Genomic DNA, 288,358 nt, shown 5'->3' on the forward strand with positions numbered 1-288,358 from the left:
CCTCCCTTGTCTCCCTCAGCAGTCTGGGACACAAATCATCTGGACCTGGAGATTTGTCCACTTGTAAGCTGCCATCACCTCCAATACCTTGTCACTCCCTATATCAATTTGTTCAAGAACGTCGCAGTCTCTCTCCCCGAGTTCAATACCTTCATCCTCATTCTCTTGTGTGAAGACAGATGTGAAGTATATTTTCAACACTCTACCAATTTCCTTTCGCTTCACCCATAGATTGCCCCCTTGGTCCCTAATGGGCCCTACTCTTTCCCTGGTTATCCTCTTCCCATTGATATACTTATAGAATATCTTGGGATTTTCCCTACTTTTACCAGCCAGAGCGTTCTCATATCCCCTCTTTGCTCTCCTAATTGCTTTCTTAAGCTCCACCCTGCACTGTCTGTACTCCACTAATGCCTCTGCTGATTTGCTTCCCTTGTACCTGCTAAAAGCCTCTCTTTTCCTTCTCATCATAACCTGAATACCTCTGGTCATCCATGGTTTTCTGGGCATGTTACTCCTTCCTATCACCCTAGAGGGAACATGTTGAGCCTGTACCCTCCCCATTTCCTTTTTGAACACCCCCCACTGTTCCTCTGTAGATTTCCCCACAAGTAACTGTTTCCAGTTCACCTTGGCCAGATCCTGCCTTATTTTACTAAAATCCACTCTCCCTCCAATCCAAAACATTTTTTTGCAACTTGTCGATTTCTTTGTCCATAACAAGCTTAAATTGTACCATGTTGTGGTCGCTATCGCTAAAATGCTCGCCCACCACCACCTCAGCCACCTGTCTGGCTTCATTCCCCAGAATTAGGTCCAGCACTGCACTGTCCCTTGTTGGACCCTCTACATATTGACCTAAAAAGTTCTCCTGTACACATTTCAAGAAATCCACTCCATCCAAGCCCTTAACACTATGTCTATCCCAATTAATGTTCGGAAAGTTGAAATCACCTAATATAATTACCCTATTGTTATTGTTTTTACACACCTCCACAAATTGTGCACATATTTGCTCCTCAATTTCCCGCTGACTATCTGGGGGTCTATAGTAAACACCTAATAATGTGGTTGCCCCTTTTTTATTCCTAAACTCTACCCACAAAGCTTAATTCGATTCTCCCTCCAAGATAACATCTCTCCTTACTGCAGTAACTGACTCCTTAACTAATAATGCAACACCTCCTCCTCTTTTATCCCCTCCCCTGTCTCGCCTGAAGACTCTATATCCTGGAATGTTGAGTTGGCAATCCTGCTCTTCCCTGAACCACATCTCAGTGATGGCTACTATATCATAATTCCACATGTCAATCCTCACCCTTAACTTATCCGTTTTACCTGTAATACTCCTGGCATTAAAGTAGAGGCCATCCAGCCTTGCCTTACTCTCTTGAAGCTTATTGCAGCTGTACTCCCTCTGACTTGATTGTTTTACTGTATTATGATGTGTCCCTATTCTGCTAACATTCTGTGTCCCCTCCCTCTGCTGAATTAGTTTAAACTCCTCCCAACAGCACTAGTAAACCCGCCTTCAAGGATGTTAGTCCCACTCTGGTTCAGATGTAGACCGTCCCGCTTGTACAGGTCCCACCTTCCCCAGAAACGGTCCCAGTGATCTAGGAATCTAAAACCCTCCCTCCTGCATCAACTCTTAAGCCACATATTCATCTGTGCTATTCTCCTATTCCTGAGCTCGCTAGCACGTGGCACTGGGAGTAATCCAGAGATTACGACCCGAGTGGTCTTGCTTTTCAGTCTACTGCCTAACTCCCTGAATTCTTGATGGAAGACCTCATCCCTCTTCCTACCTGTCATTGGTACTAACATGTTCCATGACCTCTGCCTTATCACCCTCCCCCTTCAGGATGCCCTGCAGCCGTTCAGTGATATCCCGGACCCTGGCAGCAGGGAAGCAACATACCATCCTGGGGTCACGTTGACGGCCACAGTAGCGCCTATCTGTTCCCCTGACTATAGAATCCCCTCTTACTATTGCTCTTCCTCCCCTCCTGTACAGACTGGCTGCTTGTGGTGCCAGAAGCTTGGCTCTGTCCGCACTCCCTGGAGGAACCAGAGCCCTCATCAGCCTCCAAAATGGAATACCAATTTGCGAGTGGGACCCCAGGGGACTCCTGAACTACCTGCCTGTTTCTCTTGGGCTGCCTGGTGGTCACCCATTCCCTTCCTTTCTCAAGTCCTTTCATCTGCGGTGTGACCACCTCTTTAAACGTGCTATCCACGATGCTCTTAGACGCACGGATGTTCCACAGTGTCCCCAGCTGCCGTTCCAGCTCTGAAACCCGAGCTTCCAGGAGCTGCAGCTGGACACACTCCCTGCACACATGCTGGTCCCGGGCACTGGAAATGTTCCCGGTTTCCCACATGGAGCACGAGGAGCACACCATGGCTTTGAGCGCTCCTGCCATGACTTATCCCTTTAAATTAAACCCTTTAAGTCAATTACTCTAGGGCCCTTCTTTCCTGATCCTCATCACTGTAGAATATACAAACTAAACCACAAAAACACCTTAAACTATAAGCGATTAAAGTAGTAAATACCTTACCCACTACTTACCAGTGATTCCTTGCCCTTGTAGCCTCTACTGCTGCAGCACGCTCTGAAGATTTAAGAAGTTGGATAGCAAGCAAAAAATGCAAAGAGCACCTCGTCCCCTATGCACCGAATTCCCGCTTCGCACCAAACTCCGAATACCCACTCTGGCTGTGCCCCACTCAGGCTGTGCTCACTCTCCTGTTCATGTGCCAGAGCACTGTAGCATGCTTTTAGATAGCCCCTTTCTTAAATAGAGCTAAGTTGACTCACCACTTGTTAAGCTTCAAATAGTAATTAACACCTATTCAAGCCCTAATCAGGCTTCAGGTGATTGACAGTTAATTGTCGCACAGTCAGCTGAGTCAGCTACCTTACCAACCTTTTAACTAGACTACTGAACCTACAAAAATTAAAGAGGAATTAAAGAGAAAGACTTACCAGTTAAATTCCCGCTATGCACCAAATTCTGAATACCCACTCTGGCTGTGCCCCACTCAGGATGTGCTCACTCTCCTGTTCGTGTGCAAGCAGGTGATCTGTGAAAAATAGAACAAAATCAGGCAAGGATCCCTGTGAAAAATCAACCACTTGAAAAGATGAATTGATTTAAGTAGCAAATGGCATGCACCCAATATTTTTATATTGAATTGTTACTTTACCACAAAAAAAAATTGCACTTTTATCATTTTAAATAGAGGAAATTATCAGGTGGAATTTACTGCAGAATCATCAGCTATACTCAAAATAACTTCCTGAGAGTGTTTTGTGATTATTACATTCTATGGAAATTACACTTAGTTAATCTACATCGCTTGCATAAATACAATGTGAATATTGATTCAAATCAGTAACAGCAGAAGGAATTCAGAAAACAATGTAAAAGATCCAACTTGCAAAACATGCAGCCATTATGTAGTTTATGGTATTTTTATAACAAACACACACACATAGCACACACAAATATATCACATCATCTATCATGCAGAAGTTGATTTGTTTGGAGAAACTAACCTTGCTCCTCCTGCCTTGCTGACTTTTCCTGAAACCCAGATGAAGGAAGTTGAGATATATTGGCTGATGCTAACATCCAAAAAAAGTGAATATTTACTTTTCTGTTAAAATATGTCACTTCGCCCAACAACTTTAAATACCCCAATAACATCTAAGTCTTGTGCATTAAATTTGCACACCAAATAAACTTGCTGTCTTGCAAGTGTCATATTTACCCCGAGAAATTAGCAAACTCATTTTGAGTGTACACTTGGCATCATAGACTTTTTACATATTTATGACATGGTAATTTTGCAATTCTTCAGCAGTTATGCAAATGATTGGAGAAACACATATGTAGAGTCAATTACCTTCAGAAAGCCTGCTATGGCAATAAAAATAAAAACAATGCATATTTGACTTGCTGTTCATTCGAGATACCCATGAAAAATGGCCTGTTCTAATCAGCAGCAAAATGTAACATTACAAACTGGTTAATAATAAAAAAATTCCCAAATCAAACAGAAAGGCAACTGAGAGATATAAAAAAAATTAGCTGCAGTGTTAGAGCTTGACCTTTTGCAATGGTGACTGAAAGAAAATCTATGAGATCATTATTTCCTTGGCTATCAGCTAAATTGTTTTTTACTGGGGATGAAGCCGAGGACTTTCCTTGTACTGTATATTTTAACTAAGCATTGGATAAACTTCCTGTGTCACTGGGGAGTTAGTTCATAAATGTTAAATAAGCTAAATATAGCTACTTCAATAGCATGGTAGATTGACTTAGTGAGTAGATTAGATATGAAGATCAATACGGTTCCAGAATTAACCTCTGATCCGTGAGGTTGGCTAACTTCAGCTGGCATGTAGGCATGGGCACTATTAAGTGGCTTCTCTGTTCTTGCATTAGGGAGGGGAAAATTACTATTCAACTACTTCTACTGGAAGTGTGTAGATATTGGGTGAGAACAACCTTGGCTGTCATGCTGCCGCTAGTTGAATAGCCTGTGGACATTGACATTTCATTGGGCTCACACAAGAATAATGATCACTTCGATTAAGTACTGAAGGGTGTCCAACAGCAATGGAACTGTACCACAGCACAAGAATATAAAGCTCCAGGAGAATAGGAAAAACAATTGTCAAGTGAGATTCATGCAACTTAGTGGAAATTCAGTTGTACAATATTCAAAAGTGCAAGTATATCAAGCTATTTACTCAGTCAGAGCTTATACACTTAATGTATTTTCCTTTTATTCTCGAATATGCTTGTATTTCTGTATACGATTATTGTCTGCTCTAATTTTTCTTTATTTAATGTGTCTTAATTTGTTTATAATAATTTTAATAATCATCACTTAAACCAATTAATGGAGTGTTAAGCAGTAATTTCATGCTATTTCATATTATTCCAGATTTAGCATGGCAGTACTTAATAATAGAGGTACTAATATATTTAAAACATATAAGTTGATGCTTCTGTTAAAATTATACACCATCATCAAACAACCTGATCTGCAATATTTGCTTGTCCATGGATTGTTTTCATCACTATTGCTGTGTGTGCTTCAAGAGAAATGATTGTTGCAGCAATTATTATTCTAGACTCATTAAGCAGGATCTTTCCTAGGGTTATTGATACAGTGCAGAGGTCTAGTCAGTTAAAATGGCAAAATAAGCACAAAATGTTAAGTATCACTTCAAATGGTGTTTTCTCTTTTTACTTTTCAAAACAAATATGCAGCCTACTCTGAATTCAAAGTTGCTTCATTGGTCTTATCTGATTAAGTTTTGTTGTGGGTTTGTTGTATATTCCTCTCACAAAGAATTTCTGACTCTTGTATTGTTGAAAATGAAGTGATTATTGATAACACATAATTATGTACATATATAGAAGGAATAGCCCAAGCTATGAGCTAACCCCACGCTTGCATCTACACAGGTCTCTGTCCAGTCTACAACTGACTCTAGTCTCAGGCCATGTGTCCTTTTACATCACACTGTAGGCAGTACTGTTTCCCAGCTCTACATTAGCCTTTGCTGTGCCAGATACCCGTATACTACAAGTTTTTGCACTACAATTCCAGTTTGCTACATTTACATTTTAAAATGCAAATCGTTGAATAATTGCATTTTTGGTGCAAAAATTAACTCGTATTATCAGAAGTAAACAGTATTTAGAGCACTGTTTTGTGGAGCTCAGTATACGTCTATACACAGTTGAAAAGACTACAGCAGACCTGGTGTGCTTGACCTTATGTGGCTGATTTTGTTAGCTTGGAAGTTGATGGGATTAGCATTATTGCATTTCAGCAAATATTAGCCATAGACTGAATAATATTCTGACAACCATAGGTCAGCCTTTACAGAGATTGATTTAACTGACGTTTATGTTGCCATGTGGCCTAGTTGTAAGGGAATTTCTTTAGATGACATCATTGACCAGATCTAATTTTATTTTTTTCTCAGAACATGATAGATGAATACAGGGTTCCATTGAATAGTCCCATAAACACAAGGTTACAAATTTTAACAGGGCACATCATTAGATTCATCTCGTTCTATATGGACGATGTGAATCCCAATATGTAAAATGCAGGATGAAGCCTAACTAGAATAACTGCTATAGTATAACAGGGCAGCTTTCCTTTGCCAGGCATTTTTCTTCACTGCAAACGTGGCCCACTGTGAATTTGTCTACGTGACTTATTTCACAAAGTTCATTCAGTTCCAGCTCAGTTGGGGATGTGGAGGCTTGCAAAATCAGAATTTATATATAGAGATGGCTTCTTCTTTACTGGATAATTGATTAACTTTAATGTTGCTAAGTATCTTTCATGTTTGGTAAATCTTAAAGCTAGCAAAAATAATCCAGTTTACAAAGGAACATGCATTAGAAAAGATTGTGCAGTACATCCAGCTGTTCCTATAAATTAATACCTCTCAATTGTCCACTCTCTCAAATATTTTCTAATTCTCAATTATATTTTCTTGTGTTACCTGCCTCCACTGCCTCCTGAGGCAGTCTGCTCCACATGCTCACCGTCCTCTCTGTTAGGTAATTGCACCTAAACTTTCTGTGCATCTTCCCTCCTCTAAACTTGAGCCCCTCCAATATCCTCTAACTCAACAGTTTCTCATCAGCTTGTAGCTAGTTTTGGGATTCAATGTGCCTGTTCCCTTAAGTTTACGATAACATTTCCTTATATTTCCTTTGACTCTATGGGCTGAATCTTATGAAGCTCCTGGGAACGGAAAACAAAGTGGGTGGGGGCCACTTAATTGAGCGAGAGGCAAAATGTCAGCTTCCTGACGGTGAAATGAAAGTTGGTTATTAAGTTGGTGGCTGTCTGAGGGCGGACCCTGCTTCCCAACATCAAGCAGCAGCAACCTATTTTTAGTACATTAGCATGTCATGCATGCCCAGTCAAAGTACAGCTTTTCCAGATTAAATTTTACCTTTTGGAACTAAGCATGTTGCAAATGAGAAACAAATGCCTTCAGATTCGCCACTGGCTAAAGGTGACGTGAAGCAAGCGAGGGAGTATTCCTGGTGGATTTGGATTGAGTAGGAGCTGCTTTACATGAATGGGGAGCTTTGATGAACCACGGGAGGAGGCATTGATGCAGTGAGGAGGAGGTGATGGTGTAGTGGTGTTGTCACTAGACTAGTAATCCCACCACAGCAGATGGTGGAATTTGAATTCAATAAAAAATATGGAATTAAAAGTCTAGTGATGACTATGAAGTGATTGTCATAAAAACCCATCTGGTTCACTAATGCCCTTTAGGGAAGGAAGTCTGTCGTACTTATCCGGCCTGGCATACATGTGACTCCAAACCCACAGCAATGTGCTTGCCTCTGAAATGGCCTAGCAAGCCGCTCAGTTGTATCAAACCACTATAAAGTCACAAAACAGGAATGAAACCAGACGGATCACCCAGCATCGACCTAGGTACTGGAAACGACAATGGCAAACTCAGCCCTGTCGACCCTGCAAAGTCCTCCTTACTAACATCTGGGGGCTAGAGCTGTCTCACAGACCAGCTAGACTAACAGCCTGACATAGTCATCCTCACGGAATCATATCTTACAGATAATGTCCCAGACTCCATCATTGCCATCCCTAGATATGTCCTGTCCCACTGGCAGGACAGACCCAGCAGAGGTGGCGGCACAGTGGTATACAGTCAGGAGGGAGTTGCCCTGGGAGTCCTCAACATCAACTCTGGACCCCATGAAGTCTCATAGCATCAGGTCAAACATGGGCAAGGAAACCTCCTGCTGATTACCACGTAACGCCCTCCCTCAGCTGATGAATCAGTGCTCCTCCATGTTGAACATCATTTGGAGGAAGTACTGAGGGTGGCAAGGGTGCAGAATGCACTCTGGGTGGGGGACTTCAATGTCCATCACCAAGAGTGGCTCGGTAACACCAATACTGACCGAGCTGTCCGAGTGCTAAAGGACATAGCTGCTAGACTGGGCCTGCGGCAGGTGGTGAGGGAACCAACAAGAGGGAAAAACATACTTGACCTCAACCTCACCAACCTGCCTGCTGCAGATGCAGCTGTCCATGACAGTATCGGTAGAAGTGACCACCGCACAGTAATTGTGGAGACGAAGCCCTGCCTTCACATTGAGGATACCCTCTATCGTGCTATGTGGCACGACCACCATGCTAAATGGGATAGATTTTGAACAGATCTAGCAACTCAAGACTGGGCATCCATGAGGCACTGTGGGCCATCAGCAGCAGCAGAATTGTACTCTAACACAATCTGTAACTTGGCCCAGCTTATCCCCCACTCTACCAATACCATGAAGCCGGGGCATCAACCCTGGTTCAATGAAGAGTGCAGGAGGGTATTCCAGGAGCAGGATCAAGCATAAATAAAATGTATATGTCAGCCTGGTGAAGCCATAACACAGGACTACTTGCATAAGCAGCAAGCGATAGGCAGAGGTAAACAATTACACAACCAACGGATCAGATCTAAGCTCTGCAGTCCTGCCACATCCAGTCGTGAATGGTGGGGGACAATTAAACAACTCACTTGTGGAGGAGGCTCAACAAATATCATGATGGAGGAGCCCAGCACATTAATGCAAAAGATAAGGCTGAAGCATTCACAATAATTTTGAACCAGAAATGCCGAGTGGGTGATCCAACTCGGACTCTTCCAGAGCTCCCCAGCATCACAGATGCCAGTCTTCAGCCGATTCTACTCACTCCACGTGATATCGAGAAATGGCTGAAGGCACTGGATACTGCAAAGGCCCTTACAATATTCCGGCAGTAGTACTGAAGATTTGTGCTCAAGAACTTGCTGCACCCCTATCCAAGCTGTTCCAGTACAGCTACAACACTGGCATCTTCCCGGCTATGTGGAAAATTGCCCAGATATGTCCTATACACAAAAAGCAGGACAAATCCAACCCGGCTAATTACCTGCCTATATTCTACTCTCAATCATCAGTAAAGTAAGGGAAGGGGTCATCAACAATGTCATCAGTCAGCACTTGCTTAGCAATAACCTGCTCATTGACACTCAGTTTGGGTTCCACCAGGGCCACTCAACTTCTGACCTTATTAAAACCTCGGTTCAAACGTGGACAGAAGAGCTCACATCCAGAGATGAGGTGAGAGTGACTGCCCTTGACATCAAGGCAGCATTTGACCAAGTGTGGCATCAAGGAGCCTTACAAAACTGGAGTCAATGGGAATCAGGGGGAAAACCCACCACTGGTTGGAGTCATACCTAGCAAGATGGTTGTGGTTGTTGGAGGTCTTCATCTCAGCTCCAGGGCATCACTGCAGGAGTTCCTCAGGGTAGTGTCCTCGGCCCAACCAACTTCAGCTGCTTCATCAATGACCTTCCTTCCATTATAAGGTCAGAAGTGGGGATGCTCGCTGATGATTGCACAATGTTCAGCGCCATTCGTGACTCCTTAGATACTGAAGTAGTCCATGTCCAAATGCAGCAAGACCCGGACAATACCCAGGTTTGGGCTGACAAGTGGCAAATAACATTCACGCCGCACAAGTTCCAGGCAATGACCATCTCCAACAAGAGAGAATCCAACCATCGCCCCTTGATTTTCAATGGCATTAGCATCACTGAATCCCCCACTACCAACATCTTGGGGGTTACCATTGACCAGAAACTGAACTGGACTCGCCATATAAATACTGTGGCTACAAGAGCAGGTCAGAGGCTAGGAACACTGCAGCAAGTTAACTCACTTCCTGACTTCCCAAAGTCTGTCCACCATGTATAAGGCACAAATCAGGAGTGTGATGCACTTGCCTGGATGAGTGCAGCTCCCACAACACTCAAGAAGCTTGACACCATCCAAGACAAAGCAGCCTGCTTGATTGGTACCACACCCACAAACATTCACTCCCTCCACCACCGACACACAGCAGCAGCAGTGTGTAAAATCTACAAGGTGCACTGCAAGAATTCACCAAGGATTTTTCGATAGCACCTTCCAAACCCACGACCACTACCATCTAGAAGGACAATGGCAGCAGATAGACGGGAACAGCAACACCTGGACATTCCATCCAAGACACTCACTGTCCTGAATTGGAAATATATCGCCGTTCCTTCACTGTCGCTGGGTCAAAATCCTGAACCCCCTTCCTAACAGCACTCTACACCACATGGACTTTACGCTTCAAGAAGGCAGCTCACCACCACCTTCTCAGGGGCAATTAGGGATGGGCAATAAATGCTGGCCTAACCAGCAACACCCACATCACATAAATGAACAAAAGAACACGCTGGTATTGACTCAGCGGCGGGTTAGGGGTTCGCTATGTGGGGAGAATGACAAGCAAACCTGTGCGGGGTTGCTTGTCAGCTCCCAGGAGGTGTCCTTCATTCAAAGGCATGTGGTGCCTGATTGAGAGGCCCTGCATCAGGAAGGGGTAAGAGTCCACTGAAAGCCACCCTGCCGCCCTTGCTGCCACCTCCTCTAATGGTCCATTACTCAATTACTCAATCACTCACCCGTAAGTCTGGGTCCATCCTAGGCCTTGGGTGGATGTAATATTGGCAGTAGCCACTGCCTCCCTGGTGGCACTACCATTCAATAGAACTGCTGGCCTCTAATTGTTTGGCAGCTCTATGTGGGTGGGCCTTCCACCCCTGAGGTCCTTGTTCCCAGGGTAAGACCCACCATTGGCCCGTTAAGCGCCTGAATGGCAGACGATGTGGAGGGTCTTCCCAAAAGGCCAGCTGGTGGCTGAGACCCCCTTCGCCTTCACAAGATTCCACCCTCTATCTGAGTCTGCTGGTGTGACAGGTGTGAAAGTTGGCCTCTCACAGCTTGCACAGTATCATACAATACTTGGAAACTGGCTTGGCTGTAGGTTATCTAGAATACACAATGGCAGCCTGCCCAGCCCAGCAGCATTCAAACACTCAGCCTTCACCAAGTGGTCAGACCATACTGCACTTTTTGTTTAAAAGTAACAAGTTATATTTCTTACTTGGCATATTGTTGGCAGTAGCGCTGTAGAAGCAAAATTCTACCACCTGCAATGCCAAAAAATTGCATGAGGATCTTAATATAGTCCCACATTTAGTCAGGAAATTCATCAATTTAACAATTGCGTCACCATTGGTGCAATTATTCAGACTGTGTTTAATTATAATCATTGCTTCTTAATCAACAAATTTAGTATGCTGCCACAAGAATGGCCTCTATTGCACTGATCTCAGTAAATATATTGCTGATCATTTTTAGTGTTTTATTGCTGTTTAAATTCATTCGGGGATGGGCTATAATTACAGCCTTGCATATTTTTGCTCACTTCTATGCTAACTACTAGCTTTCCTGTCAAGTCAAGGTTCTCTTACAATACAGTTATACAAAGTAAATGCAGCCTGAATCCAGTGTCAAGGCCTGGTTTAGTGGAGTGAGACTCACTCTTCACTTCAGCCAGTTTGAGCCTCTATGCAAGACTTATACTTCACATTCAGCATTGATGTAAAGTGGTTTTGGTGTTTTTATTGATAAACATGCGCCTTGTGAATGCGCCATTAATTACTTTGTGTTGTTCAGTATCCCTTAAATGCTTCCAAATCAGCTTTCCCTGAAGGCTGAAAGTTGAATGGTTTCATTTATATCTGGACTGTCATCTCAATATTCTGATACAATCACCGTTTATTTAACAATAGTTTCACAACACATCTTTATTGATTGATGTGCAAAAGTAACATATATAACGTGCAGATATATAAATTAAAAATCATTGATTTTACAGTAAATTTTCCATTGCATTGAAAAGTCCCATGTCATTCTGCAGGTGATTTACCTGCCATAAGTAATTTTGGGACTAAAATACCAAAATAGTGGATATGGTTGAGGCACTGACTTACCACCGAGGACCCAGCCATTTAAATAGTTGGATCAACTTTGATCTGCATGTTCAGAGATCCTAGAAACGGGCACTAGCCTCGTGGGTATATTTTAATTCAGGTCAAATGATGTATTACAACACCACAATGCTATTTCTGTTTTTCCTCATTGGATTTCTCCTGCCCATTAAACCTGAGTGAATGAAGCCAGCAAATAATCATTTTGGGTGTACATTAAAGGGAAGTTTGGAAACGGGTATGACACTTGTTTTACTTCAGTCTCTTTCAGGTTTTGAACTTTAAAGGCTTCCATATTTAATCTCCCAGCTATTGTAAGTGCTGCAAAAATGTTGTCTGATGCTAAAGTAGCTGTTTTCTTTCACTCTCAACACTTGCACCTTCCCTCTAAAGTGCTGCCATAGACCCTTTAAAATCTGTTACCTCACCTGTCCCAGAGAGCTTGTGTTGTACTGGCGGCTCACCAAATTACGACAAAAATAGCTAAAATCAAAATATCAGCTCTACTTTAAATAAAAGTACATTTATTTGCCGTGCATGTAACACCTATAAGTGCTGCGCTGACTAATATTTAGAATGGTAAATATCTTGGGGGCCCCTGAAAATGGGCACGGATATTGCAATGTGGGATTAATCCATTGCCATTCCTTGCAATGTAGGCAGCAAGGGAACTTTATGCTGCCTATTAATTTAAATTATAGTAGCGTGCAGCCCAACACTAAAAGTAACCTGGTGAAGCTACAATTCAGGAGTACTAAATTCAGGCATGCTAAACAGCGGAAGCAGCATGCGTTAGACAGAGCAAAGTGATCACACAACCAATGGATTAAATCAAAACCCAGCAGTCTTACCACATCCAGTTGTGAATGCTGGTGGACAATTAAGCAACTAACCAGAGGAGGAGGTATATAATTTAATGATGTTAACAGGTGTGGAACGCTGATACCAGCTCTAAATAAATCAACATTAAATCCAGCGTTAATTGTGGGGAATCATATCAAACTGACCAAAGCACGGGTTCCCGCTCATTGCAAAGCAGCCTGGAAAGACCATCATCAGAGGCTCCTCCGGAGCCCAATGAGGCACACAGCAACTTCTGGTTTTCGGTGCTAGTGCGATTGCCGGAATTGTAGTACAATTCCAACTCTTAACAGAGCCAAACTTCCCAGTGTTCACCCCTATTGGGAGTGCAGACTCTGGACCAACATCTTTTTTGGCTCAGCATCCATTTTTTCTGATTATGCTCCTGTGACGTGCATCGGATCATTTCTTTCTAAATGAAAGGCACTATTAAAAGCACGTTGTTGATAATGGTGCTATGAGTATGGAAGTCATAAGTTGATCAAGATGCTCAGCATTATCACTGAAGGGTAGAAGTGGAACTATTGTCAATGGTAAACACTGAGGTTGGTTGAATAACAATTTCAGGACATAGATTTTTTTGCTTGGTAAAATGTTGAAAAGTTTGACAAAGTTACCAAGGTTGGGAGAGAGTAGGCTAATTTAGCAAAATGACAAAGATATTTTTAGCTGTTGAAGATGAAAATCAGGTGATTTAAATGAGTCAAGGTGAGAAACTGGGTTGACCGAACAAATATGCACCGACTCTGGATTGGCAGAGTAAAAAGTGTGACAAAGAAATTGGAAGGAGAAAGCATTAGAAAGAGGTAAAACTTAGGTTTCAGTGGAAAACAGTGAAGGAGACAGAGAAATGAACAGAATTGAGATTCAGAAATCCCAGGGATGTTGCAGGAGAGCAGGTCAAAATGAGAAGAGGAAAGCACAGATGTGCCAGGTATGGTTTTGAGTATCTCTGAGAGTTAAGGCTGAGTGTTTTTACAGTTGGACTTGCACTATTAATGTTACAAGTTGGACTTGCACTATTAATGATGATAGAAAGAAGAAAAAACACAGAATAAAGGGCTCTTACAGCTGTAAAACCTCTTTCATCCATGTGCACAACATCTCAGCTTTGGAACTTGCTTTCCAAATTGTACTGTCTCTCTGACACCACCCCACCACCCAAACCCCCCTTTCCATTTCTAAAATCCTTCCTCAAAAGCATCAATCAGTGCCTGCCATTTTTCACCTTTCTGGAGTGCCCTGAGACTTTCTTTTTCTACCTTAAAGACATTGGGCCTGACATTCTATGGATGTTCTCTTCATCTGCTGCCATAACTTTGACTGAATGTGACTGTTTATGTCATTTCTGTAGGGGCTCTGCTGATCTCTTATTGAAATTCAGGGCCCCTCATATAAATACAAGTTGCATTGTTGCTATTGTATTGGCCAATTCCACTTGGTTTGCACAATGACATATTCTACAAGTATGTTAAAAGGAAGAGAATTGTGAAAGTAAACATGGGCTGAGGCAGGAGAAATTATAACAGGAAATGAGGAAGCGGTAGAAACATTAAACAAATATTTTGGGTGGAAGTTTCCATTCTGGAGACTAAGTGCAGTGGTGGGCAGGAAAGTCGGTGTGATTCCTGCTGGGTGGTAGGTCAGACTTTTCGCCCGCTTTTCAGCTAATTAATTATGCATCAACGAGGAGCTCGGCGAATCTCATGCGGGACAGGCAGGGATTCGTCTGCCCCGCTGTTACCTCATGGGGTTGAATGTCCTGGCACCATATTTAAATGGCTCCCACACAGACATTCATTCACTGCAGGGCCAAGTGTGGTCTGAATTTCTGCAACAAAATGGCACGTACAAAACTTTTGGCTCCACAGGTCAGTGAGGCCTCCCTGGGGATTCTCCTCCAGACCGCCCAGGAAAGGTGGGAGATCCTCTTTCCTCGGGATGGGAGCAGGAGGTTCTCCCACCTGACCACTCCGGCCTGGGAGGAGGTCACTAGGGAGGTCAGCGCCCGTGGCTAACAAAATAGAACCACCCTGCAGTGCAGGAAAAGAATGAATGATCTGATGCACTCCACAAGGGTAAGTGAAACTTCTCCTCACTCCAAATTTACACTCCCATAAGGGCATCAGGCAGTCTAAGGGTTAGAGTCCACAGAGATGTCGCACATAAACAGCAGATGGGACATCAGCACTGCATGTTTGCCAGCCACTTTAAGCTCACCATCCCAAGTAAGATCCTGCATGTACAAATGGCATCTTGATCGCTTACTGGGGAGGGCTCAGCACACACAGCAGGCATGCATTCTTCTGAAATGCTCTTTCACCCATAATGCTCACAGTCAAACCATCTGTCTTTATTCAGGACAAGATCTCCCACAGCAGGGACCTTAGGTGGAACCCTTGAGCTGAAGACACTCCCTTCCCACAAGGAGGATGTGGCAGAGCTCGCTGGAGAGGACAGAGATCATTCCTGCGTGGAAGGCGAGATCGGCCTCCCCCAACAAGCCAGTGTGGGTCCATCCAATATACATCGACAACATAGGGATAATGACAGTGAGTGACATATAATGTTGGAGCCGGCCTAGTCAATCTCTTCTCCCCATTCTAGTTACCAGCAAAAAAGGCAGAAGAAGAACACCAGCAAGCGTCTCAGCCCCAGCCCCCCAGAGCACTTCAAACGAGAAGGCAGAGGAGCCATCTGAGGAAGTCTTGCTTCACCTGCACCATTTACCAACAGATACACACACCTCAGTGGGTGCTAGTTCTAGAAAGGATCGGGGACATAATCTGGTGATCATCTCACCAACATGTGTCCATAGCAGGTGGAGACAGTTGCACCCGAGGTCTCTGACGTTCAGAGGACTGCAGGAGACCATGTCCCTGCTGAGTCCGTGTCCAATGATGAGTCTCTGTAATTGGCCCTGAGAGAAATGTTTGAGATGCAAAGACAGGCAGCAGAACATCAAGCAGAGTTATCAGAGGCCGTCACCAGACTGGAATGAAGGATGGAGGAGTCCGTTCGTGTCCTGTCTGATGTCTTGATTCCAGGGAGTGTGCATGTGACCCAGAGCAGTAGAGTCTTAGCAGGCCAGGGTCAGGCCTTGGGCCACCAGAGGATGCCTGCCAAAGTCATCTCAGATAACAGGGCACAGCAGTAACCAGGCTACCTCTACCTCTGCTGCAGATGTTGGGCCTGCACCTAGACGTAGCGGTACAGTTAGAAAAATTAAGTTTTGAATGCACGATGATGGCACGGGTGTTCATTCACTGTATATAATCTGCACTATTGTAAATATATTTCATATTTACCCCTCTTCAAGTCTCAGGTATAGAATGGCTAATTGATGTGATGCAAGGTCCCACTGTCATTCAAGGGTACAAAATGAACACCACCCCCCCACAATTTTCTCCCATCTGGTTCCACTCCATTAAGCCTCACTCAATCTCATCACAATGAATCACCTTTAGTTCCACATCTGCGACATGAACAAAGACACTTCCTATCTGCTGTGCTGAACTCCTCCCACACGTTTGGAGACCCCACTCCGATCGATTTTTTTCTAGCTTATTTCTTGAACTGCATCATTGTAAGGTGAGAGTGAAAATGGTGCTGCCGATCTTCGTCCTGGAGAGGAGCTTCCAACCTCCCCCCATCACCCACCAAGTCCTTCCCATCCTCCTTCATACTCACCCACTCCTAATTCAACTTCCTTCCATCACTATCCAACCTCTCCCTGTTACCCTTGACCCCATCATTGTCCATATGGATATTCCCCTTCTCCCCCAAAGCCCTTCAATGTTGATGTCCCCATGCCCTATGTCAACCTGACCCCTCCCCTTCTCTAGGCCACAAGCACCCTTTTTGGGGACCACCCCCCCTGCCTCCCACCCTTGCCCCACACCCACCCCCAACAATGAGACCCATCCAATACCCTCCCATGACTTTTCAGCTACTGAAATACATGATCCAGATGCCTCCCCTGAACATTACTGTGCCCTCCACCTCACAAAAACATAACTTGAACCCCCAAGACCGAACTCCTTAGGCAACTGATCATTCCCTACACACCATGCTGTTCACATCTGTCACTGCCCAGACAGACTTTCCCGCACCCAGGACTAGGACCAGGACGTGCTCACCATGCAGAAATTTCTAACATGGTCTGTACAGCCCCAGGAGAGTGTCTGCAATAGGCCCCTGACAGCGTAACCTCAGCACCAGGACAATCTCGGACTCTTCCATGGACAGTCTTATAACTGATGCCCCAAGACAGTCATTCACTACTCCACTCTGTTCCTGACCACCGTCCACTCCTGCCTATGTCTTCCTGCTCCCCTCCCATGTTCCATAGTCCCCCCACTAGTCCTGCCTCAGTTTCCCTCCTCCCTGCTGGTCTTGTCTCCTGTGCCCAGCCTTGGCGCAGCCTGTGCTACGGACACCCGCAATCTTGCAGCAACACTGTTAAAGGCAGGTGAAAGAAGCACGTATTCACCTCAAAGTCATTGATGAAGTGAAGCTCGCCAGGTGCACGCCACTTATATACAGTTGGGAATCAGACCATTCTAATTATCCATGGGTGGGGCACTTAATTTGGAGGGGGAATGTAATTTGAGAGAGTTTGCCTTTTAATGAGCATTCAAGAGACGCAAGTGTTGTCCCCGACATAGATTAACAGGAAACTTGACCCACCATCAAAGTCAGGAGAATAAAATTCGAAAGTAATTTGCAGCTGGTGGGAAACTGACATTTTCCTTCACGCCAAATTTAGTGCCCCCGCCCACCACGAGTTCCGGTGCTGGTGGGAGTGGAAAATTCTGCCCTTTGTGTCTATATTCAAAGTAGAAGGCACAAAAAGAATAGTGGAGAAGCATATGAGAGTCATGAACTTAATTATTACTAAAGAAAAGGTATTGGAGAAATTAATGGGACTAAAATCAACAAATCCCTTGGATCTGATGACCTGCATCCTAGAGTTCTAAAAGAGGTGACTGCAGAGATGATGAATGCACTGAGATATAATCTTCTAGAATTCCCTAGATTCTGGAATGATCCCAGTGAATTGGAAGGTGACAAATGTAATGCTGTTATTCAAGAAAGGAGGGAAGGAGAAAACGAGGAGTGACAGGCCAGTTAGCTAGTGAGGTGCTGCGAGGATCAGTGCTGGGGTCTCAGCTATCAACAATCTGGATTAATGACTTAGATGAAGGGATCAAGTGTAATGTATCCAAGTTTGATGATGACATAAAGCTAATTTACAAGTATCTGAGTGAAAAAAAGTCTTATGTCTCCTGTATTTCCAATGCATTTTGAATCCATGACCTCTAGTTATTGAAATACTTGCCAGACGGAATATATTTTTTTTCCTATTTATTGTATCAAAACCTCTCATTACCGTGAAAAACTCAATTAGGTCACCTTTTAATCTTCTAAATTCCAAGAAGAACTGTCCTACATTTTCCAATCTCTCCTCATAATTGAAGTCCTGGTAACATCCTGGTAAACCTCCTTTGTACCCTTTACATTTTTCATGAAGCGCATGCTCGAAACTGTCCATAATACCAGTGATATATAACATTCTAGCATGACCTCTTTTGCATTATATTCTTCTATTTATAAAGCCAAGTAACCAATGTGCTTTTTTAACCACCTTAGTTCACTAGATTGATTCGAGAGATGCGGGGCTTGTCTTATGAGGAGAGATTGAGCAGTTTAGGCCTATACTCGCTAGAGTTTAGAAGGATGAGAGGAGATCTAATTGAGGTATATAAGATGCTAAAGGGGATAGACAAAGTAGACGTGGAGTGGATGTTTCTCCTTGTGGGGCATTCTAGAACAAGAGGCCATAGTTTTAGGCTAAGGGGTGTTGATTTAAATCAGAGATGAGGAGGAATTACTTTTCTCAAAGGATCATGAATCGATGGAATTCACTACCTCAGAGTGCAGTGGATGCTGGGACGCTGAATAAGGAGATAGACAGATTTTTAATTAGTAATGGGTTGAAAGGTTATGGGGAGAGGGTGGGAAATTGGAGTTGAGGCCAAAATGAGATCAGTCATGATCGTATTGAATGGCAGGGCAGGCTCGAGGGGCTGAATTGCTTACTCCTGCTCCTAGTTCTTATGTTCTTATATGTTCTTATCAACTTGCCATGCTGCCTTTAAGGATTTTTGTATATGGACACAAAGGTCTCTCTCCTTATCTACACTTTTCAAAATCAGGTCATTTATAGTATACTATCTTTCTATCTTAATCGTTCAAAATGCATAATATCACATTTTTTTGCATTGAACCCCATCTGCCATGCATCTGCCCTTTTACCATCATATCTATGTCATCTTGAAGCCTATAACTATTCTCACTATAATCTACTACTTCACCAAATTTCTTATTATCTGTAAAGTTCATAATGCTGCTCTCTACACACAAGCTTATAAAAATTGCAGAGTAATGGACGTAAAACTGACCCTTAGGGAACACCATAACATCCACCTACCACCAGCCTTTGCTTCCTGTCACTGGACCAATTTTATATCCATGCTGCCTCTTTCCCTTTAATTTCACAAGCTTCTATCTTCTTAATAAGCCTCCTGTGTGGTAATTTGTCGAATGCCTTCTGAACATCCATACACATAACATCTAATGCACTATCTCGGTCAAACTTTTCTGTTACCTCATCAAAGAATTCAATCAGGTTAGTGAGACATAATTTACCTTTAACAAATCCATGCTGGCTATCCTTGCTGAACCCATCCTTTTCCAATGGAAGTTTATTTTGTCCCTGATAATGGACAACTTCCACATCACCGATGCTAGGCTGACAGGTCTGTAGTTTCCTGGTTTATCGTTCTTCCCTTTCTTAAATAATGATATAAGATTAGCAACTCTCCAGTCCAGCACTACTCCTATATTTAATAAGGATTAAAAGATTGTGATGAAAACCTCTACTATTTCTATCTGTGCTTCTTTTAGAATATATCCTAGGTTGCTATCTGAAACAGGTAACTTAATTAATTTTTAATACTGCTAATTTTTTCTGGTAGGTCTCCTCTATCTGTTATTACCCTGTCCATAACTTGCCTCCCCTCTTTTAGTGTAACCTTCACATTATCTGCTTCCTTTGTGAAAATAAATGCAAAGTACTCATTAAGTGCTTTTGTCATGTCCTCTGCCTATAACAAGATTTCCCCATGGCTCATTAATAGGCCCAACATTTTCCCTGGTAAACTGCAGACATTTTAGGGCTAGATTTAATATTGCCTGTTAAACTTCTCTCACAATCTCTCTCTACCTTTGTATTCACTTTTTCAATTCTCTCTTGTGCTTCCTGGCTATTAACTGAATCTTATCAAAGTCACAAATGACATCCGATGTGACTAACAGAAGTAAACTGTCTCTTCTCTACTTCTCAAACTGCCAGAAGCCTTGTATGTGGGTGATCTCACAATCTTCTTCCAGCAGCTCCAGCTCGTTAGGATTGCACTCACTCAGATTCATTCTTATCTATCTAATTGGAGAGTATCACCAGCAATGGGTTTTCTTACCTCTGGCGATCTAGTATTGGCACTTCCTATTTTTATCTATATGCTACCCTTTGGCAACATTATTGGAAAACACTGTTTTCACATGCAAGCTGGTGACACACACACTGCTTATATCTCTATATCCTCTGATCTCATGTCTGCTTCTCTCTGCTATTTTCTGGTTTCCCCTTCCCCTGTGAAATTAGTTTAAACTCACCCAAACTTTGCAAAGTTCCAAATAACTGATTTTGCAAAGCACATACAGACACAGCGCAAATCCCTAATACCATCCCACAGTATATTGTAGGATCAGGTAATCTCCTACTATCAATTAATCTAACATTTTATTTTGTCTTCTAACTGACACAACGAGTATAAATAGTGAAACCATTAATCACATGAGTATTTTCAAAGCGGTCACATTAAAAGATCACTCAATAATAGTATTTAAAATCCGCTGGTTTTTACCCAACCCCCCATCCCCTCCCATGTTCTGTCAAATCAATATCTCTTTAAATGATCAAAGGTCATATAATAAAACATCACATGTTAAAATCTCTAGGAATACATTCAAGCAGAGTTATCAGCCCTATTGAGGCTTGGTTCTGCTAATGGAAATAATCGTCAGCTACGTATGCAACTTCCCTGCCTCCACCTCCTTCCAGGTATGTTGCAATACTGTCCAATGGGAATAGTTCCCTGCTGTGACATAACATGGAGAATGCTGAGTATCAGCTCATGCCTTCACTCACCCATCATCAATTCGAGGTTCAGGGGTTGTGCTGCTTCATTCCTTGGTCCTAGCTGCTGCCTCCAATTTATTGTGCCAGCAATTGGGTTTTGCCATTTTTAAAAACTGAAGTCTTTACAAAACCTGAAATTTACATTAAAAATATTAAAAATCTTTGCAAAACTATCAGAATTTTTGCCCCAGATGTAGCCACTTAAAGCAGGTTTTTAAATCCCACTTACATTCAATTCTGCTTCACCACCCCCGCCCACCAAGATTCTAACACCAGCTCTTCACCCACTTTATGAAAAGAAGCTGACCCTACAAAATCTGCTAGAATTACCACAGCAGCATGTAGCCGGGTTAATGCTGTGCCATCTGTTTAATGCTCAGTTGGAGGCCCAATCAGAAAATCCAGGCCCATTATCTATTTTTGAGCTGATAATTCCAGCTGATGCCAGACTACTGAATATTTGAAGTATTACTTTTGCACTTTACGTTCTTTAACTAGTGCATCGGTACACATATAAGCTATGATTGACCAAAGAAGAAAGTTCTGATTTTCATTTTAGTGTATGAATATATGAGCAGTTATAGTATTTACACTGTATTTCTGACATTTAGTTTTACTACCTCTGCATGTTTTATCTGCAGCTAATGGTATATCTTTAGTAAGTGCTAAATAATTATAGAAACATCTGATGAGATTGATGAGTAGAATTTACAAACTCAACAGCAACGAACTTCATCAATCATTTACTTTAATGCTGCATTATATTTAAAATGCCTGAGTGGGTCTTCAATTTTTTTTAAACTGTCAATTTTTACTGCCAGTTCAAGGTGCTTTTTTCTTTTACAGATGTCTGGGGCACGTAAACATTTACACTTTTATGAGCACAACAGTCATGTGCTCTGTTTGTAGTTCTCTGTAAATGGGTAAGGTCATTAAAATCTCTGAAGGACTGTGGCAGCATTTACTGTTAAATGTGAACATCTCACTTTGAGCTGCTTTTACTGCAAAAGGTTCATCTTGAATGTTAACCTAGAGGAAATTGCCCTATTGGAAGGAAACCTGATTTCTTTACCTCTTTTTTGACAGGCTGCCTGCAAAAGTCATGAACAAAAAGATTTTTGGATACGAATTTGATTGTGGCCTGGGTATTAACATGAGGTTATGGAGACAGCAGTGATGGGATGGGTTGGGATGGGGGGGCAGGGATGGAGTTTTGGATGGGAAACCTGAGAGTCTAGATTCAGGTTTCCCTGCACACGATAGAGATATAACTCCGCAGCGAACCTCTTTTATCCTTAACCGGATCCCCACCCAAATACCAGCATGATTGAGAGGCTTGGCTTCTAATCAGGCAGACCCAGAGCAGGCCTCAAGACCAGGCAGATCCAATCCACAACTTTGGAGGTGGGGGAATGCAGGGCCTGAACCCTGACGCTGGGTGTGAGTCCAGTCCCAGACCTTGTGTGTGTGTGTGTGTGTGTGTGTGTGGAGGGGGGAGCTGGGGACTGAGCCTGGCGAGGTGTTTTTATCCTGGAGTGTGGTCCAATTTCAAGGGCTGTCCGATTGCCAACCTGTGGGTTTTTCTCTGGGGAGAGTGTCTGATGGGGAAGCTTGAGGGATGCTGAGGAGGGGCACTCCTGCTCCTGCTAGCGCACAAGAAGTGTTGTGAAGACACTTAGGCCTGAATTTTTCCTGAGTCGGGTGGGCTCAGCGGGTGTGGGCGGGGGCAGTCAGGGAGCTGACTGCTGGCCGCGATCGGCTACGCACCACCATTTCACACCGGCGGGCCAATTAAGGCATGCGCGCGAAAGAGCGTTTCAATCTCCATAAGGCATGGAGCTGCCTCAGTGAGATTGAAGCGCTTTTGAATACAATAAATAAAAAAATTACTGAAACATGTCCCCTTCATGTGACTGTGTCACACGAGATGGGACATGTTTTTATTTTTCAGGAAAACTTTTTATTTAATTTTTAAAAGCTTTAGGAAACTTCATCCTGCTCGTGGATGAGGTTTCCTAAAAAACGTAAAGGCCGCTTGGCCTTTTTGCTTGACATTAATTAATAACTTGACATTAATTAATTCGTTAATGGCCTTAATAGGCCTATCAATTATCGGTGGGCGCACAGCCGACTCCAGCGCGCACCCTCCTATCGAAACATCGCGATGACGTCGGGACACATGCCCAATGTCATCGTGCGTCATTTTACGTGCTGGCATATCGGGCCCACCCCGGCATGCCGACTGAAACATCCTGGCCTTAGTTTCTCCCCGGAGCTGGACTCACCTCCCTTCCAGCTGCTGGGTTTCCCTAGGCCTGGGTAACATGACTGGCCACAATTAAACCAGTAAATCAGGAAAATAGGTGCAGGGATCATAATGTCCGTTTAACCTCTACCTGTCCCTCCTGGTGCGGGAAGCACACAAACTTCCCGCTGTTTGCACATTACCATTATCTCAGCATGCAACCAGGGTTAAATGCACTGCCGAATGGTGGCATGCGTCAGCAGGGGGCTCAAATTTGTGTGAGGCTAGCGATTTAGAGCAAGCCTTGCGCAACTTAAAGACAGCCAGCACTTCTTAAACGGATGGGTATTCTGGCTGGAGGCCAAGGAGAAAATGGGTGGAGAAGAGTGATATCTTTGCAGGACCAGCACTAAATAATGGTTGAACAGAGCAGGAGAATGCACCAAGGTTCTGTGAAACAGCCCTGGAGGGCTTGGTATATTGACAGGAGGAGATAAGTCCTCCATTCACAGGGGACCAGGAGGTTCTTCAGGCAGCCATTGTAAAGGCAGTGGAAACAGGTAGTCATGCCAGCAGTGTAGGCTCGAGGATCTGAAATCTCTGCCACAAGGAGCTTAATTACCTCACATGAGTGGTCAAGGTCGGTGAATAGATCTTCAAAGGCCATATCCCACTAACTGCTCCACTGGCACAATGGCCTCACTCGCTGCTCAATGCACCACATGCCCATCACTCATCTACCAATGATCTCTATCAATCATGTCTCATACCTCACATTTACAGCTCCACCTCACCCTCACACACTTATCGCTGCTGCAAGCTTCACACCTGCATCTCACATCTTGCACACATTGCCAGCTATTCAACAATGACAGGCACATCAGCCACGCACATTGCACCATACTCACTTGCTACTCTTTTCAGGACAAGATGATGCACAAATGCAGGTGGCAGTATCTAACTGGTGAGGAACAGGTATGGCTGCATGCACTCTGTTGGATTGAAGAGATGGTGCTCGTGAACATTAGAGCAGCCATGACAATGGAAGCAGCATGTTATAGGCAGAGCAAAGTGATCCCACAGCCAATGGATCAGATCAAAACTCTGCAATTCTGCCACATGCAGTTGTGAATGGTGGTGGACAATTAAACAACTAACTGGAGAAGGAGACTGTACAAACATCCCCATCCCAAAATAGTGGAGGATCCTGTATGTCAGTGCAAAAGACAAAGCTGAAGCATTTACAATGATATTGAAGTGCCAATTCGATGATCCATCTCGACCCCCTTCTGAGGTCTACAGCAGCAGAGATGCCAGTCCTCAGCCAATTCAATTTACTCCGTGTGATATCAAGAAAGGACTGAATGCACCAGATACAGCATAAACTATGGACTCTGACAACATTCTGGCAGTAGTAATGAAGACTTGTGCGCCAGAACTAGCTGTGCACCTAGCCAAGCTGTTCCAGTACAGCTACAACACTGGCATCTACCCAGTAATGTGGAAAATTGCCTAGGTATGTTCTGTCCGCAAAAAGTGTCCATGCTGACTCTTAGCAAGAGCAGCTCTGCTCGATCCCACCCCACCACCCTTTTCCTAGCAGCCCTGCAATTTTTTTCCACATCAGATAACTCTCCAATTCTCTTTTGAAAGCCATGATTGAATCTGCCTCCACAACTCTCTTAAGCAGTGCATTCTAGATCCTATCCGTTCACTGAGTAAAAACATTTCTTCCCCTATGTTGACTTTGGTTCTTTTGTCAATCAACTTAAATGGGTGTCATCTGCTTCTCAATGCTTCCACCACTGGGAACAGTTTCTCCCTGTTTACTCTGTCCAGATCCCTCATGACTTTAAACATCACTATAAAATCTCTTCTTAACCTTCTCATCTGTATGGAGAATCTGGCACTGTTCTCCTCTCTACCCGTATAATTGAAGTCCCTCATCCTTGGAACGATTTTGTTAAGTCATTTTTGCTCCTACTCTAAAGCTTCATGTCCTTCCTGAAGTGTGATGCCCACAATTGGATTGGGAACTATATTGCTATTCCTTCACTGTCCCTGAGTCAAAATCCTGGACTTCCCTCCCAAACGGCACTGTGGGTGTACCTATGCCATATAGACTGCAGCAGTTCAAGGAGGCAGCTCATCACCACCTTCTCAGGGGCAAGGATGGGTAATAAATAGCCAGTGATGTCCACATCCCATGAACGATTTAAAAAAAAGGCCTTGAGAAGTGGATGGGTTGAAACCATCAAGGCGATGGTCTGTTCATACCTAGCCCCCCCTTCTCATTTCCCATATTCCCCTCATATCATAATCTCAAGGTGCTAATGGTGTAAGCATGCACCACTTGTTCCCCCATACACCGCCGCACACCGCCTCCCCCCCACCCCCCCCCACCCCCCCGCACCACCACCACCCCCCCACCCCCGCACCTCACCACAACCCTACCCTATGCCTTTCTCCTTTCAGATACCCAAGAACTGCAACCTGACCAGGCATGAGCAAGAAATGGAAGAGGAAGAAGCAACTGCTGATGAAGAAGCATTGCCACTGGATCTCACACACGCAGTCATCAATTCAGAAGCTGACACTTCATGTACGTTCAAGGGTAGTTTAAAGGTGGGATGTAGAGATGATGAGTCACTGGGTATAAGTGGCCTGCGGAGGAAAGGGTAGTGCAGGTTCCAGCTCGGCAGAAGGCAGCGTTACACATGAATTCTGCTGCAGAGGACTCAGGTGAAGGCTTTACGGGATGGCCCACAGAAAAATGCTGATGGGCATACACACACAAACTCTTGGTGCATTGAAAGGCCTGCCAGAAAGCCTGCATGGCACTGTCCAAGAACCATGGAGGAATCCAGCACCGATCTTGCACACAGCTTCGTGCAGAGCTTGGTGCTCATCCTTTCCAGCATGCAAGTAGTGGCCAACTCAATCAGCACACTTATGGTCCCAACCATGATGCAGTTTCTGATGGCCAAGATCTGAGTTCCCATTGCAACACAGATAATAGGCACCCAATAGCTAAATGCTGCAGTGGAACTGCAGACTGAAGTCATGCGAGGTCAACTTTGTAATGCATGAACCCCCTGTCCTCTCTCAGGATGACAGCATTCATCCTCCTACCATGGCCACCACTCCATCAGTGCCCTTGACTTGTCAGCCAATCAGCCCAGATGGCCTCTGCCCAAACTGAGGTCATCTCCTCCACTGAAAATCAGCAACCTTCTGCCAGCCATGCAACAACCATTGGTGCAGCAATGCATAGGAGCACCAGGACAGGGAAACAGAAGACAGGCATACAGAGGACAGGCACTGAGGGAATGCACAAGTGTGATCAGTTGATTTTTCTATGGGCTATTGGATGGTTTAATTGATAAAGTTGGTTTGGAATCTTTGTTTTGGGGTGGTTTTTATTTCAGCATTTTAACTCAGGTGATGCTATGATAGTCAGTAACAGAGGAAAAGGTAAGATGTGGGATGGTCGGTGAATGGGGAATTGGAGTTGCATTCACTGGTACCACAGTCAGATGAGTCAATCATGGCCAGTCTGGCAGAAAGAGGTTGTGCTGGTACCTTCCTTCCTTCCTCCTGCTCCGACTTCTCCTCCTCGTCTTCCTCCTCTGCCTCCTCCCGATCATCAGCTGGTCACCATCTGCCTGGTGGCAAGGGGTGTACCTTCATGATGGTGAGGGTATGATGAATCTTGAGATGCCCTCTGCAGAGTACTACAGGGCTCCTTCAGTGTAGTACAGGCAGCCAAAGCATTATTTAAGCAAACCAATAATCTATTTGGTCATATTTCATGTGGTTGCATGGCTCTGATTATATGCATGCTACCCATTTGTGCTTTGTTTGTGAACAAGAATCATGAGCCAGGTTCTGATGAAAGGTTATCGACCTGAATTGCCAATTCTATTTCTCTCCCCATGTTGCCAGACCCGGAGTATTTCCACATTTTAAGCGCCTGCAGTATTTTGATTTTGTTTTGATGTCATGAGCCAGGTGGACAGTGGATAGCCTTGTCGCCAGTAGCCACTGTTTGGTACCTTGTGATAGTCGAAATGCAGACGGTTCAACGGATTAACACAGAATGAAGGCAGCATGACTGTTGGCAGGGTAGTGGACATTGATCTGCATGATGCCCAAGTGCGATCACACACTAGCTTGGACATTGAGGGAAGGGAATCCTTTCTAGTTGTGGTACATCTCTGAAGTGACATGCGGCAACCAAAACCAATGGCACCGTGAACCATGGGAGAAGCCTGCAATCCTCATGAAGCAGTGTACTTGCTTCTCCTACTTCTCTCTGGCAAGAGGAAAGCAGGAGGAGCAAGCACACTGCTCCACAATTGATTTATTAATGCTCCAAATTACAATTCCTGTAGGGAGTAATTTAAATTAAATCTTCAAAACTCATTCAACTTCATTTGCTTTACAAAAATAATGATTATCCTAATTGTTTAATTTAATGACTAAATGCACTTCCGTGCCATTCAGATCAAGAAAGTGTTCAATTCATGGTCTACATCACATTTGATGACCTCAGCCGTCTAATTGCTCTCAGTATCAGGAATTGAACAGTTAATTAACCACTGTCGATCCACAAAAGGGAATAATCAACTTCCAATCAGTAAAGTTATACTGAGCTTTGAAGCAGAACCTAGGTTTTTTTCTCATTCCATGTCTTTACATGTGAGATAAACCCATTTTATCTAAAACATTTTTTTTCTGTTAAATATTCTGTTTGTCAAGTTAGCCCTGGAAATGGAACAGTTTCCCATTTCAGGCATCCGGTATCATTCCAAATACTGCTGGGTCAGATACTTGGTTAAATTTGAGAGTAGATTTTACAAGGCTCTATCACTGGCCTAGATCCTCACTTATCGAGACTTAGGGCATAAAGTAAGGTATCAAAATTCACATGACTGTGCATCATGAAAAGGGGAGCACAGTGAATCAGCCTCATTAACTTTGACTTATTAAAATTAGGTTCCACAAAAATTCATGGTCACAGCACGTGTTACCCATATGAAACGTTGATTAGGAATCCTAGAACTTCACCAGCTTAAGTGGATTTCTTAAATGGAGATTATTATTTGATTTACAGTTAAAGGTCTTTGGACCCAAAATTCCATGGGGACTGCTTCATCAGTGTTACAGTACTGGGAAAAATTATCACTGTCTGGCTCACATGATTGGCTATAGATTCTTCTCAAATTGTGGGGAAGGAGTAACTTTCCTGTAAGGGTACTTCATTGATACATCTGCCCTTGTGGAGTGAACAGTTCTTCCTGTGCTGTACTCAGGCCCTTCCAAAAGGATCCATTGAGCTTCCTTGGAGAAAGTAATTGATTTCTTCTGAGATTCATTACCTTAGTCTCTGTAACATTTAGGGTCTTTCAAAAGTTATCAAACAGCTAATGGCAGTTCTCAACTAGTATGCACTTCACTGAGGCCTTCTAAATGCAAAAGAGCTGAATTCTTGGGGCGGCCCAAAGTCTGTGTGTTATTTGAATGAAAAAAACAAGGGGTGGTTTTTCAAAGATCAGAGATAACCAACACATTTACAGCTACTAACTCACTTTTCCTCCTCCAAAGACCCCAACAACTGAAGAATGCCTACATTTGAAATACATTCCTGCTATCATCACAACATCCCCTTTCATAGACAGCTGCAGCCACTGAAGTACTATTCCCTTCCCAGGTGTTCCACATCCCCAAACACTTTTAGCAAGATTTTTACATGCTAGTTGTTCATTAAAATTAGACTGGGGTGGGAGGGGGGTGGTGTGGGAGAGGGACTGTGTGGAGGCATGGGGGAAATTCCCAATGCAAAATTCAGTGCAGTCCGCCCATGCATTGCTAGTGTGAGTGAGCCTGTGCTGACCTCATCTTTGTCAATTTCACAAAATCAGAGCTAGTAAATAAAACTTCATCCAGTTTAGCTCAATGTAATGCTTCTATCCCAGCTTGAGAAAAGAATGACCTACTACTCTAGTTCTTGAACTACTGCTGTCCATGTAGTGTAGGTACACCTACAGTCCTGATGAGGAGGGAGTTCCAAGATTTTGACCCAGTGATGATGAAGGAATGGTGATTTTTTTTCTCCAAGTCAGGGTGTGTGACTTGGAGGGGAACTTGGTGGTGTTCCCATGCACCCTTTTGTTCTTCTGGGAAGTACAGGTTGTGGATTTGAACAGCACTGTTGTCACGTTGATGCACTGTATCTTGTTGTTGCATCTTGTACATACTGCAGCCACAATATTCCAGTGGCTGAGGGAATCAACCTTCAATTTTCCATTTTCTGCACCAGTCATCTCAACTTGTTTTATAAACTCATAAGATGATTGAAAACTTATTGAACATATAAACTACAGCTGGTATTATGATAGATATGTTTTCTTTTATACTAGCACCATAAAAAATATATGCAAATGTACACTTCTGTGAAGTAAATTAAGGAAAAAGATTCTTCCCCTGCTATTCTGACTGAATTTTAACTAGGAAGTATATAATATTGCCTATGAAGTTTATCTTTATTTTGTTTGATAGCAGCGTGCCTAACTTAGTCACAATGAAAATGTAATTAATCATGAAGCAGTTCTCTCCCAGTTATCAACACTTGAATTACAGTTGATCAAACTTTTAACAAAATTCTGTTTTCTAGAGAGTGCCAACAATGTAATGCACTCTCCAAGGTGCTGAAGCTGACACCAAATGCAGTGAAGCACTGCAACTGATCTCATGGATGCAATTTCCTTAAAATATATTTCACTCATTTTAATTTTGACTTTGCTAAGGCAAGCATAATACTCATTCATGGGATGTGAGCGTCATTCTTGAGATCAGCATTTATTGCCCAACCCTACTTGCCCTTAAGAAGGTGCTGGTGAGCCAACTTCTTGAACCACTGCTGTCCATGTAGTGTAGGTACACCCAAAGTGCTAATGAGAAGGGAGTTCCAGGATTTTGACCCAGTGATGATGAAGGAATGGTGATTTTTTTTCTCCAAGTCAGGGTGTGTGACTTGGAGGGGAACTTGGTGGTGTTCCCATGCACCCTTTTGTTCTTCTGGGAAGTACAGGTTGTGGATTTGAACAGCACTGTTGTCACGTTGATGCACTGTATCTTGTTGTTGCATCTTGTACATACTGCAGCCACAATATTCCAGTGGCTGAGGGAATCAACCTTCAATTTTCCATTTTCTGCACCAGTCATCTCAACTTGTTTTATAAACTCATAAGATGATTGAAAACTTATTGAACATATAAACTACAGCTGGTATTATGATAGATATGTTTTCTTTTATACTAGCACCATAAAAAATATATGTAAATGTACACTTCTGTGAAGTAAATTAAGGAAAAAGATTCTTCCCCTGCTATTCTGACTGAATTTTAACTAGGAAGTATATAATATTGCCTATGACGTTTATCTTTATTTTGTTTGATAGCAGCGTGCCTAACTTAGTCACAATGAAAATGTAATTAATCATGAAGCAGTTCTCTCCCAGTTATCAACACTTGAATTACAGTTGATCAAACTTTTAACAAAATTCTGTTTTCTAGAGAGTGCCAACAATGTAATGCACTCTCCAAGGTGCTGAAGCTGACACCAATGCAGTGAAGCACTGCAACTGATCTCATGGATGCAATTTCCTTAAAATATATTTCACTCATTTTAATTTTGACTTTGCTAAGGCAAGCATAATACTCATTCATGGGATGTGAGCGTCACTCTTGAGATCAGCATTTATTGCCCAACCCTACTTGCCCTTAAGAAGGTGCTGGTGAGCCAACTTCTTGAACCACTGCTGTCCATGTAGTGTAGGTACACCCAAAGTGCTGATGAGAAGGGAGTTCCAGGATTTTGACCCAGTGATGATGAGGGAATGGTGATTTTTTTCTCCAAGTCAGAGTGTGTGACTTGGAGGGGCACTTGGTGGTGTTTCCATGCACCCTTTTGTTCTTCTGGGAAGTACAGGTTGCGGATTTGAATAGCACTGGTGAAGAACCCTTGGCACGTTGATGTGCTGAATCTTGTTGTTGCATCTTGTACATACTACAGCCACAACGTTCCTGTCATTGAGAGAATCAACCTTAAAGGTGTTGGATGGAGACCCAATCAATCAAATGAGCTGCTTTGTTTTGTCCTGGGTGTCTAGCTTCTTGAGTATTGCTGGAGCTGCACTCATCCAGGCAAGTGGAAAATATTCCATCTCACCCCCGACTTTAGCCTTGCATATGGTGGATCATCTTTTGGGAGTCAGGAAGTGAGTTACTTGCCACAGAATTCCCAGCTTCTGACCTGCTCTTGTAGCTACAGTATTTATATGGCTAGTCTAGTTCAGTTTCTGGTCAATGGCAATCTGCAGGATGTTAATAGTGGAGGATTCAGTGATAGTAATGCCATTGAATGTCATGGGGAGGAGATTAGATTCTGTCTTGTTGAAGATTGTCATTGTCGGGCACTTAAGTGGCATGAATGTTGCTTGCCACATATCAGCCCAAGCCTGAATGTTGTCCAGGTCTTTCTGCACCTGGGCATGTACTGCTTTGTTATCTGAGGTAAGTGAATATCTGAACGCCATGCAATCATCAACAAATGTTCCACTTCAGACTTCAAGATGCAGGGAAGGTCATTTATAAAGCAGCTGAAGATGGTTTAGCCCAGGACACTACCCTGAAGAACTTCTGCAGCGATGCACTGGGGCTGAGGTGACTGGCATTCAACAGCCACAATCATCTCTCTTTGTGCTAGGTATGACTCCAATCAGTGGAGAGCTTTCCCCCAATTCCTGATGATATCAATGATTGATGTCACATTCGGCCAAATGCTGCTTTAATGTCAATGGCACTTATTCTCACCTCAGATCTAGAATTCAGCACTCTCGTCCATGTTTTGACCAAGACTGTAATGAATTCTGGAGCTGAGTGATCCTAATAGAATCCAGTATCGATGAGCAGGTTGGGTGCTTTTCTCCTGAATTGTCAATGAAAGATGCAAAAAGAAATTAAGCTGTTTGATGCAAATTAGGGGATACATGCTCTTTAAAGGAAAATATAGTTTAGTACTGGCCTTCAGAAATAATATTTTACGGAGTTGACAATTCATGTATATTAATGGAAACTTTAAAGCAACCATAATTAGTGCTTCTCTGGTAGAAATGTTAACATTGTAATTTTCTAACCAAAAATCTGCCAATTAAAGTGTGTTTTCAATTCTAATTAAAAGTAAATGGAGTTGTATTCCTGCTCCTTTGCCATTTTGCATGTGGGTGGGTTAAGCAGTATGTCGCTTTGCATTCTCACCTAGCTGCAGCCTGATCCCATTTCTTAGGCAGTATTCAGTAAAGTGACAGAAAATTACTGTCACATTTTTCTTAAACCTTATCTGGGGAAGGAAGACCTGTGTCCCTTTAATGCAAACTGTTGGTTTGAGAAAAAAACACATTATAACACTCCTTCCAAAAGATGCCTTGACTTTCAATTTTATACCATATATAGGGCACAACTGAAATAAAAGAGGTCGATGAAGGAAGCCTGCCGCACAGTGTATCTCAGAATTTATCACATAATTCAGGCTAGCCATATAAATACTGTGTCTACAAGAGCAGGTCAGAGGCTAGGAATCCTGCAGCAAGTAACCCACCTCCTGACTCCTCAAAGCCTGTCCACCATCTACAAGGCACAAGTCAGGAGTGTGATGGAATATTCCCCACTTGCCTGGATGAGTGCAACTCTCACAACACTCAAGGAGCTGGACACCATCCAAGCCAAAGCAGCCCACTGGATTGGCAGCCCATCCATAAACATTAACTCCCTCTATCACCAATGCACAGTAGCAGCAGTGTGTACCATCTACAAGATGCACTTCAGAAACTCATCAAGGCTCCTTAGTCAGCACCTTCCAAACCCTAGACCACTACCATCTAGAAGGACAAGGGCAGCAGATACATGGGAACACCACCAACTGGAAATTCCCCTCCAAGCCACTCATCATCCTGACTTGGGAATATACTGCTGTTCCTTCACTGTTGCTGGGTCAAAATCCTGGAACTCCCTCCCTAACAGCACTGCACATGGACTGCAGCGGTTCAAGAAGGCAGCTCACCACCATCTCCTCAAGGGCAATCAGGGCTGGGCAATAAATGCTGGCCTAGCCAGCAAAGTCCACATCCCATGAATGAATAAAAAAAAATTCCACAAAGCAATTGTCATATTTTGACTTTATAGATCAGATTGACAAAGTGCAATGCACAGCACAATGCATGTAGATTACATGGAGATATGCTGAGAGAACACTGGGTTTTCTGGACACAGCAGATATGGAAAATCAGACTGGTTGGAATGCACATCTGTAAAGGAAAATGCCTGCTTTGCCTCACCAGGCTTTTCCCGTTATATTCTGAGCCACCTGACTTCCCAGTATTCATTGCACTCAGATGATCCAGAGTATCTGGGTACAGACCCTGGAAAATATCCTATTACATTTTACATAAATACCACTCCATTTTTATTATGTTTTTGGAGTTTTAGGTTTGTCAAAGTGAGAAATAACATTATTGGATAATGGAACATTTCCATTTTTGACACCAAACATCAAGTTCAAGTTTTCCCGGTTCATGTGTAGACACAGATGAGCTGAAAGATAAAACTCTTTCTACTCAGTGCTAATAATGGTCCTTAAAGCCAAGCTCAAAGAAATGTTTTCCATTACTCCCCATCATTAATAATTCTGCTAATACCTCATTAAACAAACTAGCTATTATGCAACCTTGTGCGCTGAATTACCGATTATTATATACTTATTAGGAACTGGACTGAAACTATCTAAATTTGTTTTACTTAGGTTGTTTATAAAAATGTGTTCACTTTTTGCCAATATAGCACCACTGTTTGCATATATAAACACAATTAATATACCTTCTGTGGCAATGCCTACAGGCGTCTGAGGCATAATTGTGGCTTCTGTTGTTTATCCTACTACGATCTATATAAATGCAGCAAACTTACTGAAACAATACCTCAAATGCTGGTGTGAGGCATAAATATTATACACTTTAATTGATAACGAAAGAAGCAGAGTCTTTCAGGCAATACTATCTATTTAGCACTTTAATTAAGTTGCAAGAAAGTTCTTTCATTCTTAAAATCACTTATTCTCAGTTATTTGTACATTTTTTGCACTACCTCCTGTGCTGGATATGTAATGTTTGCTTAACAGGTGAGCACTGCATTTATATGTTCTTTGTTATCTCTCCCATAGTGGACTTATAGTTCTTACTGAAGCTGTCACTGATAAAACAGAACACTAGAGATAATTTTTCCCACTAATGAGTCTCCAAAGACCAGCACCATGAACAATAGGTATTCACAATGCATTTGGTCTGACTGACAGCAGCTACAATATTTTAAGTCTGCGAAGTGCTTTAAAAACATTCCCCTCTGTCCCTGGAACATCCATCATTGACTCCCCTCAGTGACTTAAAAAACCTCATCCTGCCAAACACTTTTAGCTCAGCAGGTTTATTGAATGGCTGTAGCTATATAAAATGCTAAACATTTAAACAAAAATTCTTTATGGATATAAACTTTTTGCTTTATTACATGACATGTTTTTACGCTACAGTCTGCTATTGTAGCTTCACAGGAGCTGTATTATTGCATCGTATTTAGTCAAAGATGCTTTCAAGCAAATTAGTGTTCATCACTTAACAGTGAAATGCTGCATTTACTTATGTAAATGTGCAATTGCACAATTACATTTACATATAGTTCCCATTTACATATAGGAACTTGTAATGGAAAAGGTTGAAAGAAGTGCACAAAGATGGATGATTTTTATTAAGTTATGAATGATAGCAATTCAAGTATTACAAGAAAATAAGGACAAATGTATGACATTAAAATGATGAATGAATTATGCATGTATGCCCTGGTCCAATTATTCTCTGCCCTCTAATTTTACTAATTTTTTTCCTAATATCTATTTGCATACTTCAAAATCAATGAAGTGCAAATACTCTTAAGCTAGAGTTGGTAATATGAAATCAGTTCTCCAAACTAATTGATCAGTTCATCACTTTACTTTGATATCATTAAATACATTGTGCGCTTCTAGAGTTAAACATTAAAACACTGTAACCTCTCTAGTCCAGAAACCTGAAGTCCAAAAACACTAAATATCTGGAATTGTTTTGGGCAGACCTATGGACTTGCCACCACTTGTTCACTTGGCACAAGCAGATCCAGCTCTTTATGGGCAGTCCAACCAGCAGCACAGAGGCAATCCTGCAGATGCCAATCAGCAAGCACACCTGACTCTTCTTGTTACTCCTGTAGAGTTTGACTTTCACATGGCAGCATGTCTCTCAATGGCAATGTCCAACAGACTGAAGACTGTTGCTGCCAACACAGCAAACATGGTGCCCCCGCAAAAAAAATCACACTGCAGTCATGGTGTGCCCACCTGAAAACACAATGTTGAAAATATAAGCAAAGCCAGCAACCAGGTTAGAGAGTGCCAAGTTTCCAATGAAATAAAACATAGCCGACTGGAACTTATCATGTCTACAGATATTCACCAAGACCAGTAGGTTTTCAAGGGTGATGGAAGAACATATAATGATAAAGAAAACAGCTGATACTTACATTCTGGGACTTATATTTGGAGTCCTCAAGCTTCCAAGTTTGGTTATAATGAACACTTATTAAATACTTGTAGTAGTTGTTAAAGGAGCTTGTAGGCACAGTGCATGGCAATCCCCCATTTAGTGTTTTCCGGTGGTTCGGCATTCTAACCTCCTTCTATAATCCCAAAAATTCCAAAATCCAGAAATTACTTGGCCACAGACATTCCAGACTGGAAAGGTTATAATGTAACAGGAAAACTGGAACATAAAATATAAAACAAATGATCAACTTTCAGCAATGCCAAAGATGGATTAAGTTCCAAAATCAAAAACTGCTGGCAGTAACAACAGCATCAAGGGCAACGTTTGAATTATTGGGCTGAATTTCACCAGAAGGGCAGAAGTTCCAATGTTGGGATCCAAATCAGGTCACATGGCTGCAATGGTGGGTGGTGAGACACTTAGCCAGATCTTGCCGGTAGCATCCAATTAGCGGCCATGCTCCTTTCTGTACCAGTGGGCCAACATCAGCTGCTGAGCTCTTATGAAGGAGCTAAGGAGAACATGCCTTTAAGGGATATCAGCTTTACATCACTAGAAGGGTCATGTGATCCATCTTAGTTTCATTTTTGCTTTGAGCAGAGCATGCACACACACACACACACACACAGAGTTCTGATGTCTTCAAGCTTTATACCTATGTAGAAGTGTTTTCATGTGCCTAGTCTTAATAAATGAATGCACAATATGTTTATCAAATTCCTTATGAGCAATTGTTGCCTTGTGTAAGCCCAAGCTATTGTATCATTTTTATAACATATGGTGATGAGCAGTGGTGAGAAAGCTGGCAGCAATATTAAGCACAGATACATGGTGAACAGCCTGACAGTGTGCTATGTCATGAGAAGACCCTTGATAATTTGCTCAGACACAACAAAGCCACAGCAGCAGAGAGTGTTCAAGATGCAGCGTCGTGACTGTGAAGAGAAGCTTTGGAGACTCAGCTCAAGCTAGTGCTCAAGTAAATTGCCGGTAAGCAGACGCATCCCTCCTGGTGAGATTGCAGTGGACAGCCTGTCAGTTTGGTGAGTGGGAGAGCATGTCAAGAGGACCAGCACTGCGTTAGCTGTCAGGAAAGGTGAGTGACCAGGGTGTGGGCTGGATTGATAGTGAGCAAGGGAGAGTCAAAAACCTCCAAAAAATTCATAAAATTCAGAGAAGGTTGTGATTATAATGGGTGGCTTCAGATGTTGCTTACAGTAAATTGAATATAAAGCAGACACCATTACTGTGGTGTGTTTCCACCACAACCTGTCTTCATGGGCGGAGCTTCAGAATAGCATACAAAAGTGGCTACAATACACTCATCCCGGGTACTACAGAAGGAGGAGGGTCAAAGGGGAATTGTCAGAATGTCCACAAAATTCCCCAGTTTGAATTGGGATACAGCTGACCTACTATCCTAATTCAAAATGTTTAAACAGCTTACAGAATTATGGTTTCTTAGTTCAGGTGTGTGTGAACCAGACAAGCAAGCCATAAAAATTAGCCTAGCAATTGGGAATGAAAGTCTAAACAGCCTGAACACATCAGGATTAACAAAAGAGAGCTAAATGATGCCCAAAAGAAATGGACTACATTGGAAGGCTAGTTCAGAATCAGGTTAAATCTCATTGGTTAGAGTTCATGTCATTTTGACAAAGAGCTTACATAGTCCATAGAGCACTTCATCAGCAGATGCAGATAAAATGGTACATACCGTGATTTCTCAAACACAGAGCTAGCAGACAAAGTTGTTGAGTTGGTGATCGCATCCAGTCCCATGGAAGCATTCCAGAAAGATCAGCTAGTCAAGCCCAAAATGTATAGCATCAAAGAGCTACTCAAGGGTGAATGCAAGTACGAAGCTTACCCCAAAGCTTACCCCAAGCTTAACCCCAATTGTTAACACACTCACTGGAACACCCAAACACAGAAAAACATGGAAGGTGTGGCCTTCTGCATGCACCCAGGAAATGCCCGGCTTTTCATAAATTCAGTAAGGCATATAGCAGAAAGGGCCATTGTCAGCAGCAGTGCACTAGAGAAAAGCCTGATGCAGTTGCAAAGAGACATGCAATGATCCAAACGGACCATACACAATGAGTACCTTCAAGCAATAAGAATGACCACCCAGGATCCTAGCAGAAACATACAAATGAGGTAATTGACAAGCCAGAAAATGATGATGATGTGCATGCCGAGATGTAGAGCGATGAACACACATTTTACGCCATCAAACATATCGAAAACATAGATGTCATCACACAGACTGAAGTGTTTGCCAAAAATTTAAATGATCTGTCCAAAGAAAGTTGGTAAATATTCATTATTGTCCAAGATTGACACGGGGCAAGTGTCTCTTGAAAAAGATTCATGGTTACGACTGTGAGATTAGGTAAAAACCAGGTCATTTGATGGTCACATCAGATACATTTAGAAGATTGCCTAGCTCAGTGAAAACAGAAGATATATCCTTGGATCTACAGGTTGACTTCACTGACATTGAATTTGATGACGTTCTCTAAATTGATCTGGTACATTTTGCACAAACCAAATGCCACAGCTGCAAGGAGAAATGGTGAAAGATTCTACACTACAGAAACTGTGGAAAACCTTTATTGAAGGATGGCCTGATTCAACTCAGCATATCCACAAACACGTGAGACCATTTTGACCTTATTGGGATGAGCTAGGCATCTCCTGGGGAGTCATTTTTAAAGGCAGGCAGGTCATTATACCGGAATCTTTGCAGCCTGATATTCTTCAGCAACATCAACACTCACACATGGGCATTGATCAAATGAGAAGACTTACAAGAGGGAAAGTCTATCGGCTGGGAATGAACAATGACATTGAAGTCATTGTCAAAAAGTGTGAAGCATGTCAAGAGCTTATGCCAAGTCAGCACAAAGCACCACTGATTCCATATGAAGTTCCAACCCATCCTTGGTCCAAAATCACATCTGACCTCCTTCATGTTCATGGCACTGACTTCATCGTAATCCTTGACTACTTTACTAAGTACCCCATTATTCAACAATTGCACAATATGTCAATCATAACTGTCATGCATACCCTCAGTGCTATTTTCAGTTTATTTGGTGTGCCTAAGGAGATCATTACGGATAATAGTCCGTAATTTATTGGTAAGGCATTTCAGGATATGTGTGAGAAGTGGAATATCGATCACACTACTTCTCCTCCTCATCACCCTCGATCTCATGGCATAGCTGATCAGATGATTCACGTCGTGAAATCCCTAATTCTCAAGTGTAGACAGACCAGGCAAGATCCACACATTGCAATGTTACATCTGAGAGCGACACCTTCACGTGCAACTATTCAATCACTGGCAGAGCTCATGTTTGGCAGACCAATGCATACTAATTTACCTACTCTTACCCATCCTACTCTCTCAGAAGCTAGAGAGCAACTTTTAAAATTACAAGGGAAGATGACCAATAAAAATACAGGTACAGAATTGCCAAGTTTACAGTTGGAACAACAAGTTCACTTCCAGGATCCCACAGAAGGTACATGGCAGCCAGCTGAGGTGACAAGGATTTGTTCAGAACCAAGGTCCTATGAACCATTACACACAAAGATGCAATAGTGAGGCATAACCAAGGACAAATTAGATCCATTCCAGCTCCTCAAACACCGTACAGTCCTATTGCAGGTAGGAAAAGATCCCAAATGCAACCGGGAACAACATTCAAGAATGACAATCCCAAGGATCACTGTAAGCAATTAAAAGACCCTCCAAATAAGGTTACCATCATAAGATCTGGGAATACCAGCAGCTTTAGAGACTCATAGATTCATCAGTTCTATACACTTAATGGTAACTAAACATGAACATGTATACCTGTATTGTATGCAGCACCTTCCATACCCACGGCCACTACCATCTAGAAGGACAAGGGCAGCAGATAGGTGGGAACACCATCACCTGCAAGTTTCCCTCCAAGCCACTCACCATCCTGACTTGGAAGCATATCGTAGTTCTTTCACTGTCACTGGATCAAAATCCTGGAATTCCCTTCCTAACAGAACTGTGGGTGTACCTACACCACATGGAGTGTGGCAGTTCAAGAAGGCAGCTCACCACCACCTTCTCAAGGGTAAATAGGCAAGAGCAATAAATGCTGGCCCAGCCAGCGAAGCTCAGAACCCACAAATGAATAAAAAAAAATAGTTATACTTCTTTGGAAGGGGGTGGGGGAGTGTCTTTAAAAGCAAAGGGGGGTATTGTAATATGCCTTTAAGGGATATCAGCATGACATCACTGGAAGGGAAATGTATCATGTGATCCAGTCTGATTTTAACTTTTGCTTTGAGCAAAGCACACACACACATAGTTCTGATGTCTTCAAGCTTTATACCTATGCATAACTTCTCATGTGCTTAGTCTTAATAAATAAACTCAATGTGTTTACCAAATCCCTTATGAGCAATTGGTGCCTTATGCCTTGTACAGTAAGTAAACCAAAGCTATTATATCATTTTAATAACATGCACTGCAGGAGGGCAATGGTAAATGTAAGCCTTGGTGTCCTGCCAATACGGGCCCACTGTGATGGTCATGGCATTAAGAAAGGCCATCACAGATGTGTGAGTGAGAAGAGTGAAATGTTAAATGGGTAGTTAAGGTAATTTCATGAGAAATGTGTCTGTGTGAATGATTTGTGTGTCTCCCTGTCAAGCATGACATGCCTGTTGGTATTGGTTCCTTGGGTGCAATGCCATTGGCTGGTCTTGAAACCTCTCTCAATCCTCTCAACATTATTCTCGGAGGAGGAGGCGAGTGCACACTCAAGGAGACTCTCGTTCTCCATGACTGCTCTGCTCAGGAATGCCAGGATGTGCAGAGTACAGCGTATCATGGCGATATGTGAGAACCATGATGATGCATACTGCAGTGCTCCCCCAGGTCCATCCAGGCACCTGAACCTCATTTTCAGCATGCCTTTGCCCTGCTTAATAATCGCCTCAATGACCATGTGGCATCTGTTGTAGGTGTCTCTTGTCTCTGAGTTGGGGTTTGGTCCAGGTGAAAGGGGCTAAAGCTTCAGAACATAGTTCGTATTAGCAAGTATCCACCCACAGAGCCGAATGGTGGCCTGAAAAGTCAAGGCACCTGGACTGTCTCAGGATGTAATAATCGTGAGAACTTCCAGGAACCTTATATACACCCACAGGATTTATTTGTGGCGGTCACATACTAGCTGTACATTCAGTGAGTGGAAAGCCTTCCTGTTGACAAAGGTTCCTGTCTGCTCTGCAGGAGGATTGATGCTTGCAATCTGTTACCACCTGTACCTGGGAACCCAGCAATGGCACAGAATCCAACTCCTTTCGTCCTGTCTGGCCTGACCCATGCAAAAGCGAATGAATTGGCCTGGCTTTTGATACATGGAATCCATCATCGACTTGATGCAGCAATGGGCCGCTGACTGGGAGATCCCACAGATTTCTCCATAGGATCCCTGGAATGATCCTGAGCCACAAATGTTCAAGGTCATAGTGACCCTCACTGCACAGGCAATGTGTGGCCACCACATTCCCTGGGCCTCAAATCCTACAGTCATAGAGTCATAGAGTTGTACAGCACAGAAACAGGCCCTTCGGTCCATCATGTCCGTGCTGGCCATCAAGCACCTATCTATTTGAATCCCATTTTCCAGCACTTGGCCCATAGCCCTGTATGCTATGGCATTTCAAGTGTTCATCTAAATACTTCTTAAATGTTGTGAGGATTCTTGCCTCTACCACAGGCAATGTGTTCCAGATTCCAACCACCCTCTGGGTGAAAAAAAGTTCTCCTCAATTCCCCTCTAAACTTCCTGCCCCTTACCTTAAATCTATGCTCCCTGGATATTGACACATCTGCTAAGGGGAAAAGTTTCTTCCTATCTACCCTATCTGTGCCCCTCATAATTTTGCATACCTCTATCAGGTAACCCCCCCCCCCCCCCCACCGCCCCCCCGCCACCTCAGCCTTCTCTGCTCTGAGGAAAACAACCCTAGCCTATCCTGTCTCTCTTCATAGCTGAAACACTCCAGCCCAGGCAACATCCTGGTGAATCTCCTCTGCACCCTCTCCAGTGCAACCACATCCTTCCTATAGTGTGGCAAACAGAATTGCACATAGTACTACAGCTGTGGCCTAACTAGCATTTTATACAGCTTCCTGCTCTTATATTCTATGCCTCAGCTAATAAAGGCAAGTATCCCATATGCCTTCTTAATCACCTTATCTACCTGTGCTGCTGCCTTCAGGGATCTATGGACATGTACATTAAGGTCCCTCTGATCCTCTGTACTCCCTAGGGTCTTACCATTCATTGTGTATTCCCTTGCTGTGTTAGTCCTCCCAAAATGCATCACCTCATACTTCTCAGGATTAAATTCCATTTGCCACTGCTCTGCCCATCTTACCAGCCCATCTATATCGTCCTGTAATCTAAGGCTTTCCTCCTCACTATTTACGGCACCGCCAATTTTTGTGTCATCTGTGAACTTACTGATCATACGTCCTAAACTCACATCTAACTCATTAATGTACACTACAAACTGCAAGGGTCCCAGCACCGATCCCTGTGGTACACCACTCATCACAGGTTTCCAATCACAAAAACAACCTTCGACCATCACCCTCTGCCTCCTGCCATGAAGCCAATTTTAAATCCAATTTGCCAAATTGCCCTGGATCCTATGGGCTTTTACCTTCTTGACCATTCACCCATGCGGGACCTTGTCAAAAGCCTTACTCAAATCCATGTAGACCACATCAACTACACTACCCTCATCTACATAACTATTCACCTCCTCGAAAAATTCAATCAAATTTATTAGGCATGATCTCCCCCTGACAAAGCCATGCTGACTATCCCTGATTAATCCCTGCCTCTCCAAGTGGAGATTAATCCTGTTCCTCATAATTTTTTCCAATAGTTTCCCTACCACTGATGTTAGACTCACCGGCCTGTAATTATCTAGTTTATCCCTACTACCTTTCTTGAATAATGGCACCACATTCACTGTCCTCCAGTCCTCTGGCACCTCTCCCGTGGCCAGAGAGGATTTGAAAATTAGTGTCAGAGCCCCTGCAATTTATCCACTTTTAAGCCTGCTAAAACCACTAATACCTCCTCCCTTTCAATGCTAATTTGTTCAAGTATATCACAGTCCCCATCCCTGATTTCTACTCCTACATCGCCCTTCTCCATAGTGAACACAGATGAAAATTAACCATTTAAAACCTCACCTATGTCCTCCGGCTCCATGCACAGATTGCCAATTTGGTCCCTAATGGGCCCTACTCTTTCCCTGGTTATCCTTTTGCCCTTAATATATTTATAAAATGCCTTGGGATTTTCCTTTATCTTGCCTGCCAGCATTTCTTCATGCCTCCTCTTCGCTCTCCTACTTACTTTTTTAAGTACCCCCCTACACTTTCTATACTCCTCTAGGGCTTCCATTGTTTCCAGCCCTCTGTATCTGCCACAAGCCTCCTTTTTTTGCCTTATCCAATCCTCCATATCCCTTGACATCCAGGGTTCCCTGGATTTGTTGGTCCTACCCTTCATCTTTATGGGAACATGTTGGCCTTGAACTCTCACTATTTCCATTTTGAATGACTCCCACTGGTCTGCTGTAGACTTTCCTACAAGTAGCTGCTCCCAATCCACTTTGGCCAGATCCTGTCTTATCATATTGAAACTGGCCTTCCCTCAATTCAGGATCTTTATTTCTGGCCCATCTTTGTCCTTTTCCATAACTACCTTAAATCTGACAGAGTTATGGTCACTATCCCCAAAATGCTACCCCACTTGCCTGGCTTCATTCCCTAAGATTAGGTCCACTACCACCTCTTCTCTTGTAGGACTTTCTACGTGCTGGTTCAAAAAGTTCTCCTGGATGCACTTTAAGAATTCCGCCCCCTCTAAGCCTTTCAAGCTAAGACTATCCCAGTTAATATTGGGGAAGTTGAAATCCCCTACTATTATTACCCTATTATTTTACACTTCTCTGACATTTGCCTACATATCTGCTCCTCTATCTCCCCCTGACTGTTTGGAGGGCTATAGTACACTCCCAGCAAAGTGATTGCCCCCTTTTTGATTTTAAGTTCCACCCATATGGCCTCATTTGAGGAACCTTCCCTCCTTATTGCAGTAATTGATTCCTTGACCAATAGTGCAATGCCACTTCCTCTTTTACACCACCACCCCGCCCCCTCCCGGCCCTGTCACACCTGAAGATTCTATACCCTGGAATATTGAACTGCCAGTCCTGCCCTTCCCTCAACCATGTCTCTGTGATAGCAACAATATCATATTCCCATGTGTTAATCAACACCCTCAATTCATCTGCCTTACTTGTAAGACTCCTTGTATTAAAATAAATGCAATCCAACCTTGCATTATTCCCTTGTGCCTTAACAGGTCTATATTTGCTCTGCCTTCCAGACTGGCTTAGTTTCTTTTCTATATTTGGCTGTGTATCGCCCCCTACTGTACCTCCACTCTGTATCCCACCCCCCTGCCAAATTAGTTTAAACCCCCCCAACAGCACTAGCAAACCTTTCTGCAAGGATGTTGGTCCTGTTCCAGTTCAGGTGCAACCCGTCTGACTTGTACAGACCCCACCTTCCCCAGAAACAGACCCAGTGATCCAGGAAACTAAAGCCCTCCCTCCTGCACCATCTCTTCAGCCATGCATTCATCCTCTCTTTCATCCTATTCCTATACACACTAGCACGTGGCAATGGGAGTAATCTAGAGATTATAACCTTTCGAGGTCCTGCTTTTTAATCTGCTACCTAGCTCCCTAAATTCTTTTGCATGACCTCATCCCTCTTTCTCCCTATGTCGTTGTTGCCAATGTGAACCACGGCCTCTGATTGTTCACCCTCCCCCTTCAGAATGCCATGCAGCCGTTCTGTGACATCCTTGACCCTGGCACCTGAGAGGCAACACACCATCCTGGAGGCGCATCTGCAGCCGCAGAAGTGCCTGCCTGCACCCCTCACTATTGAGTCTCCTACTACTATTGCTCTTGCACTCTTACTCCTCCCCACTTGTGCAGCTGAGCCACCCACAGTGTCGTGAATTTGGCTCTGGCTGCAGTCTCCAGAAGAACCTTCATCCCCACCATTTTCCAACACAGAAAAACGTGAGATGCACTCTGAGGCTTTCCTGATTACCTGCCTGCCTCCCTTCTTCTGACTGGTGGTCACCCATTCCCTCTCTGACTGCATTTCCTTAAGCTGTGGAGTGACCACATCTAAGAACGTGCTATCCACGTAACCCTCAGCCTCGCGGATGCATCGCTGTGTCTCCAGCTGATGCTCAAGCTCTAAAACCTGTTGCTCAAGCTGGTCAAGCCGGTGGCACTTCCTGTACATGTGGTCATCCAGACTGCAAGGAGTGTCTAAGAATTCCCACATGCTGCAGGCTGTACAACACACGGGACTGAGCTGCATTGCCATACTTTTTGTTTGTTTTTAATTAAAGGATTATTTCCTTAAATTTAAGCGCTGATCTGCTCACTGGAATCTCACTCTTTACAGCCCTGCTCTGCTCTGTCTCACTCTTTTTACAGCCCCGCTCTGCTCTGTCTCACTCTTTACAGCCCCGCTCTGCTCTGTCTAGCTCTTTACAGTCCCACTCTGCTCGAAGTCTCACTCTTTACAGCCCCGCTGTGCTCTGTCTCGCTCTTTACAGCCCCGCTCTGCTCTGTCTCGCTCTTTACAGCCCCGCTCTGCTCTGTCTCGCTCTTTACAGCCCCGCTCTGCTCTGTCTCGCTCTTTACAGCCCCGCTCTGCTCTGTCTCGCTCTTTACAGCCCTGCTCTGCTCTGTCTCGCTCTTTACAGCCCCGCTCTGCTCTGTCTCGCTCTTTACTGCCCCGCTCTGCTCCGTCTCGCTCTTTACTGCCCCGCTCTGCTCTGTCTCACTCTTTACTGCCCTGCTCTGCTCTGTCTCACTCTTTACAGCCCCGCTCTGCTCTGTCTCACTCTTTACAGCCCTGCTCTGCTCTGTCTCACTCTTTACAGCCCCGCTCTGCTCGAAGTCTCACTCTTTACTATCCCGCTCTGCTCAGTGAAGTCTCCTCTTCCAGCAATGCACATAGCTCCAACACCACCTGCATGGACAACCACAATCTTCATCGACATTGATACTCTGACATCTCCATGTAGCAGAGTCTTTGCCGGTAAACCCTATCGGCTAGGTAGTGCCTTCTGTGACCATGAACTTCCAATCGTAACAGTCTCTATGCTCCTTGCCCCCTTCACCCCCATGAGCCTACTCCTCCCCTGATGCTGCAGTCCCCAACCTTTTGCCTGCACCTGTAATTCTCTCTTATTCTCTTGCTCACTGGAGGAGTCAAAAACTGAGTGCGTGAGGCCCATTTATAGCTGCTGCTCTCAGGTATAAAAGCCTTTCAATCTCCTAACTCTGCATTCATGAGTTGCACATTGGAGAGATCCTTTCCATCATTGGCCTCCAATAAGTGGAATTCAATGTCGCCTTTGGGAGTGGGCTGGGAGGAGGAGAGGACATAGAATCAGGAGGGAAAGTGGGGGCTGGAGAACACACTGCCTTCCCGACTCCCTTTGATTAAGTTGGATGGGAAAGGTCGGAGACAGCCTTCCCACCTGGAAGCCAATTGAGGCCCTTAAGTGTTGCTTGTCTTTATAAAGTACCTTCATGACCTCAGGATGTCCCAAAGCGACATACAATCAATGACTTACTTTTGAAAATGTAATCACTGTTGTAATATAGGAATGCAATGATGTGTTTTGAGGTTTGGTTGATGCCAGTAAAATGATTTGAGTTTTACTCTGATAGTTAACTATCTCCTTTCAACTCCTGACAGTGGTTATGCACTCTAGGCTCTTTCCATCTTATATATATAAAATATACACATAGAACTTCCCATCATCAAATCTTTAAACAAAAATATATGTTTCAATTTGAAATTGATCCACACTGTATCATGAATCTTCTTGATGAGAAATAGTGTCACATCAATATATATTTCCCCTTTTTTTTCGTGCTCAATTATTATTTCTGCATCTAATTTTTTTCTAACATATGATGCCATTTTCATGTCCTATGCTTCACGTTTCAAGACCATTAACACATCTTGGAGTTTGCAAGGCATTCTCAAACACTTTAGTTTCATTTGCCTATGCCACCTGAATACTTGAACATGTAACACCCAATAAATGTGCTTTGTCCTAAAAGTGATGTTTCATTTATAGCTGTAAAGACATGTGCTGACATTCTTCATGCTTCATTTATCATTTCATAGCACTTTTTAAAACTCTTTCCTCCCATTAATACTCATGTGATCTTGTTATATTGTCAACTCTAATATATAATGTAGCAATGGAATGTAACAAGCTACTGAAATTATGCATACCGAAATTACATCTTGTTACTAACAAAGAAACCTTGATATTGGATATTTGTACACGCATTGAGCTATAATAGCCCAAATTTTACAGTCAGCAGCAAACAAATATCACTTGCCATTCATTGCAATCACAACTGCCCACAGACTTTTAATACAGCAACCTATGGTAATCAGAAAGCCATTTTGGTATAGTGCCCTCTATAATGGATATGGGACCTGTGTGAACCAGACAAGCAAAAGTGTGCTTCATTAACTGATCAGATTGAAGAATCCTTACTTAGTCAAGCAGAGCCTAAGCCAGGAAGCTTAAATTGGAATATGTACTTTGGTGTAAAATCATGTACAGAAAGAAAAATAAAGAGAGGGAAAAAGAGAATGGTTAAAAGAGCACAATTTAAAAAAAGGCAGGAAGCAAAGGGTAAGAAAAATGAATATTTTAAAAATTTCCAATAATAGTTAAAATTTCATGGAATGAGACTCAAATTTGTAAAAGTAAATTTTCAGTGTCAGAGAGGTTGTTTGGCAGTAATTAAGACTTATCAGACCATTAAAAATACATTTGAATGGACAAGCACTAACTTTTTCTCCAAAAGCAAAATACTTAGGATGCCGAAAATCTGAAATAAAAGCAGAAAATGCTGAAAATACTCAGCAGGCTAGGCAGCATCCCTGGATCAAAAATGTGTTAACATTTCAAATTAATAACCTTTCATCAGGATGGAAAATATAAGTGATATAACAGATTTTAAGCAAATATGAAGGGAGGGAAAGGGAGAAGCGGGAAGGGAATAAAGGGAAGGTCCAGGATCAGATGGAGGGCATGAGAGATGAGTTGACAAGAGAGACAATGGTGCAAGGCAAAATAGGGTGGTAATGGGGCGAGGAAGGGGCAGATTCCCTGCTGTGTTCTTTATCAACAAAAAGCAAAAAGCTATGGGATACATTTAGAAAATGCTTGTCTCGTTTGTAATTGTCTTTCTGCTTATTTCCCACGCTTAATTCTTTCTGTACCCCATTTTCACACTTTTTCATTGCTGTCTTTTTCTCCACTCCTTTTTCTCCTCTCTGTATTTCTTTTCACTTTACATGCCTGCAATGTGCATTATCTCTCTTGTTTTGCATGCATGTCTCCTTATCTCTTTATGCCTCTTTCATTTACCTCAAGCATCTTCATTAGAATTACAGTAACATATTGAATGAATTTGGAGAAAATTACACTTCTTGCTTCTACAAAAAGTAACCTCACAAATTGACTGACCATGGAAAGAAATGGTGCAGATAAAAATCACTATTTGTCAATTAAATATCATATTTTGCATCTAAATATTAGTGTATTATTTCAGTAAGAAATTTAAAATGTTTCAAGAGTTTGTAACAAGTGATATCAAAGAATCATTATATTGTGAACATGGATCACTTTTCAGCTTCCTATTTGAATAACCTATATATTTTCTGCATTTTTGGAGGATATATTGTGCCGTAATTTCCGATGGAGTTGGTTTGCCACTCCGTTGAAAGTTCCTACCTGAAAATTCAGCTGATCCTATCTTGCCCGACCTTCCAACTCAGGCCGGCTTGAGATGTGGGCACTGCAGTGCATGCCCCAGGCCTAACATTGAGGGCTGTAGAGTCCAAGGTAAGTGAGCCATGCCCACTTCTTTATGGCATTAGCTGCTGTAAACCGGGTAAGTTTAAAGGTTCAGCCAGGTTTAAAGGTCATTGGCAATGTGAATGTATAAGGTAAGTGGGTAGGATTTTGGGGAGTGGGGGTGTTGGGTCAGGTGCTGGGGGGGAGGGGGTGTCATGGCATGTCAGGTCGGGCCTTGGGGAGTGGAATTGTTAGGTCGGGCCTTGAGGGGTTTAGATGGGTAAGGTTAAGCCTTAGGGGGTGGGATAGGTCAGGTTGAGTCAGGCCTTGGGGAGTGGTGGGGGTTGGGGAGTATTCAGACCTCGGTGGGGGGGTAGGGGGGCCCTTGTTGGGTTGTGTCAGATTTTGGTGAGGGGGTTGGTGGGGAGGGAGGGGCGGGGGGTGAGGAGTCCAGTTGATCTTGAGTGGGAGGGTCCATATGGGTTGGGTTGGACCTTGGGAGGAGTGGGAGTCAGGTCAGGTTGGGACATGAGGGGGAGTCGGGTCGGACTGGGCCTTGTGGCGGGGGCGGGAGCGTTGGTCAGGTCGGGCGGGCCTTGAGGTGGTGGGTCGGGTCAGGTCGGGCCTGGGGAGTTAGTGGGGGTTGGGAGAAGTCCTATTGGTGGTGGCGGGTGTGAGGGGTAGTACTTAGAGGGTGTGGGGGGGAGTCCACTGGTGGTCCATGGGTGTGAGGGGAGTCCCATGGGTTGGGGGTGCTGGGGGTTGATGTATGTCTGTGTAATGGTTACCCTGAAGCTAGAAGTGGTTTTAATTCCTCTAACTTTTTCTGGGTAGCTATTGATGTACCACGGTCGGAACCATCCAAATTTGCAATTTAAATCACAATTTTCAGATGTTTCCCAGTGCAGAGCAATGCCCAGGGGAAGTTTGCACTTCCAAGGCAATTGCGGTACAAACCTTACCTGGGCACTTCCGGGGGCCTGGGGGGTTCCCCAGTGCATCTTTGGAGTACTCCCCTCTTTCAGTGACACATTCTCTCTCACCTACCTACGTTAGCAATACCTACATCTGATGGTGGGGCTACCACTGTTTCAGTGCTAGAGGGCCTATTATTGGCCCTCCAACCTCGGGAACCCACCCACATTCCTTAATTGGATGGCAAGCATGCCATCTGTCCATGAATTGACCATTTTCTTGAAAATTGCATCGGCTGGTGGTCTTGTGCTGATGTGGGCCAGGGTCAGGACCCGGAAATTGTCCCAACATCGGAGCCTTGACTCTAAAATGAAAATTCAACCAATAGTTTTTGTGATTAATTCATTCGTCATGAATAACTTAAATATCCCAATGATCTGTTTTCAAGAATGCAACATTCTTGTTAAACATCTTGTTCAGTTTAAGTAAATGGGACATGTAGGTCAACCAGCGCCATATACCCTACTCATGTTTCCCATGCCTTACCTCTATCTTTTGTCCATGGTCGTGTGAAACATTCAAGACTTTTTGGGGCCGCATTTACATTACAACTGTAGAGTCAGTACACGGGTACAATTGTAGTGGAATCACACCATAGGTTGGATATGAAAGAACCTGGAATATGTTACTAGACTGGGTTAACATGATATCATGAACTGCCACAATGAAGCACTGCTTATCAATGTATTTTAAGACTGTGTCCTGTATAATATATAGAAATGCAATGATTTCTCTTTTTCCATGTTCAGTTCAGTATTTCCCATTTTTATTTTAGTTTACCAGCAGGGATTCACGGAGGACAGAAAAAACATATGCCCACTGCTTGTGTGCCATGTCATTGGGCTAGAAGTGATAATGCAACTGCTGGCAGCATGAGGCACCTTACACCATCCCTCCTCCAAATCCTTATTTGTTGTTCTGTTTCTGGTACTCTACCACATATCATCATAAATGTTATTACAATTTATTCTGCTCTCTGGTATAATCACAGAATTGTTACAGCGCAGGTGGCCATTCAGCCTATCACGTCTTCGCCTGCTCTCTGAATCTCCCACCTTCTCCCCTTGACCCTGCACATTCTTCCTTTTCAGATAACAGCCTGATTCCCTTTTGAATGTTTTGACTGAACTTTTCTCCACCATACACTCAGGCAGTGATTTCTAGACCTTAGGGGGAGGTGGTGGCCTAGTAGTATTGTCACTAGATTGGTAATCCAGAGACCAAGGGTAACGCTCCAGGGACCTGGCTTCATAATCCCACCACAGCACATGGTGGAGTTTGAATTCAATGAAAAAATTCTGGAATTAAAAGTCTGATGATGAACATAAAACCATTGTCGATTGTCATAAAAACCCATCTGGTTCAATATGTCCTTTAGTGAAGGAAATCTGCTGGTCTACATGTGACCCTATTTGTTGCGTGAGAAAGTTTTCTTCTTGTATTGCTTTTGCTTCTTTTGATAATTATTTTAAATCTGTGCCCTCTCATTCTCGATCCTTTCACAAGCGGGAACAGTTTCTCTCTATCTACTCTGTCCAAACCGCTCATGATTTTGAAAGCCTCTGTCAGATCTCCTCCCAGCCTTCTTTTCTCAAAGAAAAGTGTCCCAATTTCTCCAATCTATCTATCTATATAACTGAAGTTCCTTGTCCTATGAACCATTCCTGTGAATCCATCCTGCACTCTCTCCAGTGCCTTCACATGCCTCCTAAAGTGCGGCGCCCAGAAATGGATGCAATACTCCAACTGCAGCCAAACTGATGTCTTATAGAAATTCAACATAATCTCCTTGCTCTTGTACTCTATGCCCCTAATAATAAAGCCTAGGATACTTTATGATTTATTAACCACTCTCTCAGCCTGTCCTGCAATCTTCAATGACTTATGCAAATATACACCCAGGTCCTTCTGCTACTGCAGAGTCCCTTTAGGCACTTTATTTTAAATTCTCTGTCTATGTTCTTCCTACCAAAATGAATCACTTCATACTTCTCTGCATTGAACTTTATCTGCCACCTGTCTGCCCACTCCACCAACTTGTCTATGTCCTTTTGAAGTTCTACACTTGAAGTTCCATCCTCCTCACAGTTCACAATGCTTCCAAGTTTTGTGTCATCTGCAAATTTTGAAATTGTGCCCTGTACACCAAGATCTATGTCATTAATATGTATCAGGAAAAGCAAGGGTCCCAAATCGACCCCTGGGTAACTCCACTACAAACTTTCCTCCAGTCAAAAAACACCCATTAACCATTATTCTGTTTCCTTTCACTCAGCCAATTTTGTATCCATGTTGCTACCATCCCTTTTATTCCATGACCTATAACTTTGCTCACAAGTTTGTTATGCAGTTCTGTATCAAATGCCTTTTGGAAGTCCATATACACCACAGCAACAGCATTACTCTCATCATCCCTCTGTTATCTCTTCAAAAAACTCCCACAAGTTAGTTAAACACAAACTTCCCTTAACAAATTCATGCTGGCTTTCCTTAATTAACCTGCATTTGTCCATGTGACTATTAATTTTGTCCTGAATTATTTTTCTAGCAGTTTCCCCACCACAGAAGTTAAATTGACTAGATATAGTTCCTGTGTTTATCTTTACAACATTTTTTGAACAAGGCTGTAATGCTTGCAATTCTCCAGTCCTATGGCACCACCCCTGAGCCTAAGGAAGAGTGGAAAATTAAGGCCAGTGCCTCTGCAATTTGAATTCCACTTCCCTCAGTATCTTTGGATGCATCTGATCAGGTCCTGATGTCTTATCAACTTTAAATAGAGACAGTTTTCCAATACCTCCTCCTTATCAATTTTAAATCCTCTAGTTTATGAATTATCTCCTCTTTCACAATGACCTGGGTAGCATCTTCTTCTTTGGTAAAGGCAACTCTGCATCCATGCGTAAATCCCCTATTTGGACCCTAATCGATTCTACTCCTTTTACCACCCTGTTACTATTACATAGTAACTACCCATAGAAGACTTTGGAATTCCCCTTTTTGTTGGCTACCAGTCTCTTTTCATACTTTCTCTTTGCTTCTCTTATTTGCTTTTTCACCTGTCCTCTGAAACTTCTATATTCAGCCTGGTTCTCAATTGTATTTTCTACCTGACACCTGTCATAAGCACACTTTTTCTTCTTTATCTTAATGTCTATCTCTTTTGTCAACCCAGGGAGCTCTGGATTTGTTTGCCCTACCTTTCCCCTTTGAGGGAATATACCTTGACTGTGCCCAAACTATCTCTTTGAAAGCAGCCCATTGTTCAGCTACCATTTTTCCTGCCAACCTTTGGCTCCAATTTATTCAGCCCAGATCCATTCTTATCCCATTTAAGTTGGCTTTCTCCCAGTTAATTATTCTTATTCTGGATTGTTCTTTGTCCTTTTCCATAGCCAGCCCAAACCTAAATGGTCTTCTGCTGACACTTGATCCACTTCGCCCACCTCATTCCCAAGAACCAGGTCTAGCAGTGCCTCCTTTCTTGTTGGACTGGAAACACATTGCTGAAAAGAAAATTTTCCTGACACACTTTAGGAACTCTTCTCCCTCTCTGCTCTTTACATTACTACTATTCCAGCCTATATTTGGATAATTAAAACCCCCCCACTATAATTACTGTATACCTCTTGCACCTCTCTGTAATTTCCTTGCAAATTTGTTCCTCTACATCCCTCACACTAGTTTGTGACCTATAGACACTGAGCAAAGTAATTTACTTTTTTTGTTCCTTAGCTCTAGCCAAAAGGATTCTGCCCCTGACATCTCTGGGGCTTCCTCTTTCTCCAGCACTGCGGTGTTCTCCTAAATCAATACTGCCATCCTTCCCCCTTTTCTAAACACCTTGTATCCAGGAATATTTAATACCCAGTTGGGCTCTACTTTGAGCCAGGTTTCTGTTATAGCCACAACATATATTTCCAGATAGTAATCTGCACCTGTGACTTACCAATTATATTTACCACACTCTGTGCATTCACATACATGCACTAATGCTGATTTAGAGTTTATTACTTTCTTCCTTGCTCTGATTCCATCTTAGGGTTGCCAACCCTCCAGGACTGGCCTGGAGTCTCCTGGAATTGAAGATCAATCTCTAGGTCACTGCAGTGAAGAAAAATCATCGGAATATTAAAAAGATTGTTTTATTTTGTCATTTTCTTTGAATATTTCTCTGTACCAGATATAAAAATATTGAAAATTGGGGGAAAGGGCTGTTTGGCTGACAGTTAAGTATCATCAAATTGGGTAATGGATCTTCTTGCTTTCCAATTGGCATAGAAAGGCAGTACATCATAAGGATGGATGTGTTGGGTGACGAATAGCTGGGGTGTGGGGGCAAGTCATGTGATGAAACCTCCAGGAATATATTAAATCATAGTTGGCAACTCTACCCCACGTATTAACTTACTATTCCCTATTCTAGGGCTATCTATCCCAGTGTTCAGTGGCTTCGCTCCTCTGGTCTTCCTCACTGATATTGTCTCCTGGTTCCTTCACCCCTGCCAAGTTAGTTTAAATCCTTCCCAATAGCCCCAGCAGAAAGGCCCGCAAGGAACTCAGTCCTGGCTCTATTTAGGTGCGACCAGTCCGGCTGTACATGTCCAATCTCCCCCAGAGTAAGTCCCAATGGATACCATAATTTTTCCATAATATCGAAAAAAAAGTACATGTGCTATCCATAACCATTCTTAAACTTATTTTCTTCTTGCTATTCTATTCATGCTGCTCGTATTCTGCTGGCTGCAGCTTCTATAAGTGACTTACTTGCTTAGGACCATATCAAACGTCAAAAGGTGGACCCGGGAGTTCATAACGTGTCAAAAATCCCGCGAGAGAAAAGTAATGATAAAAAAATGGGATTATAGTCTGCGTGAGAGTTTAAGTGAGAGCACTATTTTCTTTTTAAAAGAAAGCCCCACCCAAATGATTGTGACTTCTGAATGTTAGTCCTCAACAAAACACAACACGACCTTCATTGACCTGCTTACTCCAGAAGAGGGTCACCCATTCACACGCTGATCGCTCTGGTCGACGCGAAACGATTCAAAAACAAAAACTTGCCACCGCAAAACTCAGCAAGGTTTGCTGCATTCCGTCGCCCTTGTTTGTCCCACTTTCCATAAAAATACGGCGGATTAACGTGTATTTTTTTTTTCAAATGAGTCACTGAAAGTGGCTTTACATCTCACATTGATTTTCTGAAAATTTGCGCCCACATTTCTTGAAACAAGACCCAATTTTAATCAGAAATGCTGAAAATAAATTAATTTTCGCGGTGTTGGGGTGTAAAGTTTCCAATCACCAAAAATTAGAATGCTCCATGTTTACCTTTCGGCTTCAAAACTTGACACTACTGCCAGGTAATTCTGTTTTTGACACTACTGCCTCTGGCTCACTCCATAGAATGTTAGCATGGAGTCTGATGCCATCTAGCGCTGTAAGTAGTAATTTGTTACAATGCTGGTCGGAAGTGCAATGTTACCAGGAGAAGATACCAATCGCAAATTAGATATTTGATACCGTTAACAGGTATTGCATTCTTTAAACATTTAGTGGCAGTTAAATAAGGAACATGAACAGTAGCATGTGCGGATCTTTTGTATCTGTTTACTGAAACCGATTCATAACGTTTTTGGACAGATATAAGTGTCTTGCACTTTTATGCGACTTGTAAAACAGATTTTAATCTGTTGATATTTCGAAATGCAGAAATAAACTAACAAGAAAAATAAAGCATCTGAAAGCCAAGTAAAAGAGAAACATCTTGCCAGTAAAACGCAGAAAGACACTTGACATGTTTCACTAACTGAGCTACACCATAACACAATGAATGTGATAGTTCACCAACAAATTCTATTGTTAGTGCACTTAATTACGCAGCGACTTTTAAAAGGTTGGTTTATATTGAACAATTGTGCATATTTATAAACAAATTACATAGTATTAGATTGCTTCATTTAAATAATTAAACAGAATATGTTTAGTCAACTTCAAATCGGTATAATATAATTTACCTGTAAAGACTGCGGCGTTTGGGTTCAATATTAAAACCGCTACTGCATCTGTGGCTCCACCATTGAATGGAGAGGATTTCCTCCTGAAATTTATTTATTCATTATCACTCATTGCAAAAACGTAAAATCAACTAACAGCTAGATCCTTACTGGAGACGATGAATAGTATTTCAGGAAATCGGATACAGGTGGATAATTCAATTACTTAATGAAACCTATCTGGTCTCAGGGGCTTTTTGTTGGTTCATTCCAAAACCCTGGTGTAAATCAATTGCTATGAGTTATATTGCACACTGAATAAAACTGCAAATCTTTCCTGTCATCATTCACCCAGCAGTTTAAAACCGGTAGCATTTTGAAGAGTGGAGACAAGACACAGTGAACCTAGTAAAAGATGTATTAAATAAGAATCTGTAATTACCGTTTCACTGTGATAGCAACCGAACTGCAGAGCGGCATACAGCGCAGTGCGTCTTATATTAAACCTGTAGGAAATTCAAAAAAAATTTGGAAACTATATGAAATATCAAAAATAATGCCACACATGCAATAGGGACTTTGGTGCGGTGTATGGAACGCATTTTAACTTCTAGCATAACAATGATCGAGCTTGTACGTAAAAAGCCAAGGAGCCAAAATAACTTCCAGTTAGACCCCAAACTCTACGTTAAATATGCGGGGAAAACAATTCACTGACAATATTTGACTTGGATCTATGTCTGTTTTAGGCAATAATGTAGCTATTGTGTTTTTTTAATTCTTCAAAACGGCTTACACACATTTATACAACTCCGAAACAAAACGCCACTCTACGCACCCATTCATAAAGTCTGCATCCTCACCCAAATTTTAAGTGAGACTTTTTCAGCTCAATGAAACTTTACTCATTTCATGTGATATATCAGATGAATTTGAAATGTTCATGTGGCGTTTTTATTTCCCCAGTTATTTCATCCAGATCCCGTTGTTTTCTGCAGGAATCGGTAATGAAGAAAGGACAGGATGATGGTTGCAATCGTTTACCAGACTCTTCTCTCCTCTGGACTACCTTGTTGGTGCAATTGAGGATGATCCACTTTCTTGACCTGGCCCGATCATCAGTTTTGCAGAAAAAATACTTTCCTGGATTTCTTCACAATCTGTAACAGAGAGCGAGCCATTTTCTCTCTTTTAAGTCACTAATTCTGAACTATATTGAGAGGGGGAGGAGAGTTTTCTTTTGCGAGCTATTATATTTAACTTCAGTGATCTATTTATTGAGGCTCAGCCCATTCCAGAGACGCTGGGATGAATGAATGAATGAATGAAGTGAGCCCCCCTTGGCCAGCAGGAGCGGGTGCTGCAGTTTGAAACACACCAGCCCCCAGGCCAGCCCCACAGGCACGCGCGCTTCTTTTTTCTCCTCCGCATTACGTCATGCCGATAGTTTTAGTCCGTCCGACCAATCGGACGCGGTGCCTGGATTCTACGGGAGCCGGAATAGGCCAGTCTTCGCGCCAGGATTTCCCCGTCCGTACCATAACGCATTGCGCAGGGTGCACAGCCCGTTCCTGCGGCTTTAACAGCTCTGACATGGAAACCCCATTGCAGTTCCACGATCGGATCCAGGAGCAGCAGCATCAGCACAACAGCCAGCACCAGGACGAGTGGGTCAGGTGTAACTGCCCGCATGTCACTGCTGCTGCTGTCGCTGCCGACAACCTGTTTCTCCGCAATTCCTCCCCGCTCACTTTCAGGACCAGTTCTCCCCTTTCCTCCTCCTCCAGACAAGGCAGTCAGCTCAACGGCAGCGAGTTTTCGCCTTCCTCCGCCAGCCATGCCAGCTCTTCTAGACAGTCTCACCCCCACCACCACCACCACCACCAGCATCACCATCATCAGTGCCGGCAGCCCAGCCCCAGCAGCAATCGCAGGGAGAGCAATCCTTTCACTGAAATAGCCATGAGCAGCTGCAGGTACAACGGCGGTGTCATGCGGCCGCTCAGCAACCTGAGCTCGTCCAGGAGGAACCTACACGAACTGGATTCGGAATCGCAGCCTCTTCAACCCATCTTCACCACAGTAGCCCCGGAGATCGTGGTCTCCAAGCCGGAGCAGAACAATTCCACGACGGTCGTTTCTTATGGGGGCAGCGGTAGTACTGGGGGAGGAGGAAACGGTGGCAATAACAGCAAACCGAGCAAAAAGAAAAACAATAACATTGGCTACAAGCTGGGCCATAGGAGAGCTTTGTTTGAGAAAAGAAAACGATTGAGCGACTATGCCTTGATCTTTGGTATGTTTGGGATTGTAGTGATGGTCATTGAGACTGAACTTGCGTGGGGGGCTTATCAGAAGGTAAGCAAATATGTAGTAACTGGCGATTTCGAGGGTCTTTTTAGTCTTAGAATGTGTATCAGGCAATTGTTTTGTCAGCAATTTGTAGTGCATTTGTTCATCTGCCTTAGCACTTTAACAGTAATGAAAACATTGACGTTGTCCAATTATTGTAAAAGTTAACCTGTTTTTAACTTCACATTATGGCATGCACACTTCTATTATGAATATAACAGTTTCGTACTCTTATTTTAAGTTTATTTTTCCCACTAATCAAAACTCAAAATATATTTCTTCTATATTGCAGGGGTCGCTATATTCATTAGCTCTAAAATGCCTTATTAGCCTTTCTACGATTATTCTGCTTGGTCTGATCATTGTATACCACGCGCGGGAAATTCAGGTAACTATATTTTTACTAAAAAAGGAGTAACTCTTTAGGGGAGATTAATAAGTGTTATGAATCGATTGGGCGGGACAGCCAGGATGTGAAATCATGTTGTCAAAACGCATATCAGTACACTTAAGTGCAAATTAAACAAAATTTCGGCAGGAAAAAAAGTCGAAGAGATGAAAACTTGGGCCATGGGAAATATATCTAGTAGCTGAGAAACGCGTATTTTAATTAACTAGTAATAATGTTAGAACACGTGTACTTTTGTAACTGATTAGAAAATATGCTCACTTGTTTCCACACGTTGACACAACACAGGTGCGATAATCCCTGGTTAGGCCAGCATTTGTTGCCCATCCCTAGTTGCCCTTGAGAAGGTGGTGGTGAGCTGCCTTCTTGAACCACTGCAGTCCGTATGATGTGGGTACTCCCACAGTGCTGTTAGGAAGGGAGTTCCAGGATTTTGACCCAACGACAGCGAAGGAACAACATTATAGTTGCAAGTCAGCATGGTGTGCGACTTGGAGGGGAACTCGCAGATGGTGGTATTCCCATCTATCTGCTGCTCTTGTCCTTCTATGTTCATCTATATATCTCTTTAAGAGAAGTAAAGCAATGTTTATGAGTTAAGAAGCGGGAAACTGTTGACATTGATTACTGATTTCACTCGGATTGTTTCGGACGTAGTGAAATTGTGCAAACTAGTATACTGGTGTTTCTCAAAGTTTCCAATAATTCTAGCACTAAAACAATCATATTATAACAAAACTAAACTCGTTTTAAAGCTAAACAGTATCATATACATGTTGCAAAGACTGCTGTAATTCGACAAATTGAGGTTACAAATTGGAATGCGCTGTATAAAACATCAGAACATCAACGTTACAGAATGAGGTATTTCGATCTAAACAGTGCCCAATGTTTGAACACTTTATGCCAAGAATGCACTCCATAATTGTGTTTTCTCAAATAGCAGCATTCATCTTCCATTTCTAATTTCCAGATAAGCATATTTCAGGTAGTGTTTTTATTGGGCTGCTTTGTGTTTTATTCTACAGGTGGGAATTTCAATTCATGTTATTAAATGACAGTTGTCTAACGGCATCTGTGATCACTTAACCAAGCAAAAAGAGCGGTCCGATTAATCAGATGTTCTGTTTACATGATGCTTTAATAATTCATAGAATACTTTTTGTTCAAAGGCTAAGGTATTTCAGAATTGCTTTCCTAAACCTTTCGGAGATATGTATAAATGTTATCACCGATCGGCAACGTTTTTATGATAAAAGTACGTTTTGCATGAAGCGCAAGGAATCAAATTGGCCGAGCACTACATCTACATGTCCTTAAAGTTGGTGATTTGCATCTAAACCGTTTTCACAAGCTCTCTGGTGGGAGAAGAGTTCTGTTATTTATAATACATTGATTGCTAAGTATCATGGAAAATCCCAGATTGCAGCTTGTGCTTCAGTCTTAATAAAATATCTCTTAATTTTAAAAAATGCTACCATTTCCGAATGAAGACCTGTATTTAAGTTTCTTTATACCCATGGAAAATCAATCATTTAGTAAGCAGGTTTTACAAGTAACACCATCAAATAGATTTCTGCATTAATGACTTCACGAAGGTGAAATTTTAAATAAAATCCCAACAGTGCCCCAACGTTGAAACTGACAGGGTTAGAAAATGTAAGGAGCATGCGCATTGGAACTAGGACTGACAGTTGGTAAAATTCAGAACATGAAGCAGAAAAGTATTTAATAGAGAATGAGATTATCCCAGGCAATGCTGGGGGTTATCATTCAACAGACGTTGTTACGGATATGGAATCAATGTTCGTGTTCAACTGTTAAATTGCTTTGAGTGTACATGGCAACTGGATAAATGTATTGGCTGTGGGGCGGGGTAGAGGTACCCATAAGTACCATAAAGGATAAGTTAAAGTGAGGGTGAAAGGGGTGAGGGCAGTGCAGCTCCCAACATTGGCGCCGGCTTCAACTAAACTGTTTGTTTTGTGGAGGTGGAATGACCGCGAATTGGATGTCTTGGGTTTCTGAAAAAAAATTCGCGCGAATGAACACCGGCTGTATGGAGTGTTCCTTACTCGGTTTAATAAGCCAGGCGATGTGCTGGCAAACAAATAGCAGGGACTGCTCAAGGTCTTGTCGTGTTTTTTCTTTGTGTCGTATTGGTTCAAATGATTAATTTACCATCAAATGCATTCTCTCGTGATTTAACATAGCCAATGTGTGCCACCGTCCGCAGCCACTGTATGGGGATAATTCCAGGCTGAGGGCAGCCGGGCGAGGATGGCCAGCAAGGCATCGATATTACCCGGCAACTGACAATAAGTGTTCCTTAAAGAGAGCGGCACTAAGCTGGGATCATTTGGTAGGAGAGGTTGTAAACATCAATATAAAGATGCAAAATATTGCGGATGCGGGAAATCTGAAACAAAAACTAAAATAAAAATATTGTTAGAAATACTGAGCATATTTGACAGCATCTGTGGAGAGAGAAACAGAGTTAACATTTCAAGTCTGTGACCTTTCATTAGAACTCATGGAGAGTCTTCATGAACGGGCTCCAATCTGAGACGTTAACGATGTTTCTCTATCCATAGATGCTGCCTGATTTGTCAACTAATATAGAGAGGTCTGAGCAGAGATTGATATGCTTTAATTCCCATCCACCCCCCTCCTGGTGTCCGACTGTCCCACTTTGAGTAAGCCTGGCCCACATTGACGGGAACTGCGGGACTGAGGAAGGGAATTGTGTTCCTGTGGGTAACTCGGGAAAGGGCTTCATCGTTCCAGATACTGCCAAGGAGTGAACTGACCACGGGATTTGTTAATGAGTTAGTAACACATGGCTGCGAATTCTAACTCCAACAATGTGGGGCAGGCTGGCCAACTCAACTGTGTCAAGGTTAAATAAATTACTTGTGTGAAGTTTTCCCAGCACTTTGAGATTGAAGTGGCTTCACCCATTGCTTGCACATTTCCAAATCGCACCATGGCTTCAGATTATAACTTGTCCAAATCAGAGAAATCCAGAGCCAGGCATTATGTTCCTGCGTCTTTGCCCATCTTTCCGGTAATGCATGAATTTGCATGAAATCTTAAATGTGATCCAGATCCCTTTTCAAACATTCAAATATTATCATGATCAGGATTAGTATTAATATTTTGCAATTCATTTCTGCATTTGGTTGCAAACATTCATGTTTGACCATTGGGCATTGTTCAGATTTTGAGAGGTTGATTTGAAAGAATTGGTACCTGCGAATGCAAGAAAGCTGAGGGAATTCACTTTCTACTCTTTGTGCTCACTCAACACCATCACTCAGTGGAGTTCAGTAGCTGCTCAGACAGTGCCTCATTTCCCCTGTGCGACAGAACATTCTTTCTAAATGCCATGTTGCTACACGTGACACACAAAGGGAGTTTTCCAATCAGTAGCATTCACTGCTTGAAGTATTTAATAGAAATCGATAGAATAACAGAGATCAGTGAAAATTGTTCGGAGTTAATCGCAATACATTGCAGAATTTGATTGTAAAAGTGACATTCTCTTTAATGTGAGTTTTCTGATGGGGAATCTTATGCTCTGAGTATTTAAATATCAAATTGCTGTCACACCGGCTCTGACCTAATTTTAAGCTGCCTTAAATCCTGACGCTAAGAATTTGCTGAACATTTTTCTTTTGTTTATAGTGCCAATTCATCCTGAAATTCAACAACACTGAACTATATATAAAACAAAAGAACTTTGCAATGTTAATGATGCTAGGTATCAGCCAGATCCATTTCAAAGGGAAGCCTGGTCAGTATTGATTGAGACATGTCACAGTCTAAACTAATAGTGGGTTGGAAACAAACGTCTCTCCCTGTTTCTCCCAAAGGAACCCACCTCTCTGTGTTAACTACTTTAATTAACTTTTCCACTCAATGATACATGCTTGTTTTATACAGAAACAGAACATCTGACACATGTGGTTTGCACATGCGTTTAATTAAAAAAAGTTATTTAAAAACACACCTCGGTGTTCCCATGGTGTCAGATATCGCTCACAGGTAGCACTCTGTGCAAACTGACTGCTACATTTCCACATTAAGCAGTGAGAACTTCTTAATTGTAAAACACTTGAAGATGTTCTGAGGTTGGGAAAGGTGCTATATAAATGTAAGTTCATTCCTTATATGCCTTCACACATACGCTGCGCGAGTAACTAAGTCATACAGAGCATAAAGTTCTTAGTTTAGATCCCCAATCTGTGCAGAGTGAGCTAACCTCAATTGGGACAGTATTGGTCTCAGAGTCTTTGGATCAGGAATGGGAACATTGGCCTGTATCTGACTGCCTGTATAGGCCTGAGGGTCAAAACATGATTATGGGCACCGGTGATGTTTCTACATCCCCATTTGAGCAGCTTGTTGGCACTCAATGAGAGGGCTCACACCTGTGCACGGTAAAACTACACTTGGGCGTAGAACTGACAGCGAGACTAGACAAAGCGATGAGAGAAAATCGGCATGGAGGTCCGCAACAGTGTAAATAAAACACATTTATTCAGTCTATACAAATCTGGAGTATTGAGTCTGAATGGTGGCACTGAATGGCATTGCAGAGTAAATGTGGAGAAATTTCAAAGTGTCACAGACAACTGGATTTTACAGCAATATTGTGATATGTGTCAGTTAGATCAAGTTGATTATAAATGAAATTAGAATGTTACTCGGAATTCAGAAAGGCATTTAAGGTTTTGGGGTTAGATTTGATGGGCCTGTATTAGGCGAGATTCTCCTAATGTCATTTGAGGCCTATTAATTGTTGGAGGAGCCATAGGTTGTGGGGGTGCATTTTGTAATTCACACTTCATTGGATGACTACAATGGCACTGACTGCACAGAATTAGTCGGCAGTGCTCTCGGTGGCATACTGTTCTCTCAAAAATGTTTCATGCAGTGGCATCTCCCACAGCAGGAACACATTTGTTTTCAAATTAGAATTCGTATATATTAGAGCGGGCGATAGCATTGGTCGCAGGGAGTGATTAATATTGATTTTTTTTTCTCTTGCCCAGCTTTGTTTACAACAGAGTCTAGTAGCAACTGTAGAACAGGGCGTTTGCTGCTTCCAAATACACGAGAGAGGAAGGCTGGATACACAATTCAGCATGTCCTTTTTGACTGAATTCCGAATAAGCATAGGGTTTTTTTTTAACACTTTCAGCTCATAATTGATGGTAGTCCAAATAAATAATTTGGGCGATTGGCATACACGGCAACACCGATAAATGCATTCAGTTAGGATTATATGTTTTTACATATTATGAAATGGGGTATTAGACCGAAGAGAGACGGTGACACATTGCCAAACGGCCTTCGTTTGACTCCTCGCTTCATGTCACTAGAATAAAAGCCAATCCTCTCAGCCTTGAAAGCCGAATCTTCAACAGATTTCACAATTAGCCGCTGTAGAACGAAGTGACGGAGACAGTCCATGTCCAATGGACACCACCGGTTTCAGCTGATCTTGGTGAAAGGTTACTGGGAAACTCTTTCGGGTTACCAACAGTCACATATCGCAACTTCTTTCGAGTACAATCACAGTTCTTGGTTTCCGGGAGTGGGACGTGAACCCACAATCCTCTGATTCAAAGGCGAGGGTGCTATGAACTGAGCCACAGCTGACACCTCAAGGTTACTGGGAAGGGGAACAACAGCTGGACAAGGAGCGACCGGGTGATTCACATAGGTGATTCAAGACTGAATTCCGAAGTTTCACCATTCACAGGGCCCTTGCCTTTTCATAGTAATTTGAATAGAACTAATGGAAGAAATCAATAAGAAACCGCTTTAGATCATGGGGAAATCGCTCAACAATCAGGATCGCCACACAAACCTGCACTATACCAGATCAATGGCCCATGTTGTGGACAGAGGTTGCAATAAAAGAGACAATGGCACTACAACCGAACGATGCAAGTCTGGAAAACCAAATTCTTCAACTGAAACAAGTGTCTTTTTTAATGTATATGGCGTACAATTGTGCTTCCATATTATACCTATATATTTATATATCCCATAACATGGAAAAGGTGATGAGCTATCCTCAATACGTGATGAGCTATCCTCAATATTTTGGGATTTTTAACATACTTCGTCCCGAATCTTGTCACCATGAGGATAATTTGTAATTTGATATGTGAGTTATGTTAACAAATATTCCTCGCTCATTGCGATGAATTTGGAGCCGCCTTGAAGCTGTCTGGTTGTATACTTCATTCCGCAATGTGTGGGCGGAGAGAGCTGGCGGCTCAAGACTTGCATTTTGTTCTGTTGCCAAACGGAAATAAAATCGTTTCTTTCCTCCCGGGAAAGTGATTTGAGCGCATTGAAGGCTGTCTGGTAATCATTGTACTTTAACCTCAATGTGAAATATTGATGGATATTATACAGCAGACGGGCTCAGCTCTACATTTGGCTGCAGTTATAGTTTTCTATATATGTTATAGTTTGAAAGCAGTAACTACAAACTAGAATTCCCAGTGGACAAGACCATGTGGCAGGAATGCTCACCAGGAGAGAATTCTGCTCTTGGAGGCACAGCGCTTTTGGGAGCACTGCGTTAAGCAAAATACTCTGCTCCAGTTTCTGAAGTTTCCAGGAACTCAAAAAGACTGTCTAAATTCTTTTTTACACCCGACTCAACGCCAAAAAATACAGTAACTGCAATCCACATAATGTCAATCTCGACTGGTGTAAGATGGCCTTACCATGGGGTCTCAGATGTAGTGTTCTGTGGTCAAGTTAGCACCTAGCTCCAAAGTTACAGTGTGGTGTCCAAGTGGACAGCTTGCTGTGACATAGAGTAGCAGTACAAGTGCACCTTTTAACACCGATTGCTTTCTGAAGGAAATTTTAAAAGAATTTTGCCTCAGGGGGGTCATGTATTATTCCCTTTAAAGTTGGGAATCATCCGCGTTGCTCTTTTTGTACGGTCGCCATTGCATTTCTTTCCACTTTGAGATACAATGACCAAAATCGCTCACAGTGCTTTCATATAATCAACGCATTATAGAGCCGCAGCATAATCTCTGTAGATTTGTACTCCATAGTTTTACACATTTTACTTGCTCTTCTCGTACACGCAGGACTGCTACCTAATGTGCACTGTGTTTGCATTTGTCCTTCCATATATATATGTCCAACATGTTGATTCTGCATTCTGCATGTTTTTTAAATAAGACAATACTTCAGTAAGCAATTCTAAAATAGCCCTAGCTTTTAGTCATTGATCTGAACAGATCCGATGACAAGTAACTGGGCTTCTACTCTATTATTTCATCAGCTCAAATTGGCTGCCTATCAGATTATGCCTATGCCTTTGATGGCATTCCTCATCTCTGTTATAGTAATGGAAATATATTTTCTCTTAATCTTTTGATTCCACAAAGCACATTAAGTTTGTTCATTTTGAATCAGAATATAAATAAATATTTGCACTAGAAAACTAGTAATCATCAATATGTTTTTGAGTTTGCAGTATATTGCTGAAAAGAGAACCATGTTGCTGAAGCTTTTTGCCTTGCACTCATCAGGACAAATGCAAGAATGCTAAATTTCAAACTATTATAACAATTTATACAACAGGAGAAAAGGGTGCTGATGGTTTGTAAGTCAACTCTGATTGGCCAAGGCATTGCCATTGACAAAACTTGTCAACCAATCCACTAACGTTCACTGCAAAACCCACTGACTTCCACAGCTACCTCAGCTACACTTTCTCATACCCTGCTTCCTGCAAGTGCCCCATTCCATTCTCCCAGTTTTTCTGTCTCCATTGCATCTGTTTGGATGGTGCAACCTTCCACACCAATGTTTCTGACATGCCTTTTTTTCTTAACTGAGGATTCGCACCAAACCTGGTTGACAGTGCCCCCCAACATGTCCAATCTATTTCACGCACCTCTGCTCTCACCCCTTCCCCTCCTTCCCAGAACCATGATAAGGTTCCCCTTGTCCTCACCTTCCACTCCACCAGCCTCCGTGTTCAACAGATCATCCTCCACCATTTCCATCAGCTCCAGCATGATGCAACCACCAAACACATCCTCTCCTGCCTTCCCCTTTCAGCATTTCATAGGGACCTTTCCCCCTGTGATACCCTAATCTATTCCTAACTAACTCCTAACTAACCCCTCCCTGCCCTACTGCACCTTTCCATGCAAGTATAGGAGATGTAATACCTGCCCTTTCACCTCCTCCCTTCTCACTATCCAAGGCCACAAACAACCCTTCCGAGTGAAACAGCAATTTACTTGTACTCCTTTCGATGTAGTATACTGTATTTGTTGCTCATGATATGGTCTGCTCTACCCTGGGGAGACCAAACACAAACTGAGTGACTGCTTTGCAGAACACCTCTGTTCAGTCTACAAGTATGACCCCAAGCATCCAGTTGCTTGTCATTTTAATTCTCCAATTTTCCCCCATGCTGACCTTTCTGTCCATGGCCTGCTCCAGTGAAGTGCAACACAACCTCAAGGAACAGCACCTTATCTTTCAACTTAGCACTCTACAACCTTCTGGACTCAACATGGAGTTCAACAAATTTAGATCATAACCTTTGCCTCCATCTTGTTCTATCTGTTTTTTTCTTCTCTTTTTTTTATTTTGCTGGATCAGTCTTCATCTTGTTTCTTTCTTTATCCCTTTATGTTGCATTCAGATGGCTTTAAGTAGCAATTAACACCTCATTTAGCCACAACCTTTGTTTCTTCACTATATCCATTTCTACTCTCTTTGGTTGTTGCATCATCAAATCTTTTGTTATTTAATCTCCCCTGCCCTCTGCCCTATCACAGATCTTCTCCTTTGTGCTCCCTGGCCCCTCCCCCTGCCACTGGCTTAAAAACTCTTACATTTCCATCTCTCTTCAGTCCTGATCACAATTCATCGACCTGAAACATTCTCTATTTCTCCCCACAGATTCTGCGTGAGCTGCTGAGTTTTTCAAGCTTTTTTTTTGTTCTTATTTAAGATTTCCAGCACCCACAGAATTTTGCGTTTATCTTGAGTTGATCTGTTTTCTTGCCTACATTGTATCCCATCAAATGTTAAAACTACAAAAAGCTGCATGAATAGATCCTAATAAAAAAAGTAGTTTAATAATTTAAGATAACTTGCATCTGCAGGTATAACGTGGTGCATGTGTTGATCAAGCCTGTTTGTGTGCAGGTGAAACGTTTGGTCTTTAGAAATGGAAAATTTTTATGCTCTTACAGTAATTGAAAGTTGCCTTTTGTTCATTTTACCAGAATTTTATTTGATCAACTTAGTATATGAATTTCATTAAAACAGCTAAGGCAATTAAAGTTTTGTAAACACGTTGCTGCTAATGCACTGAACAAATATGCCATTTTAAAACAAGTACATCAGTTGTAATACAACTATTTCCTTTGAACAAAACAGGGACTTTTAGAAATAAAATGCTAGATCCTATGGAACAAATGCAAAAGAAAATAATTAATTTTGTATGTCAAATGGAAATTGCAAAGAAAAAACTGATTTGATAGAACTCCAGGAAGCCCATCTTTAGTGGAAATGAGGAAAGGCCATGCTCAACAGAAGGTTTATTTGAGTGACAGGGGAAGCAGTCCTGTTCTTTCTGGCTTAAAGTACCTACCTACATGAAACAGAAAATGCTGTAAAAACTCAGAAGGTCTAACAGCATCTGTGGAGAGAAAGACAGAGTTACTTAGTTTCTTCTATAGAGCTACTTAGCTCTATAGAAGAGTCATAAGGACTCGAAACGTTAACTCTGTCTTTCTCTCCACAGATGCTGTTAGACCTGCTGAGTTTTTACAGCATTTTCTGTTTTTGTTTCAGATTCCCAGCATCTGCAGTATTTAGCTTTTTACTTACCTGCATGATCCGGTTGCTCCTTTCTACATTTTGCTGCTGGGTTCCCCAAGCCCTGGGACCCCTGAGCAGCTAGTGTTTAATTTAAATCAGGCTCCCAACTGCATTATGGGAACTGTGTTTAAATATACTGATGAAGGGTCTCACCACTTCGGGCAGGCCACTGGCCCACCATGCAACCAACTGCTGTAAAAATGGCTTCATGCATGTACGCAATGTGCTGGCATCTCGTTTCTCAATTTATTTTTTAAATTCCCCCCTGACCCTCTCCTGTCCTTTGTAAGGTGGTTATTATTATCCCCATTGCATATTCATGTCTTGCATAAATGGTCTGATTTTGGTAAAAGGAGAATCTTATGTCACAGCGTTAAGTAGAAACAAAAATGTTCCAAAAGTTTCAACAGTCTGTGGCAGCTTTCCATCTTGTAAGATGATAGTTTGCATTGTGATGGCCAACTCTGTGTTAAGCGTTGCCTATTGTGGCTCAGGAGCCCCACTCTGACATGGCAGTCTTTGCTGAAATTGCTGCAGAGGAAGATAGTGGGCTGAGAAGGTGCACAACTTGCTGCCCTCTGTTTTCTCTGAGCCCTCTTCTTGGCCAGTTGCTGCTTGCCGCTGCTCATGCCCTTGCAAACAATCAGCCTCCAGAGGTCATGGCTGTCAGCGACTGTCTCCCAGTTGTTAGTGTCAATGACATCTTCAAACCTCATTTGCACGTGTCCTTGTATTGGAGGTATGGATGCCAGGGAGGCTGTGACCCAGTGGCCAGTTCACCGTACAGAATATCTTTGGGTATACAGCCATCATCCATCTGATGAACGTGGCTGAACCAGTGCAGATATTGATGGTTTAGCGATGAATGTAAGCTGATGGAATTAGCATGACCCAGGACCTCTGTGTTGGTGACTTTGTCCTGCCAAGAGATGCTGAGGATATCTCTGAGACAGTGAAGGTGGAAACTATTCAGTCTTATCTCTAGCCGAGCATATGCTGTCCAGGTCTCACCACTATAGAGGAGTGCATTGAGGGTGCAGGTTTGGTAGACTTGCAGCTTGATGTCTCAGTCAGATTGCTGTTGTAACTCTCTTACTCAGCTTGGACATAACCACTGCAGCATTTGTGATGTATGTGTTGATTTTAGCATCAGGTGACAGATTTCTGGTGAGTGTGGAGCTGTCAACAACCTCCAGCATCACATTGTTAATGCTGATAGATGGCGCATTGGCAACACCCCGGACCATGACATTTGTCCTCCTGATGCTAATGGTCAAATCAAACTCTTTACAGGTGTGAGAGTGTTTGCCCATTTGTCGCTGCAAGTGCTCCTCAATATGGAATGTTAGTGTGGCATTGTGAGCGTACAGCAACTCTCTGCTGAGGACTTGGCACACCTCTGTCCTGGATCACAGGTAAGCAAGGCTGAACAGTTTCCGTCAATTCTGGTAGGTATGTAGACACACTCTGTAGGTGACCCGAACACATCTGACAGCAGCAAAGAGAAAAATATACCAAAGAGTGTCAGTGCCAGAACACAACCCTGTTTGACACCACAGCGAATCTCAAAGGGTCCCAATGTTGCCCTGTCAAAGCTGATCTTACTCATCACGTTGTCATGGAAAGAGGAGATCACATTGAGCAGCTTCAGAGGGCAGCCAGTTTCCTCCGGCAGCTTAAATAGACAGCCTCTGCTCACATGTTTGAAAGCCTTGGTGAGATCGATGAAGGCAGTATGTAGCAGCCTCCTTTGTTCATGGAATTTCTCTTGCAGCTGCTGGACTGAGCAGGTCAAGTCAATTGTAGATCTTCCAGTTCTGAAACCTGGGATTCTGGATAGATGCATTCAGCCAAGATTTGTAGCCTGACAAAGGCAACATGGCAAATACTTTTCCCTCAATCCTCAGCAGGGAGATGCCTTGATAGCTGTTGTGATCACTGCAGCCACCCTTGTATTTATATGGGTCACAACGTTTGCATTACACATACCTTAACTCACTGTCCCCCCGTCCAGCAGAGGCAGAAAGGTTCACGCAGATGCTGCAGGAGTGCCGGTTTCCTCTGCTTGATGAGTTCAGGTGGTTTAGTATCAGGTGTTTTTCTCATGGGAACCAGGTCAATAGGTTTGCTAAGCTCCTCCGCTGTGGGTTTGATATCCACCTCTGCCATGACTGGCAGGCTTTCTGTGCTGTCTAAGCCTTCCTCAGCAACAGTGTTCTCCCTGGAGTACAATTCAGAGTAGTGTTCCATTCATCTCACCAACTATTTATTGAAGCTGGTGATGACCTCCCTTGCCTTCGTTTTCAGTGTTGTCAGACAGAGGACATATTTAGACATTAGTCTGCCTTTGGGCTCCACTCCAGAATTTTTTTTTACCAGAGTTTACTCCCTTAGCCTTCAACTCCCCTGGGTATCTACAAGACAGTGGAGCTATTTACTGATAGCTAGGAGTTTGGTTCATGAGTGCCAGGGCATGTCCACATGCCAGTGGGCCTGCATACTGAATTCTCAAGACCAAACCTCCTTCAGGTTCCTCTGAAACTTTAGGGCCATGAGGGACTCCATTTCTGTGCATTGCCATGAGGAGGCACAGCTGAGGACTTGCCGATGGGGAGGCTTTGTACTGACAGGGAGAGACTTACACAGTTGACTTACCTTTTCACATTGTTACTAGGCAGCAGTCTGGGCTGAAATTGAGAAGCAAACTAGCAGAGAAAAGCAGAAAGCATGCTAGTTCTGTTCGCCCACACAAACTAGATGCATTACATCAGCCTGTTGAACACACACAATATGTTCATGAAAATCCCTTGGTTTCTTCATGTGTACAGTACAAATTCACCTTACCTTCACAGAGGTTGAATGTGTTCATGATTGATGGCTTCTTATTGATTAAAGGTTTTTGAATCAGTTAGATGCAATGATATTGCTCTTTAGTGCTGTAGTTGCAATGTTAAATATTTTACAATAAAACTGGAGGCAAATGCTTTTAAAATAAAACAAAATTTATGATCATACAAATACAAGTTATGTTAAATGTTTTTTAACATACTTAGCATCGACTTTCTGAGCTTTGCAATTGGTATCCATTAGATTGTTTAAATATTGCTTTATACTGGACACTTGTGAGTTGGTTTTGCTCTTCAACTGGAATATAAAAGTAGGAATAAATGTTATTTTACAAAAAATTTCAACTTTTAAAACAACTGTTCTTCATATTTTCTTTTCAGAGGCATCTAAACTATTTGTTTTCACCAGAAGAGTGTCTAGGTCACTCAAGGCCAAAATTGTATTTCATTGTGTTTTTTTTCCAAGGTAAATGGTGGCATATAGAGTCCATTTGGCAGGGTGGGGGGCAACCTTCCATGTCCAAACATAGTCAGAAACATGGCCAATGCCACATTTGTTCAAGCACCACAAAGGCATCCTTAGTCTTAGCCTAAAGCAGCGTGTTTAGCAGTTGCAGTTCACCAGACTAATTAAATGAAGCCTGAGGCCCAATAATGACCTAGACCTACCTGTTCAGGTCTCAGGCCCTCTCCAGTTGTTGGCTGTGGCTTGTTCATACCTTCCTAGTGGTGTGAATGTATTTCTAATGCCTGATTTCCTCTCTGAGTTTGCACTCACTGCTGTTTGGTTCCCAGAGGCCCAGCTTCTTTCAGACATTTTGCTGAACACATCATGATATATGATGCATACTTATCAATAAAAGCGCTCTTGAGATTACAAAATATACTAATTTGTTTTGTAACTGCACCACATTATAAAGCAAATAACAGAATTCTTTCCCCTCTTCTTCTAAGCAACACTACACCCAGTTCATGAAATATAATTTCATAAATCAAACTGTTTCTATTGTAACATTGATTTGTCTTGACTGCTTGTGGACTGCTTATGCAAATGGCATAAATATGCTAGTCCACCTGAATATTACTTAGTACTGAAATATGTAAAATAATTTAGCTGTATAGATGGCCAGAACTTGATACTCAAGATATTAGCTAAGATTAGAACAAGGTGTGAAAGGCAAATCCTTATTGGTACATTGGGATTTTGCCATATTTCTGAGAGGGGCAGTAATGGAGGATGTAAGATATATATGCGTTGAAATTGTGGTATGCGCTACTAATAACAAATACATTCCTATGAAACTCCTTCACTTTTTTAGCAAAGATATTAACTTAGAATAGCAACTTTGTTAAAATAGCAGACAAATCAATTTCGTATCAATGTATTAATAAGTAGTTTGCAAAATAATACTGCATTTCATATCCATTAGCTCTTTAAATGTAAGATAGATTCATACATATTCAAGAACATTCTGCAATTAGTGCTTCAATGTGGATAGGTTATCAAATATTCCGTTGTATTTTACCTAAGCAAGAGCGAGTCTTTGTTTCAATGTCCAATTGAGCCTTTGGCAATTGGATATATGTGAAACATTGACAGTCATTATCATTGAATCATTGAACACTGAGAATTAACTACTATGTTGGATACAGGTTAACCTGATGCTCACTTTCAAACAGGGTGGCAAAGCAGATGCAGTCTATTTCCTTTCCCTTAGCTCACTGAGCCAAGCCTCACATAAAGCTCCCCCTGACCTGGTCCTGAACTCAGATTTCTCTAGTTTGTTTCTTATCTCCAATCATGTCATAAGACCTATCTCCTGCTTCCTCTGCCCCTCCCATCAAACTCCTGACCACTCAAATTCCCTTCTGTCACTGAAGTTGGTTGATATTGTTAACGGTTCACTCTCCTCAGGTACTTCCAACTCTCCCCCGCTTCAAATCTGCTGCCATCGCCCCTCTCTGCAAAAACCCTACCCTTGATCCCTCTGTGCTTGCAAGCTATCACCCTATCTCCAACATCATTTTCCCATCCAAAGGCCTTGAATGTGTTGTTGCTTCCCAAATCTGCCTCCGTCTTTCTTGCAGCTCCATGTTTGAATCTCTTCAATCAAATTTCCTCCACTGCCTCAGTACTGAAACGACCCCTATCCAGGTCACAAATGACATTGTATATGACTGTGCCTGTGACAATCTAGCCCTCCTTGTCCTTCTTGAGCTGTCCGCAGCCTTTGATGCACTTGATCATAGCAGACCCCTCCAATGACTCTCCTTTGTCATGCAGCTGTGTGGGACTGCCCATGCTGATTCCATTCTTATTGTATCTAGTCAAAGCCTTCAATGGCTTCTCTTTCTGCTTGTGCACCATTGCCGCTGGAGTTCCTCAAGGATCTATCCTTGGCCCACTCCTATTTCTCATCTACATACTGCCCCTCAGCAAGATTATCTGAAAACACAATGTTAGGTTCCACATGCAAGCTGGCTACACCCAGCTCTACCTTACCACCAGCTCTGTCAACCCCACTACTATCTTTGATTTCTCGCACTTCTTATCCAACATTACTGGGTGAGCAGAAATTTCCTCCAACTAAATTTTAGGAAGACCAAAGCCATTATCTTTTACTCCCATCACAAATGCCATTCCTAGCCACTGACTCCATCCATCTCAGCTGTCTGAGACTGAACCAGAGAGTTCGTTATGTTGGTGTCATATTTACCAACTTAGTGAGCTTCTGACCACACATCTGCTCCATTGCAAAGACTGTCTACTTACACCTCCATAACAATGCTAACTCCACTGTCTCACTTAACCTAGACTTAAAACTCTCCTGGCTAGCCTCCCAGATTCCACACTACATAAACTGGAACTCATCCAGAACTCTGCTGCCTGTATTTTGAATCATGTCAACTCCTGTTCACCCAGTAGCCCTGTGCTTGATGACCTACATTGGCTGTAGGCCCAGCAATGGCTCAATTTAAAAATTCTCATCCTTGAATTAAATTTCATCCATGGTCTCACCCCGCCCTATCTCTGAAGTCTTTTACAGCCCTACAGCCCTCTGATATCTTTGCGATCCTCCAATACTAGCCCCTTGCGCATTCCCTGTTTTAATTACCTCACCATTGTTGCTATGCATTTAGCTGCTGATGGCCTAAGCTCTGAAATTCCCTGCCTAAACCTCTCAGCCTCTTTACCTCCCTTTCCCCACGATGCCCCTGAAAACCTACCTCTTTGTCCAAGCTTTTGGTTAGCTATATTAATATCACAGTATGAAGATCAGTGTCAATTTTCGTTTGAAAATGCTCCTGTGAAGTACTTTGGATGTTTCACTAAATTAAAGGTTCCAAAAAAATACAAGTTGTTCTTGTTTGTCTGAGGCATTTTACATAATCATAAGCAACAGCTAATTTTTGTTTCAATGTCCCTTTCAGCTTTGGCAATTGCATTACAGTAAATAATTTAGGAATATGTGTGACACATTGACAGTCATTATAAGGGATTTGTTGAATACTGAGAATGAGCTAGTAGGCTGGAAACAGGCTAACCTGATGTCCAATTTTAAACAGGTTGACAAAGCAGGTGCAGGCAACTTCCATCCATTAGTATTATTTCAGTACAGTATAAAATAATGGATTTGATTATCGGGAGTGAAAGGATGACTGGTACAATATTAACAATGAAAATTATTGAGATGGAAGGATCCTGTTTCACCACCCTCCTTGGTGTGTTGAAGAGGTGGCATCCTAAGTGGGCTTTGGAAGCCCTGTGATATGGTGTACCAGACTGCAAAAATGCACTTGGCAAAGTTCCACATGAAAGATGACTATGCTTAAAATTGTAGAGATTCAGGATAAATCTTGGAAATGGTTGAAAATTTGGCTGAAGTGCAGAAAACAATAAATGTTTGTTAATAGAGTCTGTGGAGATCTGTGGAAAAATCCTAAATGGCGGCCCAAGGGTTCATTAGCTCAGAGATGGGAAGAGTACAGAGGAAGTGGGCTGCTTTGAGGTCGGAAACATGGAATAACATGATTCCTAGTGGTCCTGATGCATTTAGCGGCAGAACCAGATTAGCACTTGTACATCTCCATTTCCAAGGTGATGGTGGGTTCCAGTTGTCAGAGTGTTCCGTTGTTCAGTGCAGAGCCCAGCAGACCCTTGGAGATGGCCTCCTGGCGCCAGGCCAGGTGGCCGTCAGAGCTAGAGACTTCATACCTCAATTAAAGAGCCGCCAGGTTGAAAGGCTGCAGCCACGGCCATAATCAATCCTGTGGAGTGAATCGCCCTCCAACCCAATGGCACTACCAGTTGTGGGCTTCTTCATTCTTAAATTTGAGGAAGATACTTGAGAGCCCGTCGGGGGAGTCAATGGTGTAGTGGCAATGTTAATGGACTAGTAATCTCAAAGCTGAGGCTAATGCTCTGGGGACATGGGTTCAAATCCCATCATGACAGCTGGTGGAAATAAAATTCAATTAATAGTGAAAATGTGGATTTGAAAGCTAGTTCAGTAATGGTGACCGTGAAACTACCATCAATTGTTGTAAAAACCCATCTGGTTCACTAATGCCCTTTAGGGAAGGAAATCTGCCATCCTTACCTGGTCTGGCCTACATATGACTCCAAACCCACTGCAAAGTGGTTGACTCTTAATTACCCTCTGAAATAGTTTAGCAAGGCACTCAATTCAAGGGCAATTAGGGATGGACAACAAATGCTGGCTTTGTCAGTGACACCCACATCCCCTGAAAGAATAATAAAAATGTTGAGGTGCCCTCTTAGTTGCCCGCTGCCTCAGCAGTGTCCACCTTTCCTGGTGGGGTTGGCAACCATCCTGTGCCTCTGCTTGGAACTCTCTTGCCATTGTCCTTAATAGGGCAATGAACATGGAGGTGGCTAACTGGGAGACTGCCTCTTGCAAGTTTATGCCAGCAGGCATTCTGGCAAAAAGGGAGTTCAGGACCTCCATGTTGTCCTGATGCCCACTGGAAAATTCAGCCCTTAGATTCAGAAACTCAAAGCAAATTGGTCAGTCTGCAGATAGCACCCTGTCTATTTTAGGTATGAGCTCTAGATCCCAATGCTAGAACCACTACCTATACGGTGAGCCTCAGACTTCCAGCGTGGAATGTGTGTGCACATGCAATCCGCCTCTTGGACACTTGAGTGTCTATCTTATTCCTATAAAATGGACACGGCACCAACAAATTTCTTGGCCTACCCATTTTAAACATTATCCTGCTATTTCCTTGAAAATAAAAAGGCCACAAGCAAAGGAATGATTGAATCATAATTTGGATGATAAGAGTTACTATTTGTGCTATGCTGCATTTGAAGTTATTAGGTCCTTTCTCTTTCTGTTGTCTCTGTCAACTTCAGAACCAAGTAGAGGCAGTTGAAAAATTTGTCAAGAAATTGTTGGGTTAAGTATATATTTATTAGCTGCAATAATGACAGCTTCTCTGTTTTTTCTGCCCTGTCCTTGTAGCTACTGCTACCAGGAGGTCTGCTGTCATGGTATGTCACACTTGTCTGTCTTGCTTCATCCTCACATACCCACTGTAACTCTCTGAAAACACTCTGTGATGTCCATCATCCAACTACACCTAGGTCGACCTCTTTTTCTGCTGCCCCCCCACTTTACCTACTAGCAGAGATCTCTGTAGCTTTTCAGCTCTGATCAAATGGCCAAGATACTGACATTTTCTTTTCTAGATGTCACTTTTTAAAGTTCTTTTTGCAATTTTAAGCACTTCTTCATTGGTCTTATGGTCTGTATATGGAATTTTTAGCAAATGTCTTAGCATTGACATTTCAATGGCCTCTATTTTCTTCCACAGATCTTTATTTATTGTCCATGTTTCTGAGACTGACAGGAAAATGGATAGGAGGTGGCATCTTATGAGATTTTTCCTTGTTACAATTTGAATTTTCTTGTTGTTAACACATCCTTCATCTTTACAATATTACTTCTGGCCATCTCTATCCTTCTAATTTCAGTGTTGCATCTACATCTATTTGTTTTTACTTTGACAGAAAATTCCTAAATATACACTTATGTGTTAAAAGGGATAGGTTGAGCACAGATCTAGCAGCTCAAAACTGGACATCAAAGAGGCACACTGGACCATCAGCAGCAGAATTGTATTCTGCCACAATCTGTATCCACATGGTCTGGCATATCCCTCACTCTACCATCACCACCAAACCAGGTTAGCTTGTCAGAAGCAGTATCAGACATACCCGGCATTGAGGTCCCAACTTGTTGATGCTGTAACGTTTGCTGCTCCCCAGTTACTGAAGCAGTCTGTGCCCACAAATATCAAGGCCTCAACAAGATCCAGGCTTGGGCTGATAAGTTGCAAGTAACATTTGCAACTTATATCAGGCAATGACCATCTCCAACAAGAGAGAATCTAATAGCCTCCCCATGACATTCAACATTGTTACCATCACTGAGTCACCCACCATGAACATCTGGGGGGCTCATCATTTTTCAGAAATTTAAATAAATTAGCCATATAAATACTGTGGCTACATGAGCAGGTCAGAAGCTGGGCATCCTGTGGCATGTAACCCATCTCCTGACTCACCAAAGCCAGTCTACCACCTACAAGGCACAAATCAGGCGTGTGACGGAATACTCTGTTTCCTGGATGAGTGTAGTTCCAACGACGCTGGAGCTTAACACAATTCAGAAAAAAGCAGTCTGCTTGATCAGTACTCCTTCCACCATCTTTAACATTCATTCCATCCACTGCCAATGCACCCTGGCTGCAGTATGTACCATCTATATGATGCACTGCAGCTACTCACCAAGGCTTCTTCAACAGCACCTTTCAAATCCATGATCTCTACCAACTAGAAGTACAAGAGCAGCAGATGCACCACCACCTGCAAATTCCCCTTCAACCAGACACAATCCTGACTTAGAACTATATCACCATTCCTCACTTGTCGTTGGGCCAAAATCTTGGAACTGCCCCTCTAATAGAATTGTGAGTGTATCTACACCATATGGCAGATCACCACTGCCTTCTCAAGGCCAATAATGGATAGATAATAGATGCTCACATTGCCCGCAATGCCAAAATCCGGGTACAAATTAAGAAGTATTTTCGTAGTTCAACAGGGTTCATGCCTTACTTCATGATTCGAGCCCATAATCTAGGCTAACACTTTAATGCAGTACTGAAGGAGTGCTGCAATTTGGATGAAATGCTATACATCTATTTGCCTGTTTAGTAGGTGCCATAGGTGTTTTGGAGGTTTTAAAATGTGCTTTACAAACATAAAGATAGAAATATGTTTGTCGTAATGTACAATGTGCCTGCATCTGTTTGGATTGAGGTGAGCAATGCACAAAACTTGTCTGCCCACCTCATCTGAGTGAATGTGGCATTGGGTGTTGTGACCCTAACGCTGATCTCTGCTTCTTAATGCTGCCATCCAGCACTGCACACAGCAAGAGGCCCCAGCGGCATTATTTGCCTATCATATGGTACAGGCAGCATGCTCTTTCTTAAAGTCAAGCTGTCGCCTAAAGGGAAATGAACAAAAATATTCCTGCAATGGGAATTCTAGGAAATTTTAGGAAACTGAATACAGGACAGAGAGATTCATAATGATGGATGCAGCACTGGAGGCATTGGTGGTGCTCATGGGCAGGGGGGGAAATGCTGTGGTCTCATGGAGGGCCAGGAAGCCCTAAAGGACCATCCTTAGAAAGGAATGGGAGCAGGTGTTCAGGAAAGTCAACTCCTGGAATCTGGATCCGAAGGCGTGCAGCAGTGCCACAGAAAGTCAAATTACACTGTGTAAATCATTAAGGTCAGTGAATGACCATGAATTTTGGGCACAAATTATTTTTCTCTAATGTATGTTAGTGATTAGTTTTCATAATCTCACAATATACTCCATAATTGTCTGTAATTATTTATAAAATTGATAATTTATGATGGTTTGTGCTGCTTATGAATCATGCAGTATAAATAATATTTCACTCATTGCTTGAATTGGGAAGATGGGATATAACACCTGAACTTTTGTGAGTGAGCTTGCAGGGGAGGTAATGGCATTGACGTTGGATTAATGATCCAGGGACCCAGGTAATGCTTGGGGGACCCAGGTTTGAGTCCCGCCATAGCAAATGGTGGAATTTGAATTCAATAAAAATCTGGGATTAAAAGTCTAATAATGACCATGAAACCATTGTTGATTGTTGTAAAAACCATCTGGTTCACTGATGTCTTTTAGGGAAGGAAATCTGCTGTCCTTACCTAGTCTGGCCTACATGTGACTCCAGACCCACAGCAATGCGGTTGACTCTTAAATACCCTCTGAACAAGGGCAATTAGGGATGGGCAATAAATGCTGGCCTAGCCAGTGATGCCCACATCCCATGAATGAATAAAAAAAATATATCAGCCTGGATTTTGCAGTTGTGATGACAGTGAAACTGTTATTGTTCACCATCATTATAAGTGTGAAGCTGATAGCAAATTCTGGCATCTGCACTTGCATAGTTAAATGCAGAAATCCAGAAGTTGCTGTCAGTTGTTCCCTGCAGGAGTTTCTCAGGGTAGTGTCCTCGGCCAACCATCTTCAGCTGCTTCATCAATGACCTTCCTTCCATCATAAGGTCAGAAGTAGGGATGTTCGCTGATGATTGCACAATGTTCGGCATCATTTGTGACTTCTCAGATACTGAAGTAGTCCATGTTCAAATGCAGCAAGAACTGGACAAAATTCAGGCTTGGGCTGACAAGTGCTACACAAGTGCTGGGAAATGACCATCTCTAACAAGAGAGAACCTAACCATCACCCCTTGACATTCAATGGCATTACCATCACTGAATTCCCCACTATCAACATCCTGGGGTTTACAATTGACCAGAAACTGAACTTGACTAGCCATATAAATACTGTGGCGACAAGAGGAGGTCAGTTTTTAGGAATCCTGTGGTGAGTAGCTCAACTTCTGACTCCCCAAAGCCTGTCCGCCATCTACAAGGCACAAGTCAGGAGTATGATGGAATTGTCTCCATTTGCCTGGATGCATGCAGCTCCCACAACACTCAAGAAACTTGACACCATCCAGGACAAAACAGCCTGCTTGATTGGCACCTCATCCACAAACATTCACTCCCTCCACCACAGTGGTAGCAGTGTGTACCATTTGCAGGAAGCACTGCAGGAACTCACCAAGGTTCCTTAGACAGCACCTTCCAAACCTATGAGTGCTACCATCTAGAAGGCAAAGGGTAGTGGACACATGGGAACACTACCATCTGGAAGTTCCATTCCAAGCCACTCACCATTCTTTCTTGGTAATATATCACCATTCCTTCACTGTCGCTGGATCAAAATCCTGGAACTCGCACCCTAACAGCATTGTAGGTGTATGTACACAGCATGGACTGCAGTGGTTCAGGAAGGCAGCTCACCACCACCTTCTCAAGGGCAACAAGGGAAAGGCAACAATAAATGCTGGTCTAGCCAATAATGCCCACATCCCACGAATGGCTTGCTCTTGGTGGGAATTCTTCAGTGTGATTAGTTGCTTGATGACATCACTTTTGTGGCACTGGCTGCTGTTGGATGGCTGGAGGTCACCTATAACTGGTGACAGAATCAAATTTATATCAAGAAAGGTGAAACCCATATTGCAGAGATCACTATATCTTTATGGATAGTTTTTTTGAGGTTAGCAGCGAATGCAAAATCTGGGTCATTATCATTATTAATCCAGTGCATGAACCTACATATTATGTTAATGCAGGGTATAAATTTCAAGATTTCCTACTAGAAATAATTATACAAGATACATGTTTAGTGTTTCTAAATGTAGTATACCATCACATTTATGTGAATTATTGTTCTCTAATTTTAAAGAGGTAGAAAACTCATTGATTGTAATACCATTTACCCATGCTGTAAATGTCAATTTTAATCTGTGTTGAAAATGAAGCCATGGCCAAAAATGATCTCTAGTGTTATTAGCTTTTGGATGACCTTCACAGCAAATAACAAACTAGCTACAGCAGCAGAAATACTTGGAAAAGACACTGATATGCACCAAGTTCAGGCAATAAGCCCAATCTAAGAGGAGAGCTTTGTTTTGCTGGGGTAGGCTTGATTCTTGTCACAGTTTTCTGAGCTGTCCAAGTATGTTAGGCTGAACTCTCCTTCCCTCCACCTACTGTCTTGAGGCCTTTAAAACCCCTTTATATCCTATTTCAGGGATGGACTTGGTGCTATATTGATAGGACTTAATTCTCCCGGAGAAGTTTCCTTTTAATACAAGGCGTCTAATAGTATATTGAGTTCTTTATTTAAACCATGGAGTAAAAGCCCATCCTTAAGTTGTTGCACACCTTTCATTGGTCTCTACAGCCTTTATACCTAATTTCTGTTCTTAATCAACCATGTTGCTACAGCACCCTCAGGACGCCATTCCTTATATCATTCTGTGCTGTTTCTCATGATCAAGTTCATAACTCCCTCGAATACCATTCTTGACCTTCAAGTGTGTTCATATTTGGCTCTTATCAGTTATTTAAGCTTAGAGTTGCTCATAAAGCCTGTTATAACCTATTCATAATGACTGTCCAATCTAACTGTTCTAATTCCCTATGAGAACATTGAACCATTGGGTAATTCACTGAAGTAACTCCTATTTTACTTCCAAAGATTAATTAACTTTCTCATTTCAGCAAACATCTTAATTAAGCAAGATTAACTGAAAATTCTAGCACAGCTTTGTAATATGGTCATTTATTCATGCATTTACCCAGCCATGGCCCCCTTTTGGGCTAACTGTCATCAACCAGGATAATTGTCCCACTAGTTTGTTTCTAGGGAAATGAAGCTTCAGCAATCTGTGGTATACAAAAACTGATAGTACTAACCTAATCTCCTTATTCAAGCTTTAATATAATCATCTGGTTATAAGCTTTTTTTTTTCTAATTTCTAACAATAGTTTTGGCATATTTATACAAACATCCTGGGAAAATAGGGCCTGCAACTTAAAATAAAATTTGCAATGATATGTTGCTACCTTAGGCTTATAAAAGGAACAAAAATATTTACTATAATTGGGTAATATCTATCTATAACTGGTAGTCTTCAAGATGAAAATAACCTGGAGTTGTTCCCTAATAGTTGGTGCTGAAGAGTGAACATGCTGTTCATATGGATGCTGCAATATCATTTTGATCTCTATTTATTTACATTAGTATTTGCAGTTTAATCCACTCTCAATGGAATATTGAAAAAGCTGTTCAGAATATAAAAAAGGGCCAAATCCAAAGCAGAGTCAGGACAGTATAGCATATTTAAAAAGATACATTGCTCTGGTCCCTACTCAGCAGCTTAAATTAAGTAACTATATATTTAGAGTTTTGTTGCTTGATAGATTCAGATGTTAGGATTCCCAAAAGACAACAAAGTTAGGGAGCTGTCAGTTATTAATAACCCTAACCCTAACCCTAATGCAGGAATGGAGGCAAGCAGATGCCGAGGCCAGCAGATTTGAAGGCGTGGCTCCCTTCATTGGGACATCAGCCCAGTTCTGTAAATAACTTTTAGACACCTAACCCTCACTCCTCACCTCCTTTCAACCCTCACCCACACCTATGCCCCATCCATGTATCTCCTATGCTTCCATGTACCCCCATGCTCCCTCATATACCCCCATGTCACCTCCATGCTCCCTCTTATCTCCCATGCCTCCTCCGTATCTTCATGCTTCCTCCATGTCCCCTCATATTCCCTCATGCATCCTCCATACCAACTCACCCAGTACCCATTATGGGCAAAACTCATGAACCCTTATAATAACATTGGGAAGTTTTTGAAATGCTCATTAAACTGTCAAAATAAATAAACGGACATTCATAAATTATTTTGATTCGCAATATTGTTGAATGCAGAACACTTTACCCCCTGCATAATGCATGTGAACACTCAAACAATGCTGGGCAATTTGAAATAAAAACATAAAATGCTGAAAAACTCAGCAGGTCTGACAGCATCTCTGGAGAGAGAAACAGAGTTAACATTTCAAGTCTGTATGACTCTTCTTCAGACCTGCTGAGTTTTTCCAGCGTTTCATGTTTTTATTTCAGATTTCCAGCATCCACAGTATTTTGCTTTTATCTGGGCAATTTAAAAGTCACTCATCTTAAGGACAGGGACCTACAATCACTCACTGCATTAAAAACATATTTAACTTATTATACTGCATCTAGTTATGACAGTTGAACTTGGCAATACCTTTTAAATTTATTTGTCAAAAGGTCCCTGACTCCACAGCATGCTTCCCTCAAGGTTCACAACTCCTCTGAGGTGCCATTAACCACAACTCCATGGAATTGGGGAGGGGGGGATGGGGACAAAATGACCACCCCCCGCAATGGAGTAGGCAAGTGTTATATTGCTGATTGCGGGTTAGCTACCCTTACTCTTATCCTGGGAGCATAAAAATCCCACATGACAGAAACGGGGGCAAGAATGCCTGCCATTTTTAAGTCGCCCTGCTTCTATTCTGACAAGGATGAAGGCATAAAAATCAAGGCCAAAGCTTTAAAAAATGGCTTATGTACCTGAAATTCCATTTTTTTGCTTTTTATATGTTTTTTCAGATTTTAAAATTGGCCAACTGATTAGCAAAAGATACAGAGCAGATGGTGAAGAAGAAACTATTTGTATGGAAAGCTGATCTGCTGACAGGAACAGTGAGAGCATGGCTATTATTAATAATATTGTTTATTATCTGCAGTGGTGATTCAGCAGTGTCCATCTGCCAATTTATTTTGGCAGGACACTTTGTGATTCTGAATCAGGCACGGGTAAATCCATCTTCAGGCTGATCTTCTTTGCCAGATGCAAGTTCAGAAATGTCAGTTTGGGTTATTTATGGTGGCAAATTGAAGTCAAATTTTGAAAGAGAGAGGACTTCATTTAGTCAATATCAATGAAGTGTAAGTTGAACTTTCTTAGCTATTTGCATTCCTTTGAATACCAGATATTCCAATGATTAGTGCACCTGCTCGCACACTGATACCTTTGGTGTCAGTCAAGGATCGATCCTGGGCCCTCTTCTATTTCTCATCTACCTGCTGCATCTCGGTGACATTATTCAAAAGCATAGCATTAGTTTTCACAAAAATGCTGACAAACACCCAGCTCTACCTCAGCATCACCTCTCCACTGTTGCTAAATTATCAGACCACGTGTCTGATGTCCAATATCGGATGAGAGAAACTTCCTCCAATTAAATGTTGGGAAGACTGAAACCATCATTTTCAGTCCCTGCTCCAAATTCCATTCACTAGCTACTGATTCCATCCCTTTTGTCCTGGAGTTAAGATCTCACCTATATTTTTGTTATACAATATATATATATATTTATATATATATATCATCCTGGCTAATCTATAAAATTATTTTTTTTCGGAACTGGACAAAGGCATTAAACTGACTGAAGTCATGAATGGCTATGACTCTCACCAAAGGAATTCCTTCAGTACAGCAGCAACCTTGTTATCTCTAAAGAGGCACTAATTTCCCTGTGACTGCAGAGTTCATATCACAAGGAAATGTACAAAGACCCTTTATATTTCTAAGGCATGGCTCTGTCCAATGGAGATGATGATCAGTCTGCAAGGACAAAGGACCCTGAAAACTCTTTTTCAAAATTATTAATGGATGAAGCATTAACCATCTTAAGAATCCAGACAAGGGATATACATCTTTTGTCCATCCAAGGAAAAAAAGTGGGAGTCATGTCACATGACAACGTCCCCAAGTTGCTAGAACCTGTAATATTGCCTTGTGGAGCTGAAAAAAGGCTCAGACTGCCATTTTCTGTCCAACAGGCAGCAGCAGAAAAAAGGCTCTGTCAAGGTTTTTGAATACCTGGCTCCCCACCTACACTGTTTTCTACTGGAATTTTCGAACTTCTGTACCAGCGCCTAGAAGACTAATTCATCCCTATGAGCCCATCTCATCGTGGAAGTCATCTCTACTGGAAAAGTGGATTATCCAGCACTGCCTTCAGCCTGCTGACTCTTTGAAAGAATATACCATTGGACTTTGATTCTGGACTCTGAACTTACGTGAAACAATAATTTTTATTTTGTCTGTGGTTTTTGCCCCATATCTCTTTCTGTTCTCCATTCCACCTTTATTGTGTGAATGAAAAGGAGGCCATGTTGTGCCCTTCCTCTTGCATTTGAGTGTGTGCAAATAAATTAACCCTTTTAATTCATCCTATCTCAAGTTTGCTCTGGGGTTATTAATAGAGAATTGGATCACACCAAAACTGAAGGGTTGGAAAAATATGGCACCACATATACAGGGGGAAATCAAAAATCAAAAAACACCTCTCTGTTTACTGTGAGAGGAGATATCAGGGCTGTTTAAATTAAACCCCTTTCTGTCTGTAACACTTTCTCTGTTAACAGTCTGAAATTAAGCCAGCCTATTTACAACATTGGTGTCACAGATGACCCTGAGAAGAACTTCTGACCTTATATTTGTGCCGTCGCTAAGACTGCCTATTTCCACTTCCATAACATCTTGCTGTCCCAGCTCTTCTGCTGCTGAAGCCCTCATTCGTGTTGTTGTTGCCTCTATACTCTACTAGTCCAACATACTCCTATCTGGTCTCCCACATTCAACGTCCATAAACTTGATGTCATCCAAAACTCAACTGCCTGTGTCACCAAGTCTCATTCCCCTATCACCCCTGTGCTCGCTGACCTGCAATGGGTCCTGATCAAGCAAAGTCTTGATTTCAAAATTCTCATTCTTGTTTTCAAATCGCTCCATGACCTAGTCCCTCCCTATAACTGTAACTTATTCCAGTCCCACAACCCTCTGAGGTATCTGCACTCCTCTAATTCTGGTCTCTTGTGCATCTCTGATTTTAATTGCTCCACCTTTGGTTGCTGTGCCTACAGTTGCCCAGCACCTAAACTCTGGAATATCCTCCCTAACTTCTCCATCTCTCTACCTCACTTTCCTCCTTTAAGACATTCCTTAAAACTGACCTCTTTGACCAAGCTTTTGGTCATCTGGCCTAATATCTCCTGAAGTGTCTCGGTGTTGTATTTTGTTTTATAATGCTCCTGTGAAGCACCTTGGGACTTTTCATTACATTAAAGATGCTATATAAAGATGCCATATCTAATGTTTTAAATAGAATAATGTGGTACCTTATCAAAGTCTCTGAGGTAAAATAAGGAGCTTCAGTAATTCTGTTAATAGGAACAGGGATGGTTAGCAGTACCAAGACAATGGCTAATACATCAAAAATCAAATCGTTTTGGCATCTTGCTCTTTATGAAATATTGGGAAAGGAAATGTTAGTAACGTTGGCATAGTTTGGAATGGGAACTGATCTATAATTAGAGATTGGTGAGTAGTTAATGAGCATAGGGATTTAGTTGCTGAGATCACAACTCCAATTAATTGTTAGGCCAATTTACTTATGAGACTACATTACATAAGTCATCAATTTCCTACTCCTGAGACATCATGATAGTTCAATAATGTTTGGTTGTCATTTAACATTGTAAAATATTTTTAGCACTTGATTCCTTTCGAAATTAGTAATTTTCTGATGTATTATTATTGACTGTTGAAACATTTTCCCTTCACCTGTTGCACTATCAGTAAATCATTTGTCCACAACCTAAAAGAATTTGCAAAGTGCTCCTTTGTCATGTGGGTTTTCAGTTAATTAAATGCTGTTTGGGTTAAAGGGCCCCAAAAATCCAGCATCAGAGACTAGGCTGAGGACTGGACACAAAAATAGGGCCCATATTGGGGTTCAGGTCTGAAGAGAAGCCTGAAGAAAAAAATATTTTATTTAATTAGTAATTTTATTAAACAGGGTAAACAATGGGCGGCAATCCATGTCCAAATGCAGCAAGACCTGGACAATATCCAGGCTTAGGCAGGTGGCAAGTAACATTCGTGCCATACAAGTGTCAGGCAATGACCATCTCCAACAAGCGAGAATCCAACCATCGCTCCTTGACATTCAATGGCATTACCATCACTGAATCTTCCATTATCAACGTCTTGGGGGTTACCATTGACCAGAAACTGAACTGGACTAGCTACATAATACTGTGGATACAAGGACAGGTCAGGGGGTAGGAACCTGTGGCAAGTAACTCAACTCCTGACTCCCAAAAGCCTGCCCACCATCTACAAGGCACAGTCAGGAGTATGACGGAATGCTCTCTACTTATCTCGATGGCTGCACTCCATCAACGTTCAAGAAGCTTGACACCATCCAAGACAAAGCAACTCACTTGATTGGCACCCCATCCACAAACATTCACTCCCTCCATCACCGATGCACAGTGTGTACCCTCTACAGAATGTACTGCAGGAACTCAACAAGGCTCCTTCGACAGCACCTTCCAAACCCATGACCACTACCATCTGGAAGGATGAGGACAGCAGACACATGGGAACACCACATGGACTGCAGTGGTTCAAGAAAGAAGCTCACCACCACCTTCTCAAGGGCAATTAGGGATGGGAAATAAATGCTGGCTAAGCCAGCGACTCCCACATCCCATGAATGAATAAAAAAAGTCAGATGGCTGTACAGCAAACATCACATCACAGAGTCCTGTCTTTCTCAAGCATGCTTCAAAAGGGAGACAAGTCACGACATCATGTTCATGGTCTCCGCATATACCAATGGGCTGGGGCGTATGCTTGATCTGACCATGTGCACCTACCTTAACCCAGGGTCTCTCTAAAGGCCAGATAGGGAATTCTTAGTGCATAAGTCAGTGTCTTGGGAATGCCTGACCTTTACAACCGTGGCCTTGAAAGAGATGAGTGGAGGCTCCCTTATCATGAGACTATGCTTGAAAGCTCGCTATCATGTTGGTGCCATGTATAACTCAATCCTGACCTAGTTACTGAGTGTTTCCAGGGTACTCACATCCAAGTTACAAAGGAAATCCATTTGAACAGCATGGATTTTTGGGCTTTTATTAGAGATCCCATTTGAAGTCACATTATGCATTCAGCCCAGTGAATCCTTGAGTTGGAACTATTCAGAAACCACTGTTCCCATTCATGATGCCAAAGAAGTAAAACTTCATGGTATCACATTGACAGAGTTCTGTCAAACTGCTTGCTCTCAGGCTTCTCTTAACCTGCAGCTTTAAAGAGTAAAATATGGTAATGAAGGTGGCATGACCTATAGCTGTGCAGTTCTCACTATCCTAGTTGACTCATCAGAATCATAAAATCCTAAGCAAAAAAGGCCATTTAGCCTGTCTTGCCTGTGCTAACTCTTTGAACGAACTATCCAATTTAGCCCCCAATTAAGGGCAGCCTGGGAGCAGATTTTGATTATGAAACAATTCAGTAGAATATGGTTTCTCTCAATGTTTAAGATAGTGTTGGATCCAGTGCCCTGGTTTGTTGGGTCAATAAGAATTGCACACTTGTATTGGGGTATTTAACAGCGCTTCATCTCCTTGAGGCAGCTCTGTGTCTCAGGGAGATTATGCAGCATATACCCGCACGCATGTGCGAAGTTCACACTCGGCTCGCCTTCCCCCACCGCACAAGCAACGCTCAGTGCTGCCGCTCGCGTTTCACGCTGGGTGGGCCTTAATTGGCTCGCCAGCGTGAAATCGCGGTTGGGTACCGATCGCGGGCGGCGGTCGGCTTCCTGCCCATCCCTGCCTGCCCTCACCGAGCCTGCCCACCAAGGGCAAAATTCTGCCCTCCATCTTTTTAAACTGTGATTCATTACAAGGTTGCCTGCTTCCACCTCTGTTACCATTATGCCATGTTTTTGCTGCTAAGTTATCTCTTTTAAGTTGAGTGCTAGCGGTGGCTGCTTCCTGCCTCTGAGTAAAGCTTTGCACTTTCGCGCTCTTTTTGGCTGAGGCTCCCTGCCCAACATGGAGGACGGTACCATTTTGCGCTCCCTGTATGGCTTCCAAGTCTCGCACTGCACCTTCCATTGCCAGAGCGATTTCCAATGTCTTCTGAAGATCTAAATTTGTTTCAGACAGTAGTCTCTCCTGAATTGCAACTTCATTTACACTGCTCACCAAACGATCTGTAAACATGTGATTGCTCTATTCCTTGAGTTAAATTTGAACTGTTGCATCGTCACCGACAGCTTGGACTGGTAATGATTCTTTACGAGGTTCACAAAGTCATCAAAACATTTTGAATCTTGAGCACTGGGTGCCAACAAATTTCGAATTAATCCATATGTTTTAATCCCACACGTGGATAAGAGGATCGCGCGCCTCTTCTCCTCCCCTGTGATGTTGTTCGCCTGGAAGAAGAAAGCTAGGTGTTCAACATAGTGAGACCAATCGTCCGAGGTTGGATTGAAAGGCTCCACTCTTCCAAATTGTGACATGCTCTGAGGGGATTACTTTGACGATCAGGAAGGAAATCTTTCTTTACTTAAGACTACCACGTAAGGTATGACCTGATTTCAGTTTTTCTCATTTCCTTTATTCTTTCTTGCTTTTTACCTTGTCCTTTTGTGTCTTTTCTTGCTTTTTACTCTCATCGCCAGTTTGTTGGATCCAGTGCCCTTGGTTTGTTGGGGCTAAAGGATCCGGGTTGCACGATTGCTTTGGGGTGACCAAGTTGGTACCAAAACAGAGAAGATCTGCAGACCATTCTTAGAAGAAACACATTCTGTTTATTTACAAGAGGAACTCAACAGTTACACTTGTGTGCTTACAACTCAAAACTCTGTCTTTACTCTTCAGACTCTAACTCAAGACTACTGACTACAGAGCTAGCCCGCGCTACTCTGCTATTGGGTACCAAGATCATGTGATCTTACATTACAACATTTGTCTTAAAGGCATACTACACGTCAGGTTACTACAGATTAATTTTTGGCCATTCATTGCAATATGCACTTTGAAGTATGTGCGCGTGCAAAAATAGTTTGGTAAAATTTAATTTATATTTACAATATCAGAATAATTGAGCATTGAATCTCAGATAAACTTTTTACCTTTATCAGTGGAAAGAAAGAGGGGAGTTGAACTCAATTCTGAAGTTATGCACTTTAAATAAAATTGTCCTTTCTACTGCCTTTTCTTTAAACAGCAAACTTGCAGCCATGCATATACAATGTTTGACAAAAATCAGAATTTAAAAAAGCAAGATGTTCAATATTTCAATAGATAAATGGGGTCTCAGAGAAGGTTCATAAGACTGATTCCTGGGATGAAGGGGTTATCTTATGAGAAAAGATTGGACAATTTTGGACTATATCCATTGGAATTTAGAAGATTGAGAGGTGATCTTATTGAAACATATAAGATCCTGTGGGGACTTGACTGGCTGGATGTTGAGAGGATGTTTCTCTTTATGAGAGAGACTGGAGCTAGGGAACACTGTTTAAAAATAAAGGGTCTCCCATTTAAGAAAAAGGTGAGGAGAAATCTTCTCTCTCAGAAGGTCATTGGTCTGTGGAATTCTCTTCCCCAGAGAGCAGTGTAGGCAGGGTTATTGAATATTTTCAAATCAGATCAACCATGATCTTATCAAATGGCGGAGCAGGCTCAAGGGTCTGAATGACCTACTCCTGCTCCTAATTCATGTGCTCCTATGAACTAGCTAATTGTGTACTTGTTGGTTATTCTATAACAATAATTTGGTCGGATTGTATTTGAGAATTATTGAAACCCCATTTATAATGCATCTTGTTTCATATCAGAATCTGTTTAAAAATGAAAACCCAGTGAAGGCACCTCTGACTTTTGGCGATTGTGTAAAATAGGCAACATCAATTATAAATCTCACCCCATTTTCATTTCCATTGTAATTTTTCTGTCACATCAAGTGAAAAATGGACTAATGCTTGAAAGATATTTGAGTGTCACCAAGGTACCATGTTTTCTATGCTGTTTGAAGATGCTTTTAATGAGTAACTTGGCAATTTCTGCACTTGAAATGAAAATTGGCCAGTATAATAAAACTATACCATTTCCTTGCAGTTATTCATGGTAGACAATGGCGCAGATGACTGGAGAATAGCCATGACTTATGAGCGGATTTTTTTCATCTGTTTGGAAATACTGGTATGTGCTATTCACCCAATACCTGGAAACTATACTTTCACTTGGACAGCACGCCTTGCCTTTTCATATACAACATCTACAGCAATAGCAGATGTGGATATAATCTTATCAATACCAATGTTTCTTAGACTTTACCTTATTGCCAGAGTAATGCTGCTGCATAGCAAACTTTTTACAGATGCTTCTTCAAGAAGTATTGGAGCACTGAATAAAATAAACTTCAATACCCGTTTCGTAATGAAGACTTTAATGACAATATGTCCAGGAACAGTACTGTTGGTTTTCAGCATTTCATTGTGGATAATTGCAGCATGGACAGTCCGAGCTTGTGAAAGGTAAGCACTTATAGTGCACCAGCTTTTCTTTAATGTTTAAACATAAGAGAGAATTATGTTTTAATTCCAAATTATAAAAGATATTTTAACAATCCTGATTTTGGGTAGGATATTTCTTACCAAGGTAGTTTGGTTGAATTCGGAAATTTCCTTACTTGGCAGACCCACCTTGATACAAAGGGCCCTTGTTATATGCAACTTTCACTCCTGGGAGGAGGGGGAGGGATGGAGTCTGGCCCACTGACCCCAGAAGCCGATCCTAGATGGCCACAGTAGCTGGCGAGTACCAGGGTGGGCTGGTTAGAAGACCTACCGCGGTTCTCTGGGACATCGCTCCAGTTGTTTTAGAGGCTGTTAGGCTCTCCAGCCCTCACCCCTCACACCCATGCACCACCTCACCCAACCCCTGGTCCCTCCATGTCAACTCATGCACCGTGCCCAACTCATGCCCCCACATATCCCCATGCCATCTCCATGCCAAGTTTGCCCATCCACTTCCCTGTTCCCCTTCATGCCCTCTTTCCCTGCCGGCGAAAATTGGATCTATTGGAAATGGGAGCGGGACTTCCACATCCATGTCCCACCCGCCATTTTTAAAGATCTGCAGAGTCTGACTCGGCAAAAATCTAGCTCTTTGTGTCCCTAACAGTAAATGTTACCTGTCTCTTATAATGATAGTTTGTTATTGTTATGTCCTTAAGCATGTAGTTTCTACAGAATTTGTTTTGCTATTCTTCACTAATTTTTTTTTAAGTTTCAAGGAAAGAATCTGGGAAATGTTAACAGGATAATTTTATGAATTTATCTTTTAGTTATGTCCAAAATGTTTTTAGACATGTAAGAGTGCATGTTTAATTCACCTGATATGTCACTAATGCTGCAATGCTTTAAGTAGGTTCTGTGTAATTGCACTGTACCTGAGAAACAAAATAGAATAAACAACTTAAATTTCTATCATACTTCCTGCCCACAGAGTATTTTACATGGTAGACAATAAAAATGGCCACCAAGCAGGAATGAGAGGGAGCAGAGAGGTTAATGATTGATGAAAGCAAAACCAGCTGGAAGGATTTTAAGAGACTTCTGAAAGCAGGGATGGAGTGAACAAGGCACAGATGTTATAGGAGGAAGTTTCAGAGGGCATAGTGACTGAAAATAATTGCCAACCAAACATGGGGCAGAGGGAGTAATCTTGTGTCAGAAAAGGAAAAGTTGTATGTAGTAACACATGACTAGAGGCGATCGCTGAAGAGAGGGGAAAATACCATGAAAGGATATATATATATGAAGATATTCAAATACATTCTCTGGGACAGAGATGGCCAATGGAGCTTGGTAATGATGAGTGGTAAAAGGACAGGGGGTTTGTGCAAGTGAGGATGTAGGCTACAGCATTTCAAATAAGTTTTAGTCTGTAGAGAGTGGAAGTTGGCAAGGAGAATGAAGAGGTCAGACTTTGAGATGAACGGAGGAGAGACGATGGGGCCAGGCAAGGTGAAGGAAAGTGGTTTTAGTTAATAGGTTGAATTTTGGGTAAGAAAATGAGCTTGGGTCAAACAACACACCAAGGACTCACATCTTCTAGCCTGTGGAGACACTAAAGAAAATATATTTTTATTGCACTTTCAAGTGGTTAATAATGTATGCAAAGAGCATGCAGTTGCTTGTTGATCTTTTCATTGGTGTGCATTTAAAGACTAGTTTAAAAATAAGTGAAACATTATGTTCTCAGTGCAGTAATACTTTGTCAGTTCCAGTTTCATATGGAAAAAAAACTGTTAAGTTTGTTTATTGCTGTCATATACAACACAGGATAGATATTCTCCAGCAACTGCAAACAATTGCAAATAAACCAAATCATCCTCATCTGTTATCCTGTTCTACCACAATCTAAGTACTAATCTATGATGAAAGCAATATTCATAGTGTAAAGTATTTTTTTGAGGACAAAAAACACTTTGTGGCCTTAAAGGAACAGTTCTCTTAACACTTAGCCACACTTTAGCAGCAGAATAATACATGGTGTGTCACATGGTTTAATCGGTCTTTCTTTATGAAAGAGGATACTCTCTAAATGATAAAACCAGCAACTTGCATTTATATAACCCCTTTAACATAGTAAAAAATCCCGAGGTGCTTAACAAAAATAAACACAAACAAAATTTGACAGAGCCCCATAATAAGATATTGGGCTGAAATTTAAGGAGCCTTTGGGGTCAGACGCAGAGGTGGGAAGGCAGGAAAAACTGCCTGGGAAATCCTTGGTAAGGGAGGCTGTTATTTGGCTTCTTGCTGCCATGCCATTTTGCTAGTGGATGGTAAGGTGGAACTTGGCCCGCCCGCATGGCGACACATTTAGCCAGTTACATGGCTAATTAAGGGCCTCTTCCTATCTTGGCTGGCATTTTAGCAGTGGCGGGGTGAAGCCCTCCACTACATGGGAAGACTGTCAGGTAAATTGTGGTGGTCTCCCAGCAGGCTCTGGGGGAGAGGGGTTCCTTTTTGGACACTCTTTGGCCTGTTAAAGAGGCCTCAGTGGCAATGATGGTCCCCATGGCATAGGCGCAGCCTGTCCTCAGTGACCCCCAGCCCTGTGAGATATTTTCACTGCTCAAGGTATTGGCAAAGTACTGCATTGTTAGGAGTGTAATATGACCAACCATTCTTGCAATACTCTTTTATTTTGATGCACCCATCATCCTGCTGTTGTGCTTGCTTAATTGCTTATAATCTATTTTCCGTGGCTGGCAAGTGTCTTGAAATGAGTGAAGCATATGCTTCCACTTCCTCAATAAAAATCTTCCAGTTCGGACTCCTTCCATTGGTATTCTTGACAATACATCTGCTGTTGGCTGGTACTTCTCTTGAACTGGATCGTATCTCATGAGTCTTAGTCTAAAACTTTGAATTCTAGGTGGCCTTTTTGCAATTTCCTTCAGGTTAAGAAGAGTAACCAAATTTTAAACCTTAATCCCATGACGTAATCAAACAACCTCTCGCAGGTTCATGTGGCTACTAATGCTTCATTCTCAATGGTTGCATACCACTTGACTGTGTCTGTGAGAGATCTTCAGGTGTAATAAACTGGTCTTCTTGTTCATCTTTTTGAACTTGAAACAGCAGTGTGCCCAAGCCTGTAGATGATGTGCCCACAGCTGCAACTGTTGGCAATTCTAGATCGTAGTGCACCAGAATTTCTGGTGAAATTAGGAGATTTTTGATCTTGTCAAAAGCATTTTGCTGGTCCACATTCCAGATCACTGTTGGCCCTTAACAGCTGTCATAACAGCTGTTTGATTTCCGCCAAATTTGGTAGGAACTTGCCTATGTGATGGCCATCCCAAGAAATCTTTGTAATTCTGTGATGATTCTAAGCTGTGGGCTCTCTAATCACCTTGGCTTTCTGCAGGTTGATGGTAATTTTTGAAGCTTGCACAATGTGCCATAAGAATTTCATCATAGGTTTTGCAAATTCACATTTGTCACTCAATGTCAAACCAGCATCTTGTAGAATTTTGAGGATTGCTCTAACTCAGCAGTTATGTTCTTCCCTTGATGAATCTTGTACAAGAATATCGTCCATATGGCATGTTACTCCTTCCATGCTTTCCAGGGTCTGATACATCATTCCTTGGAATTTCTCAGGTTCAGAAGCAATTCTGAATGGTAACCTGTTAAAACAGTAATGACCAAATGGGTGATATAAGTAGCTAACAATCTGGATTCTATGTCCTGAGGCAGCTGCCAAAAGCCACTGTTTGTATCCAATTTTGTGAAAAAGGTGCTTTTTGCTAACTTGGAGAGAATTTCATCCAATGATGCCATCGGTTGGATCTCACGCTCTAATGACTTGTGTAACTGAGTCAAGTCCATGCAGATTCTAATTGAACCATTAGGCTTTGGTACTCTGATCATTCTAGAACACCACTTTTTCAGTATGGTAACTGGAGAGATGACCCCTTGTTGTAACATGGATGACACACCTTCCTTGCTGTGAATGTAGGCTTAGCATCCGCCCCTGGGTAACATGATATTCTGTCTTCAGTTTTCCTAAGCCTGAAAATAGGGATGGAAATTTCACTCTGAATACATTACTGGATTGCTCATCAGAAATGTTATCAACCCTGTAAATCAGCCTCAACTGCAAGCATGATTTTCTTCTCAATAATGATGACTCCTGGTTCTGTATAACATGCAAGGGTTCAATAATTTCTTTATCCTTGTATGTTAATCTCACCAAGTGTTGGCATACTACTTTCAGTGTTGTCCCTGCTGGAGCTTGCAACTGGATGAAGAATGGCTGTGACATGATATTTTTAACTCACTTTACTTCATCAGATAACACTAAAACACTTGCGGCAGTATCTAGCTCGAATTCTGTGGGTGACCATCAACTTCTAATTTAATTCTCTGGTATTTATTTTCTGTTTTGTTAACTTCACCTAGGAAGGTTATTTGTTTTTAGGATGGTTCTTCCGCTTCTTGAATTTGATTTGGCCTTGTTATTTTCTCTTTCTTCCTGTGAGCTACAGTGAGCTAAAAAAAAATAGGTGGGAAGGCAAGTGGTGAGGATGACACAAGGAGTCTACAGAGAGATATAGACAGGTTAAGTGAGTGGGCAAAAACTTGGCAGATGGAACATAGGGCAGAATTTTTCCGTCGGCGAGCTGGGGGCGGGTCTCGTTCACTGATGTCACCCCACCTTATTTAAATATTCAGGAAAATGGGCGGACAGCGTGACCGCGCTGTCCGCCCGCTGACCTGTCAATGGCCAATTGAGGCCATTGACAGGATAATTAAGCCAATTAAAGGCCCTGTCCATCCAACCTTAAGGCTGGCGGGCAGGCCAGGAGCCCCAACAGGCTTCTGAAAAAACATGAAACCTCATCCACCAGTGGGATGAGGTTTCATGTCTGTTTTTAAAAATTTTAATAAAGTTTATGTGATATTTATTAACATGTCCCATCTCGTGTGACATTGTCACATGAGAGGGACATGTTAATAATTTTTTTATTTTTCTATTTTTCAACTTTCAAAAACTGTCACTAATCTCCCTGAGGCAGGACTTTGCCTCAGGTAGCAGTGCGCTCTTTTGCACGCATGCGCGGAACTCTGACAGTTGGGGAATCCCTCCCCCCCCTGCACAGGAAGCGCATACCGCTTCCTGTTGGGTGGCCCACTGGGCAGGCCATAATTGGCCCGCCCACTCAAAATGGCGGCGGGGCCCGTTTCAGTGGCGACGATCGGCTGCCTGCCCGCCGCCGAGCCGGTGGGGCCCGCCCGCCCATCATGGGCAAAATTATGCCCATAATGTGGGAAAATGTGAGGTTATGCATTTTGGCAGGAAGAATAGAGGAGCTGAATATTATTTAAATGGAAAAAGACTGAAGAAGGCTGCAGTACAGAGGGATTTGGGGGTCCTCATGCATGAATCCCAAAAAGCTAGCATCAGGTAATAGTGAAGGCAAATGGAGTGTTGGTCTTTATTTCAAAGGGAATGGAGTATAAAAATAGGGAAGTCTTGCTAAAGCTATACAAGGGACTAGTTAGACCACACCTAGAATACTATGAACAGCTTTGGTCCCCTTATCTAAGGAAAGATGTACTGGCATTGGAGGCAGTCCAGAAAAGGTTCACAAGTTTGATCCTGGGTATGGAGGGATTTTCTTACGAGGAGAGGTTGAGTAGGTTGGGTCTGTACTCATGGAGTTTAGAAGAATGAGAGGCGACCTTATTGAAACATATAAGATTCTTAGGGGGCTTGACAGGGTAGATGCTGAGAGGTTGTTTTCCTTTGCGGGAGAGCCTAGGACCAGATGGCATGGTCTCAGAGTAAGGGGGCGCCCACTTAACACAGAGATGAGGAGGTATTTCTTCCCTCAGAGGGTAGTGAATCTGTGGAATTCTTTACCGCAGAGGGCTGTAGAGGCTGGATCACTAGTATATTCAAGGCTGAGATAGACACATTTTTAATCAGTAAGGGAATCAAAGGTTGTGGGGAAAAGGCAGAAAAGTGGAGTTGAGGATTATCAGATTATCCATGATCTCCTTGAATGGCAGGGCAGACTCGATGGGCTGAATGGCCTACTTCTGCTCCTAGGTCTTATGAGCTTATGGTCTACTTGTATTTTAGATCGGCAGACATTTGTAAAATATCCTAACTTTCCACAGTTGTGGCACTCTGCTCCCCCTGCTGGACATTCATCCCGCTTGTACGGGGTTTTCCCACCACACGGAGAGCATCTCAAAATGGCAGTTGGCACACTTTTTCCCAATTTTGCAGGCTTTTGCTTTATTGCACTTTCTCTTTTTTTGTCCAACCTATTGGGTGGCTTCATTCATTTTTTTCCAAGGGACATCACTTTCCCCATGAACAATCACTCTGTTTTGTTCCCTAAGCTCATGTGTCACATTGTTTGCATTGCCTTTGTGAGAGATAAACCTTCCCTCATTTGCAAAAGATTTGATTGCGTTTCATCCAAGACCCCAACCACTTTGCATATTAATTCATCCCTGAGTATCCCATATTGCCATTCTCCATGAGTCTGTGCAGGTCATTTATAAATGAATCCGTGCATTCACCCAGTTTTTGTTTCCTCTTATTAAATTTCATTCACTCAATGGTCAATTTTTTTGAACACTGAAGAACGTACCTAATGCCTGGAGGACTCTATCATATGAGCTTGAAGCCTTATTGACTCCCTGTATCGCTATTACATCATCTGCAATAGCCCCTTCTGCATAAAGTAAAGTACTTACCTGATTCTTTTGTTCCTTCTTATACAAACCTGAAGCAATTCTGTATGTGGATAATCTCTTCTTCCAATTATTCCAGTGTTGAGCCTATTTTGAACCTTCAGCACTTTGGAAAGGTTCTGGGAGTGGCAATGCAGACTCCAAGTCTGTCCTAAGTTCTGGATCTTTTGCTGCTTCAGTAGTTTTGCTTATAGATTGTGATCTGTACTCACTGCTGTCAGGACTCCGGGTCTGTGTGTCTGTTTGCACCTGCAGCATCCACGATGCTCTGTTCTCAGGTTAGTCTTCAATCTTTTCTCTTCTTATCCTTTTTCCAACAGTTCATAGGTCATTCAGGCCTGCAGTCTTGGTCAAGTTTTTCTTGGTCATTACGCTCTGTCCGTTGCCACCATGCTCTGTCTTCAGTTTGCAGTCTAGATGGGGTTTCTTTAGGGTTTGCCTGTTACCCTAAGAATGCTCCCATAGACTCTTATTCATAAAAACCATTCTTGTTTATGTACAGATCTATGTACATCTCAGTACTCTACATCAGGTTATACATCTGCTTCCCACCAGATCTCAGTTACTTAATCATGTGATATCATATCATAGTTACATCAGTATCAGGTGCTCCTGCTGATAGCCCTTTACTCTACAATTTGAAAAATTGAGTTTCTAACTAGTTTAAAATTTAATTAATTTGGCCGATGGCTAATTTTGTGCTCCTCAGAGTTTGTAGCCAGTGTCTGTTGTTACTAACTCACTCACTTTCTCCCATTCCAGAAGCTCCTGTCTTCATTCAACACTTTACAAGCTGACTATTTGTTATTTGTTGCTATGGTTGCCTGATCTTGAAAAGGAGCCACTTCCATTTGCGTGGTATCCTGGAAGCTTATTAGAGCAAATAAATTTCAATGGCATCACGATTTTCTGATAAGAGCAGAAAGCCGCCCTCATAATTCAAGACATTTGGTGATAAATGATGTATAAGGATGGGCACTCTTTAAGTTTGTTGGAACCAAATCTTGAAACTCTAAAGTAAAGCGAATTTATTTCATGTTTTAAACAACTCTTCATGGGTAATTCCTGTTCAGCAATATGTTCATCCATGGCCATAAACAATCAAAGCAAAGACCAATCCCTGTATTTTTGTGTGGTGATAGTCTCCCTCTCTGTATATCTTCTGGACTAATTTTGATTGTCGAAAGAGGCAGAGAGGAAATTAAAAAATTAATTCCCTGTTGACCTGAGTTTCCAACTGTTTTTTGTTTTACATGACTCTGGGTGAGTGGGAAGTGTCTATATTGTGAAATAAAAACAGAAAATGCTGGAAAAACTCAGCAGGTCTGACAGCATCTGCGCAGTATTTTGCTTTTATCTATATCGTGAAATGTGGACAGACTTGGACCAGGGGCACTTTCTGGTCCAGCATTTTTGTATATTTGTCTAAATCAGTTATGACAAGCTTTTAAAATAATAAAGAAAATGCTAGAAAAGCTCTGCAGGTTTGGCAGAATCTATGGAGACAGACTCAGAGCTGTTTCAGGTCTGTGACCTTTCATCAGAACTGGGAAAAGCCAGAAATGTGACCGGCTTTGAGCAAGTGAAAGGGAGGATGTTGGGTAAAAGAATAAAAGGGAAGGTCAGTCATGGGGTGGAAGGCAGGAGAGATTGAATAACGATTGGGTTCATGGTGTAAGGCCAAAGGGAGTGGTAATGGGACTCCTCAGTCACTCCTAAATCTCCCTCCCCTTCTTGTAGCACCTTTCTATGCAAGTGCAGGAGATGCATCACCTGCCTTTTTACCTCCTCACTTGGTACCATCTAAGACCCCAAACCATCCTTCCAGGTGAAACAGCAATTTAATTGTACTTCCTTCAGTTCAATACACTGTATTCACTACTCCTCTACGCTGGGGAAACCAAATGCAGATTAGGTGACCGGTTTACAGAACAGCCTGCAAGCATCACCCTGAGTTCCACGTTAATCGTCATTTTAATTCTCCATCTTGCCCCCACCCTGACCTTTCCGCGGTCGTCCAATGAAGCAAACTTGAGGAACTGCATCTCATCTTTCAACTCGGCACTCGACAGCCTTCCAGACTCCATATTGAGTTCAACAATTTTAGATGTAACTTCTGCCACATTTTGCTTCCTTTTCCTTTGCTGGTTTTGGTTTTGCCGTCTTAGTTCTCAATCCCTTTTTATCTCCATTTTTTGCTTTCAGATGGCAGCCATTCCTGATTCTGCTATTAATTTTTCCATTGGCATGTGGGGGACGAGCCCCGCATGCCCACATGTAAAATGACGTGGTGACGTCGGGCGAGCATCCTGACAACACCGCGCGCCATCGCGATATCTCGTTGGGTGGGTGCGCGTTGATCTCCGATGTGCGCCCGCCATTAATTAACCGGCCACTTAAGGACCTTGAGGTGCCAATTGACAGCGATTTTTTGGCTCCCGTGCAATCTTTGGGTTGGCATACGGGCTCAATGGGTAGGCTGGTAGGACACATTTGCATAAACCTCATCGGGCGGGATAAGAGGGCTCAGTGGGGTCGTGAGTGTGCACAGTCAGATATTGATTCTTCAAAGTTGCTGCTACTTGCCTATGTGATCTGCAGTACTTCAAAACGCATACCAGCTGCTTGGTCTGGACTCACAACCTTCAGGTCAGCACTCTGCAATGAGGAATCTTTTTTGGGCCTGCAGGTTTCAAGAAGCCTTCCCTTAGCCTGGGAATGAGAGCTGAACTCTCCACTGGAGGCACCTCCTCTGAGGGGGAAGGGAGGGCTAGAAGGGGGAGGAGACCAGCACTGCACATTCAGCCTCTAGGGGAGCCACCTTTGGGAGGTCAGGCGCAGGCACAAGGAGCGCAGGGCCAAGAGGTAGTCCAAGACGGAAGGGGCTGCAGAAGACGCCACTATCCTGCTGCCAGGGTATATAGGCGGTGAAGCAGCTACCTCAATATGTCTGAGGTGCATTGCCAAAGGAGGTTCCATCTCTCAAGGAAGACAGTCAACTATATCCGTAAGATGATTGGGCCTGACATCTCCCCTAACTGCATGGGCGGACACCCCATGCCAGTGGCTCTGAAGGTCACAGTTACCCTCAACTTCTATGCCTCTGGCTCCTTCCAGGGCTCGGTGGGTGATCTTTGCGGTGTCTCCCAATCAGCTGTCCACACTTGTGTCAAGCAGGTTACAGATGCGCTGTTCAGACGTGCATTGACATTCATCCACTACCGTTGGGATGAGGCAAGCCAGACACAGTGAGCCAGAGGCTTCGCGGCCATTGCTGGCTTCCCCCACATCCAGGGTGCAATAGACTGTACACATATGGCCATCAAGGCTCCAGCAGGTGAGCCCGGTGCCTTCTTCAACAGGAAGGGCTTCCACTCCATGAACGTGCAGATAGTGTGTGATCACAGGACGCAGATTCTACAAGTCTGTACAAGGTACCCAGGCAGCTCCCACGACGCATGCATCCTCAGACACTCCCAGGTGCCGGGGCTCTTCAGTGCTCCAGCCCAGCTTGATGGATGGCTGCTGGGTGACAAGGGCTATCCCCTCCGAAGGTGGCTTATGACGCCTCTCTGCCATCCAAGAACAGGAGCTGAGCAGCGGCACAATAGGAGCCAGGGCTCCACGAGGGCTGTGGTGGTGAGAGCCATTGGCCTTCTCAAGATACGCTTCTGGTGCCTGGACTGCTCAGGCGGCACACTCCAGTACCCCCAGATCGTGTCTTGGTGATAGTGGTTGCATGCTGCACTCTCCACAATCTTGAGCTGGAAAGGGGGGGACGCTGTGGACGATGAAGATGTTGATGCATTGGCTGCAGCTGCACACGATGAGACCAGCAGTGAGTCCGAGGATGAGCACGCACAGGGAAATGCTGAGGGGGTAGACGCTGACCCAGGCATATAGCAGGGAGGCAGGGACACCCAGCAGGCTTTAATCCAATGAACCTTCAGCTAACACACCACATATGGACCTCCAGGACAAACCTGGGCTGCAGGCTCCATACTTGATACCTAAGTGCAAAATCTGCCTGGTTAGGACCATTAACTAAGGTCCTTGTTAATAAAGCTGAATGTCCTGCATAACACTCATAACGTTATTAGAAACCATCCCCCTGCACAAGAAAAGAGGCACCCTCAGCCATAGTGACATATCTGAATTTAATATTACAACCAAAGGAACTTAAGAAAACAAAATGAGGAAGGTGTTAAAAATCACACGAACTCATAAAGACCTCATTCTGGGCCAACACAAAAGCACCAGTGATAAACCCATGGTGTGCCGAAGATGCCTTATGTTTACGTTTCCGGGTGCTATGTCTTGGTGCTGACCCCTCGGTGGGAGTGGCATCTGAGCCAGTCTGCTCCCTCTGCTGTCCTATTGGCCTCGTTGACCTTGGCGGTCGTCCTCTGGCCCGTGGAGCTTGTGATGGCCCCGCCTGGGAGGGAGCTGCTGGTTCCACAGCTGGCATCTCCCCAGACGTCGCAGCCTCACCGGATGATACGGTCTCTGGGAGAGGGGCGGAGGAGCTGCTGCCCTCATCCGGAGCATCCTGAGAGGTGCCCGCAGAGACGACAGGCAGCTGCTGCGCCGACGTGAGGTCGCTTCAGACCTCCCTGCTCACCGTGGATGGCTGGCACTGAGCTGGGACACTTGGTGCCCAGACCATCTCCCACACTGGCACTGACCAGCTGAGGTCAATGCCGATATGAAGGCTTGCTGGTCAGAGCACATCCCCAGGAAGCACTGATTGGTCTCCTGGAGGAGCCTCTCCACGAGGGTCACCAATCTCTCCATGGAGGACGCATGGCGCTCGGCCATGAGGCTCATTGCATTGGCGATGTTCCGCGTGGATTCCTCCACCACGGACACCAAGCCAAGCATAGCCTCATGTATCTCCACCAGTTGCTCCCATACACGCGGCCGCATTTCCAACGTTTGCTGCATTGTGGACGACTCCAGAGGCACATCATCCGCCATCGACTGAGCATGTGCCCGGTCCCCTGCAGTCCTCCAGCTGCTGGTGCCATGGGCACTCTCTGTCTCTGTCAGCTCCTCCAGCAACTGTGAAGTGCCCTCACTGCTTTGCCCTGGGACACCAGCCGATGTTCAAATTCCCACCGAGGTGCTAGTATCTGTGCTGGTGCCTGTCTGGCGGAGATGGTGTGACACTGGTGAGACTTCAGGGCCCTCAGGTGTGAGAGGGGGCCTCTGCTGCTCCTCCCCCCGGCCCTGCTCCGCTGATGCTGAAAGGAAGAACAAGGACATTGGATCAGTTAATGTGGAGACAATGTCAATGTGCATCCCTGTCCCCTGGATCATTATGCGCTCATCCTTCCATAAGCAATGGTCAAGCCATGTTGCAAACTTCAATCACTGAACATTCAGCACTGCCATAGCTGTTGGGAGAATAATGGTGACCTCACTGCTGGGCAAACATACCCGCCCGCGGCACCCCAGCCTTACCGACACCGGTGGACCTGGGCACACGGCATCTCTCCAAATTTAGGGCCTCCTGCTTGAAGCGGCTGAGATTCGCCAACTGTACCAACCCTCCGCCAGTCCTCACCCGCTTGGCAGCATTATGTGCATTCTTCTCCTGAAAAGGAGAGAAGAGTATTGATTAGTGCCACTTGTACCTGGACTCTCTTCGCGGACGGCCCACCCCAACCAGAGTGGGACATTGCAGGGCTCCAGTGTCTCCTCACCCCGCAGCTGCCGAACACTCACACAAACATGCTAGGCCTGCCCACCTCCCCACCCCCTTGGCCAAATGCTGCCTACATCATATTAGGCGCCAGACGGTCGAACCTTCCATAGCAAGGAGGCGCAAGAATGTGGAGCACAGAGGGCAGCAGGTCGATCAGTGCTATGCCACCTTGAAGCTCCCCTCCCAGCATGTCATCACCCTGACTTTGACAAGTCCTGGAGTTCCAGCACTGCGTCTAGGTGCAGCTCCTCCAGGCTGCCCCCAAAACAGTAATGTGGGTGTCAGTGTACCACATGCTGTGGGTTTAGAACCCATCTCTTCACCACCCTCTCAGGGTGACCTCGGCATGGGCAATATCTGTTGGCCCACCCAGTGAAGGACACATACCATCAGTTATTTAATGCAGTCACTACACTCAGACTTGTGGTTGGGGGGAGGCACCAGGGGGGAAGGCTGACCTGCTGGGTTAAGTGACCAATGCCAACATGATACTCTCCCTTCCCAAGCGCAACAAGTGAAACGCTTGCGGCACTGGATCCAGGTGCATCACACCACATCGTGGGAGCTCACCACCTCCTCCCAGGTACGTTTGGTCATGTGGGGGGCCTCCTCCTCCCGTCCTGGGGTACGAGGACCTCCCGCCATGTTGCCACCTCCTCGAGGAGGGCAGCAAGGCAATCATTGGAAAAATGAGGTGTACTGTGTCCCCCTGCCCTACCCTCCTGCCTGGACTGCTCACCAGCAGCGCTCTGGGGAGCCCTTCCACTGGCCATGATTCACAGCCTTTGAAAGGCTGCAGCAGCTTTTTAAGACAGGCCGCCAGGTCGCCATTGGACCCAGCAGTCATTGCAGTCCTGCCACCGCCCGCCCACTCCCGCTGCCCTCAGGAGCCGCAATTCACGCTGGGTGGGACTTAATTGGCCCTCCTGCATAAAATGGCGGCCCGGACCCGGTCACAGGCGGCAATCGGGTCCACAGTTGCCCATGCCCGCTCCCACACCGCCTGTCCGACAGGCAGAAAATTCTGCCCACAATCCCTTAAGACACATTTTTTTTTCTTGTTCCATTACCGCTCCCTTTACTCAATGAACCCTTTTGTCATATAAATTCCTCCGCCTTCCACCCTATCACAGACCTTCCCTATTGTCCTTTTTCCCAACCCTTCCCCTTTCCACTTGTTTAAAGCCTATGACAATCCTATCTTTTCCCAGTTATGATAAAAGGTCATCCACAGATGCTGCTGGACCTGCTGAGCATTTCCAGTAATTTCCATTATATTACTTCTGAATTCGTTCAAACTTTTTTTTGCTTTAGTAACTTACTTTGATTTCACAGCCAATTCTGGTGAGCTGGAATTAAATTTTATCAGAACTACCTTGTGGTTTTAATTAAGTTACCTAATATTATGCTTAAACACAGTAGAGCTGGCCTCAGATCTGAACCCTGGACCTCCTGCATTTCAATCAGTGACATGCTCTAAGCAAGAATCATACGCCTAGATTAAGAAACCATTGTCAATGTAACTGTAAAATCCAATATATGTTGTTTATATCAGTATAAGAGTCACATGTGGCCCATGTGCTGGCTGACTAAAGAGAAAACCATTTATTCCACCAGAGCATAAATTGTATGACTGCAGTTTGTAAAACTTATATTAAGGAAGAACGTGGATTTATGTCAAGTTAATTCTCTTGATAGTTTTGAACAGTCAGTTTCATTTTTAGATTTTGAACATAAAAATGTCCTCTTCTTTTTATTCAGTATTGTTTTCATCTCTTTGAGTTGCAGAATATACATAATTTGGTGAGCTAGAAAACAAGGAATCAACCTGTCCCCATATCTCTGCAAATGTCATCCTAATAAACACGAGGAGCACTGGGTGATTCAGATTCCAATTTTTCCCCATTTTGCTCTTCAGAAATGCCTGACTGTCAGCCAATGCCCCCTCTGGAATGTATTGTTTACATTAGTAACTAGTTAATGAGGAAGAGCTTCTTGACTTCGCATTTTTCATGGAACCTTATCCATAGGTGGGATGAGGTTTCATGAAATGTTTATAAATTGAATAAAAATTTTTATGAAAATTCATTGACATGTCGCAGCTCATGCGACACTGTCACATGAGGGGACATGTCTTTAAATTTTTTCTTTTCTTTATTCAGCTTTTTAAAACTTAAAATAATCTCCCTGAGACACCTCTGTGCCTCTGGGAGATTTCTGCGCCCGCATAAAAGAGGACAGGCCCCGACTCAGGGAATCCCCACCCCCACCCCAGGCCCACACATGGAGCACTCAGCGCTTCCAGGCATGCGTCACACTGGGCGGGCCTTAATTGGCCAGCCAATGTAAAATGGCGCTGCGGACCCAATCGAGGGTGCCGATCGGGTTCACGCCCGCCCCCGTCCACTCCCACCCACCCCCGCACAGCCCCCCTGACGGGGGGAATATTCTCCCCATAGGGTCGGATTTTCTTGAAAGAGACGGGAAGTACGAGTTAGGAAAGTTCCCGACTCCGCAAATATGTGACCATTAAGGAGGCCCCGCCTGCCAAATTTTTGTTCTGAGAAGACGTGGTGGGATGGAGTCGGGCCCGTCGCCTTCTGAGGCAGGCCCAAAACAGCGATGGAGGTAGGCAAATCTAACATACGAACATCTATATGAACATATGAAATAGAAGTAGAAGTAGGCCATTTGGCCCCTTGAGTTTGCTCCACCATTCAATAAGATCATGGCCGATTTGTTTGAGTTTCAAATTCCACATTCCTATCTACCCCAAATAACCTTTGATTTCCTTACCTAACAAGAATCTATCTACCTAATCAATTAATTAAACCACTGCCTTAAAAATACTAAATGACCCCTTCTCCACCGCTTCTGAGGCAGAGTTCCAGAGTCGCACAACCTTCTCTCCTAAAATGGCGACCTCTAATTTTAAAACAGTGCCTCCTAGTTCTGGACCCATTCATAAGAGGAAACATCCTTTCCATGTCCACCTTGTCAAGACTGTTCAGGATCTTATATACTTAAATCAAGTCACCCCTCACCCTTCTAAACTCCACTGGAAACAAGCCCAGTCTGTTTAACCTTTCCTCATAAATTCCTCCCGCAAATAGGAGGCCATAGTTTGTTGATGCTTTTGATGTCTGGCTGAGGGCAGAGTTAAAACCAAAGTAGAAAATGCTCCTTCCCAATTCATAACCTTAGCTATCGAACAGTCTCATGTAACAAATTCCCTCCTCAATGATAACTGAAGAGTGCGGTATTGACATTTATGAGAAACTGCTGTTTATTTTCTTCTGCTCATCTCTGAATTTCCGAGTGGTTGTTCAGCTGTCCTCAATATAGCATAATAGGGAACCCTGAGCCCGTCTCATCTCAGGTGGATTCAAGCTGGTACAAGCCTCTGATGCAGGAAATCTGCATAGGGAATCAATGTTTATTGGTACACCTGTCTATGTATCTGAGTTAATAGCCAAGGAGTGTGGTGGCATTAGCGGTTAGGTATATAAAAGATCACTTGGGACTATTCGAAGAACTTCTGTTATCATAGCCAACTTTCCTCTTTCAAGCAACATCAACAAAAACAGATTATCTATTCATTTACTGTTTATAGGACTCTGATGTGCACAACCTGGCATCCACATTTGGCTACATAGTAGTGACTACACTTCAAAAATAATTCACTCGTTGTAAGTGGCTTTGGGATATACAGAGGGCATGATGTAAGGTGCTATATAAATGCATGCTGGTTCTTTTTTCTTTACCTTCAGTGATTTCCTAATATAAGTTGCATTTTCCAGTTTTCCTTAGATTCAGGGGTGAAGCTAGAGGATTAGAGAATTGCAAATGCTACACCCTTGTGCAAAAAGTAGTGTAAAGTTAACACCAGCAACTACAGGCCTCAGTGGTGAGGAAATTTCTAGAAATGATAATTCAGGACAAAATTAATAGTCCCTTGGACAAATATGAGTTAATTAGGGAAAGCCAGCCTGGATTTGTTGAGGGAAATTCATGTTTAACTGACTTGTTTTTTTGATGAGGTAACAGAGAGTGTTGATGAGGGTAATACTATTGACGTAGTGTATATGGACTTCCAGAAGGTATTTGATAAAATGCTGCATTCAGACTTGTGAACAAAGTCATAGCTCATTGAATAAAATGGACAATAGCAACATGGGTACAAAATTGGCTGAATGACAGGAAACAGAGAATAGTTGGCCTTGGATGCTTTTCGGACTGGACAAAAGTTTGTAGTGGAGTTCCCCAGGGGTCACTGTTGGGAATCCTTGCTCTTCTTATTATATATATTACTAACCGAGACCTTGGTGCACAGAACACAATTTCAAAATTTGTGGATGATATGAAACTTGGAAGCGTTGTGAACTGTGAGGAGGGCAATTCTGTGGAACCCCAAAAGGACATAGGCAGGTTGGGGGAATGGACAGACAAGTGGCAGATGAAATTTAATGCAGAGAAGTGTGAAATGATTAATTTTGGTAGGAAGAATGTGGGGAGACAATATAACATGAATTTATAGGTTCTAGGAGCAGAGGGAATATATGCATAAATTGTTGAAGGTGGTGGGACAAATTGAGAGAGCAGTTAATAAAGCATACAGCATCCTGGGCTTTATTAATAGGGGCATAGCATATGAAAGAAAGGGAGTTGTAGTAAAATTGCATAGAATGCTGGTTTGGCTTCAGCTGGATTATTGCGATCAGTTCTAGATGCTGCACTTTAGGAAGGATATGAAGGTATTAGAGAGAGTGCAGAACAGATTCATGACAATGGTTCCAGGGATGAGGAACCTCAGTTCTGCAGATAGATTGGAGATGTTGGGACTGCATTCCTTGGAGAAGAGAAGGTTGAGGGGAGATTTGATGGAGGTATTCAAAATCATGAAGGGTCTGGACAGAGTAAATAGGAAAAATCTATTCCCATTGGAGGAAGGATCAAGAGGACACATTTAAGAACAGGAGGACACATTTAAGGTAATTGGCAGAAGAAACGATGGTGACATGAGGAAAAACCTTTTCACACAGTGAGTGGTTGGGATCTGGAATGCACAGCCTGAGTGTGTGGTGAAGGCAGGTTCAATCGAGGCCTTCAAGAGGGAATTGAATTGTTATCTGAAAAGGAAGAATGTGCAGGGCTACAGGGAGAAGGGATGGAGTGGCGGTAGGTAAATTGCTGCTAAGTAGAGCCAGCGCAGGCACAATGGGCCAAATAGCCTCCTTCTGTGCTGTAACAACTCTGTGATTCTGCAGTTTTGTGATTATGTACAATAAATCTAAACAATCAAAAGGCTAGAAAAACTTGCTCTGAGAAAAATTGCTTTGTACACTAGTTTGGTTGAGAGTGAGTAATCTTGTTGAAGGGGTAGCCGGGTGGTCAAGTGGTCGGGAGGGTTGTCGGGTGGTTAGGGGATAGTCAGGTTCGGTCGGGGGTGTAGTCAGATCAGGAGGGTAGTCACAGAGTGTAGTCGGGTTGTTGGGGTCAGGGGGGCTGTGGGGGTAGTTAGTTGTCGGGGGTTGGGGAGGCGTTGATCGAGAGGTCAGTTATGTATGTACCTAGGTTCTGGACCAGATTTTAATCGACCTAACATTTCCTGGGTAATTATCCAGGTAAATACCACAGAACTGTCTGAAGTTTCCAACTCTAGCTTAGAATCAGAGACATTCACAGAGGGTCCCGGGGAGCAGGGGAGTTGCTTAGCAGAAGTTTCAACTTCCTGGGCATTTCCAATGTAGGTTTGCGTGTGAGGACTTTCACAGGGTCCGGACGAGCATCTTCAGTCACATGTCTGGTTTCCGACAATCTGGAGAGCGGAAGGCTTGGCTCCAAATATCTTTCAGGTGCCCTTGGGCTGAATTCCTTAAGTCCCCAAAATTAATCCATGCCGTGCCCATGTTATACAAAAGTGACTCAAATAGGTTCAATTTCTACCCAATTGCGTGCTGATATTGTTCTTTTTCATACCAAATAACACTTTGAAATTCATGAATGGCAGTTTTTTATACACATACAAACCTTGTGATACAATTATAGGCAATGGTTTTATTTTTTATGTGTAGAATTCCTTGTATATGATGTCATTCTTGCCCTGAATAACTCAAATCACCACCAGTTATAAAAATCACAAGTCTCTTTGATTTGGTCAGGCCCACTGGACTTTACTCTTTAAACTAGGTGACATTGACCAGATGAAAGGAAAACTGGAAGTCTGAAATGATCAAGGAAATGCTGGAAACACACAACAGAACAGGCAACACCTGGAAGAAAAGGATAAACTAACATTTAAGTGAAATTTTAGGGAATCAATAACCCATCCTCTTCTACCAAAAAGGTAGATTTCTATGGTCACTAATTTCCAGCAACATTGGAAATATATTGCTTGTTTTTAGTGATATCAGAAACAAGTTATTTTGGAATGGTTTGACAATTTTGCTAAAAATAGCAAACATAAAGTGCCTGAAAATTTGTTGGTGCCGTCTGTGTTTTACAGGTGTAAAGCAAACTCCAGTGCTTCTAATGTGGCAGGCAGCTGGGTGTACAAATTACATTTCTAAAGTTTGCTGCCCCCCCGCCCCCCATTTTGGTAAAGTCTCCTTTCAGCCCCAGGCCTGAAACAGTTGTTGGATTTTTTTCATCTGCAAACATGAAACCTCACGCCCTTTTGAGGTACTATTTTTCAAAATGTTTTTGTAACTGGTTGCATCATGCGCTGTGCATGCTGCAACCAGTATTTGCGGGCGCACGACAGCTAAACCAGATTAACCTAAGGGACATAGGAGCATGATTAGGCCGCTCCGACCCTCAAGCCTGCTCTGCCATTTTATAAGATAATGGTTCTGTTGAATGCTGCCTCCCTCATGTAAGTGTTTGTTTTATTTTTTACTTAACCTTATTGTGGAGCTGATACATGCAGGAATGCTCCTCCTCACTCCACATTACATTCACTGGCTATGATCCAACAGCTCTCATGTAGCAGTTGATAATACAACAGTTCAGAGACATATTGTAGTTAAAGTATTTTCTTCTAGCCTGGTTAGTTCAGTTAAAAATCAGTGTAGCAATTATGGTTTTATTTAGTGTGTGATGTACTTTTAAGACTAATACTTGTTAGGCAAGATCATATGATCTGTAGTAACCAATAGGAGAGTAGCGCAGGCTGCCTCAGCAGCCAGAGTAGAGATAGGGTTGGAGTTGAAAGCACATGTGTAGTTGCTGCTGAGTATGTTGTAAATAAACTTTAAGCTCCCACCCAAGGAGTGTCTGTAGATCAACTCTATCATTAATAGTACGACTCGGCCACCCTACAACAAACTGGCGAAGGGGAGGGGATCAGATCTGGTGCTGTCCCTCGCCTGGCGATTATGAGTGTTTAAGATAATTAAAAAGAAAGGAAGATATACTCACCAGGTATGCTGACACTTTAAGTTAATGATCCAAATGGCTGAGAAATCTTCTGGAGCACGTCCGAAAAATAATACCAAAATTGCAAGACCCCTGAGTGGGAATCCACAAGGCAGGTGAGCAAAACAAAAACAAAAAGGCTATCAGAGCAGAAAGCAGTGTTACAGTTTTAAATTTAAAAAAACCCTGCAGAATCATCCAGAACAGGGAGAGGAAATCGCTGCTGTGTTTTTTCTTTCTGAACAAGAATGAAGTCTTACAAAGTTAAAAGAGAAGAAGGCCCATGAGAGCAGGGATCCTGCCAAAACTTAAAAAGCATGGAAAACACAGCATTGAAAAGCTGACAGCTGAAGAGACAGCTGGAGTTTAAAAAATGCTGACTGCTTTTAAAGCGGCAATACATTTAAAGCGGTAAATACATGAAAAATGGCTGTGGACAGAAAATTAGAAGAGATCACAGAAAGTGGGCAACTCTGCCAAAGGCAGCAAGAGACCCCAAAGAGAGAGCAATGCTGCTGAAGGCAACAAGATTCCCCGGAGAGAGGGCAACTCCGCCAGAGGCAACAGGAGACCCCAGAGTGGGAGAGGCAACAAGAAATTAAACAGTTGAAAGAACAGTTAATTTTCCTTTAAGATCAAATGCAAAAGGAATGTGTAACCATTCAACAACATGAAGAAATGAAGGCCATCTCAAAGAGTAGAATGGAAGCACAACAGAAGAAACGTGTAGAGGCCTCAAGAGAAGCCCTGGTGATCAGAGAGGACTCACAGGAAGCCCTGAGAGTTGTGTATAGCTAGATACAGTCAGTAGACAGGAGTTCAGAGAAACTCCAAGGCAGTGCCAGCTCAGTGAAGCCAGCTATCTAGCAAAGAGCTGAAGAATCAGCTAAATGAAGCCAAGGAGGCTTTGGAAGCAAAGGTCGCAGAATTTCCCAAGAAGCAGACAGATAATGAAATTTTAGGAGACTCAGCCACTGAGCTCAGACAAGTTGAGTTTGCATCTGAGAGAAGTCTGGCCAATAGTGAAGTCAAAAATAAGGCCGAGGTTAAAGTCTGCACTAGAAAGAAGAAGACACGTAGAAAGAAGATACAGAAATACTAATAGGGCCTCCACCCCTTTGAGGAGAAAGTGAGAGCCATAAGAGAGGCACCTGCACCAAAGAACACCTCAGAGCTCAAATCATTCCAAGGAATGATCAACTATTAAACTATTATGGGCAGTTCTTACCCAATTTGTCTACACTGCTGGCCCCCCTGCATTCTCTACACAAAAAGAGCAAATGTTGGTCTTGGGAGGCGCCCCAGAACGAAGCTTTCATAAAGGTGAAACAATTGTTGCACTCGTCCAATCTATTAGTGCATTATGACCAGACCAAAGAATTGGTGCTGACATGTGACGCATCTCCCTAGGGATTGGGAGCATCGCTCTCTTATTGGATGGACAGCGACACTGAATGGCCAATAGATTACGTATCAAAACTGCTCACCACAGCGGAAAAGGGATACTCGCAGGTAGAAAAAGAAGACCTGTCCATCATCTTTGTTGCCAAGAAATTTCACCAGTACCTACACAGCCACCATTTTACAATCATTTCAGACCACAAACCATTGCTAGGATTGTTTAGTGAGGACAAGGCTAGATCACCCATAGCCTCAGCAAGACTACAAGGATGGGCCTTAATTCTGGCAGCATACGAGTACATTTTCGTACATAGACCTGGCAATCAAATCGCAAACACTGATGCCCTTAATCATTTGCCTTGACAAGAAAATGATGAGCACGTCTCAGTTCCACAGGAACTTATTTTACTGTTAAATTTCTTAGATTCCTCACCAGTATGTGCTCGACAGATCAGAGACTGGACAAGTTGGGACTCAGTCCTATCTCAAGTACATGAACAAGTGTTACATGGTTGGTCACAGGAGCCCGTATCTGATGAAATGAAACTGTACTTCAGCAGAAGACATGAAATAACCAGCCAGGATGGCATCTTATTGTGGGGAGCACGAGTGATAGTTCCTCCAAAGGGAAGCGAACCACTTTTAATTGAACTACACAGTCCCCATCCAGGAATTTCCTGAATGAAGACCATAGCACGCAGCTACCTATGGTGGCCTGGGATGGATGGTGAAATAGAGAGTTCAGTAAAGCACTGTGTGCAATATCAGCAACTGCAAAAGTTGCCAGTGACAGCTCCAATACACTCATGGGAATGGCCAAGTAGACCCTGGGCGTGGTTACACATTGACTATGTCGGACCTTTCCTGGGTACAATGTTTCTGCTCATTGTCGATGCCCATTCAAAATGGTTGGACGTATATGAGGTGAAGTCGCCAACATCGGTTGCTATAATTGAGAAACTACGTCAGAGTTTTGCCATTCACGGACCACCATAAGTAGTCGTTTCCGATAACGGCATGGCATTTATGAGTGCTGAGTTTCAACGGTTTATCAGTCTCAATGGTATCGCTCATGTGAAAACTGCACCGTACCGCCCTTCCTCAAACGGACTGGCTAAAAGGGCGGTTCAAACGTTCAAGACAGGCATGAGAAAGCTAACTGGCGATTCCTTGGCAACCAAACTAGCATGCTTTCTTTTTCATTACAGGACTACCCCTCATACAACAACGGGTGTCACACCTGCGGAGTTATTGTTAAAATGCCGTCTCGGGCCGAGATTCAGCTTAATAATGCCGAATTTAGAGGGGAAGGTGGAAAGGTGTCAGACACGACTGGCATAGTTGCGAAAGGAAATATACTGTGGGAGAGTCAATATACGTAAAAAATTTCGGGGAAGGGCCAAAGTTGTTACTGGGTGAAATAAGTGTGGTGACTGGGCCTCTATCTTACCATGTGGAGGTGGAAGGCCTGATCATTCATAAACATGTGGACCATTTAAGGAAGAGAGAGACAAATCACCAAGATTTGGTTCCACCAGTGATCATGACCGGGTCTGCGTTTCCTGTTGAGGATACTCAACCCAGGACTGACATGTCTGATGTTCCTGTAAAAGTTGAGGATACAGAACTGCAAGTGCCCACCGAAGCACCTGATGTTCAGGCAACTCTGGAAAAGGAGGTTCCTGACAAAGAATCTGAAGTTGTGGAGCTGCGAAGTTCCACACGTACCAGGAAACCACCTGAAAGACTGAACTTGTAAATTCCTTACCCAGTGTAAATATTATGTTGTCTTGAAAAATATGTACTTGTAAATATATGTATAGCCGAGCTAAAGGGGGAAGAATGTAGTAATTTTGGTTTTATTTAGTGTGTAATGTACCTTTAAGAATAATATGTGTTAAGGAAGATCACATGACCTGTAGTAATCAATAGGAGAATAGCGTGGGCTACCTCAGCAGTCAGTGTAGAGATAGAGTTGGAGTTGAAAGCACACGTGTAGTTGCTGCTGAATATATTGTAAATAAGCTTTAAGTTTCCAACCAAGAAGTGTCTGCTGATCAACTCTATCATTGATAGTACAATTCGGCAACCCTACACAATTAGGTTGCAAGAATAAACTTGGTAAAGAAAAAGAAGATCTTGTATTTATATATAATGCCTTTCACTACTTCAAGGTGTCCTAAAACACTTTACTTTTAAGGTGTAGTTATTTTCTTAATGTAGGAAATGCACCAGCCATTGCATATAGCACACTCCCATAGACAACAATGAAGCAAATGGCACACTAATGTACTGTGAATTTTCTTTTTATTGTTTCCAAACTCCAGTATGAATCATTTCTATTTCTTTAGCGACCTGAGATTTCCTTTCACGATCTCAATCGTCATTTATAAAACAGTATAAATATGCTGTTTGTGCCAAATGCAGTAGTGAAAAAAACATTCTTTTGTTTAGTTTGTTTACTCTCGCTGTGGCAACTTCAGATTCTAATTTGCTGTTTTGTTGCTGTGGCAGGTAGAAAGAAACTGATCTTTGGTGCATTAAAGTATTGATTTTCAAACTGGGCTTTGTATACCCCAAGAGACGTTTGCATTTTTGTGAATTTGTTGTGTTACTAAGATATTATTTTTGCTACTCTACACTAATAAAAAGCATATTCTGCAATTAGCACTTACTTCCAATCACATAGTTAGCTGACATTTTTTCTCGAGAGTCAGGAAGGTGGCTCTTGTGTATATGTCAATATTTGCAGGGGGATGTGACACAGAAAAGCTTGGAAAACACTGCACTTAAAGCAGATCAACCTTTTGTTTTTTTTAAAGAATTAATGATTCAAATGTTTTTAATATAATCCTGTGGAGCATTGCGCTTTGATTTCAAAAGACTGAATTGTCTCCATGCTATTTGTTTATGCAGCAGTTTGGGTTCTGCAATGAGTTTTAGGAGCCATATTCTGCAACTTTAGATTTGTTTCGGGCCATTCCTGCTGTTCAAAATGATGAGATTGTCGAAGGTTTCCACCATATTAAATTGCATAGGTGTGCGTGAATGTATATATTATATATATATATATATATATATGTTGGAAATCTCACAATCAGGAAATTTGTTTACACTTTGAAAATATTGTAGCAATGTCAAGCCCAAAATTCCTAGTGCAGGCGCAAATTCCGCCGATGCTGGAATACCAGAACGTGCACTGGATTCAGCAGATGATTCACCCAACAGAAGCGGAATTCAGCCCCATTTTCTGACCTCCCCAAAGGTACTTTCAGAATCCCAGGCCCACAGTCTTCCATACTTGTGAATCATGGTGAACGTCGCTTAAAATTGAAAAAAATCAGCAGTCCAAGAAAATAAAATTCATAAATATAATGGAATTAGATAAAACCATTAGACCTGTAGAAATTTAGACCTGTAATACTGATTTTGATTATATAAGGAAAAAGGTTATTATGAGAAATAAGGAGTTATATCTACAAATATTCTTATTATTTCTGACACTTAAGTTTAAGAAAATACAGTTGAACAAATAAAAAAACTCCACTATCTCACTCAGACGGCTCTTTGAGAATAATAAAGGTCCTCTAATTGTAAATGAAAAAGTTAGATGGCTGATTTTCTTTATACAGAAAAGGAGAAAAATTGTCTGTTGATGCCAGTGAAATAAAAATCAAGTTGTCCAATTGTAAGAAATCCAAAGTGCGGAGTGTAAGAATCCAATTTTATCAGCTGAAATGAACCAATAGTGAACACCTGTGATGTTCTTTTACACTCTTAAACAGCTAATAAATTAGTTACTGATTATAATTCACTCTAAGTGCAATAATGATGCTTTTGAGTATGTAACTGATTAAGTAAAGGGCCCCAAATTTCCTCAGGGCCTGGCAAGTGTTCTGGATAGGCAAAAGTGGTTTGGGGAGAGGAAAGGGGAACCTGGTAACACCAAATCTCCGCTTCAAAAGGAAACTCTTGAGAATAGCAGGTGGATGGTAGTTCGTCTGGCGTGTTGCAGCCTAAAGGAAGAAAAGGAGGTGGAACTGGCAGGACTGTGTAATTTGCCAGAATTCCCACTGTCCCGACTTCTTCTGCCCAAGTTTCTGGCATTTAATGCAAATGAGCGATTAAGCGGAGCCTGTAGAAGTATTTGTGGTGAAAGTCATGGTCTGGAATGCTAAAGGATGGAAATAAAAAGATAATTTTGTGATTTCAAATTTGATCAGTTGTATGTAGCAAGACCCACTGGCTTAATCCTCAGGTGTTTGGAAAATGTCCCATTTTGCTGACCTCTCTGAGCAGTTGAGGAAAAGTAGTTTCAATAAAAGGTAACTAGCCATGGAGAAAGGATTTAGCTGGTAAGGTTTTGAGATTCAGAATATTATTATAAAAATTACATAATGCTTATAATGCTGAGACTGAACATGCTGTAGGATTGAATATCGGTGATTCAAATGACTGTTTCATTTCTCACCTTTGCTATGCTTAAAGGCAAAATTGATGTATAAAATAAAGGCTCAGTATGCAATTAGTTAGCATATGTTTCAGCATATTGCTAGAGAAACAGACATACTGTTGAAGTTTACACTTATCAGGACAGAATCACAAGAATGCCAAATTTCAAAGGGAACAACAATTATACTCCATATGAAAAGGGTGCTGACTGGTTGGCAAGTAGACTCTGATTGGTAGAGGTGTTGCCATGGAGAATGCAACAAGGAGTAGCTATCCCCCAAACTTCTGTTTAGATTTAAACCAGGCAAGTTGACTGATTGATTGAGGTGTTACCAGGGGAATGCACCAGGGAGCAGTTGTCCCCCTTGCTTTTGATTAGTTGAAAAAGGCGCAGCCTGAATATGTTCTTTCTGTTTGCAAAGGATAGGGTCCTGCATCTGAATATACATAGCTTCTAACATGCTGTAAGTGAGTCACATTGCGAGCCTGACTGATAATCATAAGTTGGTTGCTAGTGTAATTCTTACCACAGTGTGACTTTCAGCTAACTGAACATTAAGCTCTGGAATTCCTCCCCTAAATTTCTCTATCCCACTATCTCGCTTTCTTCCTTTAAGACGCCCCTCAAAACCTACTTCTTCCATCAAGATTTTGGTCACCTGTCCTAATATCTCCTTATGTGGTTCACTGTCAAATTTTGTTTTATAATGTTTCTGCAAAATGCCTTGAGACTTTTAATATGTTAAAGATGTTATATAAATACAACTTGTTGTTATGATAGATGTTGATTTGTCAAATAATATCCAATATTAGTATCCAATTAGATGCAAGGCCAGACATGGCTGTTGACAATACTGGATGAATGCCTTATGCCAAGGTTTTTCAGTCGGCGTGTGGGGGCGGGCCCGACATGCCGGCACATAAAATGATGCGCAATGAAGCCATAAGGAACTAATTAATTTCAAATTTACTCTGCCCGTTCAACCTAACGGTTGGCGGGCAGATGAAAAGGCCAAGCGGGCTTTACGTGTTTTAGGAAACCTCATCCACGAGCGGGATGAGGTTTCCTAAAGTTTTTACAAATTGAATTAAAATTTTTTCTGAAATATAAAAAAAGTCCCATCTCATGTGATATAGTCACACGAGGGGACATGTTTAATTACATTTTTATTCCATTTATTTATTTATTTCAAAAGCACTTCAACCTTCCTGAGGCAGCTCTGTGTCTCAGGGAGATTGAAGCGCTCTTTCATGCGCAAAAAATTCTGGCCTATGAGTTCATGTAACCTTCTCTGTTCACTACTTGAATGGAGGCAAAAGGGATTAGAATAACAGAGGAATGCACTAAATGTTTATCCATTAATGATGCCAGCAGCAGACCTAGCCCAAGGTATTTCAGTGATAATAAAAGTGTTCTGTGCAGCCAGTCTTCCGTTCAGGTATTAATTCTAAGATCTTACATCAAGTTACCTTGGATAGTGAAAAGTGCCTGATATTTAAAGATGAGAGGCAGTATTTTCTCCATGCTGCAAGGGCCTTCCTTGCAATTTGATGTTTTTGCTACCCATTCTAATTCAGGTTTTTTAAATTTCAAATTACCTGGTAATTAATTCAAATTAGCATATCATTCAAATTAAATTGTATCTAATTAAGACAATTGGAATGCAATTGAAGTTTTTAAAATTTCTTTTCACAACTCCAAAACATTTGACAACATGGAATCCACATCTGCAGAACCAAAAAGAAGCAGCTCTGAATAAATTGTGATTTGTTCTTTTATATTTTAATCATTGCTGAAAATTCTGTATAACATCATTGGGCTGTCAGATCACCCTATTGTTCAACCAGCTGACCTCTATTGTTCAAGAATGTAGTCGATCCCCAACTGTACTGAGTTAACTCTGCCTGTGTGGTGGCAAGATGTTGCGATTGGCCTCAGTACCCTTGGGTTTCTAGTCTTTATTGGTATTCAACAAGTCCAACTGAAAGTACGCATTTGCGAATGTTGACATTGACAGAATCAGGCTCTGTTTCAATAAGTAAAATAGCCTGTCCATATGTACTGTCACAGTTAACCTGTGAATAATGCTCATTTGTTTTGCATGCTGAAGGATGCGTGTGGAATTTGACACTTTTAAGGGAGCTAACACTTTAAGTAGAGAGTTAAAATTAGCAAAAATAAGTGCTGAAAGTGAAAAACAACATTTGGGTCGATTTTGGATTGCTATGGTAACTTGGCGGATGACTAACATTACAAATAGGCCAATCCAACTGATTGCAACAGTGAGAGGCAAGCTCCTGGTAATCAGTCAGGGTGAGAACTTGGCTGGCTGCTATGGCGAGCTGGTGAACAGCACAAACACGATGCGGGAGTGGGGGGAGGCAATCCTTGCAGGTGGCTGCAACAGTCATATGGCTGGAGTGAAACCAGGAGGGGCATTCCTGTACCACAGAAATCAAAGAAAAACATTTTGAAAACTTTTGGAGCTGTCTGCAGTGGTCACTTCAAAGACCGCTGGTGAAGCTGCCCTATGTCAAAGGTCAAAGGACAGGGTGCCCCACACATTGGTCCACAAAAACTGAATTGACAGCCAGTGAGAAGAATTCTTTTTTCAAATGTTTGTCTATGTTCCAGCGTAGGCAAGGTGATAGCAATGTGAAATTCGGCCCTACTTTTAAAATTATGGCTGCATAAATGAACTAGTAGGCAAAGGCATCATTGAGTGGCATAGTGGGCAATACAAGCCAGAAACTATTATCTACCATACTGAGTTAGTGAATTATTAATTAGGTCAGCAATTGGGATTCTATAATTGATCTCTGGGCTAAGAGGGAGAAAAATCATTTTGGTTCCTGTTCTGGAAATCTACCCAACCCCCTGAGGTGAGCTAGGAGATATCACCAGGAAAAAACTTGGGAATTAGTATGTTGGATCGGCTACCCAATACAACCTGGCCTTTGAGCAAACTTGCCATAGGCAGGGTCAATGCAGCAGCAGCTACCCGTCCGGCATATGGAAAAGTTCCCAGGATTTTGATCCAAGGGCAATGAAGGAATGGTGAATGGCTTGGAGGGGAACTTGCAGGTGGTGGTGTTCACACACATTTGCTGCCCTTGTACTTCTAGGTGGTAGAGATCACAGATTTGAAAAGTGCTGTCGAAGGAGGCTTGATGAGTTTTTGCAGTGCATCTTGTAGATGGCACACATTGAAATCACTGTGTGCCAGTGTTGGAGGGAATGAGTGTTTAAGGTGGCGGATGGTGCGCCAATCAAGTGGGCTGCTTTGTCCTGGAGTAACACTCATCCAGACCAGTGGAGAGCGTTCCATCACACTACTAACTTGTGCCTTGTAGATGGTGGACAGGCTTTGGGGAGTCAGGAGGTGAGTTACTCACCACAGAATTCCTTGCCTGTGACCTCCTCTTGTAGCCACAGTAGTTATGTGTCTAGTCCAGTTAAATTTTTGGTCAATGATGATCCTCCCCCTGGATGTCGATGGTGGAGGATTCAATGAGGAAAGTGTTGAATGTCATGGGAAGAAGGTTAGATTCTCTCCTGTGGGAGATCTTATGGCTGGGCACTTTTGTGACGTGAATGTTACATGCCACTTATCAGGCTATGTTTGGATGTTGTCCAGGTCTTGCTGCATAGGGTCATGGCTGTGTCATCATTGGGCATTCATTATGTGCATGCTGTCCACATGTACAGAGGTTGTGCACCTTACACATGAACCATGGGGTAGGCAGATAGCCCTCACTGCCCCATAGCCACCCTCTTTAGTTTATCATGGTGGTTCAAATGTGGATAGTACAGAGGGTTACAGCAAAATGAAGACATGTGCCTTAGTTTTATGATGGAGACTGATGTCCTCTAGGGAAGGAAATCTGTTGTCCTTACCTGGTCTGGCCTACATATGACTCCAGATCCACAGCAATGTGGTTGACTCTTAAATGCCCTCTGAAATGACCTAGCAAGCCACTCAGCTGTAACAAATCACTACAAAGTCACAAAAAAGAAATGAAACCGGACAAATCACCTGGCATTAACCTAGGCACCGGAAATGACAACGGCAATCTCAGCCCTGTCAACCCAGCAAAATCCTCCTTACTAAAATCTGGGGGCTAGTGCCAAAATTGGGAGAGCTGTCTCACAGACTAATCAAGCAACAGCCTGACATAGTCATCCTCACGGAATCATACCTTACAGATAATGGTCCAGATACCACCATCACCATCCTTGGAAGTGTCCTGTCCCACCAGCAGGACAGGCCCAGCAAAAATGACGGCACAGTAGTATACAGTCGGGAGGGAGTTGCCCTCAGAGTCCTCAACATCGACTCTGGACCTCATGAAGTCTCATGGCATCAGGTCAAAGATGGGCAAGGAAACCTCCTGCTGATTACCACGTACCGCCCTCCCTCAGCTGATGAATCAGTGCTCCTCCATGTTGAACACCACTTGGAGGAAGCACTGAAGGTGGTAAGGGCGCAGAATGTACTCTGGGGTGGGGGACTTCAATGTCCATCACCAAGAGTGTCTCGGTGGCACCACAACTTACCGAGCTGGCTGAGTCCTAAATGGCTGCAAGACTGGATCTGCGGCAGGTGATGAGGGAACCAACAAGAGGGAAAAACATACTTGACCTCATCCTCACCAACTTGTCTGCCGCAGATGCACCTGTCCATGACAGTATCAGTCGGAGTGACCACTGCACAGACATTGTGGAGACAAAGTCCCGCCTTTACATTGAGAATACCCTCCATCGTGTTGTGTTAAACCATCCAATGTGCTAAATGGTTTAGATTTCGAACAGCGCTAGAAATTCAAGACTGGGCATCCATGAGGCGCTGTGGGCCATCAGCAGCAGAATTGTATTCGAACACAATCTGTAACCTCATGGCCCAGCATATCCCCCATTCTACCATTACCATCAAGCCAGGGGATCAGCCATCGTTCAATGAAGAGTGCAGGAGGGCATGCAAGGAGCAGCACCAGGCATAACTAAAAATGAAGTGTCAATCTGGTGAAGCTATAACATAAGACTACTTGCATGCCAAACAGCATAAGCAGCAAGTGATTGACAGCGCTAAGCGATCCCACGGATCATATCCAAGCTCTGCAGTCCTGCCACAACCAGTCGTGAATGGTGGTGGACAATTAAACAACTCACTGGAGGAGGAGGCTGCACAAATATCCCCATCCTTAATGATGGAGGAGCCCAGCATATCAGTGCAAAAGATAAGGCTGAAGCATTTGCTACAATCTTCAGCCAGAAGTGCCAAGTGGATGATCCATCTCGGCCTCCTCCGGAGGTTCCCAACACCACAGATGCCAGTCTTCAGCCAATTTGATTCACTCCACGTGATATCAAAAAATGGCTGAAGGCACTGGATACTGCAAAGGCTATGGGCCCTGACAACAGTACTCAAGTCTTGTGCTCCAAGACTTGCCAAGCCCCTAGCCAAGCTATTCCAGCACAGCTACAACACTGGCATCTACCTGGCTATGTGGAAAATTGCCCAGGTATGTCCTGCACACCAAAAGCAGGACAAATCCAACCCGGTAATTACTGCCCCATCAGTCAACTCTCCAGCATCAGTAAAGTAATAGAAAGGATCATCAACAGTCTATCAAACGGCATTTGCTTAGCAATAACCTGCTCACCGATGCCCAGTTTGGGTTCTGCCAGGACCACTCAGCTCCTGACCTCATTACAGCCTTAATTCAAACCTGGACAAAAGAGCTGAACTCCCGAGGTGAGGTGACAGTGACTGCCCTTGACATCAAAGCCGCATTTGACAGTGTGGGGCATCTAAGAGCCCTAGCAAAACTGGAATCAATGGGAATCGGGGAAAAACACTCCACTGGTTGGAGTCATTCCTAGCACAAAGGAAGATGGTTGTGGTTGTTGGAGGTCAATCATCTCAGATCCAGGACATCACTGCAGGAGTTCCTCAGGGTAGTGTCCTTGGCCCAACCATCTTCAGTGGCTTTATCGATGACTTTCCTTCCATCATAAGGTCAGAAGTGGGGATGTTTGCTGATGATTACACAATGCTCAGCACCATTTGCGACTCCTCAGATACTGAAGTAGCCCACGTGCAAATGCAGCAAGACCTGGACAATATCCAGACTTGGGCTGACAAGTGGCAAATAACATTTGTGCCGCAGAAGTGTCAGGCAATGACCATCTCCAACAAAAGAGAATCCGACCATTGACCCTTGATGTTCTATGGCATTACCTATCAACATTCTGGGGGTTACCATTGACAAGAAACTGAACTGGACTTGCCATATAAATACTGTGGCTACAAAAACAGGTCAGAAGCTAGGAATAGTACGGCGAGTAACCCACCTCTTGACTCTCCAAAGCCTGCCCACCATCTACAAGGTAGGAGTGTGATGGAATACTCCCCACTTGCCTGGATGAGTGCAGCTCCAACAACACTCAAGAAGCTTGACACCATCCAGGAAAAAGCAGTCCGTTTGATTGGCACCACATCCAAAAACATTCACTCCCTCCACCACTGACACACGGTAGCAGCAGTGTGTACCATCTACAAGATGCACTGCAGGAATTCACCAAGGCTCCTTCGATAGCACCTCCCAATTCCACGACCACTACCATCTAGAAGGACAAGGGCAGCAGATAGATGAGAACACCACTACGTGCAAGTTCCCTTCCAAGTCACTCACCATCCTGACTTAGAAATATATCGCCGTTCCTTCACTGTCGCTGGGTCAAAATCCTGGAACTTCCTACCTAACAGCACTGTGGGTGCACCTACACCACATGGACTGCAGCGATTCAAGGAGGCAGCTCACCACCACCTTCTCAAGGGCATCTAGTGTTAGGCAATAAATGCTGACCCAGCCCGCGAAGTCCACATCCCATGGATGAATAAAAAAAAACCTGGGCCGAAAGTGGGAGGAGAACCTGCTTCGGCTGGTGGTGGCACCCAGAGAGGCATATTGCCAGCTGCAGCCAATTAAATGGCCGATGCCATGGTTTAAGGATGATGACATGCCTGCAAGAGCTGCCAGTCCAATCAGAGGGGCAGTAGCCTCAGCATTGCCGCTGCTAATGGGGGCTGTCCCTTGAAATGTTTTAGGGGAGGGACGCGATGAGGCCAGGCGGTGCTGTTGCTGTGAGGATGGCCAGTTCCTCCACCCCTTGGAGTCCCCAAAAAGGGGATCCCCTCCTGTTCCCAATGGGAGTTGTCCCCACACGGCAGCGGCCTCGCCCCTTGCTAAGAAAATGCCAGCAGAGGTGGGGTGAGGCCCTTAATTGTCCTCTTAAGTGGCTCAGTTGCGTTCCCCATGGGCTGCCCGTTTTCTTGCCGCTGGCAAAAATGGCATGGCGACTTTGAGTTGCTCAATCTTATTCCACAGTGAAACCATTCAAATCCAATATCAACAAGGCAACACTTAATAACCTTCATTCAGATACTTCAGCTTCAATTCATATACTTTTTAATATTCATTTATGGGATGTGGGCCTCTCTGGCTAGGCCAGCATTTATTGCCCACTTATTACTGACATGGACAATGTCACAGTCATCATGGACCAAGTAAAATGTGACAGCAAAATTCAATACCTCCTCAACACAGATAACTACAAGAAACTCCCCAGGGACTCTACTCCAGCTATTAAGAGAAAAATAAATAGCAAGTTACTCTCCCTACATAGGGATAATATTCTATTCAAGCCTTTCTATCATAAACTTTGTACCACTTCCTCTTCGTGTCTGATTTTATTCGGACAGCCCAAGATCCATAAACCAGACATTCCACTAAAACCTATTGTCTCCATTAAAGGGTCTCCAACATATAAGACAGCTCAAGCCCCAGCCAAAATTCTTCAGCTACTAATGGGGAAATCCACGCATTATATCACCAACTGTAAACATTTCATCGCAAACCACAATCAACTCATCAGACACATTGGTCAGTGTCGACGTTGAGTCTCTGCTCACCAACATACCTGTTCCAGAAGCTTGTTTTATCATCAAACAATGTTTGGAAGAAGATTTATCCTTATTCAACAGAACTGCGATGTCACCAGATCAAATGAGGTTCCTATTTCAAACAAAGAAATGGCGCTGCTACGGAATGTCCATTGCCATCAATTATCACTAACATCTCTATGGAAGAGTTTGAACAAGCAGCACTTCACTCAGCTTCGATATGTTGATGACACTTTCATCATATGGCAACATGATAGGAGAGATCTTCATAGTTTCCTGCAACATCTTAACAATCAACATTTGAGTGTCATACTGATAGATATCTAAACAGCCAATCTTTCCATCATGCCCCCACCTTCCAATCAGTTTCCAAAACCCTCATGAGAAGAGCCTACTCCATCAGTGAAAAGAAACATCTATAGTGAGAACTTTGTCATATTAATCTGCACTTCAACTAAATAAATTCCCTTTACACAAAATTAACATACACCCACCTGTTACTCACACTAAAACAATTACTTCCACTAAGCCAAAAGTCAGCCTACTGTACATTGGTTCCACCTCACACAGATTACAACATATACTCAAGTCAGGGGACACATAAGTATGACACACATCATTTAAGAAGCTCCGCTCCATTCTTCATATCCACAAAGACAAGAAACTTACTTACAATAAACCGGGATTTTACAGAAGACCATGTGATTCTGGTCTAATCCACATTGGGGAAACCGGCCGCAGCTACTGGGCGCCAGGAACATCAAACACAGAGAATGGGACAAGTCAGCTATTATTAAACCTCCTCAACTTAATAGCCACCACATCCAATGGTCCAACTCTAAACCTATCTCCTCCATGGCATACATGACATGTCTACCAACACTACACTGTCCCCCAAGACAACAGCCTTCTCATCAGTGACATCTGGCTGCCTTTACTCAAAAGATACACTAGCATCCATTCTACACCATCGACCAATCAGCACCAAGAAAATTAACATGAACTAATCTATTATAAACACAATAGCCTGACCAATCAGCAATAAGACCCCTCCCCTATTCCCATCCTCCACTATACATAACTACCCCTTTCACCTGTTTCAGTTATTCTTCCAGATGATGGGCAGAGTACAGTGCTTGAAATATTGAGGCCTATCCGTTCTTCCAAAGAACTCTTTTAAAGTAATAACTATTCTTTTCAGAGAAAAATTTGCATGATGTAACCATAAATTTGTCTTCCTCAATATTACTGCACTTGCCATGAAAACCTTCAAACCACTTTTTGATTGCAAACTTCTTAGAAGGCACTTGTTCAGCACTTCAGCTGCACTTCCCTGTGCCAACCTTCACCATAGAAGGGGAGCTGCTTATGTAGTTCCACCCTCCCCCTCTATTGAAGGCCAAGAGCAGTGGCTACACCACAACCATATGCTCCAGCAGTAGCAGGAGCAACACCAATGGCACCACCAGCTGTGATCTCCTCAACCACATGTTGTTCTACCAGGCAGATGGATAGGCACCGAGATCTATCTCCAAGGAGGTGAGACCCCAACATTGGGTCCACAGGCAAAGGATCTGTTCCCTCAACATGTGTGAATACCAGTGCCTCAGAGGGCTCATGTTTTCATGGCCTGCCATTACTGACATCAGGAGCCTCCTTCCCAGTGGACTAGCTCAGCACTCATTGCCTATGGCTGGAGGGCATCCCCTCACTCACCCCAATCACCATTCCCACCCCCCCAGGTGTCCACATCTCGTCAAGTTGTCTGCTCACTTCTACTGCAAGGAGAGAAAACAGTGAGTTGTGAGTGATTGTAGTGGCTTGTGTGGATAGGAGGGAAGCACAGCATTTGTGGATGGTGATTGTGAGGGACGGGCCCAAGAGGGAAATAGGGATGAGTGTCAGTGCTGGCTGCTCAGATGGGGGTGTTAGGTGCCCGCAGAGAGGGGACTGAGTGGAGCTACGTGGTATCTTGTCCTGAGGAGCACTGTGCAGGATAATGCTGGGAAAGTCAGAGTGTGGGTCTTGGCACCTGAAAATGTTTTACTACTTACCTCTCCATAAAAACTTCTATGATGTCGTTAGCATAATGAAATGTCCCAAGGTGCTTCACAGGAATATTAAAAAACAAAGTGTATTACTGAACTATATAAGGAGATATTGGGCTGGATTTTCATGGAGTTTGGGAGACTCAGTGGAGAGGTGAAAATGGTGGACGGGACTGATTCCGGTATTCCCGACCCCATGCCCAGGGTTTCTGACTCTCAGCAGTGTTGTTCATGAGTGCAGGCTGATTCAGGTCACAAGCCCGCACCCTGCACCCCTGATCTGGCCGGCTCCTTTGCGGGGATAGGCATGTCCTAGCCCTCCACAATTTTCATGGAGTCGAGCCAGCTTTTCAAAGAGTCGTGGTTCATGGCCCCTCAGAGGTTTCATGAACCAGAGTCTACATGAGGGAACCTTTTGAAAGGCAAGTTTAAAAGGTTTTACCCATTGTTATGGCACAGCAGATGGTAAATGCTGAGCTGATCAAATCCCAGAGGAAAACTTGAAGCAACTGCCATGACTATTTTACAATTTGTATTGATTTCAAGATGCATGCCTTAAATCCAGTCGTAATAAGATCACCAAGGTTTCTTACAAAACTAAATTAAACCTTTACTAATGAAAAAAATGATTTTAAGTACATACATAGGTTTACAAATTACTACTATGATAACTCTTAGCTCACCTAATTAATCTAACTCCCAGTTACACCTCAGTTAAGACAACAGTAAAACACACAGATTTTAAAAGACCCAGGCAAAGTAACATGATACCCAGAACAGTCCAATTCAAAGTGAGTTTTCTTCACTCCAGTTCGTGTAGACAGCAACTTGAGGCTTAGAGACTGGAGGCTTTTCACACTTGTTAGATATTAGAATTCCTTCCTTTTACACATTACCTCACCTCCTTTATACAGATTTCTCCCTTTTTAATGTAAATCCTTTTGTCCCAATATGCCTTTTCAACTCTACTTTCCTGATAATAAAAATTTTTCATAGTACTAACTTTATCAGTAAGCTTTGGGAAAAATAAACACACTGTTTGGCTTCTTCTGGCCAGGTATAACATTTCATCACCTCTTTTGTAAGTCAAATTACTCTGGCTTATCTAAAATGCAAATTTTCCCTTTACGCTTCACATTCTAAAACTTCAGCCATGTTTACCTATTTAACATTTCAAACCTAGCTCCTCTTCTGATACATCAAAGCCTTCAGAGCAGCTGTCTTTAATTAAATGAAATCACACACACACACACACATGTACATTATTCCTACCTCATGATAATTTTCATAATGGTATTGGAATTTATTGTATTTTCCTAATACCCATGCCCCCGCATGCCAAGATATGATCCTCCACCCCCCCCCCCCATGGCCCCTCATATTTTCCATGCTAAGCTATGGCACTTCCATGCTCATTCACCCACTATACATTCTGTTTAGAACCAATGAATCAGAGGCTTGATTGAGAGCCCAGAATCCATTGGACTGTTAAAATGGCTGCACCCCAGGGAAAACATTGCTTGACAGTTCTGGCTCTCTGATCTCTTCTGTTAATTGCAAAGTGTTTATTTACACAAGATAAAGAGGTTTGAAGTGCTTGCAGTTTCCACTGCAGATACTTTAAAGGGTCTGGGTGATTGACATTTTTATTGGGCTTTAATAAAAGCATTCTTATGAATTAATGACTAATTTTTTAAAGCTTTTTTTAACACATCCGATTGTCTGCATAGTGTTTATTGGTTCTATACAGGGTATATAGTGGGTGATTGGGCATGGCAGCATCTTAGTTTGGCATGAAGGTTTGGGGACCATGAGCAGTCCTTGACATGGAGGGTTTGAGGGCCATGGGGATGAATGGAGGGCATGAGGTGGCATTGATGGAGCATGGGGAATATTTGAAGGTGAGGGCTAGGGGGTCTTACTGTTTTTATTATAACTGGAATGAAGTCCCAAAGTACTGAGGTGGGCTTTTTAAACAGCCTGCCATGGCACCTGGCAGCCCTTGTGTGGGCTTGTCACCAGCACACACCCACCCCAACCTCTCCCACGCCCCAAAATGAAAATCCCTCCTCTGCAGGCACTTTCCCCCAAGGCTGGCATGCCAAGCTGGGAAATTGGGTAATTTTGCAGTTCCCATTACCAGCTTCGAAGATGAAAATCCAGCCCATTAGGTCAGATGACCAAAACCTTGATCTAAAAGGTAAATTTTAGGAAGTGTATTAAAGGGAGGAAAGCACAATAGACGAGACAGAGAGGTGCAAGGAGAAAATTCCAGAGCACAGGGGCATGGCAATCGAGGGTGCAGCCACTAATGGTGGAGCAATTACAATTGAAATGCACAAGGGCCAGAATTAGAGGAACAGAAACACCTCGGAGCGTTGTGGGTTTGGAGGAGATTATGAAGATAAGGATGGGCAAGGCCATGGAGGAATTTGAAAGCAAGGATGAGAATTGTCATGGAGCCAATGTAGGCCAGTGAACATATGGGAATGAGACTGACTCTGAGTTACGACACTGGCAGCAGGGATTTTGATGACCTCAAGTTTGTGAAGGGTAGAATGAGGGAGATCAGCCAGGAATGTGTAGAAATAGTTGAGCCTAGAGGAAATGAAAGCACAGATGAGGGTTTCAGTAGCAGATGAGCTGAGGTAGGGGTGAAGTCGAGCGATTTTACACAGTTGGAAATAGGCGGTCTTTGTCATGATGTGATTATGAGGTTGGAAGATCATCTCAGAAAGGGTATCACGGTGACGCAGTAGTTAGCGCTGCTGCCCCACAGCTCTAGGTACCCAGGTTCGATCCTAACCTCGGGTGTGTGGAGTTTGCATGTTCTCCCTGTGTCTGCGTGGGTTTCCTGCGGGTGCCCTGGTTTCCCCCCACCGTCCAAAGCCGTGCTGGTTAGGTGGATTGGCTACGGTAAAGTTATCCTTCTGTATGTGAGCGTGTGCCCTGAGATGGACTGGTGTCCCGTCCTGGGTGTACCCCACCTAGCTCCAGTTGCCTGTCTGGATAGGCTCTGACTCTCCCTGACTCTTAATTGGTTGGAGCAGTTCTGGAAAAGTGAGCGAGTGAGTTCATCTCAGGATCAAATATGACCCCAAAGCCGTGAACAGATTGGCTTAATCTCAGCCTATTACCAGTGAGAGAGATGAACCCGGTAACTGGGGAGTGGAGTTTGGTGTGGAGACTGAAAACAATGGCTTCAGTCTTCCCAATATTGGAGGAAAGTTCTGATCATGTGGTACAGGATGCTGGGGTCCTGAGGTCCTGGAACCTCTTGGTTCACTGTCTCCAGGTTGAAGGGGCAGCACTTCTACTGCTCACTTCGTCCACCCCCACCTTGTTTGGAGAGGTTGACGTCTTCCTCTCATCCTTAGAGAGCTGACCTCACTGCAGCCCGTCAGATCCCACAGCAGGTTCTCAGATAAGCGTAAGAGACCGGGGAGAGCAGCTCTCCAGTCGTGTCATTGCTGCAGCCTCAAAAATCAATTGCTGGTGAGCTCTTGTAATTCATGCTGTGGTCCCTTTAATTAGAAATCCTCCCCTTGACGGAATGGACCTGTCATCCTGCCTGTCCTCCCTAATTGGTTTGGGAGACTGGAGCAGGGCTGGGAAAGAGCAATGGTCGGGCGTGCACACCAGTGAACCCTGTCCCTGACCCGAGAATGGTCGTGCTGTTCTGGCAGGGACTAAGCGGCGAAGATTCTTCCCACTGTTCCTCACTAGGAGAATTATTCCCTGAAGACCCTAGGTGGATATGGCCTCCTACAGTGAGGCCTTCACCCTCTCCACCTCTTCCAGCAGCTCTCCTCGGTTGCCTCTGTTCATTATCCCTGTCATGCTGTAGTTCAAACTACTGCACCCATGCCTCAGAACAAGTGGTCTGTGCAGGATTCTTGAAGTTAAGATCAAATCTTCCATTAAGCTCTCTAGATGTCAGCAACTTTAAATAACAGTACAAATCACCAAACATTTCTATAAACTCAGCAACAGCCATTAGAAATCGATCAATAACAAATCAGAAAGTAGTTTATGATCTCTTTATGTAGCACTGGTGGGGGTCATTTGGGCTGCTGAACATAGTTCAGTTGTGCAAGGTTAAGAGAGGGCATTAGCTGGAGCATTGAACTCCAAAATGGCAGTTCTAGCATCAAATCAGTAGTACACTCTAAATGACATCACAATCTGCGTACTCTACATAATTAAGGTGCACGCTCCCTGCGCTCACGCTAGCGCCCTACCCAAGATGGCATCCGATGTGGCTTGCATCAGAAGAACCCATTGTGCTGAAAATATGGGGACTATGGGCACTATGCAACCAAAGTTTGGGGCATGCGTGTGTGCCACCAAAATAGCCTTTTTCTTAAAGCTGTTATTGGATGCAGTGACTGATGATATTTTAATCAGAGGCCCAGAAGCAGGGTCTGGATCACAAAGTCACAATTATCTATAGTGTTTTCTCTTTTTCTTTACATCATTTGGAAATTGCAGCACTTTGCAAAGTCCCTAACAAAACAAATTATACTCTTCGCCTGTCGCATTAACCACATGAAATTTTAATGTTACCGTTCTCTGCCACATTAGTGTGCAGCAATGCAGCAATTTGTAATGAATATCAGACCCTTGAATTTTACATTAATCTGTAAAACATTCAGTGAAGCCTTTAGCTTTAAATTTTGGTGCAACAGAGACGAGGGCCAAGGTGTGCTGATTGGGACTACTAACCATCATTTTAGCCTCCCCATGATTTTTCGCATATCATGGAAATAATGTCATTAGAATAATCAGGGCAGGGAAGCCACAAAAGAGGCGCAATCCTGCTAGGTGCCCAGAATTGCAAGATTCAATTTTAAGTCATCCTGCCTAGACTTACCTGCTGGTTTCTGCTGTCTTTCCACAGGTTCTGATTTTAATCTATTCTTCTGAACAGGCAAGAGGGTCACTTGCCAGAAACCAGTGAGGTCATTCCTTAAATATTCATATAGGCCTCTAATAGCATCAGTAGGACCCTGAAGGGATTTTAACCATTGGCTTGCGTGGAGAAGCTGTTGTGGCTTATCCGTGAGGCCAACCTAACAGGAATGAGTGTCAGGCCAGGATGGGCCCAAAAAGGTAAACCGTTTCACTATTTCAGAGGGAAGTTAAGAATTGCACATTGCTGTGTGACTGGAGTCACATATGGATCAGACCAGGTAAGAACGGCAGGTTTCCTCCCCTAAATGGTATTGGTGAGCCAGCTGGGTATTTGTGAGAGGACGCGCAGAATTTTCACTGAATTGCACCAAGTGCGGTGGCGAGTGCAAAAAAAGACGTTTTTCCCACCAGCCCCAAGGATGGGTTTTTGCGCCGTATTGTCCACTTCTTGCCTCATTAATTATGCAGCCACAGGAAACACGCCATAACGCTGGCGGGTGGTCTCTGAATCATTTGCCACACCGCTACCTCACTGTCTCCTCACTCCTGGTGCCATATCTAAACTGCAGCCACGCAAACAGGTCTCACTGTTTGCAGCCCAGGACTGCTCCAGTGAAGACATGGCCCTGAAAGCCAAGAAGAGTTCAGTGACCCATCACTGGAATGTCTTTTGGAGGCCCCCTGTGATGTCCTCTAACCCCGCTCTGGCTGCAGGAGGCCCAGCAATCTCACTGCTCCAGCTTGGGAGGTGGTGGCAGTAGTGGTCGGTGCTACAGTAGTGGTCGGTGCTAATGCTGTATAGAAGAGGTTGGCCATCCAGTGCAGAAAGAGGATGAATGATCTCACCCATGCCACCAGTATAAGGTAACTATCTCATGACTCTAAACTCACACTCACAAGGCCATCACACATTCACTGGCATCTCACTCACTGCCAGCTCAAGGGACGTCACCACTCATTCTCAAACACATACCCTCACATGTTCATCTGACCTCATCTCTGGAGACTGTCTCCTCCGCTCTCACCATCTTGAGGCCACTTGCACAGATCATAATGTGCCCTCATACATACACCCTGGGATATCCCCCTTCCCCAATACTGACCTTGCACTGCAGCCTCGTTCCTTGCCTGAGGCCACTTCTCCCCCTTCCCCAAGTAAGGCCATAAGACCATAAGACATAGGAGCAGAAATTAGGCCATTTGGCCCATCCAGTCTGCTCCGCCATTCAATCATGGCTGATAAGTTTCTCAAACCCATTCTCCCGCCTTCTCCACATAACCTTTGATCCTCTTACCAATCAAGAACCTATCTATCTCGGTCTTAAATACACTCAATGACCTGGCCTCCACAGCCTTCTGTGGCAATGAATTCCATAGATTCACCACTCTCTGGCTAAAGGAGTTTCTCCTCATCTCTGTTCTAAAAGGTCTTCCCTTTATTCTGAGGCAGTGCCCTCGGGTCCTAGTCTCTCCTCCTAATGGAAACATCTTCCCCATGTCCACTCTATCCAGGCCTTTCAGTATTCTGTAAGTTTCAATCAGATCCCCCCTCATCCTTCTAAACTCCATCGAGTATAGACCCAGAGTCCTCAAATGTTCCTCATATGTTAAGCCTTTCATTCCTGGGATGGTTCTCGTGAACCTCCTCTGGACCCTCTCCAGGGCCAGCACATCCTTCCTGAGATACGGGGCCCAAAATTGCTCACAATATTCTAAACGTGGTCTGACCAGAGCCTTATAAAGCCTCAGCAGCACATCCCTGCTTTTATATTCTAGTCCGCTTGAAATAAATGCTAACATTGCATTTGCCTTCCTAACTACCGACTCAACCTGCAAGTTAACCTTAACAGTATGCTGGACTAGGACTCCCAAGTCCCTTTGCACTCCAGATTTCTGAATTCTCTCCCCATTTAGAAAATAGTCTGTGCCTCTATTCTTCCTACCAAAGTGTATGACCTCACACTTCCCCATGTTGTATTCCATCTGCCACTTCTTTGCCCATTCTCCTAACCTGTCTAAATCCTTCTGCAGCCTCCCCGCCTCCTCAATACTACCTGTCCCTCCACCTATCTTTGTATCATCTGCAAACTTAGCCAGAATGCCCCCAGTTCCTTCATCTAGATCATTAATGTATAAAGTGAAAAGTTGTGGTCCCAACAATGACCCTTGCAGAACTCCACTAGTCACCGGCCGCCATCCTGAGAAGGACCCCCGTATCCCCACTCTCTGCCTCCTGCCAGACAGCCAATCTTCTATCCATGCTAGTACCTTGCCTTGAACACCATGGGCTCTTATTGAGCAGCCTCCTGTGCGGCACCTTGTCAAAGGCCTTCTGGAAGTCCAAGTAGGTAACATCCATTGGCTCTCCTTTGTCTAACCTGCTCGTTACCTCCTCAAAGAATTCTAACAGATTTGTCAGGCATGACCTCCGCTTGATGAAACCATGCTTACTTTGCCCTATTTTACCAAGTATTCTGAAATCTCATCCTTAATAATCGATTCTATAACCTTACCAATGACCGAGATCAGGCTAAACGGCCTGTAATTTCCCGTCTTTTGCCTTACTCCCTTCTTAAACAGGGCGGTTACATTAGCGATTTTCCAGTCCTCTGGGACCCTCCCTGGCTTCAGTTATTCCTGAAAGATCACCACTAACGCCTCCACTATCTCTTCAGCTATCTCCTTCACAACTCTGGGGTATAATCCATCTGGTCCAGGTGATTTATCCACTTTCAGACCTTTCAGTTTTCCTAGCACCTTCTCCTTGGTAATGGCCACTATACTCACCTCTGCCCCCTGACTATCTTGAATTTTGGGGATGTTACTAGTGTCTTCATGAAGACTGACGCAAAGTACCTATTCAGTTCCTCTGCCATTTCTTTGTGCCCCACTACTACTTCTCCAGCGTCATTTTCCAGTGGCCCAATGTCCACTTTTGCCTCTCTCTTACCCTTTATATATCTAAAAAAACTCTTGCAATCTTCTTTTATATTACTGGCTAGTTTACCCTCATATTTAATCTTCTCCCTCCCTATTTCTTTTTTGGTTGTCCTCTGTTGGTCTTTGTCGGCTTCCCAATCCCCTGGTTTCCCACTGCTCTTCGCCGCATTGTATGCTTTCTCTTTAGCTTTTACGCTGTCCCTGACTTCCCTTGTCAGCCATGGCTGCCTCATCTTCCCTTTAGTATGCTTCTTCTTCCTAGGGATGAATTTTTGCTGTGTCTCCCAAATTACTCCCAGAAACTCCTGCCATTGCTGTTCCACTGTCTTTCCTGCTAGGCTATTCTCCCAGTCAATTCTGGCCAGCTCCTCCCTCATGCCTCTGTAGTTGCCTTTATTCGACTGTAATACAGTTACATCTGATTCCAGCTCTTTCCTCTCAAATTGCAGGGTAAATTCTATCATATTATGGTCACTTCCTCCTAAGGTTTCCTTCACCTTAAGCTCCCTTATCAAATCTGCCTCATTACACATCACTAAATCTAGAATTGCCTGTTCCCTAGTGGGCTCCACCACAAGCTGCTCCAAAAAGCCATCTCGCAGACATTCCACAAATTCCTTTTCTTGGGATCCACTACCAACCTGATTTGCCCAGTCTACCTGCATATTGAAACCCCCCATGATCACTGTAACCTTGCCTTTCTTACACACCTTTTCTATCTCCTGGTGTATCTTGTGCCCCACATCCTGACTACTGTTCGGATGCCTGTACAACTCCCATTATGGTTTTTTTACCTTTGCGGTTCCTCAACTCTACCCACACAGATTCTACCTCATCTGACCCTACGTCGCTTCTTGCTATCGATTTAATTTCACTTCTTACTAACAAAGCAACCCCACCCCCTCTGCCAACCTGCCTATCTTTTCGATAGGATGTATATCCTTGGATATTTAGCTCTCAGTCCTGATCCCCCTGCATCCATGTCTCTGCGATGCCCACCACATCATACCTGCCAAATTCAATCTGCGCCACAAGCTCATTTACCTTATTTCGTATACTGCGTGCATTCAGATACAACACCTTCAGTCCTTTATTTCCTGTCCCCCTTCTCATTGCCATCCCATTATCTGATGTGCTTGAAGTTAGATTCCTAGCCCTTTCCAAACACTCTGTCCTATTTTGTGTCCTGGAGTCTTTAATAGCCTCTCTTGGGCTCTCCTTCCTTTTCAGGTTTTTCATAATCTTCCATGAAGTTGAGTCCACTCCTCCACATGCTAACCTACTGCTTCCCTTCCCCCCTACTTTCTAGTTTAAAGTCCTGTTGACAACCCTATTTACCCTTTTCGCTAGAACATTAGTCCCAAGGCCTAGCTCTGCAGCTGGTGAAAAGCTACCGCTGCCTTATGGCTAGTCTGGTAGATAGAAACCTGCCCATGAGCCCCCGCCAAAAGCGTTGTGGTGCTGCCTGTGAAGCCTGGTGCTGATGACAGCGAGTGCTGTCTGAAGAAAGACAGGGAAACAAACCTCAAAGTTCCAAGTGAAGTACAGTTCACCAAGTGCATGTCATTTATGTACAGTTGTGAAGCGTGTCGACTTGCACTCACACCGATGTGACCTCATGGCCCAGTGTGGGGTGATGATTCCGGCGAGCAGGGCTTATAATGAGATTCTAATGTATTGAAATTTGCTTCCTGACGACGACGTGAAACCAAGTTTTGCCATCTCTCAAAATTTTCTGCTCCCCCTGCTATGATGCCTGCTGCAAACAGAAGCAGAAAATCCCAGCTTATGGTAGTTTCATGGTCAACGTTACTGCCATTTATTAACTCAGATGTTTTTATTTAATTGACTTTAAACTATTGAGTTGCTGTGGTGAGGTTTGAACTCCAGATTATTAGTCCACACACTTTTGGTTACACAACCAATAAGACAACCACCAACACACCCTCTAATTTTCTTTTGTAGTGTGCAGTTGTTGAAGTGCCCAGACCCTTTGTTATGAATATGTAATTTCATGATTCAGACTTTTTAGGAGTATAACATGAGGTTTGGGGATTGAAATTGTTAAATGTAAGATAAATGAAACCTCCTAGTTTGAGAAGTTAGTAAACAAATCTGGAGTGATTGCAATTCAAACGGTGGCCTATGTTTATTTAATAAGGTCAGAGTTTGAAGTGGGTAAACATTAAACAATGGGTAAATCCTCTCTCAGCTTCGTGATGTAGATGGAAAGTCTACAGCTGCCTGAATAAATGATTTAAATTATTCCTATGGTGTCCCAGAACAAAGGGTGTTGTATATGGGTAGATGCCACTGTAATATAAAGATGCTCGGCAGAGCAAGGGTTAATGTAGGACTGGAGAATTGTACCACCCACGATATGATGTTTAGAGTCACATGATAGTAGACTTTGGGAGTAGAGCCTGGAAGGAGCCATCATGGAGGTAACATCCAACCTGGAGTGTGTACATAGTTATGTGTTAGCAATAAATAGTTTATATTTAAACATACGAGCCTTAAGGCCTCTTAGTGAGAGACCAAGCGAACCTTTACAACAATGGGATGGTTTGGGAGTTGGAGATAATTAGCTTAAATTTCTATTTAGAATGTCCAAGGTGGACTACGTCACCTTGCGACAGAAATAGGTTATGCAGGGAGGTACCCTTTTGTTTTGGGTTTATCCCTGTGATTTCTCACAGAAGGGTACAGTTGGCACTTGGAAGCTGCTGGAACCATGAACAGTGAGCTATCAGAAGCCAAAGGTGTTTCTGATTTGGAGTCACTGAGCAAGAATGCAGCAAGGCCCATGCTTGGGCTGGGGGAGTCCACAATCATGAGGGTTTGAAGGTAAGTTGGAGGGGTCGCCTAGCCAGATGCTAGTGGAAGAAACTCAAGAATTCTTATACCTTGGAGAATAGTGGGAACACTGAGAAGAATCAAAATGAATTCCTGAGGGTTGTAGTATACCTTGGTTTGGTCCCAGGAGAAGTGAAGGAATGTTCAAGATCCTGTAAAGCACAGGGAAACTCTTGAGTGGAAATAAAAGCAGAATGGAGAGTGTTCTGTTGAGATTTCTGGGTTTAAAGTATAAGTATTTACGAAATATAGTGTTTAATTCTTGTATAGAAAAAGTTTTTATTTAAAATGTGAAATCTTGTGGCGCAATTCTTTCAATTAATAACTGGGAAGTTCATATTTCTTTTTAGAAGTTACTAGTCTCTACCAAGATTATAACACTTTTAAATTTTTTTGCACAGCCGCGCAGTAACTTAAATTCCACCGGGTGGAATTCTCCCATCCCTTCATGCTGGCAGGATCTTCTGGTCCCGCCGATGTTAACGGGGATTTCAATGGCTCTCCAGCCCTGCCATGGGGAAACCCATTGCCGGGGGGCTGGAAAATTCTGCCCTCCGACTTGTGCACAGCCAATGTGGGAACTTTTGGATTGCTGCACAGCTTAGACGGAGTAATGATAAAACAGTATTCTATCGTGTCCCTAATGTGCACGAGATATTTAAATACAAAAGTCTGCACTGTTTATGACATGGAATTAAAATTGTTTGGGCAGAAAAGAAGGAATTTTGGACACGAATTAGAAAATTAGCTAGAAAGGAACAGAAATTTCTCCCCAAGCTCCCCACATTTTTTGAGGTAACACTGATTCTGCACCCAAAACTGGCAGGGATTTCTTGGGTCTTTATTAAAATATTATACAAAGGAATTTAATTGGAGGGTGTTTAGTGTTCCTCCTGAACAGCTTGATTTCAGTGTTAGTAATTAAAATGTTTAAAAACTGAGGGCCATCAAATCACAATATATTAGAATGTGTAAATCTATTCATTTCACCTTGATGAGCAAAATAAATTAGTAAAGGTTAAAGATATTTCAGACTATAGAATGAAGCTTGGAAAAAAGAAATCACCAGAAAGTTGCAAAGTTGAAAGTTGAAAGTTGCTAAGCGCCAGGAATCATGACACTGTGAAATTTCAGAATTATTTGTACAGTATTAAAATCTTTTCCTAATGATTGTAAAATACTCTCCAATTCATGATCTGACATGCTCACAGCAAGATAATGTGTGCTGAGGTCAATTTAGTCTTCTTTTGGTTTTGTTTGATTTTCATATTCCAGCGGGCATTAGAGACTTTGCCATGAAATTGGACTGTCTAGCACCATTCAGCAATAGGGGAGTCTGAATGGATTAAGGTTGTGGCAAATCCACTTCCAGTCACTTCTGGCGCAGCCCACACAGAACGACATCTTTGCAAGGGCAATAGCACAGATGTGCTGTGCATATACCAGAAGCATTTAGTGTAGGCAGATCATGACGTCAGTCAGTGTCTAACGGTGCTTTGATGCCCAGCCTGCCATTTTGGATCTCTCAGGTCCTGTTGATGCCCTCCCTTAAACAAGCAGTGCTGAACATTTAAAATTCAATAAATGTACTTGCTGTTAATAGGGTATGTTTGAGCTTTCCAATGTCTCTGTGACGAAATGTAGCTTATCGTTTAGTACCAAACTAAGGTGGATGATTATTCTGTTACTTCAACGATCAAGAGTTAAATCTTCCACATGTGTTTAGAAATATTCGCACCCTTCAGCATTTTACATTTGATCTATTTGAACTCTTCTCAATGCATCTAAATACTATTTTTAAAGGCAGGATGACCAAAACAGTGCCTAGCATTGTAGTAAGATCTGACCAATAAGTTCATGAAGGCTAAAAAATGTTTCCGTTTATAATCAAGCTCTGTGAACGTTCATACCAATGATATTAATGACAAGAGGTTCACAGTCAGCTTTAATCAACCATAGCAATGAATAATGTTGTTTCCTTCCGCATAATTATTACCTAAATTAGAGTTCCCATTGCTGATTGCTGTCTGGTGATCCTTGCCAGAAATTATTATCTGTGATGTCCAAGAAGGACAGGATTTGGCTCAGAGGTGATGTTCTCTATTGTTCAATAGCCTAGTAAACACACTATTGAGGATTTCCCATGAAGAATAGACAATTGAACCAACACCATTTGGTATGTTTCAGTGCCTATGGAGAGAAAACAAGTAGAGAGAAGTTATATATAATATGAGCACTTCCATGAACTTTGTTGATCAGAATTTCTACGCTGAACAATATAGATTGTAAGATTAATCTGATGTTGAAGTTTTCGCTTGATTATTTTTGTGAATAAGAGGAAAATTTCTGAACTTTCTTTGTAAATTTGTTTTTGTTTACAAATTAAGGACAGAAGATTATCTGGAAGGGCCCATGTTAATAAATGAGCTGGATACAGTTAAATCAGATTTCAGTACACAAAAAATATCCAAAGAGGAGGGACAGAAAAGATAAAATAAGAACAAGGCATTATTAGTGTATAAGACAATGAGAAAACATTTTAAGTAGTGATTGTATAACATGGTGGCTACACAACATGATGGCACAGCTCAGTGGTGGTTCATTTTCCCATAAGTGATTAAGGGATAACATGTATTTTATTTATGTCATCAACTTTTTTGTTTCATTCTGTATTTGATGGCTGATTATTGGTTTAGAAAATAACATAATTGTTTTCTTCTGTGAGGAATTAACGCCACAGGAAGCTGCTGCACGCTCCATGGTAATAACAAGAAAAAGTGATCCATGTATATGTAGCATAAAAAAAACAAGTGAGCAAAACCAGCAATCAAACAGTATAAAAAACTTTTTCTGACTTAAAATAAGCAATTGTGGGGTAATCTTGCAATGTTGCTAAAACAAACGTATTGTTAATATTTTACACAGTCTGTCAAAGACAAACGTTTTCAAAAATAATTCACAAATGCAACCTTCAATTTTTAGACCTACAATCCAGGCAGATTGTAGCACACTTTTTAAAGAGTTGGGTCACGATTCTTTACAGTAATATTTTCAAACATTAAGGTGCCAGCAGAGTAAGGAATTGCTCATACTTGTCGGTGTTTCTGTTGTGGTGTGGAGCTTTATCCACCCTAACCAAGGTCATCAATGTAAGGGGGCTTGGAGCAGGCACTTCCTATATTGGATGTTTCCACTTCCCAACGCTCATAGGAAGCGGGTGTAGGGTCAGCAGGGATTTACCAATTTAAGTGGTGAAAGTGGACCACACCTGGAAGTTGTAGCCAGAATCGTCGATAGAATTCTCAAAATAAAGTTCATATTTTTTTTAAAAATCATCTTAAAGTTACCCTTTTACAAAGGGAGTTGTAATTCACCCCTATAACTTCCTTGCAGGAAAGCTGAATTTCCCTCCTGGTCCCCCTGCTCACCGTTCCCATCTATGTGCAGAGATTTTGCAGGTGTGGAGGTCCCAGATTGGTACACATCGGCACATATACTGGGATGAGCTTCCCCCTCCCAGATTTCCCTCTTCTACCATGTAACTAATGGTACCACTATTCATTATATCTAATTCAATTCACCATGGCCAGAATTTTTCCGTCAGTGAGTTGGGGGTGGGGCCCGCTCGCCGACATGAAAATGACGCGGGATGACATCAGGGGAAACCCCGACGTCATCCCGCCCCATTTAAATATTCAGGAAGGCAGGCGGACAGCGAAATCAGCTGTCCGCCCGCCGAACTGTCAATGGCCAATTGAGGCCATTGACAGGATAATTAAGCTAATTAAAGGCCCTGCCCGTCCAACCTTAAGGCTGGCGGGCAGGCCAGGAGCCTTAGCGTGCTTCTGAAAAAGCATGAAACCTCATCCACTGGCGGGATGAGGTTTCATGTCTGTTTTAAAAAACTTTAATAAACTTTATGTGATATTTATTAACATGTACCATCTCCTGTGACATTGTCACATGAGGGGGACATGTTAATAATTTTTTAATTTTTCTATTTTTTAAGTTTCTAGAACTTTCAGCGCTTTCCCTGAGACAGCACTTAGCCTCAGGGAGCTGTGCGCTCTTTCGTGCTTTGGCAGTTGGGGAATTTCCCCCCCCCCACCCCTCCCCCCCCACAGGAAGCGCTTCCCGTCAGGTGGCCCTCTGGGTGGGTCTTAATTGGCCCGCCCACTCAAAATGACGGCGGGGCTTGTTTCAGCGGCGGCGATTGGCTGCCCGCCCACCGCCGAGCCGGTGGGGCCCAGCCGCCCATCAAGTGCAAAATTCTGCCCCATGTCTTCTTCAGCCATACAAGGCACCTATTCTCAATCATGCTGAAATGATCAGGATCCTCAATCATGCAATAGACTGTCTTCAAATTCATGATTGGAAACAGAGAGTAGGGATAAATGGGTCTTTTTTGGGTTAGCAAGCTATAACTAATGGAATGCCATAGTGCTGGGGCCTCAACAACTGACAGTCTATACCAATGATTTGGATGAAGGAACCCAATGTACGGTAGCTAAATTTGCCGATGACACCAAGATAGGTAGGAATGTAAGTTGTCAAGTGGAGATAGTGAGCCTGCAAAGTGATATAGATAGGTTAAGTGAGTGGGAAAAAATTGTAGATGGAGTATAATGTGGGAAAATGTGAAGTTGTCCGCTTCGGCAAGAAGAGTGTAAGCAGTATATTACTTAAATGAAGAGAGATTGCTGAACTCTGAGGTGCAGAGGGATCTGGGTGTCCTGGCACATGGATCTCAAAAAGTTAGTATGCATTTGCAGCAAGTGATTAGGAAGGCAAATGGAATGTTGGTGATTATTGCAAGGGGAATGGGATATAAAGGAAGGGAAGTTTTACTGCAGCTGTATAGGGTCTTGGTGCAGCCACATCTGGAATACTGTGCACAGTTTTAGTCTCCTTATTTTAAAAAAAGATATTGCATTAGAAGCAGATCAGAGAAGGTTCACTCAACTCATTCCTGGAATATGGGGCTTATCTTATGAAGAAATGTTGAACGGGTTGCACCTATAACTCATTAGAGTTTAGAAGAATGAGAGGTGATCTTATTGAAACATGTAAGATCCTGAGGGGACTTAATAAGGTGGATACCCAGAGGATGTTTCCCTTGTGGGGAAGACTAGAACTAGGGGATACAGTTTAAGAATAAGCGGTCTCCCTTTTAAGACAAAGATCAGGAGAATTTTTTTTTCTCAGGGGGTCATTAGTATGTGAAATTCTCTTCCCAGAGAGCAATGGAGGCTGTGTCATTGAATTGAGTTAGATGGATTTTTGATAGACAAGTGAGTCAAGGGTTATGGGGGGCAGACAGGAAAGTGGAGTTGAGGCCACAACCAGATCAGCCTTGATCTAATGGAATGGCAGAGCAGGCTCGAAGAGCTGAATGGCCTACTCCTGTTCCTATGTTCCTATTCTTTGTTCATAGGAAGCAGCATTCTTCATAGAAAAACATGAATCTATGGCTCAATCAGTTGCTAAGACTACATCATTAATGCTGGTACTTTGTTCTGTTCCCTCCTGCTGTTGCCACTTAGCAGGAAGTGCCAATCCAGGGAGGAATTGGGGAAATTATTAGGTTCATACAAAATGGTACTGTCAATTATACAAAGAATAACACATACTTAGGAATGGTTACAAGGCAGCATTCTCATTGAAAGCAACCTTGTAAACTAGCCAATGAAGATTAAGTAGCTTATAGATTGCAGGGTTATAATCACTTACCAGTATTTGTTATTTATTTATAATCCCTATCTATATGATTTTAATTTGATATGTAAGTTTTTTATTCTGGTTTAAGTTTTGTTTTCGCACCATCAGTAGAGGTTGTGGTTAATATTAACTGTTGTTGAATCCTGTGTCCTAAATGTATAATAACGTTCAAAGATTATAGAGCAAGATGGAGATTTAGGGGCCATAGCGGATGAATCACTGATAGATCACAAGTAGAGTTGCGAGGCTATTGGGAAACACTGTTGAGCTGAGGCCTGATCCAAATTGATAACATGCTTTATTTCACAACAAGTGGATCATACAGAATGACACATTAGCTTATGTAGTTCAACCTAAACAACTTATGATGCAAACAAAGAACATGCCACCCTTCCCCACATCAGGGAGTCCCCTTACTTGATTTGGAAAAGATTTGATTGTCCCCAAAAATGGATGCAGAGGTTACAATGCACAATAAACCTAAACCTGTCCCTTCTGACGTGGGCAGCACATACATTTCATGGTGACTGCTCATTTAAAGGATAGTAGCATGCACCCCAATGCTAAATGCACTTTTGAGTGACTGATACCTCAGCAGAGGCCTCAGTGCATACAAAGCTAGCACTACTTAAAGCTAACTCAAACTTCTTAAAGGGGAAGTGCATTCTGGCTGGTGCAGGTGTTGGAAGTGGCTAGGGGAGAAAATCAGAGCAGAAAGAATCTGACTAATGGTACAACAAGACCAAGAGTGCACTCCAAATTTTTCAACCACAGCACTCAAGGGTTTGATACAAGAATTGGAGAGGTGGAGAGATGTTTTCTATCCACAGGAGGCCAACCAGACAAACTCCAAGAAGCAATGGGCCAGGTAGCCATGATGGTCAATGGCAGCAGGATTACACGAGGATCAGAATGCAGTGATACAAGAAATGTAATGACCTCACACAAGCGGCCAGGGTCAATGAAGTCAACTTCAAATACTATAATTTTACAACTGAATTGCTAGTCTCATACAGTGTTCAATTCATCATTTTCCTTCACTGACCAATCAACAACCTCTATCAATAACAACTCATACCTAACGTTCATAGCTTGATGTCAACCTCATTGACATTGCTGCAAATCTTACACCCATATCTCACAGCTTTCACACACTGCCAGCTATTCAACTATGATACCCACATCAAACACTGCACCACAATCACTGACAGTCTTCCCCCTCTCTTACTGAACAAGGTGGAGCATAACAGGAGGCAGCAACACCTAACCCGTGGGGAACAGACATGGCTCTGTGTCCTTGTCACCATGGAGGAGATGCTATCCATACTTGGAGTGGCCATGACTGAGGCTATGGCCAGAGGCGGTGCAGAAATGATTAATGATGATGGAATCCTCATACCAACTCCTCCTCACATCCCACTTCTCCCTTATCTCATATCTACTAATGTACAAATTGCAGATGGTGTAAGCAGTTGCTTTTCTCTCCTCTTACCAAAACCCTACTCTTGTGCCTTTCCCATTTCAGATACCCAGGAGCTGCCACTTGGCCAGGCAATGGTGGAAGCGCATGAGATGGAAGAGTGGGAAAACAGTAATGATGAAGAAACACCGACACTCGCTCTAACACTCTCATCCACCATCTCAGATACTGACACTGTGTGTAACTTAGAAGGGAGCTTAGAGGCAGGATCTACATGTGATGAGGCATTAGGCATGAGCAGGTTGCAGCCAGGGCAGGGGACACGAGAGCACAGGCGCTAGCTTGCTGGAAGGCGAGTTCCCAAGTTCTGCTGCAGAGTATTTGATGGGGCAGCCTAAAGAAGAAGGCTGATGGTTATACATTGGCAGACCTATCAGAGAGCCAATGAGTCAAGGAACCTGGAGGAGATTGGCATCAACTTGGCAGTGGGCCTTCTGCAGAGTTTGGACCCATTCTCTCTAGAGTGAGACATGCCCAACTCCATGAGAACACTTGTGGGCCCAACCATGATGCAGCATCTGGTGGCTGATGTCTCAGCTTCCATTACAGCACCAGCAAAAACCACCCAATGTCTGAGTGCTGCATTGGAGGCTTGAACTGAAGTTATACAAGTTTGGCTGATAGCCATGCAAATTCAGTCTACTGTCATTGAAGCTCAGCTCACTACCATCATGCCAATGTTTAAAAAGGTTTGCAGAGTCTCACAGCTATCCAGCAATCTGTTCCCCAATACATTGCAATTATTGCTGAAGTGTAACTGGGGAGCATTGGGACCGTGGAGCATGAATCTGCTGTCCTCTCTCAGGGTGATTTAATTAATCTTCCCAGCAGTGCCACTTCACTAGTGCCCTTGTTGCCTGCCAGCCAGTCTGGACTGTTGCCAGCCATGCGAGGTGATGCAGTCCAAAGTCAGACCTTCTATGGTTTGGAGCTACTCTCGGTCATCCTGAAAGGCCATGTATGAGGACAAGCAAAAGCACAGGAAGACAGGCGTTAAAGAAACACCCAAGAGTGATTAGGCGACCTTTGTATGGAATATTGGATGGTTACTTTACATTGTATCCAAGAGCATGCCGTTCTGGTCAGTAACAGAGGGAAGGTAAAATGTATGACGTTTGATGAATGGGTAATGGGATTGCTTTCATGGGTATTGCAGTCAGATGAGTCAATCACAGACAGCCTGGCCTGAAAGGAACTGTTTTGGTTGCCTCTTCCCTTGCTGTTCCTCCTCCTCCTCTTCCTTTGCTGCTCATCATATACCTAGTGGCAAGCGTTATGCCCTCTTGGTGGCAAGTTGTGCAGCGTGAAGCAGACCAAGATGATTATTGGCACATGCTGTGCCAAGGACTAGAGTGCTCCCCCAGAGCAGTGCAAGCAATAGAAGCATTATTTAAACACCCTAGTCATCTACTCAATCACATTTCATGCGGTAGCGTGGCTTTCATTATGTACAGCCTTATCACGTGAGCACGGGTTGCGCACCATAGTCATGAGCCAGGTGGTCATCAGATGTCACCCAGCAGCCAGCTGCTGGTTTGTCATGGGGGCTCAAATGCAGATGGTGCAACAGACTGGCACAGAACGAAGGCATCATGACTGCAGCCAGGATAGCGCGCATTGACTTGCACAATGCACTAATGTGGTTGCACACCAGCCAGTCATTGATAAAGTGGGATCCCTCAGAATTGATATGCAACCCCTGTAAAGACAGATGTGTACTGCCAATGCACATTGGGGAGGCCTGTAATCCTGGTTAAGCACATGATCACTCTGCCTGTGTCTTTATGGTAAAAGAGAATGAAATTTATTCATCTCTGTTTGCATACAGGGATTCAATGACTTCCCTCATTCAGTAGTTTGCTTCTGAACTGATTTTTTATTGTGACTGAGTAAAAGGGACGGACATCGGATTAGAGCAGGGCAGAATTTCCTAATTTTTCCCCAACTTCCACCCATACTCTTTGCATCTATGCTTTAACAGGTGCTTGGGCCCCAGTGTAAGATACAAAAACTATGATGAGCAGCAGCCCTTTAAATGTCCAGTGTGACAGGTTTGCCTATGCAGGCTGCCACAGACAAGCACAACTCTGGTTTTGTTTTCCTACAAATTTGGGGCCCGTATTTCATAGAGATAGGTTCTGAGTTTCTGAAGTAAAAGGTAGTTTTATTTTCTAAGATTATTTTGAAAATGCACTTAATTAGCATAACTGATGTCACTCATACAAATTGACCATACTCTTCACATTTCTTAAGAAAAGTCACAGAGTTTGTAGTGGTTATTTGTATGAATATAAATGGATTGTAATATTTAGATTTCAAAACAGCATTGCAGCAAAATTAAATTACCTTGACTTTGATTTGGATAATTCAATTTTAGAGGGTACCATTAAGGAAAATGTAATTTCGAAACAAATCAGTGGCCAATTCAGGCAATTGCTTACATTATGATCCTCAGTGCTTTGCAACATCTTTTGGATAATTCCCTAGGACAGTATTTTATCAATAATTTATGTGTATTGTTTTGAAATGCTAAACCTGCATGGAAAATAATGGGGAAATGTGAAGTTTATCCCGGCTGAACAAGGACTGCAGGAGGAGCTGTCCAGGATGACAGAATACAGCAGCACTCAGATAACTGAGAGACCTGGGTTAAAGAAAGGTGGGTATTGTGGGGCTGTAGTCGGGAAGGATCGGTGGCTGGGATTGTGGGGAGAGGTCATTTGGGGGTTGGGGTCTTGAGGTTTCAGGGATACGGAAGGAAAATGATAGGAAGAGAATCTGGAGAGGATGGGGCCTGGGGCTGATTGGCGTCTGGGTTCATGCCTTGTGGTTGGGACTAATGGGAATTATCGTAATTATAGTTTTGATAAACATAGGACTGCAGCTTTTAAGAATAACCCTGTGCTGTAAGATCACATGATCTGTGTGAACCAATGAGTTAGCAGCGTGGGGAACTTCGAGGAGGGAGTTCTTCTTTAGTTAGATGCTCACATGTAGTTGCTGCTGCTGCCTTGTAAATAAAGTTCAGTGTTTCCACCAAGAAAAGTTGTCTGGAAAATCAACTCTATAACAAACTGGTGACGAGGATAGGTCTGATCTGGTACTGTCCCTCGTCCAGCGATTTTGAGTATCTAAGACAATTAAAAAGAAAGGAAGATATACTCATCCAAGATGCCACAGTTTGGCAGAATCAATCCCTTTGAGCCAGCCACAGATGACTGTTCTCAATATATAGAACATCTTACGTTCTACTTTCAAGCCAACAAAACCATGGGGGAGGAAAAGAAGAGAGCGATTCTCCTGAATATTTGTGGGAGCAAAACCTACAGTTTAATTCGAAGCTTGACAGCCCCCAGTGTTCCCGATTCAAAGACCTTCAGTGAATTAGTAGACCTCATTAAGGGACATTTCCAACACAAGTCATCAGTCACAATGCAGAGGTTCAGGGTCAATTTACGGAATAGATCCCCAGAGGAGACCATTGCTACCTACATGGCAAAGTTAAAACAACTAACGGAATATTGTGATTTCGGTGAAACCCTGAATGACATGCTCAAGGATTGTATGGTATGTGGCGTGCAGGAGGGTGCTGTTCAACGAAGATTGCTGGCTGAAGTGGACCTTGATTTTAAGAAAGCATTAGAAACAGCGCTTGCGATGGAAAGTGCTGTAAGAGATTGACAAGTGATTCAAGGTGCACAAAACGGCGCCGGTCTCCTAGTTGGGCAGGAACAGTCAGTGCAAAAAGCCGGGACTCTGCTGCGAAGTGGGAAACATGCTAACCGAAATTTTAGAGAAAGCAGCTTAGCAGCAAATTCAAAAACTAATTTTTATCAAAGTGGAAACAAACATACTCCTAATGATTAGCAATTTAAAAAGGTGGGGTGCTATTTTTGTCACAAAAGTGGACACATACTGAAACATTGCAAAGTGAGATTTAAACAGGCTTCCAGGCAACAAATGAAGTCCAATGAAATATATAGTGTGAAAGAGCCAGAAACAACCAATTCTGACATTTATTCCTTATTCAGTATGAAAGTTGAGAAGACAGAGCCAATTACTGTCACATTGCAAGTGAATGGTAAACCCTTAAAAATGGAAGTAGACAAGAATGCTTCTACCACTGTAATAGGAGAACACACTTTCAGATATTTAAATAAAGTTGCTCAACAATTAAATTTGGAACAAGCTTCTGCCAAGTTGAAAACGTACACAGACGAAGAAATCCAGGTAAAAGGTATCACCAGAGTGCATAAAAACAAAAAGCTAAAAGCTACTGCGGATGCTGGAAATCCAAAACAAAAACAGAATTACCTGCTGTATAGTAGACCACATGTCTGTCCTTGGCTTGCTGCATTGTTCCAGTGAAGCCCAACGCAAACTGGAGGAACAGCACCTCATCTTCCGACTAGGCACTTTACAGCCTTCCGGGCTGAATATTGAATTCAACGACTTTAGATCTTAAACTCCCCCTCCCCCCATCCCCACCCCGTTTCTCCCCCCTCCCTTTTTTTTCAATAATTTACATAGATTCTTCTTTTCCCACCTATTTCCATTATTTTTAAATCTAAAACTAAAACTTTGTTAGTCTTTCCACCCCACCCCCACTAGAGCTGTACCTTGAGTATCCTGTCTTCCATTCTTAATTAGCACTTTTCTTAGACAATATCACCACCTTCAACACCTCTTTGATCCTTTTGCCTGTGACATCTTTTGATTATCTGCTCCTATCACTGCGTGCTTATCTCCACAATCACCACACCCTCAACTTCTCTCTCCCCCCGCCCGCCCACCTTAGACCAGTTTATATTTCACCTTTCTCCTAACTATACTCAGTTCTGCCGAAGGGTCATGAAGACTCGAAACGTTAACTGATTTCTTCTCCACCGATGCTGCCAGACCCGCTGAGTTTTTCCTGGTAATTCTGTTTTTGTCACCAGAGTGCATGTTTATTATGGACACCAAATAGCACAACTATCAGTGATGGTATTGGGAGGTAGAGGACCAAGTCTTCTAGGTCAAAATTGGTTAAGGGAAATTAACCTTGATTGGCCAGTGAGATTTCAAAAGGAAGTAGGAAGAGTTTCTGAGTTGGAAAAGAAACAAGGCAAGATACTTCAGAAAGAGCCTGGAGAGTCCAAGGACTGCAACAGGATAAAAAAGGAGCGTTTAACCATTCAGCAACCTGAAGAAATGAAGACTGTTTTAAACAATGACATAGAAGAACAGCAGAAGAAACTCAAGGAAACTCTGCTGATTTACAGAATTCAAGATGAAGCGAGTGAGCTTTGCAAAGAAAAGGAAAACCTGTTGAAAGACCTTCTCTACAAGGATCCCTCAGGCCAAAGTTTGTACCTCTGGAAAATTACGAAGAGAAACAGGTAAAATTTAACATCACTCTGAATAAATTGAAGAACCAGTTGGCAGAGAAGATGCAGCAATGTTCAAGGTTCCAGGAGGAAGCCAACAGATATAAGAAGGGGACAGAAGAGCTGAAGAATCAACTGGATGAAGCTGAAGAGGCTTTGAAATCAAAAGTCGTAGAACTGTCCAAGATGCCAGTAGATAATGAAATCATGGGTAGCTCAACTACTGAACTGAGACAAGTTGGGATTTCACCTGAGAGAAGTCTGGCTGACAATGAAGTCATCAAAAAAAGGATAAGACCAAATACTGTGGTAGAAAGAAGAAGACGCGTGGGAAGAGAATGCAGAATTACTGATGAGGCACCATCTTTGAACAAGACTAAGCCTGATACTTCCCCTTCTGGAGGGGAAGGTGGAGAAAAGTCAAGGAACCAATAAGTGAATCAACACTTGCCTAGTTGTGAGTGACAATTTACTGTTAGTGAAGTAGTATATGTAAGGAATTTCGGTGGTGGACCAAAGTGGTTACCTGGTAAAGTAAGCTCTGTGGCCAGACCATTGTCGTACCACATGGAAGTGGAAGATCACCTGTAAGCATGTGGATCATTTAAGAAAAAGGGAGATACCCCAACAAAATGATGTTCCACCTGTAACTATTGTTGAACCTGTGGTTCCTGTTGAAGTTGCTTAACCCAGGATAGACATGCCCAATGTCTGTGTCGGAGTGGATGACACTGAACTACCTGTGCCTAATGAGGTACCTGATGTTGATGCGGTTCCGGAGAATGTGGCTCCTGCAAAAGAGTCGGAAGTCATGGAGCTACGATGTTCCACATGGATCAGGAAACCACCTGAAAGGCTGAACTTGTAATTGCATGACCTGTGTAAATATTGTAATGTCATGAGATAAGTATCCCTGTAAATACAAAATATACAGAAAATCTAAAGGCGGAGGAATGTAGTAATTATAGTTTTGATAAACGTAGGACTGTAAACGTAGGACTGTAACTTTAAGAATAATCCTGTGTTGTAAGATCACATGATCTGTGTAAACCAATGAGTTAGCAGCGCGGGGAACCTCTAGGAGAGAGTTCTTATTTAGTTATAGAGTTAGATGCGCACGTGCTGCTGCTGTTGTCTTGTAAATGAAGTTCAATGTTTCCACCAAGAAAAGTTGCCTGGAAAATCAACTCTATAACAGGGATCTTGGGGCTTGTGGTTGGCCAGCGTCAGTGATTAGAATGGTGCTTTACAAGTAATTAACCTTTTTTTCAGCTATTTCTTCATGGCTGATGTTGACTGCTTCAGGGCAGACCAATGTTTCAGTAGGCAGGCAAACTAGGCATCAGACCCCTTATTCATACACAAACAGCCTAATACTCACTTCAGGCTTGTATAAAGGATGCTTCTTCTTGGTCCTTACACAAGATAGCAGGTGATGTATTCCAAGGCCAGAATTTTTAGCTCATCGGGCAGGCATGCGCCTGACCTGACCGAATGTAAAATGACGCGCGATGACATCGGGCAAGCATCCCAATGTCATCGATTTCGGTTGGCAGGCATGCGCTGGAGTCGGCAGCGCAACTACTCACAATTAAAAGGCCTATTAAGGCCATTTAAAAGGTAATTGAAATACGTTTCATTAATAACACGTCCCTACTCATGTGATAGAGTCACATGAGGGGGCATGTTTTATAACATTTTTAAAATCTTTATCTCCCTGAGGAACTCTGTGCCTCAGGGAGCTTTCCCAGTGTGCACCCATGCACATGTGTGAAGTTCACCCTCGCACCCCCCTCCACCAACACAGGCAGTGCTGAGTGCTGCCACGTACCACTCATGCTGGGCGGGCCTTAATTGGTCCACCAGCGTGAAATTGCCTTCCGGCCCTGTTCTTGGGCAGTGGCCGGCTTCCCGCCTGCCCCTGCCGAGCCCTCCCAATGAGAGAAAAACCCTCTCCTAAGCCAGAACTGTGCATCCACTTCCTGCCCCCATTTTGAAGCCTTCGGACGCCATGTGGTGCTGAAGATTGGGGGCTCATGACCCAATGTGTAGGCCAGAATGTTATAGCAGGATTGGATGATCCAGTGATGACACTGCAACATATTCCAATGCTGATATCTATCTATAATCGTTGAGGTTTAGCATTAGTTAGTTCATTGGTTTTAAGCATCCATTTTACTTACCATGTATATTGCTGCTATTTATAGTTAGAGACATGTAGACACCTGATGTGAAGAACTTCCTTGAGATTAATCCTCACATAATGTAATAGACTTTGCTAATTCGGATCTAATGAAGAAAGAGGCGCATTTTGCTAATTTTTGAAACTGGTGAGAAGAATGCTTTTGACATAATGAGAAATACCAAAGAAGTATTCCCATTTGTTGTGTTATGACATTCTAATAGCCTGTTATTATCTGCTATCTCTATTAGGCTTGTGACTTCTTCTGGTGATTCAGGCAGATAAATGTTTACACTTATATTCTGATACCTTAATGTTAATTTTATTTTCTTAATTGTTGTTATTTCATCATAGATTTGAAATTTACTTTCAGCAATCCAAAAGTAAATGGAAATGAAAGCTAATGATCCTTATATACCAAAGCCTCCAGATTCATACTAGCATAGTATATTGTTCATGTTTCCTATATGTTCAGCCCCTGAGCCAGTCTTGATACAGATTCTGTATCCATTCTGTAATTTTTGTCACTATACTGTCCTGAGTTGGAGGGTGAATTGACTAATGCCCAAATCAAAGTTTTAGTTTGCCTGAGTTCATATTATCACCAGTCAGAGATTTTACAGGGTGGCAGGGAGCGTGTAGGATTGTAATGGACCATTACTTTCCTGCCACCACTGGCATTTTACCAGTGGCAGAGAAGGTGGTGGATGGTCGGCTAACCCTTAGGACACTTTGACCACTTAAAGGCCTCTTCCTGCTGCTACTGGTATTTTGCCAGCAGTGGGTGGGCATTTCACCAGATTGCGAGACCGCCAAGTATATCCTGATATCCTGGCAGCCTCCTTGTGGACTTGTGGGAGGGTCCTCTTGATTTGGCACCTTGTGACCCATGGAGGGGCTCTCCTTGCAGCAAGGGATGTCCCCAGTGAAAGAACCCGCCCCTCCCCATCCTTCATGACCGAACATTTCTCCATCTCCTCCTCACCAAGACCTACCTGTCTGGCTAGAGAAGCCACACAAACTCATCTTAATTCTGCGGCCTCTTCCATGGTGGCTGATCCAGGTCTGCTGCAGTCCCAGCAGTGGCCATTGCTTCCAGTGACACTGCTGAGACAAGAGCTGTTGGCCCTCTGATTGGCCAGCAGCTCCTGGCAGTGGGATTTCATCCCTTAAAGAAATGGAAGAATACAATTAATTGCCTGAGAATCGTAAAATCCAGTCATGGTATGACCATCCGAGGTGGGGCTGCCCCCAACTGTGGACACTGTAAAATTCTAGCCCAAATTTTTTGCTCAATTTCTCTAATGACAAATGTGTATCGTAACCAGAGTATAATAGTGATCTTTGATGTTCAAAGAATGCTTTTACAAATGTGCACATGGAGAAAAGGATTTCTGCATTTTGCAAATAACAGAGAAGATTCAGTCCAAAAATAATTATTGTAACAATTGAAATGTGTTCTTTTCTTACAGTACAAATAATCTTGTATTGATATTCTAATTGGTTTACAGATATCATGATAGCCAAGATGTCACAAGCAATTTTCTTGGAGCAATGTGGCTTATTTCTATCACCTTTCTCTCCATTGGCTATGGTGATATGGTACCGAATACATATTGCGGGAAAGGAGTTTGTCTACTCACAGGGATTATGGTGAGTAACATGTTTCAGCAACTAGAAGCAAAGAACCAGAGACTTGCATTTATATAATGTCTTTCATGATCAGCAGACATCTCAAAGCACTTTACAGCCAATAAAGTCCTTTGAAGTGTAATCACCGTTGTAATGTAGGAAATAAACCAACCAATCTGCACACAGCAAGCTTCCACAAACAACAATGTGATAAATGACCAGATAATTTGGTTTTCTGTAAAGTTGCTTGGGGCATGAATATTGGCCAGTACATCAGGGATAACTCCCCTGCTCAGCTTCAATGTAGTGCCTTGGGATCTTTTACATCCGCAAGCACCTTGGATTAAACAGTAAAGAGGCAGCACCTCCAGCAGTGCAACATTCCCTCAGTACTGCACTGCAGTGTCAGTCTGGATTTTTGTCCTCAAGTTTTGGAGTGGGACTTGAACCCATAACCTCCTGACGCAGAAGCAAGAGTACTACTAACTGAGCCATAGGTGACACTAACTAAGTGACAGTTAACATAGTACTGCATTCAGTAGATTGTTGAATTAAAACAGTTGTGATGCTAAGAAAGTCAGCCAGAGAATCCATGTGCTTCAGGCAGGAGGCCACTTGTAATGTGCAAATGGGGTCTTGTGATCTACATAGGATCCTGATTGCAATTTTGAAGTATAAATGTGTGAAGCACATGCCACCAATGCTCCACCATTTTATGCTGGTAACGAGCATAAGAACATAGGAAGATAGGAACACAAGTAGGTCATTCAGCTCACGAGTCTTTTCTGTCCTTCTATTAAACCAAGCCTAATCTGTACATCAGCTTCATATACCCACTGTGTTCCAAACCCCTTGATACCCAAACAGCCACTTGCGAGACATAAATGACCTACTAGACTCTGGAGAATCCAGCAAGTGCAGCAAAGTTGAGCTGTCATGTCTTGCTGATGTTGTTATCTTAGTGGGAAAGAAGTTGTAAACAATTCTGAACATTACATCAATCACCAGTCTGACACATCTGTGGACAGCAAATTGTCTTTTTAAAACTAATTTTGATGATGAGGGTTTTTTTTTAATATTCTTTCACGGAATATGGGCATCATTGGCCAGGCCAGCATTTATTGCCCATCCCTTATTGCCCTTGAGAAGGTGGCGGTGAGCTTCCTTCTTGAACCACTGCAGTCCATGTGGTGTAGGTATACCCACAGTGCTGTTAGAAAGGGAGTTCCAGGATTTTAACCCAGTGACTGTAAAGGAACAACAGTATAGTTTCAAGCCAGGATGGGGAGTGGTTTGGAGGGGAACTTGCAGGTGGTGGTGTTCCCATGCATCTGCTGCCCTTGTCCTTCTAGGCAGTAGAGGTCACGGGTTTGGAAATTGCTATCAAAAGAGGCTTGGTGGATTGCTGCAGTACATCTTGTGGGTGGCACACACTGCTGCCTCTGTGTTGGTGGTGGAGGGAGTGAATGTTGAAGGTGGTGGATGGGGTGTCAAACTAACGGGCTGTTTTCTCCTGGATGGTGTCAAGCTTCTTGAGTGTTGTGGGAGCTGCACTCATCCAGGAAAATTCCATCACACTCCTGACTTGTGCCTTGTAGATGGCGAACAGACTTTGGGGAGTCAGGAGGTGAATTATCCTGCACATAATTCCGAGCCGCTGACCTGCTCTTGTAGCCACATATTTATATGGCTAGTCCAGTTCAGTTTCTGGTCAATGGTAATCCCCAGGATGTTGATAGTGGTGGATTTGGCAATGGTAATGCCATTGAAAGGAGCGATGGTTAGATTCTTTCTTGTTGGAGATGGCCATTGCCTGGCACTTGTGTGGTGTGAATGTTACATGCCACTTATTAGCCCAAGCCTGAATGTTGTCCAGGTCTTACTTCATATGGGCATGGACTGCTTCAGTATCTGAGGAGTTGTGAATGGTGCTGAACATTTTGCAATCAGTGAACATCCCCACTTCAGACCAAATGATGGAAGGAAGGTTTTTGATGAAGCAACTGAAGATGGTTGGGCCTAGGACACTACTGGCAAGGCCAACATTAATTGCCTAGCCCTTGTGGGGTGATACAACAGAGTTCTTTGCTAGACCATGTAAGGACAGGTAAGAATGAACCACATTGCTGTGGGACTGAATAAATTAAGAAAAAAAAATCCTGTGTTCTAATTTGGAATGAAGTGTACAAACATTTTAGTCTTGTATTTCGAAAAGGAGAAACATTGCTAGTTTTATGGATTAACTATAAATTGGACAAAGGACAGTTGGACTATTATATTTTATTAACAAAAGAAAACGTAGCATTCCATAGCACTTTTGTGCTACAAGTTAGTTTGAATCAGAATGGGTACGCCTGAGGCACACCAGATATTGGGCTCATTTACATGAGGCTGGAATGCTGAAAATGTCTGCTAGGTGTCCCCGGGCAGCATGTTGGCAAAAAGGATTGCAGTTTTGGGCAACTGCATTGCCAGGTAGCTTTTGCGAGAGGGGGAAGTAATTGGGATGGGGATGGAGCAAGCAACAGGCTTCTTACCTGAATGTGAAGTCCAGAATGGCACTCATGATCATCTCAACTCTATATTCAGGTAAGTATTTTTGTTGAAAGCTTTTTTATGGCTGCCTTCACCAATTCCTTTAAAGACAGCTGGTTAGGCCCCATACAGGTCATGTTTCCTGAAACGGAGCTGGCTCTATGTTTTTCTCTTTATTCTTTTTATGGGATGTGGGTATCGCTGGAAAGGCCAGCATTGGTTGCCTGGTGTTAATTGTCCTTGATCTTAGTGACATGCTAGGCCATTGCAGAGGGCAATTAAGAGTCAACCACATTGCTGTGGGTCTGGAGTCACATGTAGGCCAGACCAGGTGAGGATGGCAAATTTCCTTCCCCAAAGGACAGTAGTGAACCAGATGGGTTTTTACAACAATCAATGATATTTTCATAGTCACCATTACTAAGACTAGCTTTCAATTCCAGATTTATTAATTGAATTAAAATTCCGCCAGCTGCCATGATGAGATTTGAACCCATGTTCCCAGAGCATTAGCCTGGGCCTCTGGATTACTAGTCCAGTGACATTACTACTATGCCACTGTCTCCCCACAAGGAGTCATACAAGGAATTTTACAAAGAAAGAGTTAAACTTATGTTAGGCCCCTATTTGCATGTGCAAAGGGCCTAACACCTGGTTCAGGTATGGGCATTGAATGCTTCTTATTCTACTTGCATATCAATATGGTGAGATGGTGAGCGGGCACTTCCATCGCGCCATTTGGGTACTTAGATGCCTGTTTTGCACCTGGAAAATGGGTATTGCACCATTGAATTTCTACACTTGTATTATCTTTGGGAGAGAAACAAAATGGGCTATAATTTGTTGTGGTAAGGCATCTAGTGGCATCTGCTGTTAGACTTGCTCTTGCACATTTAGATTTTTACATTTTTTGAGTTGCAAGTTGTCAGAAGTTTGAGGTGATAATATCACAGTGAGAAGCATCTGGGACCTGAGTGAACAGGTCAAGCAACTGTGCATCTCCTTGACCAATCAGATTGAATGAGTGTAAAATTAACCACACAAGGACTGAAAAGGAAGTTTGGGTGAATTCAATGTCCAGGTATAGAAAGGGAAATAAAAAGTGGAAAAGAAAAATAAGACTAAGAAAGAGAGAAAAAGAGACAAAGGCAAAGTGAAAAAAGTATGTTAATTTTGGGCGGAATCATCTCCGATTTGCACCAAGTGCGGTAGAGATGACGGGTTTTCATGCCATATCATCCCAAACCCGCCACATTATTTATGCATTCCTGGGAAACATGCTGTTTCAATGGCGGGCAGGCTCCATTTGCCCACCTGCCATCACCTTGCTACTTCATCACACCAGGCGCCATATTAAAAGTCCAGTCATCTCAGTGTTTCCTGCCACAACTACTGCAGGGAAGATGTCCACCAAAGACAAAAAGACTGCAGCCCCCAGGCTTAATGACATGTCACTGGAATGGCATTTAGAAAACACAGGGTGGGCAGCGGCATCACCAATTCAGCATGGCAGTGATGGTCAGTGCCATTGCTGCATAGAAGAGGTTGGCCATCCAATGTAGATGGAGGATGAATGATTTCATCCGTGCAACCAGGGTATGGCAACCATCTCATCACTCTAAACTCTCACACTATAACACACTTGCACATTCACTGGCATCTCACTCACTGCCAGCTCAAGGGACATCACCACCCATTCTCACATACATACCCTCATAACTCCATCTGGCCTCATCTCCTCTGGAGACTGCCTCCTCAGCCCTCACCATCTTGAGGCCACTTGCACAGATCAACATGTGCCCCCATACACACCCTGGGATAGCCCCCTTCCCCAGTACAGCCCTCGGCCTGCAGCCTCTTCCCTTGCCTGAGGCCACTTATCCCCCTTCGCCAAGCAACCATTGAAAAGCCACCCACTTATGGCTGATCTGGTAGGTAGAGACCTACCCGTGAGCCCCCCTAAAAGTGATGTGGTGCTGCCTGTGAAGCCTGGCGCTGATGACTGCAAGTGCTGCCTGAAGCAAAGTAGACAAACAAACCTTGAAGTCCCACTCTGCCAGGTGCACATTGCTTATGCGCTGTTGCGAAATTCATCGTCGTATTTTTGTGCCGACGTGGGCAGACGATCCAGTGGAGGATGAGCCCAGCAGGCTGGCCTTATAATGATATGTTGATCTATTACAATGAGGTTCCCGACGTCTGATGGTGGAAAACACGGCCCGCCATTGGCGGGCTGAGGGGACGATTGCAAACTGGTTTCACGCCATCGTGAAACCGATCGCGCCGCATTGTCCGCTCACGCCACCGAACACACCCGATGCTGGCGGGCATGGAACTCCTGGCCTTTGACATTTTTAAATCTCCAAAACAGTTAAAGCCTGAATAAATAAGACTCCACACTTAATATAGATAATTCTCAGTGCCAGGGAGGTTGATTGTCACTAGTAAACTCTTATTGCATCATTAAAATGGTACTCTAACTGAAATGAACAATTTAACTTTTTGTGGCATGTTTAGTTCGTATTTACCATGCAAACGTAACAACTTCATGTCAGTCAGTGCATTTCAAGAGAGCTAGGCAGGCAGATGTTGTTATTGTGAAGCTAACAGTGAAGAGGCTGATGTCAGACAGAAACTTTGATTTTAATTCGTGCAAATTTTTCACACTTTTAATGTACCAGTAGGTTTCAAATCAACAGCTACTTAGAGATTGCAAAAATAGATAACCCTCCTCCCTCACTTGTGCTGGCTTTTTAAAAGTAATACTAACTATGACTTTTCAACTGTAATAACTACTTTTATGTGTTGTGAGTCATTCCTTAATGCTGTACAGCAAAAAGCGTCAAGACCTCATGAATGTATCCAGACTGCAGGCAAGCAATGTGAGAGCACTTTATTTTATCTACAATATGAATACCCTCAGGTGTTCTTTTTTATATTCATTTCATTCTTTCAGAATTCAGATCCTCAATGACAAAAATGAATCGTGCCTGGATTATTTTACTTTTTTTTTTTCCAAACAGTTGTACATCCCAGGCATTGCATCAAAGAGAAAAAAACTGCCACAGACAGTCCTGAACACAAGTATTGACAGATGTACAAAACCTGTGGAGGTGGATTTTTGTCTTTCCTGCATGGGTGTTAAATATCACCTGGGCCGAACGCAGGCACTAAAATCAGGTGTGGAGCGACACATGTCCATTCATTTAAATAGAAAGAAAATCAGGTGGGCTCCATATTAGTGTGCAATCTTCCAACCTGGATTTGCTGAGAAATGCTGAATGACCAAAAGGTAAAGATAAGAATCTGATTTTTGTAGTTCCTCATCCATTTAACCCCAGACCAATAAATTTGGTTTGCTAGACTTGGTAACAAATGCTTCAAATTTTTAAAATCTTTTTATCACTGGAGCCAATTTTCCTCTGTGTTCTGTGTCCAGATGATTAATGCCCACACATAAAAGATGAAAATGGGCCCGTTGTGTCATATCATGGGAACCTGGACGTTCCCCTCCAAGTCACTCACCATCCTTACTTGGAAATATATCGCCGTTCCTTCACTGTCGCTGGGTCAAAATCCTGGAACTCCCTTCCTACAGCACTGTGGGTGTACCTGCACCACATGGACTGCAGTGGTTCAAGAAGGCAGCTCACCACCACCTTCTCAAGGACAACTAGGGAAGGGCAATAAATGCTGGCCCAGCCAGAGAAGCCCACATCCTATGACTGAATAAAAAAAATCATTGATAAATACACATACTTTCTATCAATATATATTTTGATACTTTTTGTGATTATCAAGGGGAAAAATTTAAGTCCTGAAAATTAGAATATTTTTCTACATTTGGCACCAAGCAGACCCAAGTATATCGTGGACCAGCTGCTCCCTGTACTCCGCCTCATCAATCACAACTTCAGAAGAGCTACCTTTTCCCACTTCCAGCACTCATTTCTATTTTATTTGCTCAGGTCTTCTGAGTAAGATTGCCACTGTGGTGCCAATTGTGGATAGTTTAATGTTGTGGACTCTAAAGATGGAATTTTAATGCCTTCCTAAATAGTGGATTTGATGGCAAGGAGGCATTTAATCAGGCAGGAGGGTGGTAAATGGGAACCCTGCCGCCTTCCCGTCTCCACCCCAAAGGCCCTTGGACGCCCTTCCTGCCCCGTCACCAAGTGAGGCCCTTAAGTGGGGAATTAGTGCTCACTTAAGAGCCTCATCTCACTGCTGCTGATATTAACTGAGAGGCAGGCAGGGCGGAGGGGGTGGGGGGGGCGGGTTTGGGGTGGGTGCTCGCCATGCAGGGTGCATGACAAGCAAAACAGTGTGGGTTTGCTTGTCAGCTTCCAGGGTGCCCTTCATTCAAAGGCATTCAGTCTCTGATCAAGGGGCCTGACATCAGGAAGGGGGAGCTGCTGAGAGCCACCTCCCTCCCCTTGCTGCTGACAACCCTCCCCTTCTGACATCACTCACCTGTGGCCTGGGATCCAGCAATGACTCTAGGCCTCATGTGGGCGTAATGGCACTGCTGTTCAATAGAGCTGCCAGCCTATGGTTGGCTGACAACTCTTGGCGGGCGAGATTGCTCCTCATAGGGCTCTTGATGCCAGGGAAGGCCCACCGCTGTCTAATTAAGTGCCTGAGTGACAATTAATAGGCCAGATCTTCCCTAAAAGAGGTGACACAGGGTTTTCACTGGATCTCCAGCCAGCAGGCGAGAACCCAGTCAACTCCATTAAATACCACCCACAGGGCTGGGTTATACTGTTATGATACAGTAGGTGGTATTGCCAGGCAGACCAAATCCACAAGGAAAGCTTGGCCACGCTAACACAACGGTTTTGCAATTCGTAGTTAAGACGAGAAGGTTTGTGCACTGAATTCAGAAGTAATGAGTCCACTAACACCTTCAGAGATTTTAAAAATTAAATTAAAATATTTATTAACAAAAGAAAAGAATTAAAGCACATACACAACATTACAGCTACACCGTTACTTAATATTATAACAAATCCCAAAATCCCTAATTAACCTGACTCCCAACTACACAGCCCCTTTAAGGCAACAGTCCAAAATATACTTTAAAAGATACGCAACCCAGCAAGGTTACCACAGCACCCACTCGACAGTGGAATTCCAAAGGCTTTTAACGCAACTTTGGTTACTGGAACAGCAGACATCTGCAAAGTGGCTAGAGGTGTTTTCCCCAAGTCTGCTTCACATGGTGTATCTTTTAGATCTTACATGGCCACCACCTGATACAACCTCCCATCCATCTTTAAATATATTTTTTCCTCTTTAATCTGTAAATCCCATTGTTCCCATATGTCTTTGGAAATTACTTTTCTCACACCATAAAAATCATTCGTGTTGTCAAAATGGTCTTTTTCTTTTGGGAAAAGTAAACATAATTACCTTGCCCTATTTATCTTGTTAATTGTAAAACTTTATCATGTTTCTTTGAAAATCCAACACTTATCCCTTTATCTAAAAATGCAAATTTTATTCACAACCTATCTATTGACTATACCCTAGCTCACTCATTAGCATTACAAATACCCTTTTTATACCTAATTCATTTGATAATTTCAACTTTGCAGTCTATATGACAATTAAGTAAGTCACACACACACAAGCATAAACATACCTTACAGTATCCCACAATACTATTATGAAAATATGATAGATTTGTGACAATACACTGAGGGCAGGGTCCCCACAACCCAGTGTAAATTTCAGTGGCGAGCCCACCTCAGCTTGGTTGGCTTGCCCCGCTTTATATTTTCGTGCGACGGCCCTTTAATTAGTATGAGGTGAGACCTCTGCCCATCTCCAGGTGGAAGTCCTGCCTCATAGAGCTGCTGGCAAATCAGAGGCCAGCAGCTCTGCACCATCCAAGGATTTGTGGCCACTGCTGGTACTGCAGGACACCTGGAAGGTTGAGGGACCATGGATGTCCTAAAACCCAGGTAAGTCTGGGATCTCCCAGCAAGGGGAGCAGGGGTGAGATATGTTGGGAAGGCGGTGTGGAGGAGGGTAGATACGAGAAGGCAAAACTGTGCATGGGAGACCTCCAATTGGCACAGGGGGCCTAAGAAGATTGCACTCCACCTCCTTCAACTCCCGCCCCAACTTTCACTGAACAGCAGCCCACAGGGTTAATTAAATCTGCTGGGCTGCATATTAGGTGCAGGCCTCTCCCGCTGCCCATTAAATCATAGCAACAGCTGGATGAGGCTCTTAACTGGGTATTAATTGCCCGCTTACAGGCCTCAATTGGGCCATGGACAGGTAGCACACCCAATGACTCCCTTGCTACCCGTTGAATCGTAGCGGGGTGGGCTGCTAATTGCATCATGCCCTAATTCATGGGTCCATCTGCCTATTTCCCACACATGAGTGGTCGTGTTATGACCAGGTGAGAAGGGGTGAACTGGCTCTCCTCTATTCAATCTCCTCAGTTGGTCACAACAAATGTTTAAATTTCCTTTTCACAAGGATATGCCTTTTCCAAATCTTAATGTATTTAGCTATTTGAGCTGTGAGCAATGAGGAGCCAATCAGTGAAGGTTTTCTTGAGTCAAAGAAGGAGCAAATTCATTAACCACTAAACCTGAGAAAAGTAATAAAAACTCAACGTCAAGCATTCGACCCTCATGCAGTCATTCACGAGCGCACTCGCACACACGCAGACACACACACAAGCACACACACACACTGAAAATAAGGTGAGTTAGAGTTCAATAAAAAAATGGTAGAAGTATATAAGGTTAAGTGTCCTTTGATTGTGCTTGAGGCGTAGATTTTAAATGCTGTGGCTCATTTGGGTTAGGTGGTTTCTTGGACACTGTCAGATATAGACCATGTTGCAATTATTATGAGACCTCAGTTCACTGGTAGGTTTCTCATAGAGTTGGCTTCTTGAACCAGGTGACACTCTTACTCTAACAGAGAGAGAGCAACATTCAGCCTGTTTTCTCTGCTGAAGACTTTCCTGTCACTACCTGTGTCGCTTGCAATCTCTTAATAGTGGCTGGGCAGCCTTGCCCTGAAATACTTCATCAATTGTGTATTTCCAAGAAGTTTTGGGTGTGTGTCTAGCTGTAGCAACGATTGTTTCAATACCCAGTACTTTTCATTTTTAATCTATTTTTCTTAGTTATGAGTTTCAATGGGTGCCAGAGTTATAGGAAATGTCTCTCTCTTCACACTCCCCTGAGGATGATTTGTTGGTTTCTCACCTTCTCCTTGGAATGCAGCCTTGCATTTTTAAGCAGTTTGCTCTGTCTCAGTTCAAATTGCAAAATTTGCAGTCAGCTGAAAGTTGAAAATATCTTCAAAAATAAAGGGGCACAGCCTCATAACACCTGTAAAATATAGCTCACAGTCACTAGAAACTAGGCTGAACATCTCCAAACTCATTTTACACAGAACTCTTTCACTTGGCAGGCTATAATTCTAGCCTGGATTCATTCCCATCTCTGAAAAAGGAAAGACAGTGTCACTGCACCCCTCCCCCACTCCACCCAGCATAGCCGTTTGTAAATATTGAAAGTTTTACCTATGTAGTGTTAAAAATTGTTAATTTTTTTCATTCTTTTTCCATTCAGGGCGCTGGCTGCACTGCTCTGGTTGTAGCTGTGGTTGCCAGGAAGCTGGAACTTACCAAAGCAGAAAAACATGTGCATAATTTTATGATGGATACACAACTCTCTAAACGAGTAAGCATGTCTTTTTCAAATTGAACTAAAATTTGTTCAGGAAGGTGGTATTTTCATTAACAGAATATTTCCTGGACATCCATCACAGTATCGATTACTAAATGGGGTGGGGGGGAGGGAATCATTTGAGAGCATTGTTGTTTAGGCTTTGCTACACACTGACATGATGCTTTTTGTTTTGACAGTTACTGTGTATTAGAATTCCACTGGTACACTGTATAACCAATTTCTGTCATCTTGCTGCAAGTCTTTGCTCACAATTGAAATGCAATGCAAGTAGTCGGGCTGCCAAGGACAAATATCCAAGGAAGATGATGACGTACCATGTATCAGAAAATTATTTTGAGGAAATGAAAGATAGATTTACAGCACTAACAACATGGCACATAATATCTGATCAGCAGCTGAGGGCATCTTAAAATGCCAGGCAATAAATGGATAACAACAGCATTGCATATTTAGAATTGCATTGTAAAATTATTTTTAAAAAGCTGAAGAGAAATATTGCAGTAATATTAGACTTCAATGATTTTTGCTGCCATAACTTGTTTTATTTGATATTGCTCCACAATATCTTGATTATGATTATAATTCTCAAAACCTAAACAGCAACCACCCCCTAACCCCTGCATAGCTCAGTGCTTTGGTCCAAGTAGAAATTAAGTAGATTATTTTAACAAAACAGACAACCTGCCAGTGTTTCAAGACCTTGACATATTGTAGATGGACCTGCTGTTAGTTAAACTTGCCCTGACAATTTTAGATTTTTAACTTTTTTTGTGTGTTAAGTTGCTGAAAGTGTGAGATGATAATGTCATAGCTGAGAAAGCAGGCATCTGGGACCTGAGTGAACAGGACAAGCAGCTGGGTAGCTCCTTAACAATCAGATTGAAGGATTATGAAATTAACAGCACAAGGACTGAGGAGGGCATGTAAATTAGAGTGAGTAAATTCAATACAAATCAGGTAGAGAGAGAGAAATGAAGAGATGGAAAGAAAGACTCAGCTGAGAGAGGGAAAAAAGGACAGAAAGGAAAAGTAAACAAAAGTGTCATTTAAAACTTTACAAATCTCCAGCAAAAATTAAAGCCTAAGGAAATGATATGCTACATTACACACCAAGCAATAGTTGATTGACATATATCACATCAGTGAAAAGGGTAGTTGGACAAAATGAACAAGACTTAACTTTCTGTGATGAGCTTAATTTGTGTCTACAGCACATTCACAGCATCTACATGCCATACAATGTCAGTCAATGGTGAGCCAGACAGCAGGGTACCAAGTTTGCAAACCTAACAGAGGATTGGTGTAATCCACACTGCAACATTTGGATTTCTGCATTTAACGGCCCATCTGCCCTCACCTGTAGCTGTTGTACTATTTGTGCAGAAATAATTGTGAACGTTATTTTAAGCTCACTGTTATTTTGACAACATATTCTGGATTAATATAAATGGCATGGGGACAGAGACTGTTATACCATAAGTGTCAACAAGTGAATTTGAAATGATTTATCAGGAACACATTAGCTTTGGCTTTTTGCTGTGTTATGACTTTCCTGTAAAGATGCTGACTTTGATTTTCAATCATTAAACTTCCTGCCTCTAGTTATCTTGAAAAAAACTTAGTAACAACTTTGGCATTTGTAACTTCTCTTACATGGAACCTTTGCGCCCTTATATTGGGAAGGATGACATATATCTAAAACCATATTTAACTATACTCTCATGGTACAGTAGGTTCTAGAACTTATATAAGACACCATGTTAATATTTATGTGCCACAGCAAAATTTCAGGTTATAATGACAAATAAAACATAATTCAAAATGTTGGTAATTGCTTTTAACATCACTACAGCAGGCTATAATAAAAAACTGGCCATGGGCCCTTAGGAGAGAATTTTAACCAGCAAAAATGGGCAGGTTCGATTGGCAAGTTAAATGTTAAAAATGCAAATCGTGCCTCCAATCCAACCACTTCCGATTTTTAACAGAGGTGAGATTGGGGGAGCAGACAACCAGCCCGCTCCCAGAAGGTGGTTTGGGAATTTAAAAACTATGATGATTTATTGACCATTTCCAATTTAACTGCAGACAGCCAGATTTCCCAAGCATGAGGAAACTCGGTTTCTACAGGAAGGCAAAGGCTGCTGGATCTAGGAGGTAACTGCCTTTCTGCTTACCTGCTGGATCCAGTGTATCTGCCTCTTCAACACCATGTTAATAGATACTCCCACACAAATGGCCTCCAATATCTCTGCACCCCTTGAAGGCTTCAATCCCCCGCTGAAGCCTCCAACCTTCCTCCACTGACCACCCCACCACCACCACCAGTCACACACCCCCACCACCGCCACCCGCCTCTCCCCCCATTAGGGCCTTCAATAATCCCTTCAAAGCTACCCTCTACCCCACCAAGACTTTTCAATCACACACCCAATCGGTTTCCACCCATCTCCCCAAATCAGGGTCTCGTAATGCGCCTGCAAGGACTCTGTCATGCCACCTGCCCCGCCCCACCCTCCTGCCAGCCTCCAATCCCTCAGGTGTCCAATCTTTGAGCCCAACCCTTCCCCTAGGTCGGGCATCAGAGATACCTGGTCCTGTGGCCTCTTTTCCAGCACTGCTGACTAAAAGCCAAGCCTGTCATTCATGCTGAGCCTGGATGGGGTGCCTCAGTGATGGGAAACCCAGACTTCTAGGCTCCCCGCGTGCCACTGATGGGTCAAAAAGTTCCAACTTCCCTTTTAAGTGTTGAATCTTGTCATAAACCTTAGATCCAGGTGCTATTTGAACTAAACTATTCTATGATAGAAGAATTGTATTAGGTTCTTTTGTTTCATAGATTTGTGTGTATTTTAAAAATATGCTGTGCACTCAAATTGGCATTGAAACTGACTCTAAGCTTTCTTATGCAGGTAAAAAATGCAGCTGCCAATGTTCTCAGGGAAACATGGTTAATATATAAAAACACAAAATTAGTTAAAAAGATAGACCATGCAAAAGTGAGGAAGCATCAACGCAAATTCTTGCAAGCCATCCATCAGTGAGTATGGCTCCTATCTTTGATAATGCTTTTGTTTGACTGAACAACAGGATAAAATTCTTATTATCAGCAATTTTAATAACAAAGAAACAAGAGTGTAAGATGGCCTTCCATCACTTTATATTTGAGTCAGGTTTTGGAAAAAGTAGCTAAGGCAGGACTCTTCCTCGCAATTGTTTGCGTCACCGGTTCTTAGAGTGCATGTACACTTTTTTTAAGTTTTATGTCTTCAAATGATTGTTCATATCTATGCTCGAACTTTGAATTACAAATGTCCAATTGATCTGTTAGTGCTGCTCCCTATATTTAAATCTAGATATTTTTATTATCTAGACTTTTGATAATTCCGACTTAAATGTAGGGGGTAATTCTGTGATTGTGCTTTCCCAGTGGCGAGCCATATTCACGGCGAACACGAGTCGGAGAACTGGCTGTTATAGCTTTGACTTCAATCTTTGCCCATCTTTCCAGCAAGGATCACCGAATTACCCCCTTTCAAAGACAAAGAATTCAAAACATTTCCACCCAGGTCTCTTTTTGTGCAATGCAGTAGTGACTAATACTTTTCAATATTCTTGCTGATTTGTGAAAAATAATGCATCTTTTTTTTATTTTATTGTGTTGAGTTGGTTTTATGTTGGTCTGCCTGTTTAACCCTTCGAATAACATGGTAACATTTTGGCAAAGCTTCCAAAGATAACACAAAATTATAATGCTTGGTGTTTTTACCTCTGTACCAATCTGAGTAAATATGAATTATAAATATGCATGTTAATCCTATTGTTAGAATTGTGTTCCAAATATTCAAAATTGCATCTATTTTGAAGAATTGTGTGATGAAACAGATTTGTTTCAGTTAAACCTTTATTTTTGGAAGGGTTAAATTAAATGAAAGGTGTTTGTTTGTACCCCAGTCTGTTCCGATATGAAACGATTGTGTCAAATTGATATTATTTTATGCTTTGTTTTCTGGTGTACATTATTTTACATTTACTTTCTTTTTGTTTGTCTTTTTTATTTCTACAAAATGAAACTAGAGCTCGAAAGTAAGTTATATATGTTGTATTCCAAAGATTTTTCAAATCTGTATGCATGCAAGAAAAAGGTATTATCATTGTGAATCCAATGGTTTGACCACTCCCATGAAAACCTGATCAGAAATCCTGATCTAATCTGTGATAAGTGAAATTCAGCTGAAATGAAGAAGCAGTAAGCTGGCTGTATTAAAAAGATAAGGGATAAACTTTGTCCTGAAGCTGATTTTGTTTTATTGATTTTGCTCTTGCAGCTAAACTCTCCTCTGAATAATCTATTATATAAATAAGAAACAATTTTGTAATAAGGTAGATTATATATTAACATAATTTAATAAATCCCATTAACAGCTAGAATGCATGAATCATACTCAATACTGTCAGTTACTATTATGTAGCACAATTTGAATTGTTGTACTTAAAAGGACTTGGTGTTCTCTGCAGAACGTCTAGTTTAAATTTTAAAAATGGACAAGTAACAACATATTGTTAACTGATATCAAGTTTAGAAAATGCAGGCAGTTTTCTTCTGTGGCTTGCAGAAAGAATAAACTAGATAGCAATTAATTTTCCTGCTGGAATAAGAGATTTACTTGATTCTTGATATATAGCTATATATAGCTATATAGCATATAGTTATATGCTATAGCTGCATATTTCTATGGTCAAGTAGTAATTATATTAGAGACTAATCAGCACATCCAAATGTTGGACTGAACTGACACTACACTTGTTCTACTTTCCTAATTCAAACCTTTGAATTACTTGGAAGGGAATGTTATATTATTGACCTTGGTGTTCAAAATGAGATAGCATCAGAATTCTTGTCAGGCCATGGTAGGCAATAAACTAAAGATTTTTTTTAAAAATAGACATTAAATCTTGAAAAAGGCAAACGGATGCATTCTATGGGGCATTACAATTGGCCACTGTGAAGGACAATGGTTTGTTCAATGAGTTCAATGGATAATGTTCTGTTGTAATTTGCTACTTAAAAGGGTCAAATTTCCTCTGCTTTTCATATGGAGTGCTTTCTGGGCACGAAGCATAAGGGAAACTGGTGGAGACATATGACACCAGGTTCATATGCACTTCCAGGGGTTTGCACCTGGACAGTCATGGACATATAAATGAGAAGGCAAGGACGCAGGACTGATGTGCCTGTGCCTCCCAACTTATTTTCATGGATCTTTACTGAGCAGAGATTCAAACGTGACAGCACCCTCAACAACTGAGCCTTAGTGCTTGTGCTGTCAGACCTGCAGTGACAATGAACTTTCCTCTTCAAACCTTTAATTGTAAGTTCCTTCTATGGGGTCTTCCTGCACTAGCGTATTGTTAGTGCTTTAGGATGAGCTGAATTTGCCAATGTAAGTGAGGTGAAGTATGCTTTAGGTGCATGCTGCCCTCTTGCATTTGAGGAGAAAATTGACCTTCTTGTGCAGCCAGGTTGTACTCATTACACGAGTTGAAAGTATAATAATGCTGCCTTGAACACACCAGTTGCCGATCTTATCTCTTATTGGTGGGTTTATTCAAAGTAATCACAGAATCACACAGTGCAGGAGAGGCCCTTCGGCCCATCGAGTCTGCACCAACACATGAGAAACACCTGACCTACCTACCTAATCCCATTTACCAACACTTGGCCCAGAGCCTTGAATGTTATGACATGCCAAGTGCTCATGCAGGTACTTTTTAAAGGATGTGAGGCAACCCGCCTCCACCATCCTCCCAGGCAGCGCATTCCAGGCCTTCACCACCATCTGGGTAAAAAAGCTTTTCCTCACATCCTCCCTAAACCTCCTGCCCCTCACCTTGAACTTACATCCCCTCGTGACTGACTCTTCTGTATTCACTTAAGTTTCTGAGACATTTGGCGAATTCTTTTGTGCCTGTTGGTGGTGGGCATGTTTGGTGGCGTGAACGGACAATATGGCAAGATGGCCAAAAATTGGCTTCGCGACGTTGTGAAAGTTAGTCATGTCGATCTGTCCCAAGTCAGTCGCTCAGAGTGCTGGGCAGCAGGGGAATTGCCCATTGGAAGTTTAAACTTCCCAGGCAATTCCCACGTATGTCAGCACATCAGGATTTCCACAGGGTCCTGTTACGATATCCAGATTTACCTCGTCGGCGAACAGGGGCCAGGAACGCCAAGTCCCAGCAGCTCTCGGGAGTTTCCGCACATGTACGGGCCGGAAGTGGGCAGCGCACGCATAATTCCTCTGGCCAAGAATGGACCAGTGCATCTACATGAAAAGAAAACGGCACCAAAACCCCGACCAGGTGCCCCAGGAATCCCAGACAGGGACAGGGAGAGGTTCCAAAGGGAGCCCCACAGAGGGAGAGGTCCCAGTTATAAAGAAAGAACCAGTGAAGGAGCCACTGGGAGGGGGATACCATCAGTAGGGACCAAGAAAAGAGGCTCCAGGTAGTAATAATGTTGCTATTGGCAAGCTTTAAGAAGTGAAGGCTCAGGAGAAGCCAGCAGAAAGTTGGTGATTCCCATGCTGTGGACTGTTGGGGAAAAGGTACCCCTTTGGTGCTGTTGTATTTTGCTTGATGCAGCTGAAGAACTGGAGTTGTGCTTGTGAGTTGGCCTAGAGTGCCGACTCGGGAATCCAGGGGAAACGGAGTATCAGGAGCTGAGGCTGATATCCTGCGATGTGGGCCATCGTTGAGGCCATCCAAGTTGGGGTGACTTTTGGAGAGAATTTCAAAGTGAGATCTTTGATGGTGAAGACTGGAATCCCTTGTAGGGGAGACAGAGTTTCAATGAGACTATTTGACTCATAGGGCAGAAATTTTTGCCCAATGGGTGGGCGCATGCCCGACCCGCTTGAGCGTAAAATGACGTGCGTTCACGTTGGCCGAGTGTGCCAATGCCAACACGCAGACGCACAATAGTTCAGTCGGCGGGCATGCGCTGGAGTTGGCAGTGCTCCCGCCAACAATTAAATTGCCTGTTAAATCCATTAAATAGTCAATTAAATTACACTTTTTGCTACCCGTCCAACATAACGGTTGGCAGGCAGGCGGAAAGGCCAAACGGCCTTTACATTTTTTTGGAAACCTCATCCACAGGCGGGATGAGGATTCAAAAGCAAATCATAATAAAATAAAAGTTTTAAAATTTAATTAAGAACATGTCCCTGCTCATGTGACAGTATCACATGAGGGGACATGTTTTATTACATTTTTATTTTCTTCATTTTCTTTTAAAAAAATGTTTCATCTCCCTGAGGCACAGAGCTGCCTCAAGGAGATTATGCAGCGCTCACTCGTGCTCATGATTGAAGTTTGCGCTCGTCCCACTCACCCTCCCCCCGCCCACACAGGCAGTGCTCAACGCTGCTGCTTGCGTTTCATGCTGGACGGGCCTTAATTGGCTCGCCAGTGTGAAATCGCGGTCCGGTGTCGATCGCGGGCGGCGGTCGGCTTCCCGACCATCCCTGCCGAGCCCACTGAGCCCGCCAGCCAAGTGTTTACTGACATCTGGGGGTTGCTAAGAAATCTTTGAAATCTGCCTGGGTCACAGCTGTCATTTGTGTGCAATGTGGTGTGTTCAAATACAGTTTGCATATTAATTCACATGTACCTCATATTAACACTGAATGGTAGAGAATAAGATAGATGTTGTGAATTGTTTTATCTTTCTGACCTTGTATAGTGAAGTTTATTTTTATTTGTTCAAACCCTGTGGAATCTTGTGGCTTTATTCACAGAGCAAGTGTCTTGAATCTCAAACTTTGTCCACTTTAAACAAAAAGTTACTGGTCCCTATCTGGATTGTACCAAAAGCTTGGTGGTCTGGCCTACGATGATAACAGTCCCAACATGCATCTTCCATCGTATGTCCAGTCTCCAGAGAGCAGAAGATTTGGGATAATGGGCGGAATTGTCCCAGATTTGCACTAAGTGCGACAGCGGGCGGGAAAAAGAACGTTTTACACACCAGCTGCAATGGCGGCTTCTCATGCCATATCGTCCCATTCCTGCCTCATTAATCATGCATTCCCAGGAAACACACCATTTTGATTACGGGCGGGCTCTGATTCGCCCACCACACTGTCACCTCACGGCTTCATCACGCCGGATGCCACCTTTAGAGTGCAGCTGTGCGCACACCTCTGTGCTTCCAGCCCAGGACTGCTGCAAAGAAGACGTGGCCCCGAAAGGCAAGGGGACTGCAGCCCCCCAGTTTAGTGACGCATTCCTCGAGCACCTTTTTGTCACAGTGGAAGCCCTCTATGATGTCCTCTACTCCTGTTCTGGCCACAGGAGGGACAGCAAGACTACCACTGTGGCTTGTTAGGCAAGGGCAGTGATGATCAGTGCCAATGCTGCACACCAGCCAACGCAAAAAGAGGATGAATAATCTCAGCTGTGCCGCCAGGGTAAGGCAACCATCTAACTAACTTTGATCGTTAGCCAGGAAATGTTAGACTGTTTAAAACCTGGCCTAACACCTGGGTAACTCCACACCGACACTGCCCCCTCCCTCGGCTATCCCACTGACCTGATCCAACTACCCCCAACCCAACCTGACTACTCTTGCCCACCCAACAGCCCACTCGCCCATTCACTTATGCATCCACTTGCCCAATAACCCACCTGCAATAGCCCACCTGAGTCACCTGCAATAGACAGTGATTAGCAGTTTCACAGCATAAGAAATTGTGTTGCAGTGGTGCTCTGAAAACATGAATGAAGCTCATAAAGGGGGTGGACTGTCCAAATAAAAGTGAATTGTCAACCATTTCAAGGCACTGTTTACACGTTGTTTGACAGAACAAACTTACCAAAATGCCAACAATGTGACTTTTGTTCCTTTCCTTTGCACATATGAAAAGAAGGGCAAGAGAAGGATATGAGGCACATCAAGCCTGCCTCATCTAATCTATAGAGCAGTCTTGCACATTGTTCACCCATCTCCTGGTAGAGCTTTCTCTTGAGGAAGGCAAAAAAAAAACAAATAAAAAAACCCAGGACTTCTGGAAAAACTCTAAGAAATCACTCTGCAGCTCCCTATGACAATCAAGAAGATTTCAAGAGAATGCTGTTATTCATGACCAAAGACAATCACAGTCCACCAGTAGCTTATCCCTTTATAACTAGAGCTGTCTTCTCCAAGAGTTTCTCTTTTAAAGAACTATAGTGACACCATTCCCACAAAAATCATCTTAGTTTGAGATGTTGAGCAGGATAATTGCAATATTCAGGGAAACAGGTAAAGGCCCCTCAGTGAAAAACTATATCTGAGAGAGAAGGTGCCTCCTCTTGTGGTCTCCATGCTGCTCTTCATATCCAATGGATTTTTTGCCATGGTGCCCTGTTCTTCTCCCCTCTCTGAATCTAGTAACAGTGCTATTGATGGAGAAGTAGCTTCAGAGGGGATGGCGATGGGATCACCAGAATTCCATGATAAGTACAATGTCAAGACAAGGAGTGCCACGAACAGTGACCATGGCGGGCCAATACCTGTGTATGTCACACCTCTCTCGTTGACAGGCTATTGACTTGATGTTTCATACTTTGACCATGACCTGACAGTCATGACCTGTGCTCATAGTGAGCTAAAATTTCCAGTTTGGTCACCATCCCAATGTCGACCTGGTAGTGGCTGCGGCAGTCATCAGATGTAATCTTCCTGGAGGCAGCCAATTAAGAAGCTGCTTCCGGGACCCATGTTGGAAGGTCCGTTCTGCACGGTCTGTAGTTAGGGCCACTGGCTGTGGTGTGGGTGCTGCTGAGGGGCCATTAGCAGCAGCATCAATGGTGCCACAGAGGTATCTTCAGTAAGAGGGCAGCAGCTGCCATTGTAGCAAGAGCTACATTAGCGAGGCATTGGTCTCCATGAAGTGGCTGCAGTGGCATGCCTTGTGCTTAGGGAGATGAGAATTTTGATGTAATGCTGGCAACATAATAAAAGACTGTACATGGTTCGCAGCTCAGAGCTCCCACTGTGAAGCTGCTACTTCTCAATTTCCAGGCTCCTGACAGTGAAGGGTGGAGGGGTGAGGGGTGGGTGGGGAGTTGGGGGGTTGTTGGGGGTGGTGGGGGGGGGAGGGTGGCGACCTGTGTGCCATCAGAAAACTTGCAGTCCAATTCCACAATTGGGGTTCATTGCCCTATAAGGTACCCTAATTGGCTGCCTACCACTGCTGAGCAGCTGCTGGGATCCTGCCTCTGGGAAAAGAGCAGGGAGGCAGGAATGTCACACTAAGCCAGCTTGATGCAAGTCAATCGCATTTTCCTCACATCTCCACCTCCAAAGCTGCTTCTCTGAGGCTGGGAAAATTCTGCCCAGTGTGTGGCTTTGATGCAGCAATCAAATGTATGAAGACTGATCATATCGGTTTAGAAGAATAACGCCTAAATTTTTGCTCTTGAATCAAGAGTGCAGGGTCAGGAAAATTCCCAGCTTTGCAAACCCAACTCAGGTGAGAGTGCCCAGACAGTCAGATTTTCATCTTGTGGGGGTAGGAATTAATAAGAGTCAGGCCCACCACCTCCAGAAAGAGCTTGGAGGTAGCCACAGGGGCTGCTGGGTGCAGAGGCAGGCTGTGTGAAAGGCCCGCCTTAGTACTCTGGGACTTTGTCATAACTGCTAAAAAAAACACAAAAACAAAAAACATCCTTCCAGCCCTCATCCTTTGCACCCCTCTCATGCCCCCACCCACATCCCATGGCCGCCTCATACCCTCCATGCCAACCTATGACCCTCTACCCTCCCTCTATGGCCCTTTATAGCCCTATGCCAACTTAGTGCCAACTCATGCCAACCCATGCTGCCCACCCAGCACCCTTTGTGCTTACAACCTCCATGCCAACTCACCCAGTATCCACCTTGGGCAAACCTCAGGATCCATGCTGAGATGAAATAAAATAAAGCTCCAAGTGTCTACTGATTACTTCACTATTTAAAAATAACACTCAAATTCATAAAAACCCATTCACTGCATTTACACCTCTTCAAGTACTTAATCCCTTATTCAACAAACATTTCACTGAAGTGCTTAATCCCTTATAAAAACAGGCATTTTTATTTATAGCCCCACATCAAAGACTTTATAACTACTTGGAGCTGTCAATCAAACTATGAACTGACAGGCATCCCACTGTGATAATGATAGGTTGTGGAACCAGTCATGCAGCACAAAGCATATAATGATAGCCTTCAAGCTTATGTCAACAGATGAAGTGAAATAGCAAGCACTGATTTCTTTTTAAGCTACAGATTTATTTTTTAATTTAAAGGCCAGGAGATTTAAACAACTTGACAGCTTGACAATTCCCTTGACCAGCTTGACAGTCCTAATGAGTTTATCCACTTTTTATGCACATTCATGTCTACTTTAAACAATCCCAAAGGACTTTTGCCCTCTCCCAAAAGACACTTGATCTCTCGAAAAGGGAACCTTATCTCTCCCGAAGGTGTCCCTGGACTTATCCAAAAGGGTACCCTACCTCTGTAAATAACACCGTCAACTTCAGACCATCTCCTGAAAAGTATAAAGCCCACAAGTCGTGTTTTGGAGCAAAAATTCGACCTATTTGAAATGAACCATTATTGTTCAAACAATATCCACCCTCCCCCCCCCGCCCCACCCCATTCCCCCCTGGTGAAAATGGTGGGTGCCGAGTTCAGAGGCAGGACTTCTCAAATTGGAAGTGGTGCCGGAGCCCTTTTTACCTTTACAGAAATTCAGGCCTTGTGTTTTGGTTGGTTCTTCCCTCAGCATCCCAGATTACCATCCATTTATTCATAATAGCATCTAGCTGTTTCATAGCTTAATCCAGCATTGTTGGTGTTTGCGACTTTGACTCCTTCACCTAAAGCCTGTGTTACTTTTATAATTGATAATTTGCATATCATGAGGCATTATAGTTATTCACCAAATAATACTGAGGTAATGCCACTGGTGGCAAAGGTTGTGCGTATATCAAAATATGCCTGGAGCTTTCTTGGACCTTATGCCATCTAGTGAAATGCAGAAATTGGTGACGAGAGAGTTTTTATTTGATAATGGTTTTTTTGTCAAGGTCTGAGGATCATACAACTGATTTTAACTTGTTTGTTCCTGTGGGTTCCCTATAACCTGTGTACTGCAAGATGTAAACTTTGGGCTAAAGTGTTAAAACGTGTTATTGTCTTTTATCAGTTAGTTTATAGGTTATACTGGCTCTTACAGTGCCAGTACCTTAATTGATGCAATTGTTGCTAATTGCTGGGATGAGTATGAATCTCTCAGGATACTCAAATGAAGCTGGGTTTTTTAGTGAGTCTTTTTCTGCTGTTCTGATTATAGCTTTATTTGGTTGCAGTGATAACTTAGGCTGTGCATTAATTTGTGATTGCCTGTGTGAGATATAGAATTGTTACTTACATTTTGGGTCTGAATTAGACGGGGCTATAAAACTATAGGGTCGATTTTAACCCTGCCTGCCCAGCAAGGCAAGTGTGGGTGGGGGCTTCACATCAGATATGGGAACTTACCCCACATTTTCCAAACTGCTTACAGTGGTTGACATTTTTAATTGGCATCTTTTGGGTTTTGAGAATCATAGAATGGTTACAGGGCAGAAGAAGGCAACTGCATCAGAAAAACAGGGTCTACTTTAAGTGATGAAGCTGTAATTTAATGACTTCATTTGAACATGCACAAAATTTTACCAGTGAGCTGACAAAGCCCCAGATCCAGCATTTTTGTGGCCTGACGATAACTGTTTCAAAGTTTTCAAAATAAATAATTTAAGTTCTTTATGGACCGGGAGGAGGACTAGTGTTGTCCCTGGCCTGACAAAGACACCTAGGACCTCTCCTGTTCGAGTTGACTTTTATTGTTCCTGTTCTCCAATCCCTCCTAGCTTACAATGCTGATGATCATTTCCATGGGCCCTTGGCGCCGGTCTAGCCATTGGCAATTGATGACACCAGCAATTTCTTGTCAGCCCTGAGGGCAGGAGTCAGTGTTCTGAGATGCAGATGAGGTCTTGGAGTTAAAATTTTCCATGCTCTGAGAGACCAGATGGATAACCGTCCCTTTCAGTCCAGCAGCCCTGATTCTCACTCTCAGTTTATAATGCACTTGAAGGCAATGTGAGTGGTATTACAGTGGCAACATTTGCTAAGTGTTCTGTGTGCAAAATGATTTCTTGAATGAAAAGTATTGTATAGTAGTTCTGGATGTTGGTGGGTCACCATTTATTGGGCATATTGTACATACATAAATGAAATAAATGAGAGATTAACTTGTCTTGCATTATCGCTCATTATTGAGTATAAAATGCCAGTATCTATTCAGCGTGCCTGTACAGAACTGATCCTTGTACTCATTTTAAGCTCACTCCTATGCTCCTTTACCATTAACAGAGCTGATTATTATAACATGTCTAATCTCTGTGCACTGATTGAAAACTACAGTTTATAATAGAAACAAAAGGACTATGCCAGCCAGATTTAGGTGATAAGTATTGCTCTATCGTCAGTTCCTAGAAGAGTTTAGGAACCCTTTTAAATTAGTGAGAGTGGAATGCTTGTATAATGATCACATGTAAACCTGTCAAATTCACTAAATTGGGCTACTGGGAAGATTCACGTTGAATGGATCTTACTGAACTTAGAGTGTCTGACAAGGTAATATTAGGAAAAACTCAGCAGGCTTGGTAGCATCTGCGGAGAGGAACACAGTTAACGTTTCGAGTCCGTATGACTCTTCAACAGAACTAAGTAAAAATAGAAAAGAGGTGAAATATAAGCTGGTTTAAGCGGGGGCTGGGTGGGACAGGTAGAGCTAGATAGAGGACCAGTGATAGGTGGAGATTGCCAAAAGATGTCAAAGACAAAAGGACAAGGAGGTGTTGAAGGTGGTGATATTATCTAAGGAATGTGCTAATTAAGGGTAGAAAGCAGGACAAGCAAGGTACAGATAGCCCTAGTGGGGGTGGGGTGGGGTGAAGGGAAGGGATCGAAATAGGCTAAAAGGTAGAGATAAAACAATGGATGGAAATACGTTTAAAAATAACGGAAATAGGTGGGAAAAGAAAAATTTATATAAATTATTGGGGGAAAAAAGGGGGATCGGAAAGGGGGTGGGGATGGAGGAAAGAGTTCATGATCTAAAATTGTTGAACTCAATATTCAGTCCGGAAGGCTGTAAAGTGTCTAGTCGGAAGATGAGGTGCTGGAGGAACAGCACATTCCTTAGATAATATCACCACCTTCAACACCTCTTTGACCTTTTGTCTATGACATCTTTTGGCTATCTCCACCTATCACTGGCCCTCTATCCAGCTCTACCTGTCCCACCCCACCCCCCGCTTAAACCAGCTTATATTTCACCTCTCCTCTATTTTTACTTAGTTCTGTTGAAGAGTCATAAGGACTTGAAATGTTAACTGTGTTCCTCTCCGTAGATGCTGCCAGACCTGCTGCGTTTTTCCAGGTATTTTTATTTTTACTTTGGATTTCCAGCATCCGTAGTTTTTTGCTTTTATATTAAGGTAATATTAGGGTTGCTGTTCTAGCACAAGCACTCCAGTCACTTCAGTAGGTGAAAGGATCTACATTTGTAAGGTGGAAAGGGAGGGATAACCAAAACAGGCTGAAAACAAAGGAAGTTGATGACTACTATAGTGGAAAGGCCAAATAATCAAGTATTTTGATAGGTAGGCCACATTTTGTTATACACGTGCATGGAGCTTTTGGATCAAGTTCTGGGGCATGAAATTCAGCTCTGCAGTGCTGCTGATGCTAGTGCTATGGAAGCTTGAAACTCAAGAGGTGTTGACCAGAAAGCGCTGGGCCACTTCTGGCATGGCATGCTCTGACTCTGAGGGTGCAAGCATAGGTGTGTCATGCTGGGAGCATGCAGAGCGCGCTGATTGTAATGGCTAGCAGCCTCAAATACTGACCTCTCCTACCTCCACCTCAGCCAGGAGCAGTGTGTCTGAGGTATCTATGTTTCAGCAAGGAGGTGGTGATTGAACTGTGCCACTTCCTAAAACCTGCTCTGCAGCCTCACAGTAGAGTGAGGATGGCACTGCTAGTTGCCATCAAGATTACTGTCACCCTAAATTTCTACACTGGGAGATCCTTCCAGGTCAGGGCAGGTGACATCAGCAATATCTCAACAGTTTGCTGTCCATCACTGCATCAGGGGAGTGACAGAGGCCCTGTATAGAAAGAAAGAGGACTTCATCATGAGGTGACTTCCCTCATGGTGCAGGGTACAATTGACTGCAGGCTCCACATATTAAGAAGGGGATGTTCTGTAACTGCAAGAGTTACCATTCCATTAATATCCAGTTCATGTTTGACCATGCCCAGAAGATCCTTTTAATGATTGCCATCTATCCTGGCAGTAGCCATGATGCATTCATCCTGTGCCAGTCAACTGTAATCAACATCTTCAGCCCACCACTAAATATTAGATATTGGCTTCTTGGCGAAAAGGAATACCCACTCTACATCTGCCTAATGACTCTCTTCTGCCATCCAATTACATAAGGACAGCATGCCTACAATGAGAGGCATGCTGCAGACAGGAATATTGTGGGGCAAACCATCGGCTGACTGAAACAACGGTCCTGCTGCCTGAACTGCTCTAGGCGAGCCCTCCAGAACTTACTGAGTGTGTTTTTGAGTTCATGTGCTTTGTTGCACCCTCTGCAACCTTGCTATTATGAAGGTGCAGCCCCTGCCACCAAACTATTGCAGGCTGCCTCAGAAGGAGGAGGAAGAGGAGAAGCTAGTGGCGGAAGGGAGGAGGCATCCTGGACCCTTTTGCTCTGGATGGGCGATCTGTGGGCAGATACTCAGATTTTGGTTCCCCTGAGATGTCAAGCTCACATTACAATTCCTCTACAAGTCCCAATCTTTCAATACATCTTTTATAGACCATCACAGCATCCTGGTCTGAAATAAAAGTCGCCAAGAAAAAGAATTCCAAGCCAACTTTATCTAACAACACTTCGAATAACACATGCAAAACTGAACTATTCACCCTGGTACATTCCCTTAGTGCCTGTCTCACTTTAGCTTGTTCTAGTGCTCCTATACAATGCTACACAGTGACTGCTGAGAACCTGGCTTTAGACTGCTCCACTTTAGCATGGGCAACAGCAATCTGGACTGGATGGCTGGAAGGCAACAGTAAGGACACTGGTGGAGTGGCTGTTGGGGGGGGTGGTGTGGGGATGCGGTGGGGTGTGGGATCACAAATGCTGTCAACCTGATTAGTACACCATGAAGCTGTTGGCACTCCCCCATTGTAGTGCCTCAGCAATCTTTGTAATTTGTTGGAGGATATATTGTTGAATTACTGTGAGAGCCGGCATATCTCTTTGAGTGTTGGTATCCGTAGTCATAGTGGTAGCAGTCTGAGCCTTCCTGGCAACATGCATGGATCTCATCGCAGAATCACAGAACCTTTATAGTGCAGAAGGAGTTCGTTAAGCCCATGGAGTCTGCATAGGCTTGCTGAACGAGCAATCTACCGAATCCCACTCCCCTGTCTTATCCCCATAACCTTGCACATTCTCTCTTTTCAGGTGGCAATCCAATTCCCTTTTGAGTATCTCGATCGAGCCTGCCTCTACCACCCTTTTGAGGAAGTTCGTTCCAGGCTCCTACCTCACATCACTTCTACTCCTTTTGCCCATTATTTTGAATCTGTGCACGCTAGTTCTTGATGTACATTTGAGTGGAAACATTTTCTCACTATTTACCCTGTCCATACCCCTCAGAATCTTGAATACCTCTATCAAGTCTCCTCTCAGCCTTTTTTTCTCCAAGGAGAACAGACCCAACCTCTCCAATCTACCCTCATAGCTATAGTTGTTTATCCCTGGAATCATTCTTATGAATCTCCTCTGCACTCTCTCCAATGCCTTCACATCCTTCCTCAAGTATGGCACCCAGAACTGGACGCAGTACTCCAGACAAGGCCTAACTAGTGTCTTATACAAGTTCAACATGACCTCCTTGCTCTTGTACTCAATGCCCATATTAATAAAACCTAGGATACCATATGCTTTATTAAGTGCTCTGTCAACATGCCCTGCCATTTTCAATTACTTATGTACATATACACCGAGGTCCCTTTGTTCCTCCACCTCCTTTAGAGTTTCTCTCTTAATTTCATACTGCCTCTCCAATTTCTTCTTGCAAAATAAATCACCTCACACCTGTCTTTTATCTGCCATTTGTCTGCCCAATCCACCAATATGTCTATGTCCTTTTGAAGTTCAAGACTATCCTCATCACAGTTAACAATGCTTCCAATCTTTGTATCATCCCCAAGTTTTGAAATCATTCTCTACACACCATAGCCTAGGTTATTAATATATATCAAGAAAAACAATGACCCCACATTGACCCCTGGGGAGCTCCACTACAGACCTTCCTCCAATCTGAAAAACAACCATTTATCACTACTGTTTCCTGTCACTCAGCCAATTTCTTATGCAAGTGCCTACTTTCCCTTTTATTCCTTGAGCTAGAATTTTGCTCACAAATCTGTTGTGTGGCACTGTATCAACTAGCTTTTGAAAATCCATATACATCACATCAACAGCATTGTCCTTATCAACCTTCTCTGTTACCACCTCAAAAAAATTCCAGAAAGTTAGTTAAAGATAATTTTCCCTTAAAGAATCCATGCGAGCTTTCCTTAATTATCCTACACCTGTCTAAGTGACTATTGATTTTGTCCCAGTCTGAGTGTCCACTGGAATACTGAGGCATTGAGTAGTTTTGGCCTGTTCTACAGTGGAAACTGAGACATCAGCCACCAGACGCTGCATCATAGTTAGATCCACAAGTGCTGGAAAGTATAGACTCCAAACTCTGAGTGAAGCCCTGTGCCATGTTGAAGCTGGTCTCCAACATGCTTCTTGACAGTACCAAGAGACTGTGTGCAGACCTGCCATGCCCAGGGACTCACCATGTGCTTATTCAGACTCTGCATTACCCTCTAAAGTTTGGGCAGTGCCATTATCTGAGCTGGTGGCTCTGATTGTCAGAACAGCATTAAAAACATACGAGTTAGGAGCAGGAGAAGGCAATTCAGCCCTTTGAGCCATTCAATAAGACCATGGCTGATCTGACTGTAACCTCCATCCTACCCCCAATAACCCTTCACCCCCTGGTTTATCAAGAGTCTACCTACCTCTCCCTTGAAAACATTCAAAGACTCTGCCTCCACTGCCTTTTGAGGAAGGGAGTTCCAAAGGCTCAATCCCCCTCTGAGAGAAAAGGTTTCTTCTCATCTCTGAGGAAACATCCTCTCCACATCCATCCTGTCAAGACCCCTCAGAATCTTACATGCTTCAATCAAGCCACCCCTTACTCTTCTAAACTCCAGCGGACTCAAGCCTAGCCTGTTCATTCTTTCCTCATAAGACAACCCGTCCATTTCTGGTATTAGTTTAGTAAAACTTTCTCTGAACTGCTTCTATTGCATTTACATACTTCCTTAAATAAGGAGACCAATATTGTACACAGCACTCCAGATGTGGTCTCACCTGTGTCCTGAATAACTGAAGCATAACCTCCCTACTTTTATATTCAATTCCTGTTGCAATAAATGATAACATTCTATCTGCTTTCCTAATTAATTGCTGTACCTGCATACTAGCCTTTTATGATTCAGTGTACTGGGACACCTAGATCCCTCTGAATCTCAGAGCTCTGCAATCTCTCACCATTTAGAAAATATGCTTCTTTTTTAGGTCTAATAGTTTTCCGAGCACCTTTTCCCTAGTGATGTTGATTGTATTAAGTTCATCCCTCCCTATCATCTTTTAATTTTCAAGAATCTTTAGGAGATTTTCTAAGTCCTAAATAGCGAAGGTTCAAAAAGACTTTGGATCCAAGTGCACAGATCAATGAAATATTATGAACAGGTACTGAAATAATAAAAAGCCCAATGAAATGTTGGCCTTTCTAGCTAGAGGAATTGAATACAAGGAGGTAGAAGTCATGCTTCAGATACACAAAGCCCTGGTTAGACCACACCTGAAGCACTGCAGCCAGTTCTGGGCATCACACCTTAGGATGGATATCTTGTTCTTGGAAGGGCTGGAGTGCAGATTTACTCTAGTTATAACTGGATTCCAAGGGTTGTGCTAAGAGGACAGATTAAAACAAATTAGAGTTGAATTCCCTGGAATTTAGAAGGCTAAGAGCTGATGTAATCAAAAGTTTTAAGATATTAAGGGGGATAGATAGAGTAGATTGGGAGAAATAATTTCCATTAGCTGAGGAACCTAGGACCTATGGAACATGGTCAAAAAATTAAAGTCAGACCTTTCAGGGGTTGATTAGGGGCTTGATTTTGCAGTTTTCTGCAGGGTGAGGGAGGCGAAACAGAAAGTGAGTTGTCCGCTCACTCCCACCCCCGCTGCCTCAGCTCGGCAAATCAGGTGTCAGTTAGCCAATTTGTGGCCTCTTTGTTTTCAAGAAGGAGTTAGATATAACTCTTGGGGCAAAAGGGATCAAAGGATATGGGGAAAAAGCGGGAGCAGGCTATTGAGTTGGATGATCAGTCATGATAATAATGAATCGCGGAGCAGGCTCGAAGGGCCGAATGGCCTACTACAGCTCCTATTTTCTATGTTTCTATGTTTCTCTCAGCAGGAAGGCAGCTGAGTAGCAGTGCAAAGGGGGGCTCCCCACCCAATCGGGAGCCTAGGCCAGAACGTCATGTGGCACAGGGGTTATGCTGTGAATAGGAAGTCAGTCATACTACAAATTTATATGCCCCCTGCTCTCTCAATCTCTCTCTTTTTCTAATGGCAGGCTCAAAAATGTTAGAAAATAAAGTCTAAAAACACACAGACACTGCCACCTTCACTAGCAGAATCTGGTGCTACGTGCAGCCTTGGTCCCAGTGACAGGCCTTTTCTAACACCGATGTGCTGCTTCTTCATACCTGCCGTAAAGCACTCCCAAACATCTTCCGACCGAAAAATGCAACAGGCAATGAAAAATTACAAACAATTGGCTGTTTAACAAGGTCAATAGCTTGTTAATTGGTTATTTCAAAATGGTGGGCAGGCTTCCGAGTTCAGCGGCTGCTTGTGTTTCATAATATCAGAGACCAACATGGTGATATCACATTGCTGACCCAATATCATGATGCCATGTGTTTGCGCTGGGAAGGGGGAAGTGGGTGAGCCTCCTGATTTGCACTGTAAAATCCAGCCCTGGGAAATGCTTCTTCACATGAAGGGTGGTAGAAGTTTGGGACTCTCTTCCTCAACTGGCAATTTGTGGTAGAATGGTTAGTAATTTTAAAACCAAGATTGCTAAGAGTTTTGTTATTCATGCTTGTTAAGGAATGCGGGGCACAGGCAGGTATATGGAATTAAATCACAGATCAAGCATAATGTAATTGGATGACGAACAGGTCTGAGGGGCTGAATGGCCCACTACTGTTCGTACTTTCCTATGCTTCATCAGAGGTCTGGCAAGTGAAAGTGAGGTGGTGGGGATAGAGGTTAGGAAATAGAACAAAAGGGAAGGTTTGTGATGGGGTGGAAGACAGGAGAGATTAAATGTCAAAAAGTTTCATGGTGCAAGGTCAAAGAGAGCGGTAGGTATTTTTTATTCATTTTATGGGATATGTGGGCTTCGCTGGCTGGGCCAGCATTTATTGCCCATCCATAATTGCCCTTGAGAAGGCGGTGGTGAGCTGCCTTCTTGAACCGCTGCAGTCCATGTGGTGCACCCACAGTGCTGTTAAGGAGGGAGTTCTAGTACTTTGACCCAGCGACAGTGAAGGAATAGCGATATATTTCCAAGTCAGGCTGTTGAGTGACTTGGAGGGGAACTTCTAGGTGATGGTGTTCCCATTTGCCCCAAGTAAAGAAACAAGAGATGTGGCTGGAGGAGAATGGCAGGATAGCACTAGTCCGGCTGCCAAGTAAAGGAATTAAGAAAGAAATAAGCACAAGATAACAAATCAGCTAAAAAGCACAAAACAAATGGAGGCAGCAGGTGTGATGTAAAGTTGTTGAACTAACTGTTGACTCCAGAGGGCTGTAGAGTTCCCAGTCAAAAGATAAGGTGCCAGTTCTCGAGCTTGCATTGACCTTCATTGAAACACTGTAGAAAGCTAAGAACAGAGAAGTCAGAGTGTAAGTTAGGTGGGGGATTAAAATGAAAGGCATCTGGAAGCTTGGGGTCATGCTTGGGGACTGAAGGGAGGTGTTCTACAAAGTAATCACCCAGTCTGCATTTGGTCTTCCCATTGTAGAGGAGATGAAGCTAGGTGGTCAGGAGCTGTGATGGGAGAGGACCAGTGTGTTTTGTTTATGCACTGTCTATATTTCAAAATATAAAAAAAGTTGGCATAGTTGCAGTTAGCGCTCAGTGAGAGTGAGTATGTTGCTGTTTTTAAGCTACTAGTGGCCCAGTAGTTTCTGAGTTCTGGATCACTTGTGTCAGTTTACGACACATATGAAATAATCACTTGCTGGTGTCTGACACATGGAATACCTCATGATTACTAAATTCCAGCACTCATCATATCTTCTTGTGAAACTACTTTGGCAGCTATCTTGAGAACAAAATGAATGTACTGTCAAAACATACTGGCAAAAATTGTATTTTAGAATTAGCAGTCACAAATGGCATTCCACTAATGTTTTTTTTAAGCATGAATGCACTTTTAAGGTAGTACAGATGCAGCACAGCACCTGCCTACAATGTGGAAAATTGCCCAGGTATGTCTTGTCCACAAAAAACAGGACAAATTCTATTCAAGCCAATTACCACCCAAACTCTCAATCATCAGCAAGGTGATGGAAGGTGTCATCAACAGTGTTATCAAGTGGTATTCACTCACAAATAACCTGCCCAGTGATACTCACTTCAGGTTCTGCCAGGACCTCTTTGTCACAGTCTTGGCCCAAAACAAACATGGACAAAAGAGCTGAATTCCAGAGGTGAGGTGAGAGTGATGGCCCTTGATATTAAGACAACATTAAACTGAGTGTGGCATCCAGGATCCCTAGCAAAATTGAAGTAATTGGGAAACAGGGGAAACCTCTCCTACTGCTTGGAGTCATACCTAACACAAAGAAAGATGTTTGTGGTCGTTGGAGGCTAATCACCTCAGCCCCAGGACTTTGTTGTAGAGGTGGGGGGCAGTGGTGCGTGGTATTGTCACTGGACTAGTACTCTAGAGATCCAGGGTAATGATCTGGGGACCTGGGTTTGAATCCCGCCACGGCAGATGGTGAAATTTGAATTCAATAAAAATCTAGAATTAGAAGTCTGATGATGACTACAAAACCATTGCCGAATGTCATAAAAACCTATCTGGTTCACTAATGTCGTTGAGGGAAGGAAATCTGCTGTCCTTACCTGGCCTGGCCTACATGTGACTCCAGGCCCACAGCAATGTGGTTGGCTCTTAAAATGCCCTCTTAACAAGGGTAATTAGGGATGGGTAATAAATGCTGGCCCAGGAACGAATTAAAAAAAAGTTCCTCAGGGCAGCGTCCTAGGCCCAACCATCTTTAGCTTCTTCATTAAGGACCTTTCCTCCAACATAAGACCAGAATTGGGGATGTTCTTTGATGATTGTGCAGTGTTGAGTACAGTTTTTAACTTCAGATACTGAAGCAGTCCATGCCCACAAGACCTGGACAACATTCAATCTTGGGCTGATAAGTGGCAAGTAACATTTGAACCACACAAGCGTCAAGCAATGACCACCCCCAGCAAAAGAGGATCTAACCATCTCCCTTGACATTCAACAAGATTAGCATTGCTGAATAGCCCACCATCAACATCCAGGGGCATAATATTGACCAGAAACTTAACCAGATCAGTCACATAAATACTTTGGCTGAAAGAGTTGGTCAGACGTTGGGAATTTTATGGCAAGTAACTCACATCTTGACTCCCCAAAGCTTGTTCATCTTCTACTGACACAAGTCAGGAGTGTGATGAAATACTCCCCACTTGCCTGGATAGTGCAGTTCGAACAACATTCAGGAACTTCTACACCACCCAGGACTAAGCAGTTCCTTGAATGGCACCCTATCACTTTAAACATCCACTCCCTGGCAGCAGTGTGTACCATCTGCAACGTGCACTACAGCAACCTGCCAAAGCTACTTCGACAGTGCTTTCCAAACTCACAATCTCTACCACCTAAAAAGACAAGTGCAACAGATTCATTCGAACACCACTACCTGCAACTTCTCCTCCAAGTTACGTAAACCCTGACTTTGAAATATATTGCTGTCCTTTCATCATCACTGGGCCAAAATCCTGGGATTCCCTTCCTAACAGCACTGTGGATGTACCTACACCACATGGACTCCAGTGGTTTAAAAAGGCAGTTCATGGCCACCCTCTCAAGGGCAATTAAGGATTGACAACAAAGCTTTCACGGCAATGCTCACATTCTATGAATAGTCTGGAAACTTCATAGTTTTTAAGGTGTTGGCCCATCCTTAAGCAATAAGATGTGTGAATTCCACAAATGGCTGTGAGGTATCCTCACCTATGTCCATATTTAATTAGATATTCACCAGAGACTTGATAATGTGTCTAGTCCAAATGCCAAAAGTCACATGGGCCAGCATTTTCTGTGCCCCCTCATGCTGACACGTAAAATGATGTGTCGGGCATGCGTCCTGATGTCACCGCACATCATTCCAGTCTTTCATTTGGCAGGCACGCACCAGAGTCGGCTGCGCACCCGCCGAACTGTCAAAGGCCTGTTAAGGCCATTTACAAACCAATTAACCCAATTGAGAAAGCTGCCCATCCAACCTTAAGGTTGGCGGGCAGGCGAAGAGCCCAGGCAGCCTTCACATTTTTCATGAAACTCATCCACAGGTGGGATGAGGTTTCATGAAGGGTTTATTAAATGAATAAATATTTTTCAAACATTTGATAAACATGTCCCAGCTCATGTGATGCAGTCACATGAGGGGAGATATGTAAATGATTTTAAACTTTTTTTATTTTGAAGTTTCAATTAGAACTTAATCTCCCTGAGGCAGCTCCGTGAAAGAGCGCAGACCCCGATTCTCCCCCCTCCCCCCTGCCCGCACAGGTAGTGCTGAGCGCTACCAGGTGCACGTCACGCTGGGCGGGCCTTAATTGGTCCGCCCACATAAAATGGCAGCGCGCAGCCGATCGCAGGTGGCGATCGACTCCGTGCCCGCTCCCGACCGCCCACCCGACAGGGAGAAAATTCTCCCCATGATAATGCACCAACTATCTTAATGGCTTGTTTGTGTCCAATTTTTAAAAGTATTGAGTGCATGTTCATAATATGATGTGCCTTTACTGGGCATGACAGTACTTAAAATAAAAATAGTTTTTCTTGCACCTAGGTCACAACTGTGAGGGGAAGGGGAACTCCTCTACAGGACACAGTGCTGCTGCTGGAGCATTCAGGCAGGCAGGGATGGTCTCTTAGCTCCTACCTGCAGAGACCTGGAGGCCGACTGGAAGATCCCAGTCTGCCTCCTTTAATTTGTCCTAAGTGGCCATCCGCAATCAGCTTCCCTGATTGGACAGGTAGGCCTGATGCTCCATCCCCGCCACCACTCAATCCTGCCTCTGCAATAATGGCCCAGGGGCGGGATTGAACCAGTGAATCAGCACACAGGCCAATTGTGCTATTTTTAGCTCCTGCTCGCCTCACATCCCGGTCCCACCAGGGCCTGAAAATCAAGCTGTTAATATTTCAGGGTAAGAGGGCTTTTGAATAGATTGATTTCTGCCTCTAAAATGGATTGAATTTTTTATCAGAAGCGCAGTATGACTTTCAATTGCTTACCATAAATGTTCGATTTATGAGAAAAATATAGAAATATTAGACTATACTGTTTAAAATAATTGTAATATTTCAAATAGGAAATTTATTTCAGAACTAAAATAATTTATTGTAATTTACTTTCTAGCAATTACTGTTTTAACGTGTAAAAATAGTTAATTTAAAAGGAAGGCTCAACACCTCATGACCCAATACAATGTAACAACTAGCAAGCACTGCTTCGAAACAAAATAAATAATTCTTCAAAATTATTCTGCATTGGTAAAACTAATATCATAAATTGCATTAGATCGCATCAATCCATTTATAATTTTTTAAAAGTACACTGCGTGTGAAATACACAATTAATTTAAATAAGGAGGATGCTATTCTAATACAGATTATGATTGTTTAGCTGCAAGGTGTTTAAAATGATTCCTTTTAAATAGGAATCTCACTTATCACTGAGTTACATTGGATACAAACTTCCCTTAATCAAATCCATTTCAGAATTTTACAGGGCAGGTATCAGGCCACACAGACATAGGAATACTTCATATGTCCACGTCCAGGGTCCTCAAAGAGGAGTGTTAGAAATAATTTTAAACCATTACTGGGTCCGGATTCAATTTGGCTAACTGCTGAATGAAGTCACTGCATTCTGAAAGAAGGCAAAATTTAACTTGATAAATCATTTCAAACTTTAAGAATTTAGATAAATAATAGAAGTAATGATTTCACATTAAAATTATCATTTCAAAAGATTTACAGTCATAACTGTGTAATTCAATCAGTTTTATAATTTTTTGTCCTTTTCCTTGATTTCGACTGATAATGTCCTGAGTGGAACATTAAGCCTTGCACTCCACCTTATTATTTAGTTGCACTATTTATTAAACTGAAGGAAGCAACAACATTTTGGCAATGAAAGTTAAGATGTAGGTTCATGATTTTGAGTTTCATAGCAGTGAATTTAATTAGAAACTTAATACCTCTCAAAATTCAAGAATGTATGGGAAGGGTTAGTCTTGGGAATCTACTTTCAACCAGCCATTAAATACAAACAACTGTTAGGTTCCTAAATGAAGTAAGTTTGGGTATTGTCTACCCAGTTTTCAATGTTTCAGATTGACAATTTATTTCCAGAGGCCAGAGGGAAAGCATGTGAAAAGTAACTAATGGTATCATAATTGTAATGTGGACATCTTCTGAATCTGAGTTAAAAATAGATTTAGGGCAGTAGGTGGTAATATGTGGGCTGTCTTAACAATGCTTGGTTTAAAGTGGGAAATGCTTTTTACCTTGTACAGCTGTTCTTCAGCTTTTTAATCAGGTTTTGAAAGTATTGATGATCCAAATTTCTTTTATGTGTTTTTTTCTACTTTATGTAACAAACTATAGTTTCGATGGCCCTAGGATTCCAGTTAAATCATCTGTAAAATATTCTGCTTCATGGAAATGGGCATTAGGCTCTGATGGAAACTGTCATGAGCTTTGAGGATAGTCTGAGACCAATCTTCTTCCATCCTATGTCTTTTGGTCATGATACTTAGGCTTTTAACGAATGCCTAAGCTTTGGTCTTACATTTGTAAATTTGTTTTTATTATTACTTTATTTCATCTGAAGCTATGGCTAATATAATGTAAAATGCACACATTTGTCTCTGCTACCAATTTTTTCCATGTTGAGGAAGCATGCTTCTCATTTAGCAGGCAAATGAGTGGTTTTGACCTTTTAAAAGTAAGAAAATCATTGTTCATTAAGGTGGTTTGCTCTGGTGAATTTTACTGCATGTTCTTTTTCGAAGATAGCATTGAAAGATGAAATGAAACTAACCAAATAAAATGAATGTTGCACTCAGGTTACGAAGTGTAAAAATGGAACAAAGAAAATTAAATGATCAGGCAAATACGTTGGTGGACCTTGCTAAGGTTAGTAGAATTCAGTGTGGATTTCCTAAGATTGCTAATTCTAAGATTGCACTTTGAAATTATTTTAAAATTGGTAGACTACTGTTCTGATTGTTAGTTTATATAAGTTTCCGTAACCACCTCTTAAGTTATTTCTGTGATTCTAATATTTTTGTTAATTTATGCAGACATCATAAAAATGTTTTTTTATTGTATTTCTGATAAACCAGGTGATATAATAAGGGAAATCATTGGAATGATTTGTATTTCCCTATGATTTTCCACCCCTCACACTTTACCTATTTCAATCATCTTGTTTCATTTTTTGCCCCTGCTGTAGGCAAGTCTCCTAAACAAATAGGCACAAATCACAATAGATATTTTAGTAAAGAAGGTACTATCACAACAATACTTTACTTCAACCGCCTGTTTTTCACAATTGAGGAATATTGTCATAAAGTTACTTTGTAGGGTTTCCCTGGAGCAGGAGGAACTAGTTCAAAACTACAGGTATGGGGAAAGGCTACAGGAGTTGTTTTATGTCCCGAAACAGATGATTTCTAAGAAAAAAATCTATTATATACCACAGAAAAGAAGAATTCAACTTGGTCTCTGCTTTAAGCCATTTAGGCAGTATGCTAACGTCTTGGCTAGATGACCATCAATCTAACAGTGCACACTTTTTCAACTTCATCAGAGACCAAACAGAAACCAACAAGAACCGGTCTCAGGTGTTGGACACATCACAAAAGTCAAATGTAAGTCCATGGACCAGTCATATGCAGAGTTTTATAAAGCATTAGCCCCACATCCATGACTGAAGGGATTGCACATTTACTTATATTTAAATAACATCTGGTGAGCATACACTACCAAAAAGAAAGCAGGATGTTCTCCAATTATCTCCATTTTCAGGTATCTGGGCTTCCAGTAAACATGAAAATGGCATACCATGAGACACCATTGCTTAAACTCTCTCCTATAGATCAGCTGAGGTAGCAAGATACTGCATCAACAGAAACTCTCAAGGATGGAATGACAGGGTGAGTATTTTGGCAGGTAAAAGAATGGAGTAGCGATCATAACTGTTGTGGAAAGTATTTAGCAATATATTTTATGAGTTTCACTAATAGGGAAAACACATATTAAGAATTTGAGCCTGGGAAGCGACTGGATTTCCATGAAGGAGCGCAATTTGTAAAATTACCTCATGGTAATTAGTTCCTAGATTATTTAAAAATGTCTTCACAGATCTCAACTGTGGAGTCCTTTATGTATAGATTTTGTCATATTACAAGCAAAGCAGATGTGCCGCAATTGTTGGGTCATTAACGTTGCTTCTTCAAAGTACGCCTCTGCTGAGATTTGCTGCTGAAATCAAAAAGATAACATCCTGTGGATATAATTTTCTTTAATATTTAAAGATAGTTTTTTAAAAAGTACCTCGGAGTATTTGGTATATATTATATAATACTGGTCCTTCCTAATACTCGCCTCTACAGTTATTGCCTTTTAAAACATTCATATGTCCTCTTAATGAAATACAGTGGTATATAAATAAATTAGAGTTTAGGGAATTGTTTGTTTCCTCAATCATTTTATCCTCATATAGATCAGTCAGTTCTGCTACAAGGTACCTGACATTCCGTTAGGATATTGAAGAGATGGAGATGGGTTATGAATAATTGCCTGACAGAAACACAAGCCACAGGGCAAGATTAGTAACGGGAAATTGCTAACATACTTTGTAAGTGGGACTGTTGACTGACATATTTTCTGCTATAGATGAGAAGGCAAATTGAAGAGCAAACAGACTAGAATGGACTCCTGTGTGTTTTCCAAATGATTTATGACACTATAAAGATTTCAAAATGCTCCTTCCTGTAAAATCGCAGCTTAGTTTTTCAAACATGAAAAATCTCAAAGAGGAGATCTGGAAACTTGCATTTATGATCAACAGTTATGGATCTGTTTATTGAAAGGAATAGAATGCCCAAGGTCTACACTCAGCTGGTATAAGTGATCCCAAAAGCCCATACATTCCTGAATCAAATATGAAGGGTAAACTTTAGACTGGTTTGACCTACAGTAAAATCAGCAACAATGGGCAGGATTTTGCCGTTGGCATGCGGGACGTGCGTCCCAACATCACCGCGGCCATTGCGATATTTCGGAGGGCGCGCGCGCTATGACTTCCGAGGCATGCCCGCCATCAATTAACGGGCCAGTTAAGGCCCTTGAGGCGGTAATTGACAGTGATTTCTAGTAGCCCGAACGATTTTCAGGGCGTCACATGGGCGCAACCCGCAAGAGGGTAGGTCATATTTTCAAAAATCTCATCCACAGGCGGCATAAGAGGGGTGTGAGGGCTCGCGAACGCGAGTTGCTGGCACTTTACTTTTTAAAATTACCGCTACTTGCTTGTGTGAACAGGACAAGTTAATTCTGTTCAGAGCTGCTTTGACAGAAAAAACAGGCTTCAGTTCAGGACCCTGGAGGAAATGTAACACTTGGGGCCTAGCAGGTTTCAGGCAACCTTCCCTTACCCTGGGAATGGGGATTGTGCTCTCCATTGGAGGCACCTCCTCTGAGGAGGGAGAGAGGGCCAGAAGGGGGAGGAGACCAGGAGTCCATATTCAGCCTCCAGGGGAGCCACCTTTGGGAGGACAGGCACAGACACAAGGGGTGCAGGGCCAACAGGAAGCCCAAGGTGGAACGGGCTGCAAAAGACACCACTGTCCTGCTGCCAGGGTTTACAGGTGGCGAAGCAGCTACCTCAATATGTCTGAGGTGCAATACTGAAGGAAGCTCCATCTCTCAAGGGAGTCAGTGACCTCCTTCTGTCAGATGATCAGCCCTGAGATCAGCTCCACCTGTTTGGGTGGACACCCCATGCCATTGGTGCTGAAGGTCACAGTTGCCCTCGAATTCTATGCCTCCAGTTATTTCCAGGGGTCGATGGGTGATCTTTGTGGAATCTCCCAGTCAGCTGTCCACAGTTGCGTCCAGCTGATGACAGACGCTCTGTTCAGGCATGCATTGACTTTCATTCACTACCGCTCGGATGAGGCCAGCCAGGCTGAGCGAGCCAGAGGCTTTGCAGTGATTGCTGGGTTCCCCCGCGTTCAGGGTGCAATCGACTGTACACATGTGGCCATCAAGGTGCCAGCGGGTCAGCTGGGAGCCTTCGTCAACAGGAAGGGCTTCCACTCCCTGAACTTGCAAATAGTGTGTGATCACAGGATGCTGATTCTGTGCAAGGTACCCAGGCAGCTCCCATGACGCTTACATCCAAAGACACTCTCAGGTGCTGAGGCTCTTCGGTGCTCCAGCCCAGCTTGTTGGATGGCTGCTGGGTGACAAGGGCTATCCCCTCAGAAGAAGGCTCATGACGCCTCTCTGCCATCCAAGAATAGGAGCTGAGCAGCGGTACAATAGGAGCCACGGCACCACAAGGGCAGTGGTGGAGAGAGCCATCGGTCTTCTCAAGATGTGCTTCAAATGCCTGGACTGTTCAGGGGCGCACTCTAGCACCCCCCAGATCGTGTGTCGCTGATAGTGGTTCCTTGCTGCGCTCTCCACAATCTTGCGCTGGAATGGGGGGTGCAGAGCGCAGTGGAGGAAGAAGATGTTGACACCGATGCTCTGGCTGCAGACGATGAGTCCAGTAATGAGTCCGAGGACGAGCACAGTCAGGAGAATGCTGAGTGGATAGACGCTGACCCGGGCAACCTCCAGGGAGGCAGGGGCACCCCGGGAGGCTTTGATCCAATGATCCTTCAGCCTTCCCACCACAGATGAACCTCCAATACATGCCAGGGCTGCAGGCTCCATACTCAATACCTGAGAGCAACATTTGCCTGGTTAGGAACATTAACTATGTGCCTTGTCAATAAAGCTCAATGACAATCATGCTTTCCTTTATTGGGCAAGGTATTGAATACCAAAGCAAGGATATAATGATGGAACTGTATAAAACGCTGGCTAGGTCATAGCTGGAACTTTGTGTACAGTTATGGTTACCACATTACAGGAAGGACATAATTGCTCTGGAGCAGTGCAGAGGAGATTTACAAGAATGTTGCCAGGGTTTGAAAAGTACAGCTATGAGGAGAGATTGGATAGGCTAGGATTGTTTTCATTGGAACAGAGGAGACTGAGGGGTGACCTATTTGAGGTGTACAAAATTATGAGGGGCCTAGATAGGTTAGACAGGAAAGACTTGTTTGCCCTAGAAGAGGGGTCAATTATCTGGGACATAGATTTCAGGTGATTGGTAGAAGGATTAGAGGGGACATGAGGAAAAACTTTTTCACCCAGAGGGTAGTGGCCGTCTGGAATTCACTGCCTAACTGAAGGTTGAGACTGAAATAAAAGCAAAAAACTGCTGATGCTGGAATTCCAAAACAAAAACAAAAATACCTGGAAAAACTCAGCAGGCTCAACTCATTTAAAAAGTACCTGGATCTGCATCTGAAGTGCTGTAAACAGCAAGGCCATGAAGCAGGGGCTGGAAAGTGGGATTAAAAATCAGTGGCTAGTTTCTTTCTTTCTCTTTTCGGTTGGGGCAGACACGATGGGCTGAATGGCCTCTTCCTGCACCATAAGTGTTTTATAGTTCTAAAGAATGGATACGAAGGACCTAATTCCTTAGCAGAAAGGTCAATAAGCGGGGGCACAGGTTTAAAGTAATTGGTGGAAGGATTAGAGAGGAGTTGAGAATTTTGTTTATCCAGAGGGTGGTGGGGGTCTGGACCTCACTGTCTGGAAGAGTGGGAAAGGCAGCAACATTTATCACATTGAAAAATCACCTAGGCCAGGATTTTCCCGTCGGCGAGCGGGGGGCGGGGTGGGGCCCGCTCGCCAACACGTAAAATGACGCAGGATGATGTCAGGTGGAACTCCCGACGTCACCGCGCCCCAATTCAATTTTCAGGAAGGCGGGGGCTCAGCAAAATCCGCTGCGCACCCGCCAACCTGTCAATGGCCAATTGAGGCCATTGACAGAGTCATTTAAGTAATTAATGGACCTGCCCATCCAACCGTAAGGTTGGCGGGCAGGCCAGGAGCCCTGGCGGGCATTAGAAAAAGCATGAAACCTCATCCACAGGCGGGATGAGGTTTCACGTAGCTGTGTAGGTTTTAAAAAATTTAATTAAAGTGTTTTTAAAAGTTATGGACATGTCCCAACTCATGTGACACATGAGGGGACATGGCAGGGAATTTTCTTTTCTATTTTTAAATATTTTTGACAGTAGAACTGATTTCCCTGAGCCTCAGGGGAATGAGTGTGCTCTTTCGGGTTTAGGGATCCCCCCCCCCAACCTGTACAGGGAGCACATAGCGCTTCCGTGCGGACGTCATGTTGGGTGGGCCTTAATTGGCCTATTCACATAAAATGGCAGTGCGCCCCTGATTGGGGGCGCCGATTGGAGGCGCGCCTCCATGCACCCGCTCTTCAACTTCCCTCCCAACGGGGGGCAAATTCTGCCCTTACATATGCACTTGAAGTGCCATAATTTACAGATTATGGACCAAAAGCTGGAAGCTGGGATTAAGCTAGCTAGCTGTTTCTCAGCCGGCACAAACACGATGGGCTGAATGGCCTCCTTCTGAGCCACAATTTTACTTGTACTTGTTTCGGTTTAGTTCATTGTATTTTCTGCTCATGATGCAGTCTCCTCTTCATTGGAGAGGCCAAATGCAGATTGGTTGACGTCCATTCAATTCACAAGTGTGACCCCAGAGCTTCCAGCTTCCTGTCATTTTAATTCTCCAGCCCACTCCCACTTTGATCTCTCTGTCCTCTACCTCCTACATTGTATCAATGAAGCTCAACTAAAGTTTGATGAACAGCACCTAATTTTTTGATTTGGCATTTTACAGTCTTCTGGATTTAGCATCGAGTTCAACAATCTCAGATGATAACCTTATGCTGTTGTTTTTCGTTGGTGATGATTCTGCTATTCCCGTTTACGCCTCCTCTAGACCTATATCTTGTTTGTTCACTTGTCCCGTTACCATCACCTTTTGCCTCTTACTATCATCTCTTCATCCCTCCTGCCTTCTCCCTTATCACAGACTTGCCTTTTGCTCTTTTCCCCCTTCCCCCTATCCTCGATGTTTGCTGAAAACCTGTAACCTCTCTCATTTTTTTCAGATCTGATGAAAGGTCATCGACCTGAAACATTAATTCTGCTTTTCTCTCCACAGGTGCTTCCTGACCTGCTGAGTATTTTCAGCATTTTCTGTTTTTATTTCAGATTTCCAGCATCAGCAGTGTTTTTATTTTGTATTTAATGTGCTTTTATTATCTGGCCCCTGGTGGCCAACTTTCAAAGTGATATTTGTATTCTAAGGCATTTTTTAAAGAATGGCAGCAGGTTAAGGGTATTTTGCAGACAAAGACTGGGAGTTAAAATATCCTGATCCTCAAACTTTGGCCAACAGTTGCACAAGACAAGGCTGTAGCACTCACAGCAATCCTCAGCCAGAAGCGCTGAGTGAGTGATCCGTCTCAGCCTCCAGCTAAGGTCCTCACCATCAGAGATGCCAGTCTTCAGCCAATGTAATTCACTCTGTGTGATAACAAGAATCTGCTAAGCACACTGGACATAAGGCTATGGGTCCCAACAACATCCCAGTTATAATGCTGACGACTTACTCCAGAACTAGCCCCACCCTTAACCAAGCTGTTCCACTTTAACCAAATTGCCCAGGTAAGACCTTTCCACAAAAGACAAAACAACACAAAAATCCAATCTGTCAATTCCTGCCCCATCAGCCCACTCTCAATCATCAGCAAAGTGGTAGAGGGTGTCATTGACAGTGCTATGAAACGGCACTTACTCAGAAACAACCTGCTCACAGTGCTTAATTTGGGTTCCGCCAAATCACCTGATCCCTCGCTTCCAGATCATCTTATAGCCTTAGTCCAAATGTGGACTAAAGTGCTGAATTCCTGAGATGAGGTGAGAGTGACTGATAGCATGTGGCATCAAGGACCCCTCGCAAAAGTGAAGTAAATGGAGATCAGGGGAAATCTGGTCACTGGCTAAAAGTCATAACTAGCACAAAATAACGTTCGTGATTGTTGGAGGTCAATCATCTTAGCTGCAGGACATCACTGCAGGGATTCTTCAAGGCAGTATTCAAGGCCCAACTATCTTCGGCTGTTTCATCAAATTCATCACTGATCTTCCCTCCATCTTAAGGTCAGAACTGGGGATGTTTACTGATAAATGCACATAGGTCACTACCATTCGCACGCAATATTCACAGCACACAAGTGCCAGGCAATGATTATCTCCAACAAGGGAGACTCTAACTTTCAATGGCATTATCATCATCAAATCCCTAGCCATTGACATTGTTGAATAGAAACTTAACTGGACTAGCCATGTAAAGATTCTGGCTATAAGAACAAGCCAGAGACTGGGGCTGAAATTTTCTGGCCCCGTTGGCATCAGGCGTCATGGCGGGTGGGGGGGAACAATATGGCGAGAAGGCCAAAAATCGGTTTCACGCCCGCGTGAAAGCACAGCAGGGTCATTTGATGGTGTCCACCATGGCGGAATGCCAATCGCACTGGAGGCCAGCGTGAACCCGCTTTGCATCCTGCTAATGGGATGCAAATTAATGCCTGACTGGAATCGCCTGATCAGAAAAATTCTCCACTCAGTGGGTGTTCAACCTGTGGAATTCTCTTTCACAGAAGACTGTGGGGGCCGGGTCACTGAGTGTATTCAAGAAAGAAACTGATAATTTTTTGGCTTTTAGGGACATCAAGGGGTATGGAGAAAGCATGAATATGGTGTTGAGATAAAGGATCAGCCATGATCATATTGAATGGTGGAGAAGGGCTGAATGGCCTACTCCTGCTCCTAGTTTCTATATTTCTATGACCCCCTTCCCACGCCAGATTTACCATTACACCAGCAGGAAAACACGCCGGCCCAGAACACAACTGGACAAGTGTGACTTGCAGAAGTCGGGACTTACCGTTAGGGCCTTACTCAGATTGGAGACATCCGGGGACAAAAAGATGCTGGAGCCCCACAGCTACTGGACCCCGGAGGAACACATGTGTCGCATGCTGGATGGATCCTCATGGGCATAGCTCCACCGTGAAGCAGCTCATGAAAGGTGGAAGGTCTTCGTTGATGTCTTGGGTCTGCTTCGGAACATCATGGTCTTGGCCACGGGCTGCTAGGGATGATTGGCGAGGGTGGGGTGGATGGGAGAGGAAGGTGTACAGGGGGTGAGTGGGAGAGGAAGGCCTAGGGAGAGAAAGGTGTACCGGGGGGGGCTGAGGTTGGGAGGGGGTGACAAAGGTGTCAGAGGGGGGGTGAGGTTGGAAGCGGGGAGCGGAGAGTACGGGCGGAGGAGGGTGTAGCGGGGGGAGAATGCGGCAAATGGGGAGGTAGGTGTAAGGGGGGAGGAAGGTGTAAGGGAAGGAGTTCAGAGGAGGGAAGGCGCCGGGGGTAGAAGTTGTTCGGGGGGAGGAAGGAGTTCGGAGGGGGGGGAGGGAGAGCAGGGAGGAAGGTGCCATGGGGGAGGAAAGAGCGAGGGTGGGGGAAGGAATAAGGGTGGTGAAGGAGGTAAGGGGGGGATGTCCAGGTGAACATGCAAGGGAGGGGGCTGTGGTGTCAATGATTGCCTCGTGGAGAGGGAACTGAAGGTGGGCTTGTTAGGAAGAAATGGTGAGTATGAGAGGGGGCAGAGGGAGCAAGAAGGTTGGGGGGACTGAAGATGTGATGGTAGCTGTAGGAGGGATGGTGAAAGTGGTTGATGGGGACTCAGAGGCAGACACGGACCCTGAGGGTGGGAAGGAGGAGGTCGGGGAGGTCAATATGGATGGGAGTGGGATTCTCAGGAAGGAAGGGAACATGCACGTTCACCTGGACATCGTGGAAATAAAAGGGTTCTGGTTGGTAGGTGACGGTGGGGGTTTGGAAAGTGATGCCTGGGGGTCAACAGTGAAGGGGGTAAGGATATGGGTGACTGGGGGAGGAGAAAGGACAGTGGAGTTGAGCAAAAATCTGACTATGACCATCAAAAGTGAGCGGAGCCTCGTGTTGGACAGGCACAGGTGCTGCACAGGGAGTGTGATCAGTGGGTGGGCGGAGATGCAGGTCAGCTCAGATGGACAACTGAAAGAGAACCCCAGCAGGCAGCATTGAAAATGCTCAGGATAGTGAGATGAGTGTGATGGAGGAAGGATCCGCGTGAGTGGGAGAGTGCTTGCACAAGGCTCCAAAAGGCCCTGCTGCACACACACATAAACTTCTCCATCCAGAATCATTTGTGGCCCAGTTGCGTGCAGCTGAACTGCTAATGGGTGAGGGGTGGAGGGGGGCAGTGGTGAGAATGCAGTGAGAGAACTCGCAAAGTCTCTCAATGAATCTGAAAGACAACATTACACATTATTCAGTGAAAGTGAATATATTTTTAGATTAGAAAGTCACAAAAATGTGTTCGCCCATGCAATAACTTTTGATCAGAATTTCTAGGCCTACCACTTCTTTGAGGTGCTGCCCTGACATCCGCACCTGGGGTGGAGACAGCCTGGGCAATGGTTGGCCCTGTTGCCTCTGATGACTTTTGCATGTGCCCTTTGGAGTGCCAAGGCCTTCAGGGCCCCAGCTTGCTTTGGCTGTCCTCTTGTGGGCCAGCTGCTCCCTCTGCAGTGACGAGGATGAGGATGAGGTTGAGAGGGTCACAGGCAAAGGGGACTCAGAGGGAGCGGTCAGCCTATGAGATTCCTGGGTGGATGACCCAGGGGTGCCTAGCTACCGCACATCCTCCCTTTGGGTGCTTGAGGGCCCCGGCCTGACTCTTTGAGGGGAAGGAGCACCTGGAGGGATGTCGAGATGCCCCATTTCCCTCTCACGTTGCCACTGCAGGAACTCACCCATGGCTATCACGATGGAGTGCAGGTCTGCACGCATCTCCGCATTCTGCTGGATCAGGGTCTCCAGGGCGTCCACCATCCCTCCCATGGAGACCTCCTTACGCACACATGCGGGCACCACTTCATCAGAGAGCAGACAGACGCACTTCTCTGACTTATGTGCCTCTCTGTTGAGGGCTTCCAACAGCTCTGCGTGATGTTGCCCCGCCTTGTGCTGGATCTCCGCAATAAGTTGGAAGATCAAATCCAGAGGCTCATCATCTGACTCAGATCTCATAGATGCCTCTTCCCCAGCAGTCCTCCGAGTGCCGGGGAGCTTGTCTGAACCTGTCTTCTCCTGCTGCGGATCCGTGTCTGTGCAGTGACCACCAGATTGTGAATCTGAGCCTGCTCTAGGTCTAGGTCCCACTGAGGTGCATGTCTTTGCACTGCTGCAGGGTGTGGGTAAGTGCTGTGACGGGTCTTCCAGGCTCCTTATTTTCACCTCTTCAGTGGAGCAGGCGTCCTCTTGACTGGAGGTGAGGGACTGGCTGGCTGAGGGTGTCGGTCGCTTGGCAGAGCTCCCTGTGAACCAAAGTAGAGATGATGCGTGGCAACAGAGTGAGAAGTAGGAGAGAGAGCACTCACAGTTGCGTTCAGAGAGAGATGATGGGATGCAGGATCCTCATGAGGCTGTTCGCTGCCGACCTCACTGTCGCCGCAGGTTCGGACAACATCCTCACCAGTCAGTGCAATGTAAGGCTCCTCAAAGTGAGTGACGGGCCTAATGTGGGCCACTCCACCCCTGGCCTGGGACTTCTCCCTGCTGTTATGAGCCAGCCTCTCCTGCATGTAAACAGATGGAGAGAGTTTGAGCAGAATGCATGGCACTGTGCGGAACGTTTGTGCATTGAGTGGAGCCGTGGTTGCAATGGGGATGTGAGCTCCAGAGGATATGAGCCTGATGGAGATGTGAGGATGTGTGGGAGAGTTAGTGGTGTTGTTCCTTGAGATGTGAGATCCCTGTGGATGTGTGATGGGTTTGTGAGTGTGAGAGTTGAGAGTGATGAGGTTACCCTGGGGGAATGGATGAGAGTATTCATCCTCTTCCTGCACTGGGTGGCTGACCTCCTCTGTGCTCCAGTGGTGCTGACCACCACTGCCACTGCTTCCCAGGCCAGATTGGTGACTCCGGTGGACCTTCTGCAGCCAGAGCCGAGGTAGAGGACATCGCGGCAGCCTTCCACTGCACCCAGCAGGCGCCCCAGAGGCATCACTAAATTTGGGGGCTGTCGTCTTCTTTGCTTTTGGGGCCATCTCTTGCCTGGAGCAGTCCTGGTCTGAAGGTATGAAGTAGGCTGCGCCCTGGTGCGCTATAAATATGGCACCCACAGCAAGGAAGCACTGAGGTCACGGTGTGGCGGGATAATCTGAGCCCACCCGCCAGCGATCCGGCATGTTTCCCATGAATGCATTATTAATGCATGGGAATGGAGCAATATGGCATGAAAACCCGCCATAGCGGCTGGTGGGTAAAACATATTTTTCCCGCAAATTTTTGTGCAAACCTGGGATGACTCCACACTGGGTATTCTGTGATGAGTGACTCACTTCCTGACTCCTGAAACCTTCCCACAATCTACAAGGCACAAGTCAGGAGAAGCTGAACCACCATCCAGAACAAAACAACTCAAAAAATCGGCACCCTATCCACTACCTTAAACATTCACTCCTAGGAGGCCAAGGGCTGCAGGCACATGGCAACCCCACCACCTCCAAGCTCGCTTCAAAGTCACACACCATCCCGGCTTTGCAATATACCGCTGTTTCTTCACTGGATCAAAATCCTGAACTCCCTTCCTAACACCTGAAGCACTTTCACCACACAGACTGCAGCAGTTCAAGTAGGAGGCTCACCACCACCTTGTCAACAGTAATAAGCAATAAATCCTGGCCTTATCCACGAATGAATAAAAATTTAAAAATTGCCTTTTGCCAACTCGAAGCTGCTTGGGTTAAAATGGACTCCAATAACCAATGTTTAAGAGTTCACACATCACCTATTTGCATTTCTAATAAGCACAGTTCGGTTGCATTCATGTTGTTGGCTGGGATTTCCTGCATAGTTGTAGCACTGGCTGAAATGCAGTGGATTGGGCGTTCAGCTGCCTCTCATATTCAGGACCAACTCCTACAAATTGTCAAGGCTCCGCTAACAGCGGTGGACAGGCTCACAGCATGTGCCCTGCCATCGATTGGGCTTTAGCATTGGGGAGATGGAAAAACTAGAACCACTACAGGAAATAAAATCTCCGAGCAACTTTCAGCAGCTACAAGACTTGGTGGTGACAGCAGAAAGTAAATTTGTGCATTTGAAAACAAAAAGATCACCTTGCAAGTGGCATATTTGCTCAGATCAGAATCCTATAGATCCCCCTCCAGGAGTTTGAGTGCATGGGAGGAAAACATCAAAATTAGTGGCATAATGAGGGTAGCTTGGGCTGCAAGTGATTCCTTTATTAACCACAGAATAGCTGCTCAATGCCACAAAATATTTAGTGCAGGAATGACAAGATAAATCATCCACAGCTTGAAACAGTGCACTATACGGACATGTATGTCAGCTCTTCACAACTTTACCCTCACTGTGTTCAAGGCTTTATTACAGGACCATTTTATTGTGCACATGTCTGCAGCCAATCTTTACATGCCCATCTGTCATCTCCAAATAAACTTTTCCACACAATTTTTCATGCATGCTCCACCTTGATAACTTCACTCAGGAGGCCATAGTTTGGTCTGAGCATTCATAATAATCCCTTCACACACAGCCTGTTAGCACCTGGATTCCACTGCATGCCCTGCCAATCAAATGCATTTCTTGCTGTTTGTATTCTTCATAAAAGAGAAATTCCATTAATAAAGTAAGGGACAAATATGCCAGCCTCAGTCTTCTGATGGCCCTGTGTGAAGGAAGCTCTCCAAATCCTGGGAAAACCCACTGTAGAGCACATCAGTAACAGAGAGATGGAAGGCAAGTGCCAGCTGTGAATATGCCCTGATATCCTATAGCTATTCCATCTAATGCTGCAGAGCAACACCTACCCTTTGTGGAAGAAAACTTATGTTACTCCTTTTTTTCTAAAAGTAGCATATGAAATCTGCCCCTTTACTATCCAGTTTGACTTCTCTTCCTCATCTCAGCTTCTAGGTAAAGCACAACGAGCAAAAGCCAAGAAGGAGGAAAGATGTCTGCCAAGTCCTTCTGCTTCAGTTATTGTTAACACACCATCACTCTACCTGCCTAGAAACACTGCAGGCGCATGCAACTGGGGGCAATGGATAGTAGACATGAAGAGATCACACAGGGTAAAGCAATGAACATGTGAAAAGTGAAGGGTGGAAGATGAGGAGTCTCCCAGAATGTGCAGCACTTATCAGGGTAACTGGAAGAGTTTGTGGTTAACTATGTGCCACATCATCAGGATGGCTTCAAGGCTACTGCAGTCAAACCTGAAGCATATGGTATTTCTGAACAGAATAGTAGCAGACATGCTCACCACAGAGATTCAAGGAACAGGCCAGCTCCCTCCTTGGCAGCTGCTTAGGTTACTACTAGGCATTTTTCTTGAGTTTTTCCACACCTGCTTCCATCTGTGCCTTTCTCCAGTTTGCCTCCTATCTTCTCATGTACTCTCAAAGCACCTTGTCCATGACACTCACCTCATCCTCCCTTGACTCTCATTCCCAATAAACTGTTACCCACCCAACTTTCCTTCCTGGCGGGCCTGGATAGCTGAAATTGTAAATAATTCCCTCTCCTTTGGTACTATCTACTTTCCTTTCCAAATCACTATCAGCCCCTCTTCAAAAAAATGACTAACCTCTCTGCCTTGCAAACTACTGCCCCATCTCCAGCCTCCCTTTCCTCTCTAAAGTCCTTGAATGTGTTGTCACCTCCCAAATCCATACATACCTTTCCTGAAACTTCGTTTTGAATCTCTCCAATCAAGTTTCTCTCCCTACCACAGCACTGAAATGGCCCTTATCAGTCACAAATGACATTCTTTGTGACTGTGGTGCACTATCCCCCTTCACCTTCAGCTACCTCTTTGCAACTTTGACATAGTTGACCACATCAGCATCTCCTTTGTCAGATTTCCTTCTCCTGGTTCCAATCTTAACTATCCAATCATGGCCTGGGCATCTCCACTTAAGTTTCTGTATGAGCCTCATTCTTCTCCAGTCAAATATTCAGGGGACTGAAGTCATCGTCTTCAACAAACTTTGTAGCCTTGCAGCTGAATTACTCTAATTCTGGCCTCTTGTGTATCATCCCTCAGTTTTCCCCACCACTAACAGCCTTACCTCCTGCCATTTAAGTCTTATGCTCCTGAATTTCCTACCTAAGCATTTCCATCTCTCGACCTCCCTCTCCTCCTTTTGAATGCTCCTTAAAAGCTAACCTTCACCTTTGTAATATCTCTTTCTTTGGCTCAGCATAACTATATTTGTCTGAGTATGATTACATGGAACAACTTGAGATGTTTTTGTTGTTGCTGAGGAAATAATTGCACAGCACTGTGTAATTGCTTTTTCAAACATTTTGGTGCTGGGCTGCAAGCATAGAGTTTTTAGCATCTGCTATGTACGATTCTGTCTGTGTTCCTGCAGGTTAGTTTCCTTTCAGAGCCAGTGTCCAGTGGCATGATGAGAAGATTGCTGTTCTATCCCATAATAGCAAGGTTTTATATTCTTTCACAGGACGTGTGCATCGCTGGCTAGGCTGGCCATTGTTGCCCATCTCTACTTGCCCTTGAGAAGGTAGTGGTGAGCTGCTGGCTTGAACTGTTGCAGTCCATGTACTGTAGCCACACCTACTGTTAGTTCTATCAGCAGGGGTTTATGGAAGGGAAATAGTGTTCAACTAGTTTATTAATGTTCTTTGAGGAAGTAACAGGCAAGGTGGATAAAGGGAAACCTGTAGATATGGTGTGCTTGGATTTCCAAAAGGCATTTGATAAAGATACCACATCAAAGGTTGCTACACAAGATAAGAGCACATGGTGTAGGGGTGTAGCATGTTAACAAACCAGAGGATTGGTTAGCTAACAGGAAGATGAGAGCAGGGATAAATGGGCCTTTTTTGGATTGGCAAACTCTAACAAGTGGAACCACAGGTATCAGTGCTGGGTCCTCAACTATTTATAATCGATATCAATGACTTGGTTGAAGGGACTGAATGTATGTTAGCTAAATTTTCCGATGACATCAAGATGTGTAGGAAAGTAAGTTGTCAAGAGGTGGTCAAGAGAGTCTACAAAAGGATGTAGATAGGATAATTGAGTAGGCAAAATTTTGGCAGATGGGGGACAGAATTTTGCCCTCGTCGGGCAGGCTCGGCGAGCGGGAGCGGTCAGGAAGCCGACCGCTGCCCACGACTGGGGCCTGACTTTGATTTCACGCTGGCGGGCAAGTTAAGGCCTGCCCAGCGTGAACGCCAGCTGCTGAACTTACGAGAGCAGGGAGGTCCACAGCGACCTCACATTGGTGCACGAGCTGCCTGTCATCACTGTGGGCTCCTTGCAGGGCGCTCTGGATGACAGCCGTGGCTCCTCCACCCCTCTGTCAGTGACCGTGACATCTGATGAGGCTGTGGTGACTGGGGAAATGCCAGCCGAGGCACTGGCCGCTTCCTCCCAGGCGAGGCCATCACAGGCTCCACTGGCCAGAGGATGACTGCCAAGATCATCAAGGTCAACAAGACAGCAGAGTTAGCAGGCTGACTCCAATGCTGGTGCCAACAAGGGGGGAGCACCTAGACGCAGCACCCATAAACGTAAGTTTAAAGCACCTTAAGCACAAGAGGGACTGGTCACGGGTGATCTTTTATTCTCCCATTTTGTTTTAGTTTTTTTTAATGGTGTGACCAACAACGTCAGATATTGTTCTGTTCAATAATATGAGTTCCAACATTAAATTACATTTGCTTTTGTGTTATTGGCTTGAGTATGCTTCATTTGCTTTGTAGGTACAGGGTAGGCCAGTATGTAATGCTGGATGTGGGTGGCTTGAAACCTTATTGCACAGGCACTGAAAGTATCTTGGGGGCAAAGGAAAGGGTCTTTTCTGAGACCCAGGATGGTGGCAGCAGCCCTTACATAAGGTGGTAGCTCTTATTTGGCAACTTAGCTGAAGGAGCGTTGGATCAAGGCATGCCTGGTGCTCCTGCCTTCCTGGAGATTACTGAGGTCTGGCCCTCAGCGTTTTCCTCACCATGCTCCTCATCTGACTCACTACTGGACACATCATATGTGGCCTGTGCAGCTGAGTCAAGGTCTTCTTCCTCCAGTGGGCCCCTCCTTGTTAGTGCCAGATTGTGGAGAGCATAGCATGAAACCACTATCAGTGACACCTGCTCTGGGGAGGGTATTGCAGTGCGCCCCCTGAATGGTCCAGGCATCGGAAGTACATCTTCAGAAGACTATGGTTCTCTCTACCACTCCCCTTGTGGAGGCATGGCTCCTGTTGTACCGCTGCTCCACCTCTGTTCTTGGATGGCGGAGAGGCGTCATGAGCCACTTTTTCAATGGATAGCCCTTGTCACCCAGCAGCCATCCACCCAGTTGGGCTGGAGCACTGAAGAGCCCCGGCACCTGGGAGTGTCTGAGGATGTAGGCATCGTGGGAGCTGCCTGGGTACCTTGCACAGACTTGTAGAATCTGCATCCTGTGATCACACACTATCTGCACGTTCATGAAGTGGAAACCCTTCCTGTTGACGAAGGCACCGGGTTGACCTGTTGGCGCCTTGATGGCCACATGTGTACAGTCTATAGCACCCTGGACGTGGGGGAGCCCAGCAATTGCTGCAAAGCCTCTGGCTCACTCAGCCTGGCTGGCCTCAGCCAAATGGAAATGAATGAAAGTCAGTAACCGCCTGAACAGAGCTTCTGCCTCCAGTTTTACGCAACTGTGGACAGCTGATTGGGACACTCCACAAAGATCCCCCACTGACCCCTGGAAAAAGCCGGAGGCATAGAAGTTGAGGGCCACTGTGACCTTCAGAGCCACTGGCATGTGGTGTCCACCCACTTAGTCAGAGCTGATCTCAGGCCCAATCATCTAACAAATGAAAGGTCTCCCTGGAGAGATGGAACCTCCTTCGGTATTGCACGTCGGACATATTGAGATTTCTGCATTGCTGCCTGTAAATCCTGGCAGCAGGATAGTGGCGTCTTCTGCAGCCCCTTCCACCTTGGACTTGCTTCCTCCCTGCGCCCCTTGTGCCTGCGCCTCTCCTCCCACAGGTCCTTCCCCTGGAAGCTGCATTGGGACACCTGGCCTCCTCTCCTGCCCCTCTCCTCTTCCACAGAGGAGGTTCCACCAGCGGAGACCACAATCCCCATTACCAGGAAGGCTGTCTGATACCTGGAAGTGTCCACATGGTCCAAATCCTCAGGGGGCTTTGAAGACACCAATGAGTCCTGAAATGTGGCATGGAAATGCTAAGAATAAAGCCCCCATCAGAGATTAAGCTGACAAGTACCAATAAGCAACCAGCAGCAAACCATCTCCTAAACTCCTCACTACTCACACTGGCAATGCTGCTGACCCTTCTTATCCCGCCCATAGATGAGGTTTTGCAAACTGTGGGCTGCCTGCCTGCCTGTTCTGCCTGTGTGACAAGCGAAAATTGCACAGGCAATGTTAAATCACCATCAGTTGGGTTGTCAAGGGCCTTAACTGGCCTCTTAATTAATGGCGGGCATAGCTCCAACTCCTGCGCATGCCCACCAACCGAAATATTGCTCGAGTGTGCGATGACGTCGGGACACTTGCCTGATATCATCACGCATTATTATATGCTCATTCAGGATGGGCACATGCCCACCCAACAAGCAAAACATTCTGCCCGTGGTATAATGTGGGAAAATGTGAAGTTGTCCACTTTAGCAAAAATAATAGAAAAACCATATACTACTTAAATGGATTGAGATAGCAGAACTCTGTGGTACAGAGGGATCTGGGTGTTCTGGTACATGAATCACAAAAAGTTAGTATGCAGATACAGCAAATGATTAGGAAGGCAAATAGAATGTTGGCATTTATTGCAAGGTGAATGGAATATCATAGTGGGGAAGCTTTACTGCAGCTGTATGGGGCTTTGGTGAGACCACACCTGGATAACTGCGTACAGCTTTAGCCTCCTTATTTGCAAAAAGATATAATTACATTAGAAGCAGTTCACAGAAGGGATGAAGGGCTTATCTTATGAAGAAAGGTTGAACAAGTTGGGCCTATACCCATTGGAGTTTAGAAGAACGAGGGATGATCTTATTGAAACATATAAGGCCCTGAGGCTGTTTGATAGAATGGACACGGGAGGATGTTTCCTCTTGTGAGGGAGACACGAACAAGGGCACACAGTTTAAGAATAAGAGGTCTCGCTTTTAAGGTGGAGACGAGGAGAATTTTTTTCTCTCAGAGGGTCATTAGTCTATGGAATTCTCTTCACCAGAAAGCAATGGAGGCTGGGTCATTAAATTTATTCAAGGCTGAGTTAGATAGGTTTTTGATAGACCAGGGAGTCAAGGGTTATCGGGGGCAGATAAGAGAGTGGAGTGGAGACCACAACCAAATCATCCATGATCTTATTGAATGGGAGAGCAGGCTTGAAGGGCTGAATAGCCTTCTCCTGCTTCTAAGTCCCATGTTCTTATATTAGGGAGGGAGTTCCAGGACCCAGTTTTGACCCAGTTACAGTAAAAGAATGATGATATAATTGCAAGTCAGGATGGTCTGTGGCATGGAGCAGAAATTTCAGATGGTGGTGTTCCCACGTCTCTGCTGCCCTTGTCCTCTAGGAGGTAGAGGTTGCGGGTCTGGAAGGTGCTGTCTAAGGAGCCTCAGTGAGTTGCTGCAAAGCTTCTTGTATATGTTATACACTGCTGCCACTGTGTGTTGGTGGTGGAAGGAGTTAGTGTTGAAGGTGGTGGATGCCAATTAAGCAGGCTGCTTTATCTTGGATGATGTTGAACTTATTCAGTGTGGTTGGAGCTGCACTCATCCAGGCAAGTGGAGAGTATTCTATCATACTCCTGACTTGTGCCTTGTAGATGGTGGAGAGCCATTGGGGAGTCAGGAGGTGAGTTGCTCTCCACAGAATTCCCAGCCTCTGACCTGATCATGTAGTCACAGTATTCATACGACTGGTCCAGTTCAGTTTCTGGTCAATGGCAACCCCCCAGAATGTTAATAGTAGGGAATTCAGCTATTGTAATGCTATTGAATATCAAGGGCATATGGTTGGATTCTCTCGTGTTGAAGATGCTCATTGCCTGGTACTTGCGTGGCACGAATGTTACTTGCCATTTATCAGCCCAAGCTTGAGTGTTGTCCAGTCCTTCCTTTATATGGACATAGATTGCTTCAATACCTAAGGTGTTGCGAATGGTACTGAACGTTGCACAATCATCAGTGCACATCCGCACTTCTGACCTTATGATGGAGCAAAGGTCTTTGATGAAGCAGTTGAAGATGGTTGGGCCTAGAAACTATTCTGAGGACCTCCTGGGACTGAGATGATTGACTTCCAACAACGATAACCATCTTCCTTTGTGCTAGGTATGCCTTCAACCAGTGAAGATTTTTCTTCCTGGTTCCCATTGACTTCACTTTTGCTAGGGCTCCTTGATATCCAGGGCAGTCACTCTCAGCCCATCACTTGAGTTCAGATCTTTCACATAGGAACTTAGGAGCAGGAGTGGGCCATTCAGTCCTTCGAGCCTTCTCCACTGTTCAATAAGGTCATTGCTGATCCAGTTGTGGTCTCAACTCCACTTTCCCATCTGCCCCCCATAACTCTTGACTCCTTTGTCTATCAAAAATCTATCCAACTCTACTTGAATAAATTCAGTGACCCAGTCTCTATTGCTTTCAGAGCAAGATAATTCCAAATACTAACCCTCAAAGAGAAAGAAATTGCTCTTCATCTCTATCTTATAAGGGGAGTTTTTTGGACCAAGGCTCTAATGAGGTCAGAAGCTGAGTTACCCTGGCAGAACCCAAGCTGAGCATTATTGAGCTGGTTATTGATGTGTAAGTGCCACCGTCCATCAATTTGCCGATGATCAAGAGTAGACTGATGAGGTGGTAATTGGCCAGGTTAGATTTGACCTGCTTTTTGTGGACAGGACACAGGTGGGCAATTATCTCTATTGTCAGGTAGATGCTAGTCTTGTAGCTGTATTAGAACAGCTTGGCTAGGGGCTAATTCTGGAGCATGTCTTCAGTACCACTGTCAAAAAGTTGTCAGAGCCCACAGCCTTTTCAGTATCCAGTGCCTTCAGCCATGTCTTGAAATCACGTGGAGTGAATCGAATTGGCTGAAGACTGGCATCTGTGATTCTGGGGACCTCAGGAGGAGGCAGAGATAGATCATCCACTTGGCACTTCTGGCTGAAGGTGGTTGCAAATGCTTCAGTCTCGTCTTTGCACGGATGTGTTAGGCGCCCCCATCATTGAGGATGGGCATATTTGTGGAGCCTCCTCTTCCGGTTAGTTGTTTAATTGGCCTCTGCCATTAATGACTGGATGTGGACAAATATAAGCTTCACACAGCCCCTTCAGATGTCAGTACATGACAGAAAGGTAACAGAGCCAGAATATTCAGACATCAGCATAGATACAATAGAACTGCAGCCTGTAATATGTCTATCTGAGAATACTGGTACAATAAACCAAAAGACAATATAGTTCCTAAAATTTCATATACAGAGTTAAAGGCTAAACATTTCACATGTTCCTGAGCTTCAAGTAGATCCAGAAAAGGCACCAGAATATGCATAGCATCTGGAATAGCACAGGTGGGTAAATGGAGTTGAGATGCACATTAGTCATGAAATAATTGAATGGCAAAACAGACTCAAGGGGCTGAATGACTTATCTTGCCAAAGGGAATCACAATGGTGACTATCCACAATCCTTTGTAATTATACTGCAATTTTGGTGAAGTTCATATTGTCGTTCGCAATGTTTTGTTACAGTTTGGACATGCTTAGCGTAAAATATAATGAGTGGCAGCAGCATGTTTTGTTTGGGCTACCAATTCTTGGAAATGGGCAAGGGAATAATGTTGAAAGAGTGCTCATGCATTGATGTGATTCTCAAAAGACTGTGGCCAGAATTGAAAATCCTGTTAAAATTATTCAATCATTTCTGGTATGGGAAAGTTGATGAACAGCTTGCTCAACCAAACAATATGTCAGAGGCCTGCTGATGCATATATGCATTCCATTGAGAACCATTGGAAATATCCCCAGAATAGCCTGATTGAGCCTACGGCATTAAAATACAGTGTGGTGACAATATCTGTTGAAAATTCACTTTATTTTAATTGATCAAAGGAGGGAGGGAATTGGGATTAGAAATTTAAGGAAGAGTATTGACATTTTAATTTTATTTTGTTTGAAAGTTAATGATGGGGCAAGTTATCCATTTTCAGTTCTATTCATTCCTTTAATGCATTGTATTGTATGAATAATAAATATGACTCATTTGAAGTTGCATGTGAAGGTCTTTAAAACCTATATTTGCTATATAATTTTTTTTGTTTATTTGTCGAAGATCTATCAAATCCTTAGTTAAGAATAAATCTTTTCTTCATAGCTGGGATATTGCCTTTGAGAAAAATATATATCCATGGTTGTGATTGATATATGAAAAGCCAAAGCTAAAAATTGGAATTGGCATTTGTGAGGATTTGTTCACTGCTGAATTTACAATATGGATACCTGACTTTAGATATTGGAAGGTGGAGAAACCTGAAATAGTTATTTCCGTCAGAATGGTCATATCAATTATTTTGTGACCTACATCCTCAAATATAATTTGTATTATGATTTGCTGTTAAATTGATATTGTTGATTTTTTATGCATCATTCATTGTACTTGTAAAATGGCAAATCGTTTAGAATTGACCTGACTTTAATAATTGCTGTTTACTTGGAACGAAAACAAATTGTTCCTGGAACATACAAAACAAATGCTAAAACTTTCAACTCTGTTCTTTCCCCCAATTTTAGACACAAAACATTATGTATGACATGATCTCAGACCTGAATGAAAGGAGCGAAGATTTTGAGAAAAGGATTGTAACATTGGAAAATAAATTAGAGACATTAATAGGAAGCATCCAAGCTCTACCGGGACTGATAAGTCAGACAATCAGCCATCAGCAGAGGGAATTTCTCGAAGCTCAGATACAACAGCATGACAAACAAATTACCTACAGTGCTGAGAGGTCACGATCATCAACCAGAAGGAGAAGGTCCTCCTCGACAGCTCCACCAACTTCATCGGAAAGTAGCTAGAAGTGAACATTTTAAACACAAGAAAGAACTTTTTTTTTGCCATCATATGGTTGATATTTTAGCTTTTATTGTAAAGCCCTAACAATACTAAACAGTGTTATCCGGGTTCTGATGTCAGAATCCAGGGAACCTGAAAAAATATTTTAGGCCAAAAGGAGTGAGTACTCTCTTTCAGATGCACAGTGAATGCACCTAACCTGCTATTTAGATTGTTTCTTCTGTACAATTTACTTGACTTTTTACTCACGCACTTCAACTGACTTTACTATTATATACTATAATAAAAAGAACATTTCTGGATATTTCTGGTTGGTCAGTGTAAGCCCTTCTCTTCATGGGCACAGCTGCAACAGAACTCAGGTGCTCAATCAATAATGAACAAGGATATGTAATTTGTTGCAAATATGAATATTGCATAAGTAATGCCTTTTAAAATGCAAATGAGAAAAACACCATTTATTAAAATGTTAAACAAAAGCAATGTTCACGTTAACCCCAAATTTAAAAGAAATGAAACCTTTTATACATAGATATTGAAAAAACTGTTAAGAGCAGACTACTAGTTATCATGCACACTTTATCTGCTAGCTTGTGATATTCAGTGAACTATTAGCCGAAATCCACAAGTAATGTTTATAAGGTAAAAAAAATTAAAGAGGGAAGTGATCAAAGGAAGCAGAGAAACATACGCAGAATTGCTGTGACAGCACAATGCATGGCCCAGTCACACTGTGATCCAAAAGTAGACTCAATAACCTTCAGAATCATAATATTCTCAGGATATTAAGTATTTCCACAGTAGACTACTTTTTTGCTGGAATTAGATTCCAATGGCAGAAGTAGTTATCTGTAGAGCTGGAGCACCACCAACATTGTCCTATCCAAAGACTAGAACATTCAGTATAAGACCCAGCGTCTGAAACTGAACAAGACAATCTGTAATTGATAGCCCCAGTATATATTTCATTTGGTTTTCTGATGGCAAAGAATGGGTTGAATTTTAATTTGTAGTCAAGTTAGGAATTGTTTGTAAATTATTTGTTAAAATGGTAATGCAATATGGATCATAATATTCCACTGAAAATAACAATACTAGTAGTATTCATGGTAATCTGACTGCTAACCTTAGTAGAGAAATATCATCTAATAGTATCCATTATGCTCCTCAAAACTAAGATTAGATTACAAAGTTAGGCTGCACTAGAATTCTTGGCTTTAAACAGCAGTTATTGAGAAATCACATTCTCCCATTCCTATATACATTTGGTATCTCACAGAAAAGAAAAGTCAAATATATCTGTCTTAATGTGTATTTTTTCAGTTTATACAAATGGACATCCTAGAAAGGCCTCCATTTCTTCCTCCTTTAAACCTCTGCCATGTCTCATCTAGAATTACTACTAACTACACAAATCTAGGTGGTTAGTACTGCCCCCAACTTTACATTTTAAAGATATTCCCTTCCTTTTTATAATAATTCCAAGTAATGACTTTGCAAAACAAGCAACTGCAGAACACAGCAGCCAGTCACTGAAATAGAGCTGCCAGAGTTTAAATGATTTTCACCATTTTGAAAACAAAATACAGAACACTGATTGCAGCGCCTCATGGGGAGAGATCTGAGTTGTTGCTATCAGTGTACCTTAGCTGATCAAGTGCAGCACTGGTGTCAGTCATAGGGAAATCTGCCTTTCCTCTCTCACTGAAGAATGCTTTATGAAAGATGTAGCTTAATGTAAAAACTGACAATAAAATTATAGTAAAGCAATGAACCATTAACATGGCCTTCAAGTTCCAAAAACCAATTGCTTTCTCCTTTTATGCTGCTGCTCTTGTCCCATTAGACTATTCCACTTATGCTATGGCGGGCTGATTCCCAGTCATGTTTCTTGCATTATCTGTTCATTCAGTGAACGAGTTCAATATAAGCAACATATTTTTGGCACCAGCAGTTGAAGAATATCAATATATGATAGAATGACCATGTCACCCATGTGTGGAATGCTTAATGCACCCAGTTAGCATTTTATTCTCTTCTGTCCACCTAATTAATGTCCTAAGTTCTTTCCCATTGCCACAATTAATCTGCCTCCAGATCCCCAAATTCTACAGGATATGAGCTGAAGTTCCTCTACTGACCAACTTTTATGATGTCTTAAAATATTGTATCACAGTACTACATTTGTTCTCATAGCAAGTGAGAACACTCATATTGCCAGGTGGACCTATCAATCTTTCTTGTGCTGTAGAATTAGTCTATTATCTGCAATAATAACAGATCCATTTCAGAGTGTAAGCTACACGGGGATAGTATGGCATTCTAATTGTGCATCTTGAATCCTCTCTTGTCAAAGCAGGAAGGAAATGTGTCATTACATTGAAGCACACCGAGCAAAAATCAGAAAATGTGGCCAGAAGAAAGACAGGACTAGGATATGAGGGTGCATTGGAGGCATGAAAAGGCATTAGGTGCATGAGTGGAAGCAGAGCTATTTATCATGATAGGTTACGAGAGGACAGAAGCTGAAAGAAACATGGACAGTATTGAGTCAGAAGCATGGTGAGAGAATCAGATTCATGGAGAACCAAAGAGGCAAAATAACAATTCATCCAATTAGTTAAACACCACAATTTAAATGTTGCTTCCAGTCATGTGCCGTATGGTAATATAAAGATCACAGTGTAATGGGAAATATTCTCAAAGAGCCATTGGGCCTCACCAATCACACCTCCATGTATGTCTTTACATCTTTTAAATATAAGGAAGGCACGAAGGGCATCAGGGGAAGAAGAATACACGAGGATTGCATGCTTTAAAGATTTGACGAAAATGTGCATGCAGAATATTGGTATACTTTACTTTATAGAAGAGTTAAAACAGGGCTGTACCCAGCACTGTGAGATCCTAATACATTTTACAGCAGCAAATTAGACCAGTAGCCAAGATGACAGTTGTGCACATTTGTCTGTATGAGTTGTTTAACATACGCTGACTGTTATGCCACGAGGGCTAACAATTTATGGCATTTACAGCACATTCTTGCCAGTTGGGAACATAGCAGAATAGCTGTAAATTAGAAACAAAAACAAAAATAGCTGGAAAAACTCAGCAGGTCTGACAGCATTTGCAGAGAGGAATACAGTTAGTGTTTCGAGTCCATATGACTCTTCATCAACTGTATTCCTCCCTGCAGATGCTGACAGACCTGCTGAATTTTTCCAGCTATTTTTGTTTTTGTTTCAGATTTCCAGTATCCGCAGTATTTTGCTTTTATCATATGGCCGTAAATTAGGTTGGGTTCCAGAGTTGCTGGCTTGCAATCTTTCCCAGAATTTAACACGGGACTTTGTTAGGGGCAGGGCTCTTCCCGCGCTGAACAAGGTAAGCAGCATGGTGGCGGTTGGGGGGACAATGTTGATCACATAGGAGACTCACAGTTACTTTGTCCCTGGCCTATCAGAATATCAGTGGGCCCACATGCCAAATGAAAGCACCTGAAATGTGTAGAGACCCTAAACTCTCCCCTCCTCCCCACCCATGGCACGGGGATCCAAGTCAAATCTTTCAGCCACTATTGGTGCAGGCACCTGCCTATGTTATGCTAATGAGGTGACATCCCTCAGTGCCAGATGCTTTCATGGGAAGGGTGAGGGATGGAGGGGGCTGCAAACCCGACATATATTAAAGGATTGAAGGCCCACAGATTTGCAGCCCCTATTCATTGATGTAATTTGAATTATGTAGTAAAATACTAGCCCAATGTTCTTTTTTTAATGGACATATTTAAAAATTGCATTTGTTGCATTTTGTCTTACGCCTGCACAGGTGGTTCAACAGATTTGAAGAATACATACACAAAAACATCAGTGTTAGCATTCACGAGAGTGAGGGCCTATTTCTCTCATTTTTTGCTTAAGTGAAATTCTGCTCTGACCTAATTAAAAAGCCAGCTTTCTTACCCTGTTGGACTTTGGATATAACTTACTTTCATTCATAGATCAAAAAAAAAGACTGATGTGCACTGCTAGGATATGATAGCGATTTAGAGGCTTGTGCTGATAGCTGACCTGAATCCGACTAAACTTTCCTCCTCCTCAGGGTCCAGCATAAGCTTCCAAGCATCTGCACTAACAGTGGACAAAAACAAAGATTGGATGAAAATCTAATTTTTCAAATCTGTATGAAAAGTGTCTTTAAAACACAGGGAGAATTGGTGAATGTGTTTCAATCTCAAGATGCAGCTGTTTCTGACCATTGCGCAAACCTAGCAAGTCAAATTGAAATATAAGTCATTGAACAGTGAACATCAGCTGAGACACAATGCGAAGTGCGTGTTATTACTTTCTACTATTTGCTCAACTCCATGACAATGTTAAATCAACATAGACAGAATCTAGTTTACAAATCCTATGTAAGGTGGCCATTGATTTCTTTAATGTACATTTCTTCTGCTTGTCAACTGTTCTACATAATTGTGAGATCTGGCTCCACTGGCAATGACTGTTGTAACTCAATTCTAGTAAGCTGAATAAAATTCTCAATACAAGGATATTGTATTTAGCATTCACACAAGCACCTTTAAACACATTTCAAATTCATTACTGTAATTAGATTACATCTGCATTATATAAGCAAACTGACTAGTTTACATATTAAAGCAGAAATTTAGCGGCAAGTTAAAGTGTTATCCAGCAGTCATGTATTGCCATGCTTTTACTAGCAGTTTATAGCGTGGGTGCATAGTTAGATTATAAGATTGATGAGGTGTCATCTGAAATTATACTCTGAAATGTTTCCTACCAAACTGATTGGCTGTATGACTGCAGAGTGTATATAGATGCCACTAAAAGAAGCACAAATAAATACATATTAGATTCTAACATTAATGCCCAAAGAAATTGCAGTTAGTTATAATGTATGCTTCTCAAGAGTATATTTGCTATTTGAACCCTGCTCATTTATAACAGACTTAAATTTTTTTAATGTTTGGCACTAGCAAGCTATTTGTTATTAACACAGAACAATGAACTAAGTGAAAGTCTTGGCTAAGATTCACAAATGGTGTTGCAGAAGAATAACACAGTTACTCATAGTGATTAACTTGGTCCACTGCCTGGCTGGAGTAAAGCATGTGATAAAAATGACATTGTAGTAGCTTGGTAGAAGCTGTTTCAATTCAGGCATTGTAATGTAATGGTTATTCTCTAGGTACATAACTCACAAGAAGGCAGCTCATCACCACCTTCTCAAGGGAAATTAGGGATAGGCAATAAATGCTGGCCTAGCCAGGGATACCCACATCCCATAAATGAATTAAAAATGCAAAATGAGAATTAAGATTCTGATGGGGCTACAAAGGAATGAGAAAGCTAAAGCTACCGGAGATGATACTGAAAAGGTAGGGATATTGAACGGAAACTTTTGGCTGGATTTTTGTGGAATTGGGAAGACTCTGCAGACATTTAAAAGCCTCAGGCAGGATACGGATGTGGAAGTCCCAGCCCCATTTTTGATAGATCCAAGACTTTGCTGTTGGGGGAAGGGGCAGACATTATTCACAAAGGCAGCAAACCCAAACTCAGCAGGGCCATTTGAAATTAGTGCCCAGTTCAAACAGTCCCCACTTTGGCTGTTACATGGGCCATAACCCGAGTTACAAATTGATGGAGTAGATGTAAGTGCTCTTGATGAACTGATAAGGTCTGTTTAAGTGTCATGGTTTGAAGTGATTTAGGTATTTTGCTCTTTAAACTTGGGAAGAAAAGCTTTAGCTGCGAGTGGTATTTTTAAAAAAATCTGCCAGATTACTTTGATTTACAGGCCATCTGGTGTAGGATAGAAAAACACATTATCATCTGTTCATGTGGTTTCAATAGAGTTCTTTGTTGAAATTCCCCAAGGGCTATTATTATGTCATTATGAATGCTTGGCTGAGTTTCAAAAGCTACAATTATCTCAGCAGGGGGTCTGAGGTCACAGTTTAATGGGCAGCTTAAAGAGGATTAGCTGTCTTTGATGTGGATCTGAATAGAAGTTTGTTAGTTTTTATAGAGATTGAACACTTGAAGAGTTTTAACAGCTTTGAATAGATTCCATGAATGGGAGTTGTTTCACTATGAGTATGTAAGAGGGACATTGTTAGAAGTTTATTTTCTTTTCAGCTCCACGTGGCTCCCGAGTATCCCATGGTGTATGCTGGGTGAGTGGCTATGAAGGTGGCATGGCAGAATGAGGGGCCATGGGGGATATGAGGGGAAATGCCTTGGCATGGAGGGGCCAGAGTATAAGAAGACATAAACAGACCAGCAGATTGGGCAGGTAAATGGCAAATAAAACTTAACATACTTAAGTGTTAGATGGTTCATTTCAGTAGGAGGAATAAGTAAGCCATTTATTCCTTAAAAAGTAAGAAATTAAATGCAACAGAGGAAAAGAAAGAGACCTGGGAATATAGATACATAAAACACTGGGCCGGTGGGGGTGGTAGTGTGGTGGTGGAGTGGGGGTGGATTTTATTCTATAGCATTACCTCAGCTAGTGCTGCACAGGCAGCCATTGACTCCTTAGGGGCAGAGAGCACATGGACTGGTATCTGTGAAACCCACACGCGTTTCCTCATTAATATCACTGAAACAAGCCAAGTGGGCCAGACAAAAATAAGCCTGTGGCACTGTCTGCAGACACCAACCCCCACCCAGCCCTGCCCAGGGAATTTACATAGTCTGTGTAGTGTCACGATTCACTGGAGATAGCGTTCTGTATTATCAAGCCCCACTGTTCCCCAAGCCATGACAAATGTGAAAAGTTTGACCAAACCATTGGATTGCCCCAATTCTACCTAACCGTTTAATTTAGGCTAACAGAATATGAGCACCAGGTTTGTAAACTTAATAAGTAAATAACTGTTTATTGAAAAAATTGCCTTTAACTAGTGGCAAAAGGAAGAAATATGAACTGCTAACTTCTAACACTATAACTTAAATTCTATACCCCTCTTAAACCCCTATGCACACACATATATGAACACACACACCATACATAAAACACACAAACATGGATTTTAAGGGTGGGATAAAATAGTTCAATAGCGCCAATCCGGGGTGCAGAATTTGATGGGTTGATTTTGGTTGATGTCTTCCAAATTCCTTTCAGTTCTTTGTTGATGACACGAGGTGGTCTTCCAGCACTTTCAGTCTGTAGTTCATTGGTTGATCATTTGCCTTTCAATGTCTTTAACAGTGGTTTTCCCTTTTGCCTCTTGACAGGGGTTTTCAGAGACACAGCAGATTATAGAGGTATGAGGAGAAAAAAACCAGCTAGCTATTATTGTGGAATTACTGGAATCTTCCACACACAGGGGAAAGAGGTTTTAGGCCTTGTTCCTATCAGGCTAGGAGCTATTCAGCTGAACTGCTTCTCACACAAAACCTGATCACCTGGTCAGGAGCCAATTAAAATGCAGTTGTCAGGCAGCTCCCTTGGTCCAGGATTCCTCTCTGACACCATCCTGTCTTTCATGGCAAACTCTGTTCCAGGACTGCAACATTGTATATGTACCTCATCCTGTTCTAGTGGACATGTCTTTCAACTGCAGACATTGTAATTTTACCACAGTCCAACAGAAAATAAAAAGATATGTTCTTTACAACAGCCCAACAGAAATAAAGATATATGTTCCTTACAGTAGCACAGTTTGAAATGGCGGTATGTGAAGGAATTTCTCCCCCTAAAATCACAACATAATTTATTAAAGCTATAAAGGGTGAAAACTAAAAATTGGAGAATATGCACATTTCTGGCCTTCATGCTACAAGCAGGATATTGAAATACTAGAAAAAGCACAGCAATTATTTACAAGGATATTACCAGATTTGTGAATATACAACAATCATCAAATTTGATATACTTCACATAATATCAAGAAATGGCTGAAGCCACTGGTCACACAAAAGGCTAGGGGCCCTGATAATATCCTAGCTGTAGGACTGAAGTCTTGTGCTTAACTAACTGTGCCCTTAGCCAAGCTATTTCAGTACAGATGCAAAACTGACATCTATCCAAAGTTTATTTTTTTAAATTCATTCTCGGGATGTAGGCTTCGCTGGCTGAGCCAGCATTTATTGCCCATCCCTAGGTGCCCTTGAAAAAGTGGTGTTGAGCTGCCTCCTTGAACCGCTGCAGTCCGTGTGATGTAGGTACACCCACAGAGCTGTTAAGAAGGGAGTTCCAGGATTTTGGCCCAGTGACAGTGAAGGAACGGCGATATATTTCCAAGTCAGGATGGTGAGTGACTTGGAGGGGAACTTCCAGGTGGTGATGTTCCCATCTATCTGCTGCCCTTGTCCTTCTAGGAGGTAGTGGTTGTGGGTTTGGAAGTTTGCTGTCCAAGGAGCCTTGGTGAATTCCTGTGTGGAAAATTATTCAGGTATCCCCTATCTACAAAAGGCAGGACTAATCTAATATGGCCAGTTACATCAGTGTGGTCTCGACCATCAGCAACCTCATGGAAGATACATTAACAGTGCTTTCAAGTGGCACTAACACAGCAATACCCTGCTCACCGATGCTCAGTTTGGGATCTACCAGGGTCACTTGACTCCAGACATCAGTACAGACTTGGTTCAAACATGGACAAGAGCTAAATTCCAGAGGTGAGGTATGAGTGACTATCCATTATCAAGACAGCATTTGACCGAGTGTGGCATCAAGGAGTTCTATTTAAATTGAAGCCAATGTGAATTGGGGGAAAGCTGTCCACTGTTTGGAATCATACCGAGCCCAAATGAAGATGATTGTGGTTGTTGGAGGCCAATCACCTCAGTCCCAGGACATCGCTGCAGGAGTTCCTCAGGGCAGTGGCCTAGACCCAACCATCTTCAGCTGTTTCATCAATGCCCTTCCCTCCATCGCAAAATCAGAAGTGGGAATGCTTTCAGATGATTGCATGATATTCAGTGCTATTCATAATTCCTCAGATACTGAAGCAACCTGTGTCCATATGCAGCAATTTCTGGCCAATATTTAGGCTTGGGCTGAAAAGTAGAAAGTAATATTCGTGCCACACAAGTGCCAGGCAATGAGATCCCCAACAAGACAGGATCTAACTATTTCCTCTTTGCGTTCCATAGCATTACCATTGCAGAATTTTGCACTATCAACATCCTGGGGTTACCATTGACCAGGAGCTGAACTGGACCAACCATATAAATGCTGTGGCAACAATAGCAATTCAGAGGCTGGGAACTCTCTGGTGAGTAATTCACCTCATGACTTCCCAAAGCTCCATCATCGAGGCATAATTCAGCAGTGTGATGTAATACTCTCCACTTGCCTGAATGAGTGCAGCTCCAACTGCACTCAAGAAACTCGACCCCATCCAGAATAAAGCAGCCCGCTTGATCGGCACCCCATTAGCGCCTTAAACATTCACTCCCTCCACCACCGGTATACCATGGCAGCAGTGTGTACCATCTATAAGATGCATTGCAACAACTCGCCAAGCATCCTTCGACAGCACCTTCCAAGCCTGCGACCTCTAGCATCTAGAAGAAAAAGGCTAGAAGACACCTGAGAACATTGTTACCTGTAAGCTCCCCTCCAAGCCACACAGCATCCTGGCTTGGAATTAGAAAGCTGTTCTTTCATGACTGCTGGGTCAAAATCTTGGAACTCCCTTCTGAACAGCGCTGTGGGCATACCTCCACCACAGGGACTGCAGCAGTTTAAGAAGGCTGCTCGCCACTACCTTCTTAAGGCTAATTAGGTATGGGCAACAATTGTTGGTTTTGCCAGTGATGCTCACATCCCATGAATGAAACAAAAATAAATTGTTTAAAATGTCAGGAAAAAAGTAGAGGAATTCAGCTCTTTTCTCTGGAAAGGGCAAAACTAAGAGGAAACTGGATGCAGCTCTTTAAATTTGTGAAGGTGTTTGATAGGATAAATGTGTAGAAACCGTTTTTGCTTGTGTGCAGGCCAAGATGGTATACATAGAAGACAGTCATTAACACATCAGATAAAGAATTTAGGATGATTTCTTTACAGGAAGAGTGATGAGAATGTGGAACTCAGTGGCACATGGAGTGGTTGAAGCAGATAGTATTAACATATTTAAGGAAAGGTTTAATGCCAAACATCAGAGAGAGGGGAATATAAAAATACATGGGCAGAGTGGAAAGAGGTAATTAGAGTAGAAGTCGGCCTGTGTGTAGCATAATTGCTGGCAAAAATCAATTGGGCTGAATGGCCTGTTTCTTTGCTATGGATAAGGAGAAAGAAAATAAAGACTTGCAGTTACATAGCACTTTTCACAACCACTGGATGCCACAAAGCACCTAACAGACAATGAAATATTTTTTGAAGTGTAGTCACTGTTGTAATGTAGGAACTGTGATAGCAATTTGTGCATAGCAAGCTCCCACATGTGATAATGACCAGATATTCTGTTTTTGTGATGTTGATTGAGGGATAAATGTTGGCCAGGACACTGGGGATAATTCAGCTATTCTTTTTCAAAATATTGTCATGGGGTCTTTTTACAGCCATCCAAGCTGGTAGTTGGGGCCTTGGTTTAATTTCCCACCCAGATGACAGCTCCTCCAACAGTACAGCACTCTCTCAGTACTGCACTGGAATGTCAGCTTTGATTTTTGTATTCAAACTCTGGAATGAGATTTGAACCAAGAACCTTGTGACTCAGAGACAAGAGTACTACCATCTGAGTAACAGCAGATAGTCTAAGTAATGCTTCAGGATTTTGATTTAGTCATGGGCAAAATAGCTTGCTACAATGAATCAAGTCATTTATTTAGTACATTCATTTATTATAAGTCCACAAGCCTAAATAATTCGTGGTTCACTGCTTCATGCATTATCCTTGAAAACTGACTTTAGTGCCTTTGTGCATTCACTAAAGAGTGTAATAATTCTCTCCAGCACCAACACACTCCATCTCCCATTAATTGCTCTGCATTATATTTTCATGGTCCCTCCTTTGTAGGGGTTATAAAACATCAGTGTGGCGCAACTTGCGGTGCTGCCAATTTTGTTCATTTTTAAAGAGTGCACCAGCTTCAGGATTGTTATCAGTATAAAACACACAGTAAAATATAACCTTTGGTTGGTTTATTCTGGTGCTTATTTTCATTATTAAAGTAGTTCAGATATTACCATTACACAATGTAAATCGTAAACCAATCCTTCATTATAATTCTGTTTGATGCACCAGAATTCATGATTTATACAACACAAGTTATTTTGTGTTTCCTTTTTAATAGGTTGGGTGAAATGAAGCAAATTCAGGTTTTGTACTTTGTACACCTACACTAATTTTGTCTTGCATTGATGGCCTTACCATTTGGGAGAATAAAATTCAGTAGATTGAATAGTTTTATTCACATTAATAAAATCATATCTATGAGTTATGTTATACATATTCATGCTCCTGACATGAAATTTTCCTTACCAAGATTGGACCTCAGAAGCCTGGAGCATCGCAAGATTTCCTCATTTGAATTTAAGGATGGAACTTTCTCTCCAATATGGGGAATAAGAATGGAGGTGGGCAGGCACATAATTTTGCACCACTGGCTGTCGTGCCAGTTTACCAGCACCATTCCACCCCGAGCCATTTTGTTGGAGGCTGACTCTGGGGTGGAATGGCTACCCACCCAAGAATGGGGATAGATTATTAAGATAATTTAAAGGCCAATGAAGGCCCATTATCAAAGGACAACTAGAAGTTTCTTGTCAGTTTGTGGCCTCCCTTTGGCATTGGTAAGCCAGCAGCTGTTTGGAGGCAGCCTCCCAGTAGCAGACCAGGGGCAGGCAATGCTCCAGATTGACATTGAGGCCCCCATTCTGTGGCCATATTTTATTTAAGATTTCTTTAAAATTGCTGAGAAGGTGGTCAAGATGGAGGTGCCCTCTCTCTTCCTTATCTGCAATAGCAGCACCTTCTGGCTGGGGGGCATCTTATTGGCCCTCCAGCTTTGAGAACCCACCATTTTTAATCAAATTGCTGGAGTTCCCTCTGGTCAGTCAAGGCAAAATCTGTCGGAAGACTGTTCCCAAAACAGTGCGGGGTTGGAACTCGCATTTGACTCTGACTCAAAATTCAAATTCCTGCCCAAGTGTGCGAAGATATGCACGGGGACTTAAATGCATAAAATATACCAGAGAATAAAATATCATAACCAGAAAAGCAACTTTTCAGCAAGAATTTCAGCAGCTTACTGTGATTGGATATTTGATTGACAAAGCTTCAAGCAGTCCTGACATCAATTGGTCTATTACCAAGCCAGGAAACTCTCTTCCCTAAGCCATAAACTCTGCTCATCGTCCTCTGGTAGTCTCCAGTTTATCCTTCAAGACCCTTCATCAGGACATGGCTCTAAGTAAACTGTTTTTGTAAAGTGAAAGAGGAAAATGACTGACTCCATCATTAATCAACCACAAGCAAAATTGCATTTACCTTGAGTTTTCTAGCAGTTCATCAATAATAGGAAAAAGAGCAATCTCTTGTCTTTTTGCAGGAGGAGTTTCAGCTTTATTTCTTCTATTAGCAATTTTCTGTGCATTTGTAATGTCTGTAAAATATAGTTTATACAGAAATGTTGTATTTTTTCTTAAGTATTGGAATATTGGAGCAATGGAATATTATTTTATCCTTCATGGTCTCTGCAGACACTTGAAGACATTGTGACACCTGTAGTTTAGTGAAGACATTGGCTTCATCCAGATGCTTTAATGCTACTGTACAACCGCTTTCATTGCCTCACTGTGTGGACAGTAAACAGCCCAGAATTTGTTGGATTTTTGATGGAAAATTTTCAGCATTTGCAGAAATTACCCCTTTGAATCTGACCTCAACTTCATGACTTAGTGCAAACATAGGTGAATGTGAAAGTTCTGCAGCTATGGCCTGCCATTCGTTGTTTTGTCACAGATTGAGCTACAGAACCCCTTTCCCCACCCTAACCATAGCTAGCATTCAGGGAAATTGAGCTGGTGAGAACTTGCCCTTTTCCATTCTAATATTGCTGTTAGAAACCCCATAAAATACTGAAGCCTTGTTCAGTGAGATGCAACTGAGGTTTAAGAGTATTCTGAGTAATAACTATTGCTGAACAACCAATCTGCCTTTTCATTTCCTGGTTGGCTGCCTGTGAGAGTTCCTTATTATGATTGGCTGCTTGGACAGCTTGGTGACATCACTGAAGTTGGCTGTGACAATCAACTGCACATTGGAAGGGTTCTCACCACAAAAAACTAAATTTCTCAGCTCGGCTTCCTTGCTTCACTGCTGACTGAAAAATCTGGGCCATTGCCTCATTTAGTTACCTGTTGAAAGCCCTTTTCATTCCAAATTCTCTAAACCTGAAGTGTCCCAAAAATATGTAGCCAATAGTTTTTATTTTCTTTTGCTCTCTGAAAGTTGTTATGAAAGCCTTTGCTGAGCTTGGAGGTTGGAAACTTCGGCTCCCGATGGATTTTGGACTTTCTGCACATGCGTAGGCCAGGAGCGGGCTGCACATGTGCAGTTCTGCATCTTTACGTTCTTCACGCCCAGGGCAGGCCCATGAACCTGCACATAAAGAAAAAGGAAGGGCGCAAGAAACCTGGATCAGGTGACCAGGTCAGTGGAATGCCAAGAAGGACTAGTGTCCAGGTACGAAACAAGGTGGGGGAGGGGGGTGGAGGTGGGAGAAGAGAACAAGGAGAGGTCCAAAACAGGGGAGAGGTAACAGGTAGAGGTCCATAAAGGAAGTCCCAGGTAAGAGACAGAGTCAGGGGACAGAAACAGGTCCCAGTTTATTAATGAAACAGAGAGGAGCAGAAGAACAGGTTCCAATTTAGAGAAAGGTCCACGGAGAGCAGACTTTAAGTAAAGAGGGCGTAGGAGAAGCCTGGTTAATTGAAGCCAGTCACTGGCGCAAAGCTTTGGAGCTTTGGGGCCCCCTTTTGGAGCAGTATGATTCTGCTCAGCGTGGCTGAAGATCTGAAGCTGTGCCTGTAATTTGGTATTTGAATGAATACTCGGGAATCGAGGGGAACGGGATCTCAGGAGACGAGATTGAAACTCTAGAGGTGGAACATTGTTGATGCCATCCAAGTTTGGTAATTGAACAGGGCTTAAGAGAAGGCCTGAAGACCCAAGAAAGCAGCCGAAAGTTGGTAACTCCGTGCTGCAGGCTGCTGGGGCAAAGATGCCCCTTTAGATCAGCCCTATTCTGCTCAGCGTGGCTGAAGAGCTGAAGTTGTGCTTGTGAGTTGGTGCTGGAGAGCAGACGCGGGAATCTAGGGGAATGGAATCTCAGGTGGTGAGATTGAAACTCCGTGAGGTGGGTCGTCGTTGATGCTGTCCAAGGTGGAGCGACCTTTGGAGAGAAAATTCCAAGGCGAGATCTTCAAAGGTTAAGTTTGGAAACCTTTGTGGGAGAAACGGAGTATCAGTGAGAATTGTTGACTTACAGTGTTACTGATGTCTGGGTGGGTTTTTGAGAAATCCGTGGAATCTATTTTGGCTGCATTGAATGTGAAGCCGAACCATCACTTTGGTTTGGAGGTTACACACTGCACAGGGAAGAGGCCCTGGACTGAGACACCTGCCTTTATCTTATGCAGGAACCAAGGTATCATATCTGAATGACACAAACACTGCTCATCAGGACAAGGAGCCATAGGCAGGGAGACATTCTTGGGAGTTTATTTATAATAGTGAAGACTATGTACAAGCGATTAACACCTGTGTCTAGGCTGTGCAACTACGTCTTCTTAATCTTTCTAACCCTGACTTGGTGCTCCTCCAGCATCCACAGTGGAGGTGGAGGTTGCCTGCTGACTCCTACGCCATTTCTGTAGTGAACTTGACGGGCGTCCTCTAGAGTGTCAAGACTTGGAGTGCCCTGGCCTGCTTTCAGGATCCAGCTGTGTGGCAGTGGCACCCTCCTCAGCCTGTGGAGCTGGAGCTGCTGGGGCCACAGGATGAGGGGAGTCAGGTGGACCATACAGTCTATGGGTCAAATGCTGGTAAATGGGTTTAGGTAGGTAGGTCAGGTGTTTCTCACGTGTCGGTGCAGACTCGATGGGCCAAAGGGCCTCTTCTGCACTGTGTGATTCTGTGATTCTGAGATGAAGCTGCCAAGTACCAATAAGCAACCAGCAGCAAACTATCTCCAAAACTCCTCAGTACTCACACTGGCAATGCTGCTGACCCTTTATATCCTGCCCGTCGATGAGGTTTTGCAGCTACCCGCCTGTCCATTTTGCCCGAGCGATAAGCGCAAAATCATATAGGCAATGTGAAATCTTGGCCAGTCGCCTTTTTAATGGTCTTAAATGGTCTTTTAATTGATGATGGGTGTGACTCTGTCACCCATGCATGCCTGCCGACCAGAATATCGCACGATTTCACATGCGATCAGGTCGGGCGCGCGCCTGCACGATCAGCATAAAATTCAGCCCCTGAGTTCATAAACAGCTGTTAAATTTTTGGACCAAAATAACACAATGCCTGACAGCCTTATTGTCACTCTGTAGTCTCAATATAAATGATTACTTTCTTTGTTCTGAGTTGCTTTACTTCATTAGCTTCTTGTATTTGAGTGACCAAACTTATTGGGCAGAATTATCCCAGATTTGCACTAAGTGTGGTAGCGGGCGGGAAAAACAATGATTTACCTGCTGGCCAATGGCAGCTTCTCATGCCATATTGTCCTAATCCCGCCACATTATTATGCATTCCCAGGAAACACGCCATTTCCATGGTGTGCGGTCTCTTATTTGCCCTCCATCACCCCACTGCTTCATCACGCCAGGCGCCATATTTAAGGTGCAGCAGCACACACACCTCTTAGTGCTTCCAGCCCAGGGTACATATCCTGAAAGTCTGTGCAAGGTACCCTGGCAGCTCCCATGACGCTTACTTCCTGAGACATTCCCAGGTGCTGAGGCTTTTTAGTGCTCCAGCTTGGCTGGATGGATGGCAGCTGGGTGACAAGGGCTATGCGTTGAAAATGTGGCTTATGATGCCTCTCCACCACACAAGAACAGAGGCAGAGCAGCGTTATAATAGGAGTCATGCCCCCGCAAAGGCAGTGATAGAGAGGACCATAGGTCTTCTGAAGATGTGCTTCTGATACCTGGACTGTTCAGAGGGAGCATTACAGTTCCTCCCAGAGTGGGTGTCACTGATAATGGTTGCATGCTGCACTCTCCACAATCTGGCTCTGGTAAGGGGGAACCCACTGAAGGTAGAGGATCTTGAGGCAGCTACACAGGCCACAGAGGCTGAATCCTGCAGTGAGTCAGAAGAGGAGCACGGTGAGGAGAATGCTGAGGGCATAGAAGTAGACCTCTGTGACCTTCAGGGAGGCAGGGGCACCGGGGATGCCTTGAACCAATGCTCCTTCAGTTGGGCTGCCAAAAATCCACTCCCAACTTATGCCAGGACTTTTGCCTCCATCTAGGGTGTCAGAAGGGCCCCTGTTACGTGAACCCAAAGTCCACTCAGTGCCTGTTTAGAGCCACTCATGCCCAGCATTACATACTGGCGTACCTGCACCACAAATAAAAGGTGAAGCAAACTCAGGCCATCACAACTAAAGCAAAATTAACTTTATTGTAACATTCAAATCACATTGACATGACCATTACTGGTGTTGATGTCCACGCCAGCAGATATATCAACCAAACATAACTGGAACAGTCCCTCTTGTGCTCATGGTGCCCTAAACTTATATGTGTGAGTGCTATGTCTCGGTGCCAACCTTATAGATCTCTTAGATCTATATCTCAATTGCTCACTGTTTATTTATACAAGGGCCAGAATTTTCCGGCCCCGTCGCGGACAGGACCCGCTGTGGGCGAGGCGGCACCCAGCCAGAAGTCCATTGACTTGTGGCAGGACCAGAAGGTCCCAGCGGCGGGCGGGTGTGGAATATCCCGCCCAAAATAAAGAAGTGATAAGGGCTTGCAGTTTCTGCAACTGATACTTTCAAAGGCTGGTTGATTGACGCTTTTATAAGGCTGTAAAAAATAGGAGTTTTTGTAAGAAAATTATGAACGAATAACTTTTTAAACAAACTTTTTCACACATGCCATTGTTACCATAGAGTTTATTCTGTACAGAGTGCATACTTGCTAAATGGGCATTTGGGTGCCATAGATTGGCATGGAGGGTATGAGTGGCCACTGGGGCTGAGTGGAGGGGCATAGGTTGGCATGAAGTGTATAAGTGGCCATTGGAGGTGGGTAGAAGGCATGGAAGATACGAGGAGTGTGGAGGGGCATGAGATGGCATGAGTTGGCATGGAGAGGGCATGAGGAGGGTGTGGGTGTGGTGAAATGTTGTGAGGGGTGAAGGCTAGAGGGCTGCTGTCTGTTTTTTCTCTTGTAACTGAGACAAAATCCCAGAGCACCGAGGCAGGCCTTTTAAACAGCCTGCCTCCCCACCCAGCAGCCCCAGTGGCTGCCTCCAAACTGTTTTCAGGGCCAATGGGCCGGACTCCAGTTATCACCCCACCCTACGCCCCCACCCCAGAATAAAATCCGTCTTTGCAGGCCCTTACTCCCATGCATGCCGACTCCTGGAAATTTTTCGACTCCTGTTACCTGCTTCTAGGATGAAAATCCAGTCCATCAACTCTGTTTCTCTCTCCACAGATGCTGCCTGACCTGCTGAGTATTTCCAGCATTTTGTTTTTATTTCAATCTATATTACTTCATTTGAAAGAAATCTTTTTTCATACTTATTTTCTTTTTTTCTGCAGGGAGTTACTACATGTCAATAAATACTGTGGAACAATTTGATGACACTACAAAGTGATATTTATAAGCTGATATACAATCTGTTTTTGGCGCTTTCTCAAGTTAGTTTTGATAATGATTCCAGAATATTTTGCAACTATTTGTTTACCTATTGAAAATCTGATTCATATACTTGATCTTAAACTGGGAAAGAACCAAGTCTGCTTTGTGGCCACTACTTGCACTTTGTTATGAATGTTGCACAAGCAGATAGCTTGGGTTCCCTGTTCAGCATATTATTTTTGCACATCTATTTCCAACACCCTGGATGGTTCAGTGAGTAAAGGCACTTCATGGTCCTATAGGTCAGCAAATTTCAAGTTTCAAATCCTGACTACTGCTGAGTTGTTTGATTTTAGCAAGAATGGGAGACGCAGGTATTGAATTATCAACATCTCCAGTTAACGAGGGGAAAGGTAAGCTAGAGTTCCTTGGAACATTTGTACATTTGCTCATTAAATGAGGACAGTGATCCAGTTTACCTTCCTATGATCAAATAGCCTGCCAACCAATACTGCCCTTGGCAGCTTTTATATTGTGCAAATCGCATGCTCATGCCCTCGGCTCTCAAACTGTAGGTCAGTTGCAGCCAGTAGCAACCCCGAAATAAACATGGCAGCTTCGCTAAGGCTGCTAATATTACTTAGCCCATTGTAGAAGCAGCATTAGACTCACACAATTGAGAATAATCACTTGGATGAGTTAGCAGAGCCCTGTTACTGCCTTTGCAACTTTGCATTCTTATTCTAGAATAAATCAATATATGTAGAACATGGGGCATGGTTGGGACGGGGAAGAGAACTAAAAAAGACATGAGTAATGAGGATGAACCTTTTCCAAATCTGTATTCAGAGATTGAATTTCCTTTTAAATGGTTAAAATGAAATTTAGCACTTGCAATCTTTCAATGCACAAAGTGTGAATGACTACAGTGAAGATAATTGTTTTGTGTCTTCATAAATAAATACATGGGTCCCTAGCTGAGAAAAGGTCATGGTTACGATTACACATGCTGAAGTAAAGGCTCAATATGTCATGCCTAATTGAATATGTTTTAATGCTTCATCATGAATATTTGATAGTAAGTCTTAAGAAAGTTTGATGTATAACACATAGGAAATGTCAGCCCACTTTTGAAAGCCAGCAACCTTTAATAAACGAGTTAGGCTTATCACCTGATCGCTGTAATTTAACCACACTGGGTTAATTGTAGTCTTTGCCAGTGCAATAGTAACACAAGGGGCTGTAACTCCAAAGGAAATAGTGTTTAGAAACATTAACACTACAGAATGACAGGAACAGAAAAATATGAATTTGTAGCCAACACAAAAAAAAACATGTTAATGAATTAAAAATTTTATTAGCTTCCAGATAGTGAAAGCAAGTCTCATTTATTCACCTTGTACAGACTTTAAGTTGGGCAGAGAAGGCTATTTGCTATTCGACTTAACTACAAATGATAAAGTTAATTAAATCAATCTTTACAGCCATAAGCAATTTTAATACTTTGCATTAAACCATAATTGGATGAGTGTGTAGTTTGTTCAAAAGAAAGAGTTTTGGTCAAAAGCTAATGAAGAACTTGACCTCACAACAGCATATAATATAACTAAGGCTGCAGCTTCATTGATAACTGTATTAAAATTCAGGCTGCATGAATTCTTATAAAATATGTATTACGTACTCAGAATGGGAAAGCATTAAATTGTTATTAACTCTTAATAGCTGGCTTTACTGTATTAAAAAATAAATTTTATTAGTTACCACAGGAGTAACACATTTGCTATCCTTCGTTTTACTTTCCCTGCATGGTTAATCAATGGCTGTCACGTTAATCAGTTGAAAGGATCTTGTAGGAGACTTTTGCATGACCACCTCTAACTTTTCTCGAAAATATGATTCAGAACTCTGTTTCTTATACGGTACTTATATCACAGAACTGCTTGAGTCCTTTGCTGTCGATGCTGCCCTGTTTATTTTGCAGAGCATACCTGACAACCTGTAACTGCACATTTATTGCAAAGTCGCTTCACAAGTCTGACCAAGATCTTCCTTAATGATGGGAGAAGGTGCGTATTGTTCAACAATTGGTAAAAATACATTTCCGGCATGTACACCTGGTCTGGGTAGTCAGTGCACCTGCAGTCTGACCCAAGAAAGAAAACTCAGTGCAAGCACCTGCAGTCACAGAAGCAGTCTGAAAAATTGCTTCCCAAGGGGAGTTTTGGTGTCCAGAGAGTCTTGGCTTCACTTTCTTTATTTTCTTCTTTATTTCGTGGACTTTAAAAGGATGGAAGATCTTACCTGAAAAATCTTGCTTTTTTTTTTGAGGAAGTGACATCCAACTGAACATTGGAAAACCATATGATATGGACTTATATCAGGAAACTCTTCTTCTTACGCGCAGTGACCAACATATGGAAGAATGGGTATAAAATAGTTGAAACAAAAAAAAAATTGCATCATTTTAAAAAGTGGGTGCTACAATGGCATCAATGTTAGGATCCCTCTGGATGGATGAATTAAACTCTTTCGCGTTATCAACAGTCACAGATTGCAACCCTTTCGAGTACAATCACAGTTCTTGGTTTCCAGGAGTGGGACATGAACCCACAACCCTCTGATTCAAAGGTGAGGGTGCTATGGATTGAGCCACAGCTGACACCTTTAGGTGGACCACATGGCCTTCTTCATTTATGAGGACATTGTAATTTCCTTTGTGTTTCTAAAGCCAAAAGTTGATCAGTACTCAAGGTGCAGTCACTAACACCACATTGGAATGCTCTGACTTATTTTGTAGGAAAAATATATTTGGAACTAATATTTTGCATAATTTAAAAAATAAGATTGGTTACTTGAACTATTGTATGGTAAGCATTTTCTTTTTGAAAAATCATTTTGTTAAATGCTAGCCTATAATACTTAATTTCCAAAGAATGCAGCGTAACAACTAATTATTAGTGAACTGGCCTAAGGCAAAAAATTCAAACGTACTGGGGAGGATTTCCCCCTAATTGGACAGGCCCAGGAGTGGCCAGAAAACGGTCCACCACCTGCGATCGGGCCTTGACCGCGATTTCTGTCTGGCTGGCCAATTAAAGGCTGGGAGCCTCAGGACTGCTGGGGTGCGGGCGGGAGGAGAGCGAGCGCTGAACTTTGCATATGTGCAGAGGTACGCTCACTGAAGGCACAGAGCTGCCTCATGGAACTGAAGGATTTAAAAATGGAATACAAAGATTTGAAAAATAAAGGAAACATATCTCCACATTTTACTCTGTCACATAAACAGGGACATGTTGAAAATAAGTTTAATTTGTTTTTATTGTTCTGTTACTCACTGTTGGAAATCTCATCCTGCCTGTGGATGAGGTTTCACAAAAAATACAAAGGCCGCCTGGCCTATTCGCCTGCCCACCAACCGTAAGGTTGGACGGGCAGCAAAAAATTCAACATAATTACCAGCTTAAGGGCATTAATAGACTTCTTAATTGTTGGCGGGCGAGCTGGCGACTCTCGCGCGCGCTCACTGACCAAAATATCACGTAAGTGCGCAATGGTGTCGGGACGCTTGCCCGATGTTATTGCGCGCTATTTCACGCACGGACATGTTGTGTGCCTGCTCACACGCAGAGCTGAAAATCCTGGCCATTATTTACAGCACTGATGTATATTGCTTGGACAGACTATGCAATTTGTCATATTAAATTAACTAATATAACTTAATGGAATATAAGTGAATTCAATAGCCATGCGCACCGCAGAACTATAAATACACAATGATATAAGTTAGTTTGTACAATATAAATAGATAATTAAGCCTGTTTTAAGTCAAAAGTGGGCTCTTTTTGTGTTTCATAGGTGAGTAACATCATGATTGCCATGCAACATTGCAAAATTACCCCATATTTAGATGGTTGCTTGGTATTCTATTGCGGAATGATATAATTAGTGTTGTTTACCTTGTTAACAGCAATTTAACTGCCACTTAAAGCTCAAACAATATTCTGATTCTCTTACTGCACTCTATTAAAAACAATGGCTGCAGTTTGCTTTGTTTCAGGAGCACTGTATCAACAACACAATTGCGGAACCACTCTAATTGTGCTGTGGATGAGTCGGGCCAGAAGGGGCAAGTGAAGGCAGCATGTGAGTTAACAAAGGTGCCTGATCAGGTCCCACCAGCTTCCATCTGTCAAGTGTGTGGTCCCATGCACATGAGCAACTTTTGAGTGTTTCAACGAAATGCATTCTAGAGGTTCCTCTAGGTTTTCCTGACTTGTCTTTCAGTTGAAAAAAACATTTAAAGCTTTTTGATAACAGACTAATTCTGATCTCCTCTAGCTCAGGATCTAACACTAAATCTATTGTTTTCAGTATTTTGCAGGGTGTATACATGTACATCACTCTAAATCATGTAATAACATAGAACCTCAGTAACAAAACAATATTACTTAGATAAAGTTACCATTCAAGAAACTTCTGTTCACATTCAGATATCAATCCTGGTGTTTTAGTTGTATTCTTTGGCTGGTAGAATAAAAACACTGTTGAGTTGAAATGATTCATCTCAGGTACTCTGAACTACAGGGCAGAATTTTCACAAATTTGCACTAAGTGCAGTAGTGGGTGGGTAAAACAGCTTGCTGCCCGCCGACAGTGAAGGCGGGTTTTCACGCCATATTGTCCCAAGTCCGCCTCATTATTTATGCACTCCCGGGAAACACACCATTTCCATGGTAGGCAGGCTCCTCATTCACCCACCCGCCATCACCCCACCATTGCATCATGCTGGGTGCCATGTTTAATGGCCAGCCTTAAGCAATGCGCTCATTGCTTCTGGCTCACGACTGCTGCCTGGGAGACATGGCCCTCAAAGGCAAAGAGACTGCAGTCCCCTGGTTTAATGACAGGACCCTCGAGCGACTGCTGGATGCTGTGGAGGCCTGCTGGGATGTCCTGTAGCCCCACTCTGGCCGCAGGATGGGCAGGAACATGACCAATCCGGCTTGGGAGGCGGTGGCAGCGGTGGTCAGAGGCAATGGCCTACAAAAGAGGACAGCCACAGTGCAGCAAGAGGATGAATGATCTCCTCTGTCCCGCCAGGTTGTCACTCTTATCATCACTCTCAACTCACACACTCACAAACCCATCACACATCCACAGGTCCCTCACTCACTGCCAGTTCAAGGGACATCACCATTCACTCTCTCACACACACATTCATTGTCCTCATCCCGTCCATGGGACCACTCACCACCCACACACGCCAGGCACATTTATCATCTGGCCTGGCAGGCGTCCTGCTTACACTCTCTCCATCTCTATTCATGCAGGAAAAGCTGGCACAGAACAAAAAGGAGAAGTCGCAGACTGGGGGCGGAATGCCCGAAACCAAGATCCTCACGGACTTTGAAAACAGAGTCATCCAGCTGGCCGGCGAGGATCTGGACTGGTCCTGTGCTGATGGTGAAGTTGATGTTGCCCTACCAAATGAGGATCCAAAATTGCAACATCCATCAGACAACCATGCCATGAGTGATGTGTCCTCTTTCACAAGCCACTGCCATGCACTAATTATCTCTCCTTGCTTCCGCAGGCACATCTTCCAAACAGCCGACAGTTCATGACCCAGGGCTTCCAATCAAGCCCCGAAGAAGCCTCTGGAGAGGCATCTGGAGGCGCCCTCCCTGAAGTCCCATCACAGCGCTCACCCACACCCTCCACTAGCACAGAAACCACACACCTCGGTGGGACCTAGCTTTGGAGTAGCCCCGGGATCGCCATCTGGTGAGCACATCACACTATCTGATCCTCAACAGGTGGCGGCAGGGACTTCCAGGTGTCTGGCACTCAGAGGACTGCTGGAGGCCAGAAATTTGCTGTCAAATGACAAGCCTCTGGACTCAGTGATGTCACAGTTGCTGGAGCTGCAAAGGCAGCTCGGGAACATCCTCTGCACTTCTCAGATTGCAAGGCACGATGGAGGAGTCCGTCCACCCTCAGTCTGAGGTGATAGCACCGGCATGTCATTGCACCGAGGTCAACACTGGTAGGATGGCGGCTGCCACGGGGACCTGGTCTAGGGCTTCGCTCCTGCACTGCTGCGTGGGCTCAACTCCATCATTGATGCCATAGTTGGCCTCCAACAGTGTGTAAGCGAGAGGGGTGCCAGGCAGCACGATCGCACTCCAGCTACCCTGATCCTTAAGGAGTCAGCCACGGGCCCTTGGGCACCCATAGGGAGGAGGATCTGCACAGTCCGGGCCCATCCATCCACGTAACTCCGAGAGTGTCCGGCCCATCTGACTCCCCTCTTCCTGTGACCTCGGCAGCTCTACCTCCATAGGTCAAGGAGGGTGCCACTGCCACACAGCAGGACCCCGAAAGCAGGTCGGGGCCCTTCAAGTCTTGGCCCTCCAGAGGACGCCTGCCAAAGTCAAGGACATAGACAGGACATCACAGTCAGCAGGCTGCTTCCATCTCCGCTGTGGATACCCGGGGAGCGCCAAGGTGTAGCGGCAGGCTTAGGGCATTTAAGGAGAATGAGTTGCACAGCCTGGGCACAGGTATTAATCACTTGTACATACTGTTCACTATTATCAATAAACTCCCAAGAATGTCTCCCTGCCTATGACTCCTTGTTCTGATGAGCAGTGTTCGTGTCACTCAAACGTGAAGCCTTTCTGCACAAGATAAAGGCAGGTGTCTCAGTCCAGGGCCTCTTCCCTGTGCTTTGGGCAGCCTTCAGACCAAAGTGATGGTCCTGCCTCACACTCACTGGAAACACTACTGATGCCTGCATCTTGATGGTGCTTGTTTTTGCTGCTAGAATGTCGTGGGCAGGCGTCACAGAGTTCCATCATTCTCTCTGTGTGCTCTCAGCACCTTTAAGTTGGGGCTGTCCCCCATCTCTTCAGCATCAGTGACCACTGTTGCTGCTCTCCAGCTCTTGAAGGGCTGAAGTGCTAAAGGTGGACAAAGCATCAGATTCTTCTAAAGCTTCATGGCTGCATCTCTATGATATGAACCTGATCCAAGAGCCAGACAGGAGGCAGACTTTCTCAGAGGCTGTGTGAAGATTTGTGCAATGTCCTCAATGTAAGTTGTCATCATCCTGCAATCGAGCGACTCTTATGGCCTCCACTGCCTCTGCATGACAGGACATTCTTATAGAGGGTATTCATACTGTCAAATGCCAGACTGGAGTCAAACATTCACAAATGTGATGTGCGGAATTATGAGGACACCTCACTGCATGTCGTCATCATCCTCCACAAATCTGGCAGCTATGAGGGCTTTCCCAGCATGCCTACCTCATCTGGACAGTGGTAGGGCCTCATCCCCGCCATTGTTACCACCAAGGACCTCCTCAGCCTTATCTCTGTTGGTGTCCTCTTCGTTGGTGGAGACGTGCAGCTCCTCCATCTCCTCCTCAGCCGGCTTGTCTCCCCGTTGGAGCGCCAGGTTATAAGGGGCAAAGCAGACAACGACAATGTGTGACACCCTCTGCGGACTGTATTGCAGGGCTCCACCAGACCGGTCCAGGCACCGGAAATGCACCTTTAATTGATGGTCTGCTCCACCAAGTTGCGAGCTTCTGCATGAGCCTCATTATAGCATCGCTCTGCTACAGTCTGAGGCTGCCGCACGGGTATCATCAGCCACGGCCCCTGCAGGCTGCCTTTTTCCCTGAGGGTCTATCCCTGCAGCTTCTGTGGACCCTGGAAGACTCAGGGATTTGTGACCGACTGACAATGTAGGAGCTGTGCGCACTCCCTGGAAACCGTGCGCACACCTGCAGGATGTGTTTCTGGTGGTCGCATACCAGCTGCACATTCAGCAAATGGAACCCCTGGCAGCTGATGTGGCTCACCGTGTGTTGTGAAGGAGATCTGAGTGCCACATGAGTGCAATTGATCACACCCTGCACCTGTTGGAAACCCGAGATCTGGGTGAATCCAATCGCCCTTGCATCCTGGCTCTCCTGGTCCCGGGTGAAATGAACAAAGTTATGTGCCCTCGCAAAGATGGCATTCGTGATCTCCTGGATGCATTTGTGGGTGGAGGCTTGAGAGATCCCACAGAGGTCACCTATGGAGCCCTGAAAGGAGCCAATGGTGTAGAAATTGAGCGCCGCAGCCACTGGCAGTGGATGCCCTCCATGTCCCCGAGGCACCAAATCCTGCAGTAGCTGGCAGATGTGACCGACCAGTTCCCTCGACATGAGCAGTCTTCAGCGACACTGGTTCTCAGTCATCTGCAGGAATGAAAGGCGGCGATAATAGACCTTGGGTGTTGCCAGGCGCTGACCTGTGATGGCTCACTGTGGCTCTTGAGTGCTGTGTGTGGGAGCCCCAGCCGTCTCTTCTTCCTGAGGTTGCTGCTCCCGCCTCTGCGCAGCCAGGAGCCTCAGTTGCTCTCTCCTCCATCATCTTCAACTCTGTAGGCCATTAGGCATACAGCTAGTTCGCCAGGCTCCATGATTGTGATATATTCCTCCTGCAGGATGAAAGAGACAGATACATGTTTGGCATGGGTGTACTAAAAACCTGTCCTGGTTAAGTCTGACGGCCCCTTAACACTTCCCGGAGAGCGCTGGCCACCACTTGGATGGCTAGAGATTATTGCGCTGCAAGGCTGCCCTGTTAGCTTGAACTATGGGGGAGACTGGTCCAAACCGGGATGTTGACATTGCAATGGGCTGTGATTGCCTCCACCAGTGACTGCTACATGGCCAGCTTTAGCGAGGAGATTGTACAACGTGTGCAGTCCAACTGCTCTGCAGTCCACTAAAGTGCTCATGAATTTGCAGTCTGTGCTGGTGGGGCTGGAGATGGAACTCTAGAGAACTTGGTGGCACTTTGATGCCTCTGCGTTGCTTGATTGGGCAGATAAGCTGGGAGCCCGACCCCAATCATATCAATGTGGCTGCGCCTGAACTGACTCAGTTGTAAAGGAACTTTCTACAGGATTTCCCAATGCGTGACCACTTCCACCCCCCCACGCTACCCCACCCACCCCAAATGCTTGTGCGCTATATCGGCAGGGATGCACGCCCACCCCTGCCCACCACCAGTCGCCTCCGAGGCAGGGCAGCACTTGTCCCACCAACCCCTTCCCCTGCTCCCCCTCACCCTCCAAAGTCACCTCTAAGGCAGGGCGGCACTTAACCCGACCACCATCCCCCCCCACCCCCCCACCAGTGCTCCTCTAGGCTGCAAAGCAACAGGCGACCCTGGTGAGATCTGCAGAACGTTGCTGTGCACTCACCTCCAGTTCACCCAAAGTGCAGACCGCCAAGTGCACGTCACTTCTGTGCTGTTGTGAAACACCTTGGCGTGCTTTCCCGCCGACGTGGATGGAAGGATCCAGCGGAGGTGCAAGATCCTGGCAGGATGGCCTGGTAATGATATGCTGATGTATTACAATGAGACTCCCGGTGACCGATGGCAGGAAATGCAGCCGGCTGCTGGTGGGTTGAGCGGACAATTGTGACTGCCTTCCCACCGTAGTGAAACTAATTGTGCCATATTGTCTGCTCACGCCACCTATCACGCCCGTCGCCAGTGGGTTCAGAAAATTCCGCCCAGAAAATTGATTTGCACTTAATTGGACAGATTTCTAAATCCTGAAGGCCTCTGGAATCAAGCTTTACATGAAGTACAAACGTATTAAAGTTAACGTTAATAACTTGTACAGAGAATACCATTTTATAATTGAAGGTTCCAGCAATATTTTGTTGAGAGGATAAAAACTAAACATGTTGGTTCTTCATAGAATACAAGAAATGAAAGATAATCTCTGAATGCTGATGTTTATAATGTTTGCAGAGATTACATTGCTATAAAATGATGGATTTTTGATGATTCGGAAAAACAAAATGCCCATCTTCAAACCATCATAATGAAGTTAATGCAACATTAAAGAGTGAAGATTAGCAGCAGTCTTTTGCTTTTGTTAAATGGTGAGGAATTGAGTTTGGGAATCTTGGAAATCTTACTGAACTTTGGTTGGCAGATACTACCTCATTCCTCAAAAAACTGAAACATAATTATGCACTTTGGAGTGGGATTTTCTGTGACAGGTTTCTTTGTTGTATTTGTGTCCATAGCAACAAATTAACATCAACTAGCTAATGAGAGTACTTTTAACATGTAGAAGAAGCTTACACCTTTTTTTTGCTAAGTGGATTTTTGACCTCCTGGTGTGTTCACTGGCTGTAAGTATTTAATATTTTCTGTGCTAGCTATCAATTTAATCCTGATATTAATGAGCTAATAGTGAAGCAGAACTTGCATTTGAAATGTAAATGTCGCTGAGTAGGCTGAGCTGGCTATGTAAAGCAGCCATTCGTGTTTTGTGTGCACATTTCACTAGTCAAAAGCAATTTAGTTTAATTAGTGCTTGAAGCAGGTCCCCTTACAGATTTAAGAGGAACACTAAATTCTGAGAAATGTAATAATTCCCCTTGCTGCCAGCTACTTATCCCAAATTATTTTCCTGGTATTTTAAATTAGCTTCATTATTCTATGATGGCTCCTATATTGAACAGTTATTTCCTGATCTGATTAAAAGCTTACATTACCAACCCAAATATTTTAACATGTTTCTTTTTTTTACATTATTCCTTTAAGTGTAGGGATGTAATTTCACAGGTGCTGGCAGCTTACCAAAACGTCATCAGACACTGTTCTAAACCTGTGTACCAGGAGAGTAAATTTGATTTGGCTATTCAACAATGAAAGATGTCACAACCAAGTCAGATTCATCTAACATCCACATACAGCTCAGAGGCCACAGGATAATAATCAAAAGCCCCAGTGAGGACTGGTCATCCGCCAATTCCCAAACCCCTCTCTAGTCTAAGGGCACCAGCATAAATTACGTTAAACTATTATGGGATAATCTGATCCTTATTTTACAGTAATATGGGCCCAGATCTTCCATTCCTGGGAAGTTTCAACTTCCATTGGGCAATTCCCCTGTGTCTGGAATCCCTTGGAGCTCTGATTTAAAGTCAGAGACTCGAGCTCGAGATGGTTCTGGCTCTCTCAGCAGAATAGTTGCCCAGGAAAAGTTAGAAGGATAAAATCCAGTGCTAACTCTATGGTGATTATATGACCTACACCCGACTCCTCACTGGAAACCTTCCCCCACCCACACTGACTACCCTTCCGGCCACCCGTCTACCCGCTCAAGCCCTTGTTCCTCTGACCCCCGACACCCCTATCGCCCGTCTTCTCCCCCCCCCCCCACCCGATTACCCTCCCAACCACCCGACTACCCTCCATCCCCCGACTATCCTCCTGAGACCCTGACTACCCTTCCAACTTCCCAACTAGCCCTTGACCACCCGACTACCTTCCCGAACCCTGACCCCCCGACAACTCCCCCGAACCTCCCACCACCTGACTATCCCCCAACCCTTGATTATGCTCCCACACTCCTGACCCCAGGTACCCCCCCACCTCAACCACCCCCCTAACCAACTACCCTCCCAAATGCCCCCGTCCCCCCACCCCCAACTACACCCCCACTCCTCACCTACCCCGACCACCCGACTGTCCTCCTGATTCTTCACCCCCCACCCTTCAACTAACCCCTGACCATCCAACTGCCCTCCCCACCCTCACCCACCCCCTGAGCCCACTGCCTGATCCATCCTACCCACTTACCTGCTCTTCTGTCAAATTGGCTGGGACATTTGATCGGACTGTGCTTGCCACTCCACAGGAGAATCGGCCCATGGATTTATTCCTTCAGTTCCTGGTAACTAGAAAAGAATTGTTGAACTCACAAGGCACTGCATTCATAGCACATCCATCTTTAAAACCTTCTGCATATAAAAAAAACCTAACAATCTCAGCCCTGAAATTTTGATAAGAAATATGAAACATACAAAATAGGAGCAGCAGTGTGAGCCATCATTCACAGCCTTTTGGGCATCAAGTTTCAGATTTCCACTCCTAAATAAACTTATCTGAAAATTTAAGTTTGTGCCCATTGTTCTGTATTAGATCTTCTTCTAAACACAAATTAGTACAAAATAACCTGTCCTTATAATCTAACCCTTTAAGCCATGGTTTCAATCGATGAATCTGCACTGTACCTCCTCCAGGGCCAATTTACCTTCCTTGTGGTGTGGTGCTGAATACTTAAAGCAGTGCTCTAGATGAGGTCTGGCCAAGGCTTTATGCAACTGAAGCATCCGTATCTCACTATTGTTTTGCATCCCCTTTAGCTTAAGGCCAGCATTCCATAGGCTTTTTGTATACATGCATTATCCTTTAGTGATCTGTGCACTTGGAGCCCAAATCCTTTTACTTCTCTGCAGCCCCTAGTTGCTAGGAAAATATTCCAATTTATTTTTCACGGGTGAATGTTCCAGTGTGAATGACCTCACCCTGCCTCACTTTGAACTCCTTTTGCTGTGGTTTACCCACCCAGTTAGTTCGTCTATATCCTTTTGTATCTATCTTCTCCAATCTACACAACCGATTGTGTCTCCTAACTTGATGTCGTCTGCAAACTTGGGTACAACTCTCTATTCCTTATATATGATGAAAAGCTGAAGCCCTGGTCTAAAAATGTGACAGTGAGGTGACACGGGGCTGCTGTTTGTTACTCTTCAGGATAGGAGATGAAAAGTCCTGGCATCTGTACAATGGCTGGTAATGTAGTTGATCTCCATGCTAGCCTGGAAAGAGACTGGAGCAAAGAAAAGCTGAGGGTAACTCTGGCTATTGATGGAAGTGCTAACTCTATGATGCCTGTGGAGAAAATCACACAGATTTTCAATTGGCTCAATGATGGCCTGAAACCCCTGCAGAGTCAATTTGCTAGCCACTGTCAGTTAGATATGTCAAAATCTCCAGGAATGTGGCAATCCAGTTTTGGTAATTGCGAGCTCCCTGACATGTCCTCTGTCATCTTGTACTACTTCAGTCAAATATTTGTAACATTACATAGCCAACCCACCATTCATTTTAATTTGATTTGCTGACTCTTTACTGTGATAGCTGGTCAGCCCCAATACAGTTTGTCTTACAATAGATCCTTCTCATGTTTTTTTTAACCTTCCTATTTTCATCCTTTCCTATTTTGGAAATAATTAAGGTACACTCATCTTTCTGGTGAATTAGCAGATAATTTGGTTATTTTTGGTTTCACATAAACATTATCTTCTGGAGGGAGAAAGGAAAGCTTTCTGAGATGAAAGAAGGACTTTGCAAAAAAGAACAAAATACTGAGAAAGTTGAATTAAAGAACAAACAGTTCCAAAACCTTACTGGAAAACTGGAAAATGATAAAAGATTAAAAAGCTTCTGAATTTTTTAAATTTCTATTATCTGAGGATTTTCCTTTAAGCCCATTTCAGGTGGATACATTCTTGTCTTAAAGAGATAGAAAATTGTGCTAGGCTTCCTTTAGCTTATTTAGATGCATATGTAGTTCATTTTTGGCACGATTAATTTGGTCTGGTTTGAAAAGCCTGAAATTTAATGGCTTCACAATAATAGCTGCAATAACACACATAAAGCTTAAAATCATTCAGAACAGAGCAGACTGCTTGATTACCCTGTCAATAGACTCAGAGCAGAATTTTATACCCTGCGGGTGGGCGCATGCCCGACCTGAACGGGAGCGAAATAGTGCTTGATGACATTGGGCGAGCGTCCCGATGTCATCGTGCAGTCTCGCAATCTTTCAGTTGGTGGGCGCACGCGAGAGGTGGCAGCATGCCCGCCGATGATTAAGAGGCCTATGGAGGCCCTTAATCAATTAATTAAATTGTATTTTTCGCTGCCCATTCAACCATTTGGTTGGCGGGTGGGAGAATAGGCCAGGCGGCCTTTGCATTTTTTATGAAACCTCATCCACGGGCGGGATGAGGTTTCGAACAGTAACTAAAAAACGAATAAAAATTTTTAAAACTCATATTTCACATGTCACTGTTCATGTGACAGTCACATGTCGCTGTTCATGTGACAGTCACATGTGGGGACATGTTTTCCTTATTTTTAAACTCTTTATTTGTCATGTTAAAAATCTTCAGCTCCCTGAGGCAGATCTGTGCCTTCAGGGAGCTTTCACTGAGCGCACCCCCATGCATGCGCACACTTTAGCACTCACGCTCCTCCTGCCACCACCCTGGCAGCACTGAGGATATCAGCATGTATTTCATGCCAGCCTGCATAAAATCACGGTCAGGGTCCGATCGCGGGTGGCGGACTGTTGCGCAGCTGCTCCCAGGCCCACCCGCCCGCCGTGCCTGTCTGACGAGGGAAAATTCCCCCTCAGTGTCCATCCCCTCCACCACTGCTATGCTGTGTCTGCTGTAGGTACTATCTACACAATGCACTGCAGTGACTCTTCAATACCTACTTGAACAGTACCTCCCAGCCCTGCAACTTCAAACACTGAAGGCAAGAGCAGCAATATTTTGGGAACATTATCATCTCCCAATCCTACTTTGAACACAAAGGACCATTCCATGAGCATCACTCGGTCAAAATCCTGGCACTTCCTACCTAATGCTATGATGGAGGTGCCATCACCACAAGAACTGCAGCAGTTCAAAGAGAAGGTCAACCACAACCTTCTCAGAGTAACTAGGCAAGGGTAATCGATCCAGTCTTGCTGATGTTACCCACATCCTAAGAACAAATAAGAAAAAAATCCAGGGCACAAAGAAATTGGTGCAAGGAACTGACCTGGTTCAACATTCCCTCTGTGCCAACTGGACACCTGCCCAGCACACAGGACTTAGCGGTCAGTGCCATGGTGAGGTGGTGGGTTGATGTGGTTAATCTGTGAAAAATGGATGATCCTGATTGGCAAAATGTTTTTTTCCTGTTCCTTGAAATTCTTATGCTCTTGTATTCGAGTAAATGAAGCATCAATCTGGAAGGAAACCTTAAATGTTTCATGGAGGGTATTCACTGAGCTAATAACCTAAAGGGACTATTCCATTGCCTTGAATTTGTAAACCGTTTATTTGCCTTTTAAAATAATGAAATAATTATTGAATAATTTTCCCACCAAGGAACAAACTTCATCTTGTAGCTTGCAGTGCCAAAATGTGTTGAGGAGCACGCAGTTTCCTTGACATTGGAATTTAAAAAAAAACTCATCTTGTGTAACGATGGTTTAGACATCTACTCTAATGCAGAACTGGTGGCGATTCCAGTAAATAGATAACTATACAAAGTGGCAGCTGTCAGACCTGCATATTAGCCCATGCAATATTCAGTGCTACAGATCAAGAAGCAAACAGATGGAATAATATACAGTGGGAATTGCAGTCACACATTTTCATTCATTTTTGTGAGCAGCTAGTTGAATAGTGCTGTGGGAAAGACAGGCTGCAGCAACCTGCAGCCAGTGACTTTTGGCGACAAGCCAGGAATTCTATATATAGCACAGTTGGATCACCCTTGCTTTCACCTTTATAGATCGTACAGCTATAACCTCACATCTGTAGATGCCACATTGCTGCAGTAGACGTTGAGATACATTAGGGCGGAGTAAGAAGAAGTCTTGCTCTTCATTTATGTAACATACATGACCTGGTTGTGCCTAATGCTGGCAACATGCCACAATATAAATATGGTTCTTAAGTGTCCTGCTTCCCAGGTACAATATTTTGATCAGATTTGTTCTGAATTCCAATTCTCTAATCAGCTTACCCTCCCTGTCACAACCTTGAAATGTTCCTAGTTAAAGTCACAACTTACATCCTTTGTGCCTGTGACTGTGACCGTGATTCATTTTCCCTGCATTTCCTCCTTGACCTCTCTGCAGCCATTGAGATGGTCCAGCACACACCAGTTTCTTCCAATACCTCTCTGATGTATCATACTAATTGTTTCCTTTGCTTGATTTCACTCTCCAGCTATGAAATTGTAACTGAGTATCTCCAATAATGGTTTCTTTTCACACCCCATGCCTCATTCTCATAGTCTTTCTTTCTCAATGCTACATAAATTTTCTAGGAGTTATGAAATATCTCCTTAAATGCCTGCCACTGCTTCTCCAATGTCCTTCCTTTTAACCTATTTCCCCAGTTCCCTTTAGCAAGCTAGGTCCTCATATCCTTGTAATCGCTTTTATAAGTTCAAGACACTAGACTTAGACTCACATTGCTCACCCTCACACTAATTGTGAAATTCTATCATGTTATGATCACTGTTACCTAAAGGATCCTTTACTATGAGGTCATTAATTAATCCTGTCTCATTGCACATTACCAAGTCTAAAATAGCCTGCTCCCATGATTACCCATGGTTATTGCAGTACTTTTCTTACAAGCCTCCATTATTTCTTCCTGTATGTTCTGTACTAGTATAGCTGCAGTTAGGGGGCATATAAATCACTCCTACAAGTGGCTTATTACCTTTGCTATTTCTTATCTCTACCTAAACCGATTCTACATCTTGATTTTCTGAACTGAGATCCTCTCTCACTACCGTACTAATTTTATACTTAATTAATAGAGCTACCCCACCACCATTTCCTAGCTTCTGGTCCTTCCAAAATGCCAAATATCCTTTAATATTTATGTCCCAGCCTTGGTCACCTTGCAACTATGTTTCTGAAATAGCTATGAGGTCATACAGATTTATTTCTATTGTGCTATCAATTCATCCATTTTGCTATGTATGCTGTATGCATTCAGATACAGAGCCTTTAATTCTGTCTTTTTAACATTCTTGCAAACTCTGGCCTTATCTGCTGGTGCATTCTTAAGTTTATATGCTCTGTCTCTACCTGCCACATCCTGGTTATCATTGCCCATATTGCTACCCTGCTCTATTGCCTTTTCCTTTCTCTTTAATTTACCACAATAATGGTCAGGAGGGCTCTATTGTGTATTACACTGAAAAAGACTTGTACATGTTCAACTATAAGCATTGATGTTGAAGGCTTTATTTATATCCCTCCACCCCCCCCCCCCACCCACCCCCCCCACCCCCCACCGCCCCAGGCTCCCCCACCCCCCCCCCGCCACCCCCCAGCAGGGAGGACAGCAGAGAGAGCTCTACAATGTTCTCTACTCCCTACCTGACTTAAAAAATGACTTCTACATTAAAATTTAAAATGGTACATGTCCATAATTTCCCAGAATACAATATGACTAAACATACCTGAAAACTAAGAATTGGGTTGCACATTTGTTTTTGCTGTCATCACAACCAGGACATGTATGACCAAAATTACCAGAGTAATTTTCATGTAAAAAAACGTTTCTCCTTAGCACCAGCATGTGATTAACAAAAATATCATCTTTTGACAAGAAGTAATGAAATGAACGCTTTTTTTTTCTTCTTCCATCTTACATACTTTCAATAAATCTATTGGCTTCTTTCTCTTTCTGCCTGGATAAATTCTTCAATTTCCATTAACTTAAGTCTGCTCCCTCAACACCTCAGACTGCATCAAACCAGAACTTTGACGATGAACTTTACTTAATAGTTGAGAATGTAACATTAATTGATTTGTCTTAATCAAATATCATGACTCTCTTTGCTCTACCAGTGGATTCTGTGATACTGGTGAACTTTCAGTTTCTTTGTGACTTTCTCTTTCTTCCTGACTTTCATTTTGGACTCCAGGAGGAATTTGGACTATAGGAGGTTTATCATGCTCTCCTTTTGTCAAAATTCCTTTTTTAATCAAATGACCTACATGGCACTGATGGAGTCTCTCTCTGAACCTCACTAGATATGAAAATGCCTCTAGTCTCTTTACAACAACTCCAACCACATACTTCTTATCACTGGTTTTTCACCATGGCCTTCTGCCCGGCGCTGAGCTCTCTAAGTTTCATGTCTTGTGTAACATGACTCATTTTCACTTTGTCTTGCGTTTCCCTAACTTTGCTATTGGCATCAGGCTTAAGCAAACTACACCTTGTACTAGGAGTGTGTTTAAACATTAATTCATATGGTGAGCAACCTATTATAGACTGTGGGGTTATTCTGTAAGAGAACAGAAAATTGTCTAGTCTGTGTTCAAGAGAAACGTAGTAATTACTACCTAGCTTGTCACCTAGCAAATACCTCTTCACAAGTGACACACTTCTCTCTGCAGCACCTTTCACTGCTGGGTGATATGGTAGTAATAGAATGTGTTTGACTCCATTCTTATTCAGAAATATTTCAAACTCTTCTGATGTAAACTGCAGACGATTCTCTGACACAAGCTCTCCTGGCAATCCATAACTTGGCGGCAGGGCCCATTTCGGCTGCGGCGATTGGCTGCCCGCCCGCTACCGAGTCGTTCGGGCCTGCCCGCCCATCAAGGGCAAAATTCAGCCCATCATCTTTCCACTTGATATAGCTATTGACCAAAACAAAACACTCTTTCCCTTTAATTTGAAAGAAATCAGCATGTACTCATTCCCATGCTTTTCTTGTGTTTGGCCATAGAATGGCAGAAACTTTTGGTGGATCATTTCTCATTCTAAAACACACCACAACTTTTCACCAATTCTTCAATATCTCTGTCTACCTTTGGAAGCCAAAATAACTTCATGCTACTGCTTTCATATCAACTATCCCTGTGTGCTGTTGATGAAGTTCCTCTAAAAATCTCTTTCTATGCCTTGGTGGAACAATAACTCTTAAACCTAAAAGGAAAAGCCTTGATCTACACTCAGTTCATTTTCACATGTCAAATACTCCTACAATTGCTCATCGTCACACTGTTTAGGCCCGCCATTCATGACATAATTGCATACTTTATTGAGCACTACATCCTCAGGAGTTTCCTCACTAATTTCTCTGATGGACACTGGAATGTCATTTGTGTATGTAAAATAATTAACAAATAACTCAATGGCTAAGAATGAATCAATTTTCACTGGAAATCTTGAAAGAACATTCCCATTAGCATGATCTTCTGACTTACAATATTTAATATCGTTCTAATGGGTCATCAAAATCAACTCCCACCTCTGAAGCTGTGCTGCCTCTAGCAATGGCAACCCCCCCCCCCCCCCCCCACCTTCTTTGGACCAAATCATAAGAGCTTGGTGGTCAATTAACAAAGTGAACTTCTTACCGTACTAGTATTTGTGGAATTTAGTGACCCCATATATAATTGTTAATGCCTCTTTCTCAACTTGTGAGTAATTTTGCTCTGATTTTGTTAAAGTATGTGAAGCATATGCTACAGTCTTCTTCACACCATCTTCCATTATGTGAGATAACACCACATTTAATCCTTGTGGTGAAGAATTGCATGTTTAAACTAATTGTTTCTTGGGTTTATAGTGGGTCAAAGCAGCATCATCAGTCAGTACTTTCTTCACTTCTTCAAATGCTTTCTGGCTCTCCACAGGCCACTTGTTGGTGTTTATTGCAAGAAGAATAGAATATAAAAGTAGGGAAGTTTTACTGCAGCTGTACAGGGCCTTGGTGAGACCACATCGGGAGTACTAAGCAAGGTTTTGGCTTCCTTATTTTAAAAAAAGATATAATTGCTTTAGAAGCAGTTCAGAGAAAGCTCACTGGACTCATTCCTGGGAAGAAGTGGTTATCTTATGAAGAAAGGTTGAACAGGTTAGGCCTATATCCCTTGGAGTGTCGAAGAATGAGAGGTGAACTTATTGAAACATATAAGATCCTGAGGGGACATGATAGGGTGGATTCTGGGAGGACGCTTCCTCTTGTAGGAGAGACTAAAACTAGGGAACACAGCTTAAAAATAAGAGGTCTCCCTTTTAAGACAGAGATGAGTAGAATATTTTTCTCCTAAAGAGTCGTTGATGTGTGCCATTCTCTTCCTTAGAAAGCAGTGGAGGCTAGGTCTTTAAATTTATTCAAGACTGATTTAGGCAGGTTTCTCAGAGCTCTGAAGAAGTCATATAGGCTCGAAATGTTAACTCTGTTTCTTCACAGATGCTGTCAGACCTGCTGAGATTTACCAGTTGAGCTTTACCGGCTGAGTTTATTAATCATTTTCTGTTTTTATATCAGATTTCCAGCATCCACAGTATTTTGCTTTTACCTTAGACAGATTTTTGCTAGGCAAGGGAGTCAAAAGTTATGGGAGGCAGGCAGCAACATGGAGCTGAGACGACAACCAGATCAACCATGATGAAAGCAAAATACTGCGGATGCTGGAAATCTGAAACAAAAACAGAAAATGCTGGAAAAACTCATCAGGTCTGACAGCATCTGTGGAGAGAAAAACAGAGTTAACGTTTAGAGTTCATATGACTCTTCTTCAGAGCGAAAGAGAAGTAGAAATGTGATAAAATTTATAGAGCAGAATATAATGCTCATTAAGCGGGCACATGCCCGACCCGACCAAGCGTAAAATCTCGCGCAATGACGTTGGTCGAGCATCCTGATGTCATCACACACACCCCCACGCAGGCAGCGCTGAGTGCTGCCACTCGTGTTTCATGCCGGGCAGTCCTTAACTGGCCCACCAGCGTGAAATCGCAGTCCGATGCTGATTGCAGCCGGTGGTCATCTTCCCAACTGCCCTTACCCTCCACCCCTGCCTAGCCCGCCCAACGAGGGAAAAATCCTCCCCATAATGTTTAAGGGGGTGGTGGAGCAAGTGAAGCTGGGTAGAAGGCCAGTGATAGGTGGGGGCAAAGGGGAGATTGACAAAGATGTCATGAACAAAAAGTCAAGGTTACTGGTAATGGTAAGGGCTAAAAAAGGTGCTGATAGTGTCATTAAGGTAAGAAAGCAAACTTGATAATAGCTCTGTCTCCGAATTACCCTACATGGATTCCAACTGAAGTCCCACCCCTCATGTTTTGAATCCACCCAGGATTACAGGTATCTCTGGGACGCTCCTCGGACTGCTGTTCTGGCCGCATCCTGAGATCCACACTCAGCACCATATCAACACACTCGACCTCTCCCTCCAGCAACACCGACTCATCCTATCACAAAGCTGTCCTTATTTTCAGTCTCATTTTATTCTTCATCTCATCCGACGTCTTAACAAAAAACTTTTCCTCTTCCTTTCAGATGCTAAGGTAGGCAAGCTCCAACAACTTATTGATACCAACGCCCATCCAGGGCCCTCCACCCCTTCCTGTCCCTCTGACCCCATCCCGTCTTCTAATCCCAGTCCTTGACCCTTCACCATACCCCCTGACCTTCCCCTCTCTGATGCTAAACATTCAGTGCTCAGCAAAGGGCTCAGTTTCATACCCTTACGCCTTCGCCTCAAAGAATTTCGGGCTCGGCACGATGCTGAACTCTTCTCCCGCCACCATCATCTCCGTGCTCACTTCTTTGGGCAGGAGTCCTCCCCCAGTTCCATGGATCCTTTCACCCGCCTCCGTTATTCTCCCTCCACCTGGCCCCCTCCCTCTGGCCTCTTACCTGCTCTTGATCTTTTCATTGAGAACTGTCGCGTGACATCAGCTGTCTCAGTTTCCCTGCTCCTCTCACCCACTCTAACCTGTCTCCTTCTGAACTTGCTGCATTCCGTTCTCTTAGGTCCAATCCTGACTTTATTATCAAACCTGCCGACAAGGGTGGTGCTGTTGTTGTTTGACGCACTGACCTCTACCTCGCAGAGGCTGAGAGCCAACTCTCAGACACTTCTTCCTACCTCTCCCTGGACCATGACCCCACCACCGAACATTGAGCCATTGTTTCCAGGACTGTCACTGACCTCATCTCCTCTGGAGATCTTCCCTCCACAGCTTCCAACCTCATAGTCTCCCAACCTCCGATAGCCCGCTTCTACCTCCTCCCTAAAATCCACAATCAGGACTGCCCCAGTAGACCAATCATTTCAGCCTATTCCTTCCCCATGGAACTCATTTCTTCCTATCTTGATTCTGTTCTCTCTCCCCTTGTCCAGTCTCTTCCTACCTACATCCGCAATTCCTCTGATGCCCTACGTCATAACAACAATTTCCAGTTCCCTGGCCCCAATCGCCTCCTCTTCACCATGGGTGTCCAATCCCTCTACATCTCTGTCCCCCACCAGGATGGTGTGAGGGCTCTCCACTACTTCCTTGAACAGAGGCCCGAACAATCCCCATCCACAGCCAGTCTCCTCTGTCTGGCTGAACTTGTTCTCTCACTGAACAATTTCTCCTTAAACTCATCTCACTTCCTCCAAAGTGCTGCCTCAGGGAGATCGCTGACAGTTTTAAAAATATTAAAAATAGAAAAAAAAAATCCTTAACATGTCCCCCTTATGTGACAATGTCACATGAGATGGGACATGTTCATAAATTACAGTAAAGCTTTATTAAACTTTTTAAAACGCTGCATGAAACCTCATCCCGCTGGTGGATGAGGTTTCATGTTTTTTCTAGCCCCCGCTGGAGCTCCTGGCCTGCTCGCCAGCCTTAAGGTTGAATGGGCAGGCCCTTTAATTGTTTAAATGATCCTGTCAATGGCCTCAATTGGCCACTGACAGGTTGGCGGGCGCACAGCTGATTTTGCTGCGCTCCCACCTTCCTGAAAATTTAAATTGGGTGGGATGATGTTGGGGGTTCCCCCCGATGTCACCGTGCGTCATTTTACGCGTCAGCGAGCAGGCCCTGCTCCCTGCTCACCGACGGCAAAATTCTGCCCAATGTGTGCATAACTCGGCACAATCCATCATCGAGCAGACCATTGGCATCCTGAAGATGCATTTCCAAAGTTTGGCCCGCTCAGTTGGGGCTCTGCAGTACTCTCCAGAGAGGGTGTCCTGCATCATCATGGTCTGTTGCACCCTTCACAAACTGATGCTTCAAAGCGGGGGGGGGAGTTCCCTTGTCAGAGGGAGGCATGGAGGAGGCAGAGAGCTCCTCGGACGATGAAGAGCAGGAAGGGCAGAAACCTGAAGGTGGAGATGAGGGTCTGCTTCCATGTGAGGATGCTATCGAAAAAGCACAACGTGGAAGATGTGGCCGTGCCACACTGATAACCACAAGGCTCCAGGAGGAGTAAGGTCCAGACAAAGGGATGCAGCCACATTCCTTCTGTCCCTTAGTGCCATGCCAATGCACTGAGAGGCCTTTACAACCAGTAACATCGAGAGCAAGTTCAGCATTCAGACTTGCACCTTCAACCCTCATAATTCACCAGACCCTAATCTTGGAAAGGCCAGCGGTGAACCCTGTATCTGTGCGCTCTGGGAGGTGAAAGTTGGCACAACAGTGCAAATGCTGCGTCAAACGATTTGATGCAATCATTGCCATCTTAATGAGAAACTTTCAGCAGACACTGAGACGCACGCATGGTAGGATAAACCATCATGGCTGCAGGTCTTGTGCTTTGGCACTACCAGTGAAGGCAGCCGTCTCATTTTGAGAAACAATTGCAGCTGCCCCTCCAAGGCTAGTGAGCAGGGCTAACTCCATGTTGTCTTGTAAGGAGTAGAGATTACTAATGCGTTTTGCAACACTTACAATAAAGAGTTTGACACATCTCCCTGACACAACACAAGGGTCGAGTAGCCATCGTGAGTCATCAACATATCACATGAATGTGAGGCTCACAAAGGGAGTGAACACTGAATGGGAGCATGGCTCACTTTGGCAATTAGAGGGCACATATGCATATGCACGACGCTTTCAAATAACGAGATAATTATCATGAACAGCAAATGTATTTACAAAGATACATAATGTAAACAGTCACCTGTGACCCAGAAGTGATGTCAAAGTTTCTTAATTTTTCTAACACTAACGCTACGTCTTGGTGCATCCCCGATATCCGCAGCAGAGATGGAGGCAGCCTGCTAACCGCTACACCCTTTTGTCTGTGATGACTTTGGCAGGCATCCCCTAGAAGCCCGAAACCTGGAGGCCCTGGCTTGCTTTTGATCTACTGCTGAGGGGAAGGTGCACCCTCCTAGCCTGTACAGCAGAAGGTGATGGGGTTACAGGCAGAAGGGGTTGGGATCAGCTGGACACCCTTGGAGTCACCTGGATGGATGTCCACGGGGTCTTCAGCTGCTGGTGTACCTTCCTGCAAGTGCGCGAGGGCCCCTGCCTGACTCCCTGAGGAGAAGGGGCACATGGAGGGAAGACAACGTGCCCCGTCCCCCTCTCGCTTAATGCTGATGGATCTCATCAATGCCTATAACAATGGAGTACTGGTCCGAGCACAAATCCGGCAGGATCTGCTGGACCTAGGTCTCCAAGGTGGTCGCCACCCTTCCCATGGAGACCTCAAGGTGCTCGCATATCAGAGCCACAACATCAGACAGAATTCGGACGGGCTCCTCCATCCTCCTCTCTTGTGTGTTGACTTCCTCTTGCAACTCTACCTGATTTTCCGCCACCTGTCGTTGCATCTCCAGCATGTTAGAAAGGGCCGCTTGCAGGGGCTCATCATCTGACTCAGGCTCAGCGGGTGTCTGTTCTCTAGCAGTCCTCTGAGTGCTAGAGACCTGGGCTGTCACTGCCTCTGACTGCTGCAGAGGTGTGTCAGTGTTCCCCAGAAAGTGACCCTGAGTCCAATCTAGATCTATGACCCATGTGGGTTTGTGTGTCTCTGTGCTGGTACATGATGCAGGTGAACACAGTGATCGATCTTCACCTGATGCATCCTCAGCATCCTCCCCTGAGGAGGCCCTGAGGGCTGGGGCTTATGGTTGGTCTAGAGCTCTGTCTGTGCCTGCTGGCATCTGTATGAGAGAGAAGATAAATCTAGATCTTAAGCAGGCAGAATGGAACATTGCATATCACCCACTGTGATTATCAGGATGTGATCAACTCATGGAGGGCTCATCCCAGGGCTTCTGGGAGAGGCCGATCTCGCCTTCCTCACAGGAGCGATCTTTGTCCTGGCCTGCCAGCTCAATGGCATCTTCCTCAAACTGAGACAGCTCCTGGACATCTGCCGTCCCTCCCCCCATCTGGAATATCACCCTCCAGTTGTGGTGAGCTTGGCCTGCATGAAGATAAATAGAATGGAACACGATGAGGAGGGATGGAGCAGAGGTTGGGAAGCATGCATGCCTCCTGTGTGTGCTGAGCCCTCCTCAGTAAGGACTGAGGATGGAGTTTGTGCAACATGATAGATGAGATGCTGGTGATGTTAAAGTGTCCATTGGACAATTAATGTTGATGTCTTCCCCACCAATATTGTGTGATATCGGTGTAACCATTTGAGTGCATGATGCCATTATGAGAGTGAGATTGGAGTGAGCTGAAGGTTGACTTACCCTAGCGGAGCGGATGAGGTCATTCATTCTCTTCCTGTGCCAGGTAGCATTTCTCTGGCAGGTGCCCAACGAGCTGACCTCTTGCTGCCGCCTCCCAGGCCGGTGAGGTGAGGCTGATGGGCCTCTTGGAACCATCCCTCAGGTAGAGGACATCCTGGTGCTGGTGGACTCCGTGAATGAGGGCCTTAAGGGAGTCATTGTTAAACCTGGGAGTAGTTTTTTCTTTGGTGGAGCCATTTCAAGAAGTTTTCTGCACACAGCTGGCTTGCAGAGAGTAATGTGTGTGTTCAGGTGGAATTTAAATATGGCACACAGACCTTCGACCCTGTTAGGTAGTGGACGAATCAGTGCTTGCGCCGCCATGTGATTCGGAGAGCTGCTGGGCAATGCATAATTAATTTGCTTCCGAGCGTGAAATTGAGTGTGATTCCTGCCGTGTCATCCAACGGGAAATGCGCCTTGAAACCTGTCCGCCACTGCACTTAGTCTCCGGAACAGAAAATGTGTCCATTCTTACTGATACCTACTGTAAATAACTCAGCCAGGTTTAACCAAATTTTCTTAAACTGATTTCTTCACATCAGGGGAGACTTTGCTCCCTCCGACAACTACCAATGGTAAGTAATGGGATGTACCATCGCGTTCCATCCCTAACACTATCTTGACCCAACACTAGAATGCTGTTATTGGAATAAATAGTCAGTTTCACACCAGTTTTGTGAAAGGGAGTGTGACTTAGGGACTTCTTGTACTCTCCTTATGAGATAACAGAGACTCCTGCAGCTGTATCAATGATGAAAGTAAGTTGTGAATTTCTACTGTGGGTGCTGGAATTGTATCTTCAGTCCTACTACTCTCATCTTTTATTTGCTGTTTTTCTTGCTCTCTGACTGAGTACAACACTTAATCATCCTGCTCAATGATGATCTGTTTCCATATCTATCATTTACATATTCAAGAACTTCCAGCCTCTTGAATCAGCCTTAGGTTGACCACGACCTCAACCTGGTGAATGGCTGCAATCTGAAGCATTACTATTGCAGTAACGGCAAGTACTGTGCAAGTAAGTAAGTAGAGTAAGTTTCTGCCAGCCTTAGGCAGGGAAAACAAACTATTGAGAGAACTAAGTAGTTAATCAGCTACCTGGTTTAATCTGGTTCCTGTAAATACAGTTCAGTTAATATGAATTCAGGGGTCTTTTGTGCAGCCTGGCAAGTGAGTACGGTTTGGAACTGAGCGTATACCTGGGAGTTTGGTGAGTTGGAGAGTTAGGTAAGGAGGGGTAGGAGGTGTTCCTTTCCTTTTGCATTTTCTAACTTTCTCACCCAGTAGGAATTGGTTCTTCCTGTACTACAGGGAAAGAATCTAGCTATTTGATAACTATCTGGCAAGTGGTTAAGGTCTATTCCATTCCTAAAATTTAAAATAGTACAGGGCCTGGTGGTGAGTTTAATAAAATATATTAAAAAAAGGAAAATAAATAATTGAATAAGATGATCAAGTAGTTAATTAAAAGACATTAAGGAAGGCAGGACAGGTGAGGTGTCTTGGCAGCAGCCTGTGGGAGCTCCTGGACAAACAGGCCTGCAGTAAGGCAAGAATTTTGACGTCGGCGTGCGGGGACAGGCCCAACATGCCAACGTGTAAAATTACGCACTGTGACATTGGGTGTGCATCCCGACATCAGCGCGTGTCATTTAGATATTATGCTCAGCAGGTGCGCGCCAGAGGCGGCTGCATACCTGCTGAACTGTCAACAGCCTATTAAGGCCATTAAAAAACCGATTAAAGCACTTATCAACGTTGTCCGTCCAATCCTAAGGTTGGCGGGCAGGCGAAGAGCCCAAGCGGCCTTCATGATTTTCAGGAAACCTCATCCACAGACGGGCCTGAAGGTTTTATTAAATAAATAAATACATTCTGATAAATGGACAAACATGTCCCAGCTCATGTGACATTGCCACATGAGGGGACATGTGTAAATAATTTTTTATCTGTCTTTATTAAAAAAATTCAATCTGAACTTAATCTCCCTGAGGCAGCTCCATGCCTCAGGGAGATTTCTGTGCTCTTTCGCGCGCATGCATGAAAGAGCACAGGCCTTGACTCTCCCTCCTTCCCCCGACGGCACAGGTAGCACTGAGCGCTACCGACTGTGCGTCAGGCTGGGCGGGACTTAATTGGCCTGCCCACGTAAAATGGCGGCGTGCAGCTGATCACTGGCTCTGCACCATCTGCGCCCGCTCCCAACAAGCAAAAAATTCTCCCTTAAGTGTTTGAGACTTGACTCATTGAGCTGGAGGCTGAGCTGCAGACACTGCGGCACATCGGGGAGGAGAAAAGTTACTAGATGTTTTGCACCAGGAGGCAGTCACAACCCTAAAGATAGAGTCTTCTGATATGATCAGTGGTCAGGGACAGGAGGGTGTGACTGCAAGTGAGGCAGGTAAGGGGAAGCAGAGCGCAGGAGTGCAGTAGCATCACCCTTTGCAATTGTCTAATAATTTTAAGATTCTCTCAGCTTTTTGTATGAGAAAGGGAGCTGCAGGGTGGATAGGCTGACTGACCATGGCACAGTGGTACAGGAAGCCATTCAAGTGGGGGGAGAAAAAAGGAACGTAGTGGTAGTAGGGGATAGAATAGTGGAGGGAATTGACAATATTCTCTGAAACAAAGAGCAAAAGCCCAAATGGCTGTATTGCCTGCCCAGTGCCAGGGTTCAGGACATCTGCTTAGGGCTGAAGAGGAACTTGCAGTTGGAGTGGAGGGGAGGGATGTCCTAAGTTTGGGAAATCAGGATGTGGAGGTGGAAGGAAGGTACAAACAATATAGGTGTAACTAGGAAAGAAGTTCTACATAGCCAGTATGAGGAGCTAGGCACTAAATTAAAAAGCAGAACCTCAAAGGTAATAATCTCCTGAGCCATATGCAAATTGGCATAGGGTACATAAAATTAGAGAGATGAATGTGCGGCTCAGAGACTGATGTGGGAGATGTGGGTTCCGGGTCGTGCGGCACCGGCACCAGTACTGGGGAAAGTAGGAGTTGTTTGGTCCATTCCTGAACTGTGCTGGGACCAGTGTTCTAGTGAGCCTATTCATGATATATATAAATGACTTGGATGAGGGAACCAAATGCAATATTTCTAAGTTTGCTGATGACACAAAACTGGGCGGGGTTGTAAGTTGTGAGGAGGATGTATGGAGGATTCAGGGCAATTTAGACAAGTTGTGTGTGTGGGCAAACACATGGCAGATGCAGTTTAACGTGGATAAATGTGAAGTTATACATTTAGGTGTAAAGAACAGAAAGGCAGAGTTTTATTTAAATGGTGATATGTTGGCAAATGTGGATGTACAAAGGGATCTGGGTGTCCTTGTACACCAGACAATGAAAGTAAACAGGCAGGTGCAGCAAGTAATTAGGAAGGCAATGAGTTCAGAAGTAGGGATGCCTTATTGCAGTTATTCAACGTCTTGGTAAGACCACACCTGAAGTATTGTGTGCAGTTTTGGTCTCCCTACCTAAGAAAGGATATACTTGCCATAGAGTGAATGCAGCGAAGGTTCACTCGGCTAATACCGGGGATGGCAGGATTGTCGTATGAGGAGAGATTGGTTTGACTGGGCCTGTATTCACTCGAGTTTAGAAGAATGAGAGGGGATCTGATTGAAACGTATAAAATTCTAACAGGGCTAGACAGATGAGATGCAGGGAGGATGTTTTTCCTGGTTGTGGACTCTAGAACCAGGGGCCACAGTCTCAGGATACTGGGCAGGCCATTTAGGACTGAGATAAGGAAAAAATTTCTTCACTTAGAGGGTGGTCAACCTATGGAATTCTCTACAACAGAAGGCTGTGGAGGCCGGATCACTGAATATATTCAAGAAAGAAATTGATGGATTTTTGGATATTAGGGGCATCAAGGGGTATGGAGAGAAACGGGAACATGGTGTTGAGATGGAGGATCAACCATGATCATAATGAATGGCGGAGCAGGCTTGAAGGGCCAAAAGGTTTACTCCTACTCCTAGCTTCTATGTTTCTATGAGCTGCATAATTAAGCATGGAGAGGGGGCTTTAAGCTAAATAGTGGGGGCAAGGGATCAAATTTGGGTAGATGTGTTAAATCAAAGAGCAGAGACAAGGCAAGAGATAAAGGTATTAAAGTGGGAAATGATAAACAGGACGTGACAGGAACAGACAGATAGTACAAATCCAAGAATAAATCAACAGATAATGCTAGAGGTTACAAAAATATTAAAAGGACAAAACTAAAGGCTCTGTATCTGAATGTGCATAGCATTCAAATCAAAACAGATGAGCTGAGAGCATTATAGAAATAAATAAGTAGGATCTGATAGCCATTACAGAGACATGGCTACAGGATGACATAGATCAGGGTATATGACATTTAGAAAGACAGGAAGCTCGGAAAAGGGGGAGGGGTGACTCTGTTAATTAAGGATGGTGTAAGCATAATAGACAGGGATGTCCTAAGTTCAGGAAACCAGGATGTGAAAGTGGTTTGGGTTGAGATGAGAAATGATAAAGGCAAGAGGTCACTTGTGGGAGTGGTGTACAGATCCCCTAACAGGAACCACATAATAGGATACCATATAAAGGAGGAAATAATGAGAGCTTGTCAGAAAGGTACGGTGATAATCATGAAGGATTTTAATCGAAATATAGACTGAGAAAATCAGATGGGCAAAGGTAACCTGGCCAGAAGCCAGGAAGGAACATATCTATATATATCTGTAAGATAAAAACAAAAAGCTAAAAGCTACTGCGGATGCTGGAAATCCAAAACAAAAACAGAATTACCTGGAAAAACTCAGCAAGTCTGGCAGCATCGGCGGAGAAGAAATCAGTTAACGTTTCGAGCCTTCATGGCCCTTCGGCAGAACTGCAGCATAGTTTCAACAAGGGAGAAATATAAATTGGTTTAAGGTGGGTGGGGGGTGGGGGAAGAGACACATTGAGGGTGTGGTGTGAGCAGATAATCAAAAGATGTCACAGACAAAAGGGTCAAAGAGGTGTTGAAGGTGGTGGTCTTTGTCTGAGAAAAGTGCTAATTAAGAATGGAAAACAGGATATTCAAAGTACAGCTCTCGTGGGGGTGGGGTGGAAAGACTAAAGGTTTTAGTTTTCGATTTAAAAATAATGGAAATAGGTGGGGAAAGAAGAATCTATATAAATTATTGAAAAAAAAGCGGGTGGGGGGGGAAAAGAAAACGGGGCGGGGATGGGGGGAGGGGGAGTTTAAGATCTAAAGTTGTTGAATTCAATATTCAGCCCAGAGGGCTGTAAAGTGCCTAGTCGGAAGATGAGGTGCTGTTCCTCCAGTTTGCGTTGGGCTTCACTGGAACAATGCAGCAAGCCAAGGACAGACATGTTGGCAAGAGAACAGGGTGGAGTGTTAAAATGGCAAGCGACAGGGAGGTTTGGGTCTTTCTTGCGGACAGACCGCAGGTGTTCCGCAAAATGGTCGCCCAGTTTGCGTTTGGTCTCTCCAATGTAGAGGAGACCGCATTGGGAGCAACGAATGCAGTAGACTAAGTTAGGGGAAATGCAAGTGAAATGCTGCTTCACTTGAAAGGAGTGTTTGGGCCCTTGGACGGTGAGGAGAGAGGAAGTGAAGGGGCAGGTGTTGCATCTTCTGCGTGGGCATGGGGAGGTGCCATAAGTGGGGGTTGAGGAGTAGGGGGTGATGGAGGAGTGGACCAGGGTGTCCCAGAGGGAACGATCCCTACGGAATGCCGTCAAGGGGGGTGAAGGGAAGATGTGTTTGGTGGTGGCATCATGCTGGAGTTGGCGGAAATGGCGGAGGATGATCCTTTGAATGCGGAGGCTGGTGGGGTGATAAGTGAGGACAAGGGGGACCCTATCATGTTTCTGGGAAGGAGGAGAAGGCATGAGGGAGGATGCGCGGGATATGGGCCGGACACGGTTGAGGGCCCTGTCAACGACCGTGGATGGAAAACCTCGGTTAAGGAAGAAGGAGGACATGTCAGAGGAGCTGTTTTTGAAGGTAGCGTCATCAGGACAGATGCGACGGAGGCGAAGGAACTGAGAGAATGGGATGGAGTCTTTACAGGAAGCGGGGTGTGAGGAGCTGTAGTCGAGGTAGCTGTGGGAGTCGGTAGGCTTGTAATGGATATTGGTGGACAGTCTATCATCAGAAATTGAGACAGAGAGGTCAAGGAAGGGAAGAGAAGTGTCAGAGATGGACCATGTGAAGATGATGGAGGGGTGGAGATTGGAAGCAAAATTTAATAAATTTTTCCAGGTCCCGACGAGAGCATGAAGCAGCACCGAAGTAATCATCGATGTACCGGAGAAAGAGTTGTGGGAGGGGGCCGGAGTAGGACTGGAACAAGGAATGTTCCACATACCCCATAAAGAGACAGGCATAGCTGGGGCCCATGCGGGTACCCATAGCCACAGCTTTTATTTGGAGGAAGTGAGAGGAGTTAAAGGAGAAATTGTTCAGTGTGAGAACAAGTTCAGCCAGACGGAGGAGAGTAGTGGTGGATGGGGATTGTTGGGGCCTCTGTTCAAGGAAGAAGCTAAGGGCCCTCAGACCATCCTGGTGGGGGATGGAGGTGTAGAGGGATTGGACATCCATGGTGAAGAGGAAGCGGTCTGAGGGCCCTTAGCTTCTTCCTTGAACAGAGGCCCCAACAATCCCCATCCACCACTACTCTCCTCCGTCTGGCTGAACTTGTTCTCACACTGAACAATTTCTCCTTTAACTCCTCTCACTTCCTCCAAATAAAAGCTGTGGCTATGGGTACCCGCATGGGCCCCAGCTATGCCTGTCTCTTTATGGGGTATGTGGAACATTCCTTGTTCCAGTCCTACTCCGGCCCCCTCCCACAACTCTTTCTCCGGTACATCGATGATTACTTCGGTGCTGCTTCATGCTCTCGTCGGGACCTGGAAAAATTTATTAAATTTTGCTTCCAATCTCCACCCCTCCATCATCTTCACATGGTCCATCTCTGACACTTCTCTTCCCTTCCTTGACCTCTCTGTCTCAATTTCTGATGATAGACTGTCCACCAATATCCATTACAAGCCTACCGACTCCCACAGCTACCTCGACTACAGCTCCTCACACCCCGCTTCCTGTAAAGACTCCATCCCATTCTCTCAGTTCCTTCGCCTCCGTCGCATCTGTCCTGATGACGCTACCTTCAAAAACAGCTCCTCTGACATGTCCTCCTTCTTCCTTAACCGAGGTTTTCCATCCACGGTCGTTGACAGGGCCCTCAACCGTGTCCGGCCCATATCCCGCGCATCCTCCCTCATGCCTTCTCCTCCTTCCCAGAAACATGATAGGGTCCCCCTTGTCCTCACTTATCACCCCACCAGCCTCCGCATTCAAAGGATCATCCTCCGCCATTTCCGCCAACTCCAGCATGATGCCACCACCAAACACATCTTCCCTTCACCCCCCTTGACGGCATTCCGTAGGGATCGTTCCCTCTGGGACACCCTGGTCCACTCCTCCATCACCCCCTACTCCTCAACCCCCACTTATGGCACCTCCCCATGCCCACGCAGAAGATGCAACACCTGCCCCTTCACTTCCTCTCTCCTCACCGTCCAAGGGCCCAAACACTCCTTTCAAGTGAAGCAGCATTTCACTTGCATTTCCCCTAACTTAGTCTACTGCATTCGTTGCTCCCAATGCGGTCTCCTCTACATTGGAGAGACCAAACGCAAACTGGGCGACCATTTTGCGGAACACCTGCGGTCTGTCCGCAAGAAAGACCCAAACCTCCCTGTCGCTTGCCATTTTAACACTCCACCCTGTTCTCTTGCCAACATGTCTGTCCTTGGCTTGCTGCATTGTTCCAGTGAAGCCCAACGCAAACTGGAGGAACAGCACCTCATCTTCCGACTAGGCACTTTACAGCCCTCTGGGCTGAATATTGAATTCAACAACTTTAGATCTTAAACTCCCCCTCCCCCCATCCCCGCCCCGTTTTCTTTTCCCCCCCCACCCGCTTTTTTTTCAATAATTTATATAGATTCTTCTTTCCCCACCTATTTCCATTATTTTTAAATCGAAAACTAAAACCTTTAGTCTTTCCACCCCACCCCCACTAGAGCTGTACTTTGAATATCCTGTTTTCCATTCTTAATTAGCACTTTTCTCAGACAAAGACCACCACCTTCAACACCTCTTTGACCCTTTTGTCTGTGACATCTTTTGATTATCTGCTCACACCACACCCTCAATGTGTCTCTTCCCCCACCCCCCACCCACCTTAAACCAATTTATATTTCTCCCTTGTTGAAACTATGCTGCAGTTCTGCCGAAGGGCCATGAAGGCTCGAAACGTTAACTGATTTCTTCTCCGCCGATGCTGCCAGACTTGCTGAGTTTTTCCAGGTAATTCTGTTTTTGTTCTATATATACCTACATCATCCTAGCTACTTTATAAAATTATTCTTTCTGATTTTCAAAATGGACAATTGCTGGGCTGACAAAAATGGCTGCAGCTGATCACGTGCTGGTTTCTGGAAGTTTCTAAGCTGTTCCAATGGACAAAGGCTGCCTCATCATCCTGGAATGTGACTTGTATAAACATTCCAGCCAAGTCAATATAAACCAACACAGCAGCAAATTTAAAAAGAAGGGAGCCCGTATCCCTGCTGGATGAGCAGGAGGTCTGGCCGTCTGAACCTGTATTTTCACTTTGCCAGGAAAGTACCCAGATAGATACTCAGTTGGTGAGAAAGCTACCTTGCCAAATTTAAAGCAAAAGGTGCCTGCACCCCTGCTGGATGAGCAGGAGTTCTGGTTACCCAAACCCGCCTTTCCGAATTTGGAACCAAAACCGAGAGATTCCCCAAATATTCCAAAAGTCAATAGGGACAGAGAAGTCCTAAGGCAGGGAAAGACATAGTGAGGGAGATGCCCCACGTAGCCAAAGAGCCTGAAAAAAAGACAAGTTATTAAGTCCGGAAAGGAAAATGTTAAGGACTTGCCTGAAGTATGGCCAGCAGAAACCTTCTTACCAATATTAAATAGGGACAAAGGGAATTCCCAAACCCATAGCAGATAGGAAGGGAGATGCCTCCCCAGTTGAAAAGCCACCAGGGAGGGTAGCTGGAGCTACACCTCCACTCAAGGGCAGTGGTATTCCAGAGGACATGGAAGCCAGTGATTGATTTTGCTGAGCACTTTATGGAAAATTTAAACGTGGAGCATAAAAGTTGCCAATTGACCTAGAAAGAGTGAGGCTGATGCCTCACCCAGTTGATAAGCCATCCAAAGGTGCAGTAGGAGCTGCACAGCCACCTGATGGCAGTGCTGTCCCAAACAAAATGGGACAGGTTGGGAACCAACCCATCCCCAAGGTAACAGATCAGGGGAAGACAGTAACCCTAACGAAATTAAATAAATGAATAAATTAAATAAATTTTGTCCATTAAAGTTCATTGACATGTCCCAGCTCATGTGACACTGTCACATGAGGGGACATGTCTTAATTTTTTTTTACTAAACTTTTTAAAATGTCAAATTTTAATGTCAATGCATCTCTGTGTCTCAGGGAGATTTCTGCACTCTGTCATGTGCATGAGCAAAAGAGCACACTCCTGAGTTAGGGAAACCCCCCTCCCCCGCCCCACCGCCCGCACAGGGAGGATGTGGCCACACTGCTCGGGAAATTTAAAGAAATTCATAGGGATCCACTGGAGGGTAGCCCATTAGCAGTCCATGGCGTGGATGTGGGAGAACCACCACCAATACAGCGAAGGCACTACCAGCTAGTTCTGGTCAGGCAGGAAACCCAGCACCGAATATCGCTGGAGCACTCCCCACTTCCCTCCCCACCACCCAATACCCTGTAGCTGGATCTTGCAGCCTTGTAACCAACCAAAGAAATTACTCACATAACTGACCCCTGTCCCATCTGTAAATCTTGAGAATGCAGCAGAGATCTGACATTCCCCCTGTTAGCTGTGTGTGTTTGTTTCTTTTCTGGAGTAAATGAGGAATGCCTATACACTTCTGCACTTCTTTTTCTTCCTTTCCTAAGACTACATAAAAAAAATGAAATGAAATGAAATTAATTTTATTTTTCTCCAATGCGAACAGGTGTGTCCTGGCCAGAAATCAGAAAGGAAAAAAAAATATCAGCCAGGCTACTTCATAAAATTATTATTTCTGCTTTTCAAAATAGACAATTGCTGGGCTAATAAAAATGGCTACCACTGATCACAAGCTGGTTTCTGGAAGATTCTAAGCTGTTCCAATGGACAAAGGCTACCTCATCATTCTGAAATGTGACTTGTATAAACATTCCAGCCAAGCAAACATAAAGTATTTGTAGACAATAAGTGTACACCAGCCAGCTATAGACAAAGGTAGAGCCATTTGCGACTCCTAATCCCAATGTTGTGCTAATAGCCCCACTGTTACCTGCTCCAAAACGCAATGGGTTTCAACCAGGCTCCCCATTAATTGAATAGCTTAACCTGAAACTATCCTGTCGCATGACTGAGACTTGAGCTGTTTGAATTCCTTTGATCATACAGCTCTTGAATTTTATCTTTAGTCTCTGTTTGACCTCAGAAAAGAAGCAGACTCCAGGAAAGCAGCCTGCCCCTGTCTACCATTTATTTTATCATCTAACATGTAGCAGCAGAAAGAGCTCTGTCCTGGTGAAGCACCTGGCCCTCATCTACACTGTGAACAACATTGGAACTTCTGTATTTCCGCTCTCAAGACTAATTCATCTCTATGTGTCTTCTCCCATCATGGAAGTTCTCGTTTCTGGAAAGTCGGATCACCCTGCAACAGTTCTGCCGGCTAACCTCTGAAGGAAGACATCACTGGGCTTTTGATTTTGGATTCTGGACTCATGTGAAATCATAACTATTTTTTTATTGTGATCTTTCTCTGTACACCTTTCTTCCCCTTATCCCTCTCTTATTGTATGAGTGTGTTTTGCGTGTGTGTGTAAAATCAACCAACCCTCTTATTTTACCTTATCTCAAGTTTGCTGTGGGGTTACTAATGGAGGATTGGATAACTCCAAAACTGAAGGTAAAAGCAAAATACTGTGGGTTCTGGATCTGAAATAAAAACAGAAAATGCTGGAAAACTCAGCAGGTCTAACAGCATCTGTGGAGAGAGAAACAGAGTTAATTATGACCCTTCTTCAGAGCTAAGGAGAAGTAGAAATGTGATGAAATTTATAGGCCAGGGTTTCCCGGTCAGCGAGCTGGGGTGGGGCCCACTCGCCGACACGTAAAATGACACGGGGTGACAGGGTTGGAACTCCCGGGGCAGAATTTTAGGGCAGCGGGGTTTTACGTTCCCGCTTAAGTCAATGGGGTTTGTAATGGCTCGCCGCATTTTACCGTCCCGTCCCCGCCAAAACGGGACCATAAAATTCTGCCCCTGATGTCACCCCACCTTATTTCAATTTTCAGGTTGGCGGGGGCTCAGCAGAATCAGCTGTGTGCCCGCCGACCTGTCAATGGCCAATTGAAGCCATTGACAAAGTTGTTAAACTAATTAATGGACCAGTCCAGCCTTAAGGCCAGGAGCCCTGGCAGGCTTAAGAAAAAGCATGAAACCTCATCCATGGGTGGGATGAGGTTTCATGTAGGTTTTAAAATGTTTAATAAAATTGTCAATGAAAGTGATGGACATGTCCCAACTCATGTGACAGTGTCACATGAGGGGACATGTCAGAGAAATTTATTTCTTCTGTTTTTAAAAATTTTTCAGATTGGAGCCAATCTCCCTGAGGCAGCACTTAGCCTCAGAGAGATGAGCGCACTCTTTCATGCGCATGCTTGAAAGAGCACACTCTCAGCTAAGGGAATCCCCCCTTCACCGCCCGCGCAGGGAGTGCATAGCACTTCCTTGTGGTTGTCACACTGGGTGGGCCTTAATTGGCCCGCCTACGTAAAATGGCGGTGCCCCCCGACTGGGGGTGCCGATCGGAGGCGTGCCTCCACACGCCCACTCCCAAGCATCCCCCCCAACCGGGAGAAAATTCTGCCCATATTGTTTAAGGGGGTGGAGCAGGTGAAGATGGATAGAAGGCCAGCGATAGGTGGGGGCTAATGAGAGATTGACAAAGATGTCATGGACAAAAAGACAAAGGCGGTGTAAATGGTAGTGGTAAGGGCTATAGGAGGTGCTGATAGTGGCAAAAAGGTAAGAAAGCAGCATGTGTTAATAGAAGAACAAGGGTAAGTACTCTGAAAGAACAACATGGAACAAGTAACAAATGGCCCTTTTGGGGGTGGGGTGGTTGGGGAAAAGGATTGAAAAAGGGATAAAAAAGGGATAAAAAATGAATAAATGAATAAAAATGAAAAAAATTGAATAAAAATAAAAAATAAATTTTTAAAAAGAGGATTAAAAAAGGGGTGAAGATAAAAGAGAGGGTTCATGTCTGAAGTTGTTGAACTCAATGTTAAGTCTGGAAAGCTGTAAGGTGCCTAATCGAAAGATGAAGGATTGGGGAAAACATACCAACACTTATAAAGAGGGAAATCAAAAATAAAAGAAAAACCTTTCTGTTTACGGATGGGTAGTGAGAGGAGAAATCAGGGCTGTTCAAATTAATCATCCCCTCCGATCTGCAACATGAGGAATTCATGGATTGTTTTTGAGATAGTTTCTTAGAATAGCATATTCTGGCACCAAGCAGAGAACAGGCTATACTAGTCCTGGTATTGTGCAATGAGATAGGATTAATTGATGACCTTATAGTGAAGGCAACCTTAGGTAGCAGAAATCATAATATGATTGAATTTTAAACTCAGTTTGAGGGAGAGAAAGTGGGTCTAAAACTAGTATTTTAAATTTAAACAATGGCAATTATGAGGGCCTGAAGGCAGAGTTAGCTGAAATGAACTGGCAAATTAGGTTTGGCCTCAATTGGCCATTGACAGGTCGGCGGGCCCGCAGCTGATTTTGCTGTGCCCCCGCCTTCTTAAAAATTTAAATGAGACGGGGTGATATCGGGGGTTCCGCCTGACATCATTCCGTGTCATTTTACGCATCAGCGAGCGGGCCCCGCCCCCTGCTTGCCAGCAGCAAAATTCTGCCTTAAAAGTTTCCATAGATATCTAAAAAAGAAAAAAATTAACAAAGTGAGCATTGGTCCTATAGAAAGCGAGTCTGGGCAATTAATAATGGAAAGTAAGAAAATGGCAGCTGAATTGAACAGCTACTTTGTATTGGTCTTCACTAAAGAACATTAAATCCAAGCTTTTGAGTAAAGGCAATAAACTGATGTGGAAGGAGACCTACAATGAGGCCACAGGAAATTAAAAATCACAGACAGTACAAGTGACATCCCAGAAATAGCTTTAAATCAGGAAATGGAAGGAAGGGAGGGAGGAACTCAAGAAAATTACAATCATCAGGGAAGTGGTACTGAGTAAATTGTTGGAGCTGCTGGCTGAATCAAAAGGTGAAAAGGAGGGAGGAACTTAAAACAATTATAATCATCAGGGAAAGGGTACTGAGAAATTATTACAGGTAGAGACTGACAAATCCCTGAGTCCCGATGGACTTAATCTTAGGTTCTTAAAATAAGTGGCTAGGAGGATAGTAGATGCACTGGTTTTAATTTCCTAAAATTCCCTAGATTCAGGGAAGGTTCCATTAGATTGGAAAATAGCAAATATAACTCCTTTATTCAAAAAGGGAGGGAGACAGAAAGCAGGAAACTACTGGCCAATTAGCTTAACTTCTGTCATAGAGAAAATATGAGAAGATATTGTTAATGATGTTATAGCAAAGCACTTGGAAAAATTCAGGGTAATCAGGCAAAGTCAACATGGTTATGTGAAAGGGAAATCGTGTTTAACCAATCTATTTGAGTCCTTTGAAGGAGTAACCTATGTCGTGGATAAAGGGCTACCAGTGGATGTACTGTACTTAGATTTCCAGAAGATAATTGATAAGGTGCCACATCAAAGGTTATTTTGAAAAATAATGGCTTATGGTGTACGAGGTAATATATTGGCATGGATAGAAGGTTGGCCAGCTAACAGGAAACAGAGGGTAGGCATAAAAGGGTCTTTTTCTGGTTGGCAAGAAATCACAAGTGGTGTACCACAAGGATCAGTGCCGGGACCTCAACTTTTTACAATTTATGTAAATGACTTGGATGAAGGGACCGATGGTATGGTTGCTAAATTTGCTGATGACACAAAGTTAAGTAGGAAAGTAAGTTGTTTAGAGGACATAAGAAGGCTACAAAGGGATATAAATAGGTTAAATGAATGGGCAAAGATCCAGCAAATGGAGTATAATGTGGATAAGTGTGAAATTGTCCATTTTTGCAGGAAAAATAAAAAAGAATCATGTTGTCTAAATGGTAAGAGATTGCAGAGCTCTGAGATGCAGAGGGGTCTGGTGTCCTATTACATGAATCGCAAAAAGTTAGCAGGTCCAGCAAGTAATTAGGAAAGCTAACAAAATGTTATCATTTATTTCGACGGAAATTCAATTCAAAAGTAGGGAGTTTATGCTTCAGTTATACAGGGCTTTGGTGAGACCACATCTGGAATACTATGTACAATATTGATCTCCTTATTTAAGGAAGGATGTAAATGCATTGGAAGCAGTTCAGAAAAGGTTAACTAGACTAATACCTGGAATGGGCAGCAAAAACAAAAATTGCTGGAAAAGCTCAGCAGGTCTGACAGCACCTGTGGAGAGGAAGACAGAGTTAACGTTTTGAGGCCGTATGACTCTTCATCAGAACAGAATCAGCTTTTATCCTGGAATGGGCAGAGAAAAGGTTATATAGGCTAGGCTTGTATTCACTGGAGTTCAGAAGAGTAAGAGGCAACTCGATTGAAACATATAGGTCCTGAGGGGTATTGACAAGATGATTGTGAAGAGGACCTTTGCTGTTATGGGAGAATCTAGAACAAGGGGTCACTGTTCGAAAATAAAGAGTCACCCATTTAGAACAGAGATGAGGAGATTTTTTTTCTCTTAGAGGATAGCGAACTCTCTCTTTGGAACTCTCTTCCTCAAAAGGTGGTGGAAGCAGAGTCTTTGAACATTTTTAAGGCAGAAGTAGATAGATTCTTGATAAGCAAGTGGGTGATAAGTTATAGGAGGTAGATGGGAATATGGATTTGAGGTTCCGTTCAGATCAGCCATGACCATTATTAAATGGAGGAGTAGGCTGGAAGGGCCAAGTGGCCTTCTCCTGCTCCTAATTCGTATGTTCATAAGCTTCCTCTATTCCTGCATGCCGTATGGACATGACCGTCTTTCTCTACAGACATAGCCCTTTGATTGAAAATTTGATTGAGGCACTTAGATGGTTGTTTGCTACCATGGCAACAGTAATAATAAAATTTCTGTCTCTGAGACTGTGAACTTGGCTGCTGCATTCTGGACCCTGCTGAAATCAGCTGGGCCCCATTTGCCAGCTCAGCGCAGCGGGAAGAGCTCCCCTGCAATCTGCAACTATCTCTTTCTGCCATTTCCATGGCTGTGGCCTCATCACAGGTCCCCTTCCACATTAGTTTATTGCCTTTACTCAAAAGCTTGGATGTTATTATTCATTAGGCCTCCTACAAATGTGTCCCCAAGGTTGATTTCTGAGTTCATGCCATACCCACAGTGGCAAGGGAGTTTACTTATCTCAAGAACATCATCTGAACACGACAAACTTCTCAAAATTCCTCAAAATCAATTTTAAAGTTTCAAAAGAGTGCCTCAATGTTCTTCAGTCCATAATTTCTCAAATGAAATGCAAAAATGTAAAAAAATGTTTTAAAAAAATCCTAGCCTGAGTATATTGCACTGAGAAAAGACTCACGAATGTTTAACTGCAAGCAGCCTTGTTGAAGACTTTATTTACACCTCGACAACCGAGAGAACAGCAGAGTGGGCTCTACGATGTAATATAGGCTTAAGCCTCACTGCAGGAGTTTAACATTAAGTATTGAAGTTGTGCAGCAACTTTTGAATTAGATGCTAAATTGAGTAGTGTAGAGATGAGAAGGTTAGGGAGGGAATTTCAGAATTCAAGACCTAGATAGCTGAAGGCATTACTATCAACAGTGGGGAAAAGGTAGGGAGGAGTGCACAGTAGGCCAAAGCTGGCAGAATGGAGAGTTCTAAGAATATTGTTGGGATGGAGGATGTTACCAAGATAGTGATGGAGAAGGCTATGAGGAGATTTTAACATGATGATGGCAATTGTAAATTAGAGATTTTGGGGATTCTAGAGCCAACGTAGGACAGTGAAGACAGAGGTGATTGTTCAATTGTAACTTGATATGGGATAGAACACAGGCTAGTTGGGACACATTACATCTGGTTTGGATTTGATGTTGCAATGAATCTTCTTTTCTAGTTAGGAATTAAAAGGAGTAGAAAGTGTTTATTTCAATTCTTACTAAAAAAAAGTTAGCAGCTACATTATGAAGAGTATTAGAAAAAGATTCACTTAAATTTCAAATTGCTATTAACTCAATCTCAAAGCCATCAGTCAATTTAAATTGTGCATTTGCATGTGACATATAGAGTCGGATTTTTGCGGAGTTGGGAAGGCTCAGCAGATCTTTAGAAATGATGGGCAGACCTGTATGTGGAAATCCAACCCTCACTTCCGAGGGATCCCATATTTCGCTGGAAGGGGGCAATGTATGATTCACATAGGAGGCAAACTTGAACTCAGCAGGGCCATTTGAACTTAGTGCTGAGCTCAAACAAATCCCATTTTGGCTATTGCAAGGGTCCTAGCCTACAGTGTGGGAGTCATGAATTGCTGGAGTAGACATAAATGCTCTTGAAGGGTTGATAAGCTCTGTTTAAGTTGCCTGACCTGAAATGTTTTTAAATCCCTCACTCTTTAAACTTGAAAAAAACAGGCTTAAGCTGTCAGTGAGAGTTGAAAAACCTTCTGCTGGATTCCTTTGCTTGACAGGTTCTCTGGTATAGGTTAGAAAAAGAAAATTATCATCTGGTCATGCAGTTTCAATAGAGTTCTTTGTTGACATTTCCCCAAGGGCTATTATAATGTCATAATGAATGCTTGGCTGAGTTTCAAAATCTTCTTATCTCAGCAGGTTGTTCTGAGGTCACAGTTTGATTGACAGTTTAAAGAGGCAGTTAAAGGATGAGCTCTCCTTGTGTGGGGTCTGAATAGATGTTTGTTTGTTTTCAATGAGATCGACAACTTAAAGAGTTCTAAAACCTTTGAATGGATTTGTTCCATGTGAGTTATTTTCACTATCAAGTTTGTATGAGTGAGTGCTGTATTAGATTGTTAGTAGTTTATTTTTTTCATCTTCACACAGCTCCTGAGGTCTGCTCATTGTGGATGCTGGATGAGTGGCTATGGAGGCAGCATGGGGGGAATGAGGATGGTTGGGGGCATGCGTTTGGCATAAGTTGACATGGGGTATGAAGGGTCATGGGGTCTTGGTGAGAGGCATGTATTGGCATAGACACGGCATGGGGAATATAAGGGGCCATGGGGGGGGTTGCATGCAAGTTGAGGGGGTGTGAGCGATGTGGCCTAGAAAGCCTAACAGTGTTTAAAACAACTTGACAAAGTCCCAGAGAACAGAGGCGGGCCTTCTAATGCATCCACCATGGCACTTGTCCGCACCAGTGGCCGCCTAACAGCTGCTTTCTGGGTCGGTGGGCCAACCCAATCTCACTCCTGCCTACCCGGAGTGAAAATTGTATCTAACAGGACCCTTTAAACTGAGGCAGGTCTGCCACGTTGGGAAATTTCCCGACTCAAATTATCTGCCTTAGCAGCGAAAATCTGGTGCATAAACTAATAACAATAATTTGTGTTTCTGAAATGTTTACAGCTCACATACATCATCTGTCATCTTACCTGCATGGTAAAGTCAAACCATAAAAAGCTGAAATTTCTGAAGTATTTTGATGAATGTTAGTCATATCATTTCACTACAGGAGCTAACTTTGATTATGGTGATTAACTGCAGCAGTAATCTGGTTTATACACATGCACATATTCAAACATCAGCTGCAGAGATTTCTCAACCTTTTCACCTTCCTCATTCTTGGCAGTGTAATCATTCATCCATCCATTTGCTGTACTCTTACCCACCAGTCCTTCTATCTCTTCTCTTACTTGAATATTTACCCCCTTTGCTCAGCGCATCCATCAAATAGGAGTTAAACTAAAAAAAATAAACATTTATAAGAACTAGAAAGCATTAAATAACAAACTTATTCTACCCATCATGCTCTAATTTTTCACAGATCATGTGCCAAGTGTCATGGACACTATCCCATTTATTTAATCATCTGAGGGAAAAATTTTCTACTCCTTGATCCCCAAAGTTAGTTAAACTAACCTCAGTTATCAACTAACCTAGACAATATTCATTTATTCCCACATCAATACTATTCAAGCACTTACCAACATTTCACTGCTCTGCAACTATTTTAACACCACTATTTTCTCAGGCATTTGAGGTGTCCACCAGACTCAGAAAGGAACCTTATGATTACATGTATATTGGGGTCCTATGATGTATTAATGACCCCAAAGATATTTTAACAACCTACTGAACAGAGCTATGCTCAGTAAAGCCTGCTGGTCAAGAAGTGAACATGTTTACAGAGGTGTAAAAAATACGTTTGTTGGGCCCACCCAGAGGTTAATTTTTTAAAATTAATTTAAATGATGTGAGTGTTGTTGGCAAGGCCAGCATTTATTGCACATCCGTAATTGCCCTTGAGAAGGTGGTGGAGTGCAACTTGCTTGAACCACTGCAATCCATGTGGTGTAGGTACACCCATGGTGCTTATTTGGGAGGGATTGACCCAGTGACACAAAAGGGATTTCTCTTAGGTTTTTGCCTTGTGCATTCTCCCTCAATGCTGCTGACAAATAGCTCTTGTCTCGATAGATCCAATTTGTGTTTTTTATGGACCTTAGCTGGTTAACAGCATCATTGTAGGATGATTTTGGATGCAATTTGGTCATTTGCTTATGTGTTAGTTTTAATGGGCCCAAGGGTGGGCTAGAAAGGTAACTATTATTTAACATAGTGCCTGTGCACTGAGGGATTTAAGCACCATGAAGCTACTCACAAAATACTGTTCCCATTCAAGATGTCGCTGCAGCATAGCTTGAGAATGACAATTTTCCAAGATGCTTTTAACCACCAGTTTAAAAATTGTGAAGCACAAGGTGACAATAGTAGGTATATCCTTGTTATATTCCAGATAACATAAATGTTTAATGGGACACAGTGCTACTGTGTTCACATCAAAATAAACTTTTTTGTGCCCTGTTAAGCTGTTCATGCTCATTGCTAAAATGACTTTGAAAAATATGCTCAGACATCAAGTACTCAAATACATTATTCATAAAAGGGTCTCTGTTCTAAATGCTGATTAAGGCTCCTGAAAATGGCACAGCTTTTAATATCCGCGTGTCAGTGTCGTAGAGTACAGAGATCACTTGATTTGGACTTTTCTTCCATATAGTAACAATCATTAAATTATTAAAATAAATTGACACAGCTGGCTTCCCAAGTGGATCAGCAGGTAAATATAGTGAGTAGGTGAGTCATGCAGATCAAAGGTTCCAGATTTGTTTCCTGACCTGAACTAAGTCTACTGATCCCAACAAGCATAATAGTGGTGTTTCTATTATTGGCTGCAACACTTCTGAGTTGGGGAAGGAAACAAATCAAACAGAATTCATTTGTAAATAAGCATGTCATGCATTCTCCAGGGCCGTCTCCCACTTATATTCACTGCCTGGGCTTGCAGATGAAGATTGGCCACATGGACAGGCACTGGGGAGTGCAACAATACCGCGACAAGGAGTCAACACTTTCAGAAGAGGAGAGAAAACCAGCAATAAAAACATCGAAATATACTTGGCTCAGTGGAGCATCCAGATGGACATTTACAGTGCAGCACACAGTTGTGACATCCACATTGCCCCTTGTGGTTTGTCACATGAGTTGTATCAGAAAGTTGACAGTTCATAACATTCACACATTCTATCAATTTACAGCACAGCAGATTGGTATTCCAGGCCTACACGTTACTAGTGTGCAGATTTTATCTTGTAAATGCAGATACAATACGTACTTTTATTTTTAAAAAGTTTGCAAAAATCTAATTTCAAATTTAATGTTGAAAATACTTAACAAAACATTAAAAAAGCAACTTCCTACAATAAAAACTAAACACCCCCTCCACCCAGGCTGAACATGCGAAAATAATATCTGCTTCGAAGCTGCTGACAAAAATATTGATTGTGATGCCTTTCAATAATACTTTGTTACAATACATGTATCTGTGTACAAATCAGAATGACATTTGCTTTGGATATATTGCACTTTAAACATACAATTGCCTATGTTTAGCCAGAAAAGTGCACCAGTCGGCTATACATGACAAACAAAATAATCAGACAATGAGCACAAACTAGTCACCGGAACCGACATCCGAGCACCTGTTGTAGTTCTATGTTTGGAAAACCAAGTGCATCTTAAGACTCAGTGCCAGATCCACTACTTTCTACCATCATCCATTAATTGAAACGAGAACCACAAACTCCATAATTTAGCACACAGGTAAGAGATAAGAGCAATTAGAATGAAATTTAGGAGGGAAGCAGCCATTACTTAATAGCTGTGAAATGGTACATGGTAGTGAAGTCCTATTAGAAAATCAACTTATCTCTCAGAACTGTACTCCTGGGAGGAGGGGAGGAGGTGGGATGGGATATGGTGGCTCTTGCAGAGAGATTGTTAGTGTAATATATATACTTAGTTACATCTTCAAACAAACCAAGTGAGGATGTATTGCTTACTCCTATAGTCAGCCTCTTTTGTGCTTGTCTGAATATAGTTTTTAATTCCATCTGATTGCAGCAGACTGCCAAAGTGATTACATAATCTGTAGACTGTAAATTTGAAATGGTGGGCGCCAGAATTAAAAGCAAAGGCCTGCAATTGTATTAAGAACAGTTAGAAATACTAATAGGAAAGTGGTTTCTGGGTGAGGGAGAGGGTGTGGATTTGCATGGGGAAAACCCAGAAGTCAACTGAGCAGGTTAGATTCTGTGATTTCAACTCAACTGTACAAGTTCATTTTAACTTATGAATTTTATGTCTCCAAGCTGTGTGATTTGCTTTTGCATGATGTGATTTCAGTTCCATTTAAAGAGACAACGCACAAATGGAAATTGGGGGTGTTCAAGGTGGATGGAGGACATAGTGCAAGGGCAGCACCTAGATTTCATGAGAACTTACTGGAATGACTGCGGGGTGCAGTGTGCAGCAGGGGAAAGAGTGTGGAGCAATGGGCGAAAGAAGCTTGCAGTTCTCACCAAAGTGGCATGGTTGGAAGTGACTGGAGTGATCAGCAGCAGGAGCATCATGCTAGGTTTTGGATGCAGGGCAGGGAAGTGAATTAATGACCTAACCAGGTCAGGAAAAGTGGACACATTTGCAAGTTTGCCTACATCCCGCACTTTAAGCACCTCCTTCCTCTTTTTGCTGTTTTGCCAAGCATCACTTCTCACACCCATTCAAATTTAAGCTGCACCTAGCCTTCATTTGCTATGCATTTCATCGCCTCCCCATTTATCCATCCACTGTTGCCCTTCCCCCAATCCTTATGCGATGTTATGCATCTGTCTTATAATCACCCTCACAGAATAAACTGTATACATCGGGTGAATACTTGACCTTCACTCACATTGTTTCTCATCCCTTTTAGTCGCAGGGAGCGCAAAATGTAAGGGAGAGGGGCAGGATTGGCAGTGAGCCACCAAAAATAGTCCAGCTAACATTTGCAGAGAAACAGGCCCTGAAGATAATTGGTACGTCTATATTCCTCTCAGTTGGTGGCTGAGGGACAGGAACTGGAATTTTACATTCCCCTAGGAATGTGCTGGCAGGTGGGTGGAGGGAGGGGTGGTGTAAATCGGATGGTATGTTAGGAGGAGGGTGGTTGGATACTGTGCCCATCGCCTACCAGCCTCCATCAGAATTTTGCCAGTGTGGTGTATGTGACTGGTGGTCTGCCCATCCTTGGGCAATCGAGGCCCTTAAGTGGCCAGCTAATATCCACTTAAGGGCATTCTCTGGTATTTTGCCAGTGGCAAGGCGATGCCAATGCCACATGGTGAGGCCCTGGGGACAGAGGGGAGTCTGCCACCTGTTCATGCACCCTGTACCCAAAGCAGGCACCTTCCAACAGTTTTCACTACCCCCACTTTTCCCCATCCTCACCACCTGCTTATGACCCCCACTATCACCCTCGCCAGAGCCTACCTGACTAGTTCACCTCACTTATCTCGGTGTCCGACCTCTAGAGACAATCCTTGGGAGTACTGCTGCAGTCCTGCAGTGACCACCACTCCCAGTGGAATTGGAGAGCTGCCGGTGATCTGATTAGCTGGTAGCTCGCAGGGGCTGGAGCTTCTCCCAGATGGAGGCAGATGTCTCCACCTGAACCAATTAACAGGTCGACAGCTGTAAAATCAGGTTGGAGCCTCCTGGCCATGCTAAGGTGAGTTCACACCCAGTTTTTCAGCCAGGGGCAGGGTCATCGCCTCCATGTAAAATTCTGGCCAAAGCGTTGGCAGACAGCTTGTGACCGAATTACAAGAAAATGCCGACTTCATTTCATGACTGCAGTAGGGGAAGACTGAATACGGGGATTGTCTAGCTTGTGGCTACAACTAAATCATATCCACTTCTTTTGTCTTACTGGGTCTCCACGCATACAGCAAGTGTGACAAGACATTCATGAGGACGATTCCTCAGAGGGCCTCAATCCTCCTGAGAGTGCACTGTCAAAGGACATGCAGCTGTGTACCAGTGCAGCTACCTACACTGCAACGGGCCTAGTTAGACAGCTAGTTGGTTTTCACCTGATGATTCACAACTCATAAGCGAGCAAGAGCGGAGCCTGGTATTAGAGACAGCTGTGAAGCGTCCGCGTTGAGGGGTACAATTCTCTCCAAGCTCTGCTCAGCTGAACACAGATGCTGAACTCCAGGGAATGTCACTAAGAAGGAGAATGCTAGGACTGTAAAAGCAATTTACCCAGATACTGACAGGCATGGCACACACATTCTCCACAATTGCTAATGAATTGATGGCCTGGGGAATATGCTCCCTGGAAAGATTTACTGCCTCCATGGAACTTCAGGAAAGACACTCAAATGAATGTATGGAGGACATGGTTGCGGCAATGTAGACTTTGGATAGCACAGGATGATGCATACCTTATTTGTGGCCTTACAATGCATCTCTGAACCCCACCCATCTGGTTTGCAACAGAGTAGAAGCGATGTGGTACTGGCACAAGAGAGGGACGATGGCGAAAGGGGACTGGGAAGACAGAACTCTATTCAAAATGCACCCACTTATCACCCATTACCACCTTTGCTTTTCCCAATCTCAGCCAATAACTGACATGCTGCCTCAATAGATGGTGGCTGAGACTGCCTATACTCAGCTGCAGGTGGAGCAGTCTTTGATGTAGCCCTCAGGGGCTTTAAAATCCACAAGGTTTAGGTTTAAAATACCTCAGCAATCAAGGAAAAGGTCTGAGCTGTGAGATTATTAGGCTACCAACAGGAATACTAATTGTTAAAATCTAACTTTATTATCAGAAACTAACATCTAACCTTGTAGTTTAATAACAATTGACTTTATTTGATACTCTTCTTTGTAAGATTGTAAAGTGAGAAAATTTAGGAATAGGGCACTTTATAGGAAGGTAGAGGGATTCTAGGAGTTTGTGTCAAGTTGTAAAGCAGTTTCCTTGCAGCAAAAATAGGCTGGGTCCTTGGAGACTGTGAAAATCTTCTTGTCTGAGAATGGAATGTAAATGTCTCTACCTCTAGCAGATAAGGAGCCACAGCATGTAAACACATTGAAATACCGTAAGGTATACAAAGGGCATTGTTTAGGTAAATCTGTAACGTTAGCAACAGCCACATAATCCATCCCTAGTTGGACAAGGAAAGTGTCCTCACACATGGAGCTGAAGACCCTTGTGCTGAGGATGGGGGTTAATTGGACAAGAGCTTGAATAAAGGGACCCTCACTTTGTTTTAAACGTGGCAGGCAGAAAGGCCATCAAGAGACAAGAACGAAACAAGACAAGAGACAAGGGAGAGACAGAGAGACAGAGAAAGAGAGGCTCAAAGACCAAAAGACCAAAGCTGTCAGGGAAACCAGCTGTGCGCTCTGCCATCCAGATCTTGACATAGGAGTATAATCAGTATTAAATTGTAAATCACTGCTTGGATTTATTGACATTTTTTAATCTGAAAATTTAATAAACTTGTCCTGACTTTGTCTCAACATAGCTGATTCACAACAAAGCTTTTCTGTCAAATCTATTCCTGCCTTAAAGGGATGCCCAAGCCCTTACAACGGTGACTGCGGCAGAACTTGGCCCAGTGTGAACATGTTTTGAGAGAAGGGAAGGATCTTGAGTTTGTGAGCCCAGCCAGTATGTATCTCAGGAGGGAAAATCCATTGGGGGGTGTGGAGACCTTGACGGACACACCAGTGATCAAGGGCACTTACATAAGAATAACAATGCATGAGAATAGATGAAGAGTGGACAAAATGTTGTCTAAAAATGTTAAACAAGCCTTTGAGCAGAAACTAGAGTTTATCCAAGATAGGATAAGCCAGGAGTTAAGAAGCGAGAGGGTGAGAAACTTTCTTGTTTACAGCACTCACTTTTGCGCTCAGAGAGATGATGGGATTATTAACCTGAAAGATCGGGAAATAGAATGACTGAACCAGCAAGTTCGCGATTTGGAGATGTACAAAAAACATTTGAACGCTTTGTGGTTGCTGAAGCTCAAGAAGCTAGAAACCAGGAAGAGAATGAATGTCTAAAAAACAACAGAGGGTTAGTGTTAGTGAGGATAGTTCAAAAAGCAAAATAAAACCCTTGAAACCATCACTTAGGCTTTCAGCTTCTGTGCCGAGAAAATGCTTTTAAGATTGCGCAAGAGGGAAAACAGCTAGCGGGGGAAGATATATGTTAAAGAGCCCATAGCAATAGTTAAAACTGCTGTAAGAAAGGAATAAGTGTCTGTCTTAAGGGAATGATAACTGGATTTTGTTTTCATTATTTGTGTGTGAATATTGGAAACTTCCTATGTCTGTTTATTTCCATGCATGCAAGTGCTTGATGCAGAACTAAAAGTCATCAACCCTTTGTTGTCTGGTCTTTAATGTTGAAAATATAAGTTTATTACTTGATCTATTTCTACGCGTGCATACTTTAGTGGGAAATGTGTGTTTTGGTTGTGCACTGGTTGAAAACTGTGTGTTCCTTGGGCTTGGGAATAGGAATGTAATACAGATCTTGGCACTTTAAATTCATAAGCCATTATAGGAATCAACATTTTGAAGGTGCATGTAAGCATGAATATGATTGTTGAGTCTGTTTGTTTCAATTTAAGATTGTGTGGCCAGAATTGGAAAATATTAAAATTACATTACATTTTAATTAAAGTTGCTGTTTTGTGTGTTATTCTTATTTGAATTTATTTTTGCAAGTGTGGAAAAGGAACAGCTTGTCTTGTAAGAAAAAAGCTCCCACCTTGAAATGTTTGGTGGGAATCCAATTTAAAATGTTCAAAACATTTTGCTTCTTTTAAAGGAGTAAAAGGAAAAACAAAAGAGATATAGGAAAGATCCGGGTCCTTTTCTACAGTGAGTCTGTGAGGTTGTAGTGCTGCCTCTTTAAGAGCTGGTGCCCCTCTTTAACTCTCTTTGGCCTCAGAATGTTGAAGGTTTTATTTAACTGGGAAAATTAATGGCTGGGATTTTCCGTGCCCACTGGTGTCAGGCATGTTTGGTGGCATGAGCTGACAATATGGCAAGAAAGCCAAAAATTGGTCGTGAAACCAGTGAAACCGCTGATGGTGGGCTGCATTTCCCACTATCAGACGTTGGGAACCTCATTGTAATACATCAGCATATCATTATAAGGTCTGCCTGCCAGACTCATCACTCCCATTGGATCGTCCGCCCACATCAGCGAGAAAACACACCAACATGTTTCACAACAGCATATGTAAGGCGTACACTTGGCTGGCTGCACTTCGCTTGGGACTTCAATATTTGTTTGCCTACCTTGTTTCAGTCAGCACTCACAGTCATCAGCACTAGGTTTCACAAACAGCACCACATCACTTTTAGGGGGGCTCACAGGTAGGTCTCTACCTACCACATCATCCATATGTGGGGAGCTTTTCAATGGCTGTAGGACTAGGTCTTGCTTGGGGAAGAGGGAGAAGTGGCAGCAGACAAGGGAAGAGGCTGCAGAACAAGAGCTGTACTGGGGAAGGAGAGTAATCCAGGGAGTGTGTGGAGTCACATGTTGATCTGTGCAAGTAGCCTCAAGATGGTGAGGGCTGAAGAGGCAGTCTCCAGAGGAAATGAGGCCAGGTGAACATGTGAGAGTGTGTGTGAGAGAATGAGTGGTGATGTCCCTTGAGCTGGCAGTGAGTGAGATGCCAGTGAATGTGATGGGCTTGAGTGGGTGTGTTTAGAGTGATGAGATAGTTGCCTACCCTGCACGGATGAGATCATTCATCCTCTACCTGTATTGGATGGCCAACCTCTTCTGTGCAGCATTGGCACTGATCACCTGCCATCGCCTACCAAGCTGGAGTGGTGATGTAGCTGCCCCTCCTATGGCCAGAGCGGGGGTAGAGGACATCACAGTGGGCCTCCACAGTGTCCAAAAGGCGCTCGTGGGCTGCAGTCTTCTTGCCTTTCGGGGCCATGTCTTCCTTGCTGCAGTCCTGGGCTGGAAGCGCTGAGCATGGCTGTATTTAAAATGTGTTGCCTGGCGTGATGAAGTGGCAGGCGAATCGGAGCCCGCCTGCCATCAAAACGGTGTACATTGCAGGAATGCATTATTAATGCGGCAGGTTTGAAAAGCAGCCATTGTGGCCGGCAGGTACCCGCCTGCTACCGCACTTAGTGCAAATCTGGGACAAATGTTTCCTTTAGCTTTTTTTTATGTCTGAAGTTCTTTTCAGTCATTTTGAAAGGTATCTGAAGAACAACAGAGAATGATGGAACTTAACTTTTCTTCTTTGAGTAGGCGTTATATTGTGTTTCATTAACAAGTGTTGGTTTGAATTAAATTGGGAGTATTAAGGTTAACAACCTTTTAAGATGTGGAAACTAGAATTTCATTACTGGCCACATTGGCATGTTAGTTATTATGTCAAGGTACGTGGAAGTCTTTAATTAGGGTAATAAGGCTCACATCTAAAACTTGGTAGTTCTGAGTTTTAAATGATCAATGATGTGAACTGGAATTTGTGATATTCGAATTGATTTTGTTGTTTAATCGTCCTGGTTGTACCAAAAGGATAACCTTGGGTGAGAAATGTCTTACAAAATGCTTAAAGGTTTTGAAACAATTGGAATTTAATCTAAAATTTGGGCAAAGTTGAAGAAAAGATAACAAAAGAATTTTGAAAAAATAGAGTTTAAAATGGAGTTTGGTATTTTTTGATTAGGAAAATTTTCTTTTAAAAACATTACATGAAGTGATGCAATTGCAATTGCACGCATTTGAAAATGTTTTGCTCTGCTCTTCAGAAAAAGAAGTAGAGAAGTTAGCCCCTTTTTGCTGTTTTTTTTTACATTCACCACACCACCTTTATATTGCTAAATGTATATCTTGGACATTACAAGATTTTAAGTTTCTAAATTTACTGATGTGGTTGGGCATCTTAACCCTTTGGGCTCCTATCAAGAGCCAAAATGGACATCACACACTTAACTAAAGGTTTTGCCTTTCAAAGACTTGGCCTTAACCATTCAGGCCATTTGTTAACTTCCAAGAAGAAGGGGTGAAATCGTACACTGGGAAATCAGATGCGCTGACCCTCCCCCGTGCTTACATAGAGTCCGGTGTGATGACGCCGGGCCAGCAACCCGAAGTCTTCACGCCAGTCTCTGATAATACGGAAGTTGTGTGGGCTCCATAACTGGCAGCCCGCCTGCCATTTTTATAAAACTAAAGCTGTTAAACTCGTTAAGAACCCCATGGACTGCTATTTTATGTTGTCCCCACCATTTTTGGTGGATGCATGTGAAAAATGATCGGAGTGTTTTATGCCAGATATGAGGAGGCGTTGCAAAGGCAGATAGCAAGGCTACAAGTGAGGCTGTTGCTGCATTCAGCAGAATAGTCTGCTGATGAAGGTGGGAGAGTTTCCTAGTGCAATAAGTTCCTTTAATAATCATTTTCAGTTTGCAGTAGGAGATATTGTCAGGGAAGGAGGCTTATTGACAGGGCTATACTGAAGTTTTGTAGACTCTAATATTGGACCTGGAGATCTGTCCCCCATGGACATGTTCCTTTCCAGACAAGTCTCCTTCTCCAGTCAGGAGGAGAGGAGAAGGAGGAGAGCAGCTAACCAGGGACATGTGCGCCCTGTGGTCCAGCAAGTGAATAACATGCTGCTGTGCAAGGGCCTGCAGAGGAGAGACATCAGCAGCAGGCAGAGGTAGGCGAAGGCACTACCCTGGCAACTGAGTCTACAGGGTGAGGATGACCTACCTCCAAATGTCAGAGCATCAGTGCCTTAGAAGACTGCACCTCCCAGGGAGATAGTCACATCACTGTGTGACATGTGGGCTGGAATCATTGCTTTGAATTGTGTTGGTGGCCATACTATGTCTGTGGAATTGAAGGTTTCAGTGGCCTTGAACTTTTTCGCCTCTGGGTCCTTTCAGGCATCAGCAGGAGACCTTTGTGGGATTTCACAGGCAGCGGCAAATCATTGTATCAAGGTTTTCATAGATGCAATATTCCGGAGTGTCCATGAATTCATATCATTCAGTGTAGACAACACCAGTGAAGCAAACAGAGCCAGAGGCTATGCTGCCATTGCTGGATTCCCCAAAGTGCAAGGGATCATTGATTGTACCCATGTGGCAATCAAAGCACCACTGGGGCAGTCAGGAGCCAATGCGAATGGAAAAAACTTCCATTCGACCAATGTGCAGCTTGTCTGTAACTATAGGCAAAGAATGATGCAGGTGTGTGCACAGTACCATGGGAGCTGTCATGATTCGCACTTACTTAGGCATTCCCAGGTGTCAGGGATGTTCTGCACACCGGAACTTTTGGGTGACTGGCTTCTGGGAGACAAGGGATATCCTCTGAAAAGATGGTTCATGACTCTAGTCGGAAATTTGAGAAGTGGTACAACAAGACCCAGACTTCCACCAGAGCCATTGTTGAGCAGGCCATTGGGATTCAGATGTCTGGAATGTTTAGGTGGCGCATTGCACATTCACCCCCTTGTGTGTCACTGATAATTGTGGTCTGCTGTGCATTACACAACCTGGTGATCCAGAGAGATTAGGCCCTGCCAGGGAGAATGTAATAAGCAGGCCACATCCTCTGACAAAAAGGAGTCTGAGGAAGAGTCTGATCATGAGGAGGATGAGCCATACCAGCCAGCTACAGAAAATGGTGCACAGGAAGCGTTGGATGGCAGAGAGACATGTGAATCTCTAATAATGCAAAGATTTACCTAGTAACGTGCAATTCAATTTACTGATCAACGTTGCCATACTCACCTCTTCCTTGTCTCTTCCAAAGCATCAACAACAGGCCCGACTGTGCATGTTCCAAGGGTGAGAGACCAAATGAAGTCAATCAGAGGGGCTCACATGAACACAGCTCCATTGAGCATATTTAATCAAATGGCAGAGGGGGTGAGGAGAGGGTATCAGAAGTGCCATGAGAGGTGGCCTCCAATGGTGACAGCAGCTGTTCATCCAATCCAATGACGTCCATTTGCTCCCCCCCCACCCCCGCTTTCCTGAGAGGAACCAGGTCCTGGATATCACTCCAGTCAACTGGTTCCCCCTTTCATCTTGGCTGTGGACATTGGAGCTCAGAGACAAGGCAATGGAGTGCAGGTCAGAACACATACCCAGCATTGCATCAGTGAGCTGCTGGGTTTGGCCTCCATGACAGTCACCAGTCTCTCAATGGAGGAAGCCATGCATTCTGAAGAGTGGGTGATTGCAGTGCTCTTGGGCTGGATTGGCTCCTCCACTGTCTGTGCCAGGTGTGCAACCCCTCTGGAAGACCTGCCACATCTCCATGCACCACACACTGTACGTCCAGCATCTGATGCCTGATGGATGACTCCAGAGGCTCGTCATCAGACTGGGGCTCAGCATCCTGGTCGCTTCCATCCTCTGAGTGTCAGAGACCTGCTCTATCTCAGTCTCCGACGGCTGGTCCTGTGACTGTGATGTTCTTGCACAAGTGTAAGGTACCCTTACAGCTAATAAAAATACCTCGAAAAACTTAGCAGGTCTGGCAGCATCTGCGGAGACGAACACAGTTAACATTCCGCATGCACCCACTGAGGTGCGTATATCTGTGCTGGTGCTAGGTGCTGTGCAAGGATGTAATGGTGCACCCTCTGAGACTCTCTCCTCCTCCTCAGATGTTAATGGTCTGTCCTCAGGCTGGCTGCTGGAGCTGCAGAGGTTTCACCTGTGGAGGAAGGAAGAACGGGTCAAGGATTATGAAGGTCACCACCTTCATTTGAGATGACTTCAGAGATACACGCTTCCTACACACACATGCCCACCTGACCATTGGGAGGTGGTAATCAGATTTGAAATTTCAGCCTCTTCAAAACTGAGACACTTGTTCCTCCCCAAATTATGCAAGCCTCCAAAGTCAAACCAATTGATATTTCTTCCCTGCTGCCTTCCCCAGTCCCCCCACCACGCATCCACCCTGCGCAGCACCCCTCACCCTTCAGCACTATCTCTGCTAGAGAAAGCTAATGCACCCTTGGAATCTCACCACCCCGGGACCATCATCCAGCCTCTACAAAGCCAATGGTTTGACTGTACTGGTTTGCTGCCAGCTCCAGCACCTCCTCCTCCAACGGAGTGAAAATGGCCAGGTTAAACGTTTCTCCTTCAGCCTTACCTTCTCTCGGTCATTATGTGCCCTCTTCACCTACAAAGAAAAAGGGGCATTGTAATGAGTCTTCCGTGGAAAAATCATGCTTTAGTTTGTGTGCCCAAAATACCTGTTGTCAGTGGCCAACACTTCTCAATGATCCTTGCTAACTAACATGTCTTGCACTTCAGAAGCGCAGGTTGAGTTTCCTCCTGTGTGGAGAGAAAAACAGCGTTAAAGGGTCAAAACAAAAATAAAAATACCTGAAAAAACTCAGCAGGTCTGGCAGCATCTGCGGAGAGGAACACAATTAACGTTTCGAGTCCGTATGAC

General features: G+C 43.5%; 1 protein-coding gene across 2 annotated transcripts; it reads left to right on the top strand.

Moving 5' to 3' along the window:
- Positions 1-57,416: 57,416 nt before the first annotated feature.
- LOC144695474 (small conductance calcium-activated potassium channel protein 2) lies at positions 57,417-214,604 on the top strand. 2 transcript variants are annotated; one of them, XM_078566355.1, is made up of 8 exons: positions 57,417-58,337; positions 58,624-58,719; positions 91,510-91,928; positions 154,646-154,787; positions 164,912-165,022; positions 167,944-168,071; positions 191,760-191,829; positions 213,786-214,604. In XM_078566355.1, the coding sequence occupies exons 1-8, from the start codon at positions 57,417-57,419 to the stop codon at positions 214,071-214,073; spliced, it is 2,175 nt and encodes a 724-aa protein (XP_078422481.1). In that variant the 3' UTR covers positions 214,074-214,604. The 2 variants fall into 2 exon arrangements, with proteins under 2 accessions (XP_078422481.1, XP_078422489.1); XM_078566363.1 differs by having other exon boundaries at positions 58,172-58,275.
- Positions 214,605-288,358: the final 73,754 nt, after the last annotated feature.

This window comes from Cetorhinus maximus, chromosome 2, assembly GCF_964194155.1.
Source record: "Cetorhinus maximus chromosome 2, sCetMax3.hap1.1, whole genome shotgun sequence".
In the NCBI taxonomy this organism is placed as follows: Eukaryota; Metazoa; Chordata; class Chondrichthyes; order Lamniformes; family Cetorhinidae; genus Cetorhinus; species Cetorhinus maximus.

Excerpts from the sequence above, each read along its gene's own strand:
- LOC144695474 (XM_078566355.1), top strand. The coding sequence starts at position 57,417 with ATGCCGATAGTTTTAGTCCGTCCGACCAATCGGACGCGGTGCCTGGAT. Across the intron at positions 58,338-58,623 it reads CGTGGGGGGCTTATCAGAAG|GGGTCGCTATATTCATTAGC; the intron begins GTAAGCAAATAT and ends TCTATATTGCAG. Across the intron at positions 168,072-191,759 it reads TTCTTGCAAGCCATCCATCA|GTTACGAAGTGTAAAAATGG; the intron begins GTGAGTATGGCT and ends TGTTGCACTCAG.